General features: G+C 49.9%; 7 protein-coding genes and 1 long non-coding RNA gene across 14 annotated transcripts; 1 reads left to right on the top strand and 7 right to left on the bottom strand.

Moving 5' to 3' along the window:
- Window positions 1-1,261: 1,261 nt before the first annotated feature.
- CTDSPL2 (CTD small phosphatase like 2) lies at window positions 1,262-31,096 on the bottom strand. Of its 2 annotated transcripts, XM_087941826.1 has the most exons (15): window positions 30,795-31,096; window positions 29,671-29,764; window positions 20,995-21,076; window positions 19,725-19,933; window positions 18,613-18,751; window positions 16,765-16,914; window positions 14,583-14,801; window positions 13,178-13,256; window positions 12,630-12,741; window positions 12,392-12,478; window positions 7,341-7,403; window positions 7,165-7,244; window positions 6,257-6,383; window positions 4,210-4,305; window positions 1,262-2,853 (listed from the first exon to the last, which is right to left on the bottom strand). In XM_087941826.1, the coding sequence occupies exons 4-15, from the start codon at window positions 19,908-19,910 to the stop codon at window positions 2,788-2,790; spliced, it is 1,404 nt and encodes a 467-aa protein (XP_087797952.1). In that variant the 5' UTR covers window positions 19,911-19,933; window positions 20,995-21,076; window positions 29,671-29,764; window positions 30,795-31,096; the 3' UTR covers window positions 1,262-2,787. The 2 variants fall into 2 exon arrangements, with proteins under 2 accessions (XP_087797952.1, XP_026565203.1); XM_026709418.2 differs by lacking the exon at window positions 20,995-21,076.
- Window positions 31,097-31,964: 868 nt separating this feature from the next.
- GOLM2 (golgi membrane protein 2) lies at window positions 31,965-46,613 on the bottom strand. 2 transcript variants are annotated; one of them, XM_087941824.1, is made up of 10 exons: window positions 45,753-46,613; window positions 43,935-43,989; window positions 43,359-43,461; window positions 42,191-42,281; window positions 41,742-41,877; window positions 41,375-41,455; window positions 40,461-40,553; window positions 40,212-40,370; window positions 35,484-35,651; window positions 31,965-33,905 (listed from the first exon to the last, which is right to left on the bottom strand). In XM_087941824.1, the coding sequence occupies exons 1-10, from the start codon at window positions 46,077-46,079 to the stop codon at window positions 33,835-33,837; spliced, it is 1,284 nt and encodes a 427-aa protein (XP_087797950.1). In that variant the 5' UTR covers window positions 46,080-46,613; the 3' UTR covers window positions 31,965-33,834. The 2 variants fall into 2 exon arrangements, with proteins under 2 accessions (XP_087797950.1, XP_087797951.1); XM_087941825.1 differs by having other exon boundaries at window positions 35,565-35,651.
- A 1,950-nt stretch (window positions 46,614-48,563) lies between these two features.
- On the bottom strand, window positions 48,564-52,232 carry LOC148124705 (uncharacterized). The gene is made up of 2 exons (XR_015745097.1): window positions 51,937-52,232; window positions 48,564-50,915 (listed from the first exon to the last, which is right to left on the bottom strand). It is a non-coding gene; the product is annotated as an uncharacterized LOC148124705 (long non-coding RNA).
- A 156-nt stretch (window positions 52,233-52,388) lies between these two features.
- Window positions 52,389-119,872, top strand: FRMD5 (FERM domain containing 5). Of its 4 annotated transcripts, none has more exons than XM_026709357.2 (15): window positions 52,577-52,868; window positions 98,995-99,099; window positions 100,460-100,502; window positions 101,868-101,946; window positions 102,803-102,900; window positions 103,811-103,934; window positions 105,954-106,041; window positions 109,990-110,078; window positions 110,908-110,971; window positions 112,718-112,809; window positions 114,383-114,457; window positions 114,888-114,956; window positions 115,110-115,216; window positions 117,552-117,886; window positions 118,066-118,258. In XM_026709357.2, the coding sequence occupies exons 1-15, from the start codon at window positions 52,767-52,769 to the stop codon at window positions 118,111-118,113; spliced, it is 1,518 nt and encodes a 505-aa protein (XP_026565142.1). In that variant the 5' UTR covers window positions 52,577-52,766; the 3' UTR covers window positions 118,114-118,258. The 4 variants fall into 4 exon arrangements, with proteins under 4 accessions (XP_026565140.1, XP_026565142.1, XP_026565143.1 ...); XM_026709358.2 differs by having other exon boundaries at window positions 52,655-52,868; window positions 110,908-110,956; XM_026709355.2 differs by having other exon boundaries at window positions 52,389-52,868; window positions 117,552-119,872.
- Window positions 119,873-120,869: 997 nt separating this feature from the next.
- WDR76 (WD repeat domain 76) lies at window positions 120,870-131,241 on the bottom strand. Its single transcript, XM_026709263.2, has 11 exons — window positions 131,043-131,241; window positions 130,409-130,464; window positions 128,437-128,566; window positions 127,974-128,066; window positions 127,843-127,886; window positions 127,604-127,757; window positions 126,019-126,174; window positions 125,257-125,471; window positions 123,803-123,952; window positions 121,816-121,869; window positions 120,870-121,486 (listed from the first exon to the last, which is right to left on the bottom strand). Exons 1-11 carry the CDS (start codon window positions 131,232-131,234, stop codon window positions 121,231-121,233), a joined length of 1,500 nt encoding a protein of 499 aa, XP_026565048.2. The 5' UTR covers window positions 131,235-131,241; the 3' UTR covers window positions 120,870-121,230.
- A 971-nt stretch (window positions 131,242-132,212) lies between these two features.
- BLM (BLM RecQ like helicase) lies at window positions 132,213-154,096 on the bottom strand. Of its 2 annotated transcripts, none has more exons than XM_087941822.1 (21): window positions 153,912-154,096; window positions 151,550-152,241; window positions 150,573-150,732; window positions 149,922-150,031; window positions 149,690-149,804; window positions 148,095-148,804; window positions 146,352-146,546; window positions 145,046-145,164; window positions 144,305-144,418; window positions 143,996-144,094; window positions 143,392-143,540; window positions 143,138-143,244; window positions 141,217-141,377; window positions 139,406-139,601; window positions 138,495-138,685; window positions 138,038-138,179; window positions 136,181-136,380; window positions 135,323-135,515; window positions 134,393-134,515; window positions 133,296-133,494; window positions 132,213-132,450 (listed from the first exon to the last, which is right to left on the bottom strand). In XM_087941822.1, exons 1-21 carry the CDS (start codon window positions 154,010-154,012, stop codon window positions 132,294-132,296), a joined length of 4,233 nt encoding a protein of 1,410 aa, XP_087797948.1. In that variant the 5' UTR covers window positions 154,013-154,096; the 3' UTR covers window positions 132,213-132,293. The 2 variants fall into 2 exon arrangements, with proteins under 2 accessions (XP_087797948.1, XP_026565103.2); XM_026709318.2 differs by having other exon boundaries at window positions 149,922-150,016.
- Window positions 154,097-154,187: 91 nt separating this feature from the next.
- CTSH (cathepsin H) lies at window positions 154,188-159,390 on the bottom strand. The gene is made up of 12 exons (XM_026709359.2): window positions 159,237-159,390; window positions 159,013-159,044; window positions 158,645-158,753; window positions 158,487-158,557; window positions 157,658-157,762; window positions 157,416-157,502; window positions 156,399-156,454; window positions 156,196-156,277; window positions 156,021-156,089; window positions 155,698-155,804; window positions 154,547-154,672; window positions 154,188-154,356 (listed from the first exon to the last, which is right to left on the bottom strand). Exons 1-12 carry the CDS (start codon window positions 159,328-159,330, stop codon window positions 154,278-154,280), a joined length of 1,017 nt encoding a protein of 338 aa, XP_026565144.2. The 5' UTR covers window positions 159,331-159,390; the 3' UTR covers window positions 154,188-154,277.
- Window positions 159,391-164,127: 4,737 nt separating this feature from the next.
- Window positions 164,128-205,673, bottom strand: RASGRF1 (Ras protein specific guanine nucleotide releasing factor 1). Its single transcript, XM_026709325.2, has 27 exons — window positions 205,197-205,673; window positions 195,080-195,186; window positions 188,082-188,229; window positions 185,297-185,389; window positions 183,764-184,017; window positions 182,716-182,795; window positions 181,096-181,289; window positions 180,841-180,950; window positions 179,311-179,429; window positions 178,636-178,796; window positions 178,288-178,354; window positions 176,907-177,037; window positions 176,561-176,643; window positions 175,648-175,896; window positions 172,909-173,282; window positions 172,281-172,406; window positions 171,873-172,046; window positions 171,569-171,675; window positions 171,349-171,461; window positions 170,909-170,969; window positions 169,243-169,346; window positions 168,824-168,908; window positions 167,196-167,393; window positions 165,945-166,024; window positions 164,881-164,998; window positions 164,641-164,709; window positions 164,128-164,558 (listed from the first exon to the last, which is right to left on the bottom strand). The coding sequence occupies exons 1-27, from the start codon at window positions 205,458-205,460 to the stop codon at window positions 164,466-164,468; spliced, it is 3,762 nt and encodes a 1,253-aa protein (XP_026565110.2). The 5' UTR covers window positions 205,461-205,673; the 3' UTR covers window positions 164,128-164,465.
- Window positions 205,674-233,812: the final 28,139 nt, after the last annotated feature.

Here is a 233,812-nt window from a genome sequence, read left to right as displayed (position 1 = left end):
CGCACATTTGCTTTAAAAAGTTACTCTAAAAAGATGCTGTACAATTCCCTTGAAATAGTAGCAGAGGAATGTCCGTTGTGTTGTTTGAGGCAAGGACTGCTGTTCAATTTACTTGGTAGTGGATTTGCAGAAAATAATCTCTGAATGCAGCATAAGCAAACCATCATAGTAGTAAGAAAACCACGCACTCGCTCTCTTATCCCCCCGCAGAGTCCCGCACGGCCGGCCGGCCGGCATCCACGGTTCCTCCAAAGAGCCGCCTTCTCTTCACAGTTGTCTTTTGGAGCTGGGGAAGACGATCAATGGGGACCCGGAGCCCTCGGGCCCCTCCTGGGCCCAAGCGACCTTCTGCAGACCACTGGCAGCCATGTGAGCTTATATCATCATTGGAAGCCACAGAGGAGCAGCTGGGAGGAATTATTACTAGAGTTGCCCCTTCTCTTCAGTCTAAAAGACTCTGAGTCAAGGACACTCCCACGTGGCTCACAGTGATGATAAGAATCCACTTTTGCAGATTGGAGAGCATTTAAACATTGTCAAAATCAAAAGGATCAATAAAGCTGTTACTAGCAAAATAGGAAAAAGTGGTTACAGGGATAACCTCTGTGAAAACACACATACACACGCTTACTTACATTATACATAATGTGTGTGTGTGTGTGTATGTATATATTTATATTTATATATATATATATATATATTATAGTAACATTATGTACATTTTATTTCAATAAAGACATATAAGACAAAACAGCGTAAAGATGCCCAGATACCCTAAAGATAAATACAATTCAAAGATTCTCATTAAAATGAATCTGTAGCATTTTCCCCGCAAGCAAAATACCTTTCTTTAAATACAAAAAAAAGTCAGCATTCTGGATAGCAAATGCCTTTTTTCTCTTTTCACAGAAAATTCACCATAATTCTGTGTTAAATGAATGATTTCCCATAAAGCAGGCTTGCTCTACATGCTAACTTTTTAACAGTTCAGTGACACATGTGCTAGCTACATATATAACAGATAATATAGTAAGAAAACACTCAACCTGATGAAAAGTTAAAATCTTCATTAATACATTGGAAAAAGTTGATATAATTCATGCCTTTTAAAATCAAAAAATACAAAAATTAAATGTTTTCCTAAAAAGATTTTCCTTATTTTAAGGACTCATTCAAAAATGAAGCTGTGTGTAATTTGTACAATAAAATTGTACAAGTAAACAGGTAATATACATAAAAAATTAATTGACATACTTCTCAATTATCAGTTGTCCACCTTTAATTTCCAATACTGTTCTTTCTTTAACAAGCATACAAAATATCAAACTTCTCTTTAGAAAAAGTGCCATTCTGCAACATCCTTTACATAAAAACAGCCCAAGCCTGTGGCGTGTCTATGCAGTTTAGAGGCAAAGCTTACTAACTTCTACAAATTTTTCCCTTCCATAAAAAGCCTCCAAAAAAGGAGAGTATGCTCCATTAAAAAAATATCAGCCTCTTGTGTAACCTGCATTAGAGAACCAAGGCTTGAAAACTATTTCCATATAATATAGAAAACCACTATGATAGCATATCAGCTGCGTGCGCAGCGACGGAGTGTCCAGGACCACAACAGCAGGCAGGGTGACAGTGGTGCACAGACTGAGCCACACGGAGGTTTCAAAGGGGCTGGTGGTGCAACCTGCAGGGTAGAGGGCCAACCAAGGCAAGGCTTGGCTACTCTTCCTACTCCCCTTGGTGGAGATCCTGGTCCGGCAGGAGCTGGGCTGCCATTACACCAAGCAAATTCTCAAGGACTCCTACGGACAGGAGACTGAGGCACCGATCTCTTGCTCTCACTCTCTGAGCTGTGCACACCACCACCACCACAAAAAAAATCATCTGTCCACAGTACATGCCATCACGATGGTTTAAATATTCTGCATATTAGTAATTCTTATATTTCTTATCTAGCCAGTCTCTTGATTTTTTTTTAAAAAAGATTTCCACTACAGTAGAATGAATGAATGAATGAATGAATGAATGAATGAATAATATGAAGAATAATATTATATATATATATATATATATATATATATATATATATATATATTTTCATTCGTTCGTACACAGAAAAAAAACTAGATGATTTTTAAAAACAAATATACAGTATGCAGGCAGACAAAACAGGAAAATGGCCATTCAATCGAATAATAAAAATTAATCAAACTTGGCTAAACCCAGAAAAATATGAAGTCACCTCAACTAAAAGGAATGCATAATGAAATTCTAAACTTGAATACAGATCAAAAATGTAAAAAGGTTACAAACCTTTAACAGGAAAAAAATTACTGGCCATTCCTGTTGAAATGAGAATTTTAAAAGTAACACAAAGTGGCTACAAACCCACTTAAGAGAGCACCAAACAGAGAGAAAACAAGAGTCCATTTTCAATCTCTGTGATTTCATAAATCCTGTATTTTTATAGGATAAACTGCTGGTGGCAGAAACAGAATTCTTTAAAAACGGCAGGTGTTCTTCTGTACATTAAAAACCATTGGAGTTGCACTAGATCTAAAGACTGTTCTGTTCTAGCCTACCTACGGATACTGCACGTCTTTCCATTTGGCGATATAGAAAGTTCTTCTGTAACCCTTTTATTACTGTTGGGCACCAGAGATAAGAAAAGCGAGAAAGGGTACAAAAATGCAAAAATTTCAACAGTAATGGCAATGTTTTTGTTCTAGTCCAAAAAGAAAAAGGATCCTGCATTTTCTTTCCCTTCAGCTCTTTGACCAAAGACTGAGTTTAATCGGGGGGCAGTAAGTCATGCAAGCGAAATCTGTCTCGGATGTGAGGTCGAACATCTTCATTCTAGAGATGGGGAGAGAGCAAAACAAAACGTCATCATCTTTCACGTATCGGAGTAAAGTTAATTTGTGATAATAACCTTGGGAATTAGGAGCACCGTCAGAAGCCTCCGCTTTTTGTTGCAAAGAAAGAAGAAAGGGGGCCGAGAGAGGATCACGGCCTGTGGAAAGGCTGACATCCTGCCTGAACGCCTCTCTCCGCGGCTTCTGAACCCCGGTGGCCTTTATTTTCCCCTGGTCACCCCATTCAAAGGAAACAAGACACAGGGGGCTCAAAAATCCTCTTACATTTTCTTCCAAATCAGGATTCCTGTCATGTCCCTCCCGTAACAATTTCAGATCTGCACCCAACATTTTATGCTAGTTTAGGGTTACTGAAATGTTTGCCAGTCCTTACTGAACTTCTACTTAGTGAAGTTAGTTCTACTGGCAATTAGCAACGTGAACCAGTTTTAATGGTTCCCAAATTCAAACTTGGGCTTGTCAAGAAATGTGGCTTTATCGGTCTCTGTAATCTCACCCCAGGGTAATGGCTAACAAGCACTTGATAGATATCCTCCATGCCCCCAAATGTTTTTCTGTGGAGACACTTCTCTGAGGTTGAATTATGAAACCTTCAGCTCTAGTCGACATGCTTATAATTCCGATTAAAATGTGCATTCTAAAAAAAACAGAATTCACTCATACGTTGAGCATGGACAGGAGATAAGCCCTTACAGATAATCCTCAACTTCCAACCACAGTTGAGACCAACATTTCTGTTGCTAAGCAAGTCAGCTGTTAAGTGAGTTTTGCCCTATTTTACGGACTTTCTTGCCACAGCTGTTAAGTTAATCCCTGCAATTGTTAAGTTAGTAACACGGTTGTTAAACGGATCTGGCTTCCCCACTGACTTTCCTCTGACTTTGTCAGAAGGTTCACTGCAATTGTCATAAATATGAGTCAGCTGCCAAGCACCTCAGTTTTGATCATGCGGCCCTGGGGAGGCTGCAAGGGTCACAAGTGTGAAAAACAGTCATAAGCCACATTTTTTTCAGTGCCGTTATAACTTCAGTCACTAAATGAACTGTTGTTAAGTTGAGGGCTACCCGTAGTCTAAAAGCTCTACAAAGCATCACCTTGCTTGACCTTGGACAGAGGATTCCCCTTTAAGAGGCTAGAAAAGTTTTATTCAAACACGTTTTTGGACAGATCAGGGAAACTGTGCTGCTATAAAAGGCGGCGAGAGAGAGCACTCCCTAAAGGAAGGTAATGCAAAGACATCTGAAGGCGTTTCCCAAGTCAGAAACCGCTATCCTGAATCATGCTACTTTAATCTATGGAGGTTTAAGAAGAAAATATGTATGTAAAGACTACTTACCAGTTCTACAAGTTTTTCCAGAAAAGGAATCAACTTTAGAAGTTCATTGTCATTCTTATCCATGAACCAGCTTTCTATAGGAATTCCATTTGAAAGCTAAATCAGTAAAAAAAATTAAAAAAGAGGTAAGATCTCTTTTTCAGCAGTTCCCTTATTAATTCAAGTTTTTAAAGACCCTTCCCAAATGTAAATGGGGGGTGGGGGCAGGGGAGGAGAACAACTGAAAACATCTCTCCACCTGTTCATTTTGCTCAGGACAGGTGGCAGTGCTCATTTACACAACTAGGCTCACTTTATGACAAATGATCATAAAAGAATATTCAGGGTAAGAAGGTGCACCAAAAGATGTGGCTGACGAGCCTGACTAAAATAATCAATCCAAAAGATGATTATCCCTTTTTTTCTCATTCACGTGGAGACAAATGAAACGACCACAAACCCGAAAACAGTATTGAGACTACGAGCAACTCGGCAGGACAGTGAAGGAGTTAGGTGCACAGGTGGTGTTTATATCTGTACTTCCAACAAAAGGTCAACGTCCAACAAGGGAGCAGAAATAAACCACTAGCTTAAGGGATTGTGCCATCGAGGGAACCTCAAGTTTCTAGACCAGAGTCTGTACTACCAACTTCAAGGGCTTCTGTCGGGAGATGGGTTTGCATCTCACAGGAACCAGGGAAAATGTATTCGGAAAACCACCGGCTCAGCTTATCCAAAGGGCTCTAAACTAACCCTGCAGGGGGAGGGTGACCAATCTTTAGGACCAACAGAGAGAACAAGTAGCCAGTGGAACATCTTGCCACCATAAACCATGGGTGCCCCATCACTGGAGGCTTTTAAGAAGAGACTGGACAGGCCCTTGTTTGGAATGGTATAGGGTCTCCTGCTTGACCAGGGGGTTGGACTAGAAGACCTCCAAGGCAATTAACACCTGGGCAATTCCAGTCATTAGATACAAAGCTGGAATTGTGGACAGAAGCACAATTAAAAACCCTGGATAAGAAGACCAGAAAAATGAGGACAATGAATCATGCCCTTCATCCATGCAACAATGCTTGCAGACTCTATTAGAAAGAGTTAAAAACTTTTACAAAACAAGTAACATTAAAAAATAAGATTGCAAACAAAACAATCCTGAATGTGGCGGGAACAAAATCTGTGGGTCCTTTAGAAATATCCATAATTGTGCATGACTGATATTACATGCGCTCAGGACTTCTTCAAAGTTATGTTAATTGCTGGAGATTCCGGTTCAGCAAACAGCCCAAAAAGCAGTGCACCGTGGCAAGCTTTTACTTAAGCACACAGAGCCAACATTGGCTCTCCGTTTTAGAAAACCTCTGCAAAACTTTAGCTGAATTGTGGTGACCTCAACCAAAGCTTTTCTGTACCTCTCAATCAATTGCACAGACTGACTTGAGATCTTTTGGCCTGTTCCTCTGCAGGCCAAAATCTCCTTCTGGTCAGGTGAGCAGGAAAGCCCCTTTTTTTCTGAAATCTGCAGGGATTTTTAATAGGGGCATTATCCCACTTCCAAAATCTGTGTCACGAAGAGTCTGGTCCCTTGGATTTCCCTCTGCAGTTTGGGGTTTCTCGTCCTTCTCCCCTAAGGGCAACGCTGGCTGGCTGGCTCAGGTGTTCAGGACAAACCTGGCACCGTGCGGTGTTTGTGTGCCGTTTGCTCTTTCGGAATCTCTCTTCTTGGGTCATGGAGGATGCTTCGGTTGCACTGTAGTTCATGGCTGCATCTATTGGAGGGGGGGGGGGTGGACACGCACCTTTCTCTTGCGCTGTCTTGCCATTGCTTTCTGGGCATATGAGAGCCCAGAGGGTGGGCCGGCCCTGAAGCAAAGACCAGCTGAAGCTGGGGACTCCAGTGGGGAGTCCAAAATCACCATGGAAGCATCGCTAGATGCCTTCCATTCTGCTGCCAAGAAAACAATTTAAAAATGCCTTCAAAGTCAACAGACGCAGAGAATGATTTGAAGGAGACTTTATTTAGTATTGTAGCAAAATCTGAAACACGACCCACAGGAAATAAACTCACCTGGTAGGCAAAGGCTTGTGGTGAATTGTCGATGATGATTGTTTTTGAGAGATCTCTACCAAGGATATTTAAATCTTTTATGTAGTTCCCTTGCACACAAACACAATGTTCACGGAAAAGTCGATGCCTATTTTTAAGAACACATTTAGGTTGCATTCAGACAGGTGTAGACAAAGAAAATACTGTCGTCAAAACCCCATCACCTATTCTGTGCGTTAAGAACAATCTTCTGGACAGCAGAGCTTTGTTATCAAAAAGGAGATTTAAAAAGCCAAGGTCAATTCTTTCTCAATGAAAGGATTCAGCTGCCTAGCCACAGCAATGCAATAGGGTCTTACCTTAGGGGCGCTGACCCCATTAGCTGTTTTTTCCCCTCTTCCAAATACGCTCATTATTTAACTGAACTAACCTGAAAGTTTGTGGGGGACATCAAGCAAAGTGCATATCACTCAGAATTAACTGCAGTCCACTTGCAGGAGGGGTCTGCCCCTAACTACCCTAATGAGGGCCGGGTGGTCTTTGGACAAGCAGGAGCAAGGATCTAGTCCAGTGGCAAACACTTTAAAGCAACCAAGCCTTTTCTCAGGCCTGCATCCCTTGAAATGTTGAGTCTGCTGGGAGGAAGGATATTTAGCCAGCCTCCCTGAAGCGATTTCTAGTATGTGGAGGAAAAGTAAAAATCCAGAAAAGGCGTATTACAGGCTAGAGTTACACTGCAGGGTTTAGGCGGATACTGGTGAAAAATAATAACTTCAGGCTGAAAAATTGTAAGCACACGAAAACTCTTAACAGCTTTTTATCCCGACGACATGTTAGGTATCACTGTAATGCTAAAATAGCATTAAATATACCTATTTTGTTATTCTGGTTAAAATGTAAATAACACATAACTTTCTATTCAAGCTTACCTGACCAGCTGCTTTTTAGGGTCTAATATATTCAGCAATTTGTCTGCATAGACCTTTTTAGAAGCAGTGAAAAGAATGATCTAAAAGAAAGAAAGGAAGAAGCAATTGCAATCCATCCTATCAAAAAAGGTAAAGAACTTGAATATCACACAAAATTTTTAAGCGTCTTCCATTACCTCATAAATTTGGGACATACATTCCAAGAATTCTCTGAAAAATGGTCTTAACCGCACATAAACCTAAAGAGAAAACAAAACAGTAATTTTAACTATGGAACACAAAGAAGGTTTATTTCAAATGGCAGAGACTTCAGAAATTACAGAGTAAGGCACACTGTTTAATATATTAACATTATTATTTTAATTTTTAAAGAATCTATGAAAAAGTAATACTAACTAGCATATTTGTAGAAAGACATGGCTATAATAGCCTTTAGAGGCAGCCTTTTTGCTTAGAACAGAGACACAACAGAGATAATCTTTCATAAATGCAAACTTTTGAGATTCTTTTTCAGTCAGAACTTTCATCAGATTGATTAGTTCACCCACAAGGACATATCTGAAAAATCAGTATTATCAGAAACAGTATGTTTATATCCAAGCAATGCAGAATTCCCAGGAAAAGCTTCTCTTATGACACTAAACAGAATTTTGCTTTTCAAGTACAATGCTCAAAAGTCAATTGAATTAATTTATGTGGTTGACACTTTTTCTTGTCTACGTTTTTCCACCAGAAAGTCACCAGCAAACACAAGGTTGAAAAGAAATATTATTCTTAAGCATCTGATGTTGAGATCATGATCATTATATAAAAGGTCCTAGGATTGTATTTGAGCGCGCGCACACACACACACACACTAAATACAAATAAAAAGTGAGTCTCCTTTGGCTGTGAAAACTTCAAGACTCTTTCCCCTTGACAAACCCCTACAGAAGGCCATGGTTTAAGAAAACACAGAAGGCCAGTTCTGCTTTGGTGAGATGGTGAGCAGTTTCCCTGGCTAAGGAAAACAGTCCTTGCCTGTCCCCAGCAACAGAGAACAGCATCTCATCACAAAGACCTCTGCCAAGTATGCTAGTAAATTAACCCAACTGGCCCAAAGAATAAGAGAGACCTTACAGGCAGTCCTCGACTTACAGCAGTTTGTTTAGTGACCGTTCAGTTACAGTGGCACTGAAAAATATAGGACTTATGACTTTCAGTTATGATCTTTGCAACATCGCCATGATCACGTGATCAAAAAAGTCAGGTGCTTGGCAACTGGTTCATACTTACAACTGTGGCAGTCTCCCTTTTGTGTGACCTTCTGACAAGCAAAGTTAAAGGGGAGCTGGATTCATTTAACAACCAAGTTACCACCTTATTGATTGCAGTGATTCATTTAACAACTGTGGCAAGAAAGATCGTAAAACGGGGCACATCTCACTTAACAACATAAATTTTGGGCTCGATTGTGGTCATAAGGGCTACCTGTACTTAATTATCAAGTGTGAAGAGCAAATTCGCTTGCCCATGACCATTAATTCAGGATGGATGCGTCCATGGCTGACTAACCGCACCCAACATGTAGCCCTCCATGGAACTGCACCTACAAGGAGGGAAGTAGGCAGTGGGGCACCCCAGGGCTCTGTTTTAGGCCCAGGACTCTTCAACATCCTCAACGGTGACTTGGATGAGGGGATAGATGGGGAACTCATCAAATTTGCAGATGGCACCAAGCTGGCAGGAATAGCCAGCACCCCAGAAGATACAAGATACAGAAGGATCTTGACAAACCTGAACGCTGGGTGCTATCTAACAAAATGAAATTCAGGGGTGAAAAAAGGAAGGTTCTACATTTAGGCAAGAAAAACCAAACACAGAGGTATAGTATAGGTGGTACCTCGCTCAATAGTAGTTAACTGTGAGAGGGATCTTGGGGTCCTAGTGGACAGTCTCTTAAATATGTGCCCGCAGTGTGCTGCAGCTGCCAGGAAAGCCAACGTCAGTGCTGAACTGGACCTGCTAGAGGCCATTTTCCTGGTTCATTGTTGCCACACCGTGTGGGAGGAGGAAGGAGGTTGGAAGGCCCTACTAGAGACAACACTGAACTTTCTCGTGAGAACCAAGGCCATCGCCCAGGTGACAGAGGGAAAGGAAGAAGAGCGCCTTGAGGAGTCTGCCAATTAATCTAATGGGCCAACACTGGAGGGAAGCGGGTGATTCCTGATTTTAATTATGCTGAAGCTGCAGGGAAGATTCAGAGTTGGTTTTCCACCAAGCGTGCTGATATATGATTTACCCAATAAAGAAGCTCTCTGAGGAAGTGTCTGGCCTCAAGAGCTCCGATTCGCTTGGGTTCGTTAGTCGGAACCTTGACAGCCCACACAGTTCTAGGCTGCATAAACGGAGAGACAGAATCAAGATTACAGGAAGTGTTAATACCGCTTTATAATGTCTTGGGAACGCTGCATCCAATTTTGGTCACCACGATGCAAAAAAGACGCTGAGACCCTAGAAAGAGTGCAGAGAAGAGCAAAAAAAGATGACTAGGGGGCTGGAGGCCAAAACATATGAAGATTGGTTGCTGGAATTGGGTAGGTCTAGTTTAATGAAAAGAAGGACTAGGGGAGACATGATAGCAGGGTTCCGATATCTGAGGGGCTGCCCCAACGAAGAGGGGGGGTCAAAGCACCTGAGGGCAGGACAAGAAGGAATGTATGGAAACTGATCAAGGAGAGAAACAACCTAGAACTAAGATCAATTAATCAGTGGAACAACTTGCTCCAAAACTGGAAGAGATTGGACAACCATTTGATTGCAATGGTATCAAGTTTCCTATCTGAGCAGGGGGTTGGACTAGAAGACCTCCAAGGTCCCTTCCAACTCCCTATTCCTATTCCATTCCAATCTATTCTTTAATTCTTGATGGTAGACAACATCTACATACTGTGCAAAATTAACAAGCCTGAAAGGGGACAAAAATACCCAAACTCCTCCCCGCCAACAATCAAAACTCAGATGAGACTACTAGATTAACAGCAGGATTAACATCAAGCCAACAATCAAGAATCAAACAATAACCCAGTCAGGGACCTGCCAAACAAAGAGCCTCCGAGACCACCCGCACTAATAGCGACAGGGCAAGCCACCAGAATATCAATCGAGAGCAAGCCCCATGCCTTACCCACACTGATGATGTTCCCTAGTTTGGGTCATGAAACGTCTGCAAGAAAACAACCAAGCTCAGAGAGCACCAAAGACCCCTCATTTCAACCCCGAGCTACAAATATTCTCCTGGTTGATATCAGTGCTTCATACTAAGCAATAGCTACATACATCTCAGTTACCAACCTTGGCCTTCATAATGATTTTGAAAGGCGTATTAGAGAGCAAAAACAGAAAACTTGGGATCAAGAATTTTCAGTCATCCCTCCGTTGTTAAGACACACACATTCAATACTGCTTGGAGAGCACGAAGAACAACTGAAGACCTTCCACTGTACCCTACACTTACCGGAGGTCATTTCTCAATTGTGCCTTCCTGCCAGGTTACACAGGTTGCAGTGGTGCAATACTTTAGCGCTCTGATTGACCGCTGCTACTATTATTTATATTAAAGGCTTCAAGATGCAGCTAACGTAGTAGCTCAATTACTCAAGACTCCTGCTAAAATAAGTGCCTTTGCAACAGGGTGTTTGTGGATTTATTTGAAAACTCTGACACGACTTCTTCCTGCATTCGACCATTTTTCAGATCGTTGAAGCTGATGTTTCAAGAGTTAACAAAGCTAACAAGACATTAAGATAAAATAAGTTAAAAGAACATGACTGAAAGATCTGAAACTGAGCCAGGCCTTTGTCAAAGCTGATGCAACCCACTTCCCTGAGCACAGGGACTTAAAAACACCGGCTTCCGGGAAACGCTACCCTACACGGCCGCTTGTCTTGAGCTCCACAGTGACATATTGGGACTGATTCCGAGACGTTCACCACTGCAGCTTACTCTGGAGAAGTGATTTAAGAAGCCCCAGATGGTTGAGGGTTTGGAGAGCGCATTCCCCGAAAAATGTCCCTGAATATCCAAGTTAGGTTGTAAGGCGCAAGGCCTGCACTTATTAAGAAAATCAAAGATAGGTTTCCAGCAAGATTTAGGGTCTGACAAATGCAAATTTTACATTTTTAAAAAATTATTTCAAAATAAGTAATTTCTTGTAAATAACCCCAGAAAGACATGGTTGTTCTGAATAATATATACCATAGGTAAGAGATCAAAAAACATTCTAGCTGCAACAGTAAAAAAGGCATAATCCACATATCAATAATCACTCTTACTATCCAGAATGGGTAACTCCATTCTCTAAGTGCACGTAAATGAAAAGAATTCGGACTACTGCCATCATCAGAGAGAAGATAAGAAACCCATGTTTGTATGTATTTTGGAAGATCGCATGTTTCAGGATGTTGAAGGATTGTAAATAAAACAAAAGACAAAAGACAAGTTTTAAAATTAGGGTAAAATACCTGGACAAGTGTCCGTTTAAGATGTCTGATGTCATTCTCCAAAGTTACTACAGAGGGGTCCAATATCGTGCGAACTACATGGAGGGAAGCTGTTGCTACTCCCAGGTACATCACACAATAGGGACCTGAGAACAACAGCTGGGGTCAGTGCAGCATCTTTGGCAGTTGCTGGAATACACCTCTCCTCCTCCTCCTCCTCCTCCTCCTTCCCCTGTCCTTCACTGGCAGAATTGTTGAATGCACCATCGATGAGAGCAAAGAATACGTTGCGAAGCACAACGACCAACAGCTAGCAATCGGACAGTCTTCATTAACAAAGCCACTCTGGCCACGTAACGGCACCTAACTAGGAATGGAGGAAGGGATCTAAAAGCAACTCCTTCCCAAGGCTGACTTCCCCTTAAGAGCCTCAGTCTGAAGCAGGCTCTTGTTTGATCAAATAGCCATATAGATTTAGAAGGCCTTTTTCCTCACCTCTGCTGCTTAAGAGAAATACTTCTGGCTTCTTAATGGATGACAGTTTTACAATGGAATTATATGGAAATAAAGTAGTAATCCATATGCCACCAATTCCTCGAAGATCTGATGGTTTGCTTAACGTTTCATAGAATGTAACCAATGCGGCTAAATTACCAACCTTTTAGGGGAGCAGAAAGATATCAGATACATAATGTTTTTCCTTTAATTTCCTAGGAGCCACTTCACCTTAACATGATTTGGATTACCTGGTAAATAACATCCTGGAAAAGGACTGGAAACGTGAGTGCAGCATCTTCCAGTTCATTTAGGCTACAGTGGACTAATGTTTCATCCTACAAATAATTTTAAAAAATGAGTCAATTTAGCAGAGGGACAGAAAAGTGTGTGTTCTCTGAAATAGCCCTATAATTTATAGTTTGTTTGCCAAAGAGAGAATATTTTTCCCTCAAAAGTGAAGCAAGCAACCAAATCTGTTTTTCTCACCAAGTCCAGAACTAACGAGAACTCTGGTGTACTTCTGGTTTTCAGCGGAAGAGCAGGTTTCCGATTAAGTTGTTCTTCTGTTAGCGGTGGAACATGTTTGATGAAGTAGTACCTAAAGAGGAGTCACATCATGGTTTGATCGTTTATCAAACAGTGAATACTTTACTCTTAAACTATCATAAAGACCTATATAACAATAAATCTGCCCACAGATGTACTAAATGAACCACGTAATTATACAGTTAGTTGGGGAAGGAATTGTTTACAGAACTGGAGCTTCTATATAGAAGTTAACTATTCCATCTTCTAGACCAACACTCCTTTTTCTACGGTTCTTCCCTTGTAAATACTTGACATTTCCCCCCCAAGATTTAAGCTATTTCTCCCTAAATAGCCCTAAATAAGTATGTTATTTCTCCCTTCTTTGGTTTTACAGAGGGCCAATCTTAGCTACTGCTCTGCCAGCAGGCACCAGCTGAATTCATTATCATAAATATTTTCATTTATTTACCACGCACACACACACATGTCTGAGAACGAACACTTACGGATCAAAGACTTCCCAGTCTTCTTCATAGGTGGCTTCTGCATGAGCTGATGAATAACCGCTGTCTGGAGATACTGGTGCTAACAAAACAGAAAAGTCCCTCATTAGTTTACATCAAGAAAAGGGAAATTTTCTCTTAACAGTGAAGTTGATCATTTAATTACTAAGTATTTCTATTTGGTACGGAATGTTTTGTCTTCCACTTTTCTTAAGAACTATTATCAATATTTTTAGGGCTTATAATTTGACTCTTAAAATAGATATATCTATTTTACGTATTAAGCTCAAAAAGGAATATTTGCAGGTGAGGGCCAGGTATAATTTCACAGGTTACCAACATGATAAAAATTATGTGCAGAGTCAAATATGAATCTTTTTAAACCAAACCTTTGGCAGTTTAAGTGCCTACTAAGTGTGATGGTTACAATCTGTTTTCTTTCACACTGCAATATTATGATGTCCTATTGTATTGTGGAATTCTGTTTTGATAGTCATCTGATTGGCCTGGTATAAATGTTCCATTAAGTAAATAAATACAGACCTTAAACAAAAAACAATATTATCAAGTTAAATGCTTATTAGCCAGAGTGATACTGCCCTTGGCTTGGAGGTAGTATTTGTGTACATGTGTAGGTGAAGCATAACGCACAAGGCAATTGAAGTGGCTAGGTGGGCGTGGCCATGTGAGTGGGTGGGCGTGGCTTCCTTTTTCTTTTTTGGCCTCCTGGGCCTCAGGGAAGCCTCCTGGGAATCCCCTAAGACAGTGAGGGGGATCCCAGCACAGCTGATCGTCAGAACAGCTGATCGTTGGGAGGAAGAAAGGAAAAAAGAAATACTGTAAGGAGTGGCAGGGCGGAGCGAATGCAGTCAGCGATGTCGCGCATGCGTGATAAGGACTGACTGGGAGGAGAGGGGCTGGTGGAGAGGGGAGGGCCAGCCAGGGGAAGGATTTGCCTGTTCTCTGAACTGCGCAGAATCGTAACAACCGGTGCTACCAAACCAGTCTGAACCAGTAGAATCCCACCCCTGATGCTACAACGGTTCTAAGTGTGAAAAATGGTCATAAGTCACTGTTTTTCAGTGCCATTGTAACTTCACTACATGGTTCAGCATGGTCACTAAATGAACTGTTGTAAGTCAAGGACTTCCTGTAGATATAAATGACTAGAGTTTCCAATTAACCATTTATTTCTCATTTCTTAATCCCATTTAGAGACGGCTGAATCCCTAAGGATCCCTAAGATCAAAACAGGGAAGGGATTGAATCAGGAGAAAAGACAAGGGGGTCCAAATGTTCTCTCTGCTCCCCACAGCTCGGGGTCTGCCATGTCTCCTCTCTGGCTGCCCCACCTGCAGGCGGGGAGAGGAGGACCAGGCGGGAGCTGCCCACGGGGCTCTCTCCTTACCAGTCAGTGGAGGCAGATCACAGTCAGCCACATCCTCCACTTCCTCCAAGACGGTGCTGATCGTTGTTCGGACCTGGGCTGCCTGGCTGGCGTAGGGAGCCCCTCCATTGGCCGAGACGGCAGTGCTGGTAATGATCTCATCCACCTGCTCCATTTCGAGCTGCTTCACGATTTCTTCCGCCTCCACAGCCTGGCCAGGAGAGTCCGAGCCTGCCGTTCCTGCAATAAGAATTTGGGGGAAGACGGTTGAGAAGGTGGTCGTGGGGCAGCTCCTGAGGTTTCTGGATGAAACGGGTTATCTCGACCCTGACCAGTCAGGATTCAGGCCTGGGTTGGGGACAGAAACGGCATTGGTCGCACTTTTGGATGACCTCTGGAGGGAGCAGGATGGGGGTAGTGCATCCATCCTTGCTCTACTTGACCTTTTGGCGGCTTTCGATTCTATCAACCCTGGGATTCTCCTGGGACGGCTTCAGGGGGTGGGAGTGGGAGGCCTTGTGCTGTCTTGGTTCCCTTCCTTCCTCTGTGGCCGCTCTCAGTCAGTGCCGATAGGAGGGGAGAGATCCGGCCCTCGCCCACTGCTTTACGGGGTTCCGCGGGGCTCGGGGCTCTCTGCGCTCCTGCTCAACATTTACATGAAGCCGCTAGGTGAGATCATCCGTCACCCTGGACTGAGGTATCACCAATATGTTGATGATACTCAGATGTATTTCTCGGCCTGTGGCGAGTTAAGCGTTGCCGCGTCCTCCCTCTCGCAGCGCCTGGAGGCTGTGAGGGGCTGGATGGGGAGCAACGGGTTGAAACGAAAGCTTTGCAAGACCGAGTGGCTCTGGGTCTGGGGTTCGTTGGTTCAGGGAGAATTACCACCTTAGTCTTGGATGGGGTCCCACCACCCCAAACAGACCCTGTGCGTAATCCGGGGGTTCTCCTGGACTCACGACTCCTGCTCAAAGAGCAGGTGGCGGACGTGACCAGGAGGGCGGGTTGTGCACCAGTTGCGCCCTTTCCTGGATCAGCGGCCCCTATTCACAGTCACTCACGCCCCACACTTCCCGCCTTGATTATTGCAACGCGCTCTACATGGGGCTGCCCTTGAAGAGCGTCCGGAAGCTCCAGTTGGTGCAAAATGCAGCGGCCCACATGGTTTTGTGCAGACCCCAGTGTGCACATGTATCACCTCTCCTGCAGGAGCTGCAGTTGCTGCTAATTTGCTTCCGGGTGCAATTCAAGGTGCTGGTTGTCACCTTTAAAGCCCTTCATGGTATGGGACCAGGTGATCTGAGGGAACATCTCTTGCCAGTGACATCTACCCAACCCATGAGAGCGAGGAGGCAGAGAACGCTGCAGGTCCCACCCCTGAGGGAGATACCCCTGGTGGGAGCCAGAAGAAGGGCCTTCTCCGTGGTGGCTCCCTCTCTCTGGAACATCATTCCTCCAGGGATGAGAATGGCCTCCTCATTAATACTCTTCCGAAAGGCACTGAAGAAGGCCTGGTTCTGCCAGCAGGCCTGGGGAACCCAGAGAAGGGTGGAACCCATCAGGTGGCTCGTGTGACCCACTGTCGTCGGGGCAGGGGTGGGAATTGGGGGTGATTTTTTTCCTCCCAGATTTTGTTCTATTGTACTTTATTAATTTACTTGATTCTTTTTGATAGTTTTTGTTTTTTATTTTAAATATGGTTTTACAATACAAATCAGATCAATAAATAAATTAAATAAATAAACAATATTCCGGCTTAATACTAGCACTCTCAATGAAGAGCAGCATTTGCAAGTACTTTTCTGTCTCTACATTTACAGTCTAAAAAGGAGTCTAACAGAATATATTCCTATCTGCCATTTTTTCCAAGTAGGAAACAACTATTTCATAATAAAAAAAAAGTTCCTTTGTATGTTTTTCAGATCAGGGCTGCCCCAGGCTGCGACCCCCTAATGGGCTCTGGCCTGTTTGGAACTGGGCTGGAGAAGCAGTGGGAGAGTGTGCGCGCGCAGCTCCACTTGTGAGCAGCAGAGCACATGCCCGCTGCATGCACAAATGAAGTTGCACACGTGCCCTGCTGCTCACAGAGAACTATCCCCCCTGCCCACTCCCCACCCCCCGGCCGGGCTGCCAAGATGGGAAGGTTGGGGACTGCTGGTTTAGGTGCATGTAAGAGCTAAATGCAGTTTTGTGCAGTACTTGCCATTTTTATTTGCTGGTGAGAAAAAATTGAAGACAGGAGAAAATATGGTCCCCAATAATGTAGTCCTTGGGGGGCTGCAGCTGGTGGGGTTGTCGTCCAATTTTCCATTTTGCCGGACATGCTGGTTTGCCATTTCATAATTCCCAGTTTCTGGAACAGACAAACAAAAAAAGCGCACAGAGTTTCTAGTGTGATTTTTTTTCCAATATAGGTTGGAGTGACGATGTTTCAATTAAACATCAGATTCCTAGATGGGCAGAAATGTACTGCAGGAATTAAACCTTAGAAAGCCATGGCCGAGCTGGCATGTCCATAAGGCTGATACTCTTATGGCTCACGGTTTCCAAGGCAATGAAGATTCACAATTGGCCGGCTTTGCCATACAGAAATCTTTAAGAAACACACAGAATGTTATATTCTAAGAAAGTGAGCTAAAAGCTGCAGTAGAGGTCTTTTATTGTAAATTGTTAATTCAGATCATATGATCAGTCTCTCTGTAAGGGAGATGGCCAGTTACTACATGTGATCAATAAAATAAATTTATTTGTGAATATTTCTTAAGTTATCCTGAGGTAAAATGAGCAGCCAATAAATTTTATATAAATAGACAAACACACAGATAAATATTTGTACATCAACCTGACATTGGTTTCGTTTTCTTTTTCATCATCATATTGTTATAAATATACTACTTATTACATTGGTTTGTGATAACAGGTAACTCTTAATAGGTAACTATGAGTTTGCAGGTAGTAGAACTGCATACATAGTTAGCAAAGGAAAAAACAGGGCAGGGCTCCCCAAGCCCTGGTCTGTGGACTGGCAGCATGTCAGAAACTGAGCCCGCAAACAAGCAAAGCCCCATCCGTGGGATGCTGTTCTGACCCAAGCCTCCTTCAAATCAAACAAACGCAAAACAGAGATAAAAACAAAACCTTTTTAAGGCGTCCCTGTGAATTCAGTTCATTCACAGTAAAACACTATTAAAAATAATTGTCCCAGATAAGAGCAAGCCCTGTCAAGGTTGTGCAAGGCTGCCAAGAACACAAGATAAATTATAAAGGAAATATTCAAAGCCAAAAGTCTCCGAAAAAACTCCAGGATAGACCGAACTTCCACAATAACTTGAAGTTCAAGAACTTCTTTGCTTCCTGCAAAGAATCCCACCTCTGAGGGCTGGCTTTTATCCCTTAAGGGAGGGGCCATCACCTTGCAGCCTTACTCCCGAGTTGCCCGTGCTGTTGCAGCTGCTCTTTCCTTCAAGCAGCCCTGCGCGCACTCTCCGAAGGCAGCACTCCTCTCTCCGATGGTCCTGGCCCCATCCCTGCATCCCAGGCAGGCCCCTCATCCGAGTCCTCGCTCTCCGAGACCTCAGCCATCCACACCTGCTGCCAGTGAACCCACAACAGATGCAGGCAACACACAAAACCCCCCTCCCCTCCTCTCTCTGCACAGAACCTTTCCCTGGTGCCCAAAAGGTTAGGGGCCACTGCGTTACAGGGAAGCCCATTTTCATAAGAGAGAAAGTTATCCTATTAATGGTATAAAGAAAATGATGTGTCCCTACATGAGGATTCCGTTCTCTTTCTCTGTGCTCTGGAGACCACTTTCTTAAGCGTTGATTTCCAATCCCCAAACCGGGCATCATGGTTTAGCTCAGAGGTTTAAGAAAATTACTTTGCACAATAAGGAAAAAATGTTTAAAGTAAAACAAAAAACAAAAGTAAGCTTCATCACACTATCAGCAGTTTTACAATCATTGTCTTCTTCTCTGAAACCAAGGTCAAAAGAATCAGTGGCGGAAGGATTTGGCCCTCCTCTGAGCTAAAGACTGGAATATTTACAAACCTCCATTCGCTTGGCTTTTCCGCCTGACCCGAGAAAGCTGTTTATTAGGCTTTTCTCCTGTTCGAGGAGTGGATGTAATTAAGTTGTCATCGATGTCATGTTCAATTCTACTTCTCTTTGCAGAGTGTTCTCGTTCGTCCTTAATAAAACAAAGACACCAGATTACACCTTACCTTTACTAGCAAACTTTCTCTGTTCATTTGTACTGCTTCCATGAAAGTCAAATTTCCAACATTCCTATTTCACCCTTTTCACTCCAGAGGCCTTTGGCAGAAAATATGTCATAAAAGCAAAAGCCCCCCCCACCCCCCAATCAAACCTAATTCAAATTTAAATTCCTAAATATTTAGCTCATACTATTTGTTCCAGTTTTTTTCACTGCTTTAACATGCTAGAAAGAGCCCATAAAAAGCCCATAGAAATAAACAAAGAAACGTATGTTCTATATAGAAAAATCACTCTGCCCAATTTTTAAATGTCAGCCACACTAATTACTTTTTCTGTTCCACTCATAGATAAGTTCATCCTTAATTTTATTCTGGATACTGAATTGCTCTTCCAGTATCAAAGACAGTGTAAAAGTTGTAATCGTATGTCAGAACAACACAGCACAGCAGAAAATACAATGAAAAAGAACAAATTCCTCAGTTTAAACGAGGAAGCAAAAGCAGCAGCCTGACTAACAACAGGGAAGCACATTTGGCAAGAAGATCTTGAAAGAGAACAGAATAAAAGCTCTTGGTGGTCTCCTAGCCCAACCTTCTGGCCAAGGTAGGAGTCCTTATTTCATCCCAGATAAAGGGCCGTCCAGGCTTTTCTTAAAATCCTCCGGCAATCGAGCACGACAGCCAATAAACAAAACTCTTCAAAGCTGACCTACTAGGAGGCATCAGCCTGACATTAACTTCTGTTGGAACTTTTTTAGCCATACTTGAAATACTTTGGAAAATGTTGGCTGTCTTCAGACAGCTCTTTCACATGTTTCCCGGACAGATTTACAACTGATTTTATTCCAAATGTTTTCATGATTGCTATTTAAACGTTTGCATTTGTAAACCATTTTCCAGTATATTATGCATGTCAAAATGTAATAGTGGTTCCTGAATATTTACCTTTGGGGTACTTCCTTTAATGAACTTCTTAATTGAAGATAGTAAGCCAGTTTCATTTTTCTGAAGTTTTCCTCCACCAACGGTTATGTGCTCCTCCACGTCGGAGTATTTCCTCTTGACTCTCAATGCTCGCTGGGAGTGATTTTGGTTTGCCTGCTGAGAAGCTTTCCGTGTTCTCAGCCTCATTTTTGATGGTATCACATGTAAATCTATGTAAGACAAGAACAGAAAATAAATTAAGTTTCAAAAGTTTAAAAATAATTTTAATCGCCTAAAATAAAAACAGTACTTAATTAAAAGTAGAATTAAAAGTTTATTCTGCAATCAATATAAACAAAGATCTCCTTTATAACTGGATTCTAGGTATTCAAAAATTAAGCCTGGTATCTAGGAATTTGAGAAACAAAGGCACTGTTTACAAAACTTTCCTTTACATTATTACACAATCAGCCCCAAGAAAATTGGAGAACTCAATGAATCAGCCAGACTGTTTGTAATTCAGGTGTCATGCATACAATGCAAACAGTAGCACATGGAATCTTTTCTCCCAAACCTGTCCTTCTGCATTCCATTCATACGTGCTTTCCTGAATAAAAAGCCTTCTAGGATAAGCAGGGAAAAGGTGCTAAAGGAAAAACACCTCACTTTTGACACAGCTGTAGTGGAAGCAAATGTGTCCCACCTACTTCTGTCAGGTATGGTCAGTCAGCCTGTAGGAAACGGCCTTGTGTCACTGATTGGCAAAAGCTCCCCAGGACTTCAAGGAAAATTACTTGGGAGTGTACAGTTACAGGATAACCACTGGAAGGGATCCTGGAGGTCTTCTAGTCCAATCCTCTGGTCAAGCAGATACGAGTGGGGCACTAGCATCTCCACCCGGGCAGTCAAAGGGGCAGTCAGCTTTGGAAGCCATATTCCACGCTGCCACGTAGCCTGGGAAAGTGGGAGGGATTTAATTGAGCAGTTCTAAGTAGGCAAAATAAAATGATTTTCTTACTTCAAGGTTTTAAGTGTGGCGCAGGATGGAAAAAGGATCTTACACTGGGACAGATCGTGATTGGCCCATGTCATGTGATGATGGGGATGGATTGTAGTTTGGGACACTGTGGGAAGCCCGGGAAACTTTTAGTTTCGAGATTCCACAGATGTGATGCCAGGTGCTATTCTACTACTAATAAAGGTCCTTTTGAGATTATGCTTGTCTCGGAGTGACTGACTGACTGGAAGGGAGGTTTGCTGGAATGCTGGCAGGGGCGATGGTTCCACTTACCATCGGATGGTCCTCCACTCCGCTGTCACTTTGGTAGAAGACCAGGTTGGGGCTGCTGGCGATGGGAATCCCCCCTCCCTCACTAGAGGGAGCCGAGACCTCCATGACCAGCTGTGCCACCCACGTCTTCTCTGGCCACCTCTACTTTTAAGTCACCACTGTCCACCCCTGCTTTTACTTTTTTTAACTGAATAATTTTAATGTGTTTCTCCTAAAATTTGATTCCATTATTTTAACAAGAGTTCTTTAGCTTATCGTTCCCCCCCACAATGATTAGCTATCCAGCTTGATTCTGACCCATCTGAAGATCCTGATTTCTAAAACTCCCGGCCAGCTTCCCACAAGCAGTCAACAGGAAAGCAGGCAGGAAACCAGAAGTCACTCCCAGGGCCTTTTTGGCCGCACGGGGCCATTCGGTTTCTCCGTTTAGGTTAGGAAATTTTGACATTATTAAAGTTTGTTTGCCACTGCCATGTATTTTTCTATTTATGACGTGTACTTTTCATAGATGATCTATGGCTCCCTCCAGCATTGGGGTAAAAAATATGGTCAACTTACAATTTAATGTTCATTCTAATCACCTCAGACTGCACTACCTTTTTCTCAAAGGATAAGCCAACATAGATATTATAATAAAATATATATACTGCCTTGGGGTTTTTATGGCAAAGCCAAGCTTATTTCTGTTTAAGGACAGAATGTCCATTGGGGGAAGAATGTCAGGTGAGGCGGCATAAACTTTCACATACAGAAAGTTATGCCCACGTTCCCACCCCCAATAGTTCAAACTGGCCATCCAATCTGAGATGTGTATATTGTTGTGTGGGGCACCTTCAAGTGGTGTTTTGAGACATCTGGCTCGCCTTGGCCTGAATAGATAAGAGGCTACAGCTGTGCAGTAAGCAAGTAAGCATATAGTCAAGAAAGTTTTCCCAAGTTTTACAGCTCACCCTCTCAAGTCTGCAGCACTCTTCCCCGCCCCCACAAAGCCCAAATAATCTTCCCTCCCCCGTTTCTGTGACAGTCGGAAAGACAAGGAGGATTCTTGAAGGCTGACACAGATACCTGTTGTTCAAATTCAGAAGAGATAGCACAATATTTGAGGTGGGGAGAAAAAAAGAGAAAAACAAGAAACAGGCAATCCAGCAGTTAAACTGCTGAAGTTTTAGGAAAACCCTATCACATCTTTAAAACTCACAGATTGAATATGATTATCTTCACTGAACTAAAACTCTCTAATCTATTGCCAAAGTTTAGGTTACACTTCAGATATTACATATACACACAAACATAGGCACATAGAGAAACAGTATCGGGGGCTACAAACTATGAAATACAGAACTAATCAGATTGGTATAAAATGTATAAAGTATACATGTCAGGAACAGTATCCAGTTATGAAAACAGTAGTTACAAATTGATAAAGATATTAAATATTCTGGTTTAGTCTTTCACAGTCCATCTGTTAGGCAGTGTTGGGCTTCAGAGTTTAAATGACTGTGATGTTAACACCAGGTTAACACCAGGAAATCTGTTGTCAAGAGCACAAGACCCTGAAGTTTATAATACTGCCCAATATCAAACAGTATTTAATATTTAATACATAACAAGCCCCTCCATTCTTAAATGGAACCCCAGGGCCTCATTAAAGTTAGGTATCAAACTGAAATTGAAATATGACTAGTAAGGAAGATTATGAAACCCGTAGGAAATAATTAGATAAGGTCCTGCTGTACAGAGGGCAGCATGGTGGTCAGCGGTTAAGTTGCTGGGCTTGTCGGCTGGAAAGCCCAAGTTGCGGGTAGATAAATAGGTACCACTTTGGTGGGAAGGTAACAGTGCTCTGTGGCATCATGCTGGCTCCATGACTGCAGAAATGCCTTCGGACAGTGCTGAATCAATGACCTTGAAACTGAGATATGAGTACCGTTCCCTAGAATCAGCTATGACTAGCAGAGTAAAATCCACACAGACTTTTTTATTTGAAGATAAGTTATCCTCAAGTTGAAAAGGTTTTGTTTATCAATTATGGAGCAAAGTTATAATGTAAGTTAGAAACACTAAGGATCTTGATGTATAAGGGTCCAGAATAATGTTTAGTGAATTCTGTATTAGGAGGTTCTTTTCAAAATATATTCAGAATTAAATCTATCCAGAAATATATATGTGCATGCTTCAATCTTATTCTAAAAAAATTATGGCTGGGAAATTAATAAGACAATTAATACTAACAAAGGAAAATGATGGAAATGGAACATGAAATTCAATTTTAGAATGCAATAGCTTTCATTTGGATGTTCATAGCAGGAACTTGTACCAATCATTTGGTCAAATATACCTGGGATTTAGATAAGAGTTTGCTTCTTTTTGTTAAAACGGGGCTCCCTCTTCCTGCCCAAACATTAGCGTTTATCTTGGTTTAGCATGGTTTGGAAATTCAACCATTGTAGTTGTCTAACTATGATTAATGGCTCAGTGCAGGGGCTCCCAAACGTTTCACCATCACATCTTCCTTTAGTGTAATCTTAGTATATACACCTCCACTAAAAGTGTAATCAGCAAAATAAACACAATGAAAAAACATAAAATAAAACTTTGGGAAAGGTGGATTTACTGTAACAAACTAAACTTTTAAAAGGTTTTTACTTTTTTAAAAAAGTAGACGGTTTTTCATGTCTCCCCTGGTGTCTGTCTTCACCTTTGAGAAAGATTGGTTTTGCACGATGAGTGAATCTCAGTTCACAATTGCGCCTAAAATCCACCCTTGTGGGGCTGGATGCCCAAGGATTCATAAACTACACGGCAGGGGTGACATTTTTTAAAGAACAGGGGTGGGGCTTTCTCAGACAAAACTCTCTCTGGGAGTTTTGCCTAACACTGCCTGCACAAGCAAGCTGTACGCCGTTGCCATACTACCCGGCCCTCTGTGGCCTATAAATTAAGACGCATTATGTGTGTACCATTTGTTCAGCATTCTGGAAAGCTGCAGTGCTACAAAATTTGAGAAGCCTTGCATGAGCATAATGTGTGCAAAACACCAGTTCAAGTCAAAAAGGAAAGGTGTGCTCATACATTGATTTCATCCATTTCAGTCCAGTGTACTGGCAGTAAAGTCGACCATCGGAAAGGGAAACACACATATGATGTGTAATCATACTAAATCCTAGCACACTTGTCCTCTTTCAGATGAAATCTTTTCAGATGCACAAAAGAGCCAAGACCTAATTTAATCCACATCTCTGTTTCCCACAGAAGTCAACCAAATGCATATATTTATGCAGGGTATAAATTTGACCAATAAGAAAAAAAAGCAGTTTATAGGACAATAATCTCTCTTCCTCAGTTCCCATATAATCCTGGAGACAGGCAGTCCTTACTTGATCCTTTTGGTTCTAAGTTGTGATGGTCACTAAGTGGGAATTGAAGCCCACCCATCTTAAAAGTTGCCAGAATTCCACAGCTAAATTTCTATCCTGCCTTTCACTTAGGAACTCAAAATGGAGTGTAACCTTCCCTCCTCTTCGTTTTTCCCAGAACTGCCACCACCTTGTGAGGTAGATTGTATTTGGGAGAGGCTGCCCCCAGGTCACCAAGAGAGCTTTCGGGTCTAAGGATGGGCTAGGACCATAATGGCGAATCTATGGCACGCGTGAGCAGTCAAGGTGGACGCAGCGTGAATCCAAAGGAGCAGAGAAATTACACTGGCAGGGAGAGAGAAGTACGTGCAATCGTATAAAAAGCGAGTGTACGCCAGTAAAAAAATATTTTTTTTTTTTACTTTTTCAACAATATTTCCACATACAAATATTTAACCTTATTTCAACAATACTAACAGATAAATGGATATGGTTTAACAAATGTCTGCACCATTCACATTTTGTAGCCCTTTGTGGTCTTTGTAAGATCCTATAGTAAGATATAAAGGCACAATATGCATGTGGAAAAAGTAAGTACACTTTAACTACCACCTCAAATGCCTAAAATCAGAATCATGATGATTCGAATGATCAGAAGATTGTTAGAAAGGACCTAGGACAAACATGTATTACTGGAATCTCAGATATTTAGTTTGATTTGCTTTAGTGTAGAGGATCATCATGCTTAGTTCAAAAGAGCTCTCTTAAGCCTTTAGAAAGGTTAATAGATGCCCACTCAGGGATTACGAAAGATTAGCAAAAGTAGACATCAATTATTCCATTGTCCAGAAGATCATCTACAAGTGAAGAAGATCTGAAGCTGTCAGCTTGCCCAGGACAGGTTTTCCCAACCCATTTGGCCTGAGAGTAGAGACCGAGACGCTGAAAGGTGTCTCTAAGAATCCTGGAATTCCATCCAGTGGCCTACAGGGAACTCTTGCCTCTACGGGTGTTAAAGGCATGAGTCTACCGCTAGAAAGAAACGGCACCAATTGGACCTTCCTGGGAAGGCTGCCAGAAAGAACCTCAGCGCAAGACTCAACTCCTAAGAAAAGACAAACCTGGCCCTGGAGAGACAAGGCAAATATAGAGTTATTTGATCACTGTTGACATTCTGGGAAAACCAAAAACAGCATTTCCCTAGAAGAACCCAGTACCAACTACAAGGCAAGGCAAGGCAAGGCAAGGCAAGGCTTTGTATGGGGCAACTCACTATCATACAATTCACTATGAATCCATCACTGTACCAGCGGGTGCTTGAGGAGAAGGTAAGACCATCTGGCTGGAGAAACATCAGATCAAATCAAAACATTTATTACAGTCAAAGACCAGCACAAAAGGGGGCGGGGTAAAAAGCATAAAAGATACGAGAGAATAAAAATGAAACATAAAAAGCTAAAAAGTATAAAAATAAAAATCTAAAAAGAATTTAAAAAGAGGGATAGGAGTAGTAAGGGAGTGTAGGGAAGCAAAGCAAATCTACCATAATACAAAACACTCCACAACATTCTAGATACTCATTAAAGCTCATTTGTAACACAGGTCACCTTCTGACATAAACCGCTGTTGCACAGAGCCTTGTAGCGTTACGTTATATAGGAGGTTGGCATCGGAGAGCGGCAGGAAGATATAAAACCGGTTGGGCTCGCTGGCAAATGAAGGTTGGGGACTTGGCTAGGTCCACTTGGCACCCTGCCTGCTACATGCTGTTTAATGAGTGTTTTGGCCTGGTCTTGTCCCATGCTGAGCAGCCTAGGAATGAGATTTTAGTCTGCCACTGTCTTTTTTCATGTGGATTGAAAGTCATCCCTCAGTTACTGGGACAGGGGCGAGGGGGTGGGGGGGTGAGGTTTGGTCTGAGCCAGAAATTAAGTATGATTACCTACACACTAGTCTCTAGTTTCATGAGATCCTACAAACATTGCACACTTGAAAAAAAATCTGCACCGAAAGGGAAAATATTCCTCCTAGTGCATGACAGAAACCAGTAGATAGTTATAAGAATTGATTACTATATACTATGATATGAATAGCTGATTTGCACAATATGAATCTTAATTTAAATGTAGTAGGGAAAGATTGTTAATATTGTGCACAAGCGATATGTACCAACCTCACTGTATAATGGAAAGATGATTCTATTGGATGTTTTATGTTTGTGTTGGTCTATGTTGTCAAAATAAAACTTTCTTTAAAAAAAAAAAAGAATTGACTACTTAAGGACGTTTCTTTTCCTATATATAATTTGCATTAAATACATTTGGTAACACAACACAAAGGAAAGTAGCAAGTAAAGTGTAAAAAGGGGGTAGAGTAGAGTGGGCTTTTTCCCCTTCTTAATAGCAGTTATGTTTATATTTTACCTTCTCTAAGATTACCTGGGCAGCAAAAGGGCTCAGAGGTTAATAGGCTAGGCTTGTCCGCTGGAAAGTCAACAGCCCAGGTTCAAGAGCCAACCTCCATGTGACAACCCCTGTCCTCACTCCAGCTCATGCCAACCTAGCAGTATGGAAGCATGCAAACTCGAGTAGATAAATAGGTAGTACTTCGGTGGGAAGGCAACCACGTTCTGTGATGGAAACGTCTTCAGGTAGCACAGACTCAGTGGAATGGCCTTGAAATGAGTGTCGAATGCCCTGGACTCCTACCTAATTTTCTTCTGTTCACTGTTTACTCTTTCTAATCATCCAACTCCACAAATCACAGGTTTATTTTTTTCCTTTTTTTCGCCCAGCAACAAGTATTTAAGGCTGTTTCTGCTAAAGGGGCAACCACGTATTAGAGTCAAGAGTCTGCTTACTTTTTCTACAGAAGAAAATTCTTTTTGTTGAACAATTGCAAAGTCAGTGTTTCATTTTTTTTCTTCAATTACAGATAGTCCTCAACTTACAACAAGCATAGACCCCGATATTTCTGTTGCTAAGCAAGACATTGCAGTTGTTAATTAACGCGGTTGTTAAGTGAATCTGGCTTCCCCATTGAGTTTGCTTGTCAGAAGGTCACAAAAGGAGATCATGTGACCCTGGGACACGGCAACCGTCATAAACATGAGTCAGTTGCTAAGCGCCCAAATTTTAATCAGATGACCACAAGGGTGCTGCAACAGTCATAAGTGTTGGAAAATGGATGTAAGTCACTTTTTTCAGTGCTGTTGTAAATTGGAATCATCACTAAATAAATGGTTGTAAGTGGAAGACTGCCTGTATATTATCTTTGCCTTTTATATACTCTTTGAAGATAAAATATTGATATTTTAAAAAATATTTCTCTTAAAAAGCAGAAAGCAACTTTACATGGAGTGTGTTTATTTTTTGACATGATTGAAACTAAGTACATTAACAGGTACAACATTACTAAAAAAAGCTGAACTAGAATAAGATTTCAAAAAAAAAAAACAGTTCCAGTAACTTCTAAATAATAATAAAACCATTCACCAACCAAAATAAAGTGTCCCAGAGTTTCAAAAAAGTTAAGAATATTTAGTTTTCTAGCAAAGAACAAAACATCTAAAGCAAGGGTCTTCAAACTTGGCATGTTTAAGACTTGTGGGACTTCAACTCCCAGAATTCCTGAGCTAACATGACTGGAGGAGGAATTCTGGGAATTGAAATCCACAGGTCTTAAAGCTGTCAAGTTTGAAGACCCCAGATCTAAAGAATCAAAAAAATTACCCTGGTTAATTGAACTGATTGGCATGCAGTCCAGCAGCCAAGCCTCTAAGAGTATACGGTACCTGAAGGTAAAGAAAGCTAGGCTACAAATGTTTGTAAGAAAGCAAATAAAACATGCCCTTGTCCTTTACATGTGCTCAGCAAGGAAACACACAATACTCTCAAAGCATAAATCCACATCACCAATAGATTTTCTCGAGCATTTGCTCACCTCTTTTACCCAAACTATGACAGAGGCACATGCAAAAGGTCTAAGAGTTAATTGCTGAGTAAAATAATTGCATAGGAGTTAATGAGAAAGAGTTGGCATTTTGATTTTGGAGAGCCACTGCCAGCCAGAACAGTAAAACTGGTGTAAATGATCTAGTACAAGGGTCTCCAGACTTGGCAACCTTGAAGACTTGTGGACTTCAACTCCCCGAATTCCTGAGGTAACATGACTGGATGAGGAATTCTGGGAGTTGAAGTCCACAAGTCTTAAAGCTGTCAGGTTTGAAGACCCCTGATCTATCACCTACCTATCATCTATCTCTCTCCGTATCTATCTATCTATCCATCCATCCATCCATCCATCCATCCATCCATCCATGCATCTATCATCTTATCACAAGGGTCTTCAAACTTGGCAAGTTTAAGACTTAAAGACTTCAACTCCCAGAATCCCTGAGCTAACATGACTGGAGGAGGAATTCTGGGAGTCGAAGTCCACAGGTCTTAAAGCTGTCAAGTTTGAAGACCCCTGATCTTGTATAACACAGATTTCCAAGTTTATTCTTTTCTGGGTCTAATATCCTTCTTAGGGGAGAAAAGCCTAGCTTTTTTTTTCTTGTCCACTGGAGCTTCTCCCCATCTGGGTGCTTCAAAAGATGTGGCACTATATGTCCTACAGCCCTCAGATGCCTTGGCCACTATGACATGCAGCATTTCTGCACTGCAATCCGCAGGCTCCATCAGTCCTTTTTGGTGAGTGGCCTTCCTTCCTTATGAGCCTCCCTCACTTCTTGTTCAGAGGGGCCTATCTTCCTTCAATGCCCTCCAGTGAGATACTGGGGCATGGCTAACCTGGATTAGGCCCAAGGGATCACTGACAGAACTCAAGTAAGTTTAGGAGAGAAAGCAGCAGCAGCAGCTTATGAATTTTTTTCTATTCAGTTTGACAGCAGGCAGAAACTACAACAGCTTTAGTCAGCCTCTGTCTCTTCCAATGCCCAGAGCAAACTGAGAGACTCCCAGTTATCTGGCATACACAGAGGATATGGTGGTGAGGAAGGATTACTCATGGCCACAAATTATGGCCAGCTACCGTGCCAAGTGAAAATTCATAAACCCCTGATGACTACATTTATAAAAACCATTCCTTGAAGCGTTAAGTAATAGCTCGGGAGAAGGCGTAATGCGTGCATGTCACTAAAGCAACATTTAAATTATGCTTACGGTGAACAGGAAAGGCAAAACACACAGTGCTTATTCTTCTCCCACCCAAAAGCAACATTCATCACAGTGAGTGGTGACTCCATTTCTTCAAATATAAAAATAAATAAAAATCACTATTGCACTTCAGCGGCTAATACGAACTTATAGTAACTTACTTGTAGGGCCTTTTTAATCTCCGAATCCCTTTATTAACATTAAGTAATTAACCCTTGCAGCACCAGCAGTTTGTGATGAATTATTCCCATTTTACTAGGGGAGAAATGAAAGAGAGAGATTAAATTATTGGTCCAGTAAAAGCAAGTAACAATTCGTAGGAGCAAATAGGTTTGAAACCACCTTAGGAGCCTCTTTCAGCTGTCCTGCACTTGCACCCCAAGGGAAGCGCTGCTTCCTCAGCCCTGGAGGCCTTTTACAAGGTAAATTCCCCTTCATTCTCCAGGGAGGCTTTTACTCCCCCCCTCACATCCCTCCCGACCGGTCTTCCTGGAGCCTCAACCGTGGCAGGAGCGCGACTTTCCTTCCCTTTTTACACGTTTCTTCCCCGTTTCTGTCGTGCCCAAATTTGACGAGAGCCCCTTTTTGCGGGTCGGTGTAGCTAATAAAACGCCCGGGCGTTAAGTAGCCGGGACCGATCGGGGACCCACAAGCGAGGCAGCGCTTTGAAACTACGGACTTGGCTCGTCGTCGTCCCCGTCCGGCACCCGACGGCGAGCAGGTGGAGCGGCCCGAGAGGGGCTCCCCCTCCGGGGGTCTCGGGCTCCTCGACTACCGGGATGGCGCGATCCCCGCCCGGCGAGGAGAAGACCCCCCCCCGCCCCCCCCGACTCCCGGGCTCATTGTGGCAACCGCCTCCCCGGCGCTGCGCCGCGGGGAACAAAGGCGGCTCCCCGGTCCCCAGCGCCTCCCCTCCGCCGCCCCGGGGGCCAAGGGCGCTTCTCCGGGGCTCCAGCCGGGACCGTCCGCCGGAGACTCCCCGCGCGCGGATGACCTTGGAGCGCCGCTCCCCGCTCGCCTGCCCGGCCCCGTTGCTAAGTGCCCGCCGGACACCCCCGGCCCCCACCCCCGAGCGCGGCGGAGGCGGCCCGCGCTCACCCGCCCCGGCCCAGAGGCGCCCGCCGAGCAGAGCAACAGGGGCGCCCGCGGCGGAAGCTCGGCCTAGGCGGGCGGGGGCGGTCCAAGGCCTGCGCGGGAGCCCCGGGCGAAGGGCGCGATCCCCAGGCCCGCCCCCGCCGCCGCTGCCGCCGCCGCCGCCTCCTCCCGCGCCGCCCGCGGCGGTTACCTGTGAAGCGCCGAAGGGAAGGTGGGGCAGGCGGGCGCCTCCCCGCCGCCGGAGACCGGACCCGCGGCGGCAGGGCAGCCCAGGCCCGGCAGGCCTCCCACGCCGCGCGGCTCGCACAAAGCGCCGCCGCCGCCGCCGCTCCCGCTGCCGCCGCCGCCGGGTCTCGGTCGCGCTCAGCAGCCCCAGCCGAGGCCGGTCGCCATTTCCCGCCGACCGACCTGCTGCACCGCGCGGAAGGACCCGGATGCTGGCGGGGGAGGGAAGGCGCGAGCCCGGCGGCCTGGCCGACGCCGTCACTGCGCAGGCGCGCGCGCGGGGCGGGGGCGGGGCGTCCTGGCGAAAGAGGCGCTTCTCCTCCTGAGGCGGCCGGTCGCGTCGAGCCCCTCCGGGCCGGGCAAGGCGGCTCCTGGCCGGGGACTTGGTCCCGGAGAAGCCCCCACCCCCCACCCCGCCGCCGCCGGGGTCGCGCCTTGGCCCCCAGGGCCGCCCGCCGAAGCGCTCCGACGGCGTCGCGGGGACGCTGCCCGGGGAGGCGGGGGGCGGGCGAGGCGAGCGCAGGGCCGGAGAAAGGCGAAGGCTCCCGGGGAGGTTTCAGCGGGGAAGGCGGGGCGAGCTAAGTTAGGCCGCGCGTCTTCGGCTGGGAGCTGCTCCAGGGGACGCCCCTCGGCTGGCCCCGGGTGACTTCCGCTCGGGGTCCCCCCGGGTCGGACGCTCCTTTCCTGGGCAGAAACAGGAGCAGGGGGTCCCCAGGGCGCCGCTAAAGGCCCCGGCGGGGGCTGCGCGTGCACGACGTGCGGCCCGCAGCCTCCCAGGCCCGGAGCGCCCGCAGCCTGGCACAAGGGCAGCAACGTTCGTGGGTGGAGGAGGTGGGGCTCCACCTCGGGGCCAGCATTCAACGCTTCCACTGAGCAGGAGGACAAATGAGACGGATCAGGTTTGGGGAAGGGTGAGGATTGCAATTCATCTGGAGAGGCTTGGAAACTGGGCAGAGAGGACCAAAACCTCCTTTCACGGAGAGGAACCTGTAGGGTATTTAAAGAAAAGGTATACGTATACGCATACGCAACTCTGCAAGAAGCGAAACCGTGTTGAAGGTGTGGGAAATCTTCATTTCTCTTCGCTGTCCGTTGCCAAGAGGAGAGAGGAACACAAAGGCAGACACAGGCGCTGTATTAAGCTTTTATTAAACCCTATTAAATGTTCAGTTTCAACAGCAGATTAACAAAATTACACCGAGCTTTGGAAATAGTTTTGTCAGTTCATCAGTTCTAACATAAAGACAGACAGGGGGAGGGAAGGGGAGGGGAAGGTTACGAGGAACAGGACAGGGCTGCAGATTCAGCCTTATATTTGTGTGTAAACACAGCAGGGTTTTTTTTACAGCATAGAAAGAAAAGTTGCAGGCAGAACAATTCCCCTTGAGGGACCTGCGTTCATCTTATGGCTCAAAAGAATCCCAGGTAGAGACTTTTATCAGAAATGAATAATTTTCTAATGAAATTCAGTGTAATGCAGTGATCACAAATGGACTTTATTCATCAAAAATGAACTTTAACCTGAGCGCAGGAATACAGGTGGTCCTCGCTTAACAACCACCCATTCAGTAACTCAGCTTACAACAGCACAGAGCCAAGGGGTGCTTACAACCGGTTCTTGTACTTACAGTGGTCAAAGCACACCCGATCTGGGTGTTTGGCAATTGACTCAATTACAACCTTGCAACATCCCATGGTTCTACAGTCACTATTTGTGGTCTTCACTGCTGGCTTCCAACAATCAGTCACTTGGGAAGGCAGGAGGACGTTACCAGGGGCAACCATGTGAATTGCAATTAACACCACCACAGAACTCATTTAATGATGGCAACCCGAAATGTTGAAGCTGCCATTCTAAGTAGCCTTGGTTCATGTCGCATTGCACTTTGTGACTGTATTGCTTAGCGACGGCATTGGGAATTTCCACTCCCAACCACTGTCATTAGGAACGATCTGTAGTGAAAGACGATCAACCCTGTCGTAAAGGGCTTAAAAAGACTTTATTCCCAGTAGCCCTTGGCTGACAAAACCATCTGGGTTAATAGCCTGTCACTATCAGGACGTAAACGTTGCCCTGAACATCCCAAAGTGCTCCATCCACCTGGCCCTGCCCTCCCCAGGAAATGGGAAGGTGCCCTTGGCTGTACATGCCTGACCCCTTTTCTATTCATGCAGAATCCCTCCAGCAGCACTTCTGTTAAAAAAGCACGGAGCATCACTCGGGAACTGGACGCAATGGGTTTAGAGAGGAATGAATTTAAAAGATCCAAACATTGCAATTTTAAGCAAGTTCAAATAAATTATCATTGCATACAATCAAAGCCCACTGCTGTAAAGAAAAACATGGGTTAGCAGACTAGCTTTTGAATGCTCGAAATACTATTTATCGATTCAGAGCCTAATAAAAATATATGTATAAAATGAGAATACTTTGCAAAACATTTGCTATGGGTAACGTTAGTCATTCTCTTAGGGCGAACTTCCTGTATGGTTTCACTGCCACCACAGACCTTGCAGAATTGTGTTAAACAAAGTTCCTTCATAAACACGTATCATGTCTTCAGTCTTATTTTTTCCAAAATAAATTATTACCATAAAATACAAGTCACAAGATGAGGGAAAACAATTTGCTTGCATGAATTAAATACATTGCTGTTTCAAAGTTCCATCTATATATATTTTTTTCTGCAATGAAGTCATGACTATGTATGAGATACAAACTGTACACGTTCACTTTATTTCAGAAACGTACAATTATTTTGCAATGTTAATTATTAACACAAAGATTACATATAAAGAACAGTCTTGCAGCCCAGTCCAGTAACTCTACCCACTGCTCATCTTCTGATTGGCAAAGGGCTGGAACCCACCATACGCACATCGCCGCATTTTACCTTTTCCTCCCAAGGTTCCAGGTCAAACAGCGCACGGTCTCTGGTCTCCGGGGTCTTCTGCACCGAGCGCTGAGGACTTGCGCAATCTCCCCGAAGAAAGCCACCGGGGCTTTAGAGGACCTCATTAAAGCGTGGCTTCCCATAGTCCACCAGGTCCATTTGGAGTTCCCTCTCCTCGTCATCTGCAATGCAAGGAGGAAGACCAAGGTTCAGTTTCTCTCCCACACACGGGGGAGGAGAGACACGGAGGGACGCCTAGCTGCAAAGGCTGCCTTTTCCTTCCCACCCCTGGCTGGGACTGGGGTGCTGCAGTCCTACAACATCAGTGCAAGGGAGGAGTCCAGATCTCTCAGGGCCTCCCCCCGCCTCCCTTTGGGGATTAAATAACGCACCCGCTTTGCCCATTAGAATGGTCTGTAACAGAAAACTGGACCAGTTGGTTTGGGGGGGTCTTTTCTTTCCAATCTAATAAAACAGAATAAATTATGCAAAGGATGCTGGGACTTCTCAGTTTTATCTGACTCAAAACTGAAGAGAACTGGATGCAACGTGGTGTGTTGCAGGAAGAAGCTGGTCAAAGAAAGGCAGTCTGAAGTTGGACCAGAAAAGAAGGCAGGCCAAGTTCCCCCAGTGACCCCTACGGGAGGGGCCATGGTTTGGCAGCTTCTCCAGCCGGAGCCCCATAGTCACATGTCCCAGAGCAAATGATTTTGAGGTGTCCCCTGCCTGGTCTTAAGGCAGAGGTCTCCCAGTATGACAACAATATGACAAGCTATGCTGGCTGGAGAATTCTGGGAGTTGAAGTCCACAAGTCTTAAAGTTGCCAAATTGGGAGACCTCTGTCTTAAGGGGATAATAATGCTTTATAAAGCTGACTCCCCCCACCACAACACACACACACCCTTTCCTTATATGCTTCTTCCCAAATAGGCCCAATTTTCAGACCCAGGTGCTCTGGCTGCAGTGAGGCACGTGGCACCTGCTGATTACTCACCCTTGATTTGGACAGCCATTCCAGAGAACTGGATTTCAGCAGTCTTGTGTTTTATAACCTCACCTTTCACTTCATCATTTAATGTACTCCTCTCATCCTATTAGAGAGATCTTTTCTAAATCCAGCAGAAGACAATATTTGGAGTGCTCGCTGAACTTGGGTTACTTTCTTGCAGAGATTTTATTGCCCAACTAGCTAATATTTTCAATGCTATAGAGGAGTGAAGTTTGCTCTTTTCTGTCAGCGTTGGTGGATTTTTAAATCTTTAAATACTTGTGAATCACTGGGTTACATCTGCCCTCTAGGTTAAGTGATAATCCTTTAGGCCACGGGGGTTTTTTGCAGCAAATGCACTCTGTGGAACCTTGAAGACCAATCAAATTGTCCTTGCTTGCTTTGAAAGATCATGGTCTACATCATTTCTGCTAGAATGGGCTCAAAATCCCAGCTAGTTTCTCCAAAGCAGAGTACTGTAAATTCAATTGCACCCTCCAGCTTAACATTTGGTGCTAGATCTGTCCCTTTGCACACAAAGCCAAACTTCACAAATAAATCCGATTTTAAAAAAAAGTCATTTCAAGAAAACAGCTTCAAGTTTGGAAACATCCCACCCTAAAACTACTATGTACAAAAAAAGACAACGGTCAAGTCTCGGGTGCCAAAAGTCTTTTCCTATCAGCTGAATAATGGCACTCTACCCAAAAGCCCAAGAGTTTTTTACATGATGAAGTTAAGTGAATGGGATGGAGACAAGGCCCAAGCTCACCTTGGATGTCTTCTTCACCACCATCACCATCCTCTTCCTCATTGTAGGCCAGCTCAGCCTGCTTGTCTCCCTCATACTCACCCACATTCCCATCATCCCCATTATAATCCGCCAGTTTAGATCCATGCTGAGGATCAACGGGGGACTCGTTCTCATCAAAGAACCGGCCTGTGAAGTAGGCAAAGGATCAGTCAGAAGCCAGGAGGAGGGAGGAGGGGGCAGGCAATGTCACCTGTGCAGAAAGTCATGGAAAGGTAACTTGCAGCTTCTCCAGCACCAGAAACCCCCAAAAATATTCATTTTACAGAACTTAATAGGAAAAAAAAATCACAATATGAGTAGACATTTTGCTTCGTGCTACATGATCCTTACTTCGGTTGCGAGGTAAAACACTATCACCTTTTGGGCTAAATAACTAGAAAGATCGGTCCAAAATCTCACATACTGTACAAATTCTAGTTTTGTGACAGAATGGTTATTTTCAATTTGCTGTGTTTTTCACGCAGAGAATTTAAATGCTCGATTTAAATGAAGGCAAGTAACCAATTTACACTGGTTGAATATTTTTAAAGCATACCTTGACTTCCATTTATTTGAGCTGATGAAAATGCCTGGTCAGTTGGACTGAATTTACAATAATTAACATACTCCAACCTATAGAAAAATTCCAAATATTTTAGAAAAGGACAAATTGTGAAACAAAATTTCACAAGGAAAACAAACTAAGCTGAAGAAAACTACTTCTCGTACATTGCAAGAATGGCACGGTCTGGTGCCATATTAAGTGGGTGAACTGGAGCCCAGTGCCCATTTTTCAGATGGTGAAAGAATGCAAAAGGCAGCTGGGGTTGCTTAAGAAATCAACTTGCAAATCCTTCCAGGGTTTCCTCCAAAGCATCTCTCACAAATTCAGCACTGAATACAGCTAAGATTGGAGGCCAGCCCCTTTCTTGTATACATACATAAACGTTCAAGCAGAGGGCATACACGCTATTAATTTCATAAATTTTGTATGAACGTTTGTGGTAAATATGCCATTTTTATTTCTAATCATCTACAAAGACAGAAACCAATCTAATTGTTCAAGTTCTCAGTTTACTATCTGGAAAAACAACAAAAACTGGGGAAAGATGCTTCCACTGATGGGAAGCTATGAGAATGGAAAGCTAAATGACTTCACCTGCTTCTTTCTGCAGCTCTACCACTGCCCGCCTCCTGCCTTGAGTTTTGAGGCTGGGGTGACATAGCATCTCCAGACCTGCCCTATTCGGAAAGGAGGGCTGGGGGGTATTTTGCTCCAGCCTAAAGCAGGTGAGCCCCAAAAGCGGCACTAAAACGGTTCCTGCCTTCTGGATGCTCTTTCCAGGACCAAATATGCTCCCTTTTAGCAGGTCCTGCATAAGAGTGGGAATCATTTCGCTTTCTGAGGATCATTTTTTGTTCATCCTCTAGTCCAGGGGTGTCAAACACAAGGCCCATGGACCGAATTCAGCCCACAATGTGGTCGGATCGGACCTGGCGGATCATCCTGGTCTACACAATGCGAAGAGGAAACATGCCAGCCGTTTGGGGAGTAGCATCAAGTGGCCACACCCACCCGGTCGCGAGGGGCTAGCACTGCCCCCTCCCCGGCCCTGATGTGACCCTCAATGAAATTGAGGTTGACACCCCTGCTCTAGTGAGAGCAGATGGGCTGCCTAATGATGGCAGGATGAGAAGCCAGCCCAAGGAATGGGCCAACTGGTGCATGGGAGGGGGCTCTGGGTATGGAGAATTGTCAAATTCCAACCGCTTTATGAAACCCAAAGAGCTGTAATTAAAAATAACAGCAGCAAAGAACTGCTAGCTTTCTAAGTTTTCAATACTAGCTTAACCTTGCAAACGAGGCAGGCTTGGGAGCCAAGAATATTTGGAGAGCTTTTTCTAAGACGTTCTACTTGCTGACAGAAGCTGCTTGCCCAGGAGAGCCCAGGAAATGCATCCAGATCAATTTGCTCCCTGCAGGAGAAATCTGGTTTCAGAAGGCCGAGTATGATTCAGGGGTATTTATAAGGATCCTAGAACGCAGGATTGAGCGTGAGTTGTAAGTAAAAGCTACTTCTGAAAAATCCTTAACCACAACACTGACACCTTGGGGAAAAGAAAGGGAAAAAATGAGACAGAAATAGAAACAGGAGTCTCCTAGAAAATATTGTTGTCTGGAACAAGGAATCGGAATACGTCATTTCTGCGCTCCTTGTTCCAGGGCCCAAGCAAGAAAGTCGTTAATGGTGCCTTTGCGTGACTTAACGATTTGTTTTGCACTTCCAGGATTTACTTTTGCCTTTTATAAGATTGCAATATTCAACTGTTGATTCCTCAATTGACTGAAAATGCAAAGAGAGGCCAAATACAAAAGTTGAAAATTAAAAGAAGGCTTGAGAAGAGGATTTCATTCCCTCTTTAGACGCTACCATTCTATGTCCTGAACTACCGCAGGATATTTACATGTGCTCGAAGTACTTTTTAAATGAAGGGAAAGGATTCTTCCATCCCATGGGAGCATGACTCAAGTCTCTATTTCTGAGAAGCGTGTTCAAGTCTTAATGATATAAACCATTTAATCATCAAATATCCCCCACCCAAACAAAAGAATCACAATATGTTTGAATTAGTGTATCTATCAATTTGATCATGAAAAATCATAGAAATACAAAATTATACCCAACAGTTCAGATTAAGAAGCGTTGACTTGGAGGTTGGAGGTTTAGAAGAAATAATTATGTTGGTTATAGACTACACATTATGGTTTGTCACACAGTCAGCCAAATATTTAGATTGGATTTGGCATTTTTATCCACCTACTCAGTTTCCCAAAGACCTGGGATTTATTATTACTAATATATATTTATATGTATTTATTTTATTGTTATTATAAATTTAATATTAGAAATTCGATAAGGTCTACCACAACCTACTATTTGATAAGATAGAAAAACATGGGTCAGACAGTATCACCACCAGATGGACTCATAACTGGCTGACCAACTGCCCTCAGTGTGTGGTCCTGAATGGAACTGCGCCTGCCGGGAGGGAAGGATGCAGTGGGCTATCTCAAGGTTCTGTATTGGGGCCAGTACTCTTCAATATCTTCATCATTGATTTAGACAAAGGGAGCTCATCAAATTTGCAGAAGATCAGCTCAAGATATAGAAGACTCCTGACAGATTTGATCACTGAGCCCTATTTAACAAAATTAAATCCACTGGTGATAAAAATAGCAAGAAAAACCCAAGGCACAGGTGTAGAATAGGTGGTTCCTAGCTCAATAGTACTAATTATGAGAGAGATATTGGAGTCCTAACCAGCAGTGTGTGGCGGCTGCACAAAAAGCCGACACAATCCTAGGCTGCATTAATAGAGCAATAGAATCAAGATAACACGAAGTGTTAGTACTGCTCTATGTCTTGGTAAGACCAGACTTGGAATACTGCATCCAGGTACAAATGATGATTAGGGGACTGAAGCCTAAAACATATAAAGAACAGTTGCAGGAATTGGGTATGTCTGAAAAGAAGGACTAGGGGTGACAGGATAGCAGTCTTCCAATATCTAAGGGGCTGCCACAAAGAAGAGAGGGAGTCAAGCTATTCTCCAAAGCACCTGAAGGCAGGATAAGAAGCAACAAATGGAAACTCATCAAGGAGAGAAGCAACCTAGAACTAAGCAGAAACTTCCAGACAAAACAATTAATCAGTGGAACTCCTTGCCTCCAGAAGTTGTAGATGCTCCAATATTAGTGAGGGGAGGGGAGAAAGGACAGAGGGGGGAACTTGCCCCACGCACCTGGCCTGTCCACTGGGCTGCTTTTTTCTGCTTCTTTCTTCTTCTGCTTTTGGCTGCATGCAAAGAAATTTGGGCCCGTTTTTCAGCCTCCAAAGGCTGCAGAGGCTTCCCTCAAGTCTCTGGGAGGGTGAAAAAGGCCTCAAACAGGGCGAAAATCAGGTGGGAGCCGTGCGCATTACAAGGAGGTGTAAATAAATAAACTTCACCAACACAGAATCACTTCTCTTGATCTCCATGCTAAATTTTGTTAACATAGCCTAATATTATATTTGCATTTTTGGCAACTGAATCACACAGCTAGTTCATATTCAGCTTGTGAACCACCACAACCACCAGAACCTTTTCTGACATGGATTCCTGCCCTACAGGGTCTTCCTCATTTTACACCTGCTGTTTTTTTTCTCCCTACCCAAAGATTCTGAATTTGTCCCCACTGACAAATCTTGCTGATTTTGCCAAGCAGTGGACCTGGACGGCTTTGACTCTCCAAGTCTCACACCTCACCACCTGGATAAGGTTCTTTCCTTGAAAGGCAGTTTTTGTTTTCTTCAAACATTACGTTTCTTGGTTCCGATGCATTTCATAAGTTCTCTCCTTATAGGCCCACAAGACGTTGTTCCCGTGGCCAGCTAGGTTACCCAAGTGCTCTCTGGCAAACTCAAGGTGAGTAGCAATGTGCTTTCTGGAGTCCGGGCGCATGTTGGGTAGGAAGGCTAGAAGATAGAGCTCTGAGCTTCTGAGATGGATTTATAGTGCAGCAGTTAATGGCTAAGATTTTTTTAAAAAAAATGAAGACAACTTGAATACAAATATACGTAAAACAACCAGCTGGTAGATATTAGGTGTTTTAATGAACTTGAGATAAGACATGCAATTATGCTCAATTATCATGGTCTGACTCACTTTGCTTCATTCTCTGAAAGTCATTGAGCCTCTCCTTGGAAGTCTGTTTTGCAAGTTGTTTTTTGGTTTTTTGAACGTCCAACGGGTGATCAGGAATTGCCCGCTGAAGGTAGTTCGATGGTACCTGGTTTACATTGTCAGCGTTACCCTCATCTGCACCTGGAGCAGACAACAACACAAAGCCAAAGTTCAAGGATACAGAGGAAAGCTCAGGATGAAGGGCAAATCAACAAGGTCACATGATCTCACCTGGAGCCCGATTTAGAGTATGGGTTTTTTCTGTGTAAACATTTTCACCACGCTGTTGATTTTGAGAAGTTGAAAAAAGTGGCTTCTTCAAAGCTAAAAAACACAAATTCATACCATGACTCACATCTGTAAATACTAATTAAACATATTACCAAGCAATTATTTAGCACTTGCTTCAAAGAAGGAAAACAAATCATTCTGCTAAGGGCCAATGTTTGCAACAGGAGACCGACTGTTACAGATCCAGCTGTGGCTCTAAGCAAATGTAGATGTTCACCATAAGCCTCCCTGAGTTATAACTGTTATAATGCCAATTCCTGGGGAAATCAGAGAATCACGTCTCTATCCTAATAGTCCTGAAGGGTTTGCTGATTACAGCATCTACCAGCATTAACAACCAATGAATAAACATGTGCAATTCCAGATTTGTAGAAGAAACACTGCATTATTTTATCAACCAATATACATTGCGTCAAACTTGGGACTGGACGGTATACAGAAGTCCTCTGTCAACATAGCACCCCCTCACCAGTGTTAAAGATAAAAACGTGTCATAAAAAGCTCTTCTTACTACAACCTACTTAAAAAGGAAGGTCTTAGAACGTTTCCTAACCAGTGTCAGGACTTCCATGAAGAAGTCCTGCCTTACAGCTCCTATCTCCCATATTTCAGATCGGGGTGGGACATTAAGCAGTTAGTGCCACCTGTGAACGCCAACTGAAAAGCAACATAATTAAGAAGCCAGAAACAACACTGCAAGTGTCTTTTACTGCACGAGTAAGGAGAACATCCCCAATCTTATTTATCAGAGTAGTATTTTTAAATACCCTGGGTCCCATTTATCAATTCAAATACCTGTCTATGGATTGAGCAGAAATGCAAGAAAAGGCCAACGTTAGACTTGAGATACTAACCAGTGAGCGTATCTTCTCCTTTGGCGGGGTCGTTCTCTTCTATTCCAGGCATGCCTGCGTCATCTCCAGGTTTAATCTTTTCTGTCAAAACAAGATATTTTTCCCTTTGCTTCACCGTCCACTGAAGCTCTAAGAATAGGTGCCTTTAGACTCTTCCAGGGAAGGGAGTTGGAATGGTAACAAAGGAAAGTTACCTCACCTAACCTCCTGCTGCAGTCAGGTTAAACCCCCCCAAGCTCTGCTGACTGAACTGTGCAGTGCCGCCAGGTCTGTAGCCTGGCCAGGTAACGTGCCAGGCAAGCATTTTCCATCCTCCCATGAGTGCCAGAGGGACCCTGATGCCTTACCACAGTTGTCCCAGACAGACCTTTGCCATCTGATATATTGTTGGTCGATGGTGCTTCGTTCTTAACTTCATTCAGTTTTTGAGTTGCCTTGACTGTTTTTGGACTCTCACTCAATCCTCTCTCAAGGTCTTTGGTGAATTGGTTCCCATGGGTGGCCTGTTGTAAAAATGTTCCTTGAGGATTAAAAGCTAAACTTACAAGGAAAATATTCATTCATCTCTCAGTTAATTCAATGCTTCATATTTCATTGTTGGGCTCGACATCCAGAAACCATCCGCCTTTCGTTTCACCTTTGCCTCACCTACTTCCTACAGCCCAAGCGTAACAACATAAAAACTCTACTCCAATACAGCAACTAGTGTTGCAGCCAAGTCTGCTCCTTGCTTGTCCCATCTTATACCCGTGTTGGGAGGAAGCAAAAACAGGCTGAAGAGCCCTAAATTCACCCCTCACAAAAAGAACAATGTACCTTCTGGTTCTGCATAACTTGTTCCTCCATTTTTTTCATATCTTCTTCATGTTGTATTCTTAGTTCCTTGATTTGTTGCCCACACTGAAAACTAGAACCAAGATGGAGAGTGGAATTTAGAACTGAGATTGACCGTTTTTCTGGGCTTCCCACTGTATCATTTATGATCTGCCTCGTCTAGTTCTTTTCTGCATAACACACTGAATATACTAAAAGGCTCTTATAGGAAACCGGACAACCCGATATTCATGGGGTCATTGTTTCAGAGATACTTCCTTACCAGATTCCTCAATGCTTATCAAAAATGGCAGAGGTCCTAGTATACCTGAACTGTTCAATATTCGGGGAGTATCTGCCTTGAAAATAGGCTATATCCACAGGGGTCTCCAACCTAAGCAACTTTAAGACTTGTGGACTTCAACTCCTAGCTTTGCTGGCTGAGGAATTCTGGGAGTTGAAGACCACAAGTCTTAAAGTTGCCACGGCTGGAGATCCCTGGGCTACGATGAACATTAAGATCGACACTTGACTGCAGGGAAAGTTTTCTGATATTTTGCATTATGTCATAATTTTTTTAATAATTGTTACATCATACAATGTTTTATAAAAATTGCCAAATTTCAATTTGGTGGGAGTCATAGGCCCCAGATTTTGGATGCATTCTGTAAGTTAGCCCAACCTGAGGTATCTTTGCTCAAAAATGGTTTCCCTTTGATATACTCTTTCAGCCAGGTAAAGGTCAGGCAGACAGAGTTGTGAGACAGACGGACGGGGTCTCTAACGTTTTTGAGGAACTCCTTCACCAAAAATCTCGATCAGTCATGAACCCAAGTAGGGTGGCATCCAACTGCAACACTCTCTGGCCATTTTACATTGTCTATTGACTTTGGAGAACTGCAATCTACTTGCAGATTTTATTTCTACAAACAAGCAAAGCAAAGCATGTTCCATTCTTCTCCTCCATAATAATTATAAAGCTGTACTGACCCATCAAACAACATGGCTGAGGCCAAACATCTTTAACCTATTTTATACAACAACCGCGAAAGAACATTATGGTTAAAATAATTCTCCACACTGGTCCTAAAGCTCATAAATAAACGAGCTGACCTGGCAACAATAAAATGTCTTATAACTGGGTTACTTTTATGCACTTTTAATCCCTCACCTTTCATACTCCAATCTTTTAAGAAGTTGTGTATTGTTTTTCTTGTATTCATGAAGGTAGTCCTCTTGTCGTAGGAATTCTTGACGCAATTCTGCAAGTTGTTCTAAGCCAAAGTAAAAACATCGGGACAATTTTTTTTTTTTTAGGTGCTCTATACTCTAAACTTAGCCTTGTTTTCAGCTGGGTAATTTTCCACAATTGTAATAAAAATATAAATGTTTACTGAAGTAAAAAAAAAAAAATCTTTCTGAATCCTTATTCCATAACTCCTTTGTTACAAAAAATAAAGGCTGTTATTTTTATACTTGAGGCCCATTAAAAAAAGTCCAGAAGATAATGGGACATTTTTCAGAAATGCTGCCTATTTTTAATGTTTCTTATTCTACGGTAGTAAATTTATATTTATGTAGCCAAATATTTAAGAGAAATTACAAGAGTTGACAAAAAGTAGGAGAGGTTTTACACCTGTACTGGTCTTTCAAAAACGTCAAGAGAGCATGTTGCCTACTTGGTTATTACATTTCACTGCTGTGTGTTATTCAGGTATAAAATCGTGTTTGTACCAAGAACATTTACCCTTTAAGCGACGTATGTCTGCCATCTGGTATGATATGTTGCTCTGAAGTTTGACCTAAAAACAAAAAAAAAGTAAGTAGTGCAGTAGTACAGATTCCTGTTCCGAGAATAAAATTCTCTAGGATTCTGAAGGCAGCTCCGACTAGGGCCAGGCCATCCATCTTCCCTCGTCTATGGCCTCACTGGAGAGCCTCAGAGATGGGGTGAGACCGCCCTGGAGGGATGAGACTTCCAGATCCCCCTTTTTTCTCTTTGGCTTAAACAAAAGTGCTCCCCTTGATGTCTGAGGAAACACGTGTCATGGCTTGCCTCTTAAGAGGAGGCAGGTATTCCACACGGGTCAGGGCAGCTGGCACCTCATACCCTGTTTCCCCAGAAGGAATTGGCAGAAGGCAGTGTGGGCCTTCCCTGCAGAGGCCTGGAGTTGAAGTGGGGCCTGAAATCCCACAAGCCACCCTTGTTCCAGAAGAACGAACAGAAGCGCATACTGAACGGTGTAAGCAGGGCTGGGGACCCCAGGGGTCAGCTGGTGGGGCAGCTGCATTACCTCCTGGTCATTTTGTTGGCAGTTAAGTGAATCATTGATGTTGCTAAGTGAATCTAGCTTCCCCATTGACTTTTCTCACCAGACATTCACAAAAGGAGATCACGTGACCTCTGGATGCTGCAATTGTCATTAATAGGAATAGGCTGCCAAGCCTCTGAATTTTGGTCACATGACTGTAGGGATGATACTGCAAAGGTCGTAACTGTGAAAAACAGTCATAAGTCACTTGAGTCAATGCCGCTGTAACTCTGGTCATTAAATAGCAACAACACTTAGACTTATATCCCGCTTCACAGTGCTTCACAGCCCCCCTCTAAGCAGTTTACAGAGTCAGCCTCTTGTCCCCCCAAAATCTGGGTCCTCATTTTACCCACCTCAGAAGGAGGGAAGGCTGAGTCAACCTTGAGCCGGTCAGGATCGAACTTCTGCAAGTCGGCAGAGTTAGCCTGCAGTGCTGCATTCTTACCACTGTGCCACAATGGACCTTCCTTCTTTCCTTCCATCCATCCATCCTTCCGTCTTCCCATCCTCTCTCTCTCCCCCTTCTGTCCTTCCTTCCCCCTCCCTCCCCTTTTGTTCCTCCCTTCCATCCCTCCTTCATCTGTCCTCCCTCCTCCCTCCCTCAGCCCTTAAGACTTATATACCGCTTCACAGGGCTTTGACAGTCCTCTCTCAGCAGAGAGTCAGCCTGTTGCCCTCCACAATCTGGCTCCTCATTTTATACCCCCCTCAGAAGGATGGAAGGCTGAGTCAACCTGGAGCCTGGTGAGACCCCGAACTGCTGGCAGCCAGCCGGCAATTTGGCCGTTCAAATCTCACCAGGCTCCAGGCTGACTCAGCCTTCCGTCCTTCTGAAGCATTGGAACTGTTGCAAGTTGAGGACTGTAATGGTTTTAGACGTGGCTTTAGTGCAGAGTCACTTTGCTTCTGAGATGGGGGCTATTATCAAGGAAATAGAGAGGAGGAAACTTCCCATCCATCGGGGGAGGCACTCTTGGAAGTTGAAAGGCCTCAAGGCATCTCTGGCCTCCACCTTTATCAGAGGTCTCCAGACTTGGGCCGACTTTAAGACTGGTGGACTTCAACTCCCAGAATTCTCCAGCCAGCATAGCTGGCTGGAGAATTCTGGGAGTTGAAGTCCACCAGTCTTAAAGTCGGCCCAAGTCTGGAGACCTCTGACCTTTATGTCCTCTCTAATAGTTTTCAAAGGCCAGTAAGACCCCCTTCCTTGGCAGCCGGACTGGACGCAGCCGCCGCACCCTCCTCCTCACCTTGCTGTCCTCACACTTGCGGACCTGGCCATCCTTGGCCTGGAGCTGGCCGCTCAGCTGGCTGCGGTCGGCCTCCCTCTGCTCCAGGGACTTCTTGTGCGCCTCCACCTGCAGCAGCAGCTCCGAGTTCCTCTTCTCCAGGCGGCCCCGAGCCACGTCGCCGCGCTTGGCCTGGCCCTGCAGCTCGGCCACCTCCTCCTGCAGGACCGTCTGGCGGGACGACGAGCTCCAGGAGTTGAAGGCCAGCGCCGCGATGACCAACAGCAGCGCCACGAAGAGGAAGGACGGGAGGCGGCCGCCCCGCCGGTTGCTGCCGAAGCCCACCATGGGGCAGGCCGGGCGGCTCGCTCAGAGCCTGGCGGGGGTGGAAGGGCGGCTGCCGCATCGGCCACCGCCGCCACCGCCGCCTCCTCGACCCGGCCCGGGATGAGGCCCGCCGGCGGCGCAGGGACCCCTCGCCGGACGGTGGCAGCCTCCGCGCCCCGGACCTGGCGCCGCTGCCGAGCAGAAGCCGGGCGACGCCTGGCAACCCGCGGCGCCGAGGGGCCGCGGGACTGCCGGGAGGGCTCCGGCGCGCCGCCGCCCAAGGGCGCCCCGGCCGTGCCGCTGCTGCGGGAGCCCCTCAAGGGCAAACCGCAGCGCTCGACGGCAGGGCCGGGCGAGGCCGGGGCAGCTGCTGCTGCCCAGACTGCCCCGCCCGATGCCGGCTGCCGCTCCCGCCGGGCGGGTGAGGGTCGTGGCGGGCCGGCGGCGGCGGCGGCGGAGAACCCGAGGCTGGGCGGCCGCCGGGAAGGAGGGAGTGGGAAGCCCCGCCAGGCGGCCAACGGCGCCCGTCCGCCACTTCCGCGTCGCCCCGCCGTCTGTTCCCACAGCTACGCCTCTCGCGGGAAGAGAGCGGCCGCGCGCCGTTTCTGCGAGATTTGCGAGGGACGGGGCCGGCGCAGCCCCGCCCCGCTGCCGCGTCCGAGGGCGGGGCGCGGCACTTGGCGCGGGTGGAGCGAGGCTCCCCCGTCAGCCCGCTCGGCGGCTGGAAAGCGTGCTGTACGTCGACTCCCGGCATTCCTGCGTGCCGCCTGGGGCATTTTGGGAGTTGAAGTCCACGTGACTTTAAGTTGCCGAGTTGAAAAACACTGCTTTAGCGAAGTGCCGGGAAACCTGATAGGGAACGATTTATTTTTATGTATTATATGTATAGTTAAATATAATTAATATAAATTTATGTAAATCATATTAGAATTTAAGAGCTCATGCTCCTTTCCGATGTTTTTTTCCTCTAACAAATCCTCACCCTGATAGTTTAATGTTGCCTGCCTTTTGAAATTGGAGCAAATTTACTTTGAAACTTGCTGAAGTTTTTTTTTTGTTAATTGCAACGTGCATTCATCAAGGTTTGGTCACCCACTGTATTATTTGTAATAAAGTGAGACTTGCTTCAGGTTTAATGGCATGTAGATGAACTTCTGGGTTTTTATACGCAGTGTTTGGATTTGAACAAATAGCATTGTTTAGCAGCTATTGGGTATCACTGAAAAGTGACTCCAGAAATATTTGGATAACTGAAGGCTGAAATTATTGTACTATTCTTCAGTGCTATTATCGTATTGAAAAAGAGCTTTGCAAGGGACAGATAGATGAAGACTTTGACCTAAAAGTTTAACACAAGTTTCAGTAAACAATGTTCCAAAATCCATTTTAGTAATAGGTATATAATTCAAAAGTACATCCAAAATACTTCAAAGTCCCCATCTTAAATTAAAATGTTTCATGACATCTGCTCAAAACATAACAATTTTAGGAAATTGCAAAATAGTTTAATAAGCCTTATTTTCATAGCATCCAACAACTATTCCTTTTCTAGACAATGAGATTCACATTTTTGATAAAGCAATTAAGACACTTTCCCATTTTGTAGGGGAAATGGGAATCTCTATTTGGTCTTTAAAGTCTGTGTATCAAATTTAATATTTGATGAAAAAAGTATTTTTAATAATTAATGTGGGGGTTCTGAGACTTAGCAATCATATCGAATAATTGTAGTGGATTTGTAGCTGAAGATGCCACCCATCCCATGCAGTTCTTAATGCAGCCAGTGGGGGGCAACAACTCAATGACATTTTTTATCCCTTAACAAAGGAAATTATTGTCCTATTATTGATAAAGAAAAAAAATATCTCAACATTTAAATCTTCCATATCATAGTTTTTTAAAATCATATTCAAGATGTATATTCTCTGGCAGAATGGTTTTTGTGTAAGAAAAAATTCAAAATGTTATTTTATACAACTGGCATACCACCATTTCAAACTGATAAGAGACATAGCAGCAAGGGATATAGTATCATGCAATATAAAAATAACTTCACACTTTCATCTACATTTTTTCTTCACTTGCTTGACAATAACAGGGAGGAGGGTGGACGGAATGCAAGGGTAGGAGAATGGTATTCAAGCATTCACCGTCCGAGCGTGGCTGACTCTTTCCCACAACAAAATTAACAGGAGTGATTGGTGGACGTTATGGACTGCAAGTGGCCCGTAGGAAAAAAGGGGGGATTATCTACCCTTGCTATTGCATGGGAAATCCAGAGGTGGTTTCGCTTCTTCTCTGCCAATGTGGTTTATTCAGTAAAGTTTTATACTCTTGGTAAAATAACGTCCCAGCAGTTCCTTTTTCTGGGTTCACCAACTGGACAATTGACATTATCAATTAATTAGAGGCGCTCTACATGAATATTCCAAAAGATCCAAGGAAAGAGAGTGTATCTTAGGTATCACAGTAAGTTGTCCAAAATGCTTGTTAAAAGGCATGATATCAGTAGTGTTACTTTTATTTACAATAACATAATCCATACCAATAACGTAAGAATATAGTATCAGATTCGGGAAACTTAAACCCACAGCCCTTAGCTAAGAATTAAAATAATAGCTTCAGAATTTAAGACATTCACAAGGATTTATAGAATGGTATACTGAGTTTTTAACATGCTATCCAGGCAAGGGAACTCCATGAAAAATATATAGTTTGGTCTAGCGGTTAAGGCACCAGGCTAGAAACATGAGGGGTGAGGCATGAGTTCAAGTCTACTATAGCCATAAAAGCCAGCTTGGTCTGGTAGATTGCTCTTTCCCAGTCAAACCCACCTCACATGGTTGTTGCTGTGGGAAAAATAGGAGGAGGAAGGTGCATTGCATACGTTTGACATCCTGAGTTATTTGTAAAAAAATATTACAGACAGGCATATCTTAAAAATAGCATTCATGTTGAGCACACTTACCTGTCTCAAAGGATAAGACTTAATAAACTCCTCTGTCAATATCCAGATAGGTATGTATATGTAATTTATTTAATATAATTTAATATAATCATTTGAAAAATATATGGAATAAGTACACCTAAATTAATAGATTTAGTCCATCAATAAAAGATTAGTTTTTAATAAATCTCTGCCTATTGCGATAGTTCCTAATGGTTAATAGAGTACTCCACAGTTCAAATGTAGTTATTGAATGCATCCATGCTGGAATCCAAGTATGACCTTCACAAATAAATATATCATTTTAAAAAATGAAATGGCAGAAGAGTTCTAAATAAATAACAAAAGTCAAAGAAAAAGCAGGCATCCGTTTACAGTGTGAAAGCAGATGAAAAGAAGAGAAATGAAAACCAGATTAAAAAAATAGGCCCACATCTTTTAAGAAATTCAGATTTAGCCAAGAAACTAAACATTATGATTTTTTTCAACAAGGTAAGGTGTTCTGTGATCCTGCATAGATACTACAATTATATTTCTTGTTGTTTCTTCCCTCAATATAGTAATATGGATTACTATTATAGTGGAATGCACAGTCAGCCAGATATTTAGATGGGATTTGGCATTTTTTACTCAGATAGAGTCCTTCCAGATGTTGTTGATGGGGTTCAAGACGTCTTCGCAGCATGTAAAATGTTCCAAATAAAGCCGCTTTTTGCCATTGACTAGTGGTGGTTTTGTTAACGCTGCTGTTATTCAAATAGTGTTCCAGTTGTTTTCGGATTGCAACCAAAGCACTTCTAGCTATTGATACCATCTTTACTCTCTTTTGCCACATTATTCTTTTGCTATTTGCAGGTATTCTGTGATTTTTCTCCAGTTCTTTCTCTTCTACTCTGCTCTTTCCAGTATGGCCCCATCCACTATCAATACTTTTTTGTCTTCCATATCATCCATTGTCAAGTCTGGACCGTTATGTGGCAGGTGTTTATCTGTTTGAATTCCTTATTATTTTGTTTATTATTTCCGCTTTGAGGCCACCGAACTCCATAGCTTTCAGATAAAAAGAAAAAGAAAATAAGACAGACCAAGAAAAAAGAAAATAATTGACTGGAAGCCAGCGAAGTAACGGCAAGAAAACTACAAACAGTCTAAGAAAGTCCAAACGGTGGTAGCAGGCAGGAGCAGCATTTCATAGTCAGAAGCACCACCAAGAAGACCGTTTCCTAATTTTCACAAGATGATACTGCTTAGTCTATCATCTGCACCTCTATAACTGTCTGGTTTGGTTCTGCAGCCCAACAAGACAGACACAGGCTTCAGAGAGTAATTAGGACTGCAGAAAAAAAAACAATGGCTCCCAACCTGCCTTCAATCAAGCGTTGAATGTTAAAGGTTGGCACCTCCAGCAGATGCACCCGAGACCACCAAGCTAAGCTGGAATGGTGGCATTGCAGCATGAAACAGACCGCCCCCCGTCCCCCGGGCAGCTCATGTCTGGCTGCTGTCTTCAGCAGGTGCAGCATTTGAATCCAGAGGCCCATTTCATCCCTGCTTTGCAGTCACTCGTAGTCTGCAGCTCAGTACCGACTAGTTATTAAGCAACCTTTCAAAAAGATGGTAACTGAAATGGCCCCTTTTTTGGTTTTGTTTTGCAAAAGACTCACGGCTAAGTTTCCTAATGAGAAGCAGCCTTTATGAAAAGGCCAAGCGGGAAAACCCGTAGCGTTCTAAGTGGCAAACTGCCTGGGATTTTGACTGGCAGATTCTTTTCCTACAAACGCTCTGCAGCAGATGGGACAACCGCTTTTTAATGTCTCCACAGTAAGAGCGGTGGCATCTGGAGGGGAGACCATCCTGCAGCTGAGGCCTCAATGGGGAAGTCACAGCAAGGTCCCCAAGAAGCGGCCCTACTGCAGGGAAATGGAAAGGGAGGTCTATAAAGGCCCAGCTGTACTGAAGGCCACGTTAACACACACACACTTCATTATTTAGTGGTGCTTCACTCCTTAGCAATAAAAGAGATAAGATGATGGATAAAATAGCTGGAATTATTTCAGACCATGTTCCTATAAAATTATAGCCTTACTCTATACATTTTAAAAATGGCTATCTCCTTTAAGAAGCTCTTCAATATACCTTGAATATGGTTGGTCAAAGCCAGTTATGAATCCATCTGGTGGTGATGTTTTTTTCAAATCTTACTAAGAAGTAGGTTATGGTCTACTTTATCAATTGCCTTCCTGAATTCCAGGTAAGAATTCACAACCTTTTGCTGGTCCACTGATTTACTTAGGTGCAGTGGTTAGAATGCAGTATTGCAATCTAAACTCTTCCCACCTCCAAGAGTTTGGTTCTGACTGACCCAGGGTTGGCTCAGCCTTTCATCCTTCTGAGGTCAGTAAAATGAGGACCCAGACGGTTTACAATTTGTAAACTGTTCAGAGAGTGCTATAAAGCACTATGGAGTGGTTTATAAGTCTAAGTGCTATTGCTATTGCTACACACTTTGTCAAAGAATGTATGTAGCAAGATTTGTCTGGCATGATCTATTTTTGGCAAATTCTAGCGGGCTTGTAGTAATAACCTTGCTTGCTTCTACTAGGATTCCCTCCCTCCTTCCTCCCTTTTTTGAAGTCGAGGATGAGGAAACACGCTGCAGTTCCAGAACGCAATCTAGAATTTAGGCTCCCTTCAGGCAGAGCCACAATCCACCAAGCAACTCATGTTGCTTCGAGTGTCCGTCCCCCATCCCCCAAAACTGCCCCATGAACAGAATCACCAGCTGGACAGGCTTAGTGCATCCTGTACTGAGCAGGAGGTTGGGCTAGATGACCACTTGGATCCCCAGTTGTACGGTGCTGTGACAATTCTGCCCCTGTTTAGCTGCCTGAATACTTTTCCTACCTGCTACTACTTTTGTCAATTGCTTACTGGATCTGCGGGAAGCGGCAAGCGGCGATCCACTCGGACCGGGTCATACCACCCGCTCAAGTTGTAAGGCCGGGTGAAAAAGCGCTGCCCGCCGTTGAGGTCGGGGAGACGAGTCACCTGTCCGGACTTCCAGGCGGAGCTCCCGCGATGGCTGGGGCGGGAGAGGCCGTGCCGGGAGCGGACCGTCGTTGCTGAGGCTCCCGAGAAGCTCCTGCCGGCATTTCACGCGCACGTCTGAACTCGCGACTGGCAGGGCTCGCCCCCGCCCGCCCCCGCCCCCTCCAGCCCCTGGAAGCGCCCGGCCTTGACTGGGATCCCCCGCAGCCTCGGCCCTCCCCGCCGTTTGCCCCGAGGCGCCCAGGGGCCGTCCCCTCCGGGGCGGTCGCCGCGGGCGAGACCGAGCGAGGCTGCTGCTCCCCTTCCGCTCCTTCCTCGCCGGGGGCCGCGGGGGAGGCGGCGGGGGGTCCGCGGCGGTTGCAGCTGCGGCAGCGTCCCCGGGCGCCCCCCGCCCTTCCCAAGCGGAGCGGCACATTGGTTTGCGCGCGAGCTCGTCAGAGGCGGCGCCGGGCCCGGATTGGCCTCGCCGGCCGCGAACCCGCAAGCCCGGCTCGGCTCGGCGCAGCCCCTCGCCCGCCCCCGAAAGCCGCGCCGCTCGCCGCCTGGCCGGCGCGCTCCCTCCCAGCCGGGCTTTGTGCGAGGCGAGCCGAGCCGAGGCGGGAGCGGCGGGAGCGGCGGCGGTGGCGGCACCCGTCCTCGCCCGCCAGGGAGCCCCCTGCTCCGGCCATGTGAAGGGAGCCGGCGCGGAGCCCCCGTCCGCCGCCCCGGCCAAGATGCTGAGCCGGCTGGTGAGCGGCAGCAGCAGGAGCCTGGAGCGCGACTACAGCTGCACCGTCCGCCTCCTCGACGACAACGAGTACTCGTGCACCATCCAGGTGGGGGCTGCGGCGCGGCCGGGCTGCTCGCCGGGCCTGCCGCTGCCGGGAAACGCCGCGCCGGGGGCGGCCTGCCGAGCGGCGGCCTCACGCGGGGAGCTCGGCGGGCGAGGCCGGGCGCGGCGGGGTCCGGGGCTGCCGAAACGCGGCGGGGAAGAAACTTCTGTCCGGGGAGGCGCGGCGGGGGGCGGGCCGGGCATCTCCGCCGACCGAGCCCTCCCGGGAGGAACCCCCGCCCGGTGCGAGGCAGCCGTCGCGTCGGAAGGCAGACCGGGCCGGCCGGCGAAGCTGCGACCGGGGGAGGTCGGGCTGCCGGGGAGGCTGAGTCCGGCTCGGCTCCGGAGGCGCCTTTTTCTGCGCCTGGCCCGAGAGGCCCCGCCGGGACTGTGGCCGGTTCCGGAGAGGTAGCAGAAGCGGCGTTGGGTAGCGGTGCGGTCCGGCGGGCTGCGGGGCCACGGCCGGGCGCCTCTTCCAGCGCTGTGCCCGGAGAAGCGGCAGTCCCGGAGCCTTTCGCCTCTTAGCGGTTGCCCTTGCCCTTGGCCCTTGGCGGTTGGCCGGGCGGCTGGCTTGGTCGCTTGCCTGCTCCCCGCCCACCAGCAGCGCGATGGGGGTGACCGGTGGCCCGTTGGAGAGAACGGCGGGCTTTACCGGGGAGGGTTATGAGGGGAGGGATCCGTTTCCCCCCGAAGAAGGAAGCGCCTCTGCGCCGGGCTGAGAGGCTTCGTCTTGGGGCCCGCAAACCTTCTGAGGGCCCAAATGATGGGGAGGCTCCGAGTCCACCAGGCTAGTTGTGGCCTCTGCTTCAAGGCCTCGGACGGGGCATCTCCCGCCTTCAGGGTTCTGTGGGGGCTCCTGGAAGAGCTCCGGGGACCCTCCACCCTCCCCATTGCCGGTGGGGGAGAGTCCCAGCATTGAACTGGTTTTCTGCTCCCAGCTTCCTGCCACCAGGAAGGCTGGTTTACTGCATCGTGCGAGGGACGGTCCTAGCGGCCATCGGGCCTTAACCAGGATGCATGGAAATCATGGTTCCAGTTTCGCAGAAGGCGCCTGGCTCTGGCCCCTCTTGAGCCCGGGTCAGGCTTCCCAGCAGCCTTGGCCCCACAGTCTGCCCCTCCATCAGCCAAATCCTCGCGGACTCCACACAGCGTAACCCTTGGCGGGGTTAGGGTTAGGTTGATCGGCCTGCTGCAATAGGAGTGGGAGCCCGGGGCCCTGCGGAGGGCTCTGCGGCAGGATTCTTCGGCTCCTGGTCCTGCTGTTGTGCTGGCTTGAAGGGAGCCCTGATCTGGGCCGACAGTGCGGCTCTCTGGGGGCTGGAACCGCAAGCAGAATTTTGGAAGGTAGCGGTGCTCGGTGGCCCAGGCTTGGGCTGATGGCTTGGATTGTCTCATGGGAAAGAGATGGAGAAGCTCTGGGGTCTCACCCTGCTCCAGGGCTGTGGGTGGTGGGAGGCGAGTTCTCTGGTCCCCAAACTCCTCTTCCCTTCCAAACATTTCGGACATCTGCAAAATGGGAATTTCCCCTGAGAGCCGCTGCTTGCAGGGAGGAAGAACGAAGGGAGGCTTCTGGGGGGGGGGGGGGGAGGAACGACACGAAACACTCAACTCTTTCCTGACTTGAGGCTGTGATTCTGTTGGGTGGCTGGTTTTAAAGCAGGCTGCCTGGGTGCGCTTCCTAGAATGTGTTTTTCATTATCTTGATTATGTGAGGAACTGGATTCTAATCAGAACGTGTGACTCTCAAATCCATGCAGCTGTTCCGTGTTCAGCTGAAATAATTCTACGGCAACTGAAAAAAGCCCTGCTGAGCCCAAAGAGTCTGCAGGGCCTTTTCCAATCGAAACGGATGCCTTTTAATACCGCCTGCCGCACGTCTTGTCCCAGCCGAGAGGGTTAAACGGTGCTGCCTCCCCTGTTAAGCTCCCTTTCCTCCAGTGCAGCTGGCTGGGGAATTCTGGGAGTTGGAGTCTGCCAGGCTTAAAGTGGCCAAGGTTGGAGAGCCCTGCTCTAGTGGGTCCTTGGAGAGGGTCCCGAGTGGGGGAGGGCTCCTCCAAGGGGAAAGGGATGCGACTCCAGCAGCCTCTTTCCTTCGGCTCCACGCAGGAGGCCACGTCTCTCTAGCCAGGCCGGGGTCTTGAGGGGAGGAATGATTGAACCAGCACAGTTGCCAAGTGGGGGGGTCTCTTGAGCAGGGGAGGGTCCCATGCAGAAGGCAGGGGCCTCTCCAGCTGCTGCCCTCCTTAACCTCTGCCCGGTCCCCCAAAAGAGTTTGGGCCCCTGGCATCGACCACAAAGGCCGCCTTCCTGGGTTGCTGCCTTCCACTTTTGTCGCCGCACGCAAGGCACTCTGCTCTGAGCAACCCTCCGCACACCACATGCTGGCGCAGCACTTCCGGGGCAAAGGAGAAGCCTCCTTTTTAGGGAAGGGAGACAGGAGCGGGCGGGTGGACGGAAGGTGCAGGGCATCCCCAGGACTTCCCCGGGATTTCTTCCCGCCCTGCTCCCCAGATTCCTTATGTTTGCAGATCTCCCGTGCTGCCGTGACTTTTGGGGGGGCAGGTCAGCCACAAAGCTAGAACAAAGTGAGACAGACAGCTTCACCCCCAGGTGGAGAACAGATAATCAGAGTTGGAAGGGACCTGATAGGTCATCCAGTCCAACCCCCCTACCACCCAAGCAGGAGACCCTACACCATTTCTGACAGAGGCCCGTCCAGCCTCTTCTTGAAAGCCTCCAGTGATGAAGCTCCCACAACTTCCAAAGGCAGCTTCTGTTCCACTGATTGATTGTTCTCCCTGTCAGAAAATTCCTTATTTCCAGGTTGAATCTCTCCTTGATCAGTTTCCATCCATTATTCCTTGTCTGGCCTTCGGGTGCTTTGGAAAATAGCTTGACCCGCTTCCTCCTCTCTGGGGCAGCTCCTAAAATACTGGAAGGCTTCTCTCCTGTCTCCCCTGGTTCTTCTCTTCACTAGACTAGCCAAGCCCAGTTCCTGCAACCGTTCTTCATATGCCTTAGTCTCCAGTCCCCTAATCATCCTGGTTGTTCTTCTCTGTACTTTTTCTAGAATCTCAACATCTTTTTTATAGTGGGGTGACCAAAACTGGATGCAGGACTCTAGGTGTGGTTTTACTAAGGCTTTATAGAGTGGTGTTGGTACCTCCCTGGATCTCGATTGTATCCCTCTGTTAATGCAGTTTAGGATTGCATTGGCTTTTTTGGCTGCTGCTGCACACGGCTGGCTCCTGTTTAGCTGGTTGTCCACTAAGACTCCAAGAATGGAGTCGTAATTGGCTGGCCAACTGCACTCAATGGAATTACATCCAAATGATGGGAGGCATGAGGTACTTCAATGTTCTGTTCTGGGCCCAGTACGATATTACTTGGCTTAAAACAGTTCATTTAGTGACCGCTTGAAGTTATGGTGGCAGTGGAAAAAAAAGACATAACTGTTTTTCATACTTACGACTGTTGCAGTGTCCCCATCATCATGTGATCAAAATTTGGACGCTTGGTGACTGATTCATATTTATGACGGTCACAGCGTCCCGAGGCCATGCAGTCCCCTTTTGTGACCTTCTGATGAGTAAAGTCGATGGGGAAGCCAGATTCACTTAGCAACCGTGTTTCCGAAATCGTTGGGGACAATATGCTGACTCTGTAAACTGCAGCCTAAGTGCTGTTGCTATTCACTTAATAACTGCAGTGATTCACGTAACAACTGTGGCAAGAGGTTGTAAAATGGGGCAAAACTCACTCAGGAAATGTCAACAGCAGAAACATTGGGCTGGATTGTCATAATTTGAGGACTCTCTGTACTCTTGCAACATCTTCATGCATGATGTAGATGAGGGGATAGAAGGGGAATCCATCGGATTTGCGGATGGCACCGAGTTGGGGCGAATTGCCAACACTTGATTAGAAGATGGGCTCAAGATCCAGAGGCTCTCTACAGACTTGAACGCTGTGTCCTGTGCAACAAAAATGCAATTCATTGGCGAGAAAGGTAAGGTCCGATTCATAGGCAGGAAAAACCAATTGCACATATTGGTTGAGTAGCTCAACAATTGTGGTTTAACAATAGTAACTGCGAGAGAAATCTAGGAGTCCTAGAGGACAATCAGCAAATCCGATGAATTCCCCTTCTGTCCCCTCATCTACATCTAAGACTGGACGGTCATCAGAGAGAGCTCTGGAGAGTGAGCCTGTCTGTAACTTGTGGCCATGATGGCTCAGCGGAGATCAACTCCATTGAGTAAAAGCCACCGGGGTTTGGGAAGGGGGAAGGGTGATTTCCTGGCCTCTCCTAGTCCCAGTCGGAGCAGTTGAGAATGCTCCCCTGCCCCCCCCACCTCGTCCATAAATATTGATGAAGGATTCCTCTCTGTAGCTTCATATCCTCCAAAAGCTAAGTTGACCGAGATGCTCCTTTTCCTTCCCCTCTGCCAATAAATGCTGTGTCGACGAATCCCCCAATTTATTCCAGGCAGGTCTCCTTTCTGGAACAGCCTGCCTCTCCTCTGAATTTCTCCCCGGTTCTGCCTGCTCTTCCTGCAAGAGAAAAGACACCTCGGCCAGTTCCTGCTCTCTCTTTCTATTTCCCCCGTGTAGCTTCTCCGGTGTAGCTTTGCCAGCTCTGGGAGAGCCAGGAGACTGCAGAGCTGTGGCAGCAGCTGGCATCCCCCACCGGCCCCATGGAGCCCCCCCCCCCCGCTCTGGCCTGCGGGAGGGCAGGGGGAGCTGTCCCCTGGCTGTCTGGGTCAACCCAAACAACCTCTGCCCCCAGCCTCAGCTGCCCCCCCTTGCATGCCCAGAAGGAGCGCAGCCCAGTCCCGGGGCAGGCCAGTCCGTGCTCAGTGACCCGCTCTGTTCCCCCTTCTGCAGAATCGGCAGCTTTGGGTCATTCCAAACCAGTATCAGCCAACTCCAGAAGGGTCTTCTTCCTCTGCCTTGGGGAGGGAGGCAGGCAGTAGCAAGCACGGACACCTCCCCCCAGTCCTCAAATGAACCGGCCCAGGTGGCCGCTTAGCATCTTAAAATGCAGGCAGGGAAGAGGAAACGAAGAAGGCAACGTCTGGAAAGGCAGTTTTTTAGACGAGCGGCAGAGCGCTCTCTCCCTGATGCTGGCAGATAGAGCGGTTTTGTAGCCACGGAGAACCGAGCAAAAAGGTCACAACTCAAGGTCAACTGATTGGCTATCGTCATTTAGACCCCACTTTTAACCGTTCTTGCCAAACAGCTCATAGCCACGTAGACAATTAGAGTAAAAAGCACAAGGTATGAATACGGTCAGTCTTTGTTTATTGCAAGGAAGTGATACTCACGTCTGTGGGTTTTTGCCTTTCAATAGTGACCCTCAAAGCATGCAGTCAAAGCGTTGTCTGATGGGCGGCATCTCAAAGTTTAAAAAATAAATTCAGTTCTGGATATAAAAAGCAGCGGGGATCCTTCAGGGCAAAAAAGCCTGCGGGGAAATAACAAAGCTTTGACAGAGTCCGGCTCGTGCTGAGCTCCTGGTTCTGATGCAGCTCTGTGCCATTTAAAATCACCCCATTTACTGGACAGTTTCAGAAAACCTAAAATACCAACTCCCCCTCCCCCCCCCAACTGAATTAAAGTAATTGCAGGCAATATTTCTCACCAGAGGTTCTCTCTCTTCCCTTTCAAAGGTGGCGGGTGGCCCCTCTGGTTTTTCCCACGGTCTCCGTTCATTCTCAGAGCTCTGAGGCTGCTGGGCAAACGGCCCCTTTTCCTTTTCTGCCCCCTTTGTCAAGGCCCCTCCTATTAAAAAGACAAAAGTATTTTTCTGCCTGGGGGGGCGGGGGGGCAAGGGCTCCTGAGACTTTGAACACAACTCTGCACCTGGGAGGGGTGGAGGGGACTGAAATTCAGCTGCCAATTCAGTGATCAGTACATTTCATTTATAATCACCCATGTTATATAAAATAATTCTGGGCGTCCATCAACAAGTAGACCTAATGATATTAAGTGATGCCAGCGTTACTGTCCAACAGCTGTCTTAAAAATAATTTTTTATGAAAGATTTTTACAAGAAGAAAAAATAGCCATGAAAAAATATATGACAAAGGAAAAGGGGGGAAAAATCAATCAAAATAGAGCTGGAAGGGACCTTAGAGGTCTTCTAGTCTAGCCCCCCTGCTGAAGCAGGAGACCCTATACCATTTCAGACAAGGGCTGTCCAAGTCTCTTCTTAGAAACCTCCAGTGATGGAGCAGACACAACTTCTGAAGGCAACTTCTGTTCCCCTGGTTAACTGTCCTCCCTGTTAGAAGTTTCTCCTTACTTCCAGGTTGCTCCTCTCCTTGATTAGTTTCCATCCATGGTTCCTTGTCCTGCCCTCTGGTGCTTTGGAGGATAGCTTGACCCCCTTTTCAAATACCTGGAATCACCCCTAGTGCAAAAAGCAGGAGAGATAGAAAAAGGGACAAGGAGGAAAAACTGTTTAAAGAAGCATCTTCAGATCTTCTTCCCAAGAGCTGCAAACAAATTTACTGTCTTTCCATCCAGCAGCTATTTTAGGAGTGGCTGTTTTCATGGTACCTTATCGTTGTCTGCAATTTTCTTCCAATCACGTTAACACTTAAATTCTCATTTCTCCCGTGCAGAGGCCCACCTGGAGTAGCCAGGACTAAGCCCCCGTTGGATAATAAGTAGATCATAGTAGATGAGCCGGGTTGCCCTGATCTCTTGGATCGTATATGGATTGGGTGTGTGTGTGAACGCAGACCCAAATCCCTGCAAACCAGCGTCTGTATCTGGTTCTTGGATTCAGCCAGGAGGCCAGCCTTGCATTGCTCCCCCTCTCCCCCCTTATGCCGTGGGTGGGTGGGTGGGAGTTCTGGATCAGGGCTCAGTCTTGTGGAAGCTGTGCAGATGATCGTCATGCTCGGTGATCTTGGGGTCCCCTTCGGAAAGGCCTGGAAAAGGTTTTGTTTTCCGAGATCCCCCTTCCCGCGTGGGAAGAGGTGGCCCTTGGTGGGGGCTTTCCTTGTCCCTTCCTGAGGGGCTAGGATAGGAGGAAGCCCCCTTTCCTTTTGACCCGCCAGGCTCCGTGGGGATGCTGCCCTGGGCAGGGGCCGCTTTGAGCTGGTCTTGGTGAGAGGACCCAGAAATGCCCCCCTGGTCACTTCAGTGGTAAACCGCTTCAGAGAAGAGCCGCCCAGGACCCTCTGCAATGCACCTAAGGGGGGGTGGTCCAGGGGGGCAGGCACCGCTGAAGCCCTGCTCTGTTTTAGGTGTCCCCTCTTGTCACCATGCAAAAAATAAGGAATGAACCACAGTGGACAAATCCTGTGAAGAAAACTGAATAGGAAGAGGAATCAGGACAGAAAGGAAAGTAGAGGAGAGTTTAGAACAGAAGTAGAAGTAGAAATAGAGCAGAGCCAAGCTGGAAGGAACCTTGGAGGTCTTCTAGTCCAACTCCCTGCCTAAAGCAGGAGACCTTATTCCACCCCAAAGAAATGGTTGCCCAATCTTGTCTTGAAAACTTCTGTTGTGGTTCGCCAGCAGCCGGTGCAGCCGGCAGTGGGGAAGATCAGGGACCAGTCCGGGAGTCTGGAGAGGACTTGGACGAGGGTCCTGCATCCAAAGCAGAGCTGGGGCCAGGACCATCTGGGAGTGGGGTGCTGACTCCAGAACCTCCAGAGTCTAGCAGCAGCGAGGCGGAGGAACAAGGGGAGCCTGTTCCCAGTGTGCATGTGCGCAGAGCTGCCAGAAGGCGAGAGCAGCTGAGACAAAAGGGGCGACTCGGGAGTAAGGCTTGGAGGTGATTGCCCCTCCCAGAAGGGATAAAAGTCAGACCTCAATGACGAAACCTTTGCAGGAAGCAAAGCAGTTCAGTTAGATTCTCAGTCCTTCTTGAAGCTTTGCATATTTTTTGTGGCACCGTTATAATTACTTTGGAGACTTCTGTTTTTGCCAGCATTCCACAGCCCTGTCAGGGGTGTGCTTATCTTGGGGAACTGTTTTAAGTTAGTTTTGGATGTGAATGAAAATAATTCCCAGCGTTGCATTAAGATAGGTTTTGCTTTTAAAACAGGTTTGTGTTTAATTACGTTGGACGAAGCCTGGGTCAGAACAACCTCCTCCAGTGAGTGGACGTGTCCAAGTGGCGGACGGGCAGCCATTGGTTAAGTTGATGTGGCTCTTTGGACACTGGCATAAAACGAGGGGGCTTTGTGGTCTCAATAGCCCCATTCAACGCCTGCATAATCTGTTTGTAGACAGCATACCAGGCCTTTAGGTTTCAGCCTCCTAGCAATGAGCCTGAACCTCAGCCAGCTGCGTGAGGGGCCTCCAGACACGCCAGCAGCTCCCTGTGTCCCCCCGTCGTCCCCCCCCCCGGGGCTTTTGTCTGGGCTGAGCTGGGGCGGCTGAGTCGCCTGCCTGCTTCATCCCTGCTTTGGAGGGAGCAGCCATTATTATGCTGCCGGGGAGCCTCTCCGCTCTTTCTCCCGGGCTGCTCCTAGGAGCCGTGGGATGCCTGTCGGCAGGGGAAGCGCTGCCCCGACTGAGACAGGCGGGAAGGCTCTCCCAGCCCGCTCGCCTTCACCTTTAGCGGGTTTTAAATCTCTTTAAATGTGAAATTGGAATGTAGTGCGGAAGAGGATCCGCTCTTCCAGAAGACCCTCTGGGACCCATTGCCCCCCCTGGGCATGCTGTGAATATGGGGGCAGCGAGGTTCTTCATGTGGGGGGTGCCCAGCCCAAAAAAGGGGGTCTAAGGGGGGGTGTCAGAGGATGTAGGAAGCAGCCTGCCTTCTTCGGGTGAGGGAGGGCCTTTTGACTGGCCAGGCTGGTTGGCTTTCCTTTAGTAGGTTGTTCCCTGTCTCGGGAGCAGCCGGGCTTTGCGGCCTCTGCTCCCGGCTTCTCCGCCGTTGTCTTCTCCTGCCTTTGGGCAGTCCGGTGCTCCGGTTCAACCCAGAGAAGGGAGCCACTCTTCAGCAGCAGCCAGGAGGGTCGAAGGGCTGGGACTGAATCTGGCCCAGAAGGGCCTCTGGTGCATCACACTGGACGCCCAGAAAGCCTCTTGGCCTTCTGCTGCCTCAGGACCCCTTGCGGGGGGTGGGGGCAAGATGGGCACGGGCAGAATTATAGCTATGACCTCTGAATGTAGCTCCTGTTGTCTGCGCTCTGGTCTGCTCTGAGTAGGGCTCTTCTTGGAGAGCTTCTGGAAGCTTCCATGGCCACAAAGCGTGGCAGGTCAGCGTGTGATCTGGGTTTGGCCTTTGCCCCCATCAGAAGACTCGCACGGATGGCCAGTTGTCCCTTTAGAAGTTTAAGTCTGCTCAGGAACAGGTGATGTCAGAGGGTTTCTTTGAAGGACAAGGAAGGTGTTTTTTTTCTGCAGTCATTTCAGAATTTAATCTGTTTACATGTGGCCTTTTATTACAGTTAGGGCTCTGGGCTATAGGATGCCGTGCCTCCTCCGATTCGGTGCTTTTTCCCCACAAAGGCAGCATAGAAGTATTAAAAAGGAAGCACGCAAAACTATTTGTGCCACTGGATCCCCTGGGCTGCTTTGAAGTGAATGAAGGTCAATTGTATCTTCCCCAAAGGAAGGGGAGGACAGGTGAGGAGGAGGAGGAGGAGGCCCTTGGCTGGGGAGCCCTCGGAATTCATCTTTTCTTGGGATTTCCTGACCTGCCTTCCCCTCTTCAGACTGGCCTTCCCATGACAAGATTCACCGGTTTACCCCTACAGCGGGGGTCCCCAAACTTGACAACTTTGAGACTTGTGAACTTCAGCTCCCAGAATTGAAGTCCACAAGTCTTAAAGTGGCCAAGTTTGGAGACTTCTGCCCTACCGACTGGGGTAGTTCCATCTTTCTCAGAAGAAGACCTGGGGGACCTTTCCGACGCACCCCTTGCCCAGGCATTGCGGTGCCTTTTCTTCCTCCTGTTCCACACCAAACCAAGGATTGCGGGAGGGAAACATAGGTGGCAGGGATCCCTTTGGGTCAGTCCTCCCAAGGACTCTCAAACTAGGTCATGGCCCTCCAGGTCATGGATGTACCCAAAACCTCCTGTAGAGTCTTTCTGAGAGTGTCAACGTGTCAAGCAGAAGGACGGGTGGCATAAGAGCCCCTCGGAGCCAAATGGGGCAGCGAGGGTGGAGCCTCCCTGGGTTAGTATTTTGATTGGAAGTGTCTTGAATCCCAGGGGTTTCTGCTGGAGGCCATGAGATACATCGCTGCCCACGAACCTGTTTTGGCCTCCTCCCCAAGGAATCTGGATCCACGTTGCAACATGAACTGGCCTAATTAAGAGGCAGCTGTGTCCCATCTGCTTCCATCACAAGCAATTCTGCTTAGAATAAGGAATGAAATGATAACGGGAAGGCAACGGAGCATCCATAACGGGAAGGATAACGGAGCATCCATTTTAGAAGAGCTGAAAAATTGCAGGGAGAGCTTGAAATGGCCGCCTCTGCTCCCAGACAAAATCCTTGCAAAGGAACGGTTGAGCTGAGGAGACAAACTTGGGCACTTGTGTCTTGAGAAGCTCTCCCGTTGTCTGCCACCGAGAGGCAGTTCGCAAGCCCTCTTTTCTGTCCTTAACAGGAACCTTTGCAGACTGAAGGAGATGCGGAATTGGGCTCTTTCCTTGGCCACCACCCGCATGTCCATCCAGCTCATCCACCCAGGCCTGCTCAGGACATGAATCCATTTCACTTCCTGATACAGGTATGGGTTCCAATGAGGAGAAGAGCTTCCTGGAAGGAGGGGGTGATCCAGGCTCCAAGGAGGGAAGCACTGCAGGGGCTTCATTGGGTATGACTGGGCTCACATCCCCTCCTTCCTTATCTCCTACTGTTCTCTACCATCTCCCACTTGGGACCCTTATATTCCCAATTTGGCGGCCACTGCAAGGACCTTCATTTATAGCGAAAGAGGCTGCCTATACCACCCCTCTTAGTCTCAGGAATTCTGGGAGTTGAGGTTCACAGATTGTAAAAGGGGCGGAGTTTCCATAGAGTAGAACAGAACAACAGAGTTGGAAGCGACCTTGTAGGTCATCAAGTCCAACCCTCTGCCCAGACAGGAGACCCTACATTTCTAACAGATAGCAGTTCAGTCTCTTCTTGAAAACTTCCAGTGTGGAAGCTCAGGGGTGGTCTTCAGCCGGTTCTGACCAGTTCTAGAGAACCGGTAGCGGAGATTTTGAGTAGTTCGGAAAACCGGCAAATCCCACCTCTGCCTGCCACGCCCACCAAGCCATGCCCACAGAACCGGTAGTACAAATATTTGAATCCCACCATTGATGAAGCTCCCACAGCTTCTGAAGGCAAGCTCTGTGTGTGAGACAGCTTCATCCCTCCTGCCCGGACCAGCTGTTGTGTGGCTAAAATATATAAAGGACGGTGGCAGGAATTGGGAATGGCAAGTTTAATGAAAAGAAGGACTGGGGGTGACAGGATAGCAGTCTTCCACTATCTAAGGGGCTGCCACAGATGGGGGGGGGGGTCAAATCTATTCTCCAAAGCAGCTGAAGAGGCAGGACAAGAAGCAACAGATGGAAACTAATCAAGGAGAGAAGCAACCGGGAACTAAGGAGAAACTACTTCATGACAGTCAGAACAGTTAATCGGGAATGACTTACCTCTAGAAGTTGTGGGTGTTCCACACACTGGAGGTTTTTAAGAAGACCTTTGACAACCATTTGTCTGAATGGTTGAGGGTTTCCTACCTGAGCAGGAGGTTGGACTAGAAGATCTCCAAGGTCCCTTCCAACTCTGTTATTCTGACTCATAGTGATTTGAACGCTGCCCCTATCAAAAAAATTCAGCTTATCATGATAATCAATATAAAACGTGCCTTGGAAGATAAAAAGCGTAACATCAATATAAAAACGTTTTATGTAGGCCTAAAACGAGAGCATCCTCTGCACTGACGTACCTGGAGAAGAAGAGGCCGCTTCCTCCTTTCCCAAGGAGATGGCGGGGCAGGAAGAAGAGCAACCCAGGAGGTTGGAGCTGCCGGTGGAAAAGCCTGGTTCGTGCTCCATTCCTCCGGAGGAGGTGGGCACAAGCACGCACCCTCCCGGGTCGACGCCGGTAGAGGGAAGGGGCCTGCGGATCACTCAGGCCTGGAATTGGACTGGATCCAGATGAGCAGCTTCTCTATCTGGCAGGGATTTAATGCAAATCTGATGTCTGTCGTCTAATTCCTTATAGTCTCCAGACTCTGGGCTAGCATCTGTCCAAGTGACGGGAGGAGCAGTAAATCTGTGTCCCAAAATAGACCAGCCAAGAAGCTGATGGCATGGAGGATGGGCCTGGGAGGGCTGGGGAGATGGGATAGAGCGGCTAACGGGCCCTGACGGAGCAAAGAGCAAGTCCATTACTGTTGCCGAAAGCGTCCTTTAGGTCAGGAAAGGGGGCAAAGCGAAACGGGGCCCCAGAGTAAACCTCCTTTGATTACAGCGAAGTATGAATTCTCCGGAGCAGCGTTTCTCAACCGAAGCCGCTTTCAGATGGGTGGATTTCAACTCCCAGAATCATGCTGGCTGGGGGATTCTGGGAGTTGAAGTCCAACCATTTTAAAGCAGCCGCGCTTGAGAAACGCTGATCTGGAGAATTTCTTTGAGAAATCCTCAAGTTTCTGTTTCATTGTTTTACCAGTAGCATAGATCTTTCCACAAACCGAGGTTCTCGTTTCTTAACTTTTCAAAACTGCAGGACTTGTTAAGGAGATTCTCCCAGTGTACCTTGTGAACTGGCTCTGGCTTCGCCGCTCATCCCCTCCTCTAACCGGTGATCCTGATTGCTTTTGGATGGGGACCCCGGGGTCTTTCAGAGGAAGGCTGTTCAGAGGCGATTTGTCTAGCAGCCAGCGAGGAGCATCCCATCAGCAGCATCCTGGCTAGTTGAAAAGAGGCTCAGCTGAGCAGCCTTTGTCCCCCAGACCACCCACCCTTTTCCACCTTAACAAAGAAAGCAATCCATACAGTTGTGGGGTTTCCCCCCCTTCTGGCTGGTGAGGCTGGCCGGGAGTGAAAACGATGTGAAAAAACCATTCTCTGCGATGTGAATGTGGATCTGGCTGTGATGTGAAAATGATGTGAAAATGAGTGAAAGAATCATCACCTTTAAATTGTCCTACGATAACATTGTAAGAGCACAGCTCCTTGTCCGGTTACTGAGGGGAGGGGAGACATTTTATTTATTACTATTAGTTTTTAATTTTAGATTGTTTTTATCCCACATTTCTTATTTTTTGTAAATAAGATGACGAACGTACCAAATGCTCCTTCTTCCTCCCTTTTATTTTTCCTGTGATGTGGCTTGAGAAAATGCCTGTCTTGGAGTTTTTAATTGGAGTTGAGTCTTTCTGGAAGCCTGACATTTGGGCTGAGAAAGAGGGACTGGCCCAAAGGCACCCAGATGGTTTTTCATGCCTGTGGCAGGACTAGAACTCACAACCTCTTGATTTCTTGGCCAGCATCCGAACCTCATGCTTACATTCAAAGGTTATTGGAATGAAATTTGATCTTCCAAATATATATATTTTATCCTCTACCCAAATTATAGAAAATTGCCTAAAGGTAGTTTGTAAGTGTTGAGGATCTATTCCCGAGGATGACGGATCCTAGGGACATCCAGTTCCCGTTTGTGATTACTGGATTGGAATCCATGTCCAGCAATACCCGTTGAAGTTCTGGGCCTGGAGAACAGCAGATGAGAGGAATGGGTGGGGCTTGGGGGGTCTCAGTAGAAACCTCCGTCAGGGCAGGGATCCTTGGGCCATCCTAGACAAAGGGTTATACTGAACACCCTTGGCCTTCCCTTCCCCCTCCTCCCCTCCTCCTCTGTCTCTATGGTGGGGCCTTTGTATGGCTTAGAGGGCTGAGCATTACTATGGAAACGCGGGAGAAATGGCCGCTGCCTTTCCCCGACAACGCTCTCTCAACGCCAAAGGCATTGCTCTCCGGATGAGCGGATGAGCTGAAACATATGGCCATTTTCAGCCCAAGCAAGACGCTGCCTCTCCCCTCCGCCCTGGTGAGGCTTCAGATGGCTCCCATTTCTGGAAAGAGGAGGCTGGAAATGCAGACTGCTCAACCTGAGCAATTGGGTCACTGGAAGGGCTTCCGTGCGGGGCTGCGAGGGGGCAGGGACACAGTTGGGGCCTGGGGAAGTGTGGATGCCCTGCACTCAAGTTGATGACCGCACACCCAGAAGGCCCAAAAGGGGGGAAGCGGACGAGGACAAGGGCCTACAGACCAATTGTCAAAGCTGACTCGCTTTCTTCATTGCCTGCATCATTTTCCAGACTGCAGTTTTCCAGACAGAAACGGGAGGGGGTTTGTTAAATCCCTAGGGTGGAGGGAGGCTAAGGAATGCCTGAGAGCCTTCTGCCCACCGGAGAGGAGAGACCCACCAAGTTCTTGGATGTGCCAAATAGGAGGGTTGATATTAAGTGAGCTCACAATAGTGCCTACCTGGACCCCCACCAGGAGGTCAGGATCCCTGAGATGCCGGAAATAGACAATGAGTTGGAGGAGGAGGAGGAGAATTTGGGAGACACCCTGGCTCAAGAAGCTCCGGTGGTGTTGCAGGCTGGGGTAGGGACGCAGCCAGCATGCGCACGACTTAAACAGAGAGCCAAGAAGCCGCAGCCAATGAGCTTAAGGGAGTGGTGGAGAGATGCCCCCTATCAGGCACTGAAGGCCCACTTGGCTGAGAATGTAGGGAAGACCCCCTAATCCCCTTGGAAGTCAACATGATCCCAGGGAGCAAGAGGAAGGCGAGGTGGCCAGACTAGCGGTACGAGCTGATCTAGTGGAAACTTACAGCGGCCACCTGCAGCCCATCAGTGGAGCAACTGGGGAAACATTTGGTGGGCTAGAGATCACAGGAGCGATGTCAGTGCTGCTTTCTAAAAGCTGAAATGCAGGCTGATGCCAGTGATGTGGCAACAGGGACAGTCCTGCTCCAAAAGAAAGCCAAAGGGGAATTGCAACCTTTTGCCTACATATCCCACAAGCTGTCTGACGCTGAAAGGCTCTTGTGAAGTAGAGACAGTTCTGGGATGGTAACAAGGTGCCATTTGAGGTCTGGACGGACCACAGGAACCTAGAAGTGCTGTTTGTGCATCAATGAAACGGCTACCGGGGAAGCCCCCGGGTCTGTTGCAGCCAGCGGCCGATCCGATGAATCTCTGGGAAGAGATCTCTATGAACTTGGTTGTGAACTTGTTGGAAACTGCAGGGAATACTGAAATGTGGACCATCACAGACTTATTTTCCAAACGGGCACATTTTGTAGCTTGCCTAAAGATTCCCTCCACCAAGATGTTTGTGCAGCATGCCTATCGGCTGCATGGAGTCCCCAAAGACATCATTTTGGACCAAGGGATGCAGTTCGAGTCAACATTTTGGCAGGAATTCCTCAGCCTGATTGGCTCCTCGCAGAGCCTTAGCTCCACCTATCATCCTAGTACCAATGGATCCTATGAATGTACGAACTCAACTTCAGAGCAGTACCTAAAGGGTTACATCAGCTACCAACACATCAACTGGGCTGAACCGCTCCCCTTTGCAGAAGTGGCATACAATAACTCTGTGCACAGTAGCATAGGGTTCGCCCCTTTTGGGTAGCTAGTGGAGTACAGTTTGCGCCCATGGTAGCCATCCTCAGCATCCTGAATGGATGAATGGATGGAAACGTTAAAAGAAACATGGGTGGTGGTGGAACGCAGGGCTTTGCGAAAAGCTAGGTAAATGCAGAAGAGGCAGGCGAGCAAGAAGAGATCCCCACGGGGGGAGTTCAAGGTGAGGGAATAAAGTCTGCCTGTCTACCGAGTTCCTTAACCTGAGGCAGCCTTGTAAGACGCTGGGCCCAAAGTACATAGGACCCTCCCTCCCGGCTTATCTGGATCATAAATCCAGTTACTGCAGAGCTGCAGCTGTCAAAAAAAAAAAAAAAAGAGCCTCAGGCGAGGGCACCCAGTGTTTCACTGCAGTCCGTTGAAGCCTTTCCTTAGCTCGGAATTAAGGCCAGCTACAGAGGCGCCTCCCCCCCCCATCATGGTCAGAGGAGAAGAGCACTAGGAAATCCAGGAGATTCTAGGCTCCCGGGACCATACGGGGAAACGGCAATATTTGGTGTTATCCCTTAGCTGATGCAGAATGGTGGCGGTGACAGATGTGAAGGCAACTAGTTTAGTGCGTAGATTTCATGCTGAACACCCAGGTCGGCCCCAGTGAGGAGAAAAGCAAAGAATGTCTAATGAGGCAAGAACCTCTATGTTTATTTTCCAGGACTACCATTCCTCTGGAGCGCCAGCATGTCCACGCTGACTCCCTTTCTTCCTTGCCTGCGTCAACTTCCAGCTCACAGTTTTCCAAACAAAAACGGTGGGGGTTTGGGGAGGAAAATTCCTAGGGCCAGGGGAGGCTGAGGAATGCCTAAGAGCCTTCTGCCACCAGAGAGGAGATACCCACTGAGGTCAAGTTCTCGGAGCTTCCACCCAGAACAAAAAACAAAAGTACTGGGTGTAATTGGTGGACAATGAACCAGGGATGAAAATGAATTAGGGATGAAATGTTTCATGGGAAAACTTCAGAGCTGCCTTTGCATCTGCTGGGCCTGAATGGATCTTTCAATGAAGTTTTACTCGTGGTAGTGCCTGCGTGCCAGGAGTTTCTTTCTTGGGGTGTGCCAAACGGGATGGTTGACCCCAATCAGCTTGACATCTGAGCCTGGAAGAAATTGGAACTGGCACAGCGGGAGAGGACCAGCATGGGGCTGAAGTCGGGCAGGTGCCGAGAGGGCGGCTTCCTTTGCGCCAAAGCTGCGGGAACCGTGCGGCATCGAGGCTGCCCCTTGGCTGGGGCTGTCAGCTTGCCTAGAACAAGGGGCTATTGTGGGGTGGCACTGAGCCTGTTCTGTGAAGGGCCCTGTCCTGAGCCTCGGGTCGCTTCCCTCAGCCTGGAGATGTCTCTGGGTCAGGGCAGAAGCCACCCCAGAGCCCAGCTGCGAGGTGCCAGCCTTGTCCTGAATGCGGTGCCCTTCTGGACTGCTCTCAGGAGGAGCCGCCTCCAGAAGACGGGCCCCGAGGAGCAGGGCCAGAAAGGGGCAGGAGCACTCACAGCAGCTGTGCACATCACCGCCTGTTGACTGAAACTGCCAATATTGCCGGTCATTGGAAGATGGGATATTTTGGCTTGGGTAGCAGTGGGAATGCACCCCCGGCAAGAAACAAAACCGCAAGATGGGTGTGTATGTATCTCTCAAGGCCTCTGATGGGGAAAACTCTACTTACACTTTCTCCCTTGGTATTACATCTCAAGCACTTCCATTTCCATGCCGATATTTAATCAAGAAGTTTTGGTGCCGACCTGCGGGAATTCAGTCAAATGCCTGGAGATTCAGTGTTTGGATCTGTGTTTGTTCGGACTGTGTCTCTGTTTGCCCGCTCTGAGGAGAATCTTATACAGACACAGATACATACAATTTTAATTATTTTTAAGAGGATAAAAACTAGTGCAAACTAATTATGAAGTAAGGAAGAAAAGGAAAAGCAAAGCAGAAAGTGCAAGAATAAAAAAAGTTAAAAAATAGAAAAGGAAGAAAAAATATACAAAGCAGACGCTTCTGATATTCTTCGCAGCAGTAAAAGAGGAATATATTTTAATCCCTCTCTCTAAAGTTACATCATAATACTTTCTATAATCTGGCTGATCTAATCATCAAAACCATGTGTACCTTTTGGCAATTGCACATTATCATTGGTACACAATTGTTCTTCAAATTTTATCTTGCTTTGCCCCATCCCCGCAAGTCTTTCTATCCATTTTGAATCTTTCTGATAACTGTAAATGGTGAAACCGTGATAGCTCTGTTATTAGTTCCTATTATTAGTTCCTCTCTTGATTTCATCTTAAGCTCCTTTGAGTTGCCCTTTTTGGCTCAAGATTGTGAGCCACCAAAATATCCAGATGATTCTTGCATCTGCTGCTGCTGCTGCTGCCCAGTATGGACCATCTCTATCCATCTTTGCGCCTTTGATTTTGCTTTTTCAGTTGTTTCTACTGGCGTTCATCTCTCTGCTTGCTGCCTGTCGTCAAGATCTTTAACACTGATATAATGCGTATCCCAGAATGCAACATCTGCCATCCTTTTTTAGCAAAACAGAGACGTTCAAAAACCACCAGAAAATCATGCAGCAAAAAATGAATGTAATAATCTAATCAGGCAAATGAATTTGACTCAGCTGAGAAAAAAATCCTTGAGGTTTTTACAAAGGTCAGGAATGGAGAGTGCCTCATCAGTACATTGTGCGTCATGTGCTCCGAAAGTGGCTCCCTAGCTTTTTGTACATTTAGAATATTTAGTGTTTTATCAGGGGCTCTTTTACATCTTTGCAAAAGGCCCGGCTGGACAAAGGATTTACAAAGAGGCTTAGATGTTTCCTCTGCAAAGGTTTGCACTGTGTGGTAAAAGCAGATTTTTGATTCGTGTTGAAAGAAGAGGAAGGGATGTCTGCACCATGTAACTTTTCTGCTGAATGGAAATGAAACTGCCAATTAGCCAGTTATGATGGCTTGAATTTTGTTTCAAATGGAAATGGAGCCCCCATGACTGTGGTTTTGTCATTGTGGAAGTGGATAGGGGGATTGTTGCTTAGGACAGACAAGGAGAACGTAAGAGAGACATGAATTAATGTAAAGAAATCCAACTCTTGGGGAATGGATGAATCCCTAGGATACTGAAGGAACTAGCCGAGGTGACCTCTCTCTTCAATCTTTGAACGTTCCTTGGAGGACTGGTTGGGTCCCAAAAGACGGGAGAAGAGCAACTAAGGGTTTTATGTTCCAGGTTTTTGTGAAGGCTGTGGGGCGGGGGGAGTCAACGTTGGTTGCCCCTCTTTGGTCGGTAGATACTTGAAAAGATGTCCTGTGGAAACCTCCCAGGATCTGCTGTTTCGGGAGTGCAGGAGCCTGAAGTTAGAGGGAGGCAGCCTCTTAACTGAACGCTAACAGAAAACCTCCAGCCCCTCTTCAGTGGCCCTTCGGTTCAGGGGCCTGGATTTGGACTCCCGCCCCGAGCAGGGGTTGGACTCTAATTCCTCCCAGAAACAGGATTCTGTGATTATCCTTTCTGCTGTCTTTCAATAAGACATTTTCAGAAGCAAAAGTTCAAATCAGATTTGTTACTTCGATGTCATCAAAATATCTGAGATCGCCATGTAGAGCAATTGGCTCATACGGGGCTCTCATCCTGGTGGGCTCACGTTGGTTTCTTCGGTTCCTGGAGAGAGTGCAAGTGCTCCGGGAAGTGGAAAGTCCACACTTCTCAGGTGCCAAAGCCCAGGTCCACAGGTGAAGGTTCCGTTAAACTGATTTATTGCTAGAAGCCTGTGCGCAGGAATCTTCTTAACTGAGGTCAGCCTGTGCTTGGGGGTTAGATTGGGCTTAGTCCGATCCTTGGCTCCATAGGGATTCTAGGCTGAGTCCTCTTTTCACTCCGCCTCCAGGCCTGCCATTCTCCCCCACCCCCTCACCAAGGAGGGTAGCTGACACTTGAGGGGGTCTTGCAGGTCTGCCAGGAGCAGCAGTGGAGACTCATGGTGGCCGGTGGCCGAAGAACCAGCACAAGTTTTGGTTTTGAAAGACTTTTGTCTGTTGCTGTTCTGCTTTTTAATCTTCCCTTCTGGGAAATGGTTTGGCAGGAACCTTCTAACATGACCTTGAGCCAGGCCAAGAAAAGTGGCTCAGAGTTTTGCTTTGGGTACATTACAAGACTCGGACCCGGTGCTGCATTTCAGTCATGATACGGATGCTGGGGTCCCCAGAACAGTGGGGAAGTGCTATGAGGGTGGGTGGACCCCCTTGATGGCTGAAGGAATGGATGGTTACAAGGTACCATAAATTCCTGGGCCCCACGTCATCCTGTGGCACTTTTTGGAATCCTCAGCAAGCCCCCACCTGGTCTTTTCCAGCCGGGAAGGCTCAGGATGCCTGACTCTGCGCCGTTCTCTGCTTCTCGCTGTGGGTGATTGAACTTCTTAGCTATTTCCTCACCCCACGAATGCCACCCGGCTTTTCCTTCCTTCGGAAACGGCCGTGGTTGAGCAAGAAGACCTGGTGACCTCAATCCGCGTTGGGGCTTCAATTCTGGGTCTGCTTCTTCTTTCCCGGCGGCGGTCCTTTAATCTGCCAGAGGATGGGCTCTCCTACTTTGCAGGGTTTTATTCAGTGACCTTCCTGGGTGGGCCACGGGTTCTCTTATAAAACTGACCAGGTTCTTATTCTACCCATTCCCACCAAGAAGGGGGCTGCAGGGAACCCTCCCTTTGGGGTGGAGGCAGGGCCTGGGGACAGATCATGGGTTGGATGATGGTGCCTGCTCGGATCATGGCGAGGCTTCTTCTGCGGCAGCATTTTCTGGAGAATGATTTATGGCGCAACAGTGCTGAAGCAGACGGAGTGGAGCTCCCATCTCCTTGAGGTGCAGACGTGTCAGTAAGGACGGAAGGAAATTAAAAACCAGGACAGGAAGAAGAATAGCCATTTTTGGATGCCTTTAATTAACAGAAGATAAAATGGTCTGTTCCCTCCATTATAGTCCTGAATCCTTCCAACTGCTGAAAGCATCTCCGTTGTATCCTGTCAAGTCAGCCTGTTCTTTTTATTGATGTGACATCATAAACCCAAGATGAATGTTCCTCCCTTCTCCAAACTTCGAAATAGATTGCTTTCCCTTTCAACCAAGTGCTAATTTTTGTTATCCTGTTTTCGTTACCATTCTCCATTTTGAAAGGTACATGTGTGGTGAAGGCTGGGCAGGGGGCTGGTCTGAAGTGACTGAGGGGCCCACTTCTGCCTCGGGCACGGTCTCCTTCGTCTTCCTGTTCCCCTAACCACCTGGCCCAGTTTCAGAGTCCACCAGTAGAAGCAGCAGAACAGGACCTCCCCTTGCCTTCCTTGGACCAAAGGGAAATGTCCATCTTTGCACAGGTACAAGAAGATTGCTATGATAACCCAGAGGCGGAATTCAGCAGGTTCTGACCGGTTCTGGAGAACCGGTAGCGGAAATTTTGAGTAGTTTGGAGAACCAGCAAATACCACCTGTGACTGGCCCCGCCAACCCCATCTCTTCTCTGCCTCCCATCGAGTCCCAGCTGATCGGCTGGGTCTCCTTTGGTTGTCCTGCACAGGAGAATGGAGCTGGAAAGCAGGTTAATGAGGTGGGGAGGGAAGGGGGATTTTGCAGTATCCTTCCCCTGCCACGCCCACCAAGCCATGCCCACCAAGCCATGCCCACCAAGCCACTCCATGCCCACAGAGCCGGTAGTAGAAGGACTTGCTTGGCCTGCTCTGACTGTTGACAGCAGGCCAGGAGTGGCTCTTGCCCTCCTGGTCTCCCTTGGCCTCAGGGACTGGAGTTTGGCTCAAGTGGGGGAAATCCTGGAAGGGTCGGATCCTGCGGCAGAAGCTCTTTTCCAAATGGCCGGAAGGCCCATGAGGAAGGACTCCTTCCACAGCCTGCCAAGTGGACAGGCTCTCCATTAAAGCGTGGCTCTAACAGCCTAACGCCCAAGCATTCTTGGGTCCATTCTTGCCTCTTCCTTGGAAGCAGATTTCACGTTGTGGGCCAAGTGATTCCTGCTCTCTGGGTGACAGCCTTTCCTTGAGGAACCGAAGCTGCTGCTGGCAGAGCCAAGTTGGGCTTCTCGGGCTCTGCACCTCGATGAGCCAGTGGGAGAGGAGGTGCAGTTGAGTTCGGCCCGTTGGGAGTCGGAGCCAGACTGGGAAACGCGAGACAGCCAAAGATCGCCTTGGAGACCCCGCTGCAGACACACACACACACACACACACACACACACACACACCTCGAGGCAACCTCAGTGACCACGATGGGAGAGAAGAAAAGAGAGTTGAGCCAAGAAGGAAGCTGTCCTGGGGTGGGGCGTTTGAAAGCCGGCACAGCGAAGGGCTTGCAAACTGGCCTCTAAAGCCCTGCCCAGCCGTGGACGCCAGCAGCTGCCAGGGAGCAGCTAGAGGTTCCCAGGGGAGGAACACGGGCAGTGGGGATGTTCCATGGGCACCGTCTGCAGGCCTGGGACACGCCAGGCAAGAACGTGTTTCCACAGAGGGAGAGGTGGGGGCGGCGGAAAATTTTGGATTTGAGCCCAAGGAAGATTACATTGAGGAACTACCCTTCATGGCCAGAGACTTACAGGGGTTTGTAGCGTTCAAGATTTGGCCTGGCTGTGTTGTTTCAGGTTTCTGGGAACCTTCGGCCAATTTCCTGCTTTGGCTGCTTTGGAGAAGGCAGAAAATGGGCACCTGTGTGGTCCTTTCTCCAGGTCTCTATGTCCAGCCAACCTCATTCTTGTACGGGGCCTCTGAGCAGAAGTCGAGGCTTCATCCTGAGCTCCTGGGAGTGAACGAATGGAGGAGCAACGTGCACAACGGCCACGGGGGCCACAGCGGAGCCCCCTCTGCACAATAGTCCAGTAGTGGACCACCCACCACCCAGCAGCTGGCTCTCCTTGGTTCGCTCTGGCACAGATAGAGAGAAGCAATTCCCTTTATGTCAGGTTTTTGTTTGTATTTTTTTGTCTAGTGGCCGTTCAGAGTTACAACTGTACTGAAAGTTACAACTGAAAAAAAATAACTTAGGATCATTTTTCACACTTACAACCCTTCCAGCATGGTCATGTGATCAAAATAAGGACTCTGTGATGACCCGGAGTGTAACACAAACATAACAAAATCCAAAACGTAAATAAATGTCCTTTAATGTCTCCAACTTGGCCTCACTGTTCAATAATTCTCAGTTGGAGATAAAACGTACTCAAAAATTGTCTTCAAAAGAAAGCAGAGAGTGGACCAGCCCGAACAGGTGCCTGCTTCCCTGAAAGCCGCAGCTATGTAATGGTCAGCAGAGGGGGTGCTGTGGTGGCCACAGTGGGCCGTTCTGGCTCCCAAAGAACTGTGTATGGGGCCAACTGGTCAGCTGTCCAAAAAGGGGACGTTGGGTCACCAGGAGGAAGAAGTGGCAGGATTGAAGTGAACTTTTTTTTAAAAAAAACAACAACAGAGGCTTGAATAATTCTTGCGGGAGTGGAGGTCTCATATCACCCTTCTCCCTCCTCCTGGCACACCTTTGCAAATGCCACTCGCTCGGTTGGCTGGTTGGCTGGTTGGCTTGCTAAGCGCCCCTAAGATCTCTGCAACTGGTGACTATTTCTGTTCAAAATGTCAAGCATTTCTGACAGCTTCTTTTGGAAAATCCATTTGTTGCCATGGCAAAAGTGAAGGACTTTTCTTTCGTGGGTCTGGGTGGCATCTGGAAAGGACGTGGCTCTGCTGAGGAAGCCTCTGTGCTGCCCTCGGGGCCAGGACTCCTCCGCCCCCCTCACAAAGTGCCGGGATCTTGCCCTCACCTCTCCTCGCCCTCGGGATCTCCCAAAAGGCAAGTGGCAAATCGCGGCGGCTTCTCTGCTAAACCATTCTGCATGGCCTGTCTTTTCTCTCCGGTGTGCGACTGCTCCGTTGGTTTTCATGAAAGAGATTGCAGCAAATGGGCCCCTCTGGGACCGGAGAGGAGGTCAGGGGCTCCTGGAAGGCCAGCGATGGGGCTCAGGTGGAAGATGGGCTACAAGCAGAGCGGAGCAGCTGAGGGCACTTGACCTGATGGCCCCATAGATATGGAGCCTGTGATGGGTGGGAAGAGTTCATTTATATGTTCCTAAAGGTATGTGAGGCAAAGATCGGTTTTTCCATGGAGAGAGCCAGAGTACGAGTTCCTGACCTCTGGGCCGCAGCCTACCAGTGGGCCGTGAGCTATTTGCAACCTGGCCATGGAAATGGCAGGGCAGTGTGCGTGTGCACATCCCCACTTGCACGAGTAGTGGGCAAGTGCATGCACACCACTCATGCAGATGGAGCTGTGCGTCTCTGCTTGCTGGCCACATGCGTGAAACCATCCCTTCTCCCCTTCCCACCAGTCTGCAAAGCCAGAAAGGTTGGGGAACTCCGGTATAGAAGAAGGAGGAGGAAGAGGAGGAGGAGGGAGGAGGCCCGGTTCTAATTCCTCCTCGGCCACCCAAACTGCCTGCCTCCTTCTGACCACCCTCTCTAAGTCAGCATCGAGTGGCCCAAAAACGGATCATTTCATCAATGGCTTGCTTGCGCGAACTAGACAAGGGCCACGCAAATCCTAACACAACCTATAATTGTGCAGAACGCATGCTGGGAAGAGCAAGACATTATTTTTCGATTGGAGGCTGAAAGAGTGAATGCACAATAAACCCTTTCTTGTATCTGTGCATTAAAAACATGTGCTTGGGTCTTGCGGTTTTGTACTCTCTTTGGTAAATTTCAGTGTAAAAATGATCCACATCAACGGCACAAGCCATCTAAAATTAAATTGGCAAGTGTTCATTGTAATAAAGGGTTTTTCAAAGGCTAGTCTGCGTTCACGGCAGAGAAATTTAGCAGTTCAACTGAATGTACAATTTACACAGGGCAGTAGAGCCGCCAAAGCTCCTGGACGCAAAGGAAGATGTCCCCTCCCTCAAAGTTGATGCAGGATGAGGCCAGGGAATGAGAGAAGCGCTGAAAGGCTCCCTGGGACGGATGGTTTGCTTTGCTCATCTTAAAATGCATCATTAGCCCCCCGGTCCCAGCAGGGATCTTGTATCGGCACAAGCGTTGGACATTTGCAACAAAAGGAAACAGCACAAAAATAGACCGCAAATGAGTGCTTGAACAAGCCAGGGTTATCAATAGTTAATCAAGCCAACAGATTTCTGCAAGAGTGTGTGTATGGCTGGGAAGAAATCAATTGTTAGCAAAGTGGCAGGAGTCTCCTTTAGGGTTACTGAGAGCAGCGGCCCCCAGCCTTCTGGGCACCACCAGGGACCGGTTCCATGGAAAGCGGTTTCCCTGTGGATCGGAGGGGACGTGATTTCGTGCACTGCCAGCATCTGCAGATGGGGCTTCACTTGTTTGCACGGACCGGTTTCTGGCATGCTGTGGGCTGGTCCCGGTCCACGGACCAGGGATTGGGGATCCCCGACTTAGAGAACTCATTCAAGAGACAATGAAGACTCTGGATAAATAGAAGGCCTCGGCCATCAACACCGGGAGCCCAGAGAGCTCATTCACGGAAGCCAGGAGTGTCTGATGAAATTTGCGCCTTTCCACTTTGCAGTTGAACTTCCATTCGTGTGTTGTTTCCATGGCTACAAGGGAGGCCTCTGGAGGACACCAGGTGCCCGGCCGGGCAGCTCCCTCAGGGTGGCTGGAGAGACTTTTGCCCCTTTGGCATCCAGGAGGCCTTTGGGCCTTTCCCACCCTTGTAACTCTTTGGGGGTGCTGTTCACTCTTCCCTGGCCAGGCAGCCGAAGAGACCTGCTGGTTATCTCATCTTCACCAGGGGGTCATTTCTGAATGGCAGGAAGAAGAGGCCTTCTTGGGACACTGCCAGAGCCTGAACTCTGAACCAATTATGATGGACGTCTACTCTTCTCTAAACCTCCCCCCACCCCATTTTCTTCTTAACAACTGCTCTGCCTCCGTTTCCAGGCTGCGGCATAGAAAGGGCTGCCATTGTCGTCTCTTTGTTGAATGCTTCTGCTATGTAAACGCCAGCTGCTGACTAGCAACAGCAGACGGGAATGTTTCCCTGTGGCCATATTTGATTTCTTCTGAGAAGCTTCCGTCTTGCCAGGGTGATTGCTCACGGCAGAGCAGGAGCCTCAGAGCCCAGGCACGTCCCAACCGGGGGCTTCTCTGCCTTGCTTGCCTTCTGCCCTGCGTGGCGGCGCGACGGAACACAATGAACGTGGCTCTGTTTAATTTGTAGGTCTTTTCATCTTGCATTGTATGTTTTGGATGTTATGTCGCGCAGTATGCCTTACTTCAATTGTGATGCGTCTGACATGAACAGCCTTTCTCCGTCGCACTAAGGTGTCGATCCTCAGATGTTCCTCACTGCTTTTGTTTCAACCTGTGCCAATTTCTCTGACTCCTCCTGATAGTGTGGCTCACGGCTCTGAACTTAATGTAATAGAATACTTACTCCCACTAATTTGTTAATTGCATTTCCATAGATGCAGCATAAAATGCGTGTTTCGCAGTCAGATCACTCTTCTGGCTGCGTTTCAATTTGCACACAGCCACTATTCCAAAGATCTTTTTCACAAATATTTTCGTCTACCTACTAGACCACCTTGGGTCATCCTTTCAGGGTATTTCCTTACCAGACAGACAGACAGAATGGAGGTGGGTGGGTAGAGAAGGATTGAGAAGAGCAGGAGCAAATTCCTGCCAGCCTCCCCATTGAGTTTCCTTGTGGGGATCTGGCAGGGGGTGTCCGAAAGCTCCTTTTCCCTTCTGCCTTCCCTTCCCTTCCCATCCTGCAAGTAAGTGGCTGCTGCTGGATGTGGGAGAAACCAAAGGATAGTAGCAAGAGTGTCTGGGAAACTGAGAATGTCGAAAATGAACATGAAGATTCCAGGACCGCAGCAGCCAATAGCACTGAAGAAGGCCGACCTTTCCCGCATTTCTTATCCTTGGTTATACCCTGGACTTCGGACACAATCTGTGAGCCTATTGGTGGTATCCTAGTTCAAAAATGGTTGCCCTAGGATTTATTTGTTTGTGGATATTCCACCTTTATTACTTTTACAAATAATGGCAAACATATCCAACATACCTCCCTCCTCTTATTTTCCCGACAACAACAACCCTGTGAGGGCAGTTGGATTGAGAGAGTGACTAGTCTAAGGTCATGCACTATTTCACCTAATTAAAAGTCACGAGAAAAATCAAGTCCATCACTGCCCAAATTCAGATCGCCTCTGGGCAGCTCACAACAATAAAATAAAAATGCAAAAAAAACCCAACCCAGAATAGAATAGAACATTCTTTATTGGCCAAGTGTGGTTGAACACACACAAGGAATTCGTCTCTGGTGCATAAGCTCTCAGCGTACACACAAGCAACAAGTGATATTCATAAAAATAAAATATAATCATCCTAAATCATAGATTCTACACTAAGTGATAGTCATAGGATACTAAAGCAGTCAGCATAAACCAGGATACTAAATAAAAGCAATCAAAATAAATCATGTGATACAACAACAAGTTATAGGCATAGGATTCTCAGGAAATAGATAATAGGACAGGTGAGAAGGATAATAAGTAATACAGCCCTACTAGGTGGTTTGACATCCCAGGGCATAGACAGTGTTGTGGGAATTGGTTGTTTAACAGACAGAAAAAACTGTGTCTGGTTGTTTTGGCGTGCAATGCCTTATAGCAAGAAATTGAAACAATTTATGTCCAGGATGTGAGGGGTCTGTAGATATTTTCACATCCCTCTTTCTGGTTTTTGCATTATGCAGGTCCTCGGTGGAAGGCAGGCTGGTTGCAATTATTTTTTCTGCAGTTCTAATTATCCACTGAAATCAGTGTGTCTTGTTCGGTTGCTGTGCCAAACCAGACAGTTATAGAGGTGCAGATGACAGACTCCATCCTTCCTCTGTAGAACTGGATCAGCAGCTCCTTGGGCGGCCTGAGCTTTCTGAGTTGGCGCAGGAAGAACGTTCTTGGCTGTGCTTTTTTGATGACATTTTTTGATGTTAAGTGTCCATTTTAAGTCCTGAGCTATCCTAGAAACTTGAATCTATTGTTGATGCTACTGTGTTGTCAGAGGTGGTTGTCATAGGTGGTGACTATCATCGCTACAGTTTTGAGTGGGTTCAGTTCAGGATTGTTCCAGCTGCATCACAAGACTCAGTTGTTCAACTTCCCATCTGTATGCAGATTCGTCATCATCTCGAATGAGACCAATCACTGTTGCATCACTTCAGTATTTTTTAATAAGTAAAAAATAAAAATACCGTAAGGGAAGTAAACAGAATGGCAAATGCAAAGAAGAACCTCAAAATGCAGGCAACACATAACAAGCCTGTCTAACCAAAGGGTTTCCCCTCTGCCCCCAAGATGGGGAGGACAGCCTAATCAAGGAGACCCCTAGCATCCCCCCGTTTTCTCTGTCTCTACTTCAGTATTTAGATCATTTTTAATGCTCTGTATTTTTAGCTATAGCAAATGTTGGTTTGGTTTTTAGGGAATCCAAATGATTTGTTTTTTTAAAAGCCCTGGTAATTTGCTAGTGATTATGTTTTTTCTAACGTTCAGAGTAAATTGAATGTTCTTCCACTCAAATGCCCATCGTTGCTTCTCAATTACTATGTTCGAGGTCTGTATCCATTTAATCCTTGACCTGTTCATTTTCTGAATCATTCTTCACCAGCAGTTTAAAAATAAGGCCCAAGAAAAGGTTCCAAGTTACATATTTAAGATTTTCAAATTCAGTCAAATCTTTTGGTATCATCCTCTGTTTCTGCATTTCTTGGATAATGTATCTGAGGAAACTTATTAGGCATATTGAGCCATTGCAAAGAAAGAAACTTCCAAATGTTTTTGCCTCTTTATCTGAGATGTTGGAGAGAATCTGGAAAGAGAGAGTATCTGACCTAGAATTTATTTCTCTGAGAAGTGTTACTAAAATAGTAGTGATCTATGAAAAAAAAACTACAAAAGAGTACAGAATTGAAATACGATAGCAAATCAATGGAATCATAATTTAAAGAAATACATTTTTATGCTCTTAGAAACTACTTCATCAAAAGATTCTTTTTCAAACATGTACGAGATAACTCAGTGTATGCTCAAAAGGGTTTATGTTGAAGATATCGTGCATTTAAGGGAACATTGAGATGTATGGCTTTTTCTTGTATGGTTTCCAGATTTGGGTCTAGTATTCACATTGTTGAGAGGATTATAGGAAGAGAAATAAACTGCAGAGATGTTAATGTAATGTGGAAATATGTATATACATACAATTGGGTGTTTATCCATTTAGAAAAAACTTTGGCCTTACTTAGAGAAAAACCTATGGAAATCAATGATCACACCACACTTTGACACGGCTCGAAGATCTGTGTTCTTTCTCAGATTTTGAGCAGACTCATTTGGACATCAATCAGAAGAGAGCTGGAAGGGACCTTGGAGGTCTGCTAGTCCAGCCCCTGGTCAAGCAGGAGACCCTAGACCATTCCAGACAGGTGGCTGTCCAGTCTCTTCTTCAAAGCCTTGAGTGATGGAGGTCCCACGATTTCTGGAGAAAAGCCACCGGTTAATTCTTCTCCCTGCTAGAAAGTTTCTCCTTAATTCCAGGTGATTTCTCTCTTTGATTCGTTTCCACCCATTGCTTCTTGTCCTGCCTTGGGGTGCTTTGAAAAATAAGTCCACCCCGTTTTTCTTTGTGGCAGCCTCGCAAATGCTGCTATCATGTTGCCCCTAGTCGTCCTTCTTCCCTAGACCAGCCATACCCACTTCCTGCCACCGTCATACGTTTTTAGTCTCCAGGTCGGTAATCATCGTAGTTGTTCCAAAGTCTCAACCTCTTTTTTTGTAACGTGGAGACCAAAATTGGATGCAGGATTCCAGGTGTGGAATACTCCAGACATAATGGAAAGACCAGCACAGCACTCTGGCGTGCAAGGGCCATTCCCCAGATTCCCTCTTTCGTGAGAGTTACTAAGGTGAGAAATGAATAGTCTGGGGATTCCAGCCAGGAGGCAGTTTCCAGTTTAGAGCGCAGGTGTCTCAGGGAGCATGGTGGGTGGGTGGGGGGAGCAGAGACCCTCTGCAACTTTTGCTCCCTTTGGGGAGAAGAGGAAGCCAGAGGGCGGCTGGATCAGTCTTAGAACCAGCAGAGTTAAAAACCAAGTGACTTTTACATCTCTCTCACAACGTACTTAGCAGACACGTGGCACGCGAGGGACAGATGCGCGGTGGGGGAATTGCATGCGCAGACGCATGTGAGGGAGAATTGCATGCACATGCGGATTGTGCGTGCATGCGCAGAGGTGCATGGTGCAGGAGGGGGGGTTGCATGGATATGCAGGGGGCACGGGGGGCCCAGCATGCATTGCCTTCTGGGTGCTGGCACACGAGCGCACGCAAGTGAGTGCGCACGCAGTTATCGGCACGGGAGCCGAAAAAGGTTAGCCACCACTGACCTAGAGGAAAGAATGATGGTCCTAGACTAGAGAAAAGTCCAGCCACTTGGAGACTCGGACAACAAAACCAGAAACTCCAATTAAAGGACAAAGACTGTATCCAAACTGAACACAGTAAGGAACAATGAACTAACACAGTGGACGAACCTTGAGAGAGAGAGAGAGAGAGAGAGAGAGAGAGAGACCTCTGGCAATGTGTCACTCAATGAAAGGAAAAGAAAAGTGCTCCTGTCCAATCCAGCAGCTAAAGAATCAATATTATCACCTCTTTTTCGAAGACACCTGCAGAAGAGACGTCATCAGGTGCACCAACTGCAGAGAAAAAAGTAGGGCAGACTTCTTTAAGAAGAAAAAGGTGGCTTTTTAGACCCTGGTCTACAATACCTGCCTGGGGGGCGGGGGGGGGCAGAAGGGGCTTTTGGCGGGGGTGGGGCTGCACATCACAGAGGAACTTTGTTGAGGTTTAAATCACCCAGGATCAGATGGATTGCCTCCTGGGGTTCTGAAGGAGCTGACAGGTGTGATCTTGGAAGCGCTGAACTGTATCTTTCAACGGTTCTGGAACACCAGAGATTTGGAAAAGAGCTGATGTGGCTCCCATCTTCAAAAAAGGGGAAAAAATGGATCCAGGAAATTACAGACCAATCAGTCTGACCCCAATATCTGGGAAGATCCTGGAGAAGATAATCAATGGATCTGTGAATGTCTTAAAAATAGCACAGTTGTTAATAGAAGCCAACATGGGTTTGTCAAAAACAGACCGCGCCAGAGAAGCCTTACTGCATTCTTGGATTAAATTACTAGATTAGTGGATCAGTGAAATGCTGTGGACGTGGTATACGTGCATCAACAGAGGGATCGTATCAAGATCACAGGAAGTGATAGTACCATTTTATACTTAAGGTAGAGGAAAACTCTGGAACATCTTCCCGGACTGAAGTTGTAGCACCTTCCAATTCTTCCCTGGAAAAGGAAGATTATAAGTCCAGCAGAAGTTGCCTAAGAGAGCCCGGCCTCCTTCCGGGAGAGACGGCACCCTGGGCTCCCTTTCTGAAGGCAGCCCTCCCCTTCATCTCTCCCCAGCCCAGCTGTTGGTTAAGGGACCCAGGACATGCCGGGACCCAGGACGGCCTCCTCTTCCAAGCTGCACCCCAGAGGCAGAAGCAAAAGGGGCTTTCCTGGGCCCAGTGACCGTCGTCGTTCATGCCCCCCCCGGTCCTTTGGAAAGGGACAACAAAATGAACGCCGCCCTTGCGCTGCCCAAAGGCTCCTGTTGGGGTGCTTCTTGGAGCAGCCCAGCTGAGGCAACCTTGGGGGAGCTTTGGACCTCCGCTCTTTCCCCTAAAAGGAACCCTCTGTCTCCCTTGCTCTTTCTCCCCAGTTGGTAATGTCCATCCTGGCCCAGCCCTCAGCCCTGTGGCCCCTCTGGGGATGTGCCCGAGTGGGTCGGAGGCCTGTCGCCGCTGGCTGGGGCCTGGGCAGATCCTGTGGGCCTCCCAGCTCCGTTCCGCATGAAGCAGAAGGGGCTGTTCCTGTTGCGATGGCCCTGCTGGAGAAGGACCTTGGGATGCCCAGCAAATAGAGTGAGCGCAGCCTTTGCCAATCAGACCCCCCCCAGAATGAAGGCCCCCTGGCAAGGGGAGCGAGTAGGGCGTGACCTGAAGGCCACTCCAAGGCTTTCCTTGGCAGAAGGCGGAGGAGGAGACGCCTTCCCTGTGATGACCCCCAAAGCGTAGAAATGGCAGGGAAGCAGATTTGGGCTAAGTACAAGAAATTTCTGAATTGTAAGCACTTTAGAAAAGGGCTGAGCTCTCCATTCCTGCCCGTCGATCTGACAGAAACGCCTCGTTTTCTGTCTTGCTCTGCAATTTTTGCACTGAGCTGGAAGTTGAACGGAGCCTTTTCATTTCCCTGGTTTTTGTAACAGTCACTTCGAGGAAAGGGAATCTGATTACTTATTTCCCAGCAGGACCATCAGCATCTTGTATTCATTTCCGAGTGATTTAAACCTGTTTAAAAGCTGTACTAGAAATGTTGCTGTGTCCTCTCGCTGCTGCTTTGAGACGTAGTTGGAAGGTCCTTGGGAGACTTTGCTCTCTGCTCTTCGGTCTTATATCTGCAGCATCCCCATCCATCTGTCTCTGGGGGGGTCAGGGGGGGTTGGTTGCACCCAGTGTGTCCCCAGCTCCAAGTTGCTCTGGACAAGCCCTGGCCATGAAAGGGAGCCCTCGCCTCTGCAGGCCCACCTGGTGCCAAGAGTGCCCGGGGGATGTTCCTGAGCCTTTCCTTGGCCTTTGGCCCCTTGGGGAAGGTCTGTCCGGTCTGTCTGGAGAGGCCTCCAGGAGGACCTGGGGGAGGGTTTCCCTGGGGGCAGCTTTGCAGTCCCTTGTTAGGCTCTGTTTTTGCCCCCCCACCCAGGAGAATGGATTCGGACTTGAGGAACCCCTCAAGGAACCGCCGTTCCTAGATCAGCTTCCCGCCTTTTTCATTTCATGCCTGAGTGCCTGCCCTCCACTTGCCCTGGGGCTGGAGAAGATCAGAAAGTTTAAACTCTATAAAGATCTCAGCTGCAGCACCCAGGAGCCCTCCCCAAAACACTCGACCCTGCGAGTTGCCTCCCGCTTCTTTTGGACAAAGTGTGTCTTTATTCACTTCTAATAGTTGCTCTTCTCTTCGTTGGTTTCATTTTTAGTGAACTTTTTTCAGTTACCTAAAGCTGGGGGAAAGCAAGGCAAAACCCCTCTTAACTCCTTTGCTGTCATTAAAATCAATGTCTCCCTGACCGAATCAAACCAGGAAGCCGACAGGAGGCCTCCTTCCCAGGTTGGTTTTGGGAGCTCTGGTCTTGGCTGTCACCCTTGAGGTGGCAGATGTTCCTGAGTCTGGCTTTTAGGGGGAAACATCTTCAGATTAGAGTTTGTTGAAGGCTCCGTACCCTTAAGTGGAGACCGGAGTTTATTTACGGACTTGGTGATGTGATCCGAAGTGACAGGTTTGAACATTGTGCCACAGCCGCTGCCAAAGAGCCCTCCTGGCGTGGCCTGTGGCTCCCCCTGATGGCAGCCGGTTTCCACGCTGTCAGGAAGCGTTAGCGAGAACCTTTCCTCTCCTCCTCCCAGAGGCTGCCTGCCCATCCGTGCGAGCCGGCGGAAGGGACCCGCGGACGGTCATCCCGTGAGAGCTCAGCCTTGTGAAGGACAGCCAGGATGCTGCTCTGAGGCAGCTGGTGGAAAGGGGGGCCGGCATTCTTTTGTAGGCAAACACTCCCCCCCCACTTCATCCCCCAAACAAGCTTTGGCTTTCTGCACGGTGCCTGTGGGGGTCAGCGGTGGGTGGCTTAATCCAGGTCAGATTTGGGCTCCAGCCTTAACCTTCGTGCTTGAAGATCATTTAGTTTGTGTGGCTTTAGTTCAGGGTGCTGTGTGAATACGATCAATTGGTAAACTATGATTTAAGCCCTAGCAATAATTGAGAGTTATTCAACAAGCCATAGTTAATCAAACTATTCCTTTTACATGGGCTCATTTGAAGTTTCATCCTTGGGGCAGGTTGTGGCCAGGAGCTCTTGGCCATTTCTGATCTTCAGGAAGAAATTGTCTGGTCTGGTGGTTTCTTGGCCGATGCACCTGAGTTGTCCTGCTGTGGGCCATGGAGACCTCGGGAAGGAGGTGCGGGGCCCTTGGAGAAAGGCAACAGCAGCAGCAGCTGCCATCCAGGGGAATTATGGACAAGTCCCACTCGCTTCTTCATTCCTGAAAAAAATAGCATTGTTCTGGATTCGGGGAGATGGTTGTTCAAAGAAATTTCTCAGCAGAAGGTCAAAGCTGAGCTGCTCCAGTTAACCCAGGGGTCTCCAACCTTGATAACATTAAGCCTGGAGGACTTCAACTCCCAGAATTCCCCAGCCAGCAAAGTGATGGCAACTGGTTAACTCAGGGGTCTCCAACCTTGGTCAGCCGAAAGGCTCACTTGGGTGTCCCACAAATTGCCATGGCTTACAATCAGTTGCAGTGCTGGAGGGTCGCCTGCATTGGGCAGGTGGATTTAGATGGTTGATGGCTAGCAAAGATGTGTTTCTGGTGGGGTTTCCTGCCAGTACTTCAGCTGGGAGGCCTGGCCCTTTCCTCCCAGGAAGAGCTACAACGGAGTAGCCACTAAATAGAGTCCTCCAAATTCCAGCTATTTCAGGACCAAGCCAAATAAGCAGGAAAACTGGAGATCCTAACTCAGGAAGACAAGTATGCGGTCAAAGACATCCTTGAAACTTGAAGGAAAGACATCGTGATGGACACGTAGCCCAGAAGGCTATAATTTATTTAAAAGGAATGGGAGCAACAGACCTGGAGGGAGCACTGCAGTTTACATAAATAGAAATCCAGGAACTGGAGCATAGAAATCCAGCTGAAGCAGCTTGCGGAGGAACAGAAGTGAGGATATTCTCCTTTATAATACTATGAAATATGGGGTAGATCAGGGGTGTGAAACTTGATTTCAGTGAGGGCCACATCAGGGTTGTGTTTGACCTCAGGGGGCTGGGGTGGGCATGGTCAGAGGGGGCATGGCCTGCTCGATGTCACCTGTGGCGGCCTGAGCGTTCTGCCAGGGAAAATGGGCTCCCGACCGCCTGCAACCCTCTGCCATTGAAAACGGAGCTCGGCGGCCCTCCCGAGCTCCGTTTTCAATGGGCTGCAGGACGCTGTCTCAGCCGGAAACGGAGCTCGGGAATCCATTTTTCCTGGCAGAGGCACTGCAGGCGGGTCCCTCACTGTTTCCAGAGTGGTCCCACGGGCCGGATCTGGCCCGCAGGCCTTGAGTTTGACGCTCCTGGGCTAGATGGTACTCCTACTAGGTGGACTCACCGTTGTCTGAACGACTGTATTCAAAGTTTGCTCATTCATGGCTCTGCCTCAGCTTAGAGGGGAAAGTCACATGGGGTGTCATAGCACCCTGGAGTTGTGCAGTTCAACAGTAACTCAGAGGAGGGAATTGTAGTGACGCTTCTCAAATTTACAGTCACAAAGCTGGGAAGGTTGCTTAATGCGTTTTCATTTACTGACTTTATTGACCGCAATTTATATGCTGCCTACTCAACTGACTAGAGGGGAGAGTGAATTCAAAAACGCCTAGGCAAGTTTGAGCAGTGAGTTGAAACAAATAGGATGAAATCTAATGAAAAGAAATACGAAGTTGGGTGGCAGAAACGAAAGGCAAAAAGGTACGAGACGAACTCGTTTGGCAGTAATCCTTATGAAAAAGACTACTGCTACCCTGCAGGGAGGAAGGTAACTCGCACACAGACCCCTCTGATCCCACAGCCAAAACTCACAAAAAGGGTCTCTCACCCAGCGGGGTCTGGGTCAGGCTCAGAAAGGGCAGCAGCCACAGCCCAGGAGTCATACAGCGCAGGGGTGTTTTTCCTCCTACGGCACTTCGTTCTTTCTCCACCAGAAACGGTACACCTCACCTGCATGGTCTTCAGATTAAGCTCGATCATAAAAATATAATCCTTCGCCTCCTCTTTCTGCATTGGTGCTTTGACCGTAAGCTTGGATAATCATCGTATTAAAGGATTGTCCATGAAGCTTAATTGATATTATTTGGTCACTGGCTACACTGGGACCATGCACTGTCCTTACTATATCCTTCTTAGGGAAGCCATGCTGTTCCTTCAGTAGTAGTAAATATTAGTAACAACTAAGTAATATCCTAAGATGAATAGTAAGTGGGGCTGCTGTGGGGAAAATGCCCCTTAAATTAGGAATCAAAGTAATTGGAAACAGCCGTACAAAGTATCTTTCATTGCCCAGAACAGCAATCCAGGACTTCTCACCAAAGACCTGCAAAGGAGCTCTGAGCAGAGCGAAGGAAGGCACGAAAACAATTTAGAACAATCCAAGCAGCTGGGCAACTCGGTCGATTTAGGAATGTTTGAACCGTTTTATAGGCTCTGCACTGTCACTGTTCTCCTTTGGTGATCTGGTCCTCTGTTCTCTGATGGCTGTTGAGATGCGTTTGTTGCTGCTTCTTTCCTTCCGGAGATTTGAGCCAGGAAACCTGGATCTGGCGGCTTCCTGGTTTCTCTCTCCAGCTGCACCGTTTTCCTTTTCCAACTTGAGCTCAGCCGGCTGGCTTCACCAATCACCCGCTGCGTTGGGCTGGTGTTCTGCCACCTCGGTTCTTTCCAAGGAAAAGATTCAACCAAGAACAAGCTCCGAGTTGGGAAATCAAATGGCTTCCGACGTCGTGCCAAGCCTCCCCTGAAGCCAGAGTCCCAGGCTGGCTCGGGGGAAGTCGCTAATGCCACCAACCATGGCAGAGCCGCTGCCCTTCGGCAAAGACATGCCTGCTGCTTCTGACTGTATTAGAGAAAGTGATGTCACTTTAGCCCAGGCAGATGTAATTGAGTCAGACAGGCAGGTGCCTCTGGAGCAAAGAAGAAAGTGGAATTTTCCTATCACAAATAGAAGTTCTAATCGCTTCTAATTGCTCAATGCAGCACTTCTCCGGAAGAGGAAAATGGAGGCGATGGGAGGGTTTGCTGATTCTTGAATTATTGGATGAGACACTCTCCCTGGGCTGGCTGGGTTCCTTCCTTCCTTCCTTCCTTCCTTCCTTCCTTCCTTCCTTCCTTCCTTCCTTCCTTCCTTCCTCTCAGCTGATTAAGCTGACCAAGGTGTCGTTTCCCATTTCTCCACCTTCCCCTTTTGAAGCTGGGGGTGACATCTGCTCTCCTCCATTCTTCTGGGACCATGCCAGTCCTTTAGGGATCTTCCAGGATTACGGAAAAGGGTTTTGTAATCAAGTCCACTGGTTCCTTCAGTAACCTGCGGTAGACTGCATCTGGCAGTGGTGACTTACATTGCTTTCAATTAGCTAAGTTCTTGTTTTCCTTGGCTCATTTGTCCTGAGTCGAGATCTCTCTTTCCCCCAGCGGCAAAGACCCCCGGGGGCTCCGTTTGCCTCTACGAGACAGGCATAAAATTGGAGTTGAGAAGTTTTGCCCTCTCAGTATTGCCCATTATCAGTTTATTCCTTTCTCCCACAACCGCTTTGACTGCCCTTTCCTGTCTTTCACATCCCAAGAATTCTTGTTTAAAATGTGCATTCTGAAACATTCACAAATGATTTAAGAAAGTGATTTCGAGGTGAGGAGGCCTTCCTTCTGTTCTTGGGCTGTTTGTTGCCTCCCTCCCCCTTTCGCCGTTTTGGGCTATTTTTTAAAGAATTGGTTTAGCACCACAGAATGGAACTCCGTCATTTCTTCGTACATGATCTGGAGCTGATGACACCACTTACTCTGAGCGGCGCCAACTTCACTGGACTGTGAAGCCTCCAGCAGGTTAGGGCAGGGGTGGGATTCTACCAGTTCGCACCTATTCACTAGAACTGGTTGTTAACCTTCTAAGCAATTTGGAGAACTGGTTGTTAGAAAAAAATTACCGGCCTAATCCTGTAAGGAAGGAGGAAGGGAACATTCTGGTGTTGCTTACAGAAACTGCCTCTCCGTTGACCCTTATTACATTCTTGGCAGGACTGGACTTCCTGTCTCAGGAACTTCTCTGGGAGTTTTTTCCCCTCCTTTGCTGGTACTTTGTGTGTGCGGAGGGACCATTCAAAGTTACCATGGCACTGAAAAAAGTGACTTATGACCCTTTTTCACAGTCATGAGAGGCCAGGCGAGGAGATGCGTGCCTCGATGTGAGTGATATTGAGTTGGCCACACCCAGCCAGTAACATGGCCACCAAGCCACGCCCACTAACTAAGCCACACCCACAGAACCGGTTGTTAAAAAATTTGAATCCCACCCCTGGGTTGAGGGTGAGGAGCAAAGTGGGAAAAACCATTCAAAATAGGTGAGTATTTCAACTGCTCGTCTCAGGGGGGAAGAAATGTTAATACTGCTCTTTCCTCGATGGATCTGACCGGGCACTGATCAGCGAGAACGAGGGTTTCTGTTCTGGTAGGGAGCAGAGCGGAAGAGCAGGGCCTGCTCAGAGTCACCAGAGGGTAAATTCCTGGGCGTGAGAATGGCGTTCATCCACAAAAGTGCCCCTAACAGCATCGTCGACACTTTCCCTTGTGAGACAAAGAACGGCTTGAAGAGGGTTTCAGTGACAGTTTTAAATCAGTGCAGAGACGCGGAAGGACTCAGCCAGGGTGGGTGTTTCAGGTGGCCCTGCTGGTTGGGATGGGGGCGAGAAAGAGACCACGACAGTGTGCACTAAAGGCCTCATCAGCCTACTTGATTGTGGAGGATGCCAGCCAGCCAGGATGGCTTCTTTAGATGGTATGAGAAGGATCTGGCGAGGAGGAGGAGGAGAAGGAGAGTGCGGGCATTTTTTTTCTTTTATGGCGTCACAGAATAAGGAAGGAATCTAGATTATGACCTTCAAGTCTCCCATTTGCAGCAGATCAATCACTTCTTATCTCCTTCGTTTTCCATTAGTAAAAGTCCTGACAGAATGCCACTTTCATTTTGTTTCATTTTATTTATAGGGTTACCACAGAATATGCCTGCAGAATTCTGGAATTCTGCGTCTCTACTCTCCTCTGCCGGCCTTTTTAGTTTTTTCAGTGGAGAGACTGTTCCAAGCCGATCTTATGTTTGCGGAGGTGATCTCTGAGTATGACATTTTTCATCCAATAGCCATTGGTCGCTTTGCTTTGATTCATATTCCTTTTGCGGTCCTGGATCTCTTAGCCGTGGCCTCTTGTCAAAACCCCACATAAAACGAAGCCCCTTGCATTTCTGGAGGTGGTTCGGTTCCTTGGCGCATTCAAGTGCTGCGGATCCTCACCCGAGGGGGCCCAGGGCACCAGGGGAGGCACCCAGGTGAACCCCAGACCTTTTCTGGGGTTTCAGCAACAGAGACCCGTGTGTGTGTGTGTGTGTGTGTGTGTGTGTGTGTGTGTGTGTGTGTGTTGCTCCTCCCCCCTCCCCCCAAGCCTTGTGTTTGTGTCACTGCTGCGTCCTTGTTGCAGGCAAGGCTTCCCTTTGTTGCCAGACATTTTATTCTCTTGGGACTTCACCTTTGGTGCTACTATCTGGTCTTTTCCTCCTGGGAGAACTGAAGCTGAGAGAAAAAAGGAGAGGAATTGATTGTGCCCGCCAGCTGCCGGAAGGGAAGGGAAGGGAAGGGGCTTTGTGGCAGCTGAGCCGTGGGACTCTCCTGGGTACCAGCCTGCTGAAGAGTCGCCCTCGTTGGCTGGCTGGCTGACAAGGAGAAAACAAAAGGCGGGGAGGGGGTGTGTGGGTCCCCAGCTGTACGCAGGAAGCCTTAGGGAGGCCTCTGGGGGAGGGGCTTCAGAAGGAAAGCAGCCTTTGTCATGAAAAGCAACTCCCAACGCTTGGGGTTTATGTAAGAAAGAGGCTCAGGCTGAAAATATCTCCAGGAAGAGGCCAGAGCTTGGGTGTGTGTGTGTGTGTGCCTAGAGATTGCAAGTCTGCAGGCCAAGTTGGCCTTAAGTACCCAGGGTCTTCTAATATTGACGGAATTGTCTAGAGGTTGCTACGAAGCCTGACAAGGAGAAGCCAACGAGGATGACTGGGAGGAAGAGGCTGCTAGGCACTCGGGCTCCGTTTGACCCTCTGTTCCTTCCTCTGGGTGATGGGTTCTGGGAAAGGAGGCCCTGGCATTGGGGCTCCCCTTCATCCATCACCCCAGCGGGGGCTTGCTTGGCTCTGTGAGGTGGGCAGCATCCAGGAAGGGTCACGGTGGAGTGGATCTCCAACAGGCGGCAGGTTCTGCCTGGCTTGGAGGAAGGAGGGTGGGGAGCAGCCATTGCCCCACCCGAAGTACCGGAGCGAGGACGGCCTCTGCTCACCTGCTCATCTTACCCTGAAGGGCTTAAGAGAACGAAGGCTATGGCAAAACGGGGAGAGTAAAGCTCTTCGAAGAGACGCTTGGTTCATTTCCTGTCATGTCCTTGTTGGAGGCTGCCGTTGTGTGCGCGAGAGCGCCTTTCTTTCACGAATGCATCGTGGAGAATTCCTCTGTGTTCAGTTCATTATGAATATTTGAATGGTGTTAAGTGATTTGTTCTGACACAAGCCTGTCTCATGCTTGTTCTTAATTGTGGCTCATTAAGGCATGTTTGATGTGGAGAATGTTTTGATGTGAAGAGGAGAAAACAGATGGTTCCCCTTGCAGAGGCCTGGGTGGAAGAAGCACAGAAGACGGACCCCCTCCAGTTGCTTCAGCTGGATGGAGATTTTTCTTCCCCTCCCCTCCCCTCCCCTTTCCCTCCCCTCCCCTTTCTAGATCGCATTCTTCTCTCGCTCATTTGCTGTGAAGAGGTCCTGTGCTGCCCGTTGGTACTAGGCCTACTTGACTGGGCTTCCCTTGCTCAGTTTTAGGGAGGCTAGAAGCAGAGAGTGGCAGGCTGGGCTTTTGCCCCAAGGTGAAAAGAGAACATTTGGGCTTTGGCTGGTTTAGCTGCAGGTGATGGTTGCCGAGCCAACTCCTAAGCAACCAGGGCCCGAGTTCGGTTTTAAAGAGATAAAAGAGAACTCAGGACGTAAGGAAGAAGTATTTCTCCTCCACAAATCCTCTTCCAGAAGGATTATGTAAATACGCGGCTGAAGATTCCACAATAGAGGAGATTAAAATGTCACTTGCAGCCAAGGGTACAGCGGATCCATCTTGCAGATGTCGGGTTAAACTTCAGCCTGTGATTACACTCAAGGAGCTGGCCTCATCGTCCCCTTCTCCTTTGAATTTCTGATTGGGGGTGGAATGATATAAAAACCACACAAACACACAAGATGGGTGTCACACTTAGGACCCATTACCTACAAGAGACTTGGCACAAGCCCCCTTTCCCCCCTCCCTTCCCGGTTTAAGGATGCGGAGGCCAGGCCTTCTGGATTTGGCCTGGCTCCCATCAGCTGCTCAAATCTCTTTTGTCCCGCCGAGACTGCAAAGCTGGGCTTGCTCCGTGCCGGCTGGAGGGAGCCAAGTGCCTGGCAAGGCTGCCGCAGGAGTGGGGGGGGGGAGTCAGGAGTGGGGGGGGTGTCTGTCAGACCTGGGTGGGAGGCAGAGCGGCTTCGACACAAGGGGATGTCGACCCCCCCCCACTGTCTTAGTTGGCAGAAGTGCGTGAAATACCACAGTGACACCAACCAGCTCCTCGTCGTTTTATGCTTTAATTTTTTTCAGAGCGCAGTTGTACTCAAAAATATGAATGCAATTCCCCTTGCCCCTCAAGCCATCAAGCGACACTTTATTCGGTCCCTATGAAAAGGGAAACTTAAGACAATTCCTGGGTGCGTTGTCTGCAGAAAATTCTGCAGAGGTTCTTTCAACCTTGCAATGGAAGGAAAAGCTTCCCCGTCCTGTCGGAGCCTCCCCAGGGTTTCAGACCAGGGGACTTCAGGGAAAAGGTTCTGGGCCAACTGGGGAAAACCAGACCGCTGTGGGGACCTTGGGTCTGCCCCGTCTGCCCCCCTCATTCAGGCTGTCGTTCCTTCCACTTCACCTTCACTTGGTGGCTTACCTGGCTGAATAGGGAGGGACCTCACTGCTCAGTTCTTGGCTGAGTTCAGGTTGTCACCTCTACCAGCCGAGGCTGGGAGGCCAATGAGGATGATCCCCTAATGTGTAACCTTTATGTAAATAGAAGGAAATGCTACTTGAAGTGGTTTCCAAGAAAGATTGAACCAGCACTTGTCCGAGGTAGTATGTAGTCTTCTGTCTTGGGCAGGGGTTGGACTAGAAGACCTCCAAGGCCCCTTCCAGCCCCGTGATTCTGATTCTCTGGCTGCAGACACAGAATCGTCTATGCCGCAGCAGAAAATGCAGCACAAAACCACTTTCATTGTGTTCTCCCTTGGATCAAAATGTGCTAACACGTATTTAATTTCTGCTGCTGCTGCTGTTGCTGTCGCTGTTACTGCGCTGTAGGACAGTGTTTGGCAGGGGGAGATGGCAAAGTACAAAAATTAGGTTATTATTCTTTCATTTATATTTTTACACGATTTGCTACACAAAGCCGTTATGAAACTATAAAATACAAAACTGTGTATGGAAGGAAAACGAAAGCAGTAGTTGGCCATCAACCCCACATGCGCAAAGACGGAGGACTTCAGCAGACACCAGGGCACGTCCCAACAACTTGTAAGAGAGGGCCTGCATGCACACACACACACACACACACACACACACACACCGCTGGTGGGCAACCTCAGGCTAGGTGACCCTGGGGACTGGACCACCGGCTCTAGGACCACCACAGCGGTCCATCAGCATCTGGGATCCTCAGCATATAGAGCAGAGGTCTTCAAACTTGGCAACTTTAAGGTTTGTTGAAGTCCACAAGTCTTAAAAGCTGCCAAGTTTGGGAATCCCTGGTATAGAGACTCTGCTGGGGTGGGAGGGACAAAGGGCCCAGCTGGAAAGGGCGCCCTGGCAGAGCCCATAACACCCTATTGATGCACTGATGCAGTGGCCCCCATAAGGGACGTCCGGGGCCTGCCTTAAAACAGTCGTTTAAATTAAAAATATCTTTCCCTTTTCAAAGTAGCCGGTTCCTTTGCTCAGAAAGTGTGATCTGTTTTTGTTTTGTCTTCTAGTCAGTCTCTACAGTCTCTACTCTTGGCAATTGCTTGGTCTGGTCTCTGCGGTTTCCTTGGCAAGTTCTACCTGCACCCAAGGCCTAGGGGACCCTCCCCAGCCAAGGGGTTCCCAGCTGGCCTTGTGCCAAGGCAGGACTAGAACTCAGGGTCTCCAGGCTTCTAGCTAACACCAAGCAAAGCAATCCCGTCCTAGTCTTTGGCTTGCCTTTCTAAGATCCTTTCCTTTGAATCCTGTTTCTGGAGCAGCAGAAAACGCTCTTGCTCCGTTGTCCATTTCCTTGTCCCCCTCCTCCCCTCTTCCCCCCCCCATCCCTTCTGCCTTCTCTGTGGCTCTGGTGTTGTGGTTCGCTCTCAGCCTGTGCAGACCGCAGTGGAATCGGACAGTGGGGAAGAACAGGGATCAGTCTGGAGAGGACTCGGACGAGGGTCCTGCGTCCGATGCAGAGATGGGGCCAGGACCATCTGAGAGTGGGGTGCTGCCTCTGGAGTATGGCAGCAGTGAGGAAGAGGACTCAGGGGAGCCTGTTCCCAGTGCGCGTGTGTGCAGAGCTGCTAGAAGGCGAGAGCAGCTGAAACAAAAGGGGAACTCAGGAGTAAGGCTGGGAGGTGATTGCCCCACCCATAAGGCATAAAAGTCAGGCCAAGATGACGAAACCTTTGCAGGAAGCAAAGTCGTTCGGTTCAGATTCATTCTTGAAGCTCTTTGTACTTCGATTGGTTTTCTTTCTAGTTCATTTGACACTTCTGTTTCAGCAGCACTTCACAGAAAAGGAAGGTGGGTGTTTATCTCGAGGGACTGTTTTGAGATTCATTACCAGCTGGGAATGAAAATAATTCCCAGCATTGCACTAAAACGAGGCTTGCTTTTAAAATAAGCATGTGCATAATTACGGTCTCTGAAGCCTTGGTCAGAACATCTGCCCCCCCTTATCTCCCTCCCAGAATACCCCACCCATCCCCCTTTCTTGATTTGGGGGGGTGGGGGTCAGCTGGGTGAGACTTACTTGGCTTTCACTTGCTGCCGTGACTGCTGCCGCCTTCAGATCCAGTTTTCTAGATTTCTGGACCTGTAGAGTCAGATCTTCCGCTGACTATCTCTAACTCCAGATGCCCCAAAGCATTGCAGATCAAATCAAAGGAAATGAAATGAAATCAAAGCTTTATTATGATTCTAGAGCAGAATTGATTTGCATTTTGTCTCCACTGAAGTTCGTTCATGTTTTCATCTTCCCAGTCGTTTCGATTTTGGGAACGGCTTCCGAGGGCTCAGCTTCCTTTCCCACTGCTAGTTTGTGTATGATTCCCATGGAGATCTCGGATTTGGGCCCGACCCTCTCAGCCCGGCCTGTGGAGCAGCATGGGGGTCAAGGGTCACAAAGCAGTTTGGCATCCTCCGGTTTCACCCCCCACCCAGAAGGTGTATTTAAACCAAAGGGAGAAGCCCCCGAGCCACCTGTTTCCGCCCTGCTCCCTGAAGCCAGGGGTTTCCATGGATCCTGGCTCCAGAAGGAGGAGGAGGGGGACACAGATTAAGCCATTGGGCCAGGGGTCTCCAATCTCGGCAGCTTTAAGCCTGGGGGACTTCAACTTCAACTCTGCTGGCTGGAGAATTCTGGGAGTTGAAGTCCCCCAGGCTTAAAGCTGCCGAGATTGGAGACCTCTGCCTTGGGCGGCCACAAAACGTCCTTTGTGACATTTTCTGCTCACGAAGGAGTCCTGGAAAAGTGGGGAGAAGGAGGATTCTGCCCTTTTGAGAAACACCTGGTTCTTTTTCCGCTGTGGACACAAGCGAGGCTCTTAGGAGGGGGAGGCCCAGTGAGTGAGGCCCCGGCTGATGTGGGGCAGGACTCTGCAAAGGGTCAGTCGAGAGCTGCTCTTCAGACGCCCCAAATGTCAGAAAGGAGGCATTGCACCTCCCTATTCTTGGCACGACTGGGGGGTCCTTCTTGCAAAGCTTGGAAGTTGCTTCTGTTTGCAAACAAAGCTGTTCTGGGTGGTGTGGAGGGCAGCTGGGCTCTCAGGGGAGGCCGCCCCCCCCCTCCAGAGCAGCGGAGTCGGAAGCAGGGCCATTGTCTGCGGACGGCCCAGGCAGGCCTTCCTTTCTTTTCTAGCTCCTGTTTGCTGACCAAGAGCTCTTGGCCAGCTGCTGCCCAGCAGGATTCGTGGCGTGACTGCCCCAATGCAAGCAGGAGGGGACCCTCCCCCTTCGCTACTGCTACACAGCAGTGAAGCCAACCAGAGAGGTTGGGGGATGCTGCCAAGAGAGCCTCAATGCCATAGGGGGCCTAGCAGCATTTGCCAGCTCATTAATCTTTCTTCAAATGATAATCGGGGTGGGCTGATTCCCAAGGAGGACGTTTAGAGTTTCGGTCCCAAGTCAGGAAGAGAGATTGCAGTGGAAAATAGTCTGGATTCCCAGGAGGAAGGGAGGGGTTGCCTTCCAGAGCAGCGGTCGCCAACCTTTTGGACCTCAGGGACCACCAAACCACTAATTTTAAACTCCGCAGACCAGAGACCCTGGAAAAATCCCCCAAAAAGTCTGCAGGAAAATTTCCCACCCTGTTTCCCTACCGATCGATCATTCTTTATTTGGGATTGCAGGATACAGTCTCCAGCTCCGTTCTCAGGGAGAGAGGGAGAGAGAGAGAGAGAGACTTTTGGCTTCATGCAAGGAAAGCAGCAGAAGTCTTTCTTTCTCTCCCCCAAACTCTGCCAGAAATGAGTCTTTGTGAGACTTGTCGTGCCAGCGCATCCTCTTGGAACAGGAGGCCTTGCAGGGTCCCAAAGACTCATTTCTGGCAGAGTTTGGGGGAGAGAAAGAAAGACTTTTGCTGCTTTCTTTGTGTGCAGCCAAAAGCAGAGAAGGAAGAAGCGGAAAGAAGCAGCCCGGTGGCCTGGCGAGGTGCATGGGGTGAGTGGGGCAAGCTCCCCCCTTTCCCCCCTTTCCTTCACTACCTCGTGTTGTTCGCAATGCAAGCAGTGCAAGCCTTGTGTTCCCACGCATCCTGGATTAATTGCTTTGGGGAGTGTTCTGGGGGTGACATTTCTCTGCAGACCACCAAAGTTTTCTCGAGGACCACCAGTGGTCCCCAGCCCACTGGTTGCCGACCATTGTTCCAGAGGGCCAAGAGGCAGAGCCGCTTAGATAGTTTGTGCGAGAGAAAAGGGATGAAGAGGGGCCCTCCCTAAGCGTTCCCAGAGATTGTGTTCAATGGGAGTTTAAAGGCGTCTCCTTCAGTTTGGCAAAATTTCTGTCTGTAAGCGAGGAACATGAAATGAGCTGAGTGTATCTTGGGCTTTTGGAGCCTGGCAGGGAATGCTGGAAACCTATTGGGCATTCCCTTTGGGGAAGTTGTGTCTGCTGTTGCAGCTGCTGCATTGTCTGGGTCCATCCCTTGGAGGAGGCGCCTCCAGGCCACCCTCCTCCAGGCTCCCAGCCTGCCTGCCCTGACTGACTCCAGCCTCTGTTTTGCAGAGAGATGCCAAAGGCCAGTTCCTGTTTGACCTGCTGTGCCATCATTTAAACCTCCTGGAGAAGGATTACTTTGGGATCCGCTTTGTCGACCCCGACAAGCAGCGGGTGAGTCCCGACTTGGTGCTTTGGGTCAGCGCAGCTGTGGGCCCCTTGAAGGACCAGCTTAGGGTTGCCCTCATGGGACGACAGGGAATCAGTCGACAGGAACGGTCCTTATCTGATCCACGGACTTCAACAATAGTCTGCTAGTCCTTTCTGAATGAAAGAGAGTGCGTAATCTTATACGCTCCTATCAAAGAGGAAGAAGAGGAAGGAGAGGAAGAAGCGGAGGGCCAGCTTGGGAACGATGGGGAATGAAGAGCCTTGACAACCTCTCTGTCCAATGCAGACGGTCAGTAGAAGTGGCCTGCTAAGCGATGGTCCAAGGTCAGAGAAGGAGCTCTGTGTGTGTGTGTGCGTGTGTGTGTGTGCTTCACCTGGACCAAGAGAGCAGCGTTTCTTTTTCTCTGAAACCGCTTGCGATGGAAGCTCTGTTGCCGATGAAGACCCTCCACAGAGGAGCACTTTCCGTATTGCCTGGATTTGCAGCAGTGCGATTCAAAGGCTCCGGGCGATAGGAAACAGCGCCAGGCAGCCTCCTTAGAGAAGACTCGGCACGGTGAAGCAGTCAGAATCAAAGAGCAGCACACTTACAACCCGCAGGAAAAACTCGATGGCGCCGCTTCGTCCTCCCAAACTCCCCGTTTTAAAAGTTTATGAAAAGCCCCCAAAAGTCGATCGAAGGGAGCTGAGGTGCCCTCCTCCAGTCTGGGCCCAGCATTTGCTGCCGGGGTAGAACTGCCGGCCCAACGAGGCGAGGAGGGAGAAATCCCCGAGGATGCCAATTGCGCCGCCCGGGCGGCTGCTTTCCCTACAGAGGGGAATCTCGCCCGGAGGCCGTGAGCCCAGCGCCAGCCTTCCCCTCCTCGGTCACAGCCCCTGCTCCAAGACGGGTCCGGAGGAAGTGGTTAGAAAGCTGGGCAGGACACACTCTGGAGCTGCATTATCAGCCTTGGGACCCTGCCTGAGCATCAAAATAACGGGAGGCTGTCCAGAAAAACCCACCCCCTCGGGACCCCCTTGGGACCCCCTCGGGACTGTCCTATGCTGGGCTTCGGGGACAAAACAGGCAGGGGGACGGGGGGGAATCCCAAGTCGCCGGCTTGCCTGCGTGTCCGGGATTTGCAGCCACAAACCTCGCTCGCATTGCAAAGATCAGGATCTAGTCTTTTGAAAATGAGCTATAACTAATATCTCTACAAGATCTCTGCACGGCTCCTGCTCAGCCCCAAACACTTTGTAGCCAGCCCAATTTTATCACCAAAGTCAAGGGTTTTTTTTGGGAAGACAGTGCAGGGCCCCCCTTCTCTTTGCTAGCTTTTGAATCTCTCTCTCTCTCTCTCTCTCTCTCTCTCCTTCGCTTCAGCACTGGCTGGAATTCACGAAGTCTGTTGTGAAGCAAATGCGATGTAAGTATTTATCTTCGTGCATTTATTTATCTTTTATTTATTTACCTTCAAATGTTTATTTATAGGCAGCGCCTCTAACTTGGCAATGTGTGAGGGTCTGGATCCCTGAAGGGGGAAGGGGTGGGGGTGAAGCAGCAGTTTGCAAAGAGGGAGGAAGCGGTGAGTGGTGGGGAGACGAGAGGCAGCTGGATAGGAGACGGAGGAAGAGAATTAGGGCGGCCACTCCTGAAAAACCTCCCAGAATACATCCATTAGGGTAAGAGTTCTCTAGCTTTAGTCTGGCAAGATTCTGTCGATAGAGTGGAAGGAAATAAACTTTGGCTGGATCGTGTTACGTTGTTCTTGGGCGGCACCTGACATCAATCTTGCCAGACTCTTACTGCCCCCAAAAGAGAGGGGAACTCAAGCAGGGCCACGGATCCACAACACTGGTAACTCCGTAGCAGCTTGCAGAGCACCAGCAGCAGATGGACGCACAGGTCAATCCTTCGTAAGCCACAGTGATGCAGCTGTTGCAGCAGGCCAGGCAGAATGTCCAGCAGCTGCAGCTACACTGACAACAACGGCACAGCCGATCCTTGTGCGCTCCCAGGGCAGCTGGCTGAAGGAGTGTGGAGAGGACATGGACCAATTGAGCACCTTCCTTACTCGGTGCGAGATGCTCATGGACAGGAGAGCCAACTGGCCAGGCAGGGTGAGCTTTTTTTGAAGCTTGTTGGGGGGTTAGCAGCAAGATGGGCCATTGGACTGATGGAAGGCGAGTATGAGAAGTTCCTCAGGAGATTTAGAGGCCATTTTGGTGATCCCACTCAAGGCTCACAGCCAGTGGCAAGATTTGGAAACTTCACCGTGGTGCATCACACAATACGTGATGGGTTCTGCTCTGCATGTGGGTAGGGTTGGTCTGTGCTGCTCATGAGGGATCTCCCACTCACACATCTGGGATCTACGCTTCCATGGGGCCCTCTGGACCTCTCTCAACGGGGTGCATTAGTGGTCTTGTTGCTTAACTAGAGGAATCTGGTTCCACTCAGTCTTCTTGACTTGATGGGATCCACTGGGTTGAAAGAAGTGCCGGCTTTTCCAAATGGATCCTGGCTGGATTTGTAACTGAGCTACAAATAAGACCTGTGTCTGTTCCTCGAAGTGACTTCCTTCCTCTTTATAGAACGTTATATTCTCCAGTTTCTGATGAACAGTTTTCAATTTTTTCCTTTTTGACCGACACAAATCTTCTTTTTGTTCTGGATGAAGTCGGCTTTTGCTAAGCCGGATGGGGGATGCACCGGGAGGGTGAAGGCTCCCGTGGGCCTGGGGCTGATGGGCTCCTGGAGACCCCACCTGAGACCCCTTTCTCTTCTGCAGCTCAGCCCCCGTTCACCATGTGCTTCCGAGTGAAGTTCTACCCCACCGACCCAGCGGCTCTGAAAGAGGAGATCACCAGGTAAGGCAGGGAGGGGCCTCGTCCCACTTTGGCCTGGCCGGAGGCAAAGCTGCCGGGAGTGGGGCGAGAGCCGGAGAGCCCTGGAGGGCCTCGGCTCTGCCTCTTGCTCTGACGCCTCAGTGGGGAAACGAGAGAGCGGAGGAAGAGGTGACAGGAAGGGAAGATGGAAGGAGAAGAAACTGGTGGCTACTTTCCAGCAGGGCTCCCTTTGCCAGCCACACCGTCCGGGGAGAGTCAAATTCGGGTTCTGAGCCTCCTGCTGGAAAGGACGGTGGGGGGTTGGCTTGTTTATGTGGGGGTAGAAAGGAGGTCCGTGAGAACTTGGGAACCGATTAGGTGGTCAGTCTCCTACTAGATCCTGTGGTTGGGCTCCTCTCTTCTTCTTCTTCTCAAGGGCCGCTGAGATGGCTACCAAAGCAGAAAGGGCGGATCTTCCATTTTTACAGCTGCCTTCTAGCTGTACTTAGTCCGTCCCTCGGGGGCATCCCTAGATCATGGGCCCATTCCAGGTTCTTCCCCGCTCCTTCTCTCCCCCCCAACCCCATCCTGGCTTGTGTGGTCTTCCGCTGCCTTCAACCCAACCCAACCAGCCCAGCGGTTGCAGCCTGTGAGAGTGCTGGCTCTGAGGCACCCGGTTCAGAAAAGGAAGAGAGGCGTGGAAAGGCTCCCTGTCAGGGATCAGGGCGGTCAGAAGTGGAGCCCTCTTCAGATCTACCTGGGAGGGAGACGCTGGGTGAGGACCGGCCACCGGAAGAGGCCCCGGCAGGACGGACGAAGGCCCCGCGTGGCTTCTGTGGAAGGCGCAGGGAGGGAGGGAGGAAGTCACTCAACCCTCTCGCTCTGGTTCCCCTGACAGGTATCTCGTCTTCTTGCAGATCAAACGAGATCTGTACCACGGGCGTCTCCTCTGCAAGACCTCGGACGCTGCTCTGCTGGCCGCCTACATCCTCCAAGGTAGGGAGGCCTTTGGGAGGGAGGAAGCCCCCCCCACACACACACACACCAAGGGGGGGGATTTTTTCCATCGCTCCCCTCATTTTCTTCCCAGGGAAAATAGTTTAAGGAGAAGAAGAGGGCAAGTTTGCCTTTTTCTGGCAACCCTTCTGGGGCTGAAAGGGACCCTGCAAATAACATCAGGGATTGCAGCCGATCAGCTTCCGGGCGAATGTATTTGCTTAAGGCGGGGTGGGGGCTCCCCAAACTTGGCCACTTTAAGGCTGGTGGGCTTCAACTCCCAGAATTCTCCAGCTGGCTATTTATATGTGCCCCCGCCATGAGGATAAATGACAAGTTTTGGAGATGGCTTATTATATACGCTGGTTGCCGATGAAAGCAAACTGGCCTCTTGCGATGATGCTGCATGTTGTTTTCCTCATTATCCTCGTTTTTACTGCTTTGTTGCCAGTGTAAACTTGCCTCAACATTCGCTAAAACTTTCCTTTCTAAAAGAAATCGGGGCAGGGAAGCGTAGAGGAGCAAATGGAATGAAGAAGATTATTTGTTCTGTATCTAGAGACAAAAGGAGAGGCAAAGTGGCGTTTCTGAAGGAAAGTGAAGATGACCGGAGGAACTTGCTGAGCTTGGAAAGAAGCTCTGGATTCATATTTTTAGAGAACTTGAGGATAAAAAGTGTTAAAAATAAACGCAATGGTTAAACTTCACTCCATGCATTAAGTCAGAGGTCTCCAGAGCGATGCTGGCTGGAGAATTCTGGTAGTTGAAGTCCAAAGTGGCCAAGTTTGGAGACCTCTGGGTTAAGGGGACATTTCTAAAACAGCAGCCCCAGCTGGGACCCACCAAGGATCCCCTTTGCTTACGTTTGCCAAAGTCAGTAATTATTGGTGATTTCTGTTCTTTCTTTCAGCCGAAATTGGTGACTACGATCCTGGAAAACACCCAGAGGGATACAGTTCCAAGTTCCAGTTTTTCCCCAAACACTCTGAGAAATTGGAGAGGAAAATTGCCGAGATCCATAAAATAGAGCTCAGGTGACTCTCTTGGTAGCTGTTTCTGCGTGTTCATTGGTTTCCTAGATGGCGAAAAAGCAGCTTCCTGAGGCCTCCTGGAGGAAGACCTGGGCCGAGTCTGGAAGGACGGCATCCCCGCTATTCCGCGCTGCTGGAGGGGAGTTTGGATGACCTTAGAACAGCCACCCTTAAAGGCAGGGGAAATGTGTGCCTGGAGCTGTTCAAGGGGGAGAGTTTTCGATCTTGGCTTCTGCTCATTTGGCAGAGCAGGGGAGGTGAGGCCTGACTGCCCAGCGCTTGACCCCAAGGGTGAGGCTGCCCCGCAAGTGGATCAACTGTGCCCAGTGGGACAGGCCTTCCTAGCAAGAGGGGCGCTTGGTTTTAAAGCTGCACTCGAGAGACGTGGTCGGTCACCCTGTTTCCTTTTGGCCCCTCAGAGGACCGGAAGGCAGCCTGGTGAACACCTCCCAAAACAAAACACGATTTAGTAGCTCCAACTATTTTTTCCTGGCTCTAGGGCGTCCCTAGAACAAGGAGCAGCCAAAAACCAAGGCTTCCTTTAGCTCTGTCACACTCCTGGGGCCAGGAGGTGGTCTCACTAATAAAAGGCAGGGCTGTTTATGAACCACTCCAGGGCATTGCTTGATCCAAGGAAGGAGGACACAGAACAGGGCAAGGTTGGTGAATAGGGGGAAGCATCTCTGGGGTGGCGAGAAGCCAGCCAAGGAGAACGCCTGCTGGTTTGTGCGCAGGTGAAATGGCCCTTTTCGAATGCAAATGGTCTGGTCCGGCAGGTGCAAATACAGCCAGATTGCAATTTAATCCCATATAATTCCAATATTACTTTGCAGTTGGGACTGTAAATCTAAGAATTAGTTTGCAACAATTCAGCTGAGCTGGGCCTGCAGACCCCTTAAGTTTTACCCCATTGGGCAGGTGACATTCTGGCTTCCAGGCCCCTCCCTGCTGGGGAAAATTGCTCCCCAGTTTACTCAAGCAGATGGGAGAGGATTGGGACCCCCTCCTCCCCCCCCTCTTCCTTCTCTCCGCTGCATTGTTACCTCTTGTGTTGTATTACTGTGCAAGAAGGTTGCATTTCACATGATTCAAGAGGCTTCTTAAGAAATCACATATTTAAGCACTTCTAGCTATTTACTGAATTTGCATCTTGTCAGAATATTTAAGGTCGCCTTTCATCCTGACCGTTCTCTGGCTGGGCTAGGCAAGCAAAATGGAAACCATCAATAACACCAAACTAGGCATACAAAGTTGGCATTGGCCCAATACACTATGCCGCCTCGTGCTGCCCCCACAGAGCTGCTGTGGCCCCTGGGCTGCTTCCCTGGGCCCCGGGTGGAGGGCCCCCCCGTCTGCCGGTGCCTTGCCCTGAGCCCACCCTTGGGTAGCGGCGGCTTTCAAAGGCAACCAGGCCACGGTGGTCTGTTGCCAGGCTGCCCTGCTGCCTTGGAGCCAGGGGGCAGATTCACATTTTTTAACAACCCGTTCTATGGGCGTGGCTTAGTTGGTGCGCATGGCTTGGTGGTCATGTGACTGGCTGGGTGTGGCCAACTCAACATCACTCACATTGAGGTACGCATCTCCTCGCCTGGCCTCTCATGACTGTGGGGATGCTGCAACAGTCGTAAGTGTGAAAAATGGTCATAAGTCACTTTTTCCAGTGCCATGGTAACTTTGAATGGTCCCTCCACACAAGCAAAGAACCAGCAAAGGAGGGGGGAAAAACCCCAGAGAAGTTCCAGAGACAGGAAGTCTAGTCCTGCCAAGAATATAATAAGGGTCAATGGAGAGGCAGTTTCTGTAAGCAACACCAGAATGTTTCCTTCCTGCCTTCCTTACAGGATTAGGCCAGGAATTTCTTCTAACAACCGGTTCTCCGAACTGCTTAGAAGGTTAACAACCGGTTCTAGCGAATAGGGGCGAACTGGTAGAATCCAACCCCTGCTTGGAGCCCTCCCTCTTCAGGCAGGGCTTGGAGCTTGACGCCATGGGATGACTGCCCTCCCCCCTCTTCTCTTCCAGTGGGCAGACCCCCGCAACGGCCGAGCTGAACTTCCTCAGGAAAGCACAGACCCTGGAGACGTATGGAGTGGACCCACATCCCTGCAAGGTACACGGTGGGGGCCCCCCCATCATCTCCCTGAGTTCTTCTGCATTCACGACCCACACGGGCAGCAGTTAAAGGGGCAGTGGCTGCCTTTGCCAGGCCTGGCACCAGCCATGAAATCTTCCTGCTGGGAGAGGCCGATCCCCCTGAAAGGGTTATTAAATAGCCGTGGAAGACAGGCAGCCCCTCACCTGCCGCCCACGTCCTCCTCTCCACACCGCCACTGTGCCCCCCCTCCCTCAAACGGACCTTCGCCCTCTTCCGCTGCCCCGCTGGCTTTGTAGGGCTCCCCTGTTGGGCCAGATTTGAATTGCTGATTGACAGCAATCTGCTTGGGTGTGGAAGCAACACTGCCGCCTCCTCCTCCTCCTCCCCCTTTGTCAGCAGTGAGTAGAGAGAAATGGACCCAGCTGCATTTAAATGCCAACCACGAGTCAAAACATTTGAAAGGAAATTCTGCAGCAGGAAGGAAAAGCAGTTTAAGAAGGTTCTGCGGCAGGAAGGAAGGTATCTGTCAGGTCAGCTGGATCGATTCCTGCCGTGTCTTCAGTATTTAAGTCAATGTCAAGCAGGACAACCGGCACCTGGGTGATGTGGGGCTTCCTTGCGTGCCACACGGCGTCTCCCGTCTCGGAGAGCAACCTCTGTCGCCCGGCCCGAGCAGGGCCCACAGGGAGCCCAGCTCTCCCAGTGGGACCCCGGCCGGCGGGGCCGCTGCTTTGCAGGGCAAGTGGCAGTTTCCCTGCCATGGAACAAGCCCGGCCACCCTCGGAAATAAAACAGGAGTTTAGGAACTCGGTGATGAGAAAGGCAGGCAGATTGCCGGGGGGGGGTGGGGGGGTGGGGAAAGATCCTTCCTTCCCAAAATGGAGGGCAGGGATGAGGGGCAGACCCTTCTACTACAGTCAGGCCTCATTCTGGGCCTTAATTGTTGTCGTCTTTGGCATTGTTTTCCTTCGCTCCCATTTTCAAACCACTTACTTAAACATATAATTTATGTAACACAACCATAATTTAAGGCTGGTGAGCACTGATTATTTGAAACTCAGACTTGGGCAGGATCCAACTGTGAAAGTGCTGGCCAGCACTCTTGTTCTCTCTCTCTGTCTCTGTCTCTCTTTTCTTTCTGTCTCTTTTTCTCTCTCTTTCTTTCTCTTTCTCTCTCCCTCCCCCCCTTTCTCTCTTCTCTCTCTCTCTCACTCTGTCTCTCTTTTCTTTCTCTCTCTCTGTTTCTTTTTCTATGTCTCTTTCTCTATTTCTTTTTCTCTCTCCCTCCCTCCTCTTTCTCTCTCTCTCTCTCTCTCTCTTTTCTTTCTGTTTCTTTTCTCTGTCTCTCTCTCTCTTTCTCTCTCTCTCTCCCTCCCTCCCTCTTTCTCTCTTCTCTCTCTCTCACTCTCTCTCTCTCTCTTTTCTTTCTGTCTCTTTCTCTCTCTCTCTCTCTCTCTCTTTCTCTCTCTCTCTCTCCCCTCCCTCCCTCCCTCTCTCTTTCTCCCCCTACTTTGCCTTCCATCCAGCAACTGGCAGGGGACAAACCACTCAACCCAACTATGGCAGAGATCTCAGCCGTTTCCAAAGGCAAGTCTTCAGGCGGCTGCCTTGTCGTTTGTGCTCCAAATCAACTATGAAGTTTATTTATTTACTAATTTATTTAATCCATGTCCACCCAGTTCGCCACAAAGCGAGCTGACAAGGTCAAGCAATAAACCTATGCGCACACACTCTGCATGCTGCACACAGACACATCCAGTCACATTACGGGGAGACGCAAACGTGGCAAAACGAGGGGAGGGAGGGAAGACGTGTGCAGGGGGTGAGGTGGGGTCTACTACAGCCCCCCCCGGGGTCATCCTCTCCATTGGCAGAGCCAGGTTTTTGAGCCTGTATGGAAGGCCAGGAGGGTGGGAGCAGGTCGGTGCTCCAAAGGGCAGGAGCCGGCCAGAATTCCTTGACTGACCCTATCCAATCCAACCCAATCCAATGAAGTTTCCTCCTCCCTTTTGCTTTCAGACCCTCCCCGTTGTGGGGACGCTGGGTTGCATCCCTGCAGCCGGTGGTGCCACCCTGGAATGCCACCTCCGAGGGGCCTTGTGCCCAGGGAAACTTCCCCCATCCTTCCTTTGGCCCCCAGGGGCCACTTCAGGCTGCAGCTTCTGGATAATGAATAAAGGGGGACTGCTGGCGTTATACGGAAAAGCATCAAAACATAAAATTAAAATGTTTAAACTATTTAAACATTTTTTAAAAATTAAAGGAGGAGATAATAATTAAACTCTGTAGAATGAGTTGGCAAAGGTGAAGGAAGGGCTCTCACGGCCCTAAGCAACCCCACAACTGCCTGCTCCTTTGTCGGGACGGATGATCTCGCCCAGCGGCTCCATGCAGGTTTTCCAAAGGAGCGGAGAACGCTCTGAGCCCTGTGGATCCCCCCCGCCCCCCCAAGCAAGGGCTGTGAGCTGGACTTCTTGCCCCCTATTAAGACCGATTGGGACCGGCCTCGGAGGAGGAAGGTGAACCATCACAAAACTGGGCCAGCCACTCCCAACTCCTTAAATTGACCCCAAAGGATACCGTGGTTGATGGCACCGAGAGCTTCCCAGAGGTCAAGAGGAGCCAGGGTGCTCATTCCACTCCTGCTGGAGGTCACCCAGGAGTGGACCCAGGCCAGTTTCCGTCCCATATCTGGCCCTGAAACCTGATGGAAAGGGCCCCCCCACCACCCATTTCCTTCAGGGTCTTCTGTAGTTGCAGCGCCACCACCTTCTCAGTCACCTTCCTTAAAAGGGGAGATCGAGACCGGAGAGAAACTGGACAAGAGCGGTAAGCCCCAGCAGTGGCTTCTTGAGTGGGGGGCACCAGCGCCCCTCCGAAAGGAGCTGGGATCACCAACAAGGATGAATTCCCCACCGCTCGGACCTCCTGGGTGGCCTTCACCGGCCAAGGGGGGCAGAGGTCTCCCACGCAGGAGGTGGCCTTGCATTCCGCAGGGTCCTGTCCACTTCCTCAGGCCCAACAGAATCAAACCGCTCGCAGGGCATCTCCACGGGGCTGGCACCGCCCCAGGAACGAATCCGGGCAATTTCATCCTCCAGGTGCCTGGGAAGTTTCTCTGCATGGCCCTGTGGATGGATCTCGGGGTCAGCCTTTCCGAGTGACCCTAAACAGGGCTGCTTTCTGTGGGTGCCATAAGGACCGAGAAGTGGGGCTTCGCTTTGCCCCCCCCCCCGCCATCCCCAGATAAACAGCAGCAGCTGTAACTCGTTTTCAGCTGAGCTCGTTCCTCATTTTCTCCCAGCAGCGCTCTGGGTGTCTTTCAACTCCTCCGTGAACCATGAGAAGAACCGGGGCTGATGGGCCAGGAGAGACCGCACAGGCGGGATCCTAGGGAGCGCCCAGCCCCGCCGATTCCCTGTTCCAGGCGGCAGCCGGTGCCTCTGCAGGACCGAGTGGCCGATGGGCAGGATTTCCCGCCAGCTCTCTTAGGAACCCGACTGAGTCCCTTAGCCACCAGGGGTGGGAGGGCAGACCAGTCAAACGGGCCCAGCCTCCCTGCAGAGCGGGTAGAGCTCGGTCCATACGATTAGGATTTATTTTAATTTGGGTATCTTATATAGATTCGATGAATCAATAAACCCAAACACCGGGCGTGGTTTCAGGCCACCCGTTGGGTCCTAGTCTAAGAATGGTTTCCACTTCAAGTTGAAATTTACTTTTAAGGTTCAACCGTTAGTTTAGGCACTTTCTCGGGTCCCCGTGGGGCGCAAAAGGGCCCCTGCATTGGGCAGCAGGAGCCGCCTTGAGAAACGGAAGGGCAGCAGCCAAAGCGGTGCTCAGGGGAGAGGAATTTTGGGGTCCAAGGCAGGGGGGTAATGTGAGAAAGTGTCCCAAAAGGTAAGGGCTGCGTTTGCCTTCCACCGTGGCCTCGCTCGGTGAGCAGCTGCTGGTGTGTTGCAGGACGTGTCCGGAAATGCTGCTTTTCTGGCCTTCACCCCGTTTGGATTTGTGGTCCTGCAGGGAAACAAGCGAGTTCACTTCATCAAATGGTGAGTTCTGTCTCTAAAGCCTGTTCCTCTCGTCACACAGGAGGGAGGGAGGGAGGCTCCCCCAAATATAGTGACCTCAGCAGCTCCCCCTCCAGCCCCCTCCCCACGTTTGTCGGTGGCCTCTGCCACAGTGGCAGCCTCTCCCGTGCGGCCCCCCAAGACGACTCCTGCAAGGAGCTTTGGTGCCTGGTCTTGCCTGACCAACGCACCCCCCCCCCGCCCCTTTCGGCTTGGCCTCACCCTCCAGGGCAGACCCCATTCTTTCCTTGTCTTCTTTTGTGTGAAGAAGAAGTTCACAAAATTAAACAGTACAGAGAAATAAAAGAAGGAATATAGGAAAGCGGAAAAGATATAAAAAGAAAGATAGGAAAGAAAGAAACGCAGAAAAAAGTGAACACTATAGAAAGAAGAGAGAGAGAGAGAGAGAGAGAGAGAGAGAAAGAAAGAAAGAAAGAAAGAAAGAAAGAAAGAAAGAAAGAAAGAAAGAAAGAAAAAAAAAGAAAGAAAGAAAGAAAGAAAGAAAGAAAGAAAGAAAGAAAGAAAGAAAGAAAGAAATGCCTGAGGCCGAGGTGCCTTCCATCCCGGCTGCTGGTTTCCAGCTTGAGTCCCCTGCCCTGAGCCACAAACGTTCACCTTCGACCTGCAGCTGGTCTCCTTTTCCCCAAGAAGGTTCACTTTGTGAAACTTGTGTTTTATGCAGCTTGACTTAAAATCTCTGCCCTTTGCCAGAGCCTGTTCCGCGCTGTGTCTGGGCCGGCCCCTGTCATGCCACGCAGGAGGGGTTGGGGCATTTTCCCCTTTCACGGAGGTGCTTTTCTTTGGCTTGCAGGAACGAAGTGGCCAAGATAAAATTTGAAGGCAAGACGTTCTATTTATACGTAAGTCAGAAAGAGGTGAGTGCCTTCCAAAGGGATCTGCTTAATGAGACCAAACAAATCCAGTGGTATCTCTGCCGGCCGATCGCCCAAGAGACCTCCGGAAGTTGCCTGGATCGGATCCAGGTTAAATTCCGTATCACCTTTTTAAAGCAACCGTCAGGCTGAGAAACTGGAGCATTTCCAAATGGACTAGCGGAGCTTCCTTGGTTCTAGGCTCCATTGAACCCGAGAGGAATCCAGCCCAGATAGACCCAGCTGGGTCCATAGTCTGCTGGCCAAAAGGGATGGAGCCAGTGTGGATGGATCTACCCACCTGGGTTGTGGAATGCGGAGCATTCGCCTCTCTGGCTGGAGAAAAAGGTCTCGGGCTTCCAGGCCTCCCCCCGAACAAACAGCAGGACCCTCCGAATTGCCGGGCCCCTGGAGCAGCCTTCCCATCTGAAGCTGGCCGAGTGCGGCCATTGTCTCCTTGTAGCTTTCTTTAAGGAGGTTTCTCTTCACGTTGCTTCAGGGCTGACCCAGCCTGCAACGAAGGGGCCGGGGAGACAGGGGTATAGAGATAGCTGAGCTTTGCAGCCTAAATGTTAAATTCTTTCCCCTGGGAGTCAAGGACGTTGGTGGGGGTGTTCGAAAGGTGGAGACTGAGGTCACCTAGCAACTGGACTACACGCTGATTGGACCGTGTGACTGGTGACTTTGGGGGAAAATAACAAAAGTTTTATTTTTAATTGGGTGTAAAGCCAGCGGGAACTTAGAGCCGGTTTTCCATCAAGCCTGGGTCAATTTAATATGGCCCAGTAAAATGTTCTTTGAGGAACATGCCTGCCTCGGGGTTCTTATTGGAGGGGACGTGTTACCTGGACAGAGGGTCAGGGGTCAGGGGTCGTGGGACTTGAAGTACGTGGAGGAGGTCTGCCTCCCCAACCCCGTAAGGGGGCCGAGGCCAGAATCTGCACCGGAAAATCTTTGATCTTTGGGGTCTAAAGGGCTGCGCTTATTATTGCCAGGAGGAGGGAATAGCTGATCCTTCTCTCCACCACTTTCCAAGATCAACCCCCCCACCCCCCAGATATTTTGCACCTCCCAAAGGCCAGGAAGGCGGGGCGGGGGGGGAGGCAGAGGGATGAGGAGGAGTTCAGGGCAGCGCTGGGTGGGGAGACAAATAAATACTGGGGTCTAGGAAAGGCTGCCCAGTCCCGGTACTTAAACGAAGCCTTCTGGTTGGGAGCTCTTGCTGTCCAGTAAGGCAGGACTGTCTGCTTTTGTCAGAAAGCCACGGTGGTGGCCACCCGTTTAATAGGCGTTGCAACACAGAACAAACCAGAGTGGGACTTTGATGTAGGGAACAGGGAAGGTGAAGATAAAGGATGCTATGCAGGACATCCTAATCGGAGCCCCGGGCAAAGGGGACTAAAGCAATTGTGAAGTCTAGAATGCCCAGGTAACATTTGGAAATGGCTCAGGCTCCTCCCCTGATTCACTGGACCACAACGAGGAGGAGGAACCTCACAACCAGAGCGGCAAAATTCGGTCCTGAGAGCCCACCTGAATCAAAGCAGCTTCAGCCACACTGGGAGCGTAGAGTTGGTTTTTCCTTTTTGTGGCTACTACAGAACTGGATCCAAACCATCCATGTTTTTGTTAGCTTAATTATATTATTATTTATTAAATTTATTAAAATTATATTTTGCATGCTTTCTTTCCAACAATATGAAGAGCACCTGTAAATTAACGGCAAGGATTTTTCTGGGATTTTGACAGGAAAAGAAAATTGTTCTGACCTATTTTGCTCCAACTCCGGAAGCCTGCAAGCATCTCTGGAAATGCGGGATTGAAAATCAAGCCTTTTATAAGTGAGTAGAGGACGTGTTTTCCAGGGCTGCTTTCTGTCCGTGGGAAGGAATTGGAGCAGCTGTTGCCAATCCAGAGCCGCTCAGCCCAAAGTGGCGGCGACCTTTCCTGCAGAAACCGGCCCCAGGATTGGTTTCTCTGCTGCTGCCCCCTCTTGCCCTGCAAATGGGCAGCTAATCTGGTTGATGGTCCCTCTGGCTTCTGCTGGGAATTATTCCCGTCTCCCAGACGAAGGATGGAAGTCTGAGAAATTAAAGCATCTGTAAGAGAGACTTTCTCACAAAGAGCATCTGCTGTCCCACAAGCGTCTTGTGTCCATAGCTCAAGTTGTCTTGTCTTTTGTAGCACGTGGATTTCCTTTGGTTCTGTGTGCCGCCTGGACCTGTTTGAAAATCTTGCGTTCAGGCAGCCTCCTTTTTCCTTAGGCTAAGGTGGGACGCATAGACCAAGGGTCTTCCAATTTGGCAAGTTTAAGGCTCCCAGAATCCCTGAGCTAACATGACTGGAGGAGGAATTCTGGGAGTTGAAGTCTACAAGTCTTAAAGCTGTCAAGTTTGGAGAGCCCTGGCATAGATACGATCCTCTGGCGTTTTTTTTAGAAAGGGGCTGGAAAGTGGCCACAATAATTGCTTGGGATGGATGCACCTCCTGGAAGAGGTGAAACTCACCTCATTCCCTGCCTTGTCGAACCAAAATCCTCCAAGAGAGATTTGCAGACGGGAAAGAGGTCAGTTACCCCACCGTCCCTCCATTCATCGGTTGAGGGGACAAAAATGGCTAACATAAAATGAACAGAAAACAGATTAATACTGAAATGAGCCGTGATGACCCTGGTAAGAAAAACGTCTCTGGGCAAAGTGCCAGTCCCCAAGCAGGGCGTTTCTTGGCCGGGTCAGTGCAGGCGGCGCCCTTCCTGTATGCCAAGCAAAAGGCAGTTTGGAAAGGTCTCCATGGCGGCTCTTCCCGCCAGGCCGGTTTCCACTGCAGGGCAGTGTAGGGGCTTCGCAGGTGAGACCCTCCCCTTTGGAAGAGGGGGCCTTGCAGGAGCCAGGCTGGCTGCCCTTTCATCACAACTTCTGGGGGGTTTGTTGCTCCTGCATAAAGCAATTTGGCCCAGTCACGAAGACAGGGAGAAGTGCCATGAAACCTGGGCAGGTCAGGTGGCATTCTACCCGTGACTGGGAAAGGCTCCCCCGGGGCAGTTCTGAGGAGAAGGCGCATCCCTTTCATGGCCAGGCAGCCACATGTCCCTAGTGGGCGTTGTGTAAGCCTAAAGCCGGACACATTTCCCCTTGCGCTTCTGAGCTGCGCTGATTCACAGGTGCCACTCCTGCAAGAGAAGCCATCCTCTTGGCTTCGTGGCCGTTAGCAGCACCCAGGCCGGTGGCTCCTCCAGGGGCGTCTTTCTTTCTGCCGGTTCTCAGAGCCTTCGCTTCATTTTCGGCACGTGGGAGTGTGCAGCTTCCCCACGGCCCCTTCGCTCCCCTCGCAGCCCTTTCCAAGGCCAAGCAAGTCTTCCTCGAGGCCTGGATGCTATTCGATCCCCCCTTTCCCCACCTCTGCTTCTTGCTTCAGGTTGGAGAAGTCCAGTCAAGTTCGCACCGTTTCCAGCAGCAACTTATTTTTCAAAGGGAGCCGGTTCCGATACAGGTAAATGATGACTGGGAGCGTCTGTGGCTAGGTCTGTTTTGACGCATACCTGGATGCGTGAATTCTGAGAATCGATTAAGGGAGGTGATAGCAGAGTTGAGCTGGGCCTGTTCAGTCCTGGCCTTCCTGAGGTGCCCCTTGCCAACGCCAGAGCCGCCGCCCCTTGGCTCTTCCAGAATAAGCAAGGCTGACCGGGCACTCTTGCCAAGCTGGGCACCCAGTCAAAGCCTTTCCAGGTACCCAATCTGGTAACTACCAGGAATTAAACGCTTTAGCCTCGAGGGAGGCTGCAGATCCAGTCTGCTCGCGATGGAGAAGCACTGCCAGGCTCCTGACTTTCAGGATTGGGGGGGTGTGGAGTTTGCCAGCAGAACCTCAGGCTGGGCAACTGCCACGCTTGTCACCTGCTCTGCTCTCCAACCTCTTTCAGCGGCCGAGTTGCCAAAGAAGTGATGGAGTCCAGTGCCAAAATTAAGAGGGAGCCTCCGGAAATACACAGGTAAGGCAGCTATGGAGGAGTGAAAGGGTCCAAGGGCCGCCCTGAGCAGGAAGGACAAAGACGGGGGTGGGTGGGAGTCGGAGCATGCTGGACCTTCTTCCCTGGTGGCGGGAAGGGAACGCTGCCTCCTCCCTCCCTCCCTTCCTTTCGCAGGGCTGGACTGGTTCCCAGCCGCAGCTGCCCCTCCATCCCGCATGGACCCCGGCTCAGCAGCGTTCCCAGGACCCGGAGGAGGGCTGTCCACATCTCCATCATGGAAGGTGAGTTGGCTGCTCCCACTGGCGATAATCCTCATTTAGCAACCACATATTTAGGTCATTGACCGTACAAACTTGGTCATTCATCGCTGGAGAGAAACAGTTGCTAACCATTGAAACCAGGACTGGTATTTACAATCTTTCTTCAGCTTTCCTTTGCTTTGCAGGGATGCAAAGGTTGAAAACGGGAGGATTGGCCATAAAGTTGCTTTTTTTATAACTTGCTTTTGCATATGGTTACCAAAGGAGGACTGCAGAACAACAGGAGCCACACTACTTTTGGTTCACCGGAGTTCATTTTGTTAGATTGCTCGGGTGTCTTTGTTGTAGATTTTAATCAGTTTTGGAACTAGGTATGGAAAAAAGTGCTCAGGCGAGGCGGCTTCGGTTTCACAGTACAAAATTGCAACGACCAACGACTGCGCGAGCTTCATCCTTCTTTGCCGGTGGGAAGAGGGGAGTGTACCCTGAAGGAGGAGACAGTCCATGCAAAGCAATTCATGGATTGTTGTTTCAGTAGTTTTATAAGAAGGCTCAGCGTTTGCCAGAATTGGGGCAGCCAAGGCTCTTTTTTCATGCATTTGCTGAATATTTTGCCAGTTACCAGAAGACACGAACCTGTTCCTAAACTTTTAGAGACAGACCGATGGCAACGTGTCACTCACAGAGGGAAACCATAACCAAGGACAGCCCAGTCCAGTCCTGTGTGGTGCTGGGGCCGAGCAACCAATTTCATATCCTGCCCCGGGAAAAAGCATGAAGGCAGCTGGAAGACTTCACCACATTTTCCAGCGACAGCCAGAAAAGTAGCTCAGACTTCACACACACATACAGGCTGATGTTGACGATAGAAGATTCACTTCTCGGAGGAATGGAATCAGCGATCGGTAGACCGACAATCCATCTAGGGAAGCGTCTTGTCTCCTAGGAGCGAAATCAAAGATGGACTTGAGCGCCTTAAAATATCATCAAGCCCAGAGACTGTTACCCCTTTCTCCCCTTCCCGGTGGAGACAAATGGTCTGGCAGGGGAGGGGTTGGCCAATGGGAAAGAATGTGGCTGGGAGACCCCTGGCTCAGCTTATCCAAGGGGCTTTAAACTAGGCTGGGGGGGGGAGGGTGACCAATCTTTATCTCCTGATTCCAAGCATCAGCCAGAAGACAACCGATCGAAGAAAGAGGTAAGGAGTGATGGGAAGGAAGGAAAACTCAGATATAAAACAGGAGATGGAGGAAGCAAGACCAGGCTCAACTATAAAGGACTCAGATGCCTATAAGCTCAATGTTTGGGGAACAAACAGGGTAAACTTGAAGTACTAGTACCTGGGGGCAGGTATGATGTAGTTGCCACGACCTGGTGGTAACGGCAACGCTACTTGGTGGGATGAAACTCATGACTTTAATGCACTTATGGAAGGATATAAACTGTTCAAAAGAAACAGAGCTAACAAAAGATGATGTGGAGTTGCATTATAAATAAGAAATCGCTATATCTCTACAGAGGTCCATTGAAACCAAGGATGAAAGCATCCTTGAATGCCTATGGGTCAATATAAAAGGAAAAAAGAATGACATGGCCATAGGTTTATGATGTGAATTTCATTGTATGCATACTATGTATATACGTACAATGACAATAAAGAATTCGATCAATTCAATCGATCAAGGTGTATATTTTAGGCCACTCAGCCAAGCAGAAGAAATAGGTGCACTTTTTGCTAATCGGTTAACTAATATAAGCAAGAAACACACCACTGTAGGAGTAACTGGGACTCTTAACTACCCTGACATCAACTGGAAGAGAAAGTCTGTATTCGGTAGAAGAAATTGGTTCCCGACAAGCCTAGCTGACAACTCTGTCATCCAAAAAGTACTGTCTATTTTATATGTACACGTTTAGTTTTTCTTGCCTAAAAGACCTTCTTTTCTCACTACTGGGTTGCATTTTGTTGGCTAGGGCTTGGCCGATGTGTTCCAGACTTGGCCTTCAGTGGCAAAAGGAGTTAGCTGAAAACGGCACTTCGACCGATTTAAAGAGAGCGGAGCAGGGACAACTGCCCTGCCCTACAAGTTTTGGGAGGAAGGAGCTGTTGGCCTTTGAGTTCCAAAACCCTCCTGGTTCAATGCTTTGCCACAAAATCCACAGCATCTCTAGTACCTCCTGTTGACCAATCCAAACCATCAATGCCCGTCCTTGATAAAACTTGCAGTACTGACGTTTTCCTACAGGGCCTCCTGCAAACAGAACGTTGCAATGTTAAAAAAAAAGAAAAGAAAAAAGGTTGGACGAAACCATTTGTGTGGCTCTGCCCTGAGACCCTCTTTCTCTGTTCCTCCAGGCCTCGAGTGTTTGCGGGACAGCGCTCACTCCACCCCGGTCAGGTCGACCTCCCACAGCGACGCCTTCTTGCTCCACTCGCGGAGCGGCAGAGCAGAGAGCAACGAGCGCGTGGCCATCATCTCAGACGAGGTCTACAGCCCGTCGGACAGCGTGCTGCCCACTCCGGTGGCCGAAGAGAGCCTGGAACTGATGCTGCTGTCCCGGCCGGTTAACAGCACCCCTTGCAGCATCGAGGAAGAGGAGTCGGAAGCCGGCGCTCCGGCCGGGGAGGCGCAGGAGCTGGGCAGGGACCTCTGGGCCCTGTGCAGCAGTGGAGGAGCCCAAGCAGAACAGGTGAATAAGTTTGTTTTAAGTGTCCTCCGTCTGCTCCTTGTAACTGTCGGACTCCTCTTGGTTTTGCTCCTTCTCCTGATCATCCTGACGGAGTCTGACCTTGACGTTGCCTTTTTCCGTGATATTCGCCAGACCCCTGAGTTTGAACAATTCCATTATCAATACTTTTGTCCCCTCAGGCGATGGTTTGCCTGCAAAATCCGCTCCGTACTCAGCCTGCTCAATGATACCTGAAGGCAGTTGTCCTCCTGGTCACTAGCCGGGCGGACTGTGGAAGATCCCTGCTGCCTATTCCCAGAAAACGGGGCTCATCGTGGCGCCATCAGCACATAAACTTAAGTCCTCCTCCTCCTCCTCCTCCTCCTCTCATGTTTCAGCCCAGGAGGGCGTTTCCCCAGCTGAAGATAAGGACAGGCTCACGCCAGAGCAAACCCACCAGGCAACCAATTCTTTTGCAGGTCCACTTGGGGGAAGCTCCCTCAGAGTTCTTGCTTTCCGACATTCAAATTACTCTGCACTCTTCAAATTTAGTTTTGCTTTCGTAGAGATGTTAACTGCAGAAACTTCAAATAGAAAGAGCTTATTTTATTATTACTAGCGTTGGACTAAATGCCAGCCTTCAGCCGGGACACCAGTTCATGAAGACCACTTACTTTATGCAGGAGCTTTTGTAATGGTGCTACTGAGTTGTAAGTTTAATAATATAGTATTATTTTATTAAAACTGTCACTGTGCATAGCACTACCACCTTGGACATGGACATGGAAACTAGGGCAGTTTTATTTTCTTTCCAATCGCCAGGCTTTCTGGGGAGGGGGGGGGATTGGACCAATGCCAATATTGTGAGGTCACTTAGCATTATTAATTCTTTTCAAGCAATAGACGGTTACTAGAGGAAGTCAACAGGCATAAATTTATTTCTTCCCTTAGCAGGGAGTGCAACGGCCATCCAATACCGGTCTTTGGTGAATTTCGACCCTTGGCCTTTACAATCCCAGGGAGACCTTTTCTTAGGATAGTTGGGTGCCAAAGGAAGCGGGAGCTGGCGGAAGCGGGAAGAGTCAATTTGTGTACCTGATGGTGGTTTTTGAAATCTTGCTGTAGTGTAGTAATCATCAGGTCTGGCTTCTTTGAATGAGATTCTGCCACAGTAAATGTTTTGTATTATGAAAGAACTTATTTCAACCTATATTTTAAGAAAAAAATATATTTTGTTAATGAACCAAACCTTTTTTTACTTTATAAATTGGATAAACGTAGTGTCAGGTACCAAGTGACGGAGATACTCACAAGGTTACAAATGTTTTAGAGCAATGTGTTAACACTGCATCAACCATCCACCGTTTCTAAAAAAAAAAAGTGGGCTATTTTGTGTTGTTTCAAATGAAAACGAGGAGAAATGACACCCATTGAGAAGAAAACAATCAAACCAACGTTGTCTCCAAAGCAAGGGGAATCCAGATTTTTGTTGTATCTTGTTTTGTGATTCAGAGAACATTCCCTAAAAGCAGCTCATTTGTACAGGGAGCAATAAAACTCGGGAAGAGAGCGAGCGCACGCGACCTGACGGGCAAGAGGTCTATTTCATCTCAGGGAGAGATTTCAAGTCATTCGAGGATCGAATCAGAGATATTCCAAGAGGCCGGTTTCATGACCGGGACTCTGCCCGGGCAGCCATAGGGACGCACACAGGAACCGAAGCACTGCCAGGACCGACAGGAAGGAGGCTGTGGAGGTGGGGCTTTGCGCAATGTCCTTCCCTCCACAGCTGGTCATTCGCCATTCAAACAAGAGCACAATCAACAGCATTAGCAATATGTGGGGACGGGCACGACTCTGCTACACTTAAGATGGGGCGCATGCTCATTGGAAGATCCTGGTCAATGCAGCGGCTCACCTCAGCCAGCCGTTAAATAGCACGGACAGCCTCTCAGGAGCCAGAAGCAAGCGTGGCGTTCGCAAGAGGAACGGATGCGTTACCACTTTGTATCGCCTAGGAGATGATGGGGGGGGGGGGCATATCCAAGGATGTATAACATTTTATGCAACAAAGCAACAAAAACTTCTGGTGTGGTGTTCCTACCTCAGTCTGTAGTAAATGATGCTTCTATGCAGTGAGGGAAAAGTTTTCATGTCGTGTTCTCCATTCCAGAGAAAGATGCAAACGTTCACATGTTAATTGTTGGTGGTGTTTCTCAGGCCTCAAACCTGTCCGGTTCTACCTGTAACTATTCCATGCAATACATTTTTTAAATGGACAAGATGCAAACTTGGATGGGGGCAAGTCATCCTTGGGGAGCTGTTGACCCTAAACAATCCTGGGCCCAATCAAGAACACGTTCTCTGGTGCACTTCGGAATGCATTGGGGGACTGAGCTGTTCATGCCAATCCAACCCTTCGGCCTCCTGATTCGTGGTTCACGGCTCATTTGTTCCAAATCACAACTTGTGTATGACTGGGGGTGGGTGGGTTTCCATAGGTTGCTCTATCAGAGGAAACAGACTCTGAACTGAGGACTAGCGTGTTACATGCTGAAGCAGGAAAAGGTCAATTACCTGAAAATGTGAATTTTCATTTTCATAGTTGTTGTTAATTCATGTGCCAAATACTATATGTCACATTTTTCCTTCAAAGATGTAAATTTTTCTACATATTCAGCCTGTAGTTAGTGCAAAACCATTGATTCCATATAAAAGTATTTTCAAATTTAAATAAATACTTAATTATGATGAAAAACAATTCCTTTTGAGCAATTTAATTGGGAAACAATTGGGTACAATGATTACTAAAACATTTAAGTATGTTTAAAGGGGCATTATTATAAGAGAAGCGTGTATCGCTAACATGGGTTATACGATTGCTTATACATTAAAGATGTCTGGGGACACAGGGGCCATTTTCCCCACTGATTTGTAAGTCATTTTTCTGATCAAAGCGTTCAATTTCCAATCAATACTAGGAATAAACAATATGAACACACCGTTTGAATTACAAATATCAAAATATACTTTTTATTCCTTTTTGAACATACATTTAAATTTCTCATCACCAAAGTTATCAGCAATGTAACTTCTAAATGAGCTTTTATCTATTGCGGAGTTTGACACAGATTTATAAGCCTCTGTGATTAAATCGGCACCAAGAGGTTCTCACAACTCGTTCAAAAAAAATTACAGTCCCACAATGACAAACCTAAGTCCTAATTTCCAACTTAATCGCAATGGAGGATCTCTCCAGATGTGTGACGCAGCGTATTTATTGGTCTGTAGCCGCTTTTGCCCAGAACCAAGATAAGGTGCAACTGAACTAAACACTAAACCCTGGTTTGTTTTCAGCACACCCATCACTCTTTAAAGACATGCAGGCGGCCACTGGAATTCCCACCCGCAACCAGGAACCTGGTGGGGTGCCAGGAATTGATGGAACAAACGGAGTTAAGATAATCCTCATTCAGAAAGGAGTGGAGCAGCTCGCCGCTGGCGTGAAAGGCCTGGATCTGCCTCGGCCGCATCATGCTCCCCACCACAAAGCAGTCGTCCCTTTTGGGGTCCCAAACCGCCCGGAACCTGGTCAGCCATCGACCGGTGTTGTTGTTGTGCCTGTTCAGAAAAACGGGGAGGGGAGGAGACGAGGGTTGGCTCCCTCGCCCTTTCAATTCCCGAATGACCCTCGGAGCCTGAGACCTGATCCCCGTGGGAAAGGGGGCTCACTGAGGAGGCCATCTCAGGCTCCCTTATAATCGTGTTACTAGCTGTCAGGGCTGCCTCTGGCTGACCCCAACTGAACAGCTGCAGGGATTCACTGAGCAGCTGTGGGAAGAAAGGCCGTAAAGTGGGCGAAACTCATTGAACAGCGGTCTTGCTCAGCAGTGGAAGTTTGTGGTCCTAAGACCACCTGTATCAAAGTCCATCTCCTTGTCTTAACTCACCGAATCGTTGCCAGAACAGGAGCTAAAGTTGATAAACAGTGAGTTCCAAAGATCCTGTAAGGCAAAAATGAGGGTTTAGCCAAACAAATCCCAGCCTTTGGATTAGGTTTCAAGGGAGGAGGACCCCAACCCTCAGATCATGAACCGCTGTCCTACATGCCCCCCTTATCATTTTTATGCTATGATAAACATTCTTATTTAGATCTTAGGATACAGACCTTGTCATTTTTCTGGAGTGTGTCTGTGTGTGAGTGTTTGTAATGAACAGTATATCACAGAAGTGAGTACACCCCCTCACATTTTGTAAATATTTAAGTATATCATTTTATGTGACAACACTGAAGAAATGACACTTGGCTACAATGTAAAGTAGTGAGCATACAGCTTGTATAACAGTGCAAACGTGCTGTCACCTCAAAATAACACAACACACAGCCGTTCATGTCTAAACCCCTCGCGACAAAAGTGAATACACCCGTAAGTGGTAACGTCCAAACAGCCGGTTTCCCTTCCTAGGGTCATGTGATTTGTTAGCGTTACAAAGTCTCAGGTGTGAGGGGGGAGCAGGTGTCTTAAATTTGGTGTCCTCGTTCTCTCTCTCTCATCCTGGTCACTGGAAGTTCAACATGGCACCTCATGAGCTCTCTGAGGATCTGAAAAAGGGAATGGTCGCTCTACGTAAAGGGGGCCTCGGCCAGTGATGGCTAACCTATCCCTTGTTCCATGCCAAAAGTGCTTTCGATACAGCCTGCTCCCCCCAGCACACCCCCAGGTAACCCACTGCCCCCTCCTTGCCGTCCATTTGCCACCATGCAACTGGGGGGGGGGGGGCTGCTCCCCCATTCTTCCCCCATTTACCTACCCAGCTGACTCGTCGTCCAGCAAAAAGGCCTTTAACTGAAACCTTTCAGAGAACACGAAGGGAGAAGAAGGAGCGGATTCCAGGGCTGGGGACCAAGTCCCTGGCGGGGAATGGGCACAGACCCTGGATGGGGAGGGGGAGATCGGACCTTTGGGTGGGTGGGGGGGATGTACACAAACCCCGGCAGCTCAACCTGATCTCTGGCTGGGACAAGTGAGCGGCACTAGAGGCCTGCACTGCCCGGGGAAGAAGGGCCAGATCAGCCCAAGCAGCTTTGCTCTGGACGGAGTCAGGAGTGGAGGGAGGACCTGAGAACTGCTGCGTATTAAGTCGGGCACGAAACCCGCAAGAAAGGCAGGCAATTGGAGGGCCTCCTCCCTGCCAGAACCTCCTGGTCTAGTGAGTAGCCAGTAAGTAAGTAATCTTGGAGCAGCTGATGAGAGCAAAACAACCCTGGTGAAAGCCGGGAACCCCACCACCGAGGAGGAGCCTGGGCTCCCATGTGGGCCCCCACCGTGGCAACTGGGTCTTCCCCCCAGCTGCAGATTCTACACAGGTCCTTCTAGAAGGAAGGAAGGAGGAGGAGGAGGAGGAGGCGGCAGCTGCTCCGGGAAGTGTTTGTTCTATTCCCTTGGGGCAGGCACCAACTGGTCCCAGCCACGTGTGTGTGTGTGTGTGTGTGTGTGTGTGTGTGTGTGAGCACCCCTTGCTCTCTGTGAACTCACATTTGGACTTTCCAGTTTGTGGGATCTGATGGTCAAGAGTAGAGCCCGAATTGCTCAATTCCTCACAATATTTGCAGCACGCGCATGAAGGGCTGCCTGTTGAGTCCTCCAGCATTTCCCCAGCCCTCTTTCAACAGTGTCCTTCTGTCTCGTCCCCATTTTACATGGAAACCAGCAAACTCCCTTTATTCTGCACATATTGCAGAGGAAAGAGAAAATCCTGTGAGGGCCAATCTGCCTCAATAGGCAGCTGATAGGAAGGCTACTTAGGCCATATTTCCCTGGACCAAATTTTGTCCGGCTAAGTAAAAGAAAATTGGTTGCAAAGAGCTGCAGGAGAAGAAAATTAGAAGGCAGACTCCCCAAAGCAACATCTAACATCTAGCCAACTCGCACATACCTGAGTGTATCGTCAGCACAAGTCGTCACTACTCTGTTTCCAGTCCCAGGTGAAAAATAAGCTGACGCCACACTCTTGCTGTGTCCATTGAGCGCGACCACCGGCTGGCTTCTGCTCTTCAGGTGCCGAGCGTCGTAAATACCGACGTTCCTGTAAGAGCAGCGGAAACGGGACCTTTACCAGGAGACCCTGGATAGGGAATTCCTTTCCACCCCTCCTGAATAAGCGGGACCAGGGCTAGGCTGGACACCTCCTCTCTTCACGGAAGAGAATTTAAGTTCATCTTGGTGGTTGTGGGGAATCTAAGCAAGGACGCTTTTCAGGAAGAGCTTCTGGGGTCTGGGAGGGAAGAAGAAACGGGTTTTCAGAGATAAAAAGGGCCGAGAGGATTCTTGTACCCCCTTTTTTTTAGAACTTCGTGACTGGTTCACTCGCTCAGCCTCCACGAGGCCTGTGCTCTTCCTGGTGTGTGGCGTCTCCACTCCCAGTCTTGTTAAGCAAACGCTGATTGTAGCTGATGGGGCCTTGGGGTGAAGCCCCAGGGCTGGGGGCTCAGGAGGGGAAGAGGGCAGAGAGGATCTGCAGCCGGGGAGCAAAGGACGAATGCAGATGAGGGGAACTGGGTGGGGATGACGGATCCCGGAAGAGGCAACCTAACACCGCAGAGCCGGTTGCTGCAGGTGTGCGCCACGCAGGCAGAAAACGAAGGCAGGGGGCAAAGCTGATTAGGGGGGGTGAGGCAAAGGAAACTTTTGGAAGGGCGTCAAAACAAACGGCCGGTCAGCGCACCCGCCCAGAACACGGGGCACCGGGGAGCGTCATTTTCTCTGGGGGTTTCTGCCATTGGCCTTGCGTGGAGGAGAAGCCCCCCTGGGTGCAGCAGCCCAGAGGCCGCTGGTCAGGACCCCCTCCCCCCCAAGAGAGGAGCTCGGGGGGGGGGGAAGGGCCATTCTTCTGAGTCCAGCCCCCTTCTGGATGGGATCTAGGCCAGCGCATCTGTAAAGGTGCAGGGGGTCCTTCTTGAACGGCCAGTTGCCTAGGACTTTTCAACCTTACAGTGCCCACCCCACCCCAAATCTTCTTACGACCCACTTCCAGAGGTTGTGATGCTGCACACACGCCTGCAGTCATGACTGCATTTCAGGCAGTGGTGACCAGCTGACTTTAGGACCGATGGTGGCATTTCACGGTCCCTTTTAAGTTTTCGGACGGTTTCCAGCTTTTTTGGCTAGTTCCCGATCATAAAATCGGCCCCAGGAATTCATGGCTTTGCTTGATGCCCACGGCGTTTGCCTAACAACTGCTGCAAAAGTTGTAAAATCAGATCCAGTTCAGTGCCTTGACTTACAACTCTTATTACTTATGACAGAAGTTCTGGGTTTCAAACTGTTATAAAACAAATTAAGTAAACATTTTCTTCCCCATCGCACCTTTGCACCTGCGTGGGAACTTACCTTTCCCCAGCCGCAACGAAGTACTGCCTACTGACGGGGTGAACGTGGACCGTCCTCGTCTTTGAATGAAGGTCTACCAAGATCTCAGGGGATGGGACGGATGTTCTCCGATCCACTATGGCTACATTTCCATCCCACGTTCCTACAACCAACGTAGAGGCATCGCTTGCCAAAAAGTCAAACGAGGAAAGGCTGTGGCTCTCATTTCGGTATACCTGTGAATGGGTAAGAGGTTTCCATCAGGACAAGGTCTAAGGTCTTATTCAGTGCAAGCCTGCATTTCGTAACAGCTGGAAATTAAACTTCAATTTATTTTCAAGGCTCAGTTTATAGCAGTCAAAAGTAGCCTGAGAAAAGCAGGTTTTCCTGAAGACGGTTGTTTCCCAAAGACATAATAATATTATCCAACTCAGAAAAAAACTTAAGCACAGCTGGAAATTGTCTGTGATGTTCTGTCTCGAGCCCCAGGCCTCGACTTGTGGTGCTCTCCTTCCGATAGCGGCAAAGGCCGATGGGAGAGAGCACTGCTTCTTTCCAGTTTCACCTGCCTCCAGGGAAGGGCAGGAGGGGGAGAGCCCATCCCATCTCCACTGCACCTAACCAACTCAAGCTACGCTCCACTTGCTAAGGGAACAGCACGGTCAAGACTTTGCAGCCTCCTCACTCGTAAGGCTGCTGCAGCAGCAGACAGAGGCCTCGAAGGTTATCCCCACACAGGGCATTACAGGATTCCTTGTGTTACTGAACGGCTGAAATAGTCACCTCCTCAAAAACTCTCCGGGTTACATCCCCAGATCGTAATGTGCCATCGTGACTGAGAGATAAAAGGTGAGCAGGGTTGACGGGAGAAAAGTGCAAACAGCTGACTGCCTGGCTGTGGGGTAGGAAGACGTAGGCTCCGTTCTCTAAACCGGAGTCCTGAAAAACACAAAGCAGAGCAAGGCCACGTTGAGTGGATCTCACAGCCAGGGCCACATCAAGAAGAGCGATGCTTCCTCACATAGGGACACGCGAAGGCCCTGCTCCAGCCAGAGGGAGCCATCCAGGGGTGGGCTTCAAATAACGCCACCACCGGTTCTCTGCCCGCTTGCTGGGTGGGCGTGGCCTGGTCAGCCTCCTGCACCACCCTGGGAGCGAAAACAACCCACGGGGGGTGGGAGGGTTTCGCCCTCCCTGGTTTCTGGAAGCGGGAAACGGGCCCCCGGGCTCTGGAGGCTTTCCTCAAGCCCCCAGAAGGGCAACAATGGCCTCCCGACTCCGGAGGCTCCCTGGAGCTTCGGGGGGGCATTTTTCACCCTCCCCAAGCGCCCTGCACTTATTACCTGCGATCCAAAATAAGCCACAGGGCGGAGCAAGCCAAGGGGTGGGATTTGCTGGTTCACCAAGCTGGCCATAAAATTAACCACTGGTTCGCCTGAACCGGTGAGAACTAGGAGCAGCCCCCCCCCCCCCCCCCCAGCCCCAACACAGGTCCTCTCAAAAAGTGAGAAGGTCCCAACTTGGCTATACCAAGACAAAAAAGCCTTTTGTTGTATTGATCTTCCCAGGGTTCAAGGAAGGCAGAGAAAGCTGGCAGAGACGGGGCTTTGGCAGTTCTTCTGTCTTCCTTGTTACCTTTCGGAAGTTACTGTAAGGATGTTTGTTCTCCCCTTCAATGATTTGTCACTTCCCAGTCTTCCTGGATTTCTCCAGAATAGTAATACAGGTAGTCCTCAACTTACGACCACCATTGAGCCCAAAATGTATGTTGCCAAGTGAGACATTTGTTAAGTGAGTTTTGCCTCGTTTTACGATCTTTCTTGCCACAGTTGCTTAGTGAATCACTGCAATTATTAAGTTAGTCACATGGTTGTTAAGTGAATCTGGCTTGTGACTTTGCTTGTCGGAAGCAAAAGGAAAGCAGAAAAAGTGTGCAAGCCTTTCTTAAGCTTCTCCGTTTCTTTCCAAATCGCAGGACCCGCATTTCTTGGAACAGTCTTTCTCAACCTTGGCAACTTTACGATGTCCAGACTTCAGGAACTCCCAGAATTCCCCAGCCAACAAACCGCAACATCTTAAAGTTGCCAAGGTTGGAAAACACCGTCTTGGAACAAAGTTCAAAGCTCTTTGCTCGGCTATCAAAATCCTGCCAAGTGAGAGGGAAACGGAGCCGTCTCACTCATCTGAATAGCAGGAGGGCCACGCCTGAGTTCCATTTCCTGCCTGACAATATTCACTTGCTCAGCCAAAACCTTCTCCCATTTTCTCTAAACATTCCACTGTTTCTACCTTACGTAACTTACACGGAAGCTGCACTGAAAGCAAAATACACGTTGCTGCAGAGGACAAGGCATCACGAAGTACTCACCAAATCCCAGAGACCGATCTGCCCCCACTTGTCCCCAGCTGCTACCAGGGTTCTGCTTTCTGAGGGATGGACAGCCACAGAACAAATCCGACTTGCCACCACTTTTGCAACATGTTCTTCTCTGAGGACCATCCTGCGGAGACGAGCTTTGTAACTGGGCCAAAACAATGAAAATGTTAGGCTTGAACGCAAAGCAAATGCATTTTAAAAAATCAAGTTAGAGTTAATTTCAGAGTCACCTTTCTAAGTTACATGAGCTCTCCTCGCTCTTCTTCCCTTCCACCTAGTTAATGATTGGAAAACAATGCAGAAATTATTTACATTCAGTATTCAGCCTCTTTCAAAACCTACTAGTGAATTCTACAAATACCTGGCTTATTTTTGCCCACATGCCGAGAAATGTGTCCGTTTCTGGCTCCTGAACAGTAGCAACCATTAGATGAGGTCCAGGTGGCAATCGGGCCTTTCAAAAAAAAAAAAAGGAAAAGACGTATAAAGCAGTGATTTGCGTTGTATATTATCAGTGCAGTTCACAGAAAAAGCAGCAAGCAGAAACAGAGATTCTGAATCAAATTATGTTGCTTTGTTTGCACAATCGAAGTCACCTGAGCAAAGCTCACACTCAACACAACTGCATGCGTGTTAGCAGTGAGGTGGCAATGGAAATCCAAGCCGTTAGGATCGGAGGCCCCTACGCAGAGTTAAGACAGGGTAACTCTCAATCAGAAAAGCTTTGCCAGCCAAGAGCAGAAGCCCCTGGCATGTCTGGGCCACCCAGAGGGCCAAGCGCAAGCGCACCTTCACCTGCCCTCTCTCCCCTGTGGTCCTCTTACATGCTCCTCTTCCACAGGCGATTCCACCTTGGCTTCTGACTCCTGGAGGGGAATGCCCAGTGGATCTATTCTCTGCAAACGCATGGATCTTCGACAAGTGGTCTTAGTTTCTGCCTTTGGAGACTTAACTCTATCGAGACAATACAAGTGCACCTCTAAAATATTGCACTTCAAGGATACATTCACGTCATGAAAACATTTGCTGATGCCCTGTTGGTATTTTCACTGACTTGAGTTCCGGCTGTTTTCGTTCTCACTTCCTCCCTTTGACACCATCACTCAGGCTGCTCTGTGCTACCATCTGAAGATGAGAACTCAGTAGGAAGGTTGGCTCTACGAGCCCGGAGGGCAGGATCCCTGCAGCTCTTCCCCAACTGGCTAAGCAGATGCGCGTGAGGATCGTTTCCATGGGGTTACAACACAGGGGGGACTACCAGTTTTCCCCAAGAAAGCGAATGCTTCCCTCCAGCCAATACCCAGAACCATAAAGGAGAAAACAGACTTAACATGGTACTGCTGGTGCTGCTGAAAACATTCGTAATTCTTAAAGAGTGAGATCCAAGGTAAAAATGTGCACTCAAAAGTCTCTTGGACAGGCCTATACTTTTGTGCTTCTCTAAATAACTCTTTTTTTTCCCCCTGGCTAGTCTAGAAGTGTTTTTCACTGTGAGCTGCAGGGGGAAGGACAGTATTAAAAGAGCGTGGAGCTGCCAGTGCTGCCCAGGGAAGTCCCCAGGTTCTGTCCCCAGGTAAGCAGAACCCAGATGGCTTCCCCCACCCTGAATACATCCAATGAAAGGTACCCAACCCCTCTCTGAAGTAGGATCCCTCTCGTGGTTTGGATGCTTTCCTAACCCTGAATCCACACGTGCCTCCATATAATGCCTGATATTCTGCATCTTTCACTCCAGAATCCTGACAGAGGGTTGACCTTCCCCTACACAGTTCTCACCTGTTTGAAGAAAGGCGTTTACGGAGCTGAACAAGAGTTTGGGCTTTTTAGAACAATCCATAACCTGCAGAACCATGAGATGTCACAGCTAATAAAACCCACCTGGGCGCTCCAATATTTGCTAAAAAGTCTGTAAGAGCCCGTCTGTTACCAGGGGGCATTTTTGCTGCCCACCTCAAGCAAGCAGTAGAGCGATTCTTTTCCTGGGTTTCCTAATGCCTCCAATACACTTCCAGTCTACTGATGGTTTTCTCCCTTTGTGCCTGCCTCGCCCCCTTTTGTAGCTTTATTACGCCACTTTTGGCCTTTTTCCTATCCTCCAATTTTCCTTCCCCGCCCCCCCCCTTAAGAAACCTCATGAGTGCCGCTTCCTAGTCATTTGTCCTCCTGTGGGATCCTTTCATTTTTTGAAATCCAGCGTATATACTTGAGTACATTCAGTTTAGTACATTCAGGTGAATCACACCATTCTCCTGTAAGGGAAGCATCATTATGGCAAGACATAAAAGAAATGGCAGTTTGGTGGGGGGAGCAGGGGGGGCGCAACAGAAAAGGGAAATAGGCCTCTGTCTCGTTTCTGCCCCTGTGATGCGCTTGCTCACTCCATCCTTACTTCCACAGTCCTTACTCCTTCCTCTCTGAGGATCTCAGTAACTTCAGGGGATGAACCTTACTCTCCCTTCCCCTCCACCTATTTGCTCTTCCGTCACATTTTATAATTCATTCTCTTAGGCAACTACACCTCCTCAACAAAGTTCTGCGGTGTTGATTATCCCCTTTTGTATTCGGACGGGTTACCTTACCCCAATCGTAAACCGTTTTTAATACCTGTCTTGTGAAATTTAAGCACTGTATCAAGTGTAATTTTTTTAAAAATTTAAGTTTTTCTTAATTTGGGGTTCCATGGAAGGGAAGGGCCACAGTCACAGGCCAACGGGAGCCTTTCCCGGGGTGGGTGCGCCTAGATTCGTATTCGGTGAACTCTGCCATCAGTCAAGGTAGGCACAATATAGTTTTTACCTCTTTATTCTTTGTGTCTTCCTTTTCAAGGTCATTTTACGAAGTCTGTCGGCCGACTTGAAGGAGAAAAAGAACAGAGAAGCAGGCTCTCTCAATGTTTCCATGCACTTGTTTTAAATGATGCTACTTTTATCCCATCTGTATCGTTTTTATAAATACCCCAAGCCCCCCCCGCCCAATACTTCCTCCTCCTTCCAACCACCACCTAGTAATGGGGGGGGCGAGGGGGGGTCCTGGCCCGGTCGCCCAGCGGGACGGGCGTGGCCCAGAGTCTCCCAGGGGCCCGTTTTGTCTAAGGCAGAACTAGAACTCAAGGCCAGCTGGCAACGGGGCCCCAGGAGGCGGCGAATCTTCGACCATTTGGATGCACGGACCGAGGCCTCGTCCCTCCGCGCAGCCCGGGCAGCCCCGCCCGGCCCCGAAGAGCCTCCCGGACATCCGAACCGGCCCCGCGGCGGCAGCGCTCAGCGCCCAGCGCCAGGCGGGTTTCCCTCCGTCCACCAAGCCCGGCTGGCGTCCCGGCGCCCAGAGCCCGAAGGTCAGCCAAGCTGCCCCCCCCCCCCCGCACGCCCGCTGCCTCCCGCCCGGCCCTCCCGCGGGCGCTGCACGAGGGGGAAGCGGGGGCCGCACCGACCTCGAAGAGCCGCAGCGAGGCGAAGAACCGGGCGTTCTCCGAGATGTTGCTCAGCCGCTTCCTCTCGTAGGCCGACAGCGGCGTCCCCTCGCCGCCCCGCCGGGCCTCGTCCCCCTCCGCTCCGCCCGCCCGGAGTCCCGACGAGGACGCCGCCATGGCCCGGCCGCTTCCCGCCACAGGCAGCGCGCGCATGCGCAGAGGGCCCGCCCGTTGACGGAGGGGTGGGGTCTGCTGGGAGCGGCGCCGCCCTCGCGATGGCGGGGGGGGGGAGTCCCGCGGCCTACTCCGGCCTCTCCGCCGGTCGAGGCCGCTTCTTGACGCGGTTGCTCCCCGGGGCCTCCCCCGCAGCCGGCGGAGGCGCCGATCGCCTCTGTCCTCCAGATACCAGAGAAAGACTCCCCCCGCATTAAAGGCAGGCCTTTTGCTCCGCCTGAAGCGCCTGTGATGCGGGTGGGGGGGCGCCCAAAAAGCACTTTGCAAAAACGCTTGTCCGCCATTCGGCCGCCCAGCACTGCCCACCCCCGCCTCACACCACCCGAGTTTCCTAGGCCAGGGGTCTCCAACCGTGGCCACTTTGAGGCTTGTGGCCTCCAGAGTTCCCCAGCCAGCAAGGCTGGCTGAGGAACTCTGGGAATTGTAGTCCACAAGCCTCAAAGTGGCCACGGTTGAGACCCCTGGCCTAGACACCCCTGGGACCCCCGTCCCCTCCTCCTTCTGCCTGATGGCCCACAGGGCCCCCTGCTCCTCCCTGGGAAGGTGGAAGAGGAGCAAGAGAGCAGGGGGCAGAGTGGAAGGCAGCCCCCATCCCACCCCCGCAAGGCAGCCTCCAACGGAGGACCCCCCTTCTTCCACTGGACTTGACCCTTTCTCTGACCCCTGCCTCCAGCCCCCCCCCAATCCTTGGTGGTTCTGGACCTGGAGAGCCCCCCCACCCCCATCTCTTCAAGCTCTCTCGCTCCTTTAAAGGGCTGCTGATGGCTGCCAATCTGATTTACGGATGCATTTGAATCTCCACCAGCTCGATGTCTCCCTGGCACCATTCGCCTCCTGTCTGGGGGGGCGGGGGGGGGTTCACCTCCACCCCTCAAAAGCTTTTAGGCAGCAGCTCACAAGAAGTGTCTTAACTGAAACGCTTCCCGTAGGCACGACCGAACCATGAAACACGAGTACTCCATATAAAAGTCAATGAAAAATTTAATACTTTTATGCTGAGTAACGTTTATAAAAATGAAAAGAAACTTTTTAAGGGCATCACAAAAGCGTGTAAGAAGGCTTAAGGTATTGTCTGCTTTGGGGCTTTGGCGGTGCCATCACTCCAGGCCTCTTGCCAGCTCCCGGTTGGCCGGGAAAAACACGGGACGTAGAACTTCTAGAATTGGACGATGCGCTTTTGCAGGCTTTGTAACTCCTAGGAAGAGAAGAACAAGAAGTGGGCTATGAGACACAGTTATAAATGTGTCACCTCCGTATATCTTTTGTTTCGAAAAAAAAAAAAAGATCACAGGGGCTTCTGCCAGTTTAAAAGGTCATTTGCACAGGGAGAAAGGAAACATAGTGACACCAGCCAAGAGGCTCCTTGTCCTGAGTTCGAGAAGAGAGAACTTCTTCATCCTCATCACTTTTTCTGAATCCTCAGCGCTCAGGTGGCATTTATATTTGTGTGGCTGTTGCAACGGGGGTGGGGAAGGAGAGGGAGAGCCAGTCACTGAGTCAACTAAAAAATACTCCTTTGGTCTTTTTAGTTGCCAGCAGAAAGGGGTGGGTGGGGGGGAGGAAGCAGTGCATTCCTTAAATGCCTCAGATAATCGCCTTGGCAGCCCAAAGCTGTCGGTGTGCAAGAGTATTACTGGAGAGCGTGACCGATGACTCTTGGCTATGGATGTGACCCATTGGAGAATATACATCCAGGGGGCGGGTGGGGGGAAGACCAGGGCCAAGGGGGAAATGAATGATGTATTTTAGTGTCGGCTGCACCCAGCTAACACCAACATGGCCACTCCTAATAAATCAATCTTTTTTACTCTGAAAGATGCGACTAGAGACTTCTGATTTGAACGGGGGTGGATTTGTTGGAGCCCTGAGACACTGGTCATGTTAAAGGATTCCAAATTATTGTCGATGTTGGAATTCAACCCGCAGGCCTCCCAGAGAATACCCCCAAGGAATGTTTCATGATGAAACAGTTAAAAGGTGCTTCTTGAGCACTATGTCACAGATTTTTATTCACCCTTTATGAAGAACTGGAAAACATACCTCCTAGAATAAGCCTGCTGTCCCCCAGATCCTTTTCTTTTCTTCGATTCTCTAAAAAAATGAGACTTCTTCCTCTTCCTTCCCTTGCCATTTTTGGTTTGGAAATAGCTGGACGTCGTAGACGTTGCTTCTCCCTCCTCACCTTCACTGCCATACCTGCTAACGTCAACCTCTGTGGCTGCGCGAGGCTTGTTTTCCACTGTGGAGAAAAACCCAACTTCCTCAACACAATTCCTCTTTCTTAGTTCGGACAGCATTTCTGCCTCAGGGGTCCCATGACTGCCACCGAAATACTTGAGAACCTTGTGGAGACCAAAGCAACTGAGCTGTGTCCGTGATAAGGGAAAAAGCCAACAGGACAGAAATTAACGTTTTAGCAAGATTCCGTGGCAGTGTGGCCAGCCTATGCATTATTTATTTGTTTGTTTGATTGATTGATTTGATTTGATTTATATTGCCGCTTATTCACCCATGGCAACTCGAGGCGGCTTACACAATGTAAAATCACATTTAAAACAAAAAATAAAAATAAAAACAATAAGAACTAACAAAAAGAATCAAATAAATTAGTAAAGTGCAAGAGAACAAAATTTGGGAAAACGAAAAACAAAATAAAAACCAACTCCCACCCCCCAACCTCGACGACAGTGGGTCACACTAGCCATCTGACGGGTTCCATCCCTCTCTGGGTTCCCCAGGCCCACTGGCAGAACCAGGCCTTCTTCAGTGCCTTTCGGAAGGAAAGGACATAACTGGTGCACTGGTCGGGGTCGAGATAATCCGTTTCATCCAGAAACCTCAGGAGCTGCTGCGCGACCACCTTCTCAACCATCTTCCCCCAAAAGGGAAGATTGGAGACAGGTCGGAAATTATCCAACCGGGTGGAGTTCAGCGATGGCTTCTTCAGAAGAGGGCGGACCACAGCCTCCTTAAAGTGCTGGGGCACCGTCCCCTCCTGTAGAAAAGCTTTAATCACCACCAGAGTCCACCCGTCTGTCACCTCCTGGGAAGCTTTCACAAGCCAGGAGGGACATGGGTCTAAAATACAGGTGTTCACATGCACATACTCATTTAAGTAAATGAAGCGATTTAAATACCTGAGAGTATCTCTGTACAATACTTCTGCATCACGCCTATTATTTCTGCTCCATACTTCTCTAATTTGTCCTCTGTGACACCATCAATCTGAAGCAAAACTTCTGGATCCGACGACAATGTCTCTGGGGTGGGGGGAAAAATCTCAGTATAGCTTTCTTGGCATCTGCAACACCAAACTGGCTTGTCATTCCTGTCTTCCAATGGTTTTTTTTTTTTTTAACTTCCCAGTTTAGGCTACAGCCCGGTGGTCTCGATTTCAAGTCTAGTCATCCAACCCCGCTTAGGTTTTTTGAGACCAGCCAAGAACAGCTAGATGCTGGCCACCTGTTGTAAATGGCTCCCCGTTGACCTCATGGAACATCCATGTTTACTCCGCTACAACAGAGAAAAATCTTGCCATCTCTGCCTTCAGGAATGCGATGACTTTCCAACAGCCTGTCAGGACTCAGTGACATTGACTGATTTTTCACTGAGAGCGTTATCAGCCAGATATCGCCTGAAGGTCATCGGAAAGAGACGGAGGGATCTGCCTTAAATGGAGGCATGGCTATAGAAACAGGACACTGTTGAAAGTTGGAAAATCTAAGGCCAATTTTACAACTCTTACAGCGTCTTACCAAGCAACAGATTTTTTTAAATGTCATCAGGTATCACGGCCTTTTCTGACCTAATTCAAACTTATGCAGAGAAAGCAAGTGAGAAAACAGGTGGATGAGATGGCGAATAAAGGAAGATAAAATGACAAGGATTGCTATTTGAAGAAGTGTTGCATTCATCATACATAACCTGAGTTACATTGAAGTGTTGGAAAGTATACATTTGGCATGTTGTGATAGTTATGATAACACGCCTATTGCAACACACAGGAGTTATCCTCAACTATATCATATACATTTTTTCATGAAAAGATATATATATATATATATTACCTGCTATTCTTTTTAATGTGGCAGTGTTAAAAATATTAAAATAGTGGATATTAAACACTTTCCCAAGGTTTTTACAGACATCTGTGAGTTCGGAGAGACATTTCTTCACCATCTCTTCCCGTAGGGACATCTTGGTGTCCAAAGCCCTCTGCCTCCGAATATTGCTGGCACTTTCTGTTTCACAGAACTCCACCTAAAGGGCATGAAAGAGGCATATTGGTGTACAATATAAATAAGGAATGCTTTTGAAACGTTGTTTACAAGAGAAGAAAGAAGAGGGTGTCAGAGTATAGTCATGAACTGGAAGAGAGCCCGCTAACAAGGTCAGCCAATGAATAGGCATAGCAACTAAGTCAGCCAAGGAGGACTGTTTGGAAACTGAAACGAGAAGTAGCCTAGGTGTGGCTATATTAAGCTCTGCAACTCTGTTGAGCTCCAAGTCTGTCCATTGAAAGTGAACCGGCTTCTCTCCTCTGCTGTGTGTCTTGCTTGCCTGCAGAACTAAAGTGAGACTGAGGTCTGTTTCTGAGCTCCTGAGTTGCTGCTGTTCTGCTCTGGACCTGTGACATGTCTGCTTCTGTTTGAGTTTGCTCCATGCTGGAGAAATCTACAACTGGTATTGTAAAATTTACTTTTTGTGTTTATAAAGAAGTTAAATGAAGCCTCAGCCACCTGTGTTTACTTTTCTGGGGCTGAATTTACACTGCAATACTCTGAACAGAGGGGACAGTCCAGCATAACTGATGGCTGATAGCAGGAAAGCCCCTTTTCAACAGCCCCTTTGCTATTCTGTTTTTCTGAACCTTTCCGCACGGCTCCACGCCATGCTGAGGGGCATCTGGGCCTTCAGTCACGCACCTTCAAGGAGCCATTCAGCACAGCAACAGCTTTTTCTCCCAGCTGGATGTAGGCTATCGCCTGATCATTAGCAGTGATGTACAAGTCTTCATCCAGAATCTTGTCCAGCACCAGCTTCCTAAAAAGTCGCTCGGCGTTATGGCGGGAGTAGGCTGCTCCCTTGCCAAAGAGACCCTGCTGAATCTTTGCAGCTTTTGAACCTAGGAAAAGGAGGAGACAATAGCCTGTTTTCATGGCCAAGCCAACGTATCGTTTTGAAAGTTCTCAGCTCTTCTTCAGAAAGGACGGACTCCAGGATTGGAAACCTCTGGCACTGAACAAGAAAGAGTGGGGTCCACATCCAGATATAACCAGCTGGGAAGGTATGAGCAAGAGTGCGAGCCTGGAACACGCACCCCTCTCTGGCTTTCTCCTAGAAAGGGGAAGAGAGCCCAGCCCCTCCTGCTTCCTACACTGGTAGCCAGGGCAGCCAAAGGGATTGTCCAGTCCCTCCCCAGGCAGTTCCCTTGGCTTCTCTGTGGCTGAAAGAGAGAGAAGACACCCCCAGGGGTGGGTTTCAAATAAACTCACCACCGGTTCATCAAAAATGTGAGTGCGCACACGGCTTCTGCACATGCGTAGCTTTTGCCGCCCGGCAAGGCTCGACCGAGGAGCCTTTCGGGCTTGCTTCCCTCCGTCTCTGCTCTCTGGGGCAGCAGCTGTTCTCTCCGCTGCTGCTCCTGTTGGGGGGGCAGACTGCAATTTAGCAGCCATGAGCCGCCACTTTGGGTCTGCTAATTCTCCTCTGGAAAGCGCTGCGGCACAGAGAATCGGCTGCCAACCCAGAGAGCACACGGAGCGTCTCCACGAACGAAGCCTCGGCAAAGCAGGGACGGAAGAAGCGGCTGCAAAGGTCTCTGCTGCAGCGCTTTCCGGATGGACCTTCTTAAAGGTAAGAAGAACCATTCTGCCCATTCCCAAACTGCTTTGACCCTCCTGCGCCCCTGCCGCACCCCAACCACTGGCCCTTTGGCCTAGTGCGGCAGGCCGCAGGCCAAATAAATTGCTTCACTCTGCAAGGCCGTAGCTTGAGGCCAGAGGGGGGCAGAGGCCTGCGGGCGGAGGCTCCGGGGCAACGCCAGAGTTGGGCCCCACCCAAGGCGAAGGGTGCGGGGGCGGCATGCTTACCTTTGGTGAGCAGAGCGGGTGAGGCATGGAGATTAGCCGGGCCGCGTGGCAAAGGCAAGATATATAGGGTGGGGTGGGGCAGGCAGGACCAACCGGTGGTGCAATTGGTTCTGCGAGGGCGCACTTCACGCAGCGCAGCACTCAAAGACCGCCCTCGGTATCCGCGCTGGTGAGAGGAGCCGGTTTTTTAGCTCAGCTGTGGCGTGGTGATCTGCTCTGCCACACAAGTCAGCTGTGCTAAAGAACAAGGGGATTCAGAACAGGAAAGGGGGCAGGGGGGGGGCAGCCAGAGGGGGCCTTTGCCGCTTCTCTGAACTGCTCACAATTTCTGCAACTGGCACACCAGAACCAGTCCGAAGCGGCTGAATACCATCTCTGGACACATCCCCTCCATCCCACAGGCAAATATGGAAGCAGGGACGGCCGTTGCCAAGGCACAAATTCCACCCAGCCATCTCGGTCCTATGAACGGGCTGCTGCTGGACTCTGAGCCCCCCCCCCCAAAAAAAGGACAGGGAGTGTGATAAGGGGAGCCACCGGATTCTCGGTGGAAACGGCTGCGCTCCTGAGACCCTGCACATCTGCCCCTGGCAAAAGGGCTGGGGAGAAGGAAATCCCCCAGCTAGTTTGACAACCTATCCTGCATCCAATGCAAACAGGATTTTCCAATAGGCATAACGTAGAACTTACCCAAGAAAATGTCGATCATCATATTGAGGGTATATCTTCCTGCATTTCGCTTGATGTTTCTAGTTCCTTTTTCACCACAATATTCCTTTACAAACCTCACAATGTTTTTTACTTCTTCGGTCACGTTCTTCAACTTGTATACCTAGTAAGAGTAGTTTTATTAATTCTGTATCTCGTATGAGCCAATACACTACGGCATTTTAATCCCATTTAAATGTAGTGTAAATGTAATTAATAACTTATAATAGGAATATCATATAATAACTTTTTGGGTATGAAAAACTGCCATAATGAGAAAAAAACGGTGTGCTCGTCATTTGGAAAACTAAATTCTTCAGCTGGCTGCTTCCAGCCGTCCCCAGGAAGATTTATTTGTTCAGTATTTCATATTTCACATTTCTAAAGTGCCCGCTCCCCAGAGAGGGGCTGGAAGGGTCCAGCTGGCAGGGCTGCTCACCTGTTGTTTGGAGCAGTTGTCGCAACTTACTTCGGGGTGCTCCTTACAAAATCTAGGATTAAAGCCCGTTTCTCCGAAGTATGCCAGCAACTGTATCCTCCGGCATTCCATGATGTTCTCGCAGTAATGGACCATGCTGTAGAGGTTGTTGAAGTGCGTCTGCCGGGTGTGGCTGTTGCCCTCCCTTTCCACTGAAAGGCAAGACGCACAGGGGCTCCTTGTGAGGAAAGGATCCAGGAGCAAGACCTGGGACAGGCGGCTAAAGCTTCACAAAACTGCTGCGAAACCTCTGAAAAACCGGGCGAGGACGGAAAGACCGACCCCGCGGACCGTGGAACCCCTTTCGTGGCCCTTTCCCTGGAGCAAGGCGATCCCTCGGCCGCCAGGCGATCCTGCTGGATCAGGTTAGGTTGGGACAAGCACCATCCCAAAGCTTGCTAGGAAAAGCAGCTGGCGATTGCAGCGGATTTTCCATTTTTTTGTAAAAAAGGATTCTAGCCGTTAAAGCCCAAGAGAGATCCATCTGTCCACAAAGAAGCACAGATCCCTTGGCAAGCAGGAAGCAAAAGAAACCAGCCAGGCAGCTGTTATAATCAGCTAGACTAATTCCGATAAAATTACTTTCCGGGTAAAAGAAGCCAAAGCCAAATTATGAAATGCTGGAATGTAACAAACTCGGTCTTGTTTTGGCTCTGAATAGTGTTGGCGTGGCAGGCAGCGAGTGTTGCTCCGGGAAGACCGGCCTGCCCAGAGCAGCACGGAAAGATCATCATCAGCTGGACACTCGATTGAGGGTTTTCTGTCCACGGTTGGCCAACTGGGCCCCTTGGGAGCGAGCAGCACCCTGGGTGGGCGAGGGAATTATGGCCACGCCAAGCCGCGAGAAGCCCCGGCCTTGAAAGGACACTTACTCAGGATGAGCCGCCTCAGCCTGGTCACGTCACTGTAGCTGTAGAAAAGGAGGCAGTGGGAGATTTCGCCGTCCCGCCCGCTTCGGCCGGACTCCTGGTAGTAGCCCTCGATGGATTTAGGGAGGGAGGCATGGATCACGAAGCGCACGTCAGGCTTGTCGATCCCCATTCCAAATGCAATGGTGGCACAGATGACCTGGAAGGCAACAGAACAAGCCGCTTCCTTCATGCCGGGTCAAGCCAGAGCCCCTCGGACCACAGCTGCCTCACACCGGGCTAACTCTGGCTCCTTCCCTCTTTCTCGTGCCCAAAGCTCAGGCTGGGCAGAGCGCTCGCCCTCCTCGGCCCACGTTCCCCCCTGCCTCTTCTCCCGCACGGCTCCCTCCTCCGCGTGTGCCGGTGTGGCTGGGGATCAAGGAGAGTCCAGGGCCTCGCTAGGGAAGAACCAACGCGAGAGTCCAGCCAGCGGACTGGCAGAGCTGGCCAACCCTTTGGCCTGTCCCTCTCACTGCTAGCCCAGAGACCCCGCCGGGACTTCAGGCAACCCCCCCCGAGGAGAGCAAAGTCAAGTCCACCGGCGGCTTTATCAAGATCCAATCGGGGGTGGGGGTGGGGTGGGGGTCAGCCCAACTGCTACACCGGGCAGTGCCACAAAATAGTATGCGGTGCATACTGAGCCCACGTCTTCTGAACCGGAATACTTTGTCCCATTTGGTAACAGAATAACAAGAGTCGGGAGGCACCTTAAAGGTCTTCTAGCGCAACCCTCTGCCCAAGCAGGAGACCCTCTGCCCAATCCGGACGAGGGGCTCTCCAGCCTCTCCTTGAAAACCCTCCCGCGACGGGGCGCCCGCAGAAGGCAAGGCTGGCTAATTGCTCCGACAAGCAGCTTCTGCTCAACTCCAGTTTCCATCCGTTGCTTCTTGTCCTGCCTCTTCTGGGGCTCTGGAGAGGAGCTCGGCTCCTTCTTCTCCTCTGGGGCAGCCCCTCAGGTACCCCGGAAGGCTGCGATCCTGTCGTCCCCCCCGTCTCCCCCCGGCCTTCTTTTCAGACACACCCAATTCCTGCAACGGGTCTTCGTGTTTTGGCCTCCAGCCCCCCCCATCTTCTTAGCTGCTCCTTTCTATACTGTGCCATCTCTTTATTGTAAGTAGTCGCCAACCACGATTGATGCCCATGTTTCTGTTGCTAAATGAGACATCCGTTAGGTGAGTGTTGCCCCATTTTATGACGTTTCTTGCAACGGTTGTTAAGTGAACCACTGCAGTTGTTAAAGTTAGTCACACGGTTGTTAAATGAACCGGGCTCCCCCATTGATTTGGCTTGTCAGGTCGCAAAAGGGGAACACATGACCTCCCGGGGACACGGCAACCGTCACAAGTATGGCATGAGTCACTTGCCAAGGGTCAGAATTTTGATCACGTGACCATGAGCTACAATGGTCCTAAATGTGAAAAGCAGTGATAAACCTTTTCTCAGTGCCATTGCAACTTTGAACGGTCACTAAACGAACCATCGTAAGTCGACGGCTACCTGCAATATGGAGGCCAAACTGGGTGCAGCATTCTAAGCGTCCTGAAGGCCTCTCGCCTTCCCAATCCTCCTGGTCAAGCCACAGTATCGATCAAGGGACGGGAAGCCTTATTTCACTGTCACGTCAGGTCCACGGAATCTGTGCCGCTCTGAGCACTTGGACGCTGACCGGGCTCGAGAGTTCCCTGCGCTTCCCTTTGCAGAGGGTGAGTCACGTGGCCCCCCGGGCCCCCCCTTTTGCTGACAGGTGTGGCTGCGTGACTGGATCTCCCTCCTACCTGGCATCCATCCTGATTGATCCACTTCTGCTGCACGAGGTCTCGGGTGCCGTCCGGGAGGCCAGCATGGTACGCCAGGGCTGAGAGGCCGCCCCCTTGCAAGGCGTTGGCCACGGAGTCACATTCATACCGCGAGAGACAATAAATTATTCCCGAGTCACCTGCAACGCACAGGAAAAGGTTCAGGGTCTCAAGTCCTCCAAAGCAGGGGGCGCCAACCTGCTGGATCTCAGGGACCACCAAACTCTGACATTTTCCCAGAGTCTCTCTGCAGAAAGCAGCAGAGACCCTGGGAAAATCCCCCCAAAAGGTCTGCAGGAAAATTCCCCACCCCGTTTTCCTACCGAGCCATCGTTCTTTATTTGGGATCCCAGGATACCGTCTCCAGCTCCGTTCTCGGGGGAGGGGTGGGAGAGAGGAAGGAGGGAGGGAGGAAAGCAGCAGAAGCAGCAGGAGACCTTCTGTCTCTCCCCCAAACTCTGCCAGAAATGAGTCTTTGTGAGACTGGTCGTGCCGGCGCAGCCTCTTGGAGCAGGAGGCCTTGCCGGGTCCCAAGGACTCATTTCTGGCGGAGTTTGGGGGAGAGAAAGAACGACTTTGGCTGCTTTCCTTGCATGCAGCCAAAAGCAGAAGAAAGAAAGAAGCTGAAAGAAGCAGCCCGGTGGCCAGGCCAGGCGTGTGGGGGGAGTGGGGCAAGTCCCCCCTCCTCTGCCCTTTCCCTCCTCCCCTCCCTACCTCGTGTTCGCAATGCAAGCGATGCAAGCCTTGTGTTCCCGCGGGCCATGTGGGCGGCACAGCCTTGTGTTCCCGCACAGCCTGGATTAATTGCTCTGGGGGGGACATTTCTCTGCAGACCACCCAAATTTTCTCGCGGACCACCAGTGGTCCCTGCCCCACTGGTTGGCATCCACTGGTCTAAAGATCTCTTCCCATGTTTCTCTAAGCTGACTGGGGAATTCTGGGAGTTGAACGCTACCCATTTAGAAGTTGCTGGGGTTGAGAAACGCTTGTCTGTTCAAGAGGGCGGTATGTTTTGAATTCCAGTTTTACTCAATGGCAGCTCGTAGCAATTCTCCATTGGACAGAAACAAACCCAAACGTCACACTTGACGTCGTTCCTTTATCTCCATGTCTACCCTGACCGTTAGACCTCGTAAAAGATGACAAGGTCCTTTCCCATCTCTTAGCGGCCCAAACACCAAAGCCGGCTTCTCCCTCTTCCCGTAACAAGATGAGGAAGGTGAAGCTCTGGAAAGGATGTTGGCTACTGCTGCTCTGCCTACACCTCCGCATGGCCCTCAACTGACCCTCTCCCGTGGGGGGGCATGCAATGTAATGCGCATAGACGCCACTGTTCCAGAAAGGAGGGACCTGCCCTAATTCCCAGCCTTCTCAACAAAAAACATGTTTGAAAAAAATATGCATAAAACCATTTATCCCCTTCTTGAGTGTCTCCAACCGGAAGCGGGACGGCCTTCTCTCTGGGACGCCTGCATTTGGAGTTTGGCCTTGAGTAGGCCAAAAGCCTCAGTGGGTCTTTCTAACTCCAGAAAAAGCATAAAGGTAGGGAAAAAAAGAGGGCATTTCCAGTCTTTTGTATCTGGCACGTCCCTTACAAGCAGCTCATTGGTGCTATTAACCCAAATAATTTTCAAAATTAAAGGGCCCCAAATTCCAAAAGGGTTGAAGAAACTTGCATTAGCGACACAACACCACTTCATTTATCAACGTGGGACATTTCTGAACAGGTTTTAGATCTCTACAGAATCATTCCGCGAGGCTGACCTATTTTGTGCGTATTTCACAAAGGAACTCCAAGATAAAAAATACCTGAATTTCTCTATAATCGAATAGAAACACTGGGTTTCAAATAATCCCATACAAGTAGGCACTGGCCAAGGAAGGAGGAGTGATAACTTACAGGGGTGGTATTTTCTGATCCATTGTAAGCAATCTAAAGCAACATTTTTGGGTTTCTTGGGTAACACGTAGTATTTCAAGTTGTGCCTGTTAAAGCTCATTGTAAACCTAGAAGGATATCAGCGATTTAGTTGAATAAAAAAAGGATTATTGAATGACTACAGAGCTCATCTCTACAGCAATCCCAGTAAAGCTGTTTCCTTCTCCCAGTTCCCCAGGAGGGAAACCTCCCCTCGGCCTCCGCGTCCAACTTACACCTGGGGCTGGTGCATCTCCAGTTGGTTCAGGATGTCCTTCTGCACTCGGGGGTTGGCGGTGGCAGTAAGAGCCATCATGGGAACCAAGGAGAACTTCTTTCGGAGCATGTTAAGCCGCTTGTAGTCTTGGCGAAAATCATGACCCCACTAATAAAAAGATTTCTGAAAGTTACATTTACATTTATTTATCTCATCATGTGAAAAAAAGCACAGCCTCTTCGTGTTCGTTTTACGTACCAAGACATAGTAAAAATCATCTGACCCTTACCAGCTTTTTAAAGGAGGCAAGCACAACCTCAGGTGAACAAGAGGATGCGCCTTGACATGTAAAATCACAGAATTCCAACAGGGTGTAACTTCATCACATGACCGTATTCAGCCTCTACTATTTTTACAAGTAACTCCAGGCCGCAAATATATCCACTCCTCCTCCAATGAACCCACAGCAACCGCCCTGTGAGATGGGCTGGGCTGAGAGGGGGGCACTAGCTCCAGCTGGCTTTCATACCAAAGGTGGGAGTGGCAGGCCTGGTGCCTTGACCACGAGGGAAATAGGGACCACTACCGTGACCCTCTGCACCCTTTTCAGTGAATCAGATCACCTGACTGACGCAGTGGGCCTCATCGATCACAAAGCGAGCCAAGAGCTGCCGCTGGTACAGATTCTCCAGCGCTGACATCAGCCGACCGCTCGAGCAAACCTGGGGGAAACAAGAGCAGCAGGAGGCCCAGATGCCCCAATTCCATGGCTCTGGCACGGTTCTGAGTCTTCTGGTCCCCTTCACCCCCAGGCCCCATCAGGCAGGCAACGGCAGCCAAAGCCTCCTCGCCTACCCAGGCAAAGCCCGGCTCCATTCAAGCCCTTTGGGTCAGCTAGAGCGCTGCTGAGCAGCTCAGGCCTCCATACAAACCTTCTCTGGAGTAACGTAGAGGAGTTTTATGATGGGGTCCTTCTTTGAGAGCTGCATGTAAATTCGGGATGCTTCGGCGTCAGTCTTGTCACCTGTGAGGTACGTGGCTGGAATCTAGACAGAGAAGACAGCAGCTGTACTATTTGCAGCTAATCCTGGTTGCTGCTGACTGCTTCGCTTGGAAACTGGTCAATAGTAAGGCCAATGCTTGTGCCTGGAGTGGGGAAGGCCAGGCCAGTGCTCTGCTGTCGGGCAGTGCCCGTCCCTTCGACCACAGAACCAAATTGTAAGAAGCACCACCCAATTTTAGCTGGACCTGCTGCAAATAATATTGGAAGCCACTTTTGTATATCAATTTTTCTTACTTTTCTATTTTTCTTCAAAAAAATTTCTTTTCTTGCACTTTTTGCTTTTTCTTTGTCTTCATTTTCATCTCCTCATTTAAAAGTTTTAATAACAATTATATGGAAAAAGACCCAATTCTAGCTGGACTTGTAACTGCGAGGAAGCCGAGGCTATATCTCGTCCTTTTGATGAAAGCAGTTATACACCAGGTGTTCTTCCTATACTTTTAGCTAAATTTTGTACGAACACAAATTCTACAAGAATTTAGAGTTTTATACTCGCACGGTCAGACTGCAAAGATCAGAAATCAACATGCCCACGGCAGATACAGTGATCTTAAAACAGTTTTGCATTTCACGCAATTGACAATCAAGCAGGAGGCCACCTTGAACTCACGTCCATTGAGGTCAGCTTCTGGACTTGATCCACGATCAGGGACCTCAACGGAGAGATGACGATGGTGACTCCCTCTGAAACACAGGCTGGCAGCTGATAGCAGAGACTCTTGCCGCCTCCTGTGTGGAGCGAAAGCACAAGATGACAGCTCTACTCGTATTCTACTCTGCTGTTAGTGCTATACAGATGAGTTCCACAGGCACAGCCACAGGAGGAGGCCCAATGCTTCCAGTCACACTTTCTCCATCCCCTCTGCTACTGCGAAGATTAAAACCTGCCCCGAGAACTGAGATGCAAAGAACCACCATGTGCAACCTCCTGTTTGGTGCAGGAGTGAAGCCTCCCCGGATGGTCCTTAACACTTGCGCAGGCAAAATATAATGATTTCTTATGAAATTTATTTTGGAGATCGTTCCTTTGGCTTTTTATTTAAAGCACGGTCAAAAATTAGATGAGTTCAGATTATTACGTACACAAATGACTCCTAATCATAACGAACAGCACGTCAGCCTTCAAGATTTTCTCCCTTTGCTTTGCATCTTTCGGCTGTCATAAGTAACGGGGGTGGGGGTGGGATTGGTTATGGGAAGTGAGATGGAAGTGTTACAAACCAGAACTGTATAAGCTGGGGGTGGGGTGGGGTATATTCTTGCTTAGGTTTCTATCCTGTGCTATGTGCAGCTGCAACCCTTTATCAAACTATGTCAAGGTCAACGGACAGAGGCCTCGTGGAGATACCCACACGATGATATACACAACTTTTAATTGGATGAGCCAATTGAACTATTGGGGGTGGGAACGTTGCCATTGCTTTGTATATGTGATTTACGTGCCCATTTTCTCAGATTCAGAATTCTTTTGTTGCTACCACTTGATTTCCAGTAAAAGATCTATTTTCTTTGATTAATGGAGTCTTAAGTATTTCTTTCTTGGATTTTGAATGGAGCACCAGCTGACACAGCAAATCACACCTTAAACCCAAACCAGAAAAAAAGCTCAATTGTAAGTCAAGGACTACTTGTAGGTAGAACACAGGCAGGTTAGTCGTGAACACCAACTAGCTGTCAAAGGACACAGTGGAACTTCCTTAATCACACAACATGTGGGCAGACTCAACCATGGTTCAAACGGGAAACCGTGAGCATCCTAGACCAAGTTACATCCAAAAATGCTAGGGAATTCCTGGAGGCACTCAGACAAATCAGCCATGAACAGGGATAGAGGGATAAATGAACCTCCCCCCGCCCTTTCCTTGGGGGGCAGCAGGCGATGACCAGTCAGAGATGGGCCGTGCCTGAAGACTCACCTGTGGGCATCAGGATGAAGCAGTCCTGGCCCAGCAAAGCAGCATTGATGGCTTCAAGCTGATTGGTCCGAAAATGGTGGAGACCAAACTTTTTATGGAATATCTTCAGCATCTCGTTAGAATGTGGAAATGCCAAACCTCTGAACGGTTCCAGAGCAGCGTTTCTGGAAGGCGTGTCCTTCATTAGTGGAGGAACTGGGAAGAAAGCAACTTTTCGTTATGAGACTGGAGACAAAATATATTTGCTGTTTCCAGAATTTGTAACCAGCCAATCAAGCGCTGAAACGTAATTAATTTCATAAACGTAAAAATATCTGAATATGTTCCAGGGTGGGAGGAGGGAGTGTGTTACTAAACCACGTCAATGATGAGCCGCGGTGCCACACTGGCTAGAGTGCAGTACTGCCGGCTGCTTCTGCTGACTGCCGGCTGTCTGCAATTTGGCAGTTCAAATCTCACCAGGCTCCAGGTTGACTCAGCCTTCCGTCCTTCCAAGGTGGGTAAAACGAGGACCCACATGGTTGGGGGGCAAAAGGCTGACTCTGTAAACCACTTTGAGAGGGCTGTAAAGCACCGTACAAGTCTAAGTTCTATTGCTATTGCTATGATTAAATCTCAGGAGGTTTTTCCCACTCTGTTTCCACCCATAAATATACAGAACAATGTGAAGTCTTGAAGAGGACTCCGTCTGCATCTTGACACACAGCTCAGCCAGTGAAACCCTTTCAGTCTTCACCTATTACAACATAGCAACTTTGGATATAATGCCGCTAGATTCAAAATTACCGTTAAAGACGAAATGCAAAAAGTTGCCAGAAAAATAGACACTTTTTAACAGTTCTAGTCAGGAAGGAGGCATTGGCTGAAAATGCTGAAAAACCCTGCCAAGACTGGCCCAGCCAGTCTCCAAGAATTGAATATTATTGAGGGGAAGGAAAAAATTCTGTTGGGAAAACCATTTGCTCCATTTAAAATTGATGCATTTAAAGAGTTATATTTCCCAAAACACACGAGAACTTAAACGTTAACAGCCTGCTCTCATTTGCGACCTTGGATGTGTGCATGAGCACAACGCATAGCGATTAGTGGTCTTGCACCGCTGGCAGGCTGCCAAGGACTGCCACTCTCCCTCCTGACTTTTCACATCAAAACCATCATTATGGCTGGTCAGGCAGTCAGCCAGGTGTTGAGACTGGATTTTATCCACCTATCGAGTCCTTCCCAAGGATACGTTGTTATTTGATTGCATCCTAGATGTATGTTGTTTGCCTGAGCAGGGGGTTGGACTAGAAGACCTCCAAAGTCCCTTCCGACTCTTGTTATTTTATTATTGTAAAAAACGATGACTGGGATCCATACGTGTTTCTTTACGGAATAAAAATGATGGTCAGATAGATGTAGCCCAGAACTCTCTCTGGAAATATGCCTCCCACTCCAAACAAGGAACAAAGGTTAGCAGGGCCAACGGGGGAGAGTTCGCTAACTTTCAAGCACCTCACCTGCGCAGGTCCTCGTACCTACGGCCAGCCAATTTGTGAACTGGGAAATACTCCTAGGAACTATCTGGTGAGTGCCCAGGCATTTCTAAAAATCCAAATACGCTCAAAAAGGTCGAGTTACCGTGCGGATAAGAGTTCCCAGCGCCAGGTGGCTTGTAAAGCGAGTGAATTACACGCGTCACTGTGATTTCTTACTACAGATCATTTCCCAGAATGCACTTCAAGAAGAAATGGGGCAACTCACCAGGGCAACTCTTGCCGCTCACAGAAAGGTCTGTGAAAGAAAAATTGCTATGCAGAAAATCAGCGCCTTCCTTGGACGCCAGCGAGTTTCCTTCCAAAAACAGTTTTGGTGCAGGGGAGGCGCCTGCAGCCGGCCGGGCCAGGCCCTGGGAAGCGCCTCTGGCTAAGGAAGCACTCACTGCATCGTCCAAGTCATCCAAATCTTCGATATCAAAATCATCCTGATGAAGCTTCTGCCCTCCAGTTGCCCAAGGACTCTCACTTCCCCCGCTGCTCATGAGCGGAGGAGCCTGCTCCCTTCGGCTCTCCGAACCTGTTCCACTCAGCGCTGGAGGCCACCAGCGCGTCTCGGCTTCTAAGTTTGGGTTTTGGCGTCCAGCTATGGCACCGGCTTCCCTCCTGGGGCCAGATGCGCCTGGACGTTCCACGGCAGGAGAGGACGTGTCCCAGGTAGAACCTTTCACAGAAACGGACGGATCAGGGCTGGCCCATCCTTGAGGGGGTGGCGGGTGAAGGCCATGCAGCGGGGCAACGTCACCGAGCCGCTTGCCGGAAAATGGTCCAGGAGTAGGAGCGCCCCCTTGAGGAAGCTGAGAGGAGTAACTTCCATCGTGGGAGCCATCATAGTTAAAATTATGTTTGCAGGTTATATCTAGAAATGTATCCGCACCGGTTCGGTTTCCGTTCCTGGGATTGCGCAACAGTTTTCTTCTGAATATAAAAAAATGTAAGTTATTATTTAAAACTTTCCCAATGAATTTGCTGGTTCCTTCCCAGAAACCCCTCTTCTTCATCTTTTACCTTACTTGCAACTCACAACTCAATTTAGATCCCTGCCTGTAAAACGTAACTGACATTAAAGCATCTGTTTGAGTTATTATATAAAAGCATTTTCACAGTTTTGACTTGGCCAATAAAGAGAAGCGACGCTACTATCCTAAATATCCTACATACAATATATCTGTCCTTAATAGCAATGTATTGTCCTGTGGAACCTTTCCTAATTGATAGAAACATTTTCAGTCAATACTGAAATTGAACAATTTCAACAATTCATTTAAAAAGTATTTATTATTATTGTTGTTGTTGTCATTGCTGTTATCCCATGAGTTTCCTGTAGAACTATAATACTGTGCTATTATCTGATCGTTAAGAACTCTCTTGTTCCACAACATTCCTGTTTCTCTAATATAATAGATGCGGAATAATTTTCCCCCTTATGAACTAGGCATATTTTCCAAGGTGGGACTTCGGTGGAGGTTCAGTTCAGCCCTGAACTGAATAGCACTGAAATCATGAGATACTAAGTCCTGATGAAAAAAAGGGAATTTATTTGCATAATTCTTCTTCTGAAATAAATATGGGTAGGACTCCATTTAGCGATAACCTCTGACAAAGAATCTTCCACTTTCTAAAAGTTATCTTGCATATCTAAAAATACCTGGCCTGCTTTATACAGCCTGCATTAATAGCTGAGAGAATCCCAGGGGGACCGAACACTTGGCAACGTGGACAAACTTATCCCGTCTTAATTTCTTAAGGTAAAGAAGGAAAGCCCCTCATCGTATTCCAAACCAGCAACAACTCCCAACAGACCTGCAGTCTCTGAGACGAAGCAGCTCTTGGCCACCCACCAAAGACTTCAGCTCTCCTTCTGGAACGGAGTCCACCAGCTTGCAGATGTCTTCCATTACACAGAGGAGGGGCTGGCCTGAAAGGTAACAGGGTTCAGTCACTTATTTTGCAAGGCACCAGCAGTGCAAAGATGGCTGACAATCTTTTGATGATAATCAAAAGAAAATAACTGGAATATGTCACCAAGTTTTACCTTCCTTCCTTCCTTCGCTTCTTTTGGTCGATTCTCCAAACTCTGGAAGTTGGTTCGTCGAGAGTGCAGGATTCAGTGTTGTCTCATCAGCTGATCTTTGGGAAAAATGCCTAACCGTGTTAAGAATTATTAAGAAATCCAGACATATTGAAATAGATACACTTTATACATCAAATAGAATTTTAACAAGACAGTGATTTTTTGCCCACATCCACAGAACTTCTGCCAAATTATATAATTATAAAGCGGTATATAAGTGCTATTGCTTAACAGCAGGAATTTGGGGACAATTGTGGTTGTGAAGCCTACTTATACAGTGGGGAAAGGGGGAAGCCTTCTGGAGGGGGTGTGGACACAAAACCAGGGAAGACACTGAGCTTGATCCTATGCTGGAGGCTACGGGGGAACATCTCCCTTTCCTCTGGGGTGGTTTATGGAGTCCAAGCTCACCCACTGTGATGCTACCACCTGCCCTCTTAGAACCATTTGGTCGTTTTACCTTCAGTGTTTTACCTTTAGGGAGAGTTCTGCTCATTCACTCACGCAGACCATCCAGATGTATACATACCAGCTATTTCCCACAAGGGGCCGTTCCAGAAAAGTGCTGCCTTTGTTTATTTATACTAACCCTTAAGATAAATTCCCGTGTACCTAGTGCTCTTCAGCCCGAACAAAGCAGGCAGCATCTCCTCTTCTGGGGATGGGGGTATGAAGTCCACATAGTCCTCAGACTCACTGAACACTGGAGGGTCGTCCCTTCCATCATCGGGCTCTTCATTCCCACTTAAGGGGAGGCCAGAATCATTTTGCCCTTTGACCAAAAAAGAGCACATATTAAACAAAAGACCAGTGAAAAATCATGAACGTGTTTAATCATTAAAAATATACAGTTAAATTACACCAATAAGAGCCACAGTGGCGCAGTGGTTAGAATGCAGTCCTGCAGGCTAACTCACTGCTCACTCCAGGAGTTTGATCCTGACTGGCTCCAGGTCGACTCAGCCTTCCATCCTTCCGAGGTCGACAAAATAAGGACTCCGATGGTCGAGGGCAAGAGGCTGACTCTGTAAACCCCTTCAGAGAGGGCTGTAAAGCACTGTGAAACGGTATATAAGTGCTATTGCTAATCATGTAAGGAAAAGCATTAACTACATTTTTTTCTGTATTAGATGTGTTGATTAGTGGGGACACACACCCAACTCTTTACTCCTGTTATGTGATAGGGAACAAGGTCAGACTGGGACTATGAAGAACCAGGTCCAAACAGCAACAGAGCTCCAAGTTACTTGATGTGACCCCAGGCTCAATGGGGGGGCTGATTAGCCTCCTGGGGAAGGGGCACCATGGCAGAAGTCCTGCACAAACACCATCGCCTTGACCAGCCTTGGAAAATCGGCAGCCCTGGAGCTGCCCAGCTCTTAGATGGGGACCGAATGTGGAATTTCAAGGTTGTAAGCTAGACTGGGAAGCTGAAAAACATCCCAGAGAAACTAATGACAAATTCCTAAATTAAGAGGAAGCAAGCTTCACTTGAGAGTCTAGCGCAAGGGTCACATGCTATAGTAAATTCATTTTCCCAGAAGTTATCCTCCCTGTTACAGAACTGATTAGAAAAAAAAAGTATTTACCAATCCAAGATTTTTCTTTTTTCTCTGTCTGGAAAGTTTCCAAAGATTTCTCCTCTTCATGTTCTCCATTTGAAAAATCTCTCTGACTGGAATTAGAAGAATCAAGACGAGGAACAGGCAGGCTGCCTCCCTCTTGTTCCTCACGAAGTGTTTGTGTTTTCCTATTTGTACAAATATACACATCATCACATTTTTCATTATCTCTTCCTGTGCTAGATATCTTTGACTTGCTGATAGAGGGTTTTTTTGCAGTCTTTCCATTGTTTACAGACAGCTTATCTCGAAATGATACAGACAGTTTTGGACATATTTTCTGTGGTCCAGTTGTTTCAAAATCTTCCATGTCTTCCCAAATATCAGTAAGGTCAATAAATGAGTTGTTTAAACAATTATTGTCTGGGGTCGGGATCTCAGATCCCCCCACTTTGTCCTCTGCATCACCTTCTTTAACAGAAGAGATAAAACAATCTAAATTCTTGGCATGTTGATCATTCGAATATTCTTGTTTTCCTTCTTGAACTTTCAGTGTTGTTTTAAACAGCACATTAATTTTGGTTTGTTTGTTTTTAATAGCACTTTGTTTTTCCAAAGAAGAATTGATATTCTTGTCCTTCGGGGCCAGAGGTTTTGTTCCACCCAGATGTTCTGATGCGCAGTCATCAAGGCAATTCATCTTTCTGAATATAAATCCCCTGCAAAAATGGGTAAGTTTAGACTTTAGCCAATCATAATGATAGAACCCTTGGAAGCCGGTCAGATCCAGCACAAGGTACCGACTCCAACAAGGTGCCCCTTTTGCCACTATTTTGGTGTGATTACAGACAGGTGTTTGAAAATTGTAAGAAGCTATGCTATTATGTAATTCTGCAGCTACGTCAGCTCTGAGAAAATGTACAATACCAGATGTTTCTCAATTGCTACTACCATATGCCAGCATTTTATGGCAAAAATCAGAACGCCATCTCTAGTCTCCAGAAAGCTCTTCTCTAGATTTATTGGCAGCCTATTTATGGTTTTTAATATATTTATTATTAAATATATTGGTTGACCTGGATCAATAAACTCGGGAGGAATTCTAAGGGGGCTTCAACACCCCACCAACATCCTGCATCTAAACTCAAGTTAAATAACTCTTGTAAATTCACGGAACAATTTTGCCTTTGTGCCCTGCCTGGATGCCATCATGATAGAAATTGAAATTTATCAGTGGTGGTATTCAAATAAAGTTGCCACCGGTTTGGTGGGCGTGCTTTGCATGCATGCGCATGCCGAATGCGCACTTTTTGCAGGTGCAGAGGTGTTCTAACTCACCTCCTGCATGATCCCAGTCGCTGCAGCAGCTGCTGTGCGGCGCTATTATGTGGTTTCTCAGAGCACCAAAGGAAAAGGCGTGGGGGAAGCATTTCAGAAGGAACCCGCTGGGTCCCTTTTCCGGAGAATGAAAGGAAAGGACTTTGCAGAAACCTCATAATAAAGGTATTATTGAGGGTTGGGTGTCTTGTCCAGACTACTTGGAAGGACTAATGCTTTCATCTCAAAGTGCCTTTGATTCCATAGCAAACCACTGTATCCTTCTGGCCTGGTTCCAGGGTTCAGGAATGGGAGCACAGTTGTGGGCAGAGCTGGTCCCAGTTGGGGTGAATGGGGAGGACGGTTCCAGCTCCCAGTGGCCGGTTTCCTGGGGGGGGCAGCTCAGGGGTGGAGGCCCTCCCCACTCCGATCTACGGAGGCTGCTGGACCAGGCAGGCCTCGGGCGACCCTCCGTTGCGACTAAGTCGGAAGGTGGAGATTCGGCCTCGGGGTCCGTGAGGGTCTGGACGGGGAAGAAGAGGCTTCAGAGTAACCCTGGCAAGACTAAGGGGGTTCTGGGTTCAGGGCCCCGCCGACCCACCGGGGTTTTTTCCGCCTTTCATTCTGGACGCAACTGCACCCTCCCAAAGAGAGGCGGGCAACCCGAGGCACGTCCGTCCCGGTGGGGCAGCCACGGAGGGCGGGGAGATGCTCCGGCCCAGGTTTCTCTTCCAGCCGCGCCTTTTCCGGGACTGGCAGGTCAGTCGCCCCCAGGGGGTTCCCGCTCGGCGGGGCCGCCCGGGAAGGCCTGGGGGGCAGCAGCCGGGGCCGTCGGGAGCCCCGCGGGACGGGCGGAGGCGGCTGCGGGACCAGCTCCCCCCGCGACTGAACCGGACTGCCCCGATCCTGTCAGCGGCCTCCACGCGAGGAGAGGCACCGCAGGGCAGGCGCCGCCACCGGCCTCCATCGCAAGCGGCAACCGCCCCGCCCGGAACGACCTGCAGGGACGGGGGGCGCCGCCTCCCTCCGGCCGGCCTTTCCCGCCCACTCGGCGAGCGCCCACTGGACTCACGCGGGCCTGGTCCTGGGGGGCGCGGCGCGCGGGCCGAGGGCGCCCCTGGCCGAGTGGCGCTGCAGCTGCTCCCGCAGGTTGTTGCGCGGAAGAGCCGCCATGGCGGCGGAGGCTTCGCGCGTCGCGCCTTCCCGGCCCGGAGGCGCCCGATTGGCGCTCGCAGGCCCCGCCCCGCCCGCGGAAGTGGCGTCAGGCGCCTTCCGGCGAGACCACACACACACACACACACACACACACACACACAGAGCCCCTCCCTCGACACGCCCACCACGCGTATTCTGGGTTTGAAGCCTTTATTAACCGCCGAGCGCGAAGTGCGCCTGCGCTGCTGCCGGAGCCGTCGAGGCGCCCGGGCTCCGTCTGGCCTCAGAGCAGCAGCGGGACCGGGAAGGAGGCGCAGTCGGCCAGGCCGCACATGTTCTTCCCGCGCTCGATGTTGAAGTACCTGCCGGGGCAAAGAAGAGCCTCATGCGCCGGAGCCCCTCGGAGCGGACGCTGCTGTCCCCGAAGCGCCCCGCCCGCTGACCCCGGGGGGGGCGGGCGGCCGACTCTCCCGGGAAGCCGCGGGGCGAGACCCTTCGGGCCTGGAGCCGGGGCGGACCCTCCCCGAGAACGAGCCCCGCGGCCTGCATTACCCGTCCATGCCCCACTCGGGGCCCCAGGAGTTTTTCACGATCCAGAAGGGCAGGCCGGCCGCCTCCGCGTAGCCCACGGCCAGGACGGCGTGGTTCACTTGGTCCGGGGTCTGCTGGCAGTCCGTGCTGCGGGGAGAGAGGCGGAGCAGCGGTCGGAGAGCGAGCGGGCAAGGACCCCGGGGGCCCCCCGAGAGGAACTCCCATCCAGATGCCGCCCGGCAGAAGCCGAAGCACAAGCGAGGCGGGTCGGCCGGCCTTTCGCTGCTTTCACTTGCTTCGATCCGAAACCGGGTCCCTAAATGGCGGCTGTTTGGAATAGCGGCCCGTTGCAAACTGTGGGTGACGCAGCTTTAAGATCAACCAGGTATTTAATTTCTAGATCCTAGGAAGTTTTTCCCCTGCACAGGAATGTAAGTCGGGCTATGCCCAGTTTGGGGCACCACATTTTTAGGGAACAGTTTACAGGAGAGCAAGTTGAGCAGGGCCTGGGGACAAAATGTGCGAGCCAGGAGGGCACTAAATAGGGAGATTTTGAAAAAGAAGCAATGCGGGTGGGGGATCTAGTTTTCAGGTATCTGAAGATGTCAAGACTCGTTCCTATTGTCCCAAAGGGCAGTCGTGGCCCAGAGATTCTGGATGAGTGGGAGGTGCTGGGGAACAGGAACTGGGGCCTCCTGCAGCACTGGGAGCAAGGCCGGATGGTCAGAGGTGCTCCCAGCTGAGGTTTGGCGGTCAGCAGAGCACAGACTCCAGGGCTCTTCCAGCTAAAGAGTTTTGTAAGATCAGCTCATTTGCATATGGCCGGTAAATTACAGGCTGATCAAAGAAAGTGAAGCAACAGGACTGGAATAAAGTAATGGTGGAAGTGGCCAGTAATCGACTCCTTTAAGCAAGTAACCAAAATCCAGGGCTGCACAATGCCCGAGGAGCAAGGGGGAAGCCCGAAGTGGGCACGTCCTTTTCAGGGGGCCTGCTTCTAGTGATCCTCCAGCTGGTCTCCTCCTCTCCCAATCCAGCAGGGGTGTCATTCTTGCAGGAGGTTGCCAGAGTGCTGCTTCAGGCAGCCCTGCTGGGGAGTGGCTGACTAGGGGGCCCTGGGGCAACATTCCTCGCGGCATGAAGCAAACCGGGGTGCGCCAACAGGGACTCACCTGGTGTAAACTCCCTCCTGATAGTGTACAAAGTCTTCCGTCACTTGAAAGGCAAAGCTCACTGGGTTGTACGTGCCCACTGCTTGTTCCAGGCCTTGCTCATCGTACTGGAAAGAAAGAGGCAAGGGCCTCTGAGCATGTGCAGAAAGAGTGGGGCATGGCTTCCCACCAGACTGCAGGCCGTTTTGAAGCCTCTTAATCGTTTTAAGAAGGGCAGTCAAGGAAGATGCCCCGAGCCTCTGCTTGATAGGGCAGGAGGTGAGCGTGGCTCCCCAGAGGGCAGAGGGCTTTTGGCTGCTGCTTGGCTTCTGCCAGTCGCTCACCAGTGAAATGTTGACCACGTCTTTGATGAACGCCACGGCCTTCTGGGGCTGGAACTTGCAGGTGCCGTTCTGCACATAACCGAAGGAGCCGTTTCAGGTGTGGTTCCGCAGAAGAGGCAACCTGCCTCCCCGCTTGCCTTGGGTCAGAGCTCCCCCCCCCCCCCAAAAAAAATACCTTGGCCTGATAAGGGTAGTCTTCTTCATCCATGAGCCCCTTGTTGTACAGGATATATTCAAAAGCCTGGCTGGGGAGCCCCCTGCGGAGGGAAGGAACGGCCTCACCAGGTGGATCTGTTACAGGGACCCCCAGAGGCCTGGGGTGGTGAGAGAGGAACTGGGATGATTGGGGGGGGGGGGCTTCCTGAGGGCCTCTCTTACCCATTACAGCCAAAGTTGTTGAAGTTTTGAGCGCAGTCAACCAGCTGCTGCTCCGCCTGGGAGAGGAGACAGGTTGAGTCAAGGCTGCCAGCCTCGGAAGCCGCACACCGAGGGCCTCCTTCAGGCCCAGCCAGCCAGCCAGCCAGCCTTCCTGCCTTGCGCAATGCCAGTTTCTTTCCTGGAGGCTGGGGGTCTTTGCAGGCGAGGGGCCCTCCCAGCTCTCTGCCACTGTGCTCGGCACCCAAGGAAGCCTGCCCCCAAGTTGCCCCTGTAGGGGCCAAGGCTGCCCACAGGACCCTGGGCAGAAGAGCCAGAGAGTGTCCTGTGTCCACCCTGACCACACTGAAGCCCAGGATAAAATCCCGCCATATACGGTGGACGTTCGGGGCCAAGAGCTTGCATCCACCTTGCTGATGTAGAGGGTCTCCAATTGTCGAAGTCAAGCGGTGAAGGCAGCAGGCTAGAAAGTGGGAGGCAGAGTTCCAGCCCCACCAGACCCATGAAGGGTGGCTAGGTTTCTTTGGACCAGTCTCTCACTCTCAGCCCACCAAACCTCACACGGTGGTTGAGGGGAAAATAAGGGGAGGGGTGTGTGTGGGATACCTTCGCTACCTTGACTTATTTGTAAAAGTAATCAAGGCAGAATATAAAGAAATAACTGCTGGGTTGGGGCTCTGCTTGCTCTCCCTGCCACAAATGCATGGCACAAAAGGCCCCACCCCACTTCTAGCCTTGGCAGGAGAAGGTTGCATCTCCCAGCCAGGGGGTTGGCCCCCCGTTAGCTGCTCCTGTCTGATGAGTCGGCAGCAGCATCTCCAAGAGGGCGGCGCAAAGTGCAAGTGAGGCCTGTGAGGATCCCCGGGAATACTTGCGGGGGGTGGGGCTGTGGGTCTCAGCCGTGGGAATCCCCTGTGCCCACTGGCGTTATCCAGTGGAAGAGGCCCTACGCCAAACGCCCCTCAGTTAGACTTCGCCAAAACCTTTGAAAAGGAATGGAGCCCAAACAAACATCCTCACCAAGTTCAGTAGCTCCCCTGTTCTTATGGCAATGGCAGACTCCAAGCAGCCGGTGGTGGAAAAGGTCCAGCAGCTGCCACAAGGGCCCTGGGGGGGGGGAGCGGGGAGGAGAGGAGAGGCATGAGGGGACCCAGCTTCCTGGCAAGGCTCCCCAGGGCCAGAGGGAAGCTCACCCTCCCTTCAGCCCTGCTCTCTGCCCCGGGCCCCTTGCTGTACGGATTCTGTACGGCTGTCCGAATTACCTGGTTTTTCACAGGGGTGACAAACTTTCCTTTCTTCCTCCAGTCGATGGCGCTCGGGTAGGGCCCAGAGCTCCTGAGGAAGTTGCCCATGGTAGCAGAGCAGTTCTGGGGGCAAGCGGGACGCAGTCACTGGCCAGCCCATCTCACTCTCCCCGTGCCTGAACAGGCCATGAATTGGGGGGGGGGGCGGCGCACTCTGCGGAAGTTCTGGGTGGATCTCTGGCCACCACAGCTAGCCTGCTTCTCGTGGGTGGGGCCCAATAAAGGATCGGGGGGCTGATTCCTGCAGGGCGGCAGCCCTCCATAGTCTGATGTGGGCCAGCCGAGGGTTGGGGGCTTTGTGAGGCACACCTATACCTGACCGAGAGGAGCCGTGACGAAGGGCTGGCTGGGGCAGCTTTTGGTGCAAAGGCCCAGGACTGGCACCCTAAGGGGCTGGCAGGCAGCAAGGGCTCCGGTTCTGCAGAGAAGCCTTCCCTCGTTGCTCTGCCATTCAAGTGGGCTGGGGTCTCCCTCCGCCGCCCCCCCCGCCTTTCCCGTTTACTGGTGCTTATCCCAGGGACGGTGAGATGCTAACCTGCAGCCCCCCTCATTGCTCAACCGTGGCAACCTTAAGATGCCTGGACTTCAAGTCCCAGAATGCAGCTGCCAACCATACCGGCTGGGGAATTCTGGGAGTTGGAGCCTGTGTTATGTCTTCAAAGTTTCCGAGTTCAAGAGTCTCCCCCCCCCTCCCCCCATTGGGGTCTGGGTTGCAATCTGGTGAAGGCCACCCCTGCCGAGGGTTGTGCCCCTCCTGATCTCCTTAGCCGCCCCGGGGGCTTTTTACCTGGGGTTCGCGCCAGAGATACCTCTTCCTGAACTCGGTGAAGGTCATATCGGAGAACTGGTTCAAGCCCACTGGGGAGAGAAAGGGGGCGTCAGGGGGGCTCCGCTTGTCTTAGCCGCCAAAAGGGGTGGGTGGGGCGGGGGTTCCAGCGCCCCTACTTCGGAAACTGGAGTTGCCCGCGTTGTGCTTGTCGATCTTCTGCTTGTGGTCGAGGAAGATGCTCAGCCGGTGCCGGAACTCCTCCTCGGAGCGGTACTCCCGCCGGTGCTGCAGCGGCCAAGAGAAAGCGAAAGCGAAAGCGAAAGCGAGGCGGGGGTTCCCGGGACGCGCCGCCTCCAGCCTGGAATTCCCCCGCTCCCAGGCCCGGGCCCGGCTGGGAAGGCGGAGGGGCCCTGCCCGGCCGGCCCTCCCGGCCTCTGGCCAGGCTCGCCGAGGCCGCGCGTGACGGGGGCGAAGGGCGCCCTCCGGGCCTGCTGCGTGGGGAGGCGGCCGGCCCCGCGGGGGCTCCCGGCCAGAGGCTGCTTACCTGCGAGGCCCACGCCTTGAACAGCTGCTCGCCTGCGGGAGGAAAAGCGCAGGTCGGGAGCGGCCCGGGCGTCCGTCCCACCGCCGCCCCTGCTGGGAAGCCGCGGCCCGCCGGGCGGTCGGGTGCGGGGCAGGCGTCGGGGCGCCCCCTCCCTCCGGGGCCGCCCTGCCTCCCCTGCCCCGCCGGAGGGGCCCAGCGGGTCAACTGCTCCCGCCGGCGCGTACCTGTGGCGGAGCCGCCGCCGCTGCTGCTGGCGGCGCAGAGGGCGAGCGCCAGCCCGGAGCAGAGCGCCAAGAGCGGCAGCGCCGGCGGGGCCATGCTGGGCGCGGGACGGGCGGGCTGCGGGCGTCGGGCTGGGTGCTGGAGCGGCGCTCTTCTGAAGGGGCGGAGGGGCTGGGCGGCTACTTGCACAGCCGAGGCGCGGGGAGGCCCGGCCGCTGCCTCCGCCCCTTCCTGTGCCTGTTTTTCCGCGGGCCCGGAGGGGCTCCTGGCCGGCGAGCGGAAGTCCCACGCGGGAAGCCGGCCCGCGCGTCGCCCCCAAAGACCCCGCGGAGGCTGGAGCGCTGCAGGCCCGGGTGGGAAACCGCCTGGAGGATCCCGACCTCCTCGCAGCTCAGAAACAGCCCACCGGCCTGGAGAGTCTCGGCTCTGGTTGTCCCCCCAAGCAGCCGGACTGCTGCCCTGAACCGAAGCAGAGTTCGGGGGAAGGCTGAGATGGGAACGCCGGAGGTTTCCGAGCACCCAGTTGCCCCGTTGAACGGGGCGAATAAAGGCCCCGTCAGAGCCCGGCTTCCTGTCGGAAAGTGGGGGGGACACAACGAAGGGGCCTCAGGTGCGTTGAGGTAAAGGCCAGGCCTCTCTGTGTCTCCACAGGGTCCCCCAAGGCCTGAAGGGCCACCCCAGCTGCCCAGCTAAAGCCAGCAGGCCCCATTCCGGGGCACAGGGATAGAAGCGGGGGCTGCGGGGGCTCATGGGGTCAGGGGGGGGGGCTGCGCTCCGCTGAGCTCGGGGCCTTGATTCCCAGGAGCGAATAAACTTCATAGGGACCAGGAAGGAGCCTCCCCAAACTGCCTACCAGCATTCAGGCGTCCCGAGAAAAACCCTTTCACAGAGGCAGGCAGCCGCCTCAGTGACCCCTGACTAACATGTGCCATACGCTAAATCAATAAGCAATAAGAAATAATTTTAAAAAGTGATAGAAGCAGATGGGGGGGAGGGGAGACACGGAAGGTCCCTTTTGTGGCAAAAGTGGCGGTTCCTCTTGCATGGGAGGAGGATTCCTGGATGTTGATCCAAGGAAACGGGAGGGAAAACATCAAACAGCTGAGGGGCACACAGGCGCTTGGCTGATGGCTCCTGGGGTCATGTGGCCCTCCGGATGCCAAGGAGGCCCTGAGGGTTTTTCAGGGTGCTAACGGTGTTTGCAGCATGGCTCAGTGAAAGCCTCTGGGGTGATTAGGTGCTGATGATGCCGTAGAGGAAAAGATCTGAAAATTGCAAAGACGGAATTAACAGTGAAACAAAGAAGCCGGAGGAACATGGGGAAGCGCAACCCACAGAAAGATGAAACGAAACTACTGCAAATTGCCATATTAAGCATCAGGGAAATGGTGGGTGGCTGCTTTCTGTCAGACTGCTCAGAGTGGGGGGAAAACACAAAAGTGTTTTGATTCTTTGACAAAGTTTATTAGAAGGTACTTGTGAACGTAGACGGAAGGGACCTTGGAGATCTTCTAGTCCAACCCCCTGCCCAGAACTTATCCCATTCTGGGCAAATGGGGCTGCCTCTAAGACGAGGGGGCTCAACTTATTTTCCAAAGCACCGGAAGGCAAGATGAGAAACAAAGGTAGACGTTGAACTGGCCCGATGACTTGGGGAAGTTAACCTCAAAAGAGGCTCCATCGGCCAGATATTCCACCCCATAGGCCACTGCATGCCAAGCGAGCCCTGCGGACACCACATAGGGAACACAAAAGTCAAATCGGCCCCAAGGAAGCGGAAGAGCTCAGTTGTGTAAGAGCAAAGACCCGGTCAGGTGCTAACTATGAAACACACCACAAGCTGCTCACGCCCAAGTTCCAAATCGAGCTAAAGCTGCAGAAAAAAGCCGATTGGTTCCACAATATGAGAAGAACAACTGGTGGTTTATTAAACTTCTGTGCTGTCCGACAATGTAGTCAAAAGAAACAACAGTAAAACCTATAAACTCTAAAAGGAGGCCCGCGGTGACCGGTAGTAACAACGGTTGAAGCCCACCCTGCATATACTTTGCATTTTAGATGCAAAGTCCATCTCCCAAATAGGGTTTGCCTTATCTGCAGATGAGATTTTCCCTGGGTGTGTGCACTAACGCTTAAAACAACAAAAAGTATCATTATATCCGTATATACTTCATAATAAACCCACCTATAAATAAGCTGACCTTTAAACCCAAACCCACAAAAACAAAGAGTTTGTGGATTAGCCATTAACAGAATAAGAGTTGGATTAAACATTAACGAACAATAACATACAAACACTTAATGGGACAGCTTTTCTGCAGGTAGTACATTTTTCATGATATTTTGGTTAAAAATTCAAGGGTCAGCTTATCCATGGATGAGCTTATACACTACTGTACGATACAAGTTGGGTCCCATATACGTTATCTAATATGAGATACTGTAGATCTAGTTGATCTCTTTGTGTAGAATTCCATTGGGCTTAAGTATTTTATTAATATAATCTAGTTTCGAGGATTTAAATCACAGCTGACAGTTTCCCAGGAATGCTTTGGGACACACCAGGCCCCTTGGGCACCAAGACAAGGGCGCCTCACCTCAGATCCCTTTTTGCCAGGCCAGGAAAAACCCAACCCTTCAAAAATTGTCCCTGTGATCATGAAGGCCAAAGCGGTGCCTTCCGCGGGGCTCCTTCGAGGCTCAGCGGCTGCCTTTCCCTCCACGCTGTCCCTGCGTTGCCATGCAGAGCCCCAAGCGCCCCCTTTCCCGCTTTTATCCCAATGAATCCCGTCCCTTTTTTCCTTCGTTCCAGCCATTTTCGCCCCTCTGCCCAAAGCCGTCGTGTTGTTCCCGGCTCTGGAAAGACCCGTCCAAAGGGCCTCCCTGCTGCGCCTCAGGCAGATCCTCGTTGGGCCTTGGCGGTAGGAATGGGCTCTACGCGGGGTCTATGGATCGGTTCCCCCTTTTACCTGCTCCTATTAATTTGGCGAAGGTAATGATCACTTAAACATGAGTCAGCAGTGTGTGGCAGCAGTCAAAAAAGCGAATACAACCCTTGTTTGCATAAACAGGCATTGAATCAAAATCACGTGAAGTATTAGTACCGCTTTATAAAGCCTTAGTAAGACCACACCTGGAATACTGCATCCAGTTTTGGTCACCACATTACAAAAAACAAGTTGGGACTTTGGAAAAAGTACAAAGAAGAGCAATGAAGATAATTAAAGGCTTGGAGACTAAATATCTGAAGAACGGTTGCAGGATTTGGATTCAGCTAGAAGGACTAGGAGGGACATGATGGAAGTATTCCAATATTTGAGAGGGTGCCATAAAGAGAGGGGGTCAATTTATTTACCAAAACACCGGAGGGTAGGACAAGAAACAATGGATGGAAATTAATCAAGCAGAAAAGCAACCTGGAATTAAGGAGAAACTCCCTAACGGTGAGGACAATTACCCGGTGGAACAGAAGTTGCCTTCCGAAGTTGTGGGTGCATCACTGGAGACTTTGAAGAAGCCTTGTGTGAAATGGTATAGAGTCTCCTGTTGGAGTGGGGAGTGGGCACGAGAAGACCCCCAAGGCCCCTTCCAGCTCTAATCTGATCGATAGATTCTACCCATATTTCCATCCTTAACTGAACCTGGTCTGAGAGGGCTTTGGAGTGGCATGGCTGCAAAATAGGGGATTTCTGATCCAATGTTGGAATGTTTTTCTCTCCGTAGAGTGCCCAGTAGGCTGCCATGTTGGTGGATCAGCTGCCAGTTTGCCCTGGGAGTCAAGGAAGTTCCATTTGGAGGAATCGCTGTGACTGGGAGTGGGGTGGACGTGGAGGCTGCACTTGAAAACACGGTGAGGGTCCTGTGGCCCCACAACCAGGCCGGAGTAGGTCTTAATCGAAGTACCTGGAGTTTCCCAGAAAGAGATGCGCATCCCCCTTTCTGAAAACTAGGCCTGTGTTTGCTCTTCTGTGGCTCTGCCAGAGCTTCACATCCAGACGGCAATCTGGAACTCTCCTCCTCCTCCCTGGGTCCCAATTGAAGTGGGCTGTGCTAGAGATGCCAAAACTCCCCCCCCCCTTCCCACCCCCCTTCTGCTTTTTCCTTTAAAAACTTGCCTCTCTGGCCTGCGGGTTGGTCTGTACACATGTCCAAAGCCAGGGTTCACCCTGAGATAGAATAAATTTATTAGCAAGAGGTAATCAGGAAACATATATTTTTACAAAAAAATGGAAATTTTCTTTTCCAAATAAGCTGCAGGTTGAAATATTTCAGGTCTTGAAAGACAATTCTCATACCAGAGGGTATTGCTTACAGCAAAAGGTTTCTGCAGTCAGTTCCCATAGAGCATGCCTGCTAGTCAAAAATTCACTTGGGTTTATACACTGTACACTGTAAAAAATACATGATAATATTCACAGAATAAGCACTACATTACTATATTCCTGCTAGCAAGTGGTTAGACAGGATTACAGTATATGTAATAAAAACACCTGGCCATTTCCCCCTCTAATTGTACATCATGTTACTAAGACATGTCACTATGTCTACAATGAAGCATACAGACAGAAGCGCCAAAGTGGGGGGGTGGGATTTGCAGTAGAATTGCTCAAAGGAACAGGGGGCCTCCCCCTTTCAGGGCCTAAGGCAGGAAGTCCAAATGGCCTTTAACCCTCGCCCCCCCAGGCCTGCCATATGAGGCCCAGAGTCCCACGGGGGTGTCCCGAGCTCTCCTTGCACAAGCCAACCGGCTCCAGGAACTCTGGAGGAGCCCTGTGCCCCCAAATACGGATGGGAGGTGTGAACCAGGAAACCCAACCCTGGGTGCCTTCTGCTGTGCCGGCCTCCCTGCCTGCCTTGGGCATATGGGCTCCGAAGAGAACGCAACAACCCTGGCAAAATGGAAGCCATCAAAGCTTCTCTGGAAAAGCCAAAGAACGTCCAAAGTAGCTCAGTTGGAGGCCGAGTTTTCCGCACTACGGGAGCCTGAGGGCAGCGTATAGAAGCCAGGAAAACAGGGGCTCCAGGGCGAGTGGGGCAACTCGGTGCCCCAGTCCTGAATCCTCCAGTCCAGTTGCTCCCAAGAGTCAACAAAGAAGAAAATAGGCTTGATCAGAGCCAAGCCTGCTTGTGGACAGTGCAAGGATTGGGAGGGGGCAGGGAGGAAAGGCCGTGGGAGGAAGAGACCGCGAGGAGAGGCAAGACAGACCCCCACGTCCTGGGCCGCTCTGTTCTTAGGTGGGGAGCTTCGGCTCTATCTTCAGAGAGGCATCGTAGAGACCCTCTTCGTCCATCACAAACGTCTGGTCTAGGAGGTACTGAGTGACCTGGAAGAGAGAGAAGGGCAGGGGCAGAAGAGGCCGAGGGAGGACAAGGCTGGGCCAAGAGGGTCCTCCCCGAGGATCCTACCTTGGCCTGATGCTCGATCTTGTAGGCCGTCTGCTGAAACTGCCGGATCTCTCGGATGATGTGGGAGATCTGCAGGGAGAGAGGAAGGAGGTCCCTGTGCTGAAAGGCCGCCAAAGAGCAGGCGGTGGGCCCAGGGAGAAGGGACGGGACGGGGGAGCACCACGCTGGGGGTGTTATGGCAAAGTCAGGCAGGCGGTTGCTCGGGGGAGGGCAGTTTGGTGCCCCTGCCAGGGAGCTCACCATCCTCATTTTGGAGAAGTTCACCAGGCCATCCTCCGTGTAGTTGGGGGTGCCCTCTTCAATGAATGCCAGGTCCGTGAGGTACATGCCCAGGTAAGGGACACAAGGCGGGTCACAACTGAGGGGCAGAAAAGAGAAGCTCAGTTGGCGGGACAAAGGCAACAGGGCTGCTTCCCAAAGACAAGCAGCCTGTTTGGTCCCTTGGACAGACTGCCATGCTTCCACGTGCTCTCTGGGTCAGGAGAATTGGCCGCAGGAGGAGGCATTTGCCTTACGTTCTCCTGGTTCTTTTGGCCACATCTAAGCTGCCAGCCAAGTCCCAGCATTTGCTTGTCTGCAGAATTTTGCCTGAGTCACCAAGACTGAAATAACCTTTAGGAGTTCTGGAATCCCCAGCCGGATGTGACTCACTGCTGCTGCTACCTTCCAGCACAGGGATGAGGGCCCCCACATCCCTGGGCATCTGCCCCTCAAAAGCTAACGGCAGGCTAGGACTCCCCCATCTTTTGAAGTGGGAAACTCTGAAACGGGGTCACTTAAAAACCTCAGCCGGATCTTACATGCTTTTGCCAAACAAGGTCAGTCTCCCCCAACCCCCTCTAGAAATGAGGCAAGCAAGCAGTTAATGGGGCTCCCGCCCAAAGCTAGGAGAAAGCCCCCCGTCCCCCCCACACACAGACATCTCTTCCCTCCCTCTGCTGTTTGGGATGGAGCTGGACCACCCAAGGTGGCCTGTTCTGCCTCAGCAGCAGCAGCTGCAACGAGACGGGACCCTGCTCGGTCAGAGGCATCCCAAGGCCTGGCAACCCCCCAACGCCCCCTCCCTGCCAAGGGTGCTGGGTGGGGCAGCTGGTGGGGCAGGCGGAGCTCCCCTACCTGCTGGCCACGTGCCCGGCTCTTGCCGTGGCAGCCTCTACTTGGCCAGGGCTGGGTGCAGCCTGTCTCTCGGCCCCCTTTGCCCGCCAGGAGTCTGCCTGGTACTTCTGCCAGGCACCAGCTGCCCAGTCTGGGCAAGAGCCTCCCGCCCCTCCGATCCACACGCCTGAGCAGCCGGGGCAACTCACTTCTTCAGAGCTTCCCTCAAGTTTTTAAATCGTCCTTCCGAAGACACCAGCCGTTGCAGCTTATCAATCACCGCTTTGGTCTGGGGAGAAAGGGAAGAGTTTGAGGAGCCGAAGGGGCAAGGGGGCCTGGGCCAAAGGCCCTGTCCAAGGGGGAGTCAGAACGGTGAGATGGAAACGCCTTGGAGCCCATGGCGGCCTTGCAGAGCCTGAGGATCAAACAACATTGATGTGCACTGATGAGGTTACCTAGTCAGGTGATGAAACGCCTGCAAGCAAGCCACTCAGCTCAGAGAGGGCACCAAGGAGCCACAATCAAACAATGAGTCCAGGAAGAAGAAGAATTAAAGTGGCCGGGGGGGGGGGGAATGCAAAGGCCAACAGATTCATTAGGGGTCAAAGCAAGAGCCCCCTCCTTTGGGGGCAGAGAGCTGCTAAGGGCCCTGCCGGTGGGGGCTTCTCCTGGCCCTACGAGGAGCCTGAAGCAGCCTGGCGAGAAGAGCCTTGGCCCCAGGCGTTAAGTGCTGCCAGAGGCTCTGATTGCTCTTCACATCGTTGTGGTCAGGGAAGAAACAGCGGAACGGCCAGGTGACCGGTGAACTCTGCCGGGGGTGGGAGCTCTCATGGCCAGTCCTGGAAGTGTGGGGTGGGGGTGAAGGACAGCTCAGATGGGGAAACGGAGAAACGGGGAAAGACTCAGGGGCCCCGAATGAAGCCAGTGGGCCTTGTAAGAATCAGCACCAAAAAAAAGAGACTCTGCGCCAGCCGAAAGGGTGGAAGTGGCAGGAGCTTGAGAAGCCGTTGAGCCACACAGATGCTGTTGGTGTGGGCAGTGGGGGCTTCACCACTCTCAGGGACAAGGCAATGCAATGGAGGCTGAGGAAGGTGGATCTTGGCATTTTTTCAGCAGTAAAGCCACCCCCGTGTACACGACGGCCTCCTGCTTGCAACCTCCCTCTTTGGGACCACAATTTTGAAGTCACAGAGACACCCTGGCTGGTAAACAGCACCCTTGAAAACCTGTCCAGTGGGGCAGACGGTACTGCTCTTTCCAGAAGGACACCATCACCCAAAGCTGCACAGGGGCTCAAAACCCAGCCAGCTAGGCTTCCTGAAGTGTGCAAACACACAAGATTAGGGATCCCCTTCCCAGAAAAGCAGGAGAACGAGGTGTGTACAGGAGGGCCCCTGTGGCACAGTCCCCTCCCCAAGGCCCCCGTCCCGATTGCGCAGCCTTGGCAGTGGGCTCCTCACCGGCTTTGACACCTTCATCCAAGTCTTCTTCAGGCGAAAGATGGCACTGCGGTTGAAGGCCGAGGTGATCTCCAGAACAGCGTTGTAGTTGTGCAGGCAGCGGCAAATGTCGGCCACAGCCACCCACTTCTCGACCGTGCTCACCCGGGCAGCCATGTCCTCATTGCGGAGGATCTCGGAGGCGATCAGGTTGCTGATCTGCAGGGGTCGTCAGGGAGCGGAGGGTGGACATTACAGCCCCCGGAAGGGTGCAGCCCCAAATGATAAGAAAAGCCCCTCGCCTCCAAAGAGAGAGGGGGAGACCGGGCTGAGGGAAGCTCAAACACGCACTGGTGGGCAAGGCTGCCCCTCGTCTTCTCTGCCCGCAGCAGAAGGAAAGCGCCAGTTCCGGGCACAACCCTGCCACTGCCTGCCCTGCATGGAGATTGCTGAAGAGGGTATGCACCGGGGTAGGGAGGCCAAGGGACAGTCTAAGGAGATGGGGCTTCCCTAGAGAAGAGCCTGCACCTGGCTTCACCCCGCAAGGGCTGCTGCAGAGGCGAGACCCTTCAAGGCGGGCAGAGGAAGGCGTCGTGCTGACGAGGGAAAGTGCTGTTGACGTGGCCCAAGATGGGGCAGATGGCATCTAGATTTCATCCAATTTATTTATATACTTTTTACTATATTTCTATGGTCTTATTTTAAACTTATTTAAAATAGTGTTGAATGTTATATGTCCGTAAGTTGCAGGTGCTTCTCACATGAGTGAAGAAAGATCTGTGAAAATCCTCTTTTGCCCACCTATCCTGGACAAAAAGGGAAGACTCTGGGGACTAAACTCCGAATGAGGGATGAAGGCACTTTTGCCCCCCCCCCAACCCCCCAATCCACCTGGGCAAAGGCAGCTTCTGACTCACAGGGGGCAGCGGCCTTGGAGGGGAGAACTTCCGTGGGGGCAGGGTGGTTTTTCCAGGGTGGGGGTGGGGGTGTTGGCATACGAAGAGTCTATGAGCAACATTTCCTGAACTTGCATTCCGGTAGGGTTTGTGTAAACTATGTTTAACTTGCCTTTGAGGGTGCTTTGCCTTATACAAAAGGGGCTTACAAGACTTCACGTACACCAAAATGAAATTAAAATTTCAACACCTGAGTTTTTCTTTCTTTTAGAAATGGCAGCTCAATACTGTTATTCTTGATGACATTGCAAATCCCAGAACGCCACTCCATGAAGCGCCCAGGAGAGAGGAGGGTGGGGACCTGAGAAGAGGCCTGCCCTGGTCCTCCAAGGGCTCCAGCAAAGAGTGGCACGCAAAGCTTCCCCTGGGTCAACAGCAAACTTGGACGGGTCTTTCAGGGTCCCTGGCCTGCCCCAGCCCTAGCCAGGACCCTACAGGGGCCTCAACAACAGTCAGGACCTGACAGACAACCCAACCAGCCAACCAAAGGAAATAGACAAAGACTTTGCTCTAATGAGTGGCTAAAGGGGTGCAGGATGCATGCTACAGTAGGAACAGGGGACCATTGGGATAAGGTGGATCTGGACAAGCGAGAGGAAGAAGAGTCCCTGCAAAGTTACTGCAGGTTCTGCAAACGGGCAAAGTCTGAATTCTGAGCCCCACCGAACTTGGATCCACCGCAGCGGCACTCACGTCATTGAAGTGCTTTGTGTTCATCAGGATGTAGGGTGTTCGCTCGTTCTTTTCCACCTTCATCCACCCTTGTCCAAAGAATTCCCTGAAAACAAGAGGTCTCGGGATGATCTGAGCCCTCTCCGGAATTTCTCCCTGCCTGACCCTCCTTGTCCTGCACAGGAAGTTCTGGAGGAAATGGGGGTCTCCTTGTAAGGTCTTTGCAAGTGGGGCAGGGGAGGCAGACTTATTCCCACAATCCCCCATGAATTGTGATGGGGGTGACAGGGGTCTACGACACATTCATCTTCACCTTTGTTCGGACCTCTCTTTGCAAAAACACCCAGAGGACACACAGCCCACCACCACCATTGAATGCCACGTTGCGTCTTCCATCTTGGCTGCGCTCCCAAATGCACGTCAAAGAGCTCGGTACTCACTCATAGGGTATCGTCTTGAAGACCAGGTGATCCAGTAAGGTGAGCTGCTCAGCTATTTCTAAAGCCGAGTGATTTTCAAAGGGTTCTGCCTTGACCCCCACAGCCTGGAATGAGAGAAGAAGGGACTGCTGGGATGGGGGTCCCCAGGTGAAGGTGAAGCCAAAGAACCCGCTCAGAGAAGCTGGCCAGAGTGAGCTGGATCCTGACAGACTCAGCCTCTCCCTGTTCTTGGGGAGGGAAGGGGGTCACGCCCAGGCCAGGAACCCCAAAGGGTAGGACACTCCAGTCCACAGGCAGCAGCTCCAACTGCACTTCTGCACCCCCAGACCATATATGAAGGAAGCAGCACCAAATATTTAGGGGGGGGCACGTAGGGGGGGAGTGGATCAAGAGGTGAAGTGCATGCTGTGGCCAGGAGAACTTTCCCCTACAAGAGCCCATCTGACCTGCCCCCCGATCCCCTCCCCGATGGCTGAGACCCACGCCAGGCCCAGGAACCCAGTCAAGAAGGCCACACCAGGGGCCTGGCGGGGAGAACAAATCCAGGAAGTCAGAAAAGTTTTAAATCCTCCTGGGCCTGGATGGATTCTTGCTCCCATTAACTGAACCCATCGACAGAGAGACATTGCCTACAAGCCGTTCTTTGGACCGAGAGGCGGTTAGTCCAAAGAGGCAAATGCCTCCCAGCCCAGGAGAGACGCCGGCCTCTCTGGCACGCTTCCCCCAGCGCCTGGCAGACGGGATCCATAGAGCATGCGCATGGCAATCGGCCTCTGTTTCTCATCCTGGCTCCTGGGTGGGCAATGAAGAGCCCGGGTCTCTTTTGAAGAACATCTCCGACATGGGCTGACATGGCCTCACTTGGGGCCCATGCGGAGAAGGCTTAAGGCACCCATTAGGCCCCTTGGTCTTCTCAACTCCACCCTTCCAAAGGACTGGATCGAAACAGGTGCCCCATCCAGTTGGGTCTTCTAAACAAATGGCCCCTTGGGGCCCCGAGATGCCCCCCCAAAGCGCCTCTGTCCCTCCTGTGCTGGGGCAATGCGGTCTAGTCTAGTGGTTAAGGTGCCAGGCTAAAAAGTGGGAGGCTGTGAATGCTGGTCCCGTTAGGATTGCAAACAAGTTAGGAAACAAGTTAGGATTGCAAACAAGAGCCAGGGTAGTGCTGCCCAGTTGACATTGAGTCTGAGCTTCAAATTCCCGTTCAGATGTGCTTCTGCTCAAATTTCTGACCTGTTTCCATGGTTGCTACCAAGAAGCAGCCTCTAGCCGAGGAGGCTCAAGAGGTCACAGTTTGGTGCAACCCAAAGGCCTCCAAGGAGGGAAGATCATGGAGATCTTCATCAGACTTCTGGAACGGCTCTTGGGGCCTCAGTGGGGCTCAGGCCACACCAAGGCTTCAGGGGCTGACCTTCTGGCTTCACCTTCCCACCTTCCCTTTCGAGGTGGCTAGAAGACAACAACCTTCCCCCCCAACAGTCCATAACGCCTCCACTTTATGCCAACCTTCACAATTGCACTGTTAGTGATGGTTATACTGGGCTCGCATTGTGGCCTATCAAGCCCAGCGTTGGCTTCGAAATGCGACGGGCTCCTAGTTTTGGCAACAAACCAAGCCAACACAGGCTTCTTTGTGACCCCACTTAGGGACCCCAGAAGACGTTACCATTTGCAGAATCTCTTCCAGGGTGATCTGGTTGTCTCCGGGGTCCTCCTGGGTCAGGGTCCTGGCAGGCAGGTAGAAAGGGAGAAGCGCAGCTGTGAGTTTCCAGGGACAAGAACGGGGAGGCTTCCGCTGATTCTGGGGGAGGCCTGTGTGGAAGCCGAGGGCTTCTCCATACGGAGCCCCAGGGACAGGGATCACGGGGGTCTCTTCCCCTCACCGCAAAGGAAGGCGAAGCCGCCCCAAACACCCTCTCCCTTCCCCTGGAAAGTCAGGCCGCGAGACCAGACACTTGCCCTGAGCCAACGGCCCAAAGAAGGGCAGCATTTGGGGCAACCAGCACTCGGGGGCCAGACCGGTTCCCCCACAGCCCCTCCCCACCTTGTATTAAGACCCCCAGATCTGTGGCAAGAGTGAGACGACCGCTCCGCCTTTTGACCTGCCTTATGATGTTGCCGGCGGCTTTTCTCTCTTGGGTCAGGAGTTCTGGGTCGTGCATCACTTCCTCCAGGAAGCTGATCACTTTATACTTCAGCTCCGCCTTGGTTTCAAAGTCCTGTCAAGGGGAGGTTGTCCACGAGCCCCAGTGAGGCCCAGCTGGTCGGGCAAGCACAGGGCCCTGCAGCCCGGGGCCTCCGATCACGCAAGGCCCTCCAACCCTACCTGGGCATGCTTGGAGACCCAGTGCCTCAGGACGTTGAGTACCCGGTTGGTGGCTGCCCTCCTGATCACAAACTCTTTGTCGCTGTTCCTCTGGTCAGAAGGGAAGCCTGCAGGGGGGGGAGAGAGTCAGCCTGGGAACCCACCCACCCAGGGGTCAGGCTCTATGGCCTGCCCTGCCCTGGAAGAGGGCTCCAGCCATTGCCTGGCCTCCTCCCGCAGGCAGCAGCCCTTCCAAGGCTCCCCGGAAGGTTTGCGGGGCCCAGGAACCACCCGGCCCAGAGGAGGACCCTTCCTCTTCTCCCACCTGGGCTGGCCAATGACATTCGGCGGTACTTCTCTTTGGTTGGGGTCCCCTCGTTGGCTCCAGCCGTGGCAATGGCGAACGCAGAGGCGGCCGAGAGAGCACTGCTGCGGCTGTTCTCCAACTCTCGGCAGGAGGTCATCACCACTCCATTGTTGTAGGAGAACAAAGGGAACTCTGCATGGGGCGGGGGGGGGAGGCAATTCAGGGGGATGATCCCACGTGGCCAGTCTCTCCCGTGGCTTCCCCGGGGGGACCAGAATCCCTGCCCACCGGGGAAAACAGCAGCCCCCAAGGGCTGACACGGACCCTTTGCATCTCCATGGGGGCCAGGATCAGCCCCACCCACAGAGGCTCCCAGCCCAGAGGAGAGGGGGCTTCTCGGGGGCCCCTCCCCCACAGCCAGCTTACCTGAGGAGTTCTTGCCTCTGACCAGCTTAGGGGTTGTGGGAGACTTGGTGGGCGATGCCTCTGGGTCTGCCTCCTCACTCTGGGCTGCCTCAAAGGCCGAATCTTCTCGGGGAGACTCCTCGGAGCCTGGCAGAAGCAGCAGCGTTAGACATTTCTCCCCAATGCTCCTGACGGGCAAGTTGTGGGAGGAGCAAGAGGAGGAGGAGGGGGAGGAGGCGTTGAAGGCCAGGGGGATGAACAGGCCGTACTTGTCAGCCCTTCTCTGCTTTCAGCAGAGTCACCCAGGTATTTGGGGTAGAAGCCATTCGCTTCGGTCTGCCAGATCTCTTCACCGAAATTAACCGGATGCCGAAAGCAGCACCCGGAATCCAGAGCCCTGCGATGGCCAGGCCGGCCCTTGAGAAGGTCGCCCAAACCTCTTCCCAGGCTGGCCTGTCTCCTGAGACCTTTTTTAAGGGGGGGGGCATGAATCCTCACTGCCCACCTGGCACCTTTGCACTAACCCTGGTGTGTGCAAAGAGAGAGAGCCCCGCCCCCTGTGTGGCTCTGGGGCTCCCGGGTGGGCAGAGGGCGGACGCTGAAGCCGTCCCTTTGGGGCTCCTCCTGACCGTGTCTTGCACTCGCTCACCTGTCTTGGTCAGAAGCGCTTCCTCGGCCTTCTCGGGGCCCGCTTCTCCCTCATCGGAGATCTTATTGGAGTAGCTGCTGGACACGTAGAGCTTGTTGATGTCCAGGGTGGTTTTGCTGAAGGGCGACATGGTGGAGGAATACATGCTGGCATAGCCGTTGGGAGAGCAGCTCAGGGCGGCCAGCTCCAGGGCCTTCCCTCCCGTGATGATGGGGATGTTCAAAGACAGCTTCCTTCTCCGGCTTGGTGAGGATGACTTGGTGATGGACAGAGGGGGAGGGGAGGAAAACTTCCGGTTGGCGCGTGGAGACTTGGGGGGCTCTCCGTAGAGGAGTTTCGTGTTCTGGCTGCTGGCAAACAGAAGCTCCAGGGACCTGGTGGAAGACATCCAGGGACAAAGCTTTCACTGGGGCGCCTCTACGCAAGGGCGTGAATTCCCCAAACGCCACAGGGCTTCCCACAGTCTCCCGAGAGAAGAGCGTGAGCCCCAAATCCCCTTAGAAGAGAATTCGACCAGTTTGAGCCAGTTCAAAAAATATGAGGTCAAGGCCACCTTTCCCCAGGTCTCTTCTTTCACCAAGAGACCCAGGTGAATCGGCAGAAGGGATGGAGGAGATCCAGAGCTGAGGGGCTGTGGTTCATCCCCCCCCCCCGACTCCCACCAGGTTGGTGAGATCCAATCAGGCCAAGGACCCCCGAGATCTGCAACCGGATGCAGCCCTGAGCCTGGAGGGTTCACCAGCAGGGGGTCCATTTGTTCAGTCAAAGTTATAGAGGCCCTGGAAGGAGGGATTTGCATCCAGTTCCCAAAGTTATGGCTGCTGCAAGCACCTCTGTGGCCACAGGGTCAACAATCAGGCACTTGGTAGCAGGGGTGGGATTCAATTTTTTTAACAACCGGTTCTGTGGGCATGGCTAAGTTGGTGGGTGTGGCTTGGTGGTCATGTGACTGGGTGGACATGGCTTGGTGGTCATGTGACTGGCTGGGCGTGGCCAACTCAACATCACTCACATCGAGGTACGCATCTCCTCGCCTGGCCTCTCATGACTGTGGGGATGCTGCAACAGTCGTAAGTGTGAAAAATGATCATAAGTCCCTTTTTTCAGTGCCATTCTAGCTTTGAATGGTCCCTCCACACAAGCAAAGTACCAGCTAAGGAGGGGAAAAAAACTCCAGAGACGTTCCTGAGATAGGATGTCTAGTCCTGCCAAGAATGTAAAAAGGGTTAACGGAGAGGCAGTTTCTGTAAGCAACACCAGAATGTTTCCTTCCTGCCTTCCTTACAGGATTAGGCCAGTAACTTCTTCTAACAACCAGTTTTCCGAACTGCTTAGAAGGTTAACAACCGGTTCTGCTTGGTAGCCCACCTGCAACTTATGACCACAGGGGCAGTCGGCTCATTCCACCAGCCTCCCTCCCCCAGCCCTTCTGGCCCCGTTGCCTTGGCCACCTTGGTGCTTCTGCTGCTGACCAAGCAGGCCCAGCAGCTGGAGGCCTTACTGAAGGTCAGGCTGGGGAGGACCAAGGCCAGGATGCCTGGGTCAAGGAGGGTCCATGGCCAGGTAGAATTCGGTTAACAACAGAGGTGATATTCAGCTGGTTCTGACTGGCTCTGGAGAACCGGTAGCGGAAATTTTGAGTAGTTTGGAGCAACAGCAAATCCCACCTGTGACTAGCCCCGCCAACCCCATCTCTTCTCTGCCTCCCATGGAGTCCCAGTTGATCGGCTGGGTCTCGTTTGGTTGTCCTGCACAGGAGAACGGAGCTGGAAAGCAGGTTAGTGGGGTGGGGAGGGAAGGGGGATTTTGCAGGAAGCTTCCCCTGCCACGCCCACCAAGCCACGCCCACAGAAGCAGTAGTAAAAAAATTTGAATCCCACCACTGGTTAACAACACAAACCAGGAGTGCCCAGGGTTGCTGCCCCTAGACGATGTCCCGCTTTATGACTGCATTGCTTGGGGATAGAAATCCCAGTCTGGTTATAAGTGGAGAGCTACTTGTAGCTTTTACAACTGCCAGCAGGTTCCATGCTCCTTCCCCAGGCCAGAGGGAGGAGGCCACTGCCAGCCACGCCGTGAAACGCTTTGCAACTCATGGGGGCTGAAAGTGGGATGGGTCCACTAAGAAGCCCCTGGGTCGAACCTCCTGCCAAACTGAGTCTAGGCATGAGCTGCTTTTCATGACTTTTGGATCCTGTTTGGTCTGTTTCACATGGAATTTGGCCTGCCTTTCTTTAGGAAGTGCTCTTACCTGGCAATTGAGATGGCCAGGCCCCACCTGATCTAGTTCAAGAACCACAAGTAGGCAGGAGGCTCCTTGGTAGCTCTCACCTCACTAAAGCAAGACGCCCCAGATGTCCTGTAAAATGTCCCTCAGACCAAACAAAGCTAATCTCAATCTCTCCCTCTCCTTCTGTCTGTCTGTCTCTGTCTCCCTCTCTCTTTCCCTCCCTCTCCTTCACTTTTTCTCTCTCTCTTTCTATGTCTGTCTCCCCCCTCTCTCCTTCCCTCCTCTCCTTCTCTCTCTCTCTTCTTCTATCTGTCTGTCTCTCCGTCTCCTCCCTCTCTCCTTCTGTCTGTCTCCCTCTCTCCTTCCCCCCTCCCTCCCCATCTCTCTCTCTCTGTCTATCTGTCTGTCTCTGTCTCCCTCCTCTCTCTCCCTCTCTCCCTCTTCCTCCCTCTCCTCTCAGCCTCATTTGCCTGGTTTGAGCTTCACCCACGTGGCTGCCAAAGACTCACCTAGCAGGAATCGCACTGATCGGTTTCTTGTAGATTGTGATCAGCTTATCCAGCACAGTCATAGCTGTGGTGAAGACTCGGTACGAGTGCAGGAAGGTGTTGAGAAAGTCAATGCTGAGGAATCTCAGGTCTGTCAGTCTTTCCAGCAGACGCCCCACGCTGGCATAGCGGATCTGGAGGACTTTGCAGGAGTTCATGGTCTTGCTGAATCGAATGTCGACGTCGTCACAGTACAGGCTGGTGTCTGACCTGGAGAACAGAGAGGGACAGAGAGAAGAAGCACAGCCAACCGACCTCACCTGTGGCGGCTCCTGTATCTTTCCAGGCACCAGAGATGCTCAGTGGCCGGAACCTCCGAGGGTTGGAGAGGAAGGGGCTGGGCAGGGGGCTTGGAGTCCAGGTGCAGAGGCACCGTTTGGAAAGGAGCCCATGAGACCTTCTCATTACAGAAAATCCCAAAATGTTCTACAGCATTATTCAATAATAGGTAACAATCCAGAGGTACTTAATTCATTTCTTTCTTTTAAATTGCATTCATTTTCTAGTGACATTGATATGATTTCAAGTAACTTCCAGCTCTGTTATTCTGTTATTCTAAAAGGCTTTTGGGCTCCAGCCAAAACATCCCATCCAGTTTTCTCTCCATCTCTCTGGGGTTCAGGCCAGTGGGACACTGGTGAGCATCTGTGTTGCCTGAAAAGATACACGTGCCGCGGTTTTTGCCCTTGGCCTCACCTAGTTCTGGAGCACAGTCCACACACTGCTACTCAAAATAGAGCAATTGACCCAGAAGAAGTGGTAGTACCGGCTCCCTGTGTTATCAATGGTTTTGTTGGCAGGAAGACTTGATAAATCAGGGGTTGCACCAAAAATACCCCCAACAACTCTAGACAAACACAACTGCATTCCTTACTTGATCATCTGCGGAACAGTCACCTTCGAATTTTCTTCGAAGGCGTTCATCATCAGGCCATTACATCGGATGTTGTCTACACACTGAAACAGGGAAAAGAGGTTTCAGGAAGCAGGAAGGATAGGACCGGAAGCAGTTGTGTGGTTTTCCCAGTGGATCTATGGGACTCTTGTAAGGGTTGGTTCACTTGGCAACTGCTTCCTCTTCGTCTTTGATTTAGTCCCGAGGATGCCTTGCATGTTGTAAAAGAGTGAAGGATTCTTCTACAGCCCCAGGTCCTAACATCCCTCACCCCGGCTGGAGGGAAAGTGTAAATTCTTCTAGGGTGTAACTCTCCTTTCCTCACCTGGCTGATGTCGCTGGTCCACGCGGCCTTTTCTTGCCTGGATGATGCCACCAGGATAATGGTGTACGGTGCAGTGTCCTTAGGTTCCACCACGATCTTGAAGTCAAGGTGCTCCGTATCTTGCCCAGATCCTTTTCGTTTTTATTTGAGGAAGGAGAGAAACAGTTTAAGAAGATGATCATGGGAAGAGAGAGCGTGGCGGGAGGGAAAGGAAGGGAATAGGCTGGGCTGAGCCTTTAGCCTCCAGCATGTGCAACAGGAGGCTCCTTTTGGTCATTTTCACCCGCTTGGGGATGGAAAGGGCAGCTCCTTCAATGTGCAGCAGCCACCCTCTTGTGTGACAGCAGTAATTGGGGGGATCTTGGGGTTCTAGTGGGCAACCGCTTAAATATGAGCCAACATTGTGCAGCAGGAGCTGAAAACGCCAATGCAATCTTCGGCTGCGTTAATAGAAAGACGGAATTAAGGTCACGTGAAGTGTTAATACTGCTTTATAAAACCTTGGTAACACCACACTTGGAATATTGGTTCTCGTTTTGATCACCATGATATAAAAAGGTGCTGAGACTCTGGGAAGAGTGCAGAGAAGAGCAACGAAAATGGTGAGGGGACTAGAGGCTAAAACATACAAAGAACAATGGCAGGAATTGGGTACGTCTGGTCTAATAAAAAGGAAGACTTGGGGTGACATGACAGCAGTGTTCCAGTATTTGGGGGGCTGCCCCAAAGAAGGGGGGTCGACCTGTTTTCCAAAGCACCAGGAGGCCAGACAAGAAGCAACGGATGGAAACCAGTCAAGGAGGGAAGCAACCTAGAACTAAGGGGAATTTCCTGACAGTGAGAACAATTCACCAGTGGAACAGAAGTTGCCTTCAGAAGTTGTGGGAGCTTCATCACTGGAGGCTTTCAAGAAGAGACTTGGACAGCCACTTGTCTGAAATGATATAGGATCTCCTGCTTAGGCAGGGGGTTGGACTAGAAGACCTCCAGGGTCCCTTCCAACTCTCTTATTCTGAGAGGGAAATGTCCCCCTCCTCCCCACGGCAGCCCCCGTCTCGTGCTGTGCTTCCAAGAACAGCTCCCAGGGTCATGAGCGGAGGCATCCAAAGCCTTCCTTTGGCCGTGGGAAACGCCCGGGAAGGCTGCTGGTCTCCTCCTCCTCGTAGAGCTGCCGGCTGCCCTTGCCTTGGCTTCCTGCTCTAGGGAGACGGGGGGAGTGGCAGCCAGGCAACCTCCTCCTGAGGCAGACTCTCTCTGGACCCCCCCCCCCACTCCCGGGGAGGTTGGCATCATGGGGGGAGCAGAGGGGGCATAAGGGTCCAAGGCTTAGGGGGGCCCAGGGAAGAGCCCGTGCCAGCTGGGTTGCTCCAGGGATACGTACGGTCCTCATCTGTGCTTTCCGTATCTTCCACCAGCGCGCAGTCAATGAGTGAGATCACACCGCCATTCTGGAGAAAGCAGAGCGGGGGGTCCTTACGTGAGAGCCCCTCGTATCCCCACTGCTCCCTGGCCCCCCTGCTCCGTCTCCCCCAGGGCTCCAGGGAGGCTCATTCACCCTCCGCCAGGCGCACCGTCCAGCCATGACCGGGGGGGGGGGGGCTCCTCCCTCACTGTGCAGAAGCTTCTGGGAGGATTGTGTGGCCTTCAGCCTGGGAGGCTGGAGATCAGTGCTCCACGCACACACACACACACACCGGATATAGAAGAGGAACACTTCTGCCTCCCTCACCTTCGTCAGGTGCAGCTTCCCGCCAGAGCCGCGGGTGCAAATGATGAGGTGCTTGGAGAAGAGGAAGCACTGCCTCTCCCCCTCCTTCCTCAGGGACAGGGAGCCCAGCCGTCCACGCGTCACCTTCCCCTTCTCAGTCATTGGCACTTGGATGAGGGACCCTGCAGGGGAGGGGGAGAGGCAGTGCTGTCACAGCCCTCGGCCCCAGGGGGGCAGCCTGTGGCAGGGACCCCGGGCAGCCCAAACCGAGGCCCAGGGCTTTCAGAGCCAGTCTGGGTGGACAGAGGAGGAACCTGCAAAGGCTGGAAACTCCCTGCAATGGCCTCCCAGGTCAAGCAGGTGCCGGGTGCTGCTCACCCTCCCAGCCATGAACAGCAGCAGCAGCAGCAGCAGGCTGCCTTCCTCTCAGAGGAACCCCTCGTCCTGTCACTTTGGGGGGCCTTTTCCCAGGGGATCCCTCCGTGGGCCTGGTGACAGGCAGCCCCTGAAAGGACGGGGGCTATTCCTCGATGGCCGTCCGTCAGGAGGCAGCTTTTTAGCTTCCGTAACTCTGGTCCTGACCCTCCCAGCCTGGGACATCTCCGGACAGGCCCCTGGGCTACCTGAGAAAGAGGAACTGCCCAGCCCCCAGCCCTTTCTGGAGGTCTGGGGGCGGCCAGAAGGCGCCTGGGCTACCTTGTCTCACGAAGGTCTGGCTGGTGTCCAGGAGGATTTCGCAGCCTTCCGTAATCATCCGCTCGATCGCCAAATTCTTCCGAATGTTTTCTGTTTCACTGACTTCATCGTGCATTATCCTGCAGGGGAAGAGATCGGTCGGCCTGAACCCAGGTTTTGTCTTGCTGGACGGTCCACTCGAAAAGGCCTCTGAAGGGGGGGGGGTCTTCTACCTGGCAGCTGCAGCGAGATTATTTGGGGCCAGAGATGGAAAGACTCTGAAATGCCCCAAAGGGAGGGAGGGAGGTTGGTGAGGAGGGCAGAGATGGCCAGATTGACTTCTTTGATCAGGGAAAAGACAGATGACATTGGTCAAAGATTGGAGACCTTTTATGGAACACTTTTGGCTGAAAGCAGAAAGGATGAACCTGCAATTCAGGGATTTGATGATTAGAAAGGGCATAAAATGGAAAGAAGTGATCATTCTAGAGTGAGAGGACAAAATATAAATGCATTTATAACTGCTGTAAAGAAGTTCAGAAACCTCTTTGTAACCCTTGTTCTTTTTTGGCTCTTTTTTCCTAATTATCACCTTTGACTTTGCTTTTTTTTAAAAAAAATCTGTACTGTTTTTAGTTAGCAAAAATATCTAATAAAATTATTTAATGATCCATCTTTAATAAACATTAATTGTTTCAAAAAGGAAGAGGGTCAGCCAAGGAACGATAGTTCCCACCTTTGTCGACCTGCCGGCCGTCCCTAGCGGAGAGAGCCGAGGGCTGGAAGGAGCAGCCCACCTGGGACCTCGCCTCAAAGGGAGACGGGGAGCCACGGGGCCCACTCTGGGGGCACCGAGGGGCTCTCAGAGGGAGCCGAGCTTCTGGTTGGTGTGGTGGTGATGGAGGCTGGATAAAAATAAGCCTCTCTGAACTTCTCCAGGGAGCATTTTTCCTCCCCGAAAGGCATTTTGGAAGAAACGTCTCTGCATTTCTAAAATAACATATGTTGCCTTGTCATTATCTGCTTCACACATCCTGTACTCGGTGTTTCTGCTTAAGTGCACGTGGCTGCTTATTTCTCCCCAAGTGATAATTATACAAGAATGTGAGAAATTCAGGATGCTTGGAAGCCTTTGTATGGTGGGGAGACCATTGCTTGGATCAGCTTCTCCAGCCTTGCGGGCCCCCCCCCGGCCCCCGCCAGCTACACTGACCCAAGGCCTGCCAGTTATGGGCACTGTAGTCCAACCCATCTGGAGAGAACCAGGCAGCGGCTCTTAAAACACACAACTCCCCCATGGAGATCAGCACCAGAACTCTGGGCAGGGTAAACCGAGTCGGAGGGCAGGACTCAGAGCACCGGCTGGAAACCAAATGGATCTTCATGCCGTAAAAGTCCCCCTGAGAGACCCTTCCTCAAGCGGACTCTCTCGCCGGCACGGAAGAGAGGACTTTCTCTGCCAAGGGCCCTCGGTGGTGGGTGCTGAGGGGGCCCTGGGCACACGGGGGCCTGCTGCTCCCTCCCCGCAAGGCAGCCCTCATCCGCTCTGACCTGGAGAGCTCCTCCAACTTGGACTTGGCGTAGTCCAGGCTGTTCCTCTCCACGTGCTCGTGGGGCGTGTGGGCCAGCAGCTCGTGCAGAGTCAGGATGTACCTGGGGATCTGGTGGAGAGAGAAGGGAGGAGAGACCCAGGGACCGAGTGGGTGCCGAGGCATCTGCGTCCAGCCTTCAGGGTGGCCTTCCCAGGACCCCGCATGGGGCTTCCTCCAGGGGTGCCCAGGCTGACCTTGTGCCCCACAGCCTCACCTGGAACATGGGGTAGGTCAGGAAGGTCTCCAGGGTCCGCTCCTCACAGTCGGGCTTGGCCTCGTAATGCTTCAAGAGCTTATCGAAATCCCGGTTCTGCTTGCAGTGGGCCAGGATCTGCAGGCTGTACTGGTGGTTCCGAACGAACTCCTGGTAGATGTTGAGCATCGGCAGGAGGATGTCGAAGAGGTCCGCTGCGGGCAAAGGCAGGCAGGCAGGCGGTGAGCAGCTGGGTGGGGGAGGCAGGGCGGGCAGGCGGCCGAGTCTCTCCCACTGCGGGGGGCAAACCCCTTGGCAGGGCAGGGGGCTTGGCCACTGCATGTCGGGGGGACACTGGGACTGAGGAGGCAGGGTGAAGCCCCATCCCATTGGTGTCCTTTCATGTCTTTTCAATGTCCAACAGGATGGCGATGGGGTCAATCAAAGACCTCACTCCCCCCCCAGCTGCCCTCTGGACTGGTTCTCCCTGGGACCAGAGCTCGGGTGGAGGAAGTGAAGCTCCACCCCAGACTCCTCTTTCTCGGTCCTGGAGAGAGGTGGCCTGGGCGCCCCCGAGCCAGGCAGATCATCTTCTAGAGGAGGGGGCTTACAGTGTCCTGAGAACCATGAGAAGAACCACCCAGTGCCCCCTGACTATTTTGGCGCCAATAACGTGCCACTGATGAATAAGGCCCCTTTCCCAGCCAGCCCTGCTGAGTTTGGAAGCATCGAAGGAAGGAAAGGAAGGCGGAGAAGCCCAAGGGGACCCTGGGAACAGGAATCCCGTCTCTTTGGAAAGGCTTTTTTGAGCCTTGTTACCGGAGGGATGTGTTGGGGGAGGAGACCTGCAAAAGGCGCTAGGCAGTGGTGGGGTTCACTTTTTCTTACTACTGGTTCTGTTGGGTGTGGCTTGGTGGGCCTGGCAGGGGAAGGAGGCTCTAAAAGTCAGAGGTGGGATTTTCCGGTTCTCTGAAGTGCTCAAAATTTCCGCTACCGGTTCTCCAGAACTGGTCCGAACCGCCTGAATGCCACCTCTGCTCTGGAGGTTCTCCACTGGACTCCCCTGTCGCACACCTACCCTCCTGCTGGAATAGTGTGATGGGTGGATGAGAACCCGAGAAGGAAAATGGTGGGGAGGGGGCAGCCACTTTGCTTATCACGTGCGACATACTCCGAATCTGGATGTGACATTTGGCAGGGACTGGTGCAGGGCAGGCAACACCACGGAGCTCAGCCAGGAGAGGGGTGAGCATGCCAGCACCACTTTCTCCTGACTGAGTCGAGGGTAGGTGGACCCCACTCCGCACTGGCAAACAGGTGTGTGTGTGTGTGTGTGTGTGTGTGTGTGTGTGTATGGATCCTTATAGCCCAGGAGGCACCATCTGCATCCAAGATCCAAGATCTGAAAAGTACAAGAGATCTTGGCTGCAGAAGAATCTCCCTTCCCAAACCAGGGAATCTTCCATTTGCCTGGATTGGCAGCCTGGCCATGAGGAGGGGAGAAGGAAATGGAGTGGTGATCTCCCTCCGCAGCCCCACCTCTCTGGATGCCTGGAAAGCAGGCCCCGTGCACTTCGCTGAAGGCCCTATGTGTCCGGTTTAATCCCCAACAGGGTAAACAGCCGATTTCTTTACACTCACCAAGCACCAAGGTTGGCCAACTAGAGATGCGTGCTTTTAAGCCCTGGTAAAAGATCTGGTGTAAAAACATGATGGTTTCACTAAAAGAGAAAGAAATACGGGCCAGGAAGTTAGGAACTGAAAACCTGATCATCTATGGAAACTCGTTTTTGTTGGGAAGAAAATGTGAATTGCCCACAGGCTGTTCAACAGCGCATCGCAGAGGAGGACAAGTTGCGTGCTGAGAGTCCCCCCACTCAGCTCTGAATCAAAGGAAAATGATTCCCACATCGGAAGGTCTGGGAGAGCAGCCAATCGCGGGGGAGCACCGCCCGTGTAGGATTTTGGGAGACTAGCAAAGTGTTGCCAACAGACTCCGAGTGTCACAGATTAGTGGATCCTTTTCCACCCTATTTACAATCCCCACCCCAGTGACCACAGAATTGTAGTCTTGGAAGGAGCCATCAAAGCCATTAGTCCAACTCCTACTTGGTGCATGAATCCGGATTAATGATCCATTTCAGAAGCAGCCAAGTTAAGCCCCTTGAGAACCTGGCAGGAAGGGGAGCAGCCCTCCTCCCTCATGGGTTCCACTATCAAACCGCTTGCTTGCTTAGGAAGGCCAACTGGAATCTGCCTTTCCTGAACCCAGACCCCTGAGAATGAGAGAGTAGAAGCCCAGACCTTCTTAAGAGAGAGCTCCTTGGAGATCCTCGGGAGAGAATCGTGTGGCTACTTCTCCCCCACCCCTCTTGGTCTCTCCAAAAGCTCCGCTGTGGTCTCCAAAGAGGCTTGGAAGAGACCTGTTGAATCCCAGCCCCTTTCGGGCTCAATCGGGCGTCCCTGCTCCCAGATTCCCGGGAAAGATACAGTCTCCCTTTGCCCCCGATTGCAGCAGCACAAGAGCGGGGCGCATCCGGCCCAGCCCTCCCACTCCCCAGGTTCCCTCACCCGCTTTAAAAGTCACCAGGCAGGGCACCACCAGAGGGCAGGCGCCCAACGGCCCCAGGCCATGTCTAAGCCACCGTGAAAGTGGTGGCTCTCTTCAGCCAGGTTCCTTCCGGCTCACCTGTTCAGGAAGATGCTGCTGACATCGTCGTGGGTGATGGGGGGCTTCTTAGAACTGGCTGCCATCCTCAGCGGGCGCAGGAAGTTGTTGACGAGGATGTGCAGCTGCTGCACATACTCCGCTTCGGCTTCCAGCATGCTGAAGACCACCTGGTTCCTCTTCCGCATGCTGTCAGCGTGAGGGGAGCGGATGTAATCCTGGATGATGGTCTTCCACTTCCTTCTGCACAGCCACCCCCGGAGAAAACTCTGGACCTGAGGTGGGAGCCCAGATGATTACCTGTCCGGGTCCATCCCACCACTATCACTATTAATTTTCTCATCACTCCTTATCACCCATCCCCTCCCACTTGTGACTGTATGACTGTAACTTTGTCGCTTGTATCCTAATGATTTATATGGACTGTTTCCTAGTAGGATTTGATGGCTTATTGTACCCTATGACTATCATTAAGTGTTGGACCTGATGCTTCTTGACTCTTGACGAATGTATCTTTTCTTTTATGTACCCTGAGAGCATTTGCACCAAGACAAATTCCTTGTGTGTCCAATCACACTTGGCCAATAAAAGAATTCTAATAACTGTGTGATGCAGCAGGCCAGCCCAATCAGGAGTTGCACTGGAAGACCATGTCCCCAAAGCAGGGGTGGGATTCTACCAGTTCACACCTATTCGCTAGAACCGGTTGTTAACCTTCTAAGCAGTTCGGAGAACCGGTTGTTAGAAGAAATTACAGGGCTAATCCTGTAAGGAAGGCAGGAAGGAAACATTCTGGTGTTGCTTACAGAAACTGCCCCTCATTGACCCCGATTACATTCTTGGCAGGACTGGACTTCCTGTCTCAGGAATGTCTCTGGAGTTTTTTTCCCCTCCTTTGCTGGTACTTTGCCTGTATGGAGGGACCATTCAAAGTTAAAATGGCACCGAAAAAAGTGACTTGTGACCCTCTTTCACACTTACGACTGTTGCAGCATCCCCACAGTCACGAGAGGCCAGGCGAGGAGATGTGTGCCTCGATGTGAGTGATATTGAGTTGGCCACATCCAGCCAATAACATGACCACCAAGCCATGTCCACCCAGTCACAGGACCACCCAGCCACACCCACCAACTAAGCGACGCCCATAGAACTGGTTATTAAAAAATTAGAATCCCACCTCTGCCCAAAAGCGCTGAGGAAAAGATGAGGTTCTAGTAGGGTTGCCATGAATGGATGCAGAGCAAGGGGAACCGCTGAAGCCAAGAAATGCTCCTGAGGTTCACTGGGGGGCCCTGTGCCTGGCGGCTCACTCCCTGGACTGAGGGTGTGCCTTGGAAAATAGTGCGATTGACCAGGGGAGGCTGGCGGGGGAGGGGCTCGTGTCTTTTGCACGAGCAAAATGCTGGGGGTCCCCTCCAGCCCCGAGGAGAGGAAAGAGGCCTTTGGAGCAGGCAAGGAGACGTCTTCTTGAGGGCCTGAACACAGACTTTTCCTACACACACACACACCCCTCATCCTTTTGTGGTGGACCTGGGGGCAAAAGCGGCTCCTCACCTTCTTGATCTTCTTGATGTCAATGTCATCATCGTTTGGCATGTTGGCCTGGTTGGCCTGGATGCGCTCGTGGTCCTTAAGTAAGGCGGCAATCTGGCAGGACAGAGAAAAGCAGGAACAGGCTTTATATTTATAAAGCATTTTTGAAACAATGGTTTCTCTCCAATTAGCCATTAAAAGGGGTATCGCTAACGTAGGGGGTGTGGGATTTAATGATACGGCAAATGAGGAATTGTGGGCCCAAAACCAGGAAAGGGGAGGGATAAATAGCAACAGCACTTAGACCGATATCCCGCTTCACAGAGCTTTACACCCCTCTAAGTGGTTGACCCCCAACCATCTGGGTCCTCATTTTACGCACCTTGGAAGAAGGGAAGGCTGAGTCAACCTTGAGCCAGTCAGAATTGAACTGCTGGCAGTCAGCAGAATTAGCCAGTATTCCTGCACTCCAACCACACTGCATCTCCTTTTAATAACTACTAACTTAAATAACTAATAACTACTTTAGCAATAAAGAGTTCTGCTCACAAGATGCCAGAAGTTCTATTTCTCCGTGCATCAGATACCAAAGAGTTAGAATCCTTCCAGCTGCGAAGGAGATACTGGTTCAGGACAAAATCAGAACTGGAGCAGAGGAACCTGCTAGTTCAGCTGCTGCCATTCAGATCATGAATTTTGGGGGAGGAAATAAGGCTCATCAGGATGGGATTCCTAATCCCAGCTTTCACTGGGCAGTCAGCAGCCAGGCCGGGGCTTCGCCTCAGATGCAGCACGAAGTGGCACAGGTTGAGCTAAGGGAAGAGGCCCTTGGTTGCTCTTGTAGCCTGGGCTGAGCAGGGAAAGGAAATGGGGCATCAGCAAAGAGTTTATTTACTGTCAACATTTCTGCTTCTCCCGGAAGGCTCACCCAGAAAGTTAAATGCAAAAAGCAAACCGAGACATGAAATCTGAAAATGTGAAAGCAGCACTCAAACAAACCAGAACAAAATCAATAAAAAAGGAAGTAGGGAAGTTGACCTAGCCCAGCCGCTAAACCTCAGGAGCTGCTTATGGTGCGATGACTTCCCTGCTTTGTAGTCCTCCTTTCACCCAGCAGCAAATGCTCAGATCTGCTGCTGAAGAAGGAGAGACCACGGAACAGCTTCCATAAACCTCTCCACAGGCCTGGTATTCCAGTTGGGATATGGGCTCAGTCCCTTGTTTACAGAGAGAGAGAGAGAGAGTGCTTAAACAGAGGCTGTTATGCCCTTGTTGGAGTCGAGTCCGAGGGGGAGATTGAGCCGCTGACAGGGAGTGGGGGTGTGGCTCCGGTGGCTGTGGAGGAAATGGGGGAAGGGCAAGTCTGGCTGGGCATTCAGAGGAAGACCCAGGCCCATCCCCTCTTCAGCCTAGGGGACGCAGGGAGGAACGGAGAAGGGAGCAACGTGGCTTACGGGGGAGAAAAGGGCCCTGATCCCTTTCATTAGTTGCAGCTGGGAGAACAGGGTATAAGAAGGGCGTTTGCACATAGCACCTTGCTGGAAGCAAAGTGTGCATTATCTTTGTCAAAGCTTATCTGGGTGTTGGGGTCCTCCCAGCTGTGTGTGCTTCGTTATCTTTTGGAGAGTCTGCAATTTATTATCCTGGCCTGTCGTGTTAATTACTTCAGTGTGGTTTGTGTTGGTTTTTTTATTTCTAATTTATCTGAGTAGACTCTTTTTGGAAGAGTTTGATCTCCAGCTGAGGATAACTGGACATTGGGGGCCAAGTTGGAGGCATTCAAAGGAATTTATCTACGTTTGTGACTTTGTTGTTTTTGTGCCACGCCCCTTTGGGTCATCCTAGGGGCCTTCTCCGTCTCGCTAAACCCACAGAGGTCGCCTCCATTTTCTCTTGGGTGCCTCTGACAGCATTCAATGGCCCCATCCCAGGGATGAGACAGATACCCAGGCCAACCTCGGCCAGAGCTCCCAGCTTGGCCCCCGAGAGCCCCCTCCCCTGGCCTTCTGTTCAGCCTCAGGAAAGAGCAGGAGGGGCCTTTTGGGGAGCACCCAGGGCAGCCTGTTTAGAGCTGCCTAAACAAACCATCTTGGGAACGAAAACAGCACAACTCCTTACGCAATCAGTGCAATCATTCATCAGTGTTTGCATCTGCATACGAAGGGCCACTTGATCTGCACTTCAAAGAGCACAAATGGAAGCACAACAGACATTTGAATGCAAAAGCTTCATGATCAATCCGAAAGGTTGAGATTATACAGTAGTTTGCTTGGCCTTTTTAAGTAACTGTCACACTTTCCTAGAGTGGACTTCCGGGCTTAAAGTGGCTTTACAGTCTAAACTGTCAAAATAAAGGCAAAGGACATTTCCTGATATTATGGAGCCAGATTTTTTTCCAAAACCCCTGGATGCACAATTTTTATCCTTCTGCCAGAATTGTACTCTGTTCTCTTCCAGACAAAGACTGCAGTGGTTTTGCTACCCACTGGTGGGTTACAGGAGCTCCAGTGAGGGGGTCTCTTTAATCAGAGCCAATTGGGTCCCAGTGGCTTTCAACCCAGGAAGTCCCCTGAACTGGGAACTTGCGTGCCCCTGTCATGGAGTCTAGTGACCCACTCAATGCCTCCCAAGGACCTGCCCTCCACTGGCGTCATTGGCATCAGGAATCCGCTTGCTGGCAGGCGTTTGGCCAGGGCCCCCGCACGTGAAGCCGGAGGGATGACGGAATGGCGCCCAAAATAGAAAAATACCCGGTTCCCTCGCACTTCGAGCAGCTGGCAGCACGTTTTGAGGCTGGGCTCCATACCTCTGATTTCAGGCGCTCTGTCTCTATTTCTCCATCTTCAATTTGTTGCCTGAGTTGCTTGGCAACTGTTTTTTCGGTCTCCACGATCTGAAGTAAATGGAGGTACTTCTGCATTAAGCCTTCATGCTCTGTGGCGAGAGTCCCATAGCTATGACAGAGACAGCACACACACACACACACACACACACAGAGAGAGAGAGAGAGAGAGGCCGTTAAAAGTTGCCCTCCTTCCTGACAGCTCCCAAACCCCTTAAGGCCGGGGATTCGTGATGCCCCCAACCGCACTGCACCGCAACAGTGGGCTCCCAGGTCAGGTTGCTCCTGTAAAGCAAATTGCTTCCAACGTGCTACTTCACTTCCAGAGTCTTTACTGATGAACTGCTGTCCCTAAGACGTTTTATGGAATCACAGACTTTTGGGACAATTGGGTTGAAAGCGGCCTTGGAGGCCATCAGATGCAGAGCCCCCTGTTTTCTGCAGGAACCCCAATGAAAGTAACTCTGTGGGATGGCTCTTTAGCCCTTCTTTGTCCTGATCTTCGATACGTGCTTCTTAGAGGTAGCTATCAAGCGGGAACCACTTTTATATAGTTATTACATTTGGTTACTGCCCTTCTCACCACAAAGCTACTCTGGGCAGCTTACAAGGTTAAAGGCAATGATCCCTCAACCACCCCCAGAGTGAAAGTCCCCTGTTGGGGCCCCTGCAAGTCTGTCTAGACAAGCCCGAGTCTTGGAGACCTGTTTGGGTCAGCGATGCTGGGCTACGAAGGGAAGGGCTGGTCAGGAATAATGACACTTCCGGGGTTTCATTTCCAAGGCCATTGGGCTAAGGGAGCCCAGCTGGCCTGTCCATCAGGAGGGGCTTCTGCTGTGGCCGAGAACTTGCTGCCACCAGCCACCTTTCCTCTGGAATTTCGCATCCAACATGCAAGATTTAAGGGTACCCCAACACCATCTTTTCAATTTCATCACAATGAAGGGAAAGGCCTTGTTACAAGGATCTCAGAGGTCAAGGAAAGAGAGCGAGGGAGGGAGATATTGGTGAGCATCAGTATAAGGCAGTTTCGTATGTTGAATTGTAGTGATTACTGAAGCCCCACAGGGATCTGAAAGCGTCCCATTGTGCTCCACTGCATTTCTCCTGCAAACGCCACTTCTATACACCTAGAGGCTGAGCGCATGCTGCGGTCCAGCTACGTCCCAGTGGTCCAAGTCCATCTGCTTGTGGGCTGCTTACAGATGCTGTACAGTCAGAAATCCCTGGTGGGAGAACAACAGGAGGAGGAAGAGGGGAACAACCAGAAAAACTGAATATTCTGAGCCGTTGCTCAGCTAGGTGAGGTGAACAAGTCATTCCAAAGCAGCTGCTGCTTGCAAAGTTGTCCTAAGAGCAGAATGGCTCCCTAACTAAGCAGATGCCACGACAAACAGTGATCAGAAGAATATAAGGCAGCAAGCAGAACCAGAGGAAAACTGAGAGACCGGTGGAATTAACTGGCAGGTTTCCAGGATAGACCCACCACTTTAAAGGGACAATATATTCTTGGCTAAACTCGGCATATTCTGGCCTATTCTGAAGCAGGTATAAAATCGTAGCAGTATCGACAGTGTGAATAGTAACTTATCATTCTAGTCGGTGTGACAAAAATGGTTCTGCCCTTGTAGAGACTGGGGGGCTAATCCCATCAGGATGAGCTGGTTGTTAGGTCCCTGTCAGAATGCTTCCATTTTGAAGTGGGGTGGGAGGAGGTTTCATGGGTTGAATGTTTTGTATGCTTTCGCTGTAACTGCTTGGGATTTTGTTTAGTGTGTGTGTGTGTGTGTGTGTGTGTGTGAATTAGCCATCTGCACAGGCTCCTTCTCAACCGGTTCCAGCCTGGCATTCAAGGTTGCAGTGCTCCAAGGACGACCTCTTCTCAACATCTCACCTTGGAGTTTCCATGCAGCATGTTATTGGCTACAGATAGCCATGCGTATTGGGGTGGGGGTGGGGGTGGGTTGAAGGGGAAATTGAGCCTAACGCTTCCCACCGAATTGCAGACTCGGCCTGACTTCTCTGCAATCACTCTCTCTCTCAGTAAAAGTTCCTCTTGAAATGCAAACCGCTGCAAGAGTTTTACTTTCTTGAGAACGTAGCTGAGGCAGGTCCTTACACTGGTTCTCAGATAGTCTGGACCCATGCTCTGAAGGGCTTTAAGGGTGAGAACCAACTCCTTGCATGGGACCTAGAAGCAAACTGGCAACCAACGATGCTCTTGGACCAGCACTGCACCATGGACCACCCTAGGGGCCCCAACAGCTGCCCACACAGCTGCGTTCTGCACCAGTTGAAGCTTAACTCTATAATTAAAAAGGAACAGAAATCATAGAGGGAAGACCTTTTTCTTTATATTAAAAATATCCATCTCTGTTCAGATATCCAGGGGAATGAACTTAGCAGTGCTATAACCTGCATCAGATGGGATAAAAAATAAGTAAAGGAGAAAATATGCGCTCTGTTTTTAAATGCAGATTGTCAATCTTCCCAAACAGCATGAACAGAAGACTTGAATGGAAGACTAGAACGGAAGGCTTGGTTTAGCCTGACAATTGTTGCGTGACCCTTTCAAAAGTTTGAGGACCAATCTAAGCAGGCTCTTTCCACAAGGTTTCTGGTGGGTCTGGCAGACGACATTTTACTTCAGAAGGTGAATGGAGCTACAAGAGGATCACTAGCACCTGATTTGATAAAAATATTTAATTAAGGAACTGAAAATAGTAGGGACATTCTGGAAAAGTGTCGATGCCATGCTGGAGTTCTTAAGTGTAAGAGAAATAAGTAAAGGCTGAACTGTCAGTCCCATATTTTGGGATTTCAGGAAGACCAATCTTGATAAGCGGAGCAATCTGATTGATACCAAATGTCCATGTTGATAGAGCTAAAGTGAGAGATCCCCCAAAGGAGATACTAAAAGCACAATTACAAACAAAAAGAAGACATCTAAAGAAACCAACCTGGCTGCATGACAAACATAGCAAACCACATTTAAACAAAACTGTACACAGGTGGTAGGTAGAAAAAGAACCAAATTGCCAAGAAACAGAAAATGCAGACAGTCCAAAACTGGAGAGATTGTAAAACCTCAGAATGAAGTGATGGGAAAGGGTCTTTTTAAGATATATTCAGAATAAAGAACTATATGATAGCATAATGATAGCAGGTAAAAGAAAAAGGAGAAATATTTAATTCCTATCCAAGCTGTGGTGGTCCGGTGGTTAAAGATGCTAAGCTTGTCAACTGACAGCCTGGGGTTTGAGACCCAAGCACTTTGAGATGGGGAGAGCTCCCATTCCTCGCCCCAGCTCCTGCCCACCTAGCTGTTCAAAAGCATGCAAATGCAAGTAGATAAATAGGTACCACTTCAGTGGAGAGATAACCGCGTTCTGGGCACCTCAGCTACATGCCAGCCACATGACCACTGAAGGGTCTTCAGGCAATGCTGGCTCCCTCGGCTAAGAAACAGAAATGAGAGATTCTGGAGACCAAAATGGGGAAACCTTTATCTTTACTTTTACTAAACTCCTATTTTGGTTTAATTTTCCCCAACAGGAAAAGATTTGTCTGTAAACTGCAACTGTGAAAAGCAAGATGAAGCGTGAGACTGATAACAGGCTGGTGGAAATACTACTTCTTTTTAGTTAGTATATTTTTTTTAGGAGGAGGAGATTAATTGCTTCCTAATAAATTCCTGGGAATTAGTGTTTGACTGAACCTTTGAGAAATTCTGGGAAATAGTTGAGGTGCCAGACAACTGGAGGTGGACAAAGGCCAGCCATAACTTCAAAAAGGAGATCTGGAGAACTAGATCCGACCTCTGAGAACAGAAAATCAAAGGATTAATGAGTAGACTATCAAATTCTATTGTGACTACTGCAAGTCCACAATATTTTGATCATCAAATGATTAAATGGGTCTGGATGAAATTAGAATTTATGGAAAAGTGGTTAACGTTTCTTCATTAAACAGATGAAGGGAAGTATCAAGTTCTGAATCAGCGTTTTTATTAATCACTGGGATGAATCCATTGAAGGTAACAGAAAATTGGGTGCAGGTATCTTGGAAAACAAATCAGATTCAAAGTGACTTTGAGGAGTTGGAGAAATTGGAGGGAAAGAGCAACATGAAACGCAACAGAGACAAGTTCAAATTTTTTCACCAGAGAAGCCAAATGAAGAAGAGGGGTAAGAAGCACGCCATGGCTTAGTAGTAAGTCTTGTGAAAAACACCTTTGAGTAGTCGTGGTTGGGAAAGAGACAGAAGCAGCCGTGGGGGGAGACCCCCTAAAAAGGCGAACACAATACACATTGCCAGAGGAAGGGCAGTTGCTAAATCATTTTGCTTTGGACAAACCCCAAGGAGGGCTCCACACTTTGAGAAGGCATCGCTGAGATTTCTTCCATGAAAGGCAATGAGATAATCAGAGATTTAAAAATGAAATGTTCAGAAGAAAACCTGAAGGAGCTGGGTCCATATAAAAGCCCCAATGGGCTTATGATAATACTCTCCAGTATCCAAAAGATGTCCCTGATCAGGAGGTTAACTCTTCATTGACTCAGACTACCCAACAGAGAAAAATGGATTTATATTGCACAGAGTGGGTTCCAATGGGAGGTTTTCAACAATCTTGTAACTGATTGGAATCAATGAGCCAAGAAGAGGTGGGCTCATCTTTTCCTGGAGTTATCTAAGAAGAAACTGGACCGTTTTCTGCTTAATATGGATTCCACGAACACGACTTTGTGCTTCGAAGAACCTTTAAGCTCTGGAAGTCAGCATGCCTCACCCTGACCCTCACCAAGTTATATTCACAGTCCACGCCTGACTCAAGGCAGGTGTTTTCAGGGACAAGATAAAGTGAGGTTGGTGAAGCCTGCTAAGCTTGTTACTGATTTAAATACTTAAAGTCACATTCAATTTATTTGGTATTTTGGCACTGAATTCCCACCGTGACCCTGAGGACCCCAGAGGTGTTGGGCTCAGCTAATCTGACACAAATAAAGCTGGCCTAGGCATCACACAAAGCCGGTATAGGAATGGGCTTTACTTGGTCTGGTGGGTGCATTCAGCCAGGATGTGGCTTATTCCGTTAACCATAACCAAGGAAACCACAGACTGGCGCAATCCACAAGCTCAGTAGAAAGTGAAGGGATTGAAACTGCATTACAGCGAACTAAGAAACTGGACTGGCCAATCCAGGTGCTGCCCACCTCTGCTCCCCCCAGAGACAGCCGGTTTCCAGTGGGAGCATGGCACTTACACACCATCTGGTGCCAGAAATAATGTATGGCCAAAATAGGGACTATTAATAGCCTGGACTGCCTGAGGAGGCCAATTTTTACGCTATTATTTCTCCTTGATTTGGAAGGTTTTTGCTTTTTATTGATCTATGCTGTTTAGATTCCTAAGTGGTGAGCTGGGCAGCCTTCCCTGGATCCTCTGTCCCCGTCGTTCCTGCCCCCCGACACACACACACACACACACACACACACACACACACACACTTTCAAAGCCTCCTTCCCTGGCTGGCTCCTCCTCAGCTTTCCAGGATTCTTCAGAGAAAACGTGTTCAGCCGGACCGTCAGGCGGCTCCTTCAGCTGCACTCCAGGGTGCCATTTAACTGGCCCCCAAATTTAAAGTAAACAGTTATTCCCAGACAACATACAGTATTTATCTGGCTCCTTCGTGCTGCTTTTTATAATTACAATTTTCCAGGAAGAGGTGAATTTTAGGAGGAACATTCTTTTTACTTAAAGAGATTAAGGCAGAATGTACTTTTCATGGGTGGGACCAGCTTTAATCGGAGGTCAAAGGAATTTTCAGGATATTTGTCAAATAGTCAAAATTCCACAGCATCAAACTGAGACAGACATTATTCCCTCTTTATTGTAATTGTTAATTAAAAGTCCAGGAGAAAAAACAGCATCTTTAAAGATAGACAATAAATTCAATATGCAAATGTCAAGGATGAGATTTTACCTTTGATTGCAGCATCTCACAGCTGCCCAAGGTCACAATACAAGGATAGAGGGGGAACCATCGGAAACGACCAAACAGCAGTTACCCCCCCGCCCCCCGCCCCCCCAAATGTTTTGATAACATCTAGGAATTAGCTACAAAAAAGCACTCCACATCCCGCACCAGTTCCAGGCAGCATACAGCCCCTGTGACGAAGAAAAATGCTGGTTTTTTTTAAATTTTTGGTAGCTAAGGGGGAAATCTTTGTATAGAAATGGAATCTTCCTTCCTGAATTCTTTAAAGTGTCCCTAAATTGTTTTGACTGTCTCTTTTCAACTTCCAGGGCTCTCGTTTACATCAAGTCAGATGTATTGCTACAAAGCTTTTAAGTTTCCCAGAATTCTCCATCAGATGAAAGGGTATAAAAAGAGGCAATGGAGGAAGAAAATTTAAATATTACACTTGTCACCATGAATGTGGCTTTTGAAAATATAAAGAAATGCTGGAAGCCTCTGGGAATGGCCGTCTGCACTTCCGCTGTGCCTTTTGGAAGCGGAAGTGCCCAGGCAGAGGCTCCCCACCGGATTCCAGAGCTCCGCAGCCGTTTACCCACCAAGTGCAACTGCCTCCTCCTGACCAAAGCCCAGATTAAAACGTTTGTATCTGGGTCCTCCTTGCTGATAAGCTGCCCGCCATTCAGACCTGCCCTTTGAGAAGTCAGAGGAGAGCCCCCAGTGGCGCAGGGATCACTCCGGGGTCTGAAGAAGGCGGGCGTAGCTCCAGCTTCCCCTTCCCTTCTCAGGGGTCAGGCTCCAAAACCCAAGAAAGGCACTCTCAGTCAGGGGTACCCAAACTGGGGCCGAGGCCTGGTGCTGAACTGGGGCCCATTCAGGAGCCCTCGGATAATGGGAGACCCCAAGGCAGCCCTTCCCTCCCTCCCTCAGGCTCAGCCTGCCCGGAGCCGTCCTGGGGAGGCTTTTCTGCTGGGGGAGTCCTTACCTGGCATGACTGATAGCTGCTACCCATTCATCACAATCCTTGGCATCCTCAGTCCTCAGCTCCAGAGTTTTCTGGTTCTCATGATTGAAGTTAACCGTAAAATAATGCTATAAAAATAAAGAGAAATGGTCTGACTGTTATTTATTTATTATTACATTCATACTGCCCCATTTTTTTCATCATAAAAACTCAAGATGGCTAAAATAATAAAATGTGTAAAAGATAACATTAACACACTCAAAATCAGAATCACAAGATGAATCCAATATGACCCCCCTCACCCCACCCTGGCAGAGGACTGCAGGAGGCCATCCGGGCTGAAAACGGAGCCCGGGAGAGCTGTGGGCAGCACTCCCGAGCTCCGTTTCCACTGGCAGAGACACCGTGGGCTGGTCCTTCCTTCGCTGTTCCCAGGGCGGCCCCTGTGGGTCAGATCTAAGCAGCCCATGGGCCGGATTGGTCCCATACTCTCATGTTACGCACTGGTCGTCTAGTGAAACCCTAAAGGTAGGCAATGATTGCTGGAACCCGATATTGTTGCAGGAGTTGGTCTGCCTGGGAAGCCATGAATTCTTCCTGGGCCGGAAGCAGAGCCGCCTGTTAAGCCTCTTGCCATCTTCCGCTCAGGCCGTGGAAGGAATGAGCCACCTGGACTGGGCTACCATTAGAGGCAAACTGAACTGGTGGAACAATCATCCCCAGTCAACCGGGAAGAAAGCGCAGGTAGTTCTGCTCCAGGCGCTGGGCTGTTCAGCCGGAGGAAAACAGCGTGATTTGCATAGGACACAAACACGCTCTTCTTCGGGGTAGGAAGGCCTAATGCCCAGTGCCATTAAGTTGAAGAGCTTTTGACCTGTTCTGCCACTGATGACGTGATTGTCCTGCATGCAGTGAGCCTTTAATAGCTTTTAATAAATAGCTTTGATTGGATATTAATTATTGTTTTGATTCTAGACTTCATGGTCGCGTCCGCCTGTTGAATAAGCCCTGGTGTTTGGTCTCGGCCCAAAGGAGCGGGGTGGGGGAGGCCCGGTTTGTTTCAGGCTGCGTGTCAAGGAGCTGAGCAGACTCAGGACAGGCTATTTTTAGCTTCCTTTGGCATTTATTCTTGTTGTGTTAATTTTCATCAGGGAAGCTTCTAGCCCAGCCGAAGAGTTCTTGCCGTTCATTTGCTCTCCTTTCTACAGTCTCCTAGGAAACGGAATATTCTGCATGGCCACAGATCCAATCGATTAAGTGGGGAAACAAGTACGGAAGCGCCTAGGCCGCCTGCTTCTGCTTCCACTGCTCAAATCAGAGGAGACCCCCCAAAAGGCAACCCGGGAGGAGGTCTGGATAGGCAGAGACTGACCCCTGACTCCCAAGGCACCCAGGGATGCCAGGGAGCGAACACGGGGGCCTCTCTTGCCACATTGTGGCTGCTCTGGGCACCTGCTTCACCTGCCACTGTTCACCCCGCGGTCCTGAGCTCCTAAATACACAGAGTGGGGGTCAAGGATGATGGCCACATGCCAGCTGAGCACAGCCCACTGTTCTTGCCCTGCTGACGCCACAGGGAGGCCCCAGAGCGGGAGTTCCCCCCGATTTCCCCGGGGCCTTTGCTCCGCCTGATCAATGGCTTGGGACCACTTTCCGTAATGCTTGGGTCCCTCTGCCTTTCCCCTCCCCAGGCCTTTGGGTTCTGTGCTGAGACAGGAGGCGCAAGCGAGGAAGGGAACAGCGGCTCCTGGCTCCCTCTTTGCTGAGCCTAGAAATGCTGCCTTGATCAACCCACCGGAGTCCGGACCTTTAGGTGGCCTGTTCTCCCTGACCACGCCTGCTATCAGGCGCAGCACGGAGCAGTGGAGGAGTGGTAGCCCAGGGGCAGAGCTGTGCCAAAGGAGGGCAGAGCTGCCTGGAAGTGTGCCAGATCATGCCAGTGGCTCTCAGGATGCTGGTCCTGGCCAGGCTCCTGCCCTGGGGAGCTTCTCATCCCCTTCTCTGTTCCCCCCTCCCTCCCCCAGTCTGGCTTGCCTTCTTCAAGGGCATCCAGTTGGATTCAGTTGCAGCAACACCCTGGAAACCTTGCGGATGAGGCCGAGCAGGAGAGGGTTTTCTCGTCTAAATATAGCTCTTCTCACTGGCACGGCTGATTATGCGAAGGGCAGCCAATCACAGCAGGCATTCATGCCAATGTGTGCAGGGCCTTATCCTGCGAAAGACCTGCCGTTCTTTCTGATCTTAAACCAGAACTCAGGTCCAAAATGATGGGATGTGGACCATTGCAGAGGACTGCATGTTTCTGTTCAGTTCCAAAGGTCTCCATGCTTGCACAGGGGACCACTTCCCAAACAAGGATCCACAGGACTAGCACCTTAACCTACAGTATTTGGTAAAGCTTCAGGCAGGCAGTTGTTCCTGTACCGGAGGATACCTAAGGGTACCCTGCATAGATCCAGTCCTTCAGGGGGAAAGGAGGGCTGTGCAAAGCATGAGCTAGAGCCAGGGGGAGGAAGGAAACAGTGTTTCCTCAGCCCAAGAGAATATAGCGGGAGGACACCCTCCATGCAGGACTGGTGGTGTGCATCTCCAACTGCAAAGCACAACGAAGGAGCCCTTTGCAGCAAATGCAGGTGCATCTGGTGCCTGAAGGAGGAGACAGCTGGGAACAGTGAGGGACTGTCTGCCAGGTCATAACGGAGAGCAAAGGCTTGCTGGATGAACGAACAGAGGTATAACAACAGGAACTGGTGTGCGTGTGTGTATGTGTCTGTTAAAAAAGAGACAAGAAGGACAGCCGGAAATGAGAAAGGGAGAAAGTATTTCGTACCCTGGAATTCAGAATCAAATTCCAACCCTCACCAAAGAAAGAGGTTCTCAGTCTTCAGTTGAGGAAAGAGACCCCAGCAAGGGAGTCAGGAGAGCGGATCCCTGAAGGGCAGAGGGGCTCCAGCTTCATCCTGCAAAATTCCCTCCAGTGTGGAATAGAAACTAGAGATGACAATAAACCCAACGTCTCATGAAACAAGTTTGTCTCTCAGGAGCACAGATTAGCAATGTGACAGAACAATTTCCAAGATTTATCAAACTGACTGTCAATTTTCCTTTTCTGCTCTTCTGTTTGGGGACGGATGGTACTGCAGCAACAGCTATAACTGCATCATTGTGGATTCTGGAAGGGAATCAATATTCCGGAGTTTCAGGTGTTTCTCATCCACTCCTCAAGGCCTACAAAGGAAAAAGGAAACGGTCAGCTAAACTGACCGGTTAGGCAAATGCTATGGACTGGGAGAGGTTTGGTTTCAAGAGCTTCTGTCTTGAATGATTGGCACAAGGAGTAGTTAAAAACGTGCGGACGGGTGTGGTGACTCTAATCAAGAGAACATTCAGTTTCATTTTCTGAGGTACAACTCCATCTAAAGACCTTGGATAAATACTTATGGGCTGTAGAAAGAAGAGGGGCGGAAGGCTGGGGAGAAAGGATGAGCAGGGAGGGAACGCAGAAGCTTTTCCACCAAAGCATGGCGATGAAGGAGCCTTTACATCGAATCTTAGGACCTACGATTGGGAGGGACCTTGGACCTTCTAGCCTAACCCCTTACTCAAGCAGGAGACCCTGTGCCATTCCAGACAAATGGCTGTCCAGCCTCTTTTTGAAAAGTGTCCAAAACTTCCAAGGTTGTCCTATTAAGATTGGAGATAAAACTCCAGAAGAATCTGAAATAAGGATTTGTATCCTTCAGAAATAAAGGAGGCAGAACAATTACATAGCAGTATCTTCCTATTATACAATGAACTATCAAGAATATTAGCTCAGCGCATGGCATTTATCCATCACAACACGGGAAATACGATCAAATGAGATCATCTTTGGAGAGTTTGGTAGGATGGCTCTCAGGACTTGGAAGGAAGAAATGAATTTTGTTCAAAAGAAGTTTTAGAAAGAGAGGAAGAGGGCTTGAACTATAAAATCTACAAGACAATTCAAGGGAAGGCACTTGTTGGTGCTCTTGAGAGTACATTGTTTAAAGTAGGTGGAAGGGTGAATAAAAACAGCACTTATAAATGTTATCTATTGCTGACAATTCAACTATGGAAAAATATGGACGTGATTACCAAAAGCAAAGATCTTTCCAAACATCAAGTGGTAACGATGGGGACTTTAATTGCCCTGACATAGGTTAACAGGCAAGCTCTGCCCAGCATGGCCCTTTGAGGAAATCCCCACCTTGCTATTTTTCTGGCACTTTTCTTGTTCAGAAGGTAGAAGAAAGCACAAGAACTTCAACTACCCTTGTTTACATGAATCAATGAGGAAAGCCTACTAAGGCCAGTGGATGCAGTAATGATCCAATACATATCGATTTTACAGAAGACAATGTTGAAAAAGCACCACACAATCTAAAACCATCTCTATCTATTTGGACCGGACGGAATATGTGCCTACTTCTTTAAAAAAAGCTATCCACTGCCATAGCAGAACCTCTAAGCATAATCTTTGAAAAATCTTTCAGGACCAGCTCCTTGCCAAACCTATAGTCACATGCCATGGTCATCCCCATCTTCAAAAAGGGAGACCCCAGACTAGTTGAAAATTACAGACCAATCTCCTTATGCTGCATCACCTGTAAAGTCATGGAATCAATTATTAACCAATCCATCATCCTCCACTTAGAGACAAACAATCTACTCTCTAATAAACAATTTGGTTTCAGAAAAAAACTATCCTGTAATCTGCAACTCTTACACTGCAAAAACATATGGACTACATAACTTGATCAGGGCTAAGCAATAGACGCAATCTACATAGACTTCTGTAAAGCCTTTGATTCAGTGGTACACGAGAAACTACTCCTAAAACTAAAATCTTATATTATCTCGGAATACCTGCATAACTGGATAGAAGCATTCCTGTCAAACAGACAACAAATGGTCAAAATTGGGAGCATCCTATCAAATTTTGTACCTCTCAATAGTGGAGCCCCCCAAGGCAGTGTTCTAGGACCAACTCTCTTCATACTCTACATAAATGACCTCTGTGATCACATTAAGAGCAACTGTATTCTCTTCGCTGATGATGTAAAGCTATTCAACACCACAGACAATACTGCTACCCTTCGAAAAGATCTTGACTATGTATCAGAATGGTCAAACAAATGGCAACTTCAAATCTCAACAAATAAATGCTCTGTCTTACATATTGGCAAAAAAAAATCAGAAAATAAAATACAAGCTGAATAGCCAAGATCTTGTTGATGATCCAAGCTCTGTCAAAGATCTTGGAGTACTCATCTCAAAAGACCTAAGTGCTAGAGCCCACTGTAACTACATAGCCAAAAAGGCATTAAGAGTTGTTAACCTAATCCTACATAGCTTTTTCTCTGGTAATATCACACTACTAACTAGAGCATACAAAACATTTGCTAGACCAATGCTCGAATACAGCTCATCAGTCTGGAACCCACATTACGTATCTGATATTAGCACAGTTGAGAAAGTCCAGAAATATTTCACAAGAAGAGTTCTCCACTCCTCTACTCGTTGCAGAATACCTTATGCCACCAGACTTGAAATTATAGACCTAGAAAACCTAGAATTATACCGCCTTCGGTCCGATCTAAGTATAGTATATAAAATCATACATTGCAATGACTTACCTGTCAATGAATACTTCAGCTTCAACCATAACAACACAAGAGCACACAATAGATACAAACTCAAGGTAAACCGCACCAAACTTGATTGCAGGAAATACTTCAGCCACAGAGTGGTCAATGTCTGGAATACTCTACCTGACTCTCTGGTTTCTTCCCCAAACCCCAAAAACTTTAACCTTAGACTGTCTACTATTGACCTCACCCCTTTCCTAAGAGGTCTGTAGGGGGTGTGCATAAGCACACCAACGTGCCTACCGTCCCTGTCCTATTGTTTCTTTTATTTTTCTTATATGTACCCATTTCATGTATTCATAATGATGTATATACTCATTCCTATTATCTTGTAAGTGATTGACAAATCAAAATAAATAACTAAAATAAATAAAGCGTATCTACAAGAAAGTGGGTTTTAATCCATATGGAACAATGAGTTGTAAATGAGAAGATGAGCACATGGTGGACAAAAGTTATTTAAAAAGGAGATGCTAAAAGCACAGACTATTCCAAATGAGAACCAAGGGAAGACAGCCAAAGAAGCAGAATCGAAGAGGACACGTTCTGGAGAAAGAATCACAAGTACAGCAGGAAGGCCCAGAATTTGAGAGAGGCTGTCAGACAGTTTTGGTGTTCAGAATGAGCTGAAAGGAGCAGCGGATGCTTAAAAAAAGGAAGAGGCCTTCTTCAGGGTGGGCTGACAGGGCACGAAGAAGCAGGATCAAAATCAACGGTCCAGACCATGCTAACAGAGAGCAAAGAAAAGGCAGAACATTTGGGCCCTTTCGTGAGCCTGTTGTGTGAGGAGAGGGTGGCATGTCTAGGTTGAAGAAACAGGGCTGCCAATTCAGCCTGATAGAAATCTAATCCGGAAATGCTTTAAAAATGCTTTAAAATTCCAGGGCTGCTGAGTTGCACTTTAGAGCACTGAAGGAAACACCTCCTCACTGGGCTGGTGGTCTATGAAAATTCTGGTAAATGTGATGACAAAGACCCTAATTCTAACCCCAACCTTTCAAAAAAGGAGAAAGAAATTCATCAATATCTGCTAAAACAATTGATCTATTGAACATACATGGAATTATTGAGTGTAGCCTGATCAACCTTATCTCATATTTATAAAAGTACAGACCTAATATATTAAATATGGACTAAATACAGCTAGTCGTTGACTTATGAACACAACTGACCCCAAAATTTGTTTCTAAGCAAGATAGTTGCTAAATGAACTTTGCCTCATTTTATGACTTTTCTTGCCACAGTTGTTAAGTGAATCGCAGTTAAGTTAGAAAACATTGTTAAAGGAACCTGGCTTCCTCATTGACTTCGCTTGTCAGAAGGTTGCAAGAGGTGACTACTGACCCCCTGGGATCCTCCCAGTGTCATAAATACATGCCATTTGCCAAGCATCCAAAGTTTGATCGCACGATCATGGGATGCTGCAAGAGTCATCAATGTCGAAAATGGTCATTCTCTTCATTGCCGTTTTAACTTCAAATGGTCGCTGCCTGTAGAACGTCTACTGGGAATTTTGCAAATAGATTGATGGATGAAAACGGAGACCAACGGGGCAAGAACAGGGTAGACAAATATTGTTCACATTAAGAAGATGTAATTGCATTGATCACAGTGACATGGCTGGCAGAAAGAAAATGTTAATCTGCATCAACACAAATATAATTTCCAACCTTCAGCAACTGAAAAGGCCACTATAGACAGGTGAAACTCCCCCCCCCCGCCCCGCTTGATTGTATGAATTCCAGAGGGGGACCCTCCGAGGAGGAGAGGGGCAAATGGCCAGCAGGCAGAGACAGGGGAGGGCAGCAAAGTAGAGTGGATGAAGCTGGAAACTAAGTAGAGCCACAAGGACCACCCAGCCATGGGGAGAAAGGCCAGGAGCGCCTGAGGAGGCCACATTGGCCAGCGCTCCTGTTCCAGAGTCTGGGCGTTAAGGCAAATCCCAAGGGGACGTTAGTCACAATCACCTCGAAGCCACTGGAAGGTGGAAGGGATGGAAGGAGGCTCCAGGCAGGATCCAGGCTCTGAGCAGCCGGTGGCTTGCCTGATTCTTTGAAAGCCTGCAATTCTTCAGACCAAGAGAAAGCAAAGCCCCCCTTTTTTGCTGTTTGGAGGTTTTGCTTTCAAACTGGGGCGGAAGTGAAATGATGGAATTGGTGGTGCTGCAGAAACCCCATTTGGCTGTTGGCTCTTGGGAGGCAACATGTGTGACATGTGAATGTGTTCCTGAATCTGGAATGGGCAGTGGAAAACAAAGCCCCGACTCCAGGAGTGCCTCCTGTGACCCTCATCTTTTGCAGACGGGACAAGCAATGAGGCCATCTCAAGTTTCCCAGCCTTCTTCTCAGGGCACGACTAGACAGCTCAGGGGGTTCCGGAATTGAACTGAGCTTCGTCCCAGGCCCCCCTCCCCCCCCGGGGCTGCTGCCTAGTAGATTGGCAGGCACATGCAGACAAAGGCAGGGATGCATCTATGGGTGGGGTACTCATCCCAGGAGGGCCAAAGTGAGGTGGGAGGGAGGCTTCTTAAAGAATAAGAGGTAGGACAAAGTGGTAATGCATTTTCGGGGAATTAGAAGTCACCTGGAGTGTTTCTCTCGGCATCTGGTTTGCCTCTGCGGCAAGAAAATGGATGGCCAGAGGCTGATGAGACCTTCCTGCCTATTCTGATGGCAGCAGGTTTTTTTTGGTTTTTCACAGAATAGCAGAGTTGGAAGGGACCCCAGAGGTTTTCAACCCACCTCTCCAGCAGGAGACCCCAGACCATTTTAGACAATCTTTTCTTAAACATCTCCAGTGTTGGAGTCCCCATTCTTGGCTGGAGACCATCTGGCTTTGGAAACTGCTTAAAAGGTAGCAATGCTTTCCTACTCATGACTTACACTTAAGCAGAGTTGAGGTGATGCCCTATCATGACAACTCAGAAATGGTTCCCAGAACACCTGCATATACATGGAGCAGAAATAAGGCTGATGGGAGTAAGATTCTGCAATAGTGAATCGGTTGCAGGGAGGCCTTTAGTTGTAATTTAATGCAGTTGTTTTGCTGCTGAACTGAGACAAGGAACATGCTTTGAATAACCAAGATGTGGAAGCCTATTGTGTCCATAGAGACCCCAAGTACCAGGTTGACCATTGTGACCATCTGTAACTATGATGATCGAGGACCTCACAGTTGAGTTGGTTTACTCAAAGCACCCCCTGAGGAAGAAGGTGCCAAGAAAGCAGGGAGCCTTCCTCAGAACCTCACTGGCCTGGCCTGAACTAGACCTCTCCTGCCCTGGGGTCTGGCAGCTGGCCCCTTGGGCTAGAAGGGGGAGGTGCTGGAAATTGGCCCAGGTCAGGTCCTTCTCCCCCCCAGCTCTTGTTTCTAAAATATCAGCAAGGAGGCCATGCAGCAAGGGAACGCTCGGATGCCCTGGTGTTCCTGTCGGGGCGAGCTGTGTGAGCAGCGGATCCAGTGACCCACCCTTCACCTGACTCCGGAAGGTGCTGATGTGGTTCTTTCCCTGATCATGTTAAGAACTAGATTTACCTGACTTGGGCAGTCTGGAATGTCAACTGTCTCACCCCCTGGATAAGGTCAGTTCTTCTTCAAGGAGCTTCGCAGGGCTGGGAACAGAGTCTGGGAGGGCATTTCTTGTACAGAGCGGAGGTTTCTCTCACTGTGCAGAGCAGCCGAGGGGACAGTTTGGAGCTCCTGAGCGACTGGGCTGAGCCTGACTGGCTCTGGGCCCAGGAGATTAGGAAACCCACCGAGGCTGGGCTGCTTGTCAGCTTTTGGCCCCTTCAGCCTTGCGGGCTGGCCTGGGCTGGCCTCCAGCCCTCCCCAAGAGAGAGTGAAGTCAATGGGGAACTGCTCGAGGGAGGGAGGGGGGGCTGGGGGAGGCAGATTTGAAGGAAGATGAGTGTGAATGGCTACGGATGAGCACAACTTCCCCCTTTCCTCCCCTGAGAAAATCAAGAGGAGTCTGGTAGCACTTTTTCCAGTTAATCGACTTTATTAAAAAGCATAAGCTTTTATTGACCCTCTTCATCTGAAAAGATGTTACTAGACTCTTCCTATCATTATTTTTTATTCCACAAAGGCTAACAGAGCTCTCCTCCTACAATACCCTCCACTTGGAGCATTGCATTTTAGTAGGCTGACTAATTAATCGGATGGGTTTCCATACTTAATTTTATAAAGAAACCTGCAGCTTCATTTAACTTATTTTCTGGGTGAATGTCTCCAAGATGGGGAGGGGGAAACTCCCGCCCTTTGAGCCTGGGGTGCTGAAGGGGAGAGGACCAGCTTCTGATGCTGCTTATTAGGTGCATAGCAGGGGGGAATGCACCTGGCAGCTGCTGAGAGACTCCCCAACAGGATCCCCCTGTGCAGAGGAGGACCCCCAAAGAGGCCGGGAGGGCTCAGAGTCCCCCAACCTCCCCTCCCCCCTCCCTCCCTCCCCCAACATGCCCCCATCCCACCTGTTTCTCCAGTGCATCCTTGGGCTTGGGCGAAGGTGCTCTGTCGCACAGGCAGCCTTCCAACAGGTAGAGGCCAGCTGGCCGGGAACTGGAGTCATTCTCGAAGTAGAAAAGCATGTTCTGGAGGAGGGCGAACCACTTGGGGTGCCATTTGGTGTTGTCGGAGCTCCTCTTGCTGAGGTAGCCCCGCCGGGCCCCGTCCTTCTTGGCCAGCAGCCCCAGGTAGACGGCGTGCCCGTCGTTCAGGCGCAGCGCCTTCTGCATAGTGTGGGCACGGGGGAGCTCACAGCCGCAGCAGCCGCAACGTCGTTCGCCTCAGCGGAGCCCCAGCCCAGGCTGGAGCCCCTCGCGCCGCCGGCCCGCCTCTCGCATGCCCGCCGCCGCCTGGCTCAGCGCGGCCCGGGCGCCCCCAGCTCCGCGGTCACCTGGGCGGCAGGTTGGACGGCCAGCACCGCGGACAGCGCCGCCGCCACCGCCGCCGCGCTCCGAGCAGCCTTCAGCACCGCGGACAGCGGCCAACTGCGGCAGCGCCGCGGCGCTCGGAGGCTGCGCGCGCCCCGCCGGCCAGCCCGGCGGAGAAGAAGCGCCGCCGCCGCCGCCGCCGCCGCCGCCGCCGCTGCCCGCCTCGCTCCCGGCAGGAGGGGACGGCGGTCCCGGGCGGGGCGGGGCGGGTGGCAGCCGAGCAGCCTGCGGACCGGCGCTCTCCCGACCGGGCCCCGCGCAGGAAGCCCGTCCTGGCAACCGCGGCGGCGCGCCTGAGCCGAGGTTTATTTTTAGCTTCCCTCTGGCGCCTCCCAACGCCCAGGAATCGGTCGGGGAGGAGGACCCTTCCCCGCGCCTGAGGCCCGGCTTTTGGCGGGGCGGGACTTTTGGATCAGCCGCATCTGCCGGGAATGCCGGTGCCCCCAGCGGGGGAAGCTCGCCCTCCTCGCCCGGGTTCCACCAAGCCCGAGGCCATCTCGTGGCCGGGGGGCCATCCGTCCCAGCGGGCGCCCTCGTCCGCAGGTGGCTCCGTGCGTCAAGCCGGGTCTCTTATCCAAGGGTCAGGCCAGAAGATCCGCAGGAAGAGCCGCTGAGCTCAGTCCAGTCCAGAAGCGGCACCCTTTCCTTCCCGCTGGCATCAAGGCCTCTTCTGAGGACCTTACATTCCCACACCCGCATCCCTGGCCCCCATTAAGCCAGCCCAACTGCCAGACTCACGTTGGCCTCTGCTGAACAGGCTCCCTTCAACCTCGTTTAGAAAGTGGGTCCATGCCCCCTCGGGTAGCCCCATGAGGGTCCCCACTTTCTAGCGTCACCTCGCCATTGGCAAAGCAGATGGCAACCAGCCTCATGACTGGCCTATTGGAAGAACCTGGGAAGGTGCTGAATGTCCTGCCAGAGAGAGGCGTCTCTTTCCCCAGGTGGCTCCTTTCTTCTGCCTCTGATCCTAAAGACGCCGGCCTTCGCTTTTGGCCTTTCTTGCAGCAGCCAGGGGATCAGAGTTGGATGGGATGCCCGGTTGGGCAAGAGGACACGGGGCTGGGTGAATTCTCCACACTAGCCAGTCTCAACGGTCTGAGCTCCAGATCAAGAAAGTAAGGACTCCGGTCACTTTGCCCTCCTAATGTTTTATTGGACTGGAATCTCGCTACACATCTTTGTGCAACTCTGGCAGAACAAGGATTCACAAGAGATGCTTTCTGATCCTCCAAGGGTGGGGATTTGACAATAAAATCACAGAATGTAAGTATTGGCTGGGGCCTTGGAGGCCACCTAGTCCTGCCTCTCTGCCCAGTGCACAGTATTGTTCACCCTGAGAAAGGGCCGTCTAGATTCCTTTGAAACACCCCCAGCATCTCTTGAGGCAGACTGTCTTGGTGGCACCATGGAAGAGGCACTTCCGCTCAGTAGGACTACGTGAAAATTTGTCAGGGAATTGCACGGCAGGTGCCCAAATGAAGTCAGGGACACTGGCACAAACTTTTATTTTTATAGAAATAAGTATATTTAACATCTCTATTTACATTAGATAAGTTAGTCAGGCACATCACTACATCATGAGGTAAATCATGAGGTAAATCACAGAACAGCCTAGAGAGAACACACAGAAGAAGAAGAAAAAGGCGGGAAAAAGGGGAAACTCCCCCTTTACACCCAGCGTCCAATCATAACTTAGATTGCCTCATGCAGGAGTCTGCACTCTCCAACCAATCAACTACGACTGTATATTCTGGCCCATTATCCACTTTCCTGTTCCAGCCATTAAATTAAATATCTGAATAACCAAATTGCCAGATCTGCTCATCTCTATGGTAGATTATCCTACACACAATCCTTTATTTCTATTCTGCATGGAGAATAATGGGCAATGACTAGAAAGCTCCCATAAATACGCCATTCACATTTCATGGAGGTAGCTGCATCCCTTAACATGATTTTAACCAGGCAACACAGACAAATGTATCTCTGTTTCAAGCATATTGGTACTGTCCTGCCCCTGTTGGAGACTGACTCTGAGGGAGAGGAGGAACGACTGACAGGGAGTGGAAGTGTGGCTCCGGAGGTTGTGGAGGAGGCTGGGCAGTCTGAGGAAGACCCAGGCCCACCCCCTCTCCATCCTAGGGCACGCAGGGAGGAGAGGATAAGGGAGAGTCGTGCATGGCGTGGTCTACAGGGGAGGAAAGGGCCTTGATCCTCTTCATGGGCTGCAGCTGTGAGGACTGGTTAAAAGGACGGACATGTGTATGGGCCAGTGCTGGAAGCAAAGCGTGGAAATATCTCTAGTCTGTCGTTCCTCTCTGAGTTTGGTCTCCTTCCCAGTGTGTGTTCCGATATCTGTGGACTTCTTCAAGCCCTTATCTTGCCTGGTTCCCTTAATTGCTTCCGTGTGGTTGGTGTTGTTCCTACTCTTTATAATTTATAGGCATTTTTAGTTTAAATGGCATTTCCTCCTTTTCGGAACTGCTTGTGGGGGCGTTTTTTTTGTCTCCAGTCAAGGATATTTGGAGCTTTGAAGCAAAGTGAAGGAATAAAAGGGGCTTCACCTGTTTTTGTGACTATTTTGTATCCCATCCTGGGTCATCACAGGTCCTGTGGAGCTGCGCAGAGAGGAATTATCTCAAAAGAACCCCCAGAGGTCACGAGGGCACGCTTGGGAATGGTAAGGCAGTCTGATAGAAATTGGGGGGAGCCATGGGACTACACTTGATGTTGATATCTTGATAGTAAACTATGTAAGCAAGATAAATGAACCTCAAACTAGTTGCGACCTCTTCACCCTTAGTCTATTTGAAAAGGGTGTGTGTTTGTGTATTTTGTGTGTGTGTGTGTGTGTGCAGGCTGATGGTAGTAAATGCCTCCCATTTCTTATCACTGACCCAGATTGTGACTTCTTTATATAGGCTGGAAGAATGTTGGAGAGATAATGTGAATTTGTTGTTTGGATGGGGAAATGTGGGTACCACTCCAGTGACTTTAATTAGGTCATGTATCACCATGGTAACATCCAGGAATTGTCTAGAAACCAGGAAGGTTTCTGGGATTGGAAGCATATTAGCAGGAGGACTGGAAGAACCATGAAATCACAGAAGGCCTGTAAAAGGAAGGACTTTTCTGGGCCCAGCCGTTCTCTCCAACGCCTCTGCCGGGAAGGGAGCCAGAACTGTTCAGATGCTTTCAGTTTTCTCACTCTGCCATTCCACGCTTACAGTATGAAATAACATTAAAAAAAACCATTTCTTTCCACCTAATTCTCATAGTTAAACAGAGAAGAACTCCTGATAGTCTTTCTAAAATTGAATATTTAGTAAACCATGATACAAAAATCAGTAAAAAAAATTAGAACTCTGGAAAAATGCTATATAAATAAACGAAATTCCTGAAAATACATAAACAAACAAGGACCGTATATAGTATGTAGTGATAAATATGAATGAACAATAGGATTAGCAAATAAATAAACAATGTGATAAAAGTAAATAAATAAACAACGTGATAAAAGTATCTGTTAATGATTACCGAACAAATCTTTAATATATCTGTCAGTGGCCAATCGCTTTTTTGGCTAATGTTTTCCACTTCATTCAACAAAAATAAACAAGGCTTAAAACAGAAAAAGATGGAAAATCTATATCATGAATAAATCTGAAAACTTGACTAGGAGAGTCCAGAATGCTGCCCCTTGTCCTAGAAATAACTATGTGAAACAGGCAGTCAGGGGAGCAAATGAAATGTACCCCAGCCCACCAACCCCAAAGAATATGGTCACGTCCAGGCAATGTCAGCATTAGAGGCGCTTCTTTTGCCTCTGCAGCCATGCGCCACTGCACTGCACAAACATCGTTCTACGGCTGCCAGTCCCAGAGCAGCAGCAACTCCGGGTGGATTTCAGAACAATTTCATAATCCAACCCCCCAAATCCCAGCTTAAAACAGTAGTCCCAACCTGGAAAAGCAACATTTAGCCAACAAGGTTCCCGTAAGCCCTTGGCCTGAACACCAGTGGAACAGCCAGGCCTTTGGTGCCTTATGGGAGGATGCCAGGGTCAGGAGCACACGGACAGTCCGTGGGGCAGGGGCAGGCAGAGAGAAAGCATGGCAACAAATTGTTTGCTAGAAGGGACCCACAGTATGCCCTCCCACCACCTTGGGGGGCAGAGCAGAAATGATGGAGAGGCAATCCCGCAGCAGCCTGGCTGGCTTTATGGGAGATCAGCAGTCCCTTGCATCCTGCTGTCAGCCAGAGCAACTCAAGGAGCTATGGAGTGGCTGCCCAAATGTAGCTTCTGGGCCAGCTGAGCCCCTACCGGGCTTATGACTGGCTGATTTGAGTCAAATTCTTTAAGAAACTCATTCAGGCACCCAGGGGTTTCCCCAGTCTAGTTGTCTATATAGACGAACTATATTTATTATAAGGACTGATCACAATCTGAATCATGATCTTCATTTTTTGGGAGGAAGTTTATCTGCTTTCCACGAGGCCAAATACTTAGTGAGACTTTTGCAACCACTTAGTGAGTGCGATCAAAAAGAAAATGGGAATTTTCCTCCAGTGTTTTGAGTGATTTGGATTATAATCAAGCAAAGGTTGCTTTAAAGCAAAAACCATCAGAAAGAACTTTGGGTCGACCCACAAAGATGTCTCGGGCAACCCTATTTGCCACTTTTAAGCGCCAAAGTCTCTGGGACATTTATTTTCTCCAAATGCCACACTTCCTTGGTGGCATTTTCCTTTCTCGGCAGACTTGGAAGGCCAACTCAGGACGATTCCCAAGAGGAGGATTCAGAGGGAAGTGGGGAGCTTTGGGGCAGGTGAAGACCGACGCTGGCCCTTGCCTGACTGTTCCCAAGGCTGTGGGGAGAAATAGGACGGACCTGCCGCCAGGAGTTGTGGATGCTCTATCACTGGAAGGTTTTAAGCAGAGATGGACAACCATTTGTCTGGGATGATGCAGGGCCTCTGCTTGGGCAGGGGGGTGGACTTCACTGAAGACCCCCAATGCCCCTTTTCCAACTCTGTTATTTGTTATTCCGATTTGTAATCATCTCCACTTCTACAGACTTGGAAACAAGGAACACCATGAGCCAATCAATTCTCCCCTCCAGCTGACCAATAGGAGTGCTAGAAAATGTCATCCAATCAGTGTCCAACCCACAGCTACTGCAGATCCAAGGCAATTTTCTCGTTTCCAATTTGTACAAAGGCAAAGTAAAATGAATTGCAGCACCCACATGTAGCACATTTGTCTCATCGTGACCATGAGGACAGAGTTCCCAAACAGGCACTGCCCCAGTTTCAAATCATGGAACCAGAAATAAGCTGACAGCTCCTGAATTGTGCTCAAATCATGAGATTAGAGAGGTCTGGGACTGCTGCAAAACTCCTGTACGGAAGTCCCTGAATATAGCATAGAAAGGATTTCCAGAAGTTGAGCATTTTTCTCACTGGAAAATGTGCACGTCCCAGAGGTTTATCCACTGTGTAACTTTTGTCTTTGTGTTTGGTTAGTTAATATTAGCCAATTGGGCTTGGCTTCTGGATGGCGATTATATGGACAAAAGCCATCTCAATTGGCCAAGGACCATAATCCCTGATATGGCCATCCAGATACGTGTTATCTTCCCCTTCTTCACTCTGCCTTGCCAAACATTTTTATTTATTTATTTGTTTATTTATTTTTGTCAATTGCTTACAAGATAATAGGTATAAGTAAAAACGTAGTTATGAATACATGGATACATATTAGAAAAATAAAAAGAATCAATAGGACAGGGACGGTAGGCACGTTGGTGTGCTTATGCACACCCCCTACAGACCTCTTAGGAAAAGGGGTGAGGTCAATAGTAGACAGTCTAAGGTTAAAAGTTTTGGGGGTTTGGGGAAGAAACCACAGAGTCAGGTTGAGTATTCCAGACATTGACCACTCTGTGGCTGAAGTATTTCCTGCAATCAAATTTGGTGCGGTTAACCTTGAGTTTGTATCTATTGTGTGCTCTTGTATTGTTATGGTTGAAGCTGAAGTATTCATTGACAGGTAGGACATTGCAATGTATGATTTTATATACTACACTTATATACTTATACTTATATACTTATACTTATATACTATACTTTGTTGAGATTTGTTGAGATCTTCGTCCCTCTCTTCCATCACATGCCTAACACGTCTGCTTGTTAATCAACCTCAGTTTGGTCCAGGACTTACAGTATTATTGGGTTGTGCTGCATTCAGAATAACCTTCTCCAAAGCTCATAATTCTGTCTTCTTTTTATCATTTTCCTCTCAGGTTCCACTTTTCAGAGCCACAATTTTCACTGGATGGACCATGATTAAAGTATTCTAATCATTGTCCTGGTTGAAACCTTCAGGATCGAGCCTGTCATTGCCTTTCTCTTTAAGATCAGTCTTCTTACTTCTCCACCCACCTTCATTCTTGAGTCTTCACCTTTTGCCATCACCTATCAGTATGTTCCCAGGCCAGGCCAGTTAACATTGCCTTCTTCGCAGGGGTGGGATTCTACCAGTTCGCACCCATTCGCTAGGACCAGTTGTTAACACTCTAAGTAGTTGGAAGAACCAGTTGTTAGAAGAAATTACTGGCCTAATCCTGTAAGGAAGGCAGGAAGGAAACATTCTAGTTTTGCTTACAGAAACTGCCTCTCCGTTAACCCTTATTACATTCTTGGCAGAACTAGACTTCCTGTCTCCGGAACTTCTCTGGAGTTTTTTTCCCCTCCTTTGCTGGTACTTTGCTTGTGTGGAGTGACCATTGAAAAAAGTGACTTATGACCATTTTTAACACTTACAACTGTTGCAGCATCCCCACAGTCACGAGAGGTCAGGCAAAGTACCAGCAAAGGAGGGGATACCTCGATGTGAGTGATGTTGAGTTGGCCACGCCCAGCTAGTAACATGACCACCAAGCCATGGCCACCCAGTCACGTGACCACCAAGCCACGCCCACAAACTAAGCCATGCCCACAGAACCAGTTGTTAAAAATTTTGAATCCCACCTCTGCTTCTTCGTATTTAATAGTCCTCTTGCCATTTTCCAATGAACGATTCTAGGTCTCCTTTAATTTCTGCAAACAAAGTGGGGTTGTCTCCATATGGCAAATTGTTAGTGATTTGGCCTCCGGTTTTGATTCCAGCTGTCATTTCTTTCAGTCTAATTATCCTTTGAATGTGCTTGCTGCACACTTTGACGTAGGAAAGAGGGGCGCTTTCCTTTCGCCCCCTTTCCTTCGCTGCTCTTCCTTTCAAAAGTGCTGCATAGCAGGCTCTGGACTAGAGCTGTTATATTTAAACTTACCAAGGGAATGTGATTTTGGGGAGGAAAGCAGCTTGACTTTCTCTTGCATATGCAAAACTGCTATAAATATTCTCCCAATATAATTTGCTGCTACTGCCAACTTCCAGCGTGTGTCTATGCCGTTCCTGTGTACTCTGTATCTTTTCTAGTTAAGGCAAATGGATGGTCCTGTTTTATAGATTAAAACACAAAGATTACTTATATTCAGAGATGAAAATGGTGTCTGTACATTCCTCATGTTGATAGTTCAAAGGGGCCTTGCTAGGAGTGACGGCAGGCTAGCATCAGCACTTGTGCTAAGAGATTTCTCCTTGACAAGTATGGCTAACGGTCAGGATGATGAAGTCCATTGTTACCTATTCTGTTGTGCAAACCACAAACCAAGTAGAAGCCAGATCCCCTTTTTTTATCCTTGCACAGACCCTCTTTATGGAGCCCAGTAGGTTGCACTGGGAGCCTCCATTTCTCCCTGATCACCCCAAGAGGCTTCCAGTCCACCATTCCTTTCTGGGCCAAAACTGAAAGACCAGCAAGGGGATGGCAGGTTGCTAGTACAGGTGTTGGAACAGGTGAACGAAATGTTCCTGCCTTCAGATTATGAGAGGTGCTACCTTGGACTTCTGGATGAAGTGGCCTGGGGCGTCAATCTAGTGGTGGGATTCAACCATTGTAACAACCGGATCAGTGAGTGCACGATTTGCCATTTTCAGCTCTAAAACTTACCTTCTACTGCAGCCCCGGTGAGTAAAACAGCTGATTCGTGGGCAAATCCACTGTGCCGCGTGATTCAGCTGAGTTGCAAAACATGGAAATATAGGACAGACTAGGGCAGGGGCGGGTGGGCGTTGGCCAACTAATAGCCAGAACTGCCCGTTTGCCTGAACCAGTCTGAACTGGCTGAATCCCACCGCTGAATCTAGTCCATCCCTGGCTGAGTGCATGATCTGCATTTGTAGGGTTTATTCATTTATTTAATTGTGTTTGTTTGTCAAACATGTACAGGATAACAAGTATAGGTATGAACATAAACAAGAACAAAGGGAGTAAGTACAGATAAATGGGGACAGTAAGACAGGGACGGTAGGCATGCTGGTGCGCTTATGCCTGCCTCCTTTAAGGACCTCTTAAGGATGGTGTGAGGTCCACGGTAGACAGTTTGAGGTTGGAGCTGTGAGGGGTTGAGGCTGTAACAAAGGAGTCAGGTAGGGAGATCCAGGCATCATCGACCACTCTGTTGCTGAAGTCATATTTTCTGCAATTGAGTTTTAAGCCGTTTACCTTGAGTTTGTATCGATTGTTTGCCCGTGTATTATTGTAGTTGAAGCTGAAGAAGTTGACAGGCAAAACATTGTAGCAGACAATTTTGTGTACTATGCTTAGATCAGACCGCAGGTGGCACAGTTCCAGATTGTCCAAGAGTGGAATACTCTTCTTGAGAAATTCCTCTGAACCCGCTCAGTCATGTTAATGTCCAATATACAGTGTGGGTTCTAGGCGGACGAGCTGTATTCGAGAATTGGTCTGGCAAAGGTTTTGTATGCCCTAGTTAGCAATTCGATGTTACCGGAGAAGAAGCAAAATAAGGTTAACAACTCAACTTAATGCCTTTTTGGCAATGCTGTTACAGTGAGCTCTGGGACTTAGATTGTTTGAGGTAAGTATTCCCAGGTCCTTGACAGAGTGAGGGTTGTCTACGAGATCTCGTCTGCCTAACTTGTATCTGGTGTTCTGATTTTTTTTGCCAATGTGTAGGACAGAGCATTTGTTCGTTGAGATTTGGAGTTGCCAATTGCGCCACCATTCTGACACATAGTCAAGGTTGCTTTGTAGGGCAGCAGCATTGTCAGTGGTGTTAAATAATTTTACGTCATTGGCGAAGAGGATGCAGCTGCTTTTAATATGATTGTGTAGGTCATTGATGTAAAGCAGAAAGAGTGTGGTGGATCCTAAAATGCTGCCTTGGGGGACACCACTGTTAACTGGTGCCTGATTTGATAGGGCCCTCCCTATTTTGACTATTTGTTGCCTGTTTGACAGGAACGCGGCTATCCATTTGTGCAGGGATCCGGAGATGCCGTAAGAACTTAGTTTCAACGGTAGTTTGTCATGCACCACTGAATCAAAGGCTTTGCAGAAGTCTATATAAATTGCATCTATTGCTTTACCCTGGTCAAGATGTGAGGTCTAAATGTTTCTGCAGTGTAGGAGTTGCAGACTACAGGGCAAATGTTTCCTGAAACCAAACTGCTTGTTAGAAAGCAAGTTGTTTATTTCTAAGTGGAGCGTGTTGGATTGATTTATAATTGATTCCATGACTTTTCAAGTGATGCAACAGTGTGATTGGTCTGTAATTTTCTATTAGACTAAGGTCTCCTCTTTTAAAAATAGGTATGACCGTGGCTAATGACCATAAGACAGGCAAGGTGCTGGTTCTGAAAGTGACCTCATAGATTGTGCATAGGGGTTCAGCTAGGGCAGTGGCAGGTTTTTTCAAGAAGTAGGTACATAATCCATCAGGGCCAATAGATAAAGACGGCTTTAGGGCACATAATAGTGCCGTTTCAATGTTATCTATTGTAAAATCAATATGTAGTAAATCGTTACAATTGGTTATGGTACAGTTAGGAAATGGGAGGCAGCAGCCTTTGCTGTCAACAAAGACTGAGCTGAAGAACATATTGAAGAGGTTGCCGTAACAGCTTCATCGTTACAGCCTTAGGTCCTTCTAGGGGTGGGACAGTTTTCGAGTCTTTAAGTTTGGTGTTTACAAAATTATAGAAGGCTAGGGTGGATTTCAAGTTTAACAACTCTTCCTCCTGTTTACAATGGTAATTGTGTCTTTATCTGGTGGCATAAGGCTTTGTATTAAAGTTAGGTACGTAGCCAGTTTTGTTTTCTCATCAAAGAGGGTTTTTTTTTCGATTGTAACTTTCTTATTGTTATGGGTAATTTGTGTGTGTGCTTTTTTTTTTTTTTTGGCCTTGGTGGTTATTTTTGGTACTATAGGTTAATGACTCTCTTGAGCAAAAAAGCGCTATAATGGTCGTCTGCAGCATTACAACCTGTGAACAAAAGGTGCCAATCAAGAGATGCGAGGTTGGCAGCATTTTTGAAATTATAATTTGGAGTCACATATGGTTTATTGAACAAAGAAAGAAATTAAATAATGGGAAAAGGTGATGTGAACCCAGAGAGTTCCTGCCATTATCTTGAATGCTGATGCACATCAATGCATGTGGCCGGACAGTGAGCTGGGCAGGTGGATGGCAGGAATATCAGGGGCACCACAGAAACCCTGGAAGGGATACTGGTCTGGATTAAATAAAAAGCTTAAAGATTGAATTAATTCTACATTGCCGTGACACAAAGAGAATTAGGGACATTTTCTTTTTATTAACTAGTTTTTCCCTTTTCGTTATTTTTAGTTCATTTTAATCAGCGCCACCACACTATTTAGACTTTTTTCTCACCTTATAACCACCAATGGTTTTGTTGTTGTTGTTGTTGGCATTGCAATTGTTACACTATTAAATTACTATTAAAAAAAAAATTTTAAAGAACAAATTTCAGCCTAGAAATGCAGGAAAGAAATCAGGAAGGCAAAGGCGAAAAAGCCAAGCCTCGCAAAAGAGGCCAAAGGAGGTTTTTCAAGGGCTGCTCCCTTCCAGTGGAGGAGAGGACAGAGTGAGTCATACGAACCCCTTTTTCACGGGACCTGGGACCTGGGTGGAATCGTGTCTCGTTTCTCTGCAAGCCGAAGAGAAGGTGAACTTACCCACCCCCATAATTCAGCTAACAACTGCAGTGGTTTGTTTAACAACCATGGCAAAAAGGACATAAAATGAGGCCCGGCTCACTTAGCAACCATTTGCTTTGCAATAGAAAGCTTGGGCTCAATGGTGGTCATAAGTCAAGGACTGCCTGTAATCCAGTTATTCCCTTGGAACAGAGCAGGCAGAAGCACCCCCTTGGCATCAATTATCACCTTGTCAGCCCAAGTGCTGACACTCCCAAAAAGCAGTTTAGCAGTTCAAAGGGCTGCTGGAATAATTTTGCACCGTTTCCTAGCAGGTCTTCTGTGATCTCTTTCGGGCCGCTGGGGATTGGCTGCTATTTCTGGCCACCTCCCCAGCGGCAGGAGCAGGAGCCGATCCTCCAGTGGGTGGGAGCAGGGAAGCCCTTGAGGAAGGCCCTTCTCATGCCCCTCGCGGGACCGGCTCACTCTGCGCATAACACACCAGGAGGCCTCCCAAACGGGTAGCTAAAGGTCCCGGGAGCTTCTAGCAACGAATAAGAGTTAATAGAATCCCAGCACTGAAGAGGCAGCTAGGGACATCAAGCCCAACCACTGGCTCAGAATAAAAATCCAAATAAATATCATTCATGTTTTATTTTAATTGAATTGATACTTAGCGTATCAGTGAAGAAACCCCAGCAGGCGAATGTCTTCTTTCTGCTTCAACGCAAGCAATGAAGGAGACTCTAGCAACAACATTTGCCTACGCTATGGAACTGGCGCGTTGAGGCTGCTTTCCCGACAATCCTTCTAGATACTTCGTAATTCTTTCTGAAAAAAAGAAGGAACAGGTTTTGCCCACCTGGTGGGAGACAGATGGTCACACTTCGGCATCTTCCAGCTGCACAGGATGTCACACACACACACACACACACACACACACACACACCCCTGGGTTGTTCTCAGGGCCACAACATTCTCTGCCCACTTTCCCTCCCTGCCACCATCATCCACCAGTCAACCATGGTGAGAACCCAACCACTATCTTCTCACCAGACTGTGTGGTGGGATGGAGGTTGGCCGTGTTTTCATTACTCGCTTACTCCTGCCTTACTTCCGAGCCATTTGCTACAAGTTTATGCTGGCAGCAGGAAGATGAGAGTAGATCGCCCCTTGGCTGGGCGGCTGCAGCTAGAAGGAACCGGGGAGAAGCCTGCCATGTTGCTGCCCCTGAGCTGGTGTGTGTAACAGGGGTGTGTGTGTGTGTGTGTGTGTGTGCGTGTGCGTGTGCTTGCCTTCTCCTCTCTCTTGCAGGTCGCCAACCTTTTGGACCTCAGGGACCACCAAACTCATCATTTTAAATCCCGCGGACCAGAGACCCTGAGAAAATGCCCCCAAAAGCCTGCAGGAAAAAACCCCACCCCATTTTCCTACCGATCCATCATTCTTTATTTGGGATCGCAGGATACCATCTCCAGCTCCATTCTCAGGGAGAGAGAGAGAGAGAGAGAGACTTCTGGCTTCGTTCAAAGAAAACAGCAGAAGCAGCAAAGTCTTTCTTTCTCTCCCCAAACTCCACCAGAAATGAGTCTTTGCCGGCGCAGCCTCTTGGAGCAGGAGGCCTTGCAGGGTCCCAAAGACTCATTTCTGGCAGAGTTTGGGGAGACAAAGAAAGGCTTTTTCTGCTTTCCTTGCATGCAGCCAAAAGCAGAAGCAGAAAGAAGCAGCCCGGTGGCCAGGTGAGGTGTGTGGGGCAAGTCCCCCCCCTCTGCCCTTCCCTCCCTCCCCTCATTACCATGTGCTGTTTGCAATGCAAGCAACGCAAAGCCTTGTGTTCCTGCGCAGCCTGGATTAATGGCTTTGGCGGGTGACATTTCTCTGCGGACCACCCTAGCCCACTGGTTGGCAACCACTGGAGTAGATGACTTCTAAGATCCCTCCCAACGTTGTGCTCGGACGGAAGGTCACGCAGCCTCAGAGAGCACCACTCACTCCTGCCAGCACAGTTCCCGCTCCAGGAGAACGTCTTCCTTCCTTCTGCCGCCAGGTGGCAGCCTCAAACCAAGCAGATCCCTTCCTTCTGGCCAGGCCGGGAAAGCCCTGCTGAGGCTCTCCCACCTGAAGCCCTGATCCAGGGACGACTGCCTCAAGTCTGCCTCAAATCCAGGGAGAGAGCAGTACCTGGAAGCAAGAACAGGACGGCAGAGGCCAAGGGGGAGCCAATACGCCCTGTGACCTTGGGAGGATCAGGCTGGTCACCTGTGGGCTGACTTGGTTGCCTGTTGAGGGGGGGGGAGGCCCAGAGGACTTGGGAAGCATCCTTGGAGAGAGCCCACCAGCGGCTCCTCATCAGACCTGGAGGAAGCGCCACAGAGAGAGCCCTGAGCTCTGCGCTCCCCATCAGCATTACGGGATCTGGATTCTATCCCTCCGTTGCCTAGGGCTGCATTGGCTTCTTTGGCAGGGGCAGCAAACTGCGGGCTCATATTTGAGCAATGGTCCAATAGGGCTCCTAGACCCCTCTCCCCAGGCCACTGTTCAGGCAGGTGCATCTTTTCTGTACCTGCCCATTTGCTTTTTCTTCCCTGACTTTTCCCGCCACTGAACTTAGTTTTGTTAGACAGTACCCACGTCCGTTAAGATCCTCCTGGATCCCGAGCCCATTTTTGGAGTGTTCTCTGCAAATGTGAGGAGTTCCCCTTTTATCCCCTCATCTAAATGACTGATAAAGACAGTGAAAAGAACAGGACCCAAACAGAACCCTGGGGTACTCCAGTGCATACTTCCTTCCAGAGAGATGTAGTTCCATTAAGGACTACACATTGACTCCAGTTGGTCAGCCTGTTCCTAATCCATCCGATAGCGGTGCTGTCTATTCTATATTTTCTACCTTACCGAGAGAAAGGCTGTGGTCTACTTTGTCAAATGCCTTACTGAATTCCAGGTATACTAAGCTTTGAAAGCATTTCCCAGCTCCACAACTTTAATCACTTTGTCAAAGATTGAAATAAGCTTTGTCTGGCATGATCTGTTTTTGATAAAGCCATATTGGCTCCTAGTAATACTTTCCTTGCTTTTAGGAGTTTACAGATTCATTGTGTTTTCAAGGATTTCCCAGGTATTGATGCCAGCCTGATTGGCCTGTAGTTTCCTGGATCCATTTCCCACCGTTTCTTGAAGGAGGAAACCACATCAGCTCTTTTCCAATCCTCTGGTAGTTCCTTAGTGGTCCAGAATCTTTGAAGGATATGATTCAGTGGTTCTGAGATCACATCTGCCTTTAGAACTCTGGGGTGCAATTCATCTGGACCTGGGAATCTGAACTCGTTTACAAGTAGATGTTCTCTTACCATTTTCTTGCCTATTTTGATTTGTATTCCTGAACTGTCTTCTATAGAACAGGGGTCTCCAACCTTGGCAACTTTAAGACTTGTGGACTTCAACTCCCAGAATTCCTCAGCCAGCTTGTTGAGGAATTCTGGGAGTTGAAGTCCACAAGTCTTAAAGTTGGAACGGATGGAGACCCCTGTTCTATAGGTCTGCTTTTGATAGGTTGGTCTGTTTTTTCCTTTTGTGTAAAGACAGGTGCAAAGAATGAATTAAACAGTTCCACTTTCTTCCTCCTGCCCTTTACCTCAACTTCTTCTATTAGTGGCCCAATCATTTCCTTGACTTTTCCCTTGGTTTTTACATGTCGAAAGAATTAAATAATTTTCATTATTTTTCACATTTGTTGCAAGTCTTAGTTTGTTCTAAACCTTAGATTTCCTGACTTCACATTGCAGGTTTGGTCCACCTGCCAGGTCCTGTTTTGTCTCTCAGTTGATGAGTTCTCCGTGCAGCCCTATTGGTTTCTTCTGGGATTTATTTTCATTTCTCCAGCAGTATTCTACTAGACTAGACTTTTATAATGTCGCTTTTCCAAGTTTCCCAAGCTTCTCGGGTTGTTTTCCCCTGGAGCCTTTCCATCCAGGGAATTCTCCCCGTACTCTGAATTTGTTCAAATCAGGCCTCTTAAAAGTCTCCTTTGACTTTTTTTTCTATTGCTTGAGTTTGCATAATGTTGAATTCCAATATTGAATCTCCGAAGATTCCTGGAACTTTAATCTTGTTCGTGAGAATCAAGTCCAGTACGGGTGACCCGCTAGTTCCTTTTGGGAGAAAACCTGGGGTCTGCCAGGGCCATCAGGAAGCGGCCACGAGGCGTGTAACACGGGTCTCCCAGTTGATGTCCGGGGGTTCAAAGTCCCCGTGGCCATTGTGGTCTGCTTCCTGCATACTTTGGCTTTAGATTGGGGGGGATCTGCAGTAGAGACCCAGGGCAACGTCTCTCGTCGGCTTGCGTTGCCTTGGACCCGGAGCCGCCGAGCTGCACCGGTCAGAAGAGGCGGCGCCCTGAGCCGAGCCCAAGGGCCGATCCGTAAGCCCCGGCGCACAGGGGGGGGAGCCGGCGGGCGGAGGGGCTCGAAAGGCCGGGTCCCCCCTCTTCGTGCGCGCCCCGCCCCGAGGCGACCGAGGCTCCGGGGGCCGGGCGAGCGGGGGGCGCGGGGCCTGCCCGGAGGGCCCGAACAAAGGCCGGGCGGGGCGACGGCCGAGCCGCTCCGGGGCTTTTCCGCCTGTCTGGCAGGATTAGCCGAGTGGCTGCCTCGGAGAGACAGCGCCGCTGATCGCGTTAGCCGCCCCGCCGGCTCCCTGTGGAAAGGCCTCAGGAGCCCTCGGGCGCTCCCGGGAGGAGGAGGAGGAGGAGGCCGGCGGGCGGGCGGGCGCGGGGAGTGGCGGGGCGGCCCGGTCCGGCTGGCGGGGGGATGACCGCCGCCCTGAGGGCGCGCGAAAGAAACCTGAACCAGGTTAGAAAAGGCCCCTGGAAACGGAGCGGGGAGAACGAGGCGGGCCCCGCTCGACCAAAGCGCCCCCCTTCCCGGCTGAGGAGCAACCCGACGGCAGCCCCCGGAGGGGAAAGCCGGGCCTGGGGCTTTCCGAGTGGCCTCCTTTCTTCTCAGGCCCTGCCACTGCTCACCCTTCGCCCTGGGTGTGTCTGGCCACGGCCAGGGCGGGGCCCGAGAAGAGTGGAGGGGCCACCAACCCTGTGCCAAGGCAATTCCGTCCTTCTGGGGAGCCCTCAGAACAGCCGGGGGGCTGATGAGGCATCTCTTGGGGGGCCCCAGGGGAGGCCCAGCGGGGGCTGAAGGAGCCAAGTGGGGTTCAGGGCTCCCAGCTCCAGTGTGGGGGGAAGAGCTGCGGGGAGCGGGCTCTTCGGGGAAAGAAGGGAGACGGGAGAGGACCTAAAGGTGGCACCTCCTTGAGGGGATACTCGGAGGGACCCACCTTCCTGCATCCTGGGCTGAAATGAGGCGGAGGAGGGTGTCTTTCAGGGAGAAATGGGAGGTTTGGGCCTGTGTGGGAAATGGGAGGCATAAGAAGATCAGGGGGGAGCAATGCGGAAGCTCCAGGTCAGTGGTCGGCTGGTGGGCCAGGGACCGCTGGTGGGCCGTTAGAAAATTGTGGTGGTCCACAGAGAAATGTCGTCGTCCCCCAAGCACTCTCCCCCAAAGCAATTAATCCAGGCTGTGTGGGAACACAAGGCTGCGCCACCCACCGGCCCTCACCCTTCGGCCAAGCGCAATCCTTGAGTAGAGCCACATGAGCTGGAACTAGACGGTAAAACCAACAGCGGGGGAGGGAAATCCGCCCCGGGGTGGCTTCCTGACGTTGGTGGGAAAGTCGGTCCCCTATTCCAGAGCTGCCGGAGTCACAGGACTGGCCTTTTGGTCATCCCAGAGCCGCTCCTCCAGTCCATGGCAGGCCGGTGCATCCGGGTGGAGGAGCAGCTGCTCCGGGATGACCAAAGGGCCAGTGACTCCTGCAGCTCTGGAATAGCGGGCTGACTTTCCCAACGATGTCAAAATTCATATTAGTGGTCCACGGGATTTAAAATTATGCCTTTGGTGGTCCCTGAGGTCCAAAAGGTTGGCGACCCTTGTTCTAGGAGGTCACACGTGGAACATGATCCTGGAGTGTGGGGCAGCTGACTCCAAACCACCTTCCCTTATGCACCCAATGCCGCATCTTCCCTCCTTTCTTTTCTCCAGACTGAGCCTCCCACACCCTCCCCTGATGCCAAGATATGCGCAGGTCCCTGCGTGGTCCAGTGTAAGGGCCCGGCTGGTCAGAGCTCAGCTTCTCTGCTGCTCCTTTCACTTGCTTGCCAAAATGCCAAGCTTCTTCATTGTTCCAGGCCTGTAAACAAAATCTAGGCGGACGGAGGAGCGGTTGGCATCCCCAGTCTTCCCCTTCTTCCCTCTACACCAGGGGTGTCCAACCTTGGCAACTTTAAGACTTGTGGACTTCAACTCCCAGAATTCCTCAGCCAGCTTTGCTGGCTGAGGAATTCTGGGAGTTGAAGTCCACAAGTCTTAAAGTTGCCAAGGTTGGACACCCCTGCTCTACACAAACTATCCAAGCTGAGTTGCCTCTTAGTCCTCTGTAAGGCTACCCCTCCCTCCTGGGGATCCAGACATTTCATCCCACCGGAGGACGTGTACCGGATCCCTTTGTGGGCCAGGTGGGTGGAGGGCACTTAGCAGTCGGAGTGTCTGCGAGGCCCAGGATTCAAAGTCAAAGAGCACATTGAACAAATGGGAGTAAAACGACATATGTATAAAGACTACCAACCAATAGCAACCAACCTTCTAATAGAAAGAAGGCTGTTGAGGTCAGTGGCAATAACTAATCTACGACATAAAGAACCTGACCGGGGACCTTTTGTAGGATATTTGTGGTGCGGACCGCGTTCTGGAGATTCTTTCTGAGAATTGACAGATTTGACTATCTAAAAGCCAGGATGCTGGAGACGTTTGCTTGGATACACCAGCTCAGCCCCTCGTCCCCAAATCCGATCTCTCTGCCCAGGTTGCTTGAGGATTCTTGCCCTGGGATGCCACGGAAGGTCAGCCTCCAGGGCAAAATGGCCGATGCAGCAGCAGACGGAGCCCCTCTGACCCCCGGCTCTCCGGGGGGAGGCTGGTCAGGGCTGCCCTCTCGAGGCCTGAAACCAAAGGCTGAGATCCTGCTTATTTCTAGCTCTGCCTCCCTTTATTTTTCCAGAATTTTGCAACAGAAATAGCCCCTTTGCAAGTGATGTTTCTAGGAAGGGAAACACCTTCCTGAGTTCCCAGCCCATCTGGAAAGCAGCTTCTGTGCCGCTGTGTGGGTGGAAGTGGCTATTTTGAGTACATCAACAGATAGAAAAGGTGGCATTTCCACCCCAACGCAGCAGGGCTGCCTTCCAGAAACGATCCTTTTGTTTGGATGTGGGGTTCTTTGCCCCGTAGCAGAGGGAGAGGCGGTGTGCATGAGGGGAACACCCATCTGGCCGACAACGCATTCCGCATCAGCCGCTGCAGCCACCAGTGGGATGTGGCTTTTTGCGTTCTTCCAAAATGATGCAAGCAGAGGAGGGAGCGTCTGGCCAACCTGGGGGCAGTGGGCTGGCTTTCACTCGGGCAGCTTCTTCAAGATTACAGAGAGAGAAAGGAAGAAAAGACCAGGACTCTGTCACGGGGCCAGCTTTGAGAGAAATGGGCACAAGGTTTCACAGTTTTCACGGCCCAACCATCCTTTCTGCCCACAGACTTCCACGTTGTTGTTCAAAAGACAGGCCTTTTTCGTGGCTATCCCAGGAATCTGCTGGGATTCAGCGAGGATCTTCTGAGCAGGACAGCCAAGCAGCTGGGCAGACTCGGTGCCAGGGCAACTGCCATCAAATGGACCTCAGAAGAGAATCCGCTTCCTTAATCTATAAGGCGCAGCATCTGACAAATTTGGGTGTAGCTGTAGGCATGTTTGTATATTAAAATAACTCTTCCTAGACATCAAAATGCCTTTTGCATTGCCAGAGATTGTGAGCCCCAGCTTATCTTATGATGCCAAATGCCCAGAGCCTGCATATCCATCAGGCTTGTCTACTCCACAGTCATACTCAAACACTGGTGTATCTCTATCGATTTAACTTCTGCGTCTCATAGAAGTTTTCCCTCTTTCCTGGGTGCAGGAGTTGGAAGAAAAGAGTGAAGTCAGAGGAAGGCGGCCTCTGGGTCGAATGCAAAGGAAAACCTCTCAGCGCTTGGATTTGACCTTGGTCACCCCTTAGATCACATACATTTAACGGTCTTATTACCTTTTGCACAATTATTGATGATTTTAATAAAATATTTCATACAGACAAGAGTGAGAAGAAGGTATTAATTCAGGTATTATTTACCTGATATTCTGAAATCTTCAAGTCAAGGGAGTGAATTTTGTGAGTTGGGGTTTGCCCGGTATCATGAGGAATGGTTTGCTTAATCAAGTTGATTGAACTTGACTGTAGTTGGTTGAACCACAGTCAACACACCAGTCATGGAAGGGCAAATGCTGCATATTTCAAGGTGCCTGGGGAGCAGAGAGAACTTGGTGTAGATTTCGGGGGAACATCTGGCAGTTTCAGTCCTGCTCATCTGGAGGAAATTCCTTTCTGGCTGATTCCCTGTGCTGTTGCTTTTTAAATTGTTTTACTTGTTTACTTTTTTATTCAGTTCGTAAGACACCCGTAGTGTATGGCAACATTAAATCAAATAACTTGAATGAAATTTAGTGGTTCCCCTGGCAGTGGCCACCACGTCTCCACCTGTGTCCCCTCAGGGTACGAAGTGGAAGGGTTGGTCCAGGGCCTGAGCAGCCAGGAATGGACATGTGCCCAGGGCCCATCTCACCGGACAGAAGGGATGCATTTTTATTGACACTTCCTTCTGTCAAAGCTGCAGCCAGTTGCAACCCTCTGAATTTCCCTTGCAAAGGAGGAGTCGGTAGAGAAATTGAAAGAATGGGGGGGGGGGAAGGCCCAGGACCCAGCAGGTATTTGCAATTTCCTCCTGATCTCTGAAGGGCTCCAGCTTCCTCTAGATGAAAGAAGGAGCCGGTGAAGGTAAGTCCAGAGTCTTCCTTTGTGCTAGAGAAAGGATCACCGCTGCGCCCCTGTGCTTGCTCTTCCCAGACACGGAGGGGGCGGGGGGGCATCGTGTCAAGCCCCGGGAGCAGGAGGGCTCCAGCACCCACTCCCACCTCTCGGGCTCTGCGGGAAAGAAGGGCTTGTTTTGGAGGAGGGGGCCAGGATCAGAAGCCAGCTGAGCCCAGGGCCCGAGTGGGGGCCACGGAGCAGGCCTTAGAGGGGAGATAGGCCACGCGCGAGAGGGAAGGTGGGGCTCCCAGGAGGCAGGAGGGCTCTCCTGGGGTGGGGTGGGGGCTTCACCGGCCATGAGGGAATCTGCAAAAGCCCCTTCTCCAAGCTCCCCCAGGGGGGTGGGGAAAGGGGGGTGGGGGGTGTCGGTCTTTGGGCTGGTTGGGCAGTCCAGCCACTTCCAGGCTCATCCACCTTGTGCCCCACAAGCAAAATTCAGCTGACTCTTCAGGTCAGTTCGATTAGAAAAGTCCAAGCAGGAAATTCGAAATTGATCCAAAATGCTAACATTAAGTTCCCTTGGTACAGAGACATGGAAACGTCGTCCATCTCGGGGGGTCAAACCCCAGAAGATCTCCTGCCAAAGCAACAGGCCTGGGGCCCCCCAAAACTGCCCCCGCTTTTCCAGGGAGGGTGAATGAGACTCACTGCATTCAAAATGGCCGGACACAACATGACGCACTTCTGTGTCTCTCCAGCCAGCCAAATCTCACCTTCCAGTCTATTTCTTTAGCCTTCCCAGAGCCTCAAGAAGCAGGATTGGCGTGTGATAGTGCCAGAATCTGAACAAAATACAGACCGGAGATTAATTGAAATGATGAATGTGGGAATCAGCTTCAAGAAGCTCCCAAGCACCTGGGTAGGGGAACAGGATAACACAAAAGGGAGAGAGAAAGAGAGGAGAGGAGAGGAGAGGAGAAGGGAAGGGAAGGGAAGGGAGGAGAAGAGGAGAGAAGAGAGGAGAGGAGAAGAAAAGAGAAGAGAGGAGAAGAGAGGAGAGGAGAGGAGAAGGGAGGGGAAGAGAAGAAAAGAGAAGAGAAGAGAGGAGAGGAGAGAAGCGAAGCCATGGCCAAATGGGCGGATCTTGCAACCTGCCCTGGGGGGAAGCCATTGCTGGCCACTGAGTCATGCCTTGCCCTCCCCAGGAGGGACTGAAAAGGGCTTAAACAAACATGAAGCGATTCAAAGGGAACATTCCTTGCTCAGCAGCTCAGGAAAACAATGGGGGCAGAGGGAGGGCAGCCCCACTCGCATTCCTCAAAGGCACCAGCCAGGTGGGCACAGCTCTCAGGATGCACCTGGTTCCTGTCCCATCACATTATGTCAGCAGCTGAGCACAGCTGCTCATCCCTGGCGCTGGGGGGAGAGCCCAGAGGCCTCGGAGAAGAGAAGCCAGCCCCTGCCCCAAGAAAGGGCCTGCTGGACAGGCGCGCCTGCCAGGGTTTTCTCCTGGGCACGGGGCATTACCAGCCTTGGGGCAGGATCTGAACTTGTCTCCCTTAAGAAGTGACCCAGCTCCCTAGTGCTGGATTGCCCCGATCTCCCCTTGCCTGGGGTCAGGGGGGTGGGGGGGCGAGGCAGGGAGCGGTTTTGCGAAGCGGTCAGAAGACTGGCAGGACTCGAGCGGCTGGAAGCAGAGTTTGGTTTTAAGGGCTCCGGAGGGCTAGGGGAGAGAGGGCGGGACCTTGACCTTTGAGCAATCCTAATTATGGCAAAGCCAAGGCTCTGTGGAGCCAATCAGATCAGGGTTTGCACAAAACAAAGACTTTGGGAAATGGATGGTCCAATCCCAAGGCCGGGAGGAGGGAACCGATGTGGATGGAATGTATGAATGGGCCGAGCTCTTCAGTTGAAGGCACCGGGACGGGCAGAGGCAGCCCTTCCCTGGTCCCTGCCCAGAGGACAGCTCTCTTCCCGGGAGGCGGCGGCGGCTGCGGGACACGGCCTCCCGGCATGGCAGGATCTCCTGGTGCCTCCAGAGGTGATGGGTGACGCCGACCCCTTTTCTCCCTCTTTGCTCTCTTTTGCAGGTCTCGTCAGAATCCCTCAAGTCCCCCACATTTCCTTATCACTCTTCCAGCCAGCTTTCTTCTTGCAAGTGTTGGACGGAGAACTGATAAGGGAATGGGGGGGGCCACACGACCAGAACCCACTCCAGAGGCTGCCCGGAGGCCGGCACTAAGGGGGCGTTGGGGTCACACGAAGGAACACCCCTTTTGCCTTCGGTAAACTGGATGTCTGAGCAGCCAGAGAGATTGAAATAAAACCTTTCAAGGAGTCTAGCCAAATTCAGTTTTAGCAAGTTGGTTCGCTTTCCCGCTGGATTTGAACACAGTCGGAAAGGTGAGACTACACTCCTCGTTTTGGAGATTTTGGAAAAAACCCTCTTAACGTCTGAGCAATAATTGCGCTTAACCTTTTTGTCAAGTACAATCGACATTTGCCGTTGGGAATTTTAAAAAATCATTACATTCTAAACATTGCAATTTCCTGATGCTATTTATTTTTCCAGGAGGTTCTTGAAACAGGATCCGAATCCAAATGCGCCATTTGGGTTGAAGGAAACATTTTAACATTTGCTAACTTTTCTCTAAAAGAAAAGCATGTTGAGACACTGAGAAGTGCCCCAAGTAGCAGAGGTAGAAAAACAGCTCCGGAGATGAGGATCCAAATCCTGGCCTGCTGCAGACTGTTGATCCTGGATGGAGAAAGTTGATTTCCGTCCTTTTGAACTGATGCAGGATAGGACCACTCCCTCTGCAAAATAAAGTCCCCCTGTGATAAACGCCAAAGGGAATAGAGAGAGATTTCATGCAGCAGGCTGAGTACTTATAAAACTTTTTATTTCCATTTAAATGTACCCACAATAGCATCAGCATTTGCTGCTTGGCCAGATGTTCTGAGCGCCCTGCCTCTTCCTCCATTCAGTTCCACAATAATTCTCAGTGACAGCGGCTGCCAGAAGGACGGAGGATTTCGTTTGCTGCAGAGAGGCGTGCAAAGTTCCTGGGAGCCTTTGAAGGCAACTGCGTTAGCCAAAGAGCCGGCTGTGGGCAGGGAAATAACCTGCCAGGTGGCACTGAGGAAGGTTCCAAAGGAAGGTGCAACAGCCACAGCCCAGGATCCAAATTCCTGCGCCTCTTCAGAGTGTTATACACCTGCAAGCTCTCCGGGTTTTACACCCGGGTGTGTGAGCGCAGGCAGCCCCTGTTCAAGGAGTGGCATTCTGTCTCTCAGGCTGGAGGAAAAAAGGATGTCAAAGAGCAGGTGCTCAGCATTTATTTCTTCAAGGATTGGCAAGAGGTTTGCAGACCCACAATGTGCAGGTGAGTTAATTCGGTAATCAAGTTAATAAAATCAGGCTAACTTGGCTCTTTATTTCAATACTTACATGCCGGCTGTTAATTGAAAAAGTATTCAGAAGACAAACATGGCTAGGGAAAAACCGTGTTGGTTAGTACTTGATAACGATGGAAACAGTTTGTCACAAACTGGTGAACATCAGGAGTGCCATTTCTGATCTGTGAAATTCAACAAATAAATATTTCCCAAATATTCATTTTCTGTCGAACAGGGAAATAAGCAGAAAGGACACAGAAGATGGGAGGAGCCGTGTGCCTTGTGTGTGTGTGTGTGTGTGTGTGTAGGGGCTAGTAGGGAGGGGGGAATTGGGTGGGATTAGTGGTGTATTAAGCAGACTAAGCACAAAGGTTGAGACTATGGCTTCGTTTGTACAGTATGTACAAAGGAGGGGGCACTAAGGTGTTATTTCAAGTCACAAAACAGCACAAAAATCAGGAGTGGCCAATAACCATCCAAATTCCTGTCGTTCTGAGGTCATCCCCTCAGGCATCTTCTGCGTAGGGCTCCAAATGAAAGCGTCTCTCCTTCGGTGAAGGCACCCTGGATGCTCCTGCTGGCTGTTAGGGTCCTCAACATTCAGCTTGCCTGGACCTTAACCCCTCACCCCGTGTCCTGCTCCCCTGTTGAGAGGTGAGGGAAGGGGCTGCTTCCTACTGGTCTCCTCCTCTCTTCCTGGGACTTGCCTCACTCACTCCCGGTTGCAGGCCGCCTGGCCTCTCCGCATTGCTTCCAACTTCTCCAAATCCTTCTGAAAGTTCATCTGGAGGGAATGAGCTTTGGAAAAACCCACAGAACAGCCAATTTACAAAGGGAGACTTTACCTTTGAAGAGTCAAGCGCTAAATAGACTCTCCTGAGACGAGCACCTTTCTTTTTACCTTTATCCCACCTCCTTGGGGGGGGGAGGATGGAGGCAGGTAAAGAGCCTCTCAAGTGAAGCTTATGCCTGGTTGTAACTGCACAACTGCAAATGTCTACACAACCGTCTAGACCGGGGGTCTCCAACCCTGGCAACTTTAAGCCTGGCGGACTTCAACTCCCAGAATTCCCCAGCCAGCAACTTTCAGCCTGGCGGACTTCAACTCCCAGAACTCTGGCTGGGGAATTCTGGGAGTTGAAGTCTGCCAGGCTGAAAGTTGCCACGGTTGGAGACCCCTGGTCTAGACGACCGTATGGAGGTGATGGCCTCCTCAACTTTCCACTGTACTAGCTTTACAACGTTGGCCAAGATTAAGCTAGGATACCAAGGGAGCTGGGCAGCAGCTGTTACGCTGCCTCTTAAAACCTTCCTTGGATTCTTTGTTTCTTCTGTGAGCACAAAAAGGGCAGCAGGGAACGTGAGAGTGGATCGGGCCCTCCGGCCCGCCTGGTCATGTGGCACCGCTTGGGCCCAGGGCAGCCTGGCCAGGGGTGGAGTTGGTTCTGTTCACCAGGAGAGCAGCAACTCCACCCCAACAGCAAAGCACCTCCATGCCGCACCTGGCAACCTATCTGGCGCCTGACAAGGTGGACCGAGGGGGGCTTGGGCAGGAGGGGGGAGGGCTGAGTGCACCGTCCTGTCCCGGAGGCCCTCCCCTTCCTGCCCACAGCATCTCCAGCCTGGGTAGAGGCCCAGCCAGCAGGCCCACATGGCTTTTTGCAGGGGAGGGGGGAGAGGAAGCCCCCAGAAAGGAGCAGCGAGGGCCCTGGGAAACGGGAGGCAGGTGGGAAGGGCCTGTGGCCCTTTCGCTCTGCATGAGGGTCCCCGGGCAGCCAAGGGGGGCTGGGCCCCCTCCTAACTGCCTACCCCCGCTTTTCTGGGCTCCGGGGGGGAGGGGCGATGGCCTTCAGCTCCACTTGCTAAAACGTTGGAAGCGCATCACCGCCAAGCAAACTGACGTCCTTCATCCGGACGTCCTGGCATCCGGACTGGGCGGGGGGGCAAGAGGGGCTCCCGCACAGCTTCCAGGGCGCTGGTGCTTCTCTGGGGAGGAAGGCATGGAAGGCGACCTTCTCCTTTCCTCCTCCCTCCCTCCCTGCAGGCCACTCCAGCCGGCTTCGAGAGCAAGTCGGAGCCCGCCGGGCCGCAGCGGAAGGAGCGTCCCCGGTCGGCGGGGAAACGGCTCGAGGGCTCCGGCGGAGGCAGCTGTCGGGGCGGGGAGTGGCGGCTCTGCCCACGGCAGCTTCGCGGGGCTGCTGAGGGGCTGCTCGGCCTGGGTCTCCCGCCGCCGCCGCCGCCGCCACCGGGCCCCTCCAGCGGAGAAGGCCCCGCCGCCCGCCCGAGCAGCCGCCCTGACCGGAGCCGACCCTGGCCTGGCCCCTCCTCCAAGGGCGCGCCGGCAGCTGCCCCCGGGCGGGAGGAGGCGGAGGGCCGGGCCCGTCTCCCTGTCGGGGAGCGGGGGGGAAGCCGCGGCGCTCGCCCCGCGCGCCCTCCGCCCGGCGCCGGCCTCTGCGTGCCGAGCGCTCCGTGCCCGGCGGCTGTTTTGTCAGCCTGCGAGGGCGGCTCAGTTCAAGGCGGGAAGCGCGGAGCCGCCGAGCCCCCCACCCCGCCCCCCGACGCCCGGCCGCCCTCGCCCTCGCTGGGGAACCGCCGTCCGGGAGGGCCCCTCCGCGGGGCCCGGAGCCGAGGCGGCTGACCCCTGCCCGGCCCCGCTGGCCTGCCGGGGGGGGGGGCGGCCGAGGGGCCATCGGTCCCGGCCCCCCTGGAGGAGACGCCTCCTTCCCGGCCTCCCCTCCTCTTCCTCTCCCAGACCCGAGGGGGCTTCTGGGCTCGGGCGAGCGGCGGGGCTGTTCAGGTCCCACCGAGCATTGCAGCGGCCTCCCCGGCCTGAGCGGCACTGCTGCCCGGCCAGATTTCAGGACCTTCTCTGAGCGTCGCTCCTGCTCCCTCGGATCCAAGGTTGACTCGGCCTTCTGTCCTTCTCGGGTGGGTAAAAGGAGGACCCCGATGGTTGGAGGGGCAAAAGGCCGACTCTGTAAACCGCTTAGAGAGGAGATGGAGAGCACTGTGAAGCGGTATATAAGTCTAAGGGCTGTTGCTATTGTTCCCAAGGGCTACTGAAGGCTGTGCACAGTGACACCCTCGCCTCAACTGAAGACGTGCTTGCATACCCTCATCAGCCTCCTCACCTCCTCAGAATCGGGGGCAGGTTGTGATTGTGGGTTGCCAGGCACAAATGCTTCAGCATCCCTGGCTGGGCCTGAGGACAGACTTCAGAAGACAAAGCTTTTGCGAGGTCTTCGCAAAAGGTCATCGTCCTCCATGCCCTGAAGGAGAACCCAGTAAGAACATCGTCTGCTTATTGGCTGGCCTTGCCGGCCAGATGGGGCACAGATTTCTCTCCGACAGCATCCACATCCCAGGAATGTGGAAAGCCCAGGACACCAAAGCTGTCTATGGAAAAAAGCAGGTCCTGTGGACAAACTCAGCTGCCAGAGCACACACGTTCTGCTGCGGGTGTACAAATCTTTTTATGGAGCAGGTAGGAATACTCAGAATCTGCACTCTGACTGGAGAACTGATTCTCTACCAACGAGCTTTCCAGAATCTGTTTTATTTCCATCTTGCAATTCATATTCAGGGATCACTTTAGGTCAGGCGTTCTTTCCCCACTGCGTTCCAGCACATCCAGTGGGAAGGCAGAGGCCCGCCCTTCAGCACGGAGATTAGATTAGATTAGACTAACAGAGTTGAAAGGGACCTTGTAGGTCATCTAGTCCACCCACCCCCCAAGCCAGAGACCCTACGTCATTTGACAGGTGGCAGTCCAGTCTCCTCTTGAAAGCCTCCAGTGATGAAGATCCCACAACTTCTGAAGGCAACTTCTGTTCCATGGGTTGTCCTCACCTCATTTCTTATTATTTCTAAGTTGAATCTCTCCTTGGTCAGTTTCCATCCATTCTTCCTTGTCTGGTCTTTGGGTGCCTTGGAGAATAGCTTGACCCCTTCCTCCTCTCTGGGGCAGCCCCTCCAATGAAGACCGCTCTCCTATCTCTGCTGCCCTAGACTGGCCAAGCCCAGTTCCTGCAACCGTTCTTCATATGTTTAAGCCTCCACTCCCCTCGCTCTTCTCTGCACTCTTTCTAGAGCCTCAACATCTTTTTTTTAAATAGTGTGGTCACCAAAACTGGACGCAGTTCTTTTGCTGCCAGGACGCACAGCTATTTGTCCCGCACAGCCAATTGGCTGGAGACGCGTGTCCCTCTGTGAATCACCTGAGATGAGGGGGTGGGGGGATCAGTGGCAGGGGGCAGGCTGGCAGCTGAGTGTAAATGCCCATGGTGAAGCGGGCACAGTCCTGTGCCCATGGTTAATTGTCCCACTCGACACAAATATCTGGGCATCCTTCAAGCTGACAACATCAAACACACGGAAGTGAAGAAAAAGATTAAAAGTGAGTGGATCAAGAGAGGGACGAAGATCTCAAAGTCCAAACTCAGTGGAGGGAATACCATCGAGGCAATTAACACCTGGGCAATGCCAGTCCTTAGATACACAGCTGGAATTGTGGACCGAAACAGAATTAAAAGCCCCCGATAGGAAGACCAGGATCATGGCCGTGAATCCTGCCCTCCATCCACTCAGCAAAGTGGACAGAGTCTACTTTCCAAGGAAAATAGGTGGGCAGGGAATGTGGGCAGGTATATCAGGTGGTTGAAGAAGAGAAAAGGGACATTGGGAGACTATCCGAAGGACAGTGGAGATGTTCCTTGCTCGCCAGAGAAGACGCCCCAGTTTCCCGCCCCCCCCG

Source organism: Pseudonaja textilis, chromosome 13 (assembly GCF_049901715.1).
Source record: "Pseudonaja textilis isolate UNSWEBS1 chromosome 13, rPseTex1.2, whole genome shotgun sequence".
NCBI lineage: Eukaryota > Metazoa > Chordata > Lepidosauria > Squamata > Elapidae > Pseudonaja > Pseudonaja textilis.
Note: the sequence above shows the minus strand (reverse complement) of the source record. Positions and strands in the feature narration are given on the sequence as shown.

Bases quoted from the DNA above. Each gene is read 5' to 3' on its own strand.
- CTDSPL2 (XM_087941826.1), bottom strand. From the start codon at position 19,910: ATGAGGCTGAGAACACGGAAAGCTTCTCAGCAGGCAAACCAAAATCAC. The intron at 18,752-19,724 runs GTAAATATTCAG...TGTTTTATTAAG, and splicing joins TTAAAGGAAGTACCCCAAAG to GACGAACGAGAACACTCTGC. The intron at 16,915-18,612 runs GTTTGTAAATAT...TGTCTGTTCCAG, and splicing joins GAAAAGCCAAGCGAATGGAG to AAACTGGGAATTATGAAATG.
- GOLM2 (XM_087941824.1), bottom strand. From the start codon at position 46,079: ATGGTGGGCTTCGGCAGCAACCGGCGGGGCGGCCGCCTCCCGTCCTTC. The intron at 43,462-43,934 runs GTAAATGTTCTT...ACTTTGGCTTAG, and splicing joins AGACATACGTCGCTTAAAGG to AACAACTTGCAGAATTGCGT. The intron at 33,906-35,483 runs GTGAGCTTGGGC...CTTGCATTGCAG, and splicing joins TGGTGAAGAAGACATCCAAG to ATGACGAGGAGAGGGAACTC.
- FRMD5 (XM_026709355.2), top strand. From the start codon at position 52,767: ATGCTGAGCCGGCTGGTGAGCGGCAGCAGCAGGAGCCTGGAGCGCGAC. The intron at 101,947-102,802 runs GTAAGGCAGGGA...TTCCCCTGACAG, and splicing joins CTGAAAGAGGAGATCACCAG to GTATCTCGTCTTCTTGCAGA. The intron at 114,458-114,887 runs GTAAATGATGAC...AACCTCTTTCAG, and splicing joins GGGAGCCGGTTCCGATACAG to CGGCCGAGTTGCCAAAGAAG.
- WDR76 (XM_026709263.2), bottom strand. From the start codon at position 131,234: ATGCGCGCGCTGCCTGTGGCGGGAAGCGGCCGGGCCATGGCGGCGTCC. The intron at 128,567-130,408 runs GTAAAAACTATA...TTGTCTCGATAG, and splicing joins AAGACACAAAGAATAAAGAG to AGTTAAGTCTCCAAAGGCAG. The intron at 128,067-128,436 runs GTAAGAGGACCA...TTTTTTTGAAAG, and splicing joins CGCCTGTGGAAGAGGAGCAT to GCCCGATTGCCACCTGGACC.
- BLM (XM_087941822.1), bottom strand. From the start codon at position 154,012: ATGGCGGCTCTTCCGCGCAACAACCTGCGGGAGCAGCTGCAGCGCCAC. The intron at 150,733-151,549 runs GTAAATACTTTT...TTTTGGTCAAAG, and splicing joins AAAAGAAAAATCTTGGATTG to GGCAAAATGATTCTGGCCTC. The intron at 149,805-149,921 runs GTAAAACTTGGT...GTTACCTTTCAG, and splicing joins AAGCGAAGGAAGGAAGGAAG to GCCAGCCCCTCCTCTGTGTA.
- CTSH (XM_026709359.2), bottom strand. From the start codon at position 159,330: ATGGCCCCGCCGGCGCTGCCGCTCTTGGCGCTCTGCTCCGGGCTGGCG. The intron at 156,278-156,398 runs GTAAGAGAGGCC...TTCCCTCCGCAG, and splicing joins AACAACTTTGGCTGTAATGG to GGGGCTCCCCAGCCAGGCTT. The intron at 154,673-155,697 runs GTGAGTCCCTGT...CTCTCCCCGCAG, and splicing joins CAGGAGGGAGTTTACACCAG to CACGGACTGCCAGCAGACCC.
- RASGRF1 (XM_026709325.2), bottom strand. From the start codon at position 205,460: ATGCAGAAGGCGCTGCGCCTGAACGACGGGCACGCCGTCTACCTGGGG. The intron at 179,430-180,840 runs GTCAGAGCGGAT...CTTCCCCTGCAG, and splicing joins AAGTTGGAGGAGCTCTCCAG to GATAATGCACGATGAAGTCA. The intron at 166,025-167,195 runs GTGAGGAGCCCA...CTTTCTCCCCAG, and splicing joins GGATGAAGGTGTCAAAGCCG to ACCAAAGCGGTGATTGATAA.